The sequence below is a fragment of the Notolepis coatsorum genome, assembly GCF_963971535.1.
Source record: "Notolepis coatsorum genome assembly, chromosome: 2".
NCBI classification, from domain to species: domain Eukaryota; kingdom Metazoa; phylum Chordata; class Actinopteri; order Aulopiformes; family Paralepididae; genus Notolepis; species Notolepis coatsorum.
The window spans coordinates 72663731-72952088 of record NC_140166.1 but is presented as its reverse complement, the minus strand read 5'-3'; the positions used below and the strand labels follow the sequence as shown (position 1 = coordinate 72952088).

At 44.2% G+C, this 288358-nt stretch overlaps 1 protein-coding gene across 1 annotated transcript; it reads right to left on the bottom strand.

Annotated features, from left to right (window-relative positions):
* Nucleotides 1–94207: 94207 nt before the first annotated feature.
* LOC311223265 (semaphorin-4B-like) lies at nucleotides 94208–277965 on the bottom strand. Its single transcript, XM_084308050.1, has 15 exons — nucleotides 277830–277965; nucleotides 227174–227653; nucleotides 182402–182562; nucleotides 181501–181563; nucleotides 164782–164880; nucleotides 158222–158333; nucleotides 156906–157022; nucleotides 154215–154372; nucleotides 141461–141642; nucleotides 118436–118586; nucleotides 117200–117410; nucleotides 108241–108356; nucleotides 102956–103113; nucleotides 102015–102106; nucleotides 94208–100970 (listed from the first exon to the last, which is right to left on the bottom strand). Exons 2-15 carry the CDS (start codon nucleotides 227307–227309, stop codon nucleotides 100153–100155), a joined length of 2574 nt encoding a protein of 857 aa, XP_084164176.1. The 5' UTR covers nucleotides 227310–227653; nucleotides 277830–277965; the 3' UTR covers nucleotides 94208–100152.
* Nucleotides 277966–288358: the final 10393 nt, after the last annotated feature.

Genomic DNA, 288358 nt, shown 5'->3' with positions numbered 1-288358 from the left:
GCCAGTGTTTGTGATGGCATCACAAATTATTGTTAAAAAACAGGCTAGCATTATGTATGATTAGCAACAACACCGATTTTGATGGATTCAGTTTTTTTGTAATGTCAGATTGAAAAAAATACAATCTTTTATTCAACTTCAGCCCTGATCATAACACCACATATTCATTTTATAATTCTAACCCTTTAAATGCCAGTGTGTGTGATTGCATATATTTGCAATATATCAAATGCAAAGTAGATTTTTCTGGGGGGGATTATTACAGGCTAGCATTTGTCAATGATTAGCAACTCCACCAATCACATGCGGCTCCCTTTGCGTGTGTGTGAGAGCAAAGAGAAAGATTTTTATTTTATTTAACCTTTATTTTACCAGGTAGTCACTTGAAATCAAACTTGTGTGAGTTGCAGTGATCTCCTGGTTGTTCCCCACCTAGGTTATCTAACTATTGCGCTGCTGCAACTAGAAACACTGGCCTGGCCTGCTTCTAAGTTCAGTGGCCTGACTGCATACAAAAATTATTATTATTATTTTTTTTTTAATCATCTGGCAACCCCCCCGCGGTGGCTCGCGACCCCCACTTTGGGAACCCCTGGCCTAGACGACTACAGTTCTACCCTCCACCAGCGCTTCACTGTCGCGGCGTCCTCCGTGCGTCGTTCCTGGCTCCACGGTTGTGGCAGGCAGGTGCGTCTGAGCGGTGCCCGGAGGCGAGTGTGCTTCGCCGAGGGGCCGTTGAGCTCCCATCTCCTGTGAGGTGGCAGAGTTCCGGCTCTGGTTCCCCTGCCGGAGGGCAGTCGGCCGATAGGCGGACAGTTCCTCTGGTGGCCGAGGATTTGCGTCGCAGACTCTTCGCCTCGGCTCGTTCTCGTCTTATGACGGCGAACAGCGGGGGTGAACGGCCTAGTGGCAGTGTTGTGCTGCCGAGCGAGAATTCCCCCGCCTCTTCTCCATATCCGATGGAAACGCTCGGTTTGGTGTAGACAGTGGCGCCGCTAGCTCAACGGCTAGTGACGTCGCTGGCGCGCCGGCTGTTGTGGAGGGGGGGGGGGGCAACCGCGGGGGGGCGGGGACGCTCTCTCGTTGTCGGAACACAGTGTGAGAAGAGCATTTATGCAGGTGAACACCAGAAAAGGTGTATAATGGTATAACAGGACGCATACTTAAGTCCTGTGCCAACCAGCTAGCCCCTGTGTTCACCGCCATATTTAATCAATCCCTGGCGGAGTCAGTGGTCCCTGCCTGCTTCAAGATGTCTACCATCATCCCTGTACCAAAGAAACCCTCCCCAGCATGTCTCAATGACTACAGACCGGTGGCACTCACCTCTGTGGCCATGAAATGTTTCGAGAGGCTGGTCAAGGATCACATTTGTGCCTCCCTCCCCAGTGATATGGACCCCATGCAATTTGTATACAGGCCAAACAGGTCCACTGACGATGCGGTCTCCCAAGTACTGCACAGCACCCTCTCTCACCTTGACCGCCAGAAGGGGGGCTATGTGAGACTGTTGTTCATTGACTATAGCTCAGCGTTCAACAAAAGCAATTGCAGTTATACCCATCCCAGTTAGGACAGCCGAATCCCGTCCAATCTTTCGCCGTCGACTAAAGACTCACTTCTTCAACCATTACCATTAGAAATGATTAAAAAAAAAAAATAATAATCTAACCCTGACTAACCTTACTGTCATGCACTTGTCCTAATAAACTAACCTACACTGTAACACGCAACACTTGATGAACATTGTTACTCAGCTGATAGAGTTGTAGCCTTCTTGCTGTCTTGTCGTACAGAACTTGTAAGTCGCTTTAGATAAAAGCGTCAGCTAAATGACTAAATGTAAATGTAACACCATAGTCCCCACCAGACTGGTGGACAAGCTGATCGAGCTGGGTCTGAGCTCCGCTCTGAGCGCCTGGATACTGGACTTTGAGCAAAAGGCCCCAGGCGGTCAGGGTGGGGGATCAGACCTCCAACACCATCACCCTGAGCATCGGGTCCCCCCAGGGCTGTGTTCTGAGCCCCCTGCTGTACTCACTATACACACACGACTGTGTGGCCAAGTTCAGCTCCAACTCCATAGTGAAGTTTGCGGACGACACAGTGGTGGTGGGGCTGATCTCGGACAACGACGAGAAGGCCTACCGGGAGGAGGTTGAGGTACTGGAACGCTGGTGCCAGGACAACAGCCTGCTCCTGAACATTGGTAAAACCAAGGAGCTGATCGTGGATTATAGGAGAGGACAGCAGGAGACACACACACCACTGAGGATAAACGGGGCTACCGTGGACAGGGTGAGCAGCTTTAAGTACCTGGGGGTCCACATCTCAGAGGATCTGACATGGACAACACACATAGACTCAGTCGTAAAAAAGGCAAAGCAGCGCCTCTACCACCTGAGACAGTTAAGGAAGTTCAGAGTATCTGGGAAGATACTCCAGTCCTTCTACTCCGGAGCTGTAGAGAGCATCTTGACTGGAAACATCACTGCCTGGTATGGCAACAGCACGGCACAGGACAAGAAGGCCCTACAGAGAGTGGTGCGCTCAGCCGAGCGTACCACGGGTATTGCACTACCACCCCTGCAGGTTCTATACAACAAGAGGTGCAAATCCAGAGCCTGCAGAATAATGAAAGACCCACACCACCCCAACAACAGCCTGTTCATGCTGCTGAGGTCAGGCAGACGCCTGCGAACCCCAGCTACTAGGACAGAGAGGCTTCGGCTCAGCTTCTTCCCCCAGGCCATCAGAGCCTTGAACACTGAACTCTCCACACACAAGCACACATGAGCACACACACGACACACACACTGTACACGCTCACACACTAGCAGCCACTTTAACATGAGCAAGCACACACTCATGCTGCACATGCCCACACTTATGGCCACTAAGGAAAGGTCACTTTAAAAATAGTATAGTATAACCTGAGATTGTATAAAATAGCAATGTACAGAAAGACCCAGTGCCTCATCCGTAGCTAACAGTGTATGCACTACCACAGGACCTAGCATGTCCTCCATGCTCTGTAAATAACTTATGTACAAATACCGATATGCCCTACTATGTTACTGTTTATTGCACAATGTTGTTTTATTGGATTCTATTATATGTCGTTACTACTGTATTGCACATCGTTGCGGGCAAGACCACCCGCATTTCATTGTATACTTGTATGCCGTGACAAATAAAACTCTTGACTTGACTTGACTTGAACTGAGGATTACATGGAGGAGGCGGGGGCTTTCTTGTTCGAAGGCCCGGCGGAGACAAGACACTCTCCCCCTCGGGGAGTGGCAGAGAGTGCTACGTCTTCCTGGGGACCCTTGTGCTCCGGGACTGAGTTAAAGTCTCCACCCCCGAGACGAGATGCCCTGCTATCTGCCGCAACGGATGCTGGCTCCCGCTTATCGTTTGGAGACAGTGTGTGCAGCCTCCCGAACGCGAGGGACGCGAGTGACGTGGAAGAAGGTATGCAAGGGGAGTTGCTTGCCTTGTTCACCGAGCTCATGGCGGCCGCCGCAGCCGCTAATGGTGTGGCGTTGCCGCAGCCACTGCCGGCACCTGTTCCCGATGACATGATAGGTCATCTCTGGCAACGCCGTCCTGTGAGGGAGGCAGGTGTTGTCTGCCCATTCTTCCCATCAATGGAGGCTTACATGGCGTGGGGACAGGTAATTTCCTGCATCGTCTGCCTTACCCCCGCCTACGTGCCAGTCACGCGGGTGGTGGGTTTGGTCCAGGGGCTAAAGGACGGGGTGCCTCGACTTGATAGCCCGATGGCATCCATCCAGGGGAGATCGGCTAGGCAGTTGGCTATGTGGAGTGACCAGGTGTACATCGGCTCGACACAGAGCCTGGCTGCAACCTCCAACATTGCACAGCTGGCGGGGCTGATGGCGGGCGGGGTGGTACTGGACGACCGTCAGCGGTACCTCCACGCCCAGGCGGCTGGAGCCATCCTGCACCTGACTCAGCTGCACGCGATAGCCGCCTGGAAGGAGCGCGCCCTGGCCAGTGGCCACTCTCATCCAGCGCCACCTTTGGCTGGAGCAGGCGAGGGTACTCACAGCCCCCCTCTCCGATGCTGGATTTTTCGGGTCGGCTATGCAGCAGATGACGGCGGCCTGCAGAGAGCTCGCTCCGTGCTCCAACCACACTTTCCCTGACCCGATGCCACTGCGACTGGAGACGTGAGGCGGAGACAACGCCGTCAGAGGTCTGCGGCCGTCGCCACCGTCACCACCGTCACCACCGCCGCTGCTGGGCCTCCAAGGAAGAAGGCCAGGAGTGGAGGAAGAGCCGCTACCGCTGCAGCCAGTCGTCCTTCGCCCGGGCGGAACGGTAGGGATCGACGTGGCCAGACGGCTCCTCAGCACCGTTCCTCCGGGCCGGCTTCCCGTGGGGGCAAACGGCATCCTGCACGCGGCGGGCGACGCTAGTGACTTTCCCCTGTTTGCCCCTGTCCCCCCCCCCCCCCTCAAATATGATTTTGTTATTAAATAAAAGGTTTACAAAACGTGTGTTGATTCACTGTATATTTGGGGATACGATGCATGCAATTTTAAAACCCACAGCTAATGCTGGGGTTGCGCTCTTGCTTAGAGAGTGGTGGAGTTTTCTCTGAAAATTGCTTTGGTCGCTATTATGTATAAACTTAGCGAGGCCTGTAGCTAGCACTTGGTCGAGGACTTATGTCTTCTCTCTTCCTATAAGACGGACGGTAGTGAGAGTGAACTTATGCCTTTTATTGTGTAAAGAGGGTTGTGTGTGTTCGTGTTTTACGTTTAAGTACACGTAGCATTGAGTCCACAACTGGGTTGGGTGTTAGCCTACAGAAGTTGTGCATATATAGCTATTGAACCGAGGTCCTTTGGTCCCTCTCTTTGGTCTGTTATTTTTTCTTTACTTAAGGGTAAAGATAGAAATCTCGGGTGGCAAGTTTTTCGCACAGCCTGAGCCGTGTATAAAGCCAGTTTTTTGCACATCGTCTGTGGCTGGCGTGCAGAATGTGAAGCTATTACCCTAGCAGGTATATGCGCTTTCATGTAGCGCGCTACAACTGGTGTCACGGCTCTGCTTTGTTATTGCATCGTATCGGGGGTGAGGGGTCATGAGGGGTGGACTGATAACCCCCCCCCCCCCCTTTTCGGATATTGTTGTATCCTTTACGACACTGATTGCCCAGGAGGTTGGTCCTCCTACCTGTCAAGTCTCCCTATCGGGCTGAGAAAGGCAGCACATCACAGGGAGGGGGGGGGGGGGGTCCCTGGGTTCCACTCCATATTAGGATGTGTGGGTCACAGGATTTCCCCGGCCATGGACGACGTCACTAGGTGCGTTTTCCTATTGGCCATGAGACATATCCGTGAGTTTCAGGGTCTGTGCTGCAGACCGCTGTCATTGTCAAAGTTGGATGATGCGATGCATTCGAAGACTGTTTGTCTTCTGCTCTGCTCTCTATTAAAAGTGTGTATTGGGCCGTTGGTCACTTGGTCCAATTATTACATATATATTTTTTTAATTTTTTACTCACGTAGAGGTCTCTCTGGGGGAACCTCTTCTTCCCCTCTTACATAAAGAGCAGAATTGACGGTTGTTTACCCCCAGGCTCGTCATATGAGACCCGTATCTGTGTCTTAGGGCCCTTTCTCACTCACTCATTCTGTCCGTACCGGTCGCGTACCGCCCTCATTCCGGGTCAGAGTGCGAACCCCCCCCTCTCCCCCCTCTAGTTTGTGTACACACTGCAGTCTTGGTTCGCTTCGGGTTCTGTTTACGGTTTGCCTTTTGAGCGTTTACGCTTGCCGTAGGCGATGATGTCACGTTCGAAAATGTAAACAGGAATGTCTTAACACGACTGCGGACTCTGGATGCGGATATAAAATGAACAAATTGCCAATAAATATGAAGTTATATTTGAACCTCTGTTGTCAAGCCTTGTCAATATAACCCACCCCATTTTATCACGAATGGGTGGTGTTGTAGAGTTCGCTTTTGAGCGTTTCCCAGGGCTAATGCTAGTTAGCTTAGCCTAGTCTAGTATAGCCTGTAGCACTTTCTTTTCAGCAAAGAACGTGCAATAAACAAACGGATACATTCACTGTGTTCTGCCTGTCATTTGTTGATGAAACAAAACTAACATCAACACAAGTGACCACCAAGAGCGGATAGTTTAGTCTCAAAAAAGATCGGTGACTTTTGTTAGCTACATTGTTAGCTGCATGCTAACGTGAATGGAAGATGCCATTATAACAGTATAGCATTGTGGCTAGAAGCTAACGTTAGCTCACGCTAGTTAGCCAGCACCAAACTGATGATATCGGGAGCCATCAGTAGCTAGATAACATTAGAGACAACACTGTGTGTATTAAACAACGGTGAATAGATGACTGGGCCATTTGTTTAATGCTTGTTAAGATTGAAATGGATGTAAACTTTATTTAACATATTGCATATGGGTACAATACAATATGGCTCAATACAAACAATTGTTAAGGGAATGCAGACTGTTGTAGCTTGGACTGGGGTCCTTATAACAATAACTTCATGTTTTCATCCACTTGTTTTTGGTTGAGGTCTGAACTGCTGTGTGTGGTGTTATCTGCCCAAAATTCAAGCAAGCATGACAGTAACGACGTTGTGTGTGTCACGGGCGGCGCGATTCCGAGACCACCTTATCCAACTGATCCCGTTCAGCGGGGGGTGAAACGAATCAGTGCCGTTTCGCATCGCAAAAGGGGTGAGTGAGAACACCCCCCCGTTCTCGAGAGCAGTGATTCGATCTCCAAACGTGAGTGAGAAAGGGCCCTTATAGGCCGGCTTCCTGCTGCTCGTCCCAGACAGCATGGAGGAAACGTTGTGTGGTGTTTCTTGTTAGAAATTCACTGTCGCTGTTTTCGGGTTCTCGACGAGCATATACGCTGGTTTATGAAATCAGCGTATGGTCTTTCGAGACCGATTGGCGCTGGCCCTGGGTGCTTTCTATGTTGAAACCACCTTGTAGGCCGGCGCGCCTTGGTTGACCAAACATCATAAAAACTGCGTTTTTTAAGCGGTTGGCTGGGAGGGAGACATGTCTCTACCGAGCGCCAGTGCACTAGGTTAGACTCAACGGCTCACGTACATCTCCAGGGGGAGATGACGGAGTAGATCAAAATGTTGGCGGAGGGGTCTCACGCCCATTAGGTGGGCCACCAGGAGCAGTGCGTTCGCATACTGTCTCGGTGGCGCCCTCTGTGATGTTTTGGATCGACACGTGTACCTACCCCCCTCTTAGGACTGGGGATGGCGCCGTGACTAGGACTGGTTCTGATCGCGCCGGACCAGATCAGTTAACCCGTTGCCCACCGGGGCGCAGATCTGCAGTTCTGGTACCCCGAAGCACTTTGTGCTTTTCCGGGGGGAAAATGCCGGGTCGGGCCGGACGTCGCGGGGATTGATGTCATGAATGTGTGTGTCATATGGATGCTACCACAAGTTGCCCTTAACAGTGACGTGCTTGGTCCTTAGTGTTGTACCTTGCACTATGTTAAGGGGCTCTGTCCTTCTCCATTTGTTTCACCCCTCCCTCCCTGCTAAGCCGGGGATGGGAGGGGGCTGTCGGGGAGGTTGCCTGTCAACTCCTCTATCCATCCCTGTGTAGGTCCCGGTCCGCCAGGCCCAGGTCGGGCCTCGTCCTCGATAACCTGTTGGCCTGGGTTAACCCTTTTGAAACCTGAAACGCTTGAACTGCTTGTATAGCCTGTGTATACGCGCAGTTATGTTTCTGGGGTTTCTTAGTGGGTTAAGGGAGCAACAGCCTCCTGTTAAACTAAACATAGGGGGGTGGTTGGCTCCCCGGTGTGTTGGTAGCAGAGTCGACTCTCGGGTTGAGGCCGGGCCTGACCCCGTCTGCCCGAGAGTATGCCCCCGCATCTTTCATGACATCTGCCCATTGTGTCAGCCTCTTCTCTGAACCTCGACCCGCTGGATTAATAAATTGGTGGGGTCGGGTTTCGTGGAGATTGTGACATGGTGCACAGCATACCGAACACCCCTTCCGCCGGGGTACTGTTTTTACAGTAGACCCTTTAGGCGCCTGTCTAGTCCGCAGTGCTCCGGGCACAGGTCGTGTTCTGCTCTTGGGACCTGTTGCCTGGATTGAGGGATCAACCTCTTTGGAGGGTTGTCTCCCCGGCATGCCGGCTGGCCCCACAGTATTGTGTGGGGGGTGGCCTCTTTGAAAAAGAGCGCTTCAGAGCGGCGTGCCAAGGGGGGAAGGGCCTTCACTTGATTTAGGCCCTATCCGATACGCTGACGATGTGGGGGGTGGTGTCACCAGTGACCGTCTGGTGGGGTCTCGATGCCGCAGCCTCGTTGGCCTCACCAGGCCCCTTTTTCAGGGGGTCCTAGGGCTGGGACCTCCTCCGCGCTCCGCTGCTACGGCCTTGCCACAGGTTTTTTTTGCTTCACGTCCCTGGTGGCATGTGGGATGCACGCTCAAGTGGTCGCGGGCCGTTCTAAACAAAGGTAAGTCCCACGGTCTGCTCACCCTGTGCGTTTGAGGTGCTAAACCCTCTTCGCACAGTCGGGTCCGATATCCCTCCCGTCCCCCGCAAGGGGGGGGGGGGGGGGGGGCGGGGGGCTCGGATCCTCCCCGGTATTCTGATGGTTGTAGGGGGCCTCAGCGGGTACATCTGTCGAGCTTTTCGCTCTGCTCAGCTTCTGTGTTCCAATAGAGCAGAGCATAAAGCTATACGATTTATAACGAAGGTTATTCTATAACCCTAGTTATATGAGTATAGCGAGCGCTCTGCTCTGACTCACTGAGGACCCCACGGTCTTCACTTTTTGGTGGTGAAAGACTTGGGAAGGAGCTGATTGTGTGGCCACGACCCCGCTTATATAGGAGCAGATGTGGGTGTGGCCAGGCAGAGGTGAGTAGGTGTGTACATGTGGAGAACGTTTTTTCATTGATAGAATGATTAAATGGATAGTTCCAATAGAGCAGAGCGCTCGCTATACTCATATAACTAGGGTTATAGAATAACGTTTGTTATGTAAACTATAAAAACAGCTAAACTGTCTCAGCACAGCATCAAATAGTCTATTTTCCATATTAGTGTAGCTACTGTGTGTTCAGCACTTACTGGGATCTATTGGGGTTGTGACTCTACAAGTGCCTTTCATGCACTAATAAGTTACCAGAACTTTAAAAAAAAGTAGGCAATCAATTGCCTAAATCTCTTCAAGTTGATGAACTCAAATGTTTTCAGTGGGCTAAGACTTACAGTTCTCAGTTAAGGCAACTGTCAAATATGTTCTGTTACTGTAATTTACAGTTCTCATTTAAGACAACTGTCAAATATATTCTGTTACTGTAACTTACACTTCTCAGTTAAGGCAACTCAAATATATTCTGTTACTGTGACTTACAGTTCTCAGTTAAGGCAACTCAAATGTGAGACAGGAAGATGTTCCTGTGTGTCTGCAAAACTGCCATGTACAGATCTTTGTCAATGCCAAAACTGCAAATGTTCTTCCTTTTTTTTGCCCTTTTTTGAGGGCACTCCATCCACCCCCCTCTTCGGGGGACAACTTTATTATTTATTGTACATTTTAACTATTTACAGTGCAAAATTAAATAAAAAGTGTAGTAAAATAAGAAAAATAGTGACATTTCATTGCCCTCTCGGAGGGGGGGGAACTCAGACTAGACATTGACAAACAAATTACAACTAAGGACAACAACGAATACACATGACAAGGGAAATGGGGGGGGGGGGGGGGAGGGGCAGAGAGGGGACTAAACGCCATGTCCACACTAAAACGATTTTGGTCTGTTTCGTTTTCATTTTTAAAAAGTTTTACGTAAACACGAAATCGTTTTAAATTTAACTAGTGCGTCCTAATGAGAACTGAAACGCTGCCGCAAAAAAACACCAAAAGCAGAGAAGAAGAATAGAGCATGCGCAGTTTGCACCTACCTGCGCCTACCTACCGCCAATAAAAACAGAAGAAGTGAAGTGAGCTGACCTACTTTTCCAGAGACACGGCGCAACGTACTTCGGGAGTAGAGAGAGAGAGAGAGACCGCGACCGCGGCTCAAACTACCTGTTGGAATAAATAAATTGATTGATGTTTAACTTGTCCCTGTGTGTGTCCAGTCATTTCGACTAGCAAACGTTGTCTGTATTTAGTTGGTTAGCTGTATTTAGCTAATGTGGATAGCATTTTGAATAGCATCAATGCTAGCTGGCTGGCTAGTGGCTACAGCTTTATTTACTAAATTATGGAGGCTTTTTAATTGTCAAGGTAAGAGAGGATTTGTCATGATCAACTGAAGGGGTATGCTATGGAACAGTTTGCCGCAAAGCCCGATCAGGCTCAATAGCTTTGCACCACGAATGCAACTACTCTGTACGACGCCATTGTTGTTGTGATGTTGGCTGAGAGTTTGCGCATACGGGGTAAGGGAGAGGTGGGCCAAAGCGTCATCGGTGCGTGATTACCAAACCAAGCCGCATTTCTCGGAGACGCTCTCTGATTAGCCGACGCCTGTTTCTACACTGGTTAAGCTTAGGCACTCTTCGAAGTTGGTTAAGGTTAGAGTTTGTCTTAGAGCATGGCGATAGAGTGCCAGGTAGTTTGCAGGCTGTTTGGCGTGGAAATGGGCAAAGACACAGCTCGTCACGGATTGGGCAAACGCGTCAGTGGCCAATCAGAGAGCGTCAGTCAGTGCCAATCAGAGAGCGTCTCCGAGAAATGCGGCTTGGTTTGGTATACATGCGTCATCGGTTCAGGAGAATGGCCACTGACGCGTTTGCCCAATCCGTGACAAGCTGTGTCTTTGCCCATTTCCACATCAAACAGCCTGCAAACTACCTGGCATTCTATCGCCATGCTCTAAGACAAACTCTAACCTTAACCAACTTCGAAGAGTGCCTAAGCTTAACCAGTGTAGAAACAGGCGTCGGCCTATCAGAGAGCGTCTCCGAGAAATGTGGCTAGGTTTCGTAATCACGCGCCGCGTATCGCTTGTAAAGATGGTGGCACAATGGGGGGCTGCAGGCGTCTCCAGAATTGCGCACTCTGGAATCTGGTATCAAAAAGTACCGTCTTCAGGCTGCCAGAATGCAGTTCCATGTCGCAGAACGATGCAAACGATCAAATACTTTGCCTAAAAAGACCAAAATCGTTTTTAGTGTGGACATGGCCTAAGTAAAGTAGGGGGTGAGGAGGGAGATTGAGAGAAGGGTGGGTTGTGGAGTGGATGGCTCACAGGTCAATCTCATGTGATTAGGAGCCTAGATTATCCACAAGCAATTCCCAGATGCTATTTAATTGTGAGACTTCGATGTGATCCATGGTTGAGATTGTTTCCTGTGATATGTAATTTGAGAGAAGGCCCAACCATTGCCCAGTATTCACATTTTTTCTTGTCTTCCAGTTTAAGAGGATAGTTTTCTTGGCGACAGCTAGGGAAATGAGCAGGGGTTTGGTGTTCTTGACTATTAATGGATAGCAGTAGTATCCCCGAGTAGGCAGAGGGAGGGGGAGAGAGGAATGCTGCAGCTCATGACCCGGGATAGTGTATTGATGACGGAATTCCAGAAGTCTTGAACAGGTGGGCAGAGCCAGGTGGCATGGAAATAGTTGTCTGGGGTGTTGAGGGTGCAATGGGAATATACATCTGTGCTTGCAAATCCCATTTGAAACATCCTGTGCTGTGTGATATGTACTCTGTGTAACACTTTATATTGGATTAATTGAAGGTTAGTGTTGTTAGTCATTGTGAATGTGTTGGTGCAAATTTGTTCCCAGTGTTAGATTCTGATCAAAATCAGCCAGTATCACGTCTTCATCTGTTTGGCTTGTGTAATCATCTCCCCATCTGCGTTGTGTTTTATCTCTCCGACGTCTCATACACTGGCTGATACAATCCTTATCATCCCCCGTTAGTGCAACCCGCAACCATAATAATCCTCCACCTTCGTAAGAATTCGACACTTTGACACAGCGTAATACCTTACAAGGAGAAGCGTTGTTTATTTGATAAACAGAGACCTCATAATCAGATGGGAACCAATTCGTATTGTCCTTGTAAGATCTATTCTAAAGATCTTTCGGTGCGTTCAGTCTATCGTCCTTCTGCTATTCAGTCGAATCGTAGTCAGGCCTGGTCGTTAGCCAAGACCATCCTTGTGTTAGCCGAAGCTAATGATGATGTGGCATCCTTCCTCCCCCCCCCCCTCTCCGTGATGAGAGGAGAGAGTCTCTTCTCTGTGATCTCAGTCCTAGTCAGATTTTAGTCTGCCCTTAGTCGCTCTTGGTCTGCCCCTACCCGGAACCACTGTCAGCTTTATAGGATCTTCGTCATAGCAACGACGGCCGCCCCTCTTCTGGTTGTCATGCGACGCGCTGTCATGACAACTGCTAATAACCTTTCACACATTTCAAACGCAGTTTCTACTGTCAAACCCTCTCCTTCGCTCTGCCCGCTGCTGTTATCTCTTGTTGATGTGCTGTGGAATTCAAAACATTCTGCTCTGCTAATGCGGCCTGCCTCCTGCCTCTGAAACCGCTGGTTCCACCACCGTCTAACCCAGTGGCGGCCGGTGTGAACTACATTTGGGTGGTCGCGGGCATCTGACCAAGCTGACCAAGCGAATACTGACTCATAACGTTACCAACGTTAAGTCGAGTTAATTGATTCATATTACACTAGTACACGTATGATCATCAATCCAATAATGAACACATATATATAGGCCTATCTTGTCATTTTAAACAAGTTACCATTCATTCATTCATCATGCAATACCCACAGCGAAATTAACACGCTGTGTTGAGAGCGAGAGAGAGAGAGAGAGAGAGCGAGAGAGAGACAGAGAGAGAGAGAGCGAGAGAGAGCGAGAGAGAGACAGAGAGAGAGAGAGCGAGAGAGAGCGAGAGAGAGAGACAGAGAGAGACCACATTTACTCACTGTTTAGTTGAAACGTGGTCCAGCCGGAGGGCTTGATAAAGTGTATAATGTCCACTGTCCCACAGTCCCAGACCATGGGACCATGTCGATGTATATCCACTGTCCAGAGTGACTGCATCACAACACAACAGCATCGAGTAACTAACTAACTAACTTTCCTAACCAGAAACCGACGTCGGCCAATCAGAGAGAGCGTCTCAGAGAAATGCGGCTACGGAAAATACTGGTGTCGGCCAATCAGAGAGCGTCTCCGAGAAATGCGGCTACGGAAAGTATAGACGCTGCTTGCTTAGATGATAATAGATCGCTTGGAAAAGCGCCCGGCTTCCATCATAATACATCATATTTCAACGCACAGCGCGTTACGCACTGATTGGCTGCGACGGATACAGCGATGAAACCAGTGCACGCCCACTGTAAGCGCTATTGCGTCTAGCCCGAGAGAAATGCGGCTACGGAAAGAATAGACGCCTATTGCGTCTAGCCCGAGAGAAATGCGGCTACGGAAAGGAGTCACTTCCTGTTAATGAAAACAATTATTTATATTTGATATATTAACGTTATATTGTGCATTGGAAACACAAACACTTAAAATGAGTAAATATTATTCATTTTAAACATGTTTATTTTATTTATAGGGCCCAAAAAAAAGAAAAAAAAATCTTCTTATTTTAACCAGGGAGGGCGGCGCTCTAGCGCCCCTATCGGCCAGCCGCCACTGGTCTAACCCGTGATGATAATGGTATTACCCTCTTAAAGCTTGTCTCTATATATCAGTTTATAAACCAAATATCCATTGAAAACCACCACCGATTTCCTTCACCAGGATAAAGCATTGGGAGAGAAAGCCAAGTCCTGTTCCCATTTTGTGAAGCGGAGATGGAATGTAGTGTCTGCACTTGCCAGTATTTTGTATATTTTTGAAAATATTTTCTTCTGTGATGTTATTTTATTCAGTGCTAATATAATTGGAGGTGGTTCAAGATCATTTCGTGTAGTGTTAATTTTAGATTTCAAAATGGATTTCAGCTGTAGAAATTGGAAGTGTCCCAATGCCGTATCCTTCAGTAAAATCTTGAGAAGTGATTAGGCTGTTGTCTGTGAAGATGAGTAATGCCTTTTTTGTTTCCAAGCTGGGAAGTATATGGGTGATTTGCTGAGTTGAAAGTAAGGGTTTTGCCAGATTGGGGTGTATTTACAGGGGGTTAGTGCGTTACCAGGGATTTTGTTGGCTTTCCACCAGGCTGTCAGAGTTGTGGAAATGACTGTATTCCTAAAACAACGGTGATGTTTTAATAATAATAATAAATAGAATTTGTATTGCACTTTTTGTTCACTGGGATCCCAAAGTGCTACAGAGTTAAAACAGTTAATTTTTTTTTATAATTATTAGTAAAAAATAAAATACAGAATAAAAATAAGATAAGAATAGACCATAGTTAAAAACATAGTATAAACAGATAATCGTGGTTGGCCCCGAATCTGTTTTTAGCGATTTTAGTATTCGTTTTCGTGCTGTTTTGATTGCGAGTCAGCCATTTTGAAAGATTTACAGATGGGAATTTTTTTGACGCCATTTTGAAGAGTACATCGAGAGCTTTGAATGAGCGTTGGAATTTTTCAGAACGACACTTCCCAAAGGCCTCTATGGGGCTTCAAGCTAATTACTTATGTATGTATTTTTTTTATATCTCTTATTACTCGGGATAATAAACCACAAAACTTAACGTTATTGACATATATTGGAGTGCAGTTAGTTTCTCTTCCCTATTTGTAGCATGTAGCAACACTCAGATTTGAAATTAGTTTCAAAATGGTGACACTCTGGCCACAATAATAAACCTACTGTACATGGAGTAGATTTCATTATCGTTAGGTTATGACTATAACCAAGTTCTGTTAACACTAGTGGACGCTCAGCGTCTCATTGCATATATCTCGCTCCAGCGTATATACACTGAATACATTTCAAAATGTACCTTTAAATGCCAGCATTCATCTGGCCACACCCCCATCCGCTTACCTACATAAGCAGGGGTGGTGCCACACACTCATCTCCTTCCCAACAAATTTCACCACAATGAAAAATCAAGGGCCGCAGCGGCGTCTAGACGCTGAGCGTCCACTAGTGTTAACAGAACTTGGTTATAGTCATAACCTAACGTTCTGTATCACACTAGCTCCCGCTCAGCGTCTCATTGCATAATAGGAGCTGAGCGGGAGCTAGAAGCTCGACAAATGTACCCCGCTGAGGCCCCCCACAACCATCAGATCAGGGAGGACCGAGCCCCCCCGACCCCCCTAATGGAGGGCACCCCCCCTATTGGGGGCTTCACGGGAGGGCGACGGACCCGACCGTGCGAAGAGGCACTCAAGCAACTCAACGCACAGGGTGAGCAGACTGTGGCTTGACCCCACGACTACACACACGCACAACCCACATGCCACCCGGGAACGAACGGAGGGAACAACCTCGTTACTGCCCCCAGAATCACGGGGTCAAGGGCAAACCCAACCCTGTGGCAAGGCCGTAGCAGCGGAGCGCGAAGGAAGACCCAGACCCACCAAAGGGACTGGACCCCCTGGAACGGGGGCCCGGAGAAGTCCATGATGCCAGCATCAAGACCCCACCAGGTGGGCACTTAGTGACCCCGCCCCCCACATCGCCAGCGTATTCGGACAAAGGCCCCTCAGCCGAGCGGGCCCTGTCCCCCCAATAGTACACCGCCTGGCACACTGACCCTGCAGAACAGGCAGTCAGCATGGCCGTAAGCACACAAAAAAGGTTAACCAACGGAAGCAGGCAGCGCACCGGGGAAAAACCAGGCAACAGGCTGTTAACCCTAGCCTGGAGACTGCGGACGAGACAGGCGCCAGAGGGGACAGCTGAACACAGCCGCCCCGGCGGAAGGGGCGTAAGCTGGCGTTGTTGCATGACCAAGCCTCCATTTAAAAAAAACCCACCCAGAGGGGTTGAGGCAGAGAAGGCTGACACGATTGGCAGACGTCATGAACGTGCAGGGGCACCCTCAACCGGTGAACCCGGGAGTTGACACTGCTCCAACACACCAGGGAATCAACCACCTTGGTGTTACCCAATGCGGTGGTTGTTCCTATAACCCCTCAAGGAAAAAACTCCAAAACACACCTGCGGGTATACACCGGCTATACCGCAGTACAAGTGTTTCAGTTTTTCAAAAAAGGGTTAACCCAGGCCTACGGGTCGACGAAACATGACTTCGGACTGGGCCCGGCGATACGGGAAGCACAGGGTCACCAGAGGAGGTCAAAGACCACCCCAACAGGCCCCTCTTCGCCATGCGTGAGAGAGGAGCGAAAAAGAATGGAGAACCAGCCCCAAGCACACCGTACTTGGTATTCCCAGGCGGTCTCCCAACCAAGTACTAACCAGGACCAACCTGTGTAGCGGCCGAGATCCGCCGAGATCGAGCGTGTACAGGTTGGCATGGCCGTAAGCCATTACGACAGTGCTGAGTAAAAAATGTACCCAACCAGGGTCTCCATAGCGCTTAACCCTGTGACACCCGGACCGACCTGGCATTTTTCCCCCTGAAAAAAGCCCAAGTCCCTCAGGGTACCAGAACAGCAGATCTGCATCCCCGGCGGACAATGGGTTCAACTGATCCGGACCAGCGTGACTAGAACCAGTCCCGTGCCCTAACCACGCCGACATGCCTACTCCAGGAGAAGGGGCAGATATGCATGTTGATCTTAACATGAAAAGAAGGCGCCACCCAGACGTTCGGGCGAACCGCGCCCGGTGGCCCACCCCCAGGGCGTGAGACCCCTCTACATATGTTCAGATCCATTCCGTCATCATCCCCCAGATATGAACGAGAATCCGTCGATAACCAAACCAGGTCGTCGGATTTGGTCGTTGGAAGAGATAAAACCTCCATCCCAGTTGCTTTATAAAAACGCCGTTTTAACCTCAAGCAACCAAGGCGTGCCAGTCAGCCTGTTTACAGAACACCCCGAGCTAGCACTATACGTGCGTCGGGACACACCCACATCAATGAACAGGCTATTTAGACCCGTCATTGAATCCCCAAGGCACCCAGGGGAACGACAAGAGGGGTGTGATACTTCCTAACTCCAACTCTTTTTAATAGAAAAGAAGGAAGCACCAACAGTATGTATCCCAGTCTACACAGCCGGGGGTAAATTTTTTTCACATTTTTACATCCCACCACCCTCCCATAGGAAGGAGACGGGAATCCCCAGAGAGACTTCCCACGCGAGCTGTACAGATTGAAAAGAATATATTGCACCTTGAGCCATGTAAAAAATTGGTTTTAGGGCTCTCCGGGGAAGAGGCACTGAACCCATACACACTCAATAATCGAATTGAATCGAATACATACACAATAGAGTAGGACTTCTTCTAGAGGGTCCACTCACCTTGACAATCTGAGGAGGAGGCTCTGTACTCTGAAGGAGGCTCCCTCCTCACGGAAGGAGTCCCAACTCACAGAAGGCCCGAATAGGAGCTTGGTGAGGAGGAGCCCTGACCACCCCCCGAAACAGATCCATCACATGGACCTGAACAGCACACGGAAGTCCTACCAACAGAGACGCGCACGGTGACGTACTCTATGGCGGGGGCATTTCTGCGGTGCACACGCCCAATATTCCAGGCCGTGGGACCAGGAAACTCCCCCCCCCCCCCCCCCCTCATCCTGTAATGTGCCGAACCGCAACGTGACAGGAACCTTGAAGGACAGGGGGTTTACCCCTGACCAACAGAAAAAAGGGGGGAGGAAAGGTTACCAGTTCACCCCTTTACGACCCCACACCCATGATACGATGTAATGACAAGTCAGCTCCATGAAGCGTCTGACAGCTTCACACAGCGCATGAGCTAACCTGCTATCTGATTTTTACTAAGGAAAAAACACAGAATAGAGAGGGCTCTCCAAGAGCCCCGGTACCAAACTTACACATGTGCTTCTGTGGCCAGTCCAACCCAGTTGTAGGTCACATGACACACACAACCCATCACCTACAAAAAAAATGGCAAAAACACTCTACAGAGGAACGCCGTTTTTCATAATGAGAGAATACATAATTCTCGATTAGTATCGGCCACAGGCCTTGCTAAGCACACACGAAAGCGACCAAACAATCTTTTCTTTTAGGAAAATAAAGTTTCTCCAGCTGTTTTAGCACAACCTCAGAAATCAAGCTAAGGGTTACATCGTATCCCTACCACACAGTGACACAATGTAGTGCAACAACATGTCTGATAGGAGGATGAAGAAGTCCCCAGGGAACCGGGGGGAAACACAATCCTCCTACTTTACCCTTAATACGGCCAGTTAAAACAGGAAAACTTGTTAATATGTGAACACACTGTTCATTGTCATTACAGGCTGAGAAAAGAATCATTCTTTACTCATTTGTCACTAAGCATAGCTTTATAGGTTAGTTAACCCCCTTAGTTGTGAGTACACGGTACATATAAACACACACGATGTTTCTCAACACAACAAACCAGATCATTTTCACATCTGTAACAACAACCCGATTTGCGCACGCGACCAGAGGGGAGCTTTGAATCCCCCCCGCCTCTCCCCGTGAGGGAGAGGGGGGTTGGGAACCGCGGCGGCGCGCGAGGGGCCGGAGCCACCCCGTGCTGGGCCTCGGCCGATAGCAGCAAGCTAACGTTTCCTAGCCTAGCCAGGTAGGCCACCTAGTGATCACAGCAGGCTAGCGCCGCAGCTAACAGCTGACTGGCTAAACAGTAGGCCACCACTAGCATGTAAGCTAAGCAGCTATCACCTGAACTTGTACACAATGATATAACACTCACTCAGACAGGCCGCCGTTCTGAAACACTCCTCACTTTTTAAGAGAAAAGAGAAACAAGATGTTAACACAGTTTTACAACGGTGATTTTACCAACACCCGACGGAGCCAGCACAATACCAAACTGGCCTGTAGCTGACTTGAACACAGATCTTCCACTAACGAACATCTATGCCCATATTTCCTCGTGAGGGAATACTCTCATTTGGATATGAAAGATGGGGCCTACACGTCCCGTGACTAAGACGGGGAGGACGTGACCCTCTTTGCGCCGCCCCTGTGCCTCAAATAGATCCGCTATCAACTCTATCTTTAATCTTTCAAAATGTTCAGTTGCTATCGCTATTAGCTCTATCTTTAATCTTTCAAAATGTACAGTTGCTATTGCATGCACTCATCTGTGTTTCACTACACACATGAGTACATGCTTACCAACTGTCCGTCTGCAACACTACTATCACCAACATCTAAGAAGGGAGATCCCCCTTTGAATGGCCCTTCTAAGGTTTCTCTCCTCCACACTGCCTGTGGAGCTTTTTTCCCTATTGTTAGGTTTTAGTGAGTTTTTCCTTACCTTCGCGTGGGGTATGTCTGGGAGTGCTTGCATTCTTTCATTTATTTGCATTCATCTAAAAATGTTTGGACCTTATGGTGTTCTTGTTCTGTTCTTGACTTATTGTTATGTTTTCTTCTTGACTTGTTTAAAGAAGACCTGTACGGCCCATGGGGACATTAACGTGTGTTGTCGGGCCCTATAAATAAATTTGATTTGATTTGATTTACACGGTGACAGAGGAAACATCCACTCGTCCAGAAAACACAGGGATCACCAGTGTTAATGGTCGTGGCCCACTAGTTAAACTATAATGGGCTTCAGATCAAGGTCTTCCGCTGTTGCCTAAGAGGCTGAACAAAATACCTTAATCTGGGGCCGGTGTTCGTAAACATTGTCAGTTAGCCCCCATAGCACTAACAGACAAGTGGAGCCGCAAGCAAACAGTACTCACCAACCTGAAACCCACCGCTTCTCACAACAGCGGCGCGTCCTACAGTTCAGCTGTGTCCTGAAAGGTTTCACCCCAACCAGCACAGCAAGGAACTGCAGTTGAGAGGCATGCAGCGGCGTGCTCCCAATACGAAAACCGGTGGAGGATTTTAGAATGATCACCATCTTCCAGACACTCCAGTGACGAAGACAATATCGCCGTATTTTCTCGAAAATAGTGAGAGAGAAAATAAAGATATGATGTCAACGTATCTCTTGTTCTTCCTTTCCTCGTAAACATTGTCAGCCAATATTTTTCTCCACGTCAAGTGGGCATATGAGCAACACGTTGCTTGTGATGAAATTTGAGAAGGAGATGAGTGTGTGGCACCACCCCTGCTTATGTAGGTAAGCGGATGGGGGTGTGGCCAGATGAATGCTGGCATTTAAAGGTACATTTTGAAATTTATTCAGTGTATATACGCTGGAGCGAGATATATGCAATGAGACGCTGAGCGGGAGCTAGTGTGATACAGAACTGTTCTTATGCACGCCTGGTGATACTAAATTCAAATTGAACTCCGGCATTTGAAAGATAAGCTTTGGCACAATCCATAAATGTGCGAAAAGGTCATTTATAAGCCTGCTATTCTATATTCTATAATAATATTTCAAATTGCATTGGTCCGGATGGGAGAATTCTGTACTGTATCTACAGAACCTTCTGTTTAATCATCTTCCCTTTATTCATTTCCTTAGATCTTTTGTACACATGATCTCAATAAGGTACTGAAGGAGATCAGTGGCAGTTTTTCATGTCTGGTCATTTTTAGCATGGTGTTATTCACTGTCAAAGATGCAAAGAAAAATCTATTCATATTCTCCTTTGTTTCATCACAATTTAAGCAAGCCTAGTAATAGACAATATTTCTGACACTGGGAATACATTCACTGAGGTCCATAGATGTCCCTAGATACCAAGAACATGCAAATGGACATTGTAGAAGTGGAGCAATATTTCATTTACTTATGTATTTTAGGCAGATTTTCAGAAAATAGGGCTCCGGGCTTAAGAGGTTAACCTGTTCCACCCCTTAGGGTCGGTACCGACCCCAAAATGACATTATGGCCATAGATCAATATTTTTCAGTGTTGCATATTTTTTGCGATTTTTTTTATCAAACGTTTTCAAGTATTAACATCACTAACATGTCACAAAAGCATGTAGAATGTATATTATCATCAATACGTTAGTTTAGCAATTGGTTAAAAGTGCCATTAGATAGTTTTAAGTTTTCGATTTTCGATCGTCTATCCAAGCCGGAAACGGAAATGGACATTTTGAACCATGGGAATTGTAGCCTTTTTGGTGCCATTTTGTAGAGGACATGCATAGCTGTCGACCAGCGTTGGAATTTTTTCTAACTACACTTCCTGTCACATACTGTGGGGGTTCAAAGTTCAGCGTTCTGAATGAATCATATCAATAACTGTTATGATTCGCGATAAGCCACAAAAGGTAACGTTTTTGACAAATATTGAAACGCAGTTAGTTTCTCCTCCCTATTGTTAGCATGTAGGAACAATTAGATCTGAAATTAGTTTCAAAACGGTTGCACTGTGGGGAAAATAAAAAAAGTACACTAGATTACAGTAGATATCATTATCTGTTCTTATGCACGCCTGGTGATACTAAATCCAAATTGAACTCGGGCATTTGAAAGATAATATATGTATATATAAATGTTGAGCGATTTGCAGTGTCAAATTTCCCACGGGATAATAAAAGTATTTCTATTCTATTCTATTCTTAAAAAATTTAAATAAACATTTACAGACTCTTTTTAAATGGCTAAACGTGATTTTGTAATTTTGCAACCGTGGGTCTCACATGGTAATTTTCACCCTGTGGCAAAAGATTTTTGTGGTAAAACGGTGCTTTGTAGTGTTTGTATGGGCTTGGCAGTCTGACCCTGGGGGGAAATTACAGATACTGCTCTGTAGGGCTGTACCGAATGCTTCGAAGCTTCGATCATAATGTTGACATTTGAATTTTTTATAAATAAAAATATATATTTTTGTGTCCATTCATTGTTTGAACCAATGAGGTTTTTCTTCACAGTTGCAGATAAATATTAGGCTACACTAATATTATAGTATATGACGTCATACAATTTTTAATCTAATCAAGACATCACCATCACTTTCGTACCAACCGTGCCCATATTGGATTATTTACGTTGACGAAATTGATGTTATATTCATTAAAGAAAGTTGATTTAATAAGAAAAAGACTAATTTAATCAGTTTAATCACTTTATTCAAATTGAGGATTTAGTTTTTTTTTTATCGACTTTTTTCTCCCCTTTCTATTTTTTCTCCCATCCCAATTTCGCTGTGCCAATTCTCCCCTCCCCTGTCTTGAACATTGCTCGCATATGCCCCCCACTGGCCGGTTGTAGGGAGGATAGAAGCCTTGCATCACATGTCCCCTCCGATACATGTGGAAGCAGCCCGTCACATCTTTTCACCTGCCAGCGCGGACTCTCATTGGCGAGGTGTAACGTGTGGGAGGCTCATACTACCCCCGCCATTTCCTGTCTCTGCTGTGCAGGCGTCCCCCAACCGACCTGTAGGAGTCGCTGTCCACAACGTCCAGATTACCACCCATCGACTTCCACCCGCTAACTGCCAATTGAGTTAGTATGAGGCCGGCCCAAGCCGGAGGAAACGCCGACAGCCGAACCCGGTGTCTCTTGCGTTGGTGACGAGCGCAATGTCCGCTGCGCCACCCAGCCGCCAAATTGAGGATTGTTTGATATAATTTTTTTTTAATAAATTCTTTGGATTATGTCATAAAATAGGACGACAGACATTCGAAGCTTCGTTCGAACACTTCAATAGAAGCTTCGAATGTAAACAAATTACATTCGGTATAGCCCTACTGATCTACATTTGGCCAGACTTGTCAATTGAACAAGCCTAAACAAGCCATTTAGAATTATTTCAGTTTGTGATGTCAGAGGGAGTTAATTAATTGGTTTGGGTGTGGAGCCAGGTAGGGAAGGAAATTATAAAAAGTGTTGTGTGCAAAAACTGTCTTCAATACAAGAGATGAAAGAGGTGCTGGAAAATTAGATGCTAGTTTCTTTGTAAAAAATAGTAATACATAACACATTCCACAAATTCATGGAAGTCGACTTTTGAAATGATTAGGCACAACAAAAAGGTAATTCAATCAATAAACCAGGACTACAACACTTCACGTACAAACATCTTTAATTTACAGAAATACAAAATAAAATAAGATAAAATGAGGATGTGATGCAGCCCCAACGTTTTAATAATCAAAAAACCATTTTTATTTAGAATTTCCTCGTTCATAAATAGGAACGCTCTGAGGACCCTAGCTGGAGCCCTCATCCAATGTCACTTTGACTATGCTGGCACTTCATGGTACAGCAACATATCCAAACTAATTAAGACAAAGCTCCAGACCTCCCAAAACAAACTAGTGAGACTCCTGCACAACCTTCACTTTAGGACTCACCTAACGCCAGCCCACTTTAGCAGTCTGGGATGGCTTAGGGTTGAGGAAAGGGTACACCAGCTTAAAATGCTACTGGTTTTTAAAGTACTGAAAGAAACGGTCCCCAAGTACCTAGTAAATAATTTTAATAAAGTAGGAGATGTCGACAAACACGCCACAAGAGGAAGCCCCACGGACCTGGTCCCGCCGAGAGTCAGGACATGCATGGGGAAAGATGCATTTTTTTACTCGGCTACTGTAATGTGGAATGACCTGCCAACATTCATAAAACTCCTGAACTCCCCTCTCGGATTTAAATCCGCGCTAAAAACATGGCTCAGCAGCAACTCAAATTGGTCTTAATATGTTTTGTGTGTCCATTTGTGTTTTTGTGCCTTTTATGTTCCGTGTATGGACCACAATGGAAACAAGCCTTGGCTTTATTGTGTTTTATCCATTTTTGACCAGCATGTTGACACTGTTATTGTTATGTCTTTTAAATGTTTGTCCTACGAAAATAAAGTATTCAATCAATCAAAATAGAAATTCAGGACTTTGAAAAGCAATGTTGAAACTGTCCATCCTGGTCTCATCATTCTAGGTCAGTTGCAACACGTGAACAATGTGAACAACATGTGAACAATGTGAACAACATATGAACAATGTGAACAACATATGAACAATGAACAACATATGAACAATGAACAACATGTAAACAATGTGAACAACATGTGAACATTCCATCCAATGGAGCATCAATCATTTATATCTTGTGAATGTGTACAATTCCCTCTACAAAAGAAACAAACAAAGTGTGTACAAAGCCTGAGTATAAAATAGTATGTCCACCCCGCGCTACATCCAACAGCAGCTGGTGTGGGTTCCCGTCTCCTCGCCTACTGTCCGTGCTAATCGAGTGCTCTTTTTCACCTCTCTGGGAAGACAGAAAGGGCCATGGCTTGAGACAATTCAACAAATCAAAATCCATGCAGTATTAATAGGGGTATACATGTGATAATGTTTAGAATCTGATGATTTAGGCAAGGACGCAAGGCATTATTCAAGGGTACATTTTGACCATTGAAAGATATGGCTGGTTTTTCGTTATGATTACAACAGGATAAGTATGTATGTTGCATTTAAAAAGTGTTTAGTTTAAAGTTAGCTGGGATGAGGCCTGGCTAAGACGTATAAATCGACAAGGTTATAGCTTGCCGGTGACAGTGCTTGGTAGTCAGACAAGTTGGAGGGTTGTCATCTCAGAGAAAGGCTGTCGGTCACTATGGTGACCAGAGATGGGTCACCATCTCACAACTTTTGATAACGTAAGCTTTTATTTGGGGCAAAATGCCACAGGCAAGGACCGAGGGAGACCGACAGAGTTAGATGGCCTCAAGGTCGGATAGTATGCCTGGAAAGATAACCACGAGGCACGTCTCAGACAGAGAGAGGGGCGAGGCTGGACGGAGAGACGGGTAGAAGGCCGCGTCTCAGGGTGGGGGAGAGCAAAATGTTTAAGATAACAAACAGACAGGAAAGCTCTGGGCTTTTCGGTCAAAACCACAGTTGGGTTCTGACAGAGCAACATCGTAGAGAGAGAAAGGCGGCCCTCCTGACAAGAGGGCTGGGAGAGAGGAGAGAGCGAGCAGGACGAGAGAGAATGAGACAAATAGATATTTTCTTAGCTTTTCTTAGTCCTTCAAATACTTTGTTTTTCCTCCATTTTATTGTAAATAAACATCCTTTTTTATTTAAGCAGTCCGACTCAGTGTACGATTGTTTCGAAAATGCACCGGAGGTAGATGGGGGTGTCTCAGCCAGTAAGCCGTGAGGACGTAATTCCACCACGAACAATTGGCTCAATGAAACAAACAATGCAGAGGACAGAGACAACACTGAAACACCGTAATCTTACAGTTGGTGCCGTGACCTTGATTTTGCTAATTGAAATAGGCCGGATGACGACGGTGCTGTAAACAAAGAGACTAGCACAAGCCATGGACGGAGAGAGGAAAATGTGAGTTGAAGTTCGCACAGGCCTGATATTTTCATACGCCAACAAAAAAGAGAATGTATTTTGAGAGCAAGTAAAAGACGACGCACACATAGCCCAGGTTTTTGATCAGGTGATCAAGTGCTGAATGTGCTAGATACGGGTTAAAAAAAACTGGGTTGGGTGGGGTTTGTTTTATAACAAAAGGGAGCGGATAAACGAAACTATAGTTTTCCATGGGAGGATTTGGGAGCCTTAGCAGACTTGGGTCTGAGTGTAGGAGTGCTGGCACGTTGAGAGATACGTGAGACACTATAAAGATAACTAGTACATTTTGAATTAACGGGGCTGATGACGATACAGTGCAGTGCTTGTGGTAAGAGTGTGAGGAATCATACATTCGACGAACTATTGTGAACAGAGATACAATTCTATTTGAAACCCCAAAGTATTAATATTATGGAAGGCTATGAAGTTAAGGCCTATACAGTACCTTGCCAAATGAAGAACCGCTTCAACCACATTTGTACCTTCTTTGGCACTGGTTTCACAGAATAAAGTGTTGTAGACCTGCAGTGAAAGAAGTTTGATGGGGATATATAAATAAATAAAGCCCTTACTGTTTACTGTACCATACAAGAATGCATTCAGTGAGAATACACAAACTAAAATGTACACATTGATCTCTGTTCATAATCCAACAGCAACATCTTTAGCAGAGTTTAGTGTGTTCTGAGAGTATTTTTCCAACATTTCCCAGTACTAAACTTTGTAAAATAATGTAGTCTACTAAGCTAGTATAACTTAAAACACCTGCTGAATAGAGCAGTATGAGCTTTTAGAGGAAAACATGAAGTCATGTTATAGTACCATGGCCAGCTTCTCTCCTTGGGCAGTGCTTACACAGCTTCCATCAGGCAGATCTGATCTCAGGTCAGCCTTGTTACCAATGATGCACATGGGGACTGGACTATCCACAGACTCCTACAATACAGTGAGATAGTGGTTAAACACACAGTGCATATGGATGGTGGTTAAACATACCACAGTGCATATGGATGGTGGTTAAACATTAAACACAACACAGTGCATATGGATGGTGGTTAAACGCACCAGTGCATATAGATGGTGGTTAAACAACAAACAAATTTAATGAGGCCCATTTTGGTTAAACTGAATGATGCACCTCATATTGACAACAAGACGGGAGTGGCAAAATCACTACCTTAATCTGGTCCATCCAGTGTCTGATGTTGAGGAAGGAGCTCTTGCAGGTGATGTCATAAAACAGGAAGATGCCATGGATGTTGTGGAAGTAGGAGCGGGTTAAGCTGCGAAACCTGGCATTATTGACATTATTTTAACAATTCATTATAGGGGAAGTCCAATTTAAGAATTCATGCATGGTGCAAGACAGTCCCAAGAATATCAGCGAACATGAACAACTATACGGGTAACATTTTCTGTTTCAGCACTACTGAGATAAAGCTCATTTGAGTATAAAAACCAAAACAAACATTCAGTGGGTCCACGAAATCCATCTCCCATTCATTGTCTATGGAGCACTAGCAGCTCCAGATTTTATACTTGATGACATCACAAGTTTGATTCTTACTTCTTCCGGTTTCTGGCTTTGGGAGAGAGTAGCTCATGTTCACAAATATTGAGTGGATTTTCTTAAGCCATATAAATAACATAATTGGAATTATTAATTTGGGTGATGTTCCCCTTTAAAACAGTAGTGTGCCAGAGACCGAGCCCTCTGGGAGTCATAATACGATCAGCGTAGTCAGGGGTCAATGGTGTAGTGCTTTATTGATATCCCACGTGTGTAATGCTGGCCAACAGGGACATGTGGACAGTAGTAAGAGTTAAAGGGGAAATGTGCAGATTTTTTACCTGAATCCCATTGTTCCGTTGTGAAGAGGACATGCGATAATCTGACATAAAACATACAAACACTATTGTCAAAACACTATTTTCAACTGTAATAGGCCCAACTCAATTATATGTCACATGTCCTCATAACAGGACGATGGCTGCAATTCGAAACTGGCCACCGTAAATGCCCAAAACCCCCACCACCTCCTAATAGACAGTCTCCTCTACTCCCCACCGCATGTATATATTCCCTCCCCACCGTATGTATATTTCTCTCCCACCCACCCACCCCCTCCTAATGTACAGTCCCCTCCCCATCATATGTATATACTCTGTCAGGATCTAGGGGTAACAGTACTGTATATTTGAATACCGTTTATGTCACAAATGTATCAGTACTAAATACCTATATGTCCCTATGCCATAAATGTCATGTATGTTGTGTATGTCATAAATGTCTATATGAATTGAAAATGGGGGACCCTGATTGAAACAAGACAAACATCTTTCTCAGGTCTGCATCCCCTTAACAATTGTATGTATTGAGCCGTACTGTATTGTACCCATTCTGCAATCTGTTAAATAAAGTTCTCATTCATTCATGGGATTCAGGTAAAAAAAAAAGGGAGTGGGCATCATGCTCAAGTATTAATTTGTGAGTTACAATGAAGAATTGATGGAAGTGGGAAGAAAGGGGGCCTACACGTTAGAGAGATTAGAGTCAGTTGAAATCCTGCAACCAGCTGGGAAAATCTGAATACAATCTAGACAAACTACAACTAAGACACACTTTCCCTACTAAGAACGTATTTTTTTCAGTTGTTTAAACACGTTTCCTAAAACTATAGCTACATTTTTCAAAACACAAATTGCATCATTTAGCACACTATGTTCACCTGAACCTTCACACTGGCCTTCAAACGATGGCAAAATACTTCAATCATGTGTCGGAGCATAAATGAGGCCTCAGGTGATTTTCTTTTTTGACTGTACAGTATGTAGATACGTTTCACCACATTTTATGTTATTATTTTTGTGGGCCTACGAAAAACCTTTGTATTACACAACAAATTTGCATTTGTGCACCGATTTCACCATTACATCCCCTGATGTAAGTCTAAACATTCTCACAGTACTGTAGTGTTTTACATTTTCATTTATCAGTGCAATTACTGCAAGTTTTCTAAAATAGGCAACCTTTGTGTATTCTCAGAACTCATAACAATGCTGCAGTTTTAACAGTATGACACTGGGAAGCTGGGTTGCAAGTTTAGCCCAAATGGAGTTCATTGGATAGACAACCTAAAAAAAATATATAATAATAATAATAATAATAATAATAATAATAAACTAAACTCTACAGTAAAAGTACAATTTATACACAATTGTATACATTTGAATATGTAACATTGCCTCATGAAGTCATTTTGCAAGAGATTTGTAGAGTTGACAAAATTGTTAACGTTTTGCGTTTTGAAAGATTGCGCTTTAGGCTACGTTTAGACGAGCGTTTTGTGAACAGAAACCGCAAAAGTCGTCTTGCGGTTTCACTTTTAATTTTGCGTTTAGACGAGCGTTTTGGGGTGGAATTCTCTGTGCAGACGAGGCTGTAACGACGGAGCACCGCTGTCACACGATTGGCGCATATGTCACATGACGTGCTGTGAAGACCCGCCCTACTCTGCCTCTGATTCGCAGACTGTGGATGGGGAATGTGATTGGACCAAAGCAGAGTCACTCACAGACAGTGGGTCCACTCACGCCGCGGGACAGATTCTTGTGTATTTAACCCTTTCACTGCCACACGACAGCCGGTTGTGTGATAGTAAAGGGTTAACCTTCTGTCGTGTGGCAGTGAAAGGGTTAAAAGTACTGCTATAACGCTACGTTCAGAACACAGAACGGCGCGGGCCAGTCGAGGCACCTGCTGGCCCTGTAATTGGAATGAGTACACTTTAAATCCTTTAACGAGGATCCATTGGAGGGCAAGTCTGGTGCCAGCAGCCGCGGTAATTCCAGCTCCAATAGCGTATCTTAAAACTGGACTGATTCTTGCGTCTTTAAAAAGTACTGCCAATGTAGCCTTCAAGTGATCTCCGTTGATATAGTCAGACATACTTGCTTTGTTTACGTCTCGGCTACTGGCGCTACCTGCTACCTGTGACGTAAGCAGTACGCGCGACCAGAGCCGTGACAACCCTTTCGTCATCGTTTTAACAGATTTATACGGTTTGATAGTTTAGACGAGAGCGCAAAGGTTTTGCGTTTCTAGGAATTCCACCCTGGAAGGTAGTCTCACTTTTTTGCGGTTTCACCCCGTAAAAACGCTGTTTCCGTATAAACGAAAGGCACATCCGTAAAAATATTTTTGCGGATTCACCTGCTAGCGTTTCCGTCTAAACGGGGCCTTAGTTTCAGGAAACACATTTAAACAATTGAGAAAAACTGTAAAATAACTCAAGAGCACCAATTAACAGGCACGTACCTCTCTTGTCCGGCCGTGTCCCAGATATGCAGAGTTGTTGGCTTGCCATCAACTACCATTTTCTTGACTTTGCAGTCGACCACTGTGATTGAGAGTTTTGGAAAAATACAAATGCAACCTTGCAGGAAACCAATGTAACTGAAATAAATGAATACCATGTCAATAATAATACATTACATTTATATAGTGCTTTTCTAGACACTTAAAGTGCTCCCCACAATGTAGGGTGGAAATTGCCTCCTTCACCACCACTGGTAGCACCCAACCTTGGGCAGTGCAGGCTCAATGGCTTCCATACATACACTGGCACCCGGCACACACACTACACAATCACTGAACGGCTCAGGAGACAGGGATCGATATATATTAACACATTGGTTGCCAGCAGGGGGTGCGTGATTTATCGCTTGAGTGCCAGCACTTTAGTCGATGAGGACGAACACATTTGCGAACGCAGAAACTATATCTTAAATTATGGCTATGTGTCTAATACACCCGTCGCTTATCAATGACTTGCTTGCAGTCAACATGTACGAAACGGATTGTTTTTTCATCAGTACATTTCCGTTTTATACCGTTTTGAATAAGAGTATAGTTTAAGATTTCTAGTGATTCCAGAAATCCACGAAAATAGCTCTTTAGTGGAAAACACGTAATTTTTCTGCCTATTTATGAATAGTTTTCAAATAAACGCTAGATTGCGGTATAGGATGTGGTAGACGTGTTTCTCCACGCTGCAACTCCCCAACTTTACAAACCTATGCTAAAAAGCCTCATTGATACTTTATTATTATTTTTTTTTTTACTTTCTTTCTTCGGATATTTTGCTACTAATGAATTTTTGGCTGTGACAGGCATAATGGCATCGAAATGGCCAAAGAACAAGGACACTAGGGACGCGGATCTACCATTCACAAACGACGAGCCGACGGATTTGACGAGCATTGCCATACTAATTCAGAACCTCACGCTCGAATTCAGAGTCTCCGCCGCCTCGGCCGACTCCAAACTAGATAACCTCCAGTTATCCGTGGCTGACCATGCCAAGCGTCTGACATCCTTGGAGGATGGACTTAATACATGGTCCGATAGGATGGTGAGCTTAGAGGCTAGGTGTTTGACTCTGGAGGAGAGCAACGCCAAACTGAAGAACAAGCTTATCGATGTTGAGTCGCGTGGCCGTCGGTCAAACATACGCATAATAGGGCTAGACGAGTCTATCCAAAGCGACCGACCCAATGATTTTTTTTGCCGAGGTGCTGGTGGAAATTCTGGGCAAGGAAGTGCTTGCTACACCACCCGAACTTGATCGCTGCCACAGGGCGCTGACGGCCAGACCAGCCCCTGGCTCCAGGCCCCGGGCGGTGATCGCCTGCCTACACCGCTTCAGAACCAAGGAGATTATTATTCGGGAGGCTCGGAAGAGGAGAGGTTCGCTGACCTACAGGGGGAAACCTGTGCTAATCTTCGAGGACTACTGCCCCGAAGTGTTGGAACAACGCTCCCGCTACCGAGATGTTATGGGATCCCTCTACCAGCAGGGATATAAACCATCCTTATGGTACCCAGCGAGACTCTTCATCAAAGACAAAGAGACGCAAAAAGACATCTTGCTTCACCTAAGGAAGCTACAGACTTTCTGAAGAAACAACACACATCGACTCCAGCAGAGTGAAACTTTGGGTAACACACCGAGCACCACGACTCTATAGTTATATCTCCGTGCTTTCATCCTTAGACGGCTAAAGTTGGGACATATGTCGCCGGGGAGCCTCTTCTCTCATTTAATTTTTTTTTTCTTTTTTGCTCGTTTTGTTTACAACGTTATATGGATAATTGTATCTGCTATTTGCCGTGGTACTAGCGCTATGCTCTCCGTTCCAAGTAAATTGTACATTTGTATTTACTCTGAGCTATGCTTATCGATATTATTTATATTTTGTATTGCTTTTGTGCATGACACGGTTTATCCTACCCATGTCTACTTTGGGTAACACACTAAACATCACGACTGTCTGTCTATCTCCGTGCTTAGATGGGTGATGTTGGGACATTGTGTGTCGCTCGGGAACATCGCCCGTATTATTATTTTTGTTTTGTTTTGTTTATTTATAATAGTTTCCACTGCAAAACGTGCATTTTGTTTACTCTAAGCTATGCTTATCGATATGATTTCTATTTTGTATTGCTCCTGTGCGTGACGCGGATTTATCGTCTTGTTTATCATGGAGGTATATATATATCTATGATATTTATGACCGTCGCCGAGTTGCTCCTGCTTACTTATTTCATGAATGGGGGTCTTGTAATTTCATTGGCCATGCTCTTTCACTATAGTTAAACGTCACGCCCAGCACCTGGCTGCGTCGGTGACCAGACGCGTCACTATCTGCTCATTTACATGTTGAACTCTGAACTCGCTGTGATGGCGGACGAACTCATGCACATCGCCCCCACCCGGTGCGGCAAACTAATTGCACTACCCCCAAACTGCAGGCAAAGGTTTGATTGATTGGTTGGAGGTTTTGCTGGCGGTTTGCAGAGTGGGTACAATGCAGTATGGCCCAATGGTTGTTGATGGGATGCAGAACAGATAAGGACTGGTCTTGTTTACATCAGGGCCCCCCTTTTTCTTTTTCTTTTTCTTTTTCAATCTTAATTCATAATATTTGTTACATGCAGATATATAGTGCTGTGGCAACCATACATTTATGACATACAGGAGAATACATACATTTGAGGGGGAGGAAACTGTACATTGGCAGGTACCCTCTGCTCTGAGTTTTAAGAGCATACTTTAAGAAATAACAGACTAATAGTCAATGTTGCGCCCTCCCCAGTTTGCAGGATGTGCTGCCCATTGGTTATCATTCAGTTGTGGGTGTGTGTGTCGACTTGTTTAAACTTAATTAAACCACTACGGTTTAACAATAATGATAATTATTATTATTGATATTATTATTATTATTATTATTATTATTATTATTATTATTATTATTATTATTATTATTTTTTTCTCCTCTCTACCTTTTAGAGGCATTTAATTATACTTTTTTTTGTTACTGTTGTGGGAGCGTGGCGTGTAGCCACTGAGAAGGAAGTCTGCTTTTTACCTGGCTGTTTGCATTTTAGTTTGCAGACGACCAGGTGGGATGCAGCTTAATCTCCGGATAGGAGAAGTTATAGTAGTGGGGGGGAGGGGGGAGGGAATGGGGGATTGTGTTTTTTGTTTTTCTTTTCAGTCGACTCGCTCCGTTTTATTTTTGTTTTCACGCTCACACTCGGTACTCAATGTAACCTTAACGAGTGAATATGTATCTATTATAGTTTTCTACTCCAAACGAATTACATTCAACCAGACTGCATCCCTTTTAGACTATGGCTAATTTGAATATCCTGATCTGGAATACAGGGGGTCTCAATATACCACATAAACGCACAAGTGTACTAACGTGGCTAAAGAGGAAGCAAGTGGATCTGGCTTTGCTGAGTGAAACTCATCTTTTATTGGCGGATAATGCAAAATTGGCAAATAAATTTTATCATAACATAAGTTCTTCTTCTTTTGGCACCAAGACCCGAGGGGTAGCCATAGTGGCGAAGAAAAATTTGAATATTAAACTGTTAGATGTGTGGTCTGATGCAAATGGTCGAATCACTATTGCTAAAATAGAATGCTCTAACCGGAAAATTGCGCTGATTTCTGCATACGCCCCTAATTTGTATGACGCTAACTTTTATGCTGCACTAACTTCAGCTATGTTGAAACTACCTGATTACTCTTTAATAGTAGGAGCTGATTTTAATGCAGTTTGGGATCCATTGATCGATAGATCCAATCACACGGAAAACTCTGATCAGAAGCAAGCTACCACAGCCCTACAGGCCTGGTCTAAGGACACAGGGGTAATTGATATGTGGCGTTTGCTCAACCCATCTGCGAGGGATTACTCCTTCTTCTCGTCGAGACATAAGACCTCTTCCAGAATTGATTATGTTTTTTCTTCCCCACATCTCTTTGATAGCTTTGATGTTGACTTAGTGCCCATAGCACTCTCAGACCACAAAGGTATCCTCCTCAAAGGTTCACTCAGTAAAATAACATCCCGTGCCCCTAGATGGCGTTTTAACTCAACACTTCTGAAAAACGGAGAGTTTAACTTGCAATTTAAAGAGAAGCTCACTGAATTCCTACAGTTTAATGTTGGCTCTGTACAGGACCCCAGAATCCTATGGAATTCGGTTAAGGGATTTATCAGAAGTAACACTACTCTCTTTGCATCTAATCTCCGCAAGGGACGTCTCTCCAAGCTAGAGGAACTGGAAAAGCTTCAAGCCATGTTGATCTCTTCCTTGCAGCACAACTACTCTAATCGACTGGAGCTTCAAATTAAGGTAGTGAAAAAAGAGATTAACTCTATTTTAAGACAACAATCTGAATTTCAGATGCACAGAACAAGACAGCACTACTACTTTCACGCCTCCAGGCCTAGTCACCTATTAGCTATGAAGATACGTGCCAGTGAGCAATTTGCGGATATCCCTTCCATTAAGAACCAACAGGGGGAGGTAACCACCAACCCAAAAAAGATTAATGATACATTTCGTTGTTTTTATTCCAATCTGTACAAGTCAGAGGTGGTCTTTGATCATACCAAGCTGGAGGATTTTCTTGATCAAATCAATCTACCACAGATCTCAGAAGATAGTGCTAGGTTGTTAGCTGCACCTATCACGCTGGTTGAACTTAGAGAGGCGATTGCGGATATGCAACGGGGCAAGGCTCCCGGATGGGACGGCATTCCACCGGAACTCTATCTTGCATTCTGGGATGTACTCGGCCCCTTATTACTCTCAATGATCTTACACTCAATCAAAGAGGGCAATTTTTCTAGAGATGTCAATATGGCGCTTATATCTGTTTTACTCAAGAAGGATAAGGACCCCACCGAATGTGGCAGCTACAGGCCCCTAAGTCTCCTCGGAGCCGATCTTAAGCTATATGCCAAGGTTCTAGCCACCAGACTTCAAAAGCACATGACATCTCTAGTTCACCCTGATCAGACCGGCTTCATAAGAGGCCGCCTGGTTACTGACAACATCAGACGGTTACTGCACGTGATCAATGCCAGCAAGGATATTGCAGCCCCTACAGCGGTCATATCCTTGGACGCAATGAAGGCATTTGACAGATTGGAGTGGTCTTACTTATGGGCAGTTCTCAGAAGGATGGGGTTGGGTGAGGGTTTCATTCATATGATCAAAGTATTATACACTGAGCCTTCGGCCATGATCTTAACGGGAAAGTTCTGCTCGCCACTCTTCTCTGTCTCGCGTTCTTCTAGACAGGGTTGTCCTCTTAGTCCCGGACTCTTCGCTTTATCCCTCGAACCCCTAGCTCAATACATAAGACAATCCCAAATTATGTCTCCTATTTCAATTCAGGGCACACATCATCATATTAGCTTATACGCAGATGATGTACTCCTGTTTATGCAAAATCCCTCCATCTCTCTACCTCATCTGCTCGGCGTGATAGATGAATTCGGCAGCCTGTCCGGCTTTAAGATCAACTGGCCAAAATCTGCTTTTCTTCCACTTAATGAGCCTGCGAAGGCTACCATCTTACCGGCAAACATGCTTATGGTGGAGCACTTTAAATGTCTCGGGATTGAAATATTCCCCACTATAGGCCAGACGGTAAGGTATAATTACTCCAGCTTGGGTGACAGGATTACGAATGACTTTAACAGATGGTCCAAATTAAAAAATTCATTACAGGCCCGTGCGTCAATAATTAAAATGAATATTTTACCCAGAATTAACTTTATCAGCTCCATGCTCCCGTTACCTCCTCCTGTTGGTTACTGGCAGAAATTGCACTCTGCCTCGTATAAATTCGTTTGGAACAATAAACGCCCGCGCTTGAAGAGATCAACTGCCCAAAGGAGTAAACTCGATGGGGGCTTAGCATTTCCAGACTTTAAATATTATTTTCAGGCTTTCTCTCTGAGACCTTTGATCACTTGGTTTGATGCTCAAGCAGCTGTATCTTGGCGACCATTGGAGGAGAAGTTGGTGTCCCCATATAGACTTCAGGATATTGTGTATACCAACATATCAATTAAACAATGTAAATTAAGATTTGGCCCTTTAATCACACATGTGATCCAAACTTGGCGTGACACTCAGAAAGTGGGTACAAACCGCCATCAATGGCACACGCATTCCCCTCTATTTAATAACAATCTTCTCCTTATTGAACAACAACCTATTAGGTACCCTAGATGGGAAAAGAAAGGTATCCACACATTGGGGGATATCTTTGATAACTCTGGCCTCCGATCTTTCCAGGATATATCCAACGGATATGATCTCCCCGGAACCTCCTTTTTCTTTTATTTACAAATAAGAGCAGCTCTGAAGGCTCATGGCGTGCCATGGGATGCTCCACTAGTGCATCACCGCTTTCACAAGTTCTTTTATGACAAGGAGACATCGAGAGGCTTTGTCTCTGACTTTTATCGCCATTTACTCATGACCTCGTATAAAGAGCTCCCCCTGGATACGATTTGGAGAAAGGATGTTCCGGAGTTGGATGTAGATTTTGATTGGGATGCAGTCTGGGAAAATGTTCGGTTATCCTCACACAACCCAGATCACCAACAGATTCATCTGAATTTTATTCACAGGACTTATTTAACCCCTAGACGATTGAATTCAATGGGTCTCAGACCTGACTCTCTGTGTACCTTGTGTCCAAGTGGCGCCACAGGTACATTTATGCATATGTACTGGGAATGCCCTCCTGTTGTGATTTTTTGGGAAAATGTTACATATCAGCTCAGACATTTTCTCTCTAACCATACCTGTATCTCCTTCTGTACTATTACTGAATGATCTCTCTAAATTACCGACCTCTATACAGGTGAAAAAACTAATTTTGGCCGGCCTCACAGCCGCAAAAAAATTGATTGCCTCACGTTGGTTTCATCCAGATAGACTCTGTCCAAAGGTATGGTTTCTCACCTACCTTGACGTGATCTATTTGGAGATATCCACGGCACGTGTTATAGGGGTTAGGGAATCTGATATCGTAATTTGGTTGGCTACAGTGGCAAAGTTGAGGGAACGCATATAAGTTTGGAAATGTTTGTTTAGATTCTTGTTTTTTTTTTTTTTTTTTTTGCTGGGTGATGTATTGTGATGTATTATGAGTGTGACTCATGTTGAGGTCCTGGGGTGAGCGGGGGGAGGGGGGGGGGGGGAAGAGAACGAGCGAGTGTCCATGTTAGGATGATCACTGTACAGTTGTATCAGTAGTTGTCTTGTCATGTGGTGTTGAGTAAGTCTTTTTATGTATTGTTGTTGTTGTATTGTGATATTTTTTTTTGTTTCATGTTGGAAAAAAAAGAAAATAAAAATATTTGATCAAAAAAAAAATAAACGCTAGATTATCGATAGTATATGTGTACTTATGCACGCTAGAGAAGCGGGCTGAAAAATCGATTATCCATGACCTGGTGCAGCGCTAACGTCATACACGCACACATACGTTGTGAAATCTGTGAAAAAACATCAGATTACCCCAAAACTGGTAAAATAGATTCCTTACCTCAGATCAGATGTTCTGCAAAAAGATTAATCCAATTCCTGATCACCATTCCAAATATCGATCGCGTTTATTGATCCAACGTTATACCTCGAAACACATAATCGACGCTTCTTCCAGTTCCCTCAATGGATGCAATAGTCTCAGGTTACATGGCTCAGAAGTCAAATGTGGAGCCCGCAGTTTTTTTTTCTCATGCATTTTCATTGACTCTATTCCAATGGGTGCACCATCCGGGAGACGATAGGGGGCGGTATTTGCCCTTTTCGAGCTCAGAGCCAGTCCCAATGATAACGTGAGGCTGGATGGATGAAAAATTATGGATATCGCTAATAAAAGAAATACCGATTAAATAACGAGATTTCTCGTCATTGGGACCCAATGTGTTAAGGGGAAGGGATGATTAGGTGGCCTTGATGTCAGAGACCTGATGGGAATTTGGCAGGAAGGCAGGGGATCCCCCTACTCTTTGAGATAGGCGTCCTGGGTTCTTTAACGATCGAGATTCAGTCAGGACCTCGGTTTAGTGTCTCATCCGGATTCCGAAGGAATGATACAATAAATACAATATGAAATTCCCGTCAACAGCGTCTGAATATTCCTTACCCACAGTGGTCCTGGGATCCTTCTTGAAGATGTGTGTGCTCAGACGCAACAGGAAGCTCGTCTTTCCCGACCCGGAATCTCCGGCCAAAATCAGTTTATAGTTTGGATCGTCAATCTCACTGAAGGACGTATCCTCTAGCTGATAACACAAACATAATACCGAAATTGAAGACATTGTAAACCTGAATAGTATTGGTTTGAAAATAAACAATAACTGAAATAGATTTCAAAGTAAAAAAAGCTCCTAATTTATTGTAGTTTGATGGTATTCTTTAAAAAATAAATTGTGAGGGGGCGTGCCATTGCCATTTACTCTGATAATTTGTATTTGTGGTTCTTTACCTTTGATGGAATGGACAGAAGGCGTTTACAGTTGAGTCTCACTCTGGATGACAGCTTGGCCTGAAAAGCACATAGAATATCTCGGTGGAACACATTTCAGTCTGTAAAGCCATAAAATGCTCATTTGGATTAATGAACTTATTATTTTAATAAATCTTTTTAAACATACCTTCTTGTTAAGAATGATTATACATCTGATCCATATGTTATCCAAAACATATTCAGAACATCTCTGTGCACAATTGGAAGTGTGGTATAATACCATTATAGAGATGGGGAGTCGCATGATCATTTTAAGACCCACCTGGTTAGGGAAGAATTTTGCCTATGCTCTGTACCGTCATGATTTTCTCAAAATGCTGAAAATACACACCTTGACTGCCGATTTGACACGTTTTAATTAGTGCCGTCAGGCGATTAAAACAATTAATTACAGGATATGTAATTAATTAATCTAATTAATCACATTTTAATCGCATAACCATTTTATGCCTGATATTCTATAATCATATTTCAAATTGCATGTGTCCGGATGGCAGAATTCAGTACTGCATCTACAAAACCTTCTGTTTAACACTTGGTTGCCAGGCTTATATTCAGAATAAACCATCCCACGCCAGCTCTATTTGTCTATGGAGAAGTTCCCCTTCTTTGCAGGGCTATAACTTTTTAAATTGTATTGCTAAATTGACATTACTATGGCCCATTCAACATCAAGTATCTATTGTTCAGGGTGTAGCAACGTTACTGTTACAAAGGGTCAGATTAAACCGAATATATATATTTATTACTTGAGATATATTGTATAATATTTGTATATCGTCTGATATCCCTTGTATATTCTTTGTACATATACACGGAATATCCCTTTACCTAGGTACAGGCCAGACCATAATATTCGTTCTCCTATTGGACAGCGACCCCCTAGGCGCCAACGGCCATACCCCCAATGTCTAGTTCAAAGCCACCGCTAAGACACGTCTCAACATGCCCAGGTTTGCGCAGTAATACGAGACAGAAATGAGGTTGGCACTAGATTGTTCACCTTACGTATAAATACGGCGCAGGTGGATACAGAAGCACTTAGTAACTAAAGCTGAAGCCTTCACCACGATACAACGTGCTGTGAAGTGGGCCCGTTTTGCCCCTAAATAGAGCCTTGAGACCGCGTGCGAATTGATAGCTAAAGTGTCAGAGTTTAACGCTGTATCGTCGAGTTCGACTTATTCTATTCTAAAGTAATAGTCTATTATGTATAGTGTATCGTGCGGCTACCGTTCTACAGTGACCAGCATTACCACCGGTTCATCGTACCGAGCTAGTGTGCTTATCCAGGCTGGGCGGCCTAACCTTGTGCCGCCATCCGAGGAGTCCTAGACGAGAACCGTGTGGATATGTACACTGGATAACCTACACCGACGAATGCAGAGCCTTTTCCGGCTGGATTATATTGCTTTGGTACTATGGCTGCTGGAGCAGAGAACCGTCTACCCCACTGCTGTGTGGGATCTACCCTGTGAGGAGCACCGTCGAGCCCGCCTCTAGGACCCAGAGGCTGGCTAGCTTTCATCCATGCTGCAATGCATACCGGAGTATAGCTGTTGCTTTGTCTAAGGACCAAGGGATTATTGCACCGTCTCCTGTACCTGGAGTCTCTTTATTCCTCGTTGATCCAGACTTTTGCTCCCGACAATTCCTCTCCCCTGCTGGCTTACAACCGGAGGGAACCCCCTTAGTATCTCCAGCTGACCTACGAGTGTGCCTTATATAATTCTTATGCTACAGGTGGTATTAATTATACCCATCGTAATATGCTCATGGACTTACGCTCTTGACCTATTTAAGTGTTCTTCGCCATATAAGCGTGACTCATAATTCTCAATACTGTAATCTACTATTGCTGCTCTTCTAATAAATATTCTAAACAGGACTTTCTTTGTTAAGCTGTGTTATTGTGTGGGTGTTCATCATATATACCGTGTACTGTATGGCCAGTAATTAAAGTACATAACTAAGTAGTGGTTTAATGATACCATACTCTCAATACAGTCAGGGAATTGTACCCCTCAGTTACAGTTACACTTTTTCATTCACATATTCATACTAAAATACGGTCTACTCTAAAGTATAAGTGTTTTTATCGTTTTCTGCAGCTTTCTCCAGAACGTGATTTATAGCCCTAAATGCATTATATTGATGATTGTATACAGTTTGATAGCAATCGGCGCGAGATAAACAATTTCAAATGGACGTGCTTCTAGAAGTTACTACTTATCATCTGATGTTGACCGGATGGGGGGGGGGGTCGTTTATAATTCCGTGGCCAACGTTAGATGATTCATCTAGTGTGGGTGATATGATCATCAGAGCAGTTTATATCAAACACGTTAAAAAATAACAATGAATCTTACCGTAGCTTCCTCGTAGTGTTGGGCGATGAGCGTGGAGCAGAAATATTCCTATTATGGGATGTAGAAATATGCGATCCATCTCCAGGTTGTATAATAGTATATACGTCCAAATCATGTTGTTTATCGAGTTATTGGTAACTGATTGCTATCCATTGTGTCTAGCTCGAGTCCTGGGACTATTAGCGAGTGATCGGACCGAATTGGAATGAGCACCAGCTTCCGTTTCCCGTTTCCGGTTTGAGCGATCCGCCGATCGGCCACCAGATGGCGCTCTTGAACCGTTGGAGAGTTGAGAGGGGATCAACAGTAGATCTCAAGTCTCCGGGGGAGAAATATGATTGCGATCACAGATTTTTGAAATATTGATATCAAAGACGTGGTACGGCGTCTTTGGCAGAATGAGCATGGCGGGGAATGACGTGGTAAGGCGTTTTTGGCGACCATAGTGTTATCATCTTCCATCTATTAATTTGCTTAGATTTTTCAGGTCTGGTCAATTTTAGCATGGTGTTATTCACAGTCAAAGATAACATTTCTTTGATTGATTTTCTCATCTGGTTCATTACAATTTACTCAAGCCTAGTAACGGACAGTATTTCTGACACTGGGAATACATTCCCTGAGATCCATAGATGTCCCGATACCAAGAACATGCAAATGGACCATGTTAAAAAAAAGTCTGTAAATGTGTATTCTACGTTCTTATGGAATGAATGATAAAAATAAAAATAAGAAATCAATTTTTTGTAATTAATTTTGAGTTAATTTTCATAACGCGATAATTTGCTGTGTAATTAATTAATCTAATTAACGCGATAAACTGACAGCCCTAGTTTTAATTATTAATTCTTTAATTCAGCAACATTAATTCATACAGTCTGTAGACATAGGACGTTGTAGCGTCCTATAAATGAAGTCACCAGCTGTAATCAAGCGAACGTAACTCAAGCTTTAGTCAAGCACGGAGCTCCTCCAATGAATGAACAAACAGCCGGCGCATCAGGCCGTGGTCACCAGCTGTATTCGAGCGCCCCTACTGGTCATCGTTACCGTTAATACGGTGCCCAAACGTCGGTCGACAGACAATTCATGGCTGCATCTGTAGCTGGGTTTGTACCGTTTCACTAATTCAATTGGTGTGAAGATTTATGGGAGCAGAGTACAATACATTTATATTTGCATATGTGCACCTAAATACCATGAAACGCAAAATAACTAATTTCCATCATACATTTCAAGAACAGAGGATAACGTTACCAAACGTCAAGTCAAAGTCAAAATGACTTCTTTAAAACGGGCAGCATTCCCCTCTAATGAGCAGTTTGTAGCTAACTATCTGGAGCTAGAATGAGGAATAGCATGGTTTGTATGGAGTAAGGTCTCTACCAATCAACATCAAATGTCTACAATAGTAGTTTGTTTATGGATATGTTCCAACTATGTTGTACACAAACACGGCTGTTTTATGTATAGTGTCTTGTAAGTGCACGGGGGCTGGACCTTACAAGAGGGCCTCAGAACGATGACGGATTACAAAGGCACCTCCCTCAAGCTGAACAGTGACATCTCCTTGGCAAATGATCTCAATACCTTCAATGCGAGGTTTGTTTGAGGCTGTGAATAACACCAGCCTACAAACCATTGCAATGGAGGGGGGGCCACTGCCGATGGAGACGCAGGGCTAGATCCACAAAGAATGGATTGCACGGAGCAAGTTGCACCCTTACTTACAATTCATTATGAATTGAAAATGGGAGACTGATGTAAACAAGACGAAAGTCTCTCTGGTCTGCATCCCCTTAACAATTGTGTGTATTGAGCCGTACTGTATTGTACCCATTCTGCAATCCGATAATACAATTTTCATTTAATCCATCACTGTGCAGATTGATTGAAAGTTTTATTAACAGATTGCAGAATGGGTACAATACAGTACGGCTCAATACACACAATTGTTAACACTTTCACTGCCACTCACAAGTAATCTCGGAATTATTAATATCTCGTTGAAAGCCATTTTTTTAGCGATCTGAAATCATATTGCATCACGCGAGCCTACCCTAGTATACCCGAGTGCCGCCGGCGATCAGATGTGGAAAAAAGCGCCCCCTATCGTCTCCCAGATGACATAAGGGATTTTGGAATGGACTCAATGAAAATGGATGGGGGAAAAAATCCTGTACTACATTTTCCAGTCCACCCATGCAGCCGGAGTACCAGGGTTCATTCAGGAGACTCTGAGCCCCACGGAATCATGTACTGCACTGTACACACGTTGGATCCATACACTTATCGATTTTTTCGAATGGTGATCAGGAATTGGAATATACCAGTTGGATACCATCTGATGTCAGGTAAGGAATCTATGTCATCAGTGTTAAGATAATCAGACTCATTTTGATGAAGATATAGGCTGTTTTGTGAAATGGGCTCTATCGGTTTTACTGAAAAAATCCATGAGGAATGGGCGTGAGTGTATGTATAATATTGATCATCTAGCGTTTATTTGAAAACGATTCATAAATAGGCCGACAAATATCAATGTTCTGGAATATTCCAGTAAAAGACGATTATCATAGAATGCCCCAGAATGGACTGTTTTTTACCTCAAAACGGGTGCTTTTCAAAATGCTCTCAAACGGAAATGAAGCGATAAAAAACCAATCTGCCTTGACAGCACTGACTGGAAAAGGATTCTTTGATAAGAGACAGGCAGATTAGACACATAGCCATAATTTAAAACATAGATTAGGCGATATTAACGATAACATTAAAGTGGATGGTGGCATTGAAGCGCCAACTCTGGCGCCACCTCGTGGCATAGAAAGTGTTAAGGGGATGCAGACCAGAGAAAGACTTTAGTCAGAGTCCCCCATTTTCAATTCATAATGAATTGTAAGTAAGGGTGCAACTTGCTCCATGCAATCCATTCTTTGTGGATCTAACCCTCAGTGTTCAGGATAACAGAACATGAGGTGAGGAGGACCTTTAAGAAAGTGAATATCAGGAAGTCTGTGCAGACCAATTGGCCCCGGTATCCACAGACATATTTAACCCGTCCTTAGAACAGGCTGTCATCCCCACCCGTCTTAAGAAGTCCACCATTATCCCTGTACCCAAAAAAATCCACGCCCGCTTGACAACGACTACCGCCCTGTAGCTCTCACCTCCATAGCCATGAAGTGCTTTGAGAAGCTTGTGAAGGGCTACATCTGCTCCTCCCTCCCCATCAACCTGGACCCCCTGCAATTTGCACATCGCCCCAACAGGTCCACAGAGGACGCCATAGCCCACGTGCTGCACACAGCAGTATCACACCTGGACAAGAGGCAGGGGAACTATGTGAGAATGCTATTAATAGACTACAGCTCAGCATTCAAAACCATAGTCCCCTCCAAACTCATAGCCAAGCTCAGGGACCTGGGCTTGAACTATGACCTCTGCCAGTGGGTCTTGGGCTTCCTGACGGGTAGACCCCAGGTGGTGAGAGCAGGAAACTGCACCTCCTCATCAATCACCCTCAACATAGGGGCCCCCCAGGGCTGTGTTCCGAGTCCCCTCCTCTACTTGCTGTACACACACGACTGTGTGGCACAGCGGAACAACACAATCATCAAATTTGCTGATGACACAGTAGTGGTGGGCCTGATCTCTGCAAACGATGAGGGCCTACCTGGAAGAGGTAGAGGTTCTGGCGCAGTGGTGTCAGGAGAACTGCCTCTCCCTGAACGTCAGCAAAACAAAAGAGATGATTGTGGACTTTAGGAGGTCGGGGGTCAGGGACTACAGCCCCCTCAGCATTGATGGGGCACCGGTCAAGAGAGTGAACAGTGTTAAGTACCTCGGAGTCCACATATCCGAGGACTTGACATGGACCACACACATCGACAGTGTAGTCAAGAAGGCACAGCAACGCCTCTACTTCCTTAGGCGTCTAAGGAAGTTCAAAGTGAGTCAGAAGATCCTTAATAACTTCTACTCATGTACAATAGAGAGCATCCTGACTGGCAATATCACCTCCTGCTTTGGGAATAGCACCGCACAAGAGCGTAGCAGACTACAGAGAGTGGCCCGTTCAGCCGAACGCATAATCTCCCAGACATTTACAACACGCGTTGCAGGGGTAAGGCTAAGAGAATAATCAAAGACTAGCCACACAAACAACTGCCTCTTTGAACTGCTGCGGTCAGGCAAGCGATACCGGAGTCTCATGGCAAGCACAGAGACTCAGAAGGAGCTTCTATCCCCAGGCCATCAGGATGCTCAACGACAATAACACTCAAATACACTCACAACACACACACTCACTTTAAATAAACAACTCACTGTAGCACCCACTTTAGACACTTTATATTTATTGGTAAAGAGATACTACAACTCATACCTCATTGCACCTTACCCTAAGTTGTACCTCATCCCATTTCTGCATTGTACTGTGTTGTGTATTGACATTCTAAGTTTGCCCCTTATTAGATACCGTCACGCCCCCTGCTCATAAGTACTGCCGTCATTGTAATCACCTGTGTTGAGTTTTCCACTAAAGAGCCGTCAACTGGAATTTACCAGTGTCTCGTGTCTCCTCATTATTATATGTTATACTAAATAACCAGATGAGTATACAACAAAACTGGCGACGAGGATAATACGGATCTCACGTTGTGTTTGTTATTGTCGGCAATGGTCCGCATCTGACGTGTTTGTTTGTTTTCGCGAGTGTGCAGCGCGACGTCGGGGCTGCGGTAACTTGGCAACGGTGCATACTGCTGTGTGGACACTGTTGCGGGTGGAGTATAGTGACGGAGAAAAGGTGAAATCTCCGCGATGGGAAGGAGACTGAGTAAATGAGGAGGGGCGGATGGTGCCGGATCCAAAGACAGTAACTCAAACGAAACAAGGAAAGGACTGATTGCAAGAGGATGGCTGCACTGTTTGGACATATTGGACCATTCGAGGAGACGGAACAATGGAGTTCTTACACCGAAAGGTTTGAGTATTTTGCACTTGCTAATAAGATTGAAGAGGATATCCTAGTACCTACATTCTTAAGTGTTATGGGAGCAAAAACGTATAACCTACTGCGCAGTCTGGTGCAGCCAGAGAAGCCAGGGGACAAGTCCTATGAAGACATAGTGGGAATATTAAAAGATCACTACTCTCCTAAGCCACTGGTCATTGCAGAGCGTTTCAGGTTCCATAAAAGGAATCAAGAAGAGGGTGAATCTGTTTCACAGTTTGTAGCTGTACTTAAACGCCTGTCTGAATATTGTGAATTTGGTATTTCACTCAATGACACCATACGTGACAGACTGGTGTGTGGTCTACGCAGTGAGTCTATTCAGAAACGACTACTAAGTGAAGCTAACCTGAGACTGGAAAAGGCCATAGAGATAAGTACGTCAATGGAAATGGCTGCCCGAGAAGCACAGCAGCTAAGTCTATCAGCCCAAGTGCACAAGTTGTCTTTTGAGGACAAGAAGACAACAGCTGGCAAGCCATGCTACCGCTGTGGGAGAATGGGGCATCAGCCATCAGAGTGTTGGTGTAAAGACGTAGACTGCAGAAACTGTGGTATAAAAGGCCATATCGAACGTGCTTGTGGTAATAGGAAGACCCAGACATACAAACAGCACACTGAGATGAAGAAAGGTGGTTTCTACAGAAACAAGAAGAAACGTGTGAATAAGATGGAGCACGAACAGGACGAGCAGAGTGACTGTGAGTCTGATGATGATGATGATGATGATACTGTACATGTGTTATCTGTGCTGGACAGTGATGATGGATACTGGGTCACACCACTGTTGGACAATAAAGCAGTGCGGATGCAAGTGGACACCGGCACACGTGTGTCCATGGTATCAGAGGCCGTTTTCAGAGAGAAGCTGCAGCACCTGACTCTTCGAGTGAGCAAATTGAAGTTAAGGACCTACACTGGAGAGGCTGTTCCAGTGTTAGGAGTTGTGAATGTGACAGTGGAAGACTCTTCCACTGTACATCATTCGTGGAAACCGTCCAGCTCTGCTAGGACGGCGATGGCTTGAGAAACTCAGACTGAACTGGCAAGAAGTGTTCATGGTTAAGGATGGAGACACAGGCCCCCTACAGGAGATTTTGAAGAAGCACTCCAAAGTTTTTGGTGGAGACCTTGGTAGCATGAAGGACATTACTGTTAAGCTGACAGTCAAACCAGGAAGCACACCGAGGTGTCTAAAGGCTAGACCTGTTCCGTATGCCATCAAACCCAGGGTAGATGCAGAACTAGACAGATTGGTGGAGAGTGGGGTATTGTCGCCAGTGAGCACCAGTGAATGGGCCACGCCGATTGTTCCAGTCATGAAGAAGGATGGGGGTCTAAGACTCTGTGGTGATTTTAAAGTCACTGTGAACCCTGTCTTGATTGCAGAACAGTATCCACTACCCCTCATTGATGAACTCTTTTCTGGTTTAGCTGGGGGACAGAAGTTTAGTAAGATAGACTTGTGTCAGGCATATCTCCAGATGCATGTAGATCCAGAGTCACAGGAACTGTTGACCATAGTGACACACAAGGGGCTATTCAGGTACCAGAGGCTTCCTTTTGGGATTACTTCTGCTCCGGCACTTTCCCTCTCCATGAGCACTTTACCACTTTACCGCTCCATGAGCTGCTACACAAAGCCCAAACATGGAATTGGACAGACAAATGTGAGGCAGCTTTCAAAGGAGCAAAGACAGCCCTCTCAGTCTGAAGCCCTCACCCACTTTGACCCCGCCTTGTCACTTCAGCTGGCGTGTGACGCCTCACCTTATGGTGTGGGTGCAGTAGTATCACACATCATGCCATCAGGGGAAGAGAGACCCATCGCCTTTGCATCACGGACGCTGAGCAAAGCGGAAGGCAATTATGCGCAGATTGAGCGTGAAGCACTGTCTATAGTGTTTGGAATAAAGACATTTCATCAATATCTCTACGGCAGGAAATTCACGCTACTGACAGACCATCGACCTCTCACCTCTATCTTCGGTCCTCATACAGGCATTCCATCGCTTGCGGCCAGTCGTATGCAGCGATGGGCTTTGTTGCTGTCTGCCCACCGGTATGACATTAGGTATAGGAAGTCGGATCAGCACGGGAATGCTGACGGGCTCTCGAGGCTCCCGTTGCCTGTCACACATAATCGGACACCACAAGCGGAGATCTTCTACTTCAAGGAAGTGACCGCTGCTCCAGTGACCTCAACTCATGTGAAGAAACGCACACACGGACCCGGTCATGTCTGAGGTTATGAACATAGTCACTCGTGGACGGGGAGGGGAGATGACACCAAGCTTGAAGCCTTACCTGGTGAGACGAAACGAGTTGTCGGTCCAGTCTGGATGCCTATTGTGGGGCTATCGTGTCATTATTCCCCCACCACTGAGAGGGAAAGTGCTTGACGAGCTCCACTCTGGACACTGTGGGGTCGTGCGTATGAAGGAAATTGCACGCAGCTATTTCTGGTGGCCAGGCCTGGATGCAGCTATAGAGGAGAAAGCAAAGTCATGTTCTGCCTGCCAGAGAGTGAGAAACCTCCCACAGCTGGCTCCATTACATCCGTGGGACTGGCCTGAAGAACCATGGCAAAGAGTCCACATAGACTTTGCTGGACCATTGGAAAACCACATGTTCTTAATCGTAGTCGACGCTCATAGCAAATGGCCTGAGGTTGTCGTCATGACGGGCACCTCCTCTATGAGGACCATCGAAGAGCTAAGGTCTATCTTCAGCCGCTTTGGTCTACAACAGCTGGTTAGTGATAACGGCCCACAACTAGTGTCTGAAGAGTTCAAGACATTCATGGAGGAGAATGGTATTCAGCACATCAAGTCTGCACCCTATCACCCTGCTACCAATGGGCTCGCTGAAAGGTTTGTACAGACCATGAAGCAAGCTCTTAAGTCCTCTCAAGGTACACAGTCCATCAACAGGCGCCTCAGTGCTTTCCTGCTGTCATACCGAAACACACCTCATGCTACGACAAAGGTCTCGCCTGCCTCGGCTATGCTCAAGAGACAACTCCGCACTCGACTTGACCTCCTGAGACCCCAAAAGACGAGGGAGATTGTGCATATGCAACAGAGAGCTCAAGTGGAGAGGCGAGCGAAAGCAAAGTTTCAGAGCTTCACAGCTGGAGACCGGGTTCTCGCCCGGAACTATACCAAAGGGGTCAAATGGATGCCTGCAACAGTTGTTGCAAAAACAGGTCCCGTGTCATATACAGTAGAAACCAGGGATAATCTCATCTGGAGAAGACGCATCGATCAACTGCTCCACACGGCTGGTTTCCATGATGACTCACCTCAGCCGCCATCCTTTGTTCCAGAGCAGGAGACCTACCAGGAGCAGCATTCATCACCAGAAGAGCCCCAGACGCAACCTGCAAGAGTGGCCCCTGTCCCAGGCACACCTAGGCCTATCCCAGCCATCACTTCTCCCAGACCCGGACTCCTACAGTCCTCCCCAAAAGACAATGAAACTGACTTGCCTACAGGTCGTTACCCCAGTAGTCAGACGCCCTCCTGATAGACTAACCCTTACAATTGGGGCAGAATAATCCCCAGGGTTCAGTCTGGGAATTGAGGTAGTCTACCCTCTTTCCCTAGTTCAGGCAAAGGTTACTAGCCAATGAAAGTTTAAGTTTAAATACGATTTGTTAAGTTAATAGAATGAGGGATACCAAACCACAGTGACACTTAGTGTTTTTTGTTAATGTTTAAGTACTTACTTTTTAGGGGAACCTTCAAAGTTAAGGGGGAGGGATATGTTGTGTATTGACATTCTAAGTTTGCCCCTTATTAGATACCGTCACGCCCCCTGCTCATAAGTACTGCCGTCATTGTAATCACCTGTGTTGAGTTTTCCACTAAAGAGCCGTCAACTGGAATTTACCCGTGTCTCATGTCTCCTCATTATTATATGTTATACTAAATAACCAGATGAGTATACAACATACTGTATATTGAACACTTGTTTACGTACTTTTTACTTTCTAGTTTACGTACTTTTGACTTTCTATTTTATACTTATACTATTTTTATCTAGCACACTCCGGGGCAAAACAAAAAGAAGCATTTCATATAAAAGTATTCTGTATTTTTGTATGACAACTAAAAAAGAAACTTTAAACTATTTCACATTATGTCCACGCAAGTACCTCAGGGGGGCTGTGGAGGTCACTGATGGCCTCCACCAAGTCTTCACTGCAATCACTGTTGCTCTCGCTGTACGAGGTCTCTACAGAAGTTAAGTCCTCATCAGCAGGCCTGCAGTAAGTTAGCTCAATCAAGAATCAAGGTTTATTTGTCACATACATACCAGGGCATACAGTGAAATGCGGGTGGTCATGCCCGCATTGATTGTGAAAAATACAATAAAAAAAATAGGCATAGAAAAAATTAAATAGGTAAGACACAAGATATGCATGGTAAAAAAGACATGCTAAGTTCCTGAGAAACTGGTTCCTATATACACTACTATACAATTTACAATTATTAACTCCAAGTGACATTTTGTTTAAAGTGATTGTTTTAGCAGTTGCCGCATGAGTGTTGTGTGTGTGTGCGTGTGTGTGTGTGTCGGTGTGCTCATGTGTACTTGTGAGTGGAGAGTTCAGAGTTCTGATGGCCTGGGGGAAGAAGCTGAGCCGGAGTCTCTGTTCTTGCAGCGTGTGACCGTAGGCGCTTGCCTGACCGCAGCAGCTTGAACAGGCCGTTGTTGGGGTGGTGGGGGTCTTTCATAATTCTGCAGGCTCTGGATTTGCACCTCCTGTTATATAAGTCCTGCAGGGGTGGTAGTGCAATACCCGTAGTACACTGCTGAGCACACTACTCTGGAGTGCCTTCCTGTCCTGTGCCGTGCTGTTTCCAAACCAGGCAGTGATGTTTCCAGTCAGAATGCCCTCTACAGCCCCGGAATAGAAGGAGTGGAGTATCTTCCCCAATACTCTGAACTTCCTTAGCCGTCTCAGGTGATGGAGGCGCTGTCGCCTTTTTCACCACAGAATCTATGTGTGTTGACCATGTCAGGTCCTCTGATGTGGACTCCAAGGTACTTGAAACAGAGAGCCTTTAAATCAGAGAGCCTTTAAATAAGTGAAAGATAGAAGTGAAAGCAGTCTTACCATGTAAACTGCAGCCTTTGAAGAGGGTTGTTCTTGGGTGTAAGCTAGAGACAAATGGGACCACAGTCAACAATTTGAGGTGGTGTAATTTTGCATAACAAGGAGTTCATTTTATGACCACCACCATGATAGATAAGTGTACATCAGCTACAGATATTACCCAAATTAGCATGACTTGAGGGGCAGGGTTGTTATTAACTCATTCAACGCCAGTCACGATGATAGTCGGGTTAACTCACCATCGCTTGAGCGCCAATCACGAGTATAGTCGGGTTTTAATCGTTATTTCTTTTATTAGCGATATCCATTCATTCATCCATCCAGCCTGATGTTATCGTTGGGAATGGGTCTGAGCTCGCAAAAGGGCAAATACCACCGCCTATCGTCTCCCGGATGGTATTGCACATCATTGGATTGGATTGGCTGGGGATGTGCATCCAAAAAGAAAAGTCCGGTCCGGGTTTTGCTTCTCGGGCATGCAGTATCGTTGTACCACGTTGACTGGGGGGACTGGGAGCAGCGTGGATTATGTGTTTTGGACTATAACGTTGGATCAATGGACGTGATCGATATTTGGAATGGCGATCAGGAATTGGATTAATCTTTTTGCAGAACATCTGATGTGAGGTAAGGACTCTATGTTACCAGTCTTGGGTTAATCAGATGTTTTTATCATAGCGATCACAACGTGTGTGTGTGTGCGTGCCGTTGGCGCTGAGCTAGGCACAGATAAACGATTTTTCAGCCCGCTTTTGTATCGTACATAAGGACACATACTATCGATAATCTAGCGTTTATTTGAAAACTATTCATAAATCAGCCGAAAAATTACAACGTGTTGTGTATTCCACTAAGCGGCTATTTATCGCGTATTTATCTGGAATTACTAGCAAAACTACTCTTATTCAAAACGGTATAAAAATGGAAATGTACAGATGAAAAAACAATGCGTTTGGTACATGTTGACTGCAAGCAAGTCATTGATAAGCGACGGGTGTATTAGACCCATAGCCATAATTTAAGATATATTTTAACACTTTGACTGCCATGAAACGTGTTTTGACGTCATTGCTGGCCATGCTCAAGTTGCCGGGGGACGCTGTACAGCGTCCTTATATCAATATTTCAAAAATCTGCGATCGGATTCATATGTCCCCTCCGCTGGCCTGAGATCCACCAGCAGGACCCACTGAGCTCTCTGGTGGTTCAGGAGCGCCATCTGGTGGCCGATCGGCGCAATCGCTTTAACAGGAAGTGGCATAGAGGTTGTGCTACGTCCGTAGTACTTCCGGGTGCTCGCTATAGGTCCCGCGACTCTGGCTCGTCACGCTACACAGTGATCGATTGCCAATAACTCGATAAACAACATGATTTGGATGTATATACCATTATACAAGCTGGAGATGGACCGGGTAAATTTACATCCCATAATGATAAGATTTCAACTCTACGATGATCGCCCAACGGCGCGCGGAGACTGGGGTGAGTTTCAGCGTGTAACGTTACCGTCTTCGATACTAACTGCTATTATCAACATTTGACCCACATTAGATGATTGGTATAACGCTGCCCACGGAATTATAAACGGCCCCTAGCCCATCCGGTCAACATCAGATGACGTGTAGTAACTTCTAGAAGTACGTCTAGTTGTAATTTTTTATATCACGCCGATTGCCATAAAACTGTATTGCATCATCAATATAATGTATTTGGGGCTATAGATCACGTTCTGGAGAAAGCTGCAGAAAGAGATGAAAACATACTTATACATTAGACCATACTTTACTATGAAGTAAGGGGACTTTCTCCATAGACAAATAGCGCTGGCAATCTATGGTATATCATGAATTTAACCTTAGGCAACCAAAGTGTTAAGCACTCGCAAATTTTCCCGTCCTCCCATTGATTAAAGCGCTGGCGTGCTAGCCCTAATTTAGTCATAGGCCCGGCGCAGAATGAGTTAAGCATAAAAAATAGCTACTTTTTTATCCATTTTTTTTCCCTTATTTTTCTCCCATCCCAATTTCGCCTCGCCAATTCTCCCTTCAATTCTCCCCTCCCCTGTCTCGAACGTTGCTAGACCATGCCTCCCACTGGTCAGCTGCAGTGAGGACCAAGCCTTGCATCACGTGTCCCCTCCGGTACACGAGGAGGCAGCTGTCGCATCTTTTCACCTGAACAGCGCAATCTCTCAGTGGCTGCCCCCGTTACTTCCTGATTCTGCTGTACAGGCGCACCAACCGACCTGTAGGAGTCGCTGTCCAATCCCCACCCACCGGCTTTCCCACCCTCTAACACTGCCAATTGTGTTAGTATGACGACTGGCCAAGCCGGTAGCAAAGCCGAGAGCTGGGCTCGATACCAGCATCTCCTGCGTTAGTGAAAAAAATAGCAACTTTAACCCTCCTTGTGCCGTTTAGGGACAGAGAGGATGTTCGGGTCAAATTGACCCGGCTCATGTTCAACCATCCCAAAAATAGTCAAATCAAATCAAATGTATTTGTAAGGCCCAACACACGTTAATGTCCCCATGGGCCGGACACGTCTTCTTTAAACAAGTCAAGAAGAAACATCACAATAAGTCAAGAACAAAACAAGAACACCATAAGGTCCAAACATTTTTAAATAAATGCAAAAAGACTGCAACACTCCCAGACATACCCCACGCGAAGGTAAGGAAAAACTCACTAAAACCCCCAGAATGCCATTAAAGTTTTGCATTTCTAACAATTGGGTGCCAAGGGTCACTGATGAGCCCCCGACTGGCTCTGACCCAAGGGGGCAGAGGGGTATTTATTGTGCTCATGAGCACTGCATAATTTCTGGCCCATTACTCCAATAAGTAGTACAGCTCCCTGGTGTACTTACCACCAAAACACCACTAGAGTGCAGCATAGGTCTGTAATCCACCATTGGTAGAGGCTGGCTTGAAAAATTCAATGTTTACTAGGAAATACCAATATGTCTCACATTTGCCCCGAAAGAAATGGTTGAAATGGAAAGTTTGACCAGACCCCTTTAGCCAAAATATTCAATAGTCGGGTCAAATTGATCCGAACAGCATATGTGTGAGGATCAAATGCAGGGGGGGTGGGGAATACATGAAATGGACAGTTTTCATTTTAAATGTACACTAAATAAGGAATGGCCCCTCACACAAATCCATCAGATTAATTATATTTTGAAACAAAAAGTTAAAACCCATATTACTTTCTTTTGAATATAAATACTGATTTTGAATACGCCACCGATTTTGCCCCATCTGCCGGTTCGCTGTTGCGGATATTATTACCCATCTACTGAATGTTGCATCAAAATTGTTGTCTGTATCAACATTGATTGGTTATGACCAATCCTGAGGTCAAAGTATCAAGTCAGACTTGAGTGTCTGAACTGCATGTTACCATTTTGTTGCTCAGTCTCTTGTTAGTTTGTTTCGTGGGTCCTCTATGGATTAGAAAAGCAATAAAAAAACAAAGTTACAAATAAATATATATACACATAATACAGCAATGCAAATAAATTCATGCGGTTTGATGTACGCCCACTGGTAATCGTTTTGCACTGCCGTGTTACGCACATAGTTATGCAATTACGCATGCAGTAATGTTCTTTTGGGTGATTATTTTTCCAAGTTAAAGCTAGCAAAGCAGATGGTATGTAGAGGCAATTTATTCCTGGATTTGCATAATTCCTCCAATCATCATGGCACATCCCGTTCTAGCCATTTCAATCGCAACAATGACTGTACTTGAGGCTACCTGATCATGCATAGTTGACGCGGAGGGAAAAAAAAGACAATGAGATGTCTGCCTAGCAAGCCAGCATTTTTGTCAAACATACTGTCCGATCATATTCATAGTTTGTTATCCATAGGCCAAGCTATTGACAGAAAGGCTTGCTCGCATACAGTTAGCTTGCTGGGTCATTGTAACTGGCATCAGTCAAGTGACAGGTGGTTGTCAAGCAGTTGCTAAGGTGGTGCAGAGGGACTACAATGAAAATCAGCAGTGAGCAAAGCATAAAAAACATAATTTATATTTTAATGTAGAACATATGAATACACATGTTTTTCTCTCTTTGGCAAGTGGTAAATTCAATTCCAAATACAAGATGGTAAAATCTAGTTTGTCTGGTCTGTTTTGTATATGATAATTGCACATCTGATGTTTCAAAATAATGAACTGCATGAACACAAATTGGTGAAAATATATTTCCATCATATGAGAGCCCACTGCTTTCAAAACACAACATACCTGGAAGTATGGCTGTAGTTTTTATTTTCTCTCAGCTCCATTCTGAAGACACTAGACTCCGACAAAAGTAGAGACATACAAATAATGTATACCAGGGATTTCAAACTTTGATTGTGTGATGATTAATTGAGTTTCAATTAAGACTGAAATCCCTTCCCAAGATCATGAAAACAAGACAATTATTACTGTGCCGCATGCCACGTTGCTCTCATTTTGTCTTGTGCACCCTTACATTTAGTCATTTAGCGGACGTTTTTATCCAAAGCGACAAGTTCTGTACGACAAGTCATCAGCAAGGGCACAACTCTATCAGCTGAGTAACAATGTCCATCAAAGTGTTGAGTGCATGACAGTAAGGTTAGTTAGGGTTAGATTTGAATTAAAAACATTTTATTTTTAATTTTTTTTATTTCAGATAATGGTTGAAGTAGTGAGTCTTTAGTCGACAGCGAAAGATTGGACGGGTTTCAGCTGTCCAAACTGGGGTGGGAAGTTCATTCCACCATTGTGGGGCAAGGACTGAGAATAGGCGACTTCTCTTTGATGACCCTCCCGGAGCTCGGATAGGAGTGGGTCTGAGACGGCCAGAAGAGGCAGAGCGTAGGGGTCTTGAGGGTGTGTAGTTAGAGACCATTGACCGGAGGTAGGCGGGAGCGGCTCCCTTTGCCGCACAGTATGCCAGGTCGAGGGCCTTGAAGCGGATTCGTGCAGCAATGGGGAGCCAGTGCAGGTCCCTAAGAAGTGGGGTGACATGGGCCGACTTCGGTAGGTTTGAGATCAGGCGGGCCGCTGCGTTCTGAATGAGTTGAAGAGGCTTGGTGGCGGTGGCCGGGAGGCCAGCAGGCAGTGCGTTGCAGTAGTCAGACAGAACATCCGCTTTTGGCATTAGTCCCCCAGCTAAAAAAACTCTGATGTTAAAGCTAATGCTAGCTAAATACTGAATTCTACCAAGCATTAGCCCAAAGTGTGCCACTTGTGCATTAAAGGGGAACTCTTATAAATGGCCTTTTGAGTGTTTAGCATTGTTTCCTAGCTATGTGAACTTATATTAATATGATCTATGTCTCTAATTCTCATTGGCGCATTCTTCCAATTCTCCTCACAATATTCACCCTCACTGAACTGAGTCATCTGAAAATGTGCCGATTTGTGATGTCAGAGAGACACAGCTGCATGATAATGTGGCTGTGTGGCATCAGGCTCATGATGAGCTGCACACAGTGGTTGGAGCCCAGGCTCAAAACGGCTTAAGATCTTGAGGTAGAAAAATGCTGTTTTTGAGTACTTTATTAGAAATACAAAACAATGAATACAAAATAAAATTACAGAGGTGTTCCATAGACTCACAGAAATTGTGTAAAAGTGCCCAAATAGTGAAAGAAATAGTAAAATAGTTCCCGTTTAAGCATTAGATCAATTTGTGTGTATGTAAACTACAGCTGGCCTACCTTCGATTACCATTTCCCATTTCATAGGGAAGGTCTTCTAGCTCTGGCTTGTGGTTTGCGTTTGCCATACTGTAAGGCTATGCTAAATTACAGATCATCTCTCAGTGGTGCAGCATGGGCTGAACGATCAACATCCAGCCCTTTGCGCAAATAATATTTTGGGAAGAGGGGGGGGGGGGGGGCTTGGAGTTTTGAATTAAGCGGTCCGTTAGTGGTTAAAGTAACGTTGCATTCGTTTGGTAGGCCACAGAGCGCGTACTGAACCGAAGGGTGAACCGTTACTTACACCCCTAATGCAGCCCCCCCACCCCCAAACAAATGAGACAATTGCTGAAACAATAGGTAGCCTAATTCTCATAACACCACATATCCCATAAACCTCACTTGCTTCCTGTTTTGTCATGTGTTCCTGCCCCCCAGCATGGGATTGGTTTAATGGTGAGAGGGCGAACAGCCTTGTAAACCATGAAGTTATGTAGATAAGGCAAGACTTGTTTGGGAAGGCTTTCTTTGCGCTGTAATGCCTTTAGCAGAGCTCCTGTGTGAATGCAACCTCTTTCATTCTCATCGGCCTCAACATGTTTCTGCAGTAATCCTGTCAAAAGTATGGACATTGCATTTACAATTATATATTCGTCAAAGGTCCTTCTAGTTGTGCCTTTAACCAAATGTGTACCAAATTTCATCTAACTGAAGTAGGCCTCCATCATACCACACGATGACAGGTGATAAGGTGAAAATACTGCATCACAGGTTCTCCTCCTGTAGTTTATTTTTTTTAGGGGTACCAGATCTGGCTAGGACAGCAGCATGTCATGATAGAAAATGTCCAATAACTCCTGTGTGTGCTAAAACTAAAACCCATATGTCTTTTAATTGTTATAACTGTTGACAGAATCTGGCTATGGGGCAACAATAATGTGGTCAAGAGGCATGGTTTCCATCTTTAGCGTTGTTTATTCACATGGTAAGCAGCAGCAGTACTAGAGTTCTCCTCTCTCTGAGAGGCAGGTGGAAGAGAGGTAGAGGGGGAGGAGACATCTCTTTAAATACTCGCCACCTGGTGGTATCATGAGTGGCTCCGCCTAGACCGCCCTCTAGTGGAAACAGTTCTATATGCAGTTAGACAGTTGCTTGCAATACTACATAGAACCTCTAACTTCAACAATAACAATTGAAATGCATGTACGGAGTAACCAAGTCCTCATAAACTCACCTGCCGTCTGAGCCATCACTGCTGCATTCATTCAGATTGCTTCGACCTCTGGAGATGTTCACTTTGTTTAGGGAGTTCTTCAACTGAGCATTTTCCTGAAGAACAAGTATAAAATGCATCATAGCTTGTATTGAAAAGTAAAGCCTTTGTTCATCTTAAAGGCATAGTTCTGATCTGGAACCATGTCAGCCTCGTTTCTGAGGCCTAACAAAAATAATGGGTTGGTTCCGGTTGCCGACCGACCCTGCCGATTTCGGTGCGACCCAATTTATATATATTTATTTTTACAATAAAGTTGCAGAAAAATCTTAGTCAAACCTTTAGTATTATGGATATGCATCCATGTTGTCGTGAACATTTTAATTAAATAAAGAAATTCCCTATCCATAGTCGTGGGAAGAGATAAAATAAAAAGATTAAATAAAATAAATTCCCTACATACTCATGGCCTTAACTGACAACCAACAGGAACCAAAAAATATTTTTTTTATGCCTTACTTTCCAATTAGTATGCATCTGTAAAAGTCAGTAAGAGCACAATCCATGCTATTCCTCATACTAGCTCTGGATAGTTAGCCACAAACGGTCCACGCTGTTCCTCATGTAATGTTTCTGTTCTGGCTGTCACTCTTAAGTGTCTAGCAGAAAACATTTATGTCCACACGATGACAATATAGCTGAAGGTTCTCTTGTTTACTTCCACACTTTGGGTTGCATACATAAAACTGGCGGGCACCAGTATCTGACGTCATTAACATGAGTCTGGGCTAAACCAACATATGGGTGAAACCATTATTCCAGGATACCACACCTCATACTAGCTCCGGATAGTAGTTAGCCACAAACAAGCCACAAACAATCCCATGCTGTTCCTCATACTAGCTGCGGAAGGTTAGCCAATAGCCACAAACAATCCATGCTGTTCCTCATACTATCTGCGGAAGGTTAGCCACAAACAATCCATGCCGTTCCTCATACTAGCTCCGGAAGGTTAGCCACAAACAATCCATGATGTTCCTCATCCTAGCTGCGGAAGGTTAGCCACAAACAATCCATGCTGTTCCTCATACTAGCTCCGGAAGTTTAGCCACAAACAATCCATGCTGTTCCTCATACTCGCAAAGTAAAGGGGTCGGGCTCCCGTCTGTACAAGCTCACTAAAATCTACTTTGTGTGCACTGAAGTAAAGTTCAGATTGGATACCTGCATCTCTGGCTGTTGGCTGCAAAACTACTGTACAAACCCTGAAATAAACACTGAAACCTACTCCACAGAACACTCAAAGTTGGTTTCAGTGATTATTTCAGACCTTGTACAGACATCAACTTTGCAGGCAGCCAAGTATCCGGAGCTGTGGCTCTAGTATGAAGAACTGCATAGATCGTGCTGAGAGAGGACTCTACCAATCAATATCATCATTGAGAAGTAAGAAATAGGCTAGGTTTTTCAAAAGATCAGTCATCTCTTTAAAAAAAAAAAAAGACAACAACCCATACACAAATGTATAAAGTTGAAGTAATAGATTTTAGATGAAAATGTATACTGTAAGGGCAGCTACGTGGTGCAGTGGGCAAGGCGCTCACCACGAATACTGGAGACGCTGGGTTCGCCTGTTCGATCCCAGCGCTCCACATTGCTTTCAGTTTAGCTGGTCGTCCGTACTAATACACATTGGCAGTATTAGGGGGTGGGAAACTGATGGGTGGGGATCGGGCGTTGTGGACAGCGACTCCTACAGGTCGGTTGGTGCGCCTGCGCAGTAGAATCAGGAAGCGATGGGGGCGGCGCCCCTCCAAAGCGCAGACCACTGACGCTGAAAGATCGCGCCGCGCAGGTGAAAAGATGCGACTGCTGTTACCTCGAGTATCGGAGGGGACTCGTGCTATGTATGACTTAATCCACATTGCAGCCGGCTTGTGGGAGGCAAGAACAGCGTTCGAGACAGGGGAGGGGGGAGGGTTGAATTGGATGATACGAAAATTGGGATGGAAGAAAAATAGAATATGGGAGAAAAAGTGGATAAAAAAAGAAAATGTATACTGTACCTTCATGAGCCTGTCCACCACATCCTGGAGCACATTGATCTCACAGTCATGGTTCCTTTGCATTGAAGCAACCACTCCTTTCAGTTGTTGCTGTTCCTATGGATTCCCAAATAGGAGACAGTTTACTTAGCCTCTTAAGCCCTAGCCATAATTTCAGAAAATGTGCCTAAATGTAAATACCCAAGTAAATTAAAGATTGCTCCACTTCTACAAGGTCCATTTGCATGTTATTGGTATCTAGGGACATCTATGAATTCCCAGTGTCTGAAATAGTGTGTCTGTTACTATGCTTGAGTAAATTGTAATGCACCAAAGGAGAATATAATTTCTTTGACGGTGAATAACACCATGCTAACATTGACCAGATGTGAAAAAGTGCCACATTCAGCACATTCTTGAGATCAAGTGTACAAAAGATCCAAGCAAATGAATAAAGGGCAGATTTGCCTATATAGAATATCAGGCCTATAAATGACCTTATTAATATGGCCAAGTGACCAGTCATACATCTATGGATCGGGCCAAATCTCCCTTTTCCAATGGCAGAGTTCAATCTGGATTTAGTAACACCAGGCTCCCCTGACAGGGCAGCAAAGACCGTGAATTAAATCTACTGTAAGTAGTTACTTTTGTATAATGTCTCCGCCATTTTTCATCAGATTGAGACATGTTTTTTTCCTAGACGTTCACAGAAAGTTAAATAAACAAACTATGTTCTATTTGATGGCAATAATGTTCAGGTTTGTTCGACCCATGAGATATAATCACAAAAATAACGTCCGAATTTTTCACAACGAATATTTTCAACAGCTTTGACAGAGGCTGGTGTGAGCTGGGTAGTGTAGGTTTATGAAATTTCTATGTCCATCGAAAGCCCTGGGTCTCTCTCTTAGGACTACAACGGTTTCATGACGCATTATTTTATAGTGCTGAAAATACACACTTGGACTGCTGTTTTGATATAGGTTAGGGTCTTTACTTTTGGCTACATTTGAAAAATAAATGCAACATTAATTAATACGGACTGTATTGAGCCATTTATGATGAAATATTAATTTCGGCCCTGTGGGTTAATCCTGCTGGTTATCAGTCAATGTGGCGTTTGCTTTCTGGATGGTCAGTTACCAATACAAAGTATCTGAAGTAGGGCTGGGAGATATGACGATATTATATAAATATCGGGTACAGTTCATTAACGATACACTTTTTTAACGTATCGTGGATATCGTGATGTTTTGCCCAAGAGGATTGTGTCGCGTCAATCTGGTCCACCCCGTTCAAACAACGCCGCTCCCACACACACACTACTGCATCAAAGTTAGTACTTATGATTAACAAAGGCATTCGTTTTGTGGCATTAACATTATATAGTTACACGTTATATAGTTACACATCAGCGTATTTACCCAAACATAGCAACGTCCGATGACGACATAGATAGCAAGCGTTACTGTTCATATCTCAGTCCGTGCCGAGTTGTGCGTGCCCATTCTGCGGTCTGTTAATAAAGTTTTCAATCAGACAGATGTATGGAAAGGCTTTTATTATATTTGTTGCAGTAAAATCATTATGCCTCGTTGTCATGCTGCGGTGCGCTAGTAATCACTCGTCGGCTGCGGTGAGCTGTTGTCGTTGAGCTGAGCTCTCGTTAAAATCAATGGAGGGCATTCAGGAATGTAAAAAAAGAATAGCGCTTGCCGATTGGTGCTAAGAACAGCAGGGCGGGTACAAGCGGTGTGACGTAATTGGCAGACTGGACTGTCAATCAAAATTATTCTGTTGCCGGCTGAATGATTGAATGAATGAAAACGTTATTAACGATTGCAGAATGGGTACAATACAGTACAGCTCAATACAACAACAGTGGACTGACTGGAGGATGAAGACCAGAAAAAGACTTTCGGCTTTTTTACATAAGGGTCCTCCATTTTCAATTCATCAAAACATTTAGAGACATACAAATATACAGTAGTTTCATAAAAATGCTAAAATCCTATTGATTGATTGATTGATTTAAAACTTTATTAACATATTGCAGAATGGGTACAGTACAGCTCAATACATACAATTGTTAAGGGGATGCAGACCAGAGAAAGACTTTAGTCTTGTTTACATCAGGGTCCCCCATTTTCAATTCATCATATTTCATATCTAAATCATATAATATCTCATTGCTAAATATATGCAATATATAATCTAATAATCCAATAATCTAAATCTAATATATAATATAAAAATGCTAAATGCATGGTTATTTTATTTTGTCTTTAATTGTTAGCTTGCAAACTCAAATACTGTCTTGGTAAGCCTCATAATGAATTGTTTGGGGAAAAAAAGAAAAACATTGTGATGCGTATCGTGTATCGCCGAAAGGTCAGAAAATATCGTGATATCATATTTAGGCCATATCGCCCAGCCCTAATCTGTAGTAACTTTCCCTTGTGCCCATTTATTTTCCTAAAACGTACCCTGCTTAGAGAAGATCTTGGGGAGTCTTTAGTGAATAATCAACTTTAATCCTTTCTCTCAAATCACTTGGAATAAGCCCACATCCATTTGGATTCAGAGCCAACCATAGCACATAATCAGCCATCTCTTTAGTTACTAATGACATAATATCGGCTTTAGACAAGAAACACTGTGCTGCCATCTTTATTGATCTGTCAAAAGCTCTCGACAGTCGATCACCATTTACTCTTAAAAAGATTAGCTACTATTGGTTTGGATAGCAATGCATACGATTGGTTCCAAGTAGGGATGCTCGATATTGCCTTTTTTACCGATACCGATATTGTCCAACTCTTAATTTCCGATACCGATATCAACAGATACCGATATATGCAGGGTTTCCCCCCACCCCAAAAACGGAATAATTTCAGGTAATTAACATTACATATCTCTTGTTGTGGAATTAACACAACATTATGCATACTTTTAATAAATAAAATCAGAATTTGTTCTTACTTGCCTGTGTAAATAAAGGATATAGAAATGTAAAAAAAAAAAAATGTATTAGATTTTTTTTTTAAAACAGATACCGATATTTTAAAGCCGATATCGGCCGTTAATATCGGTAGGCCGATAATATCGGACATCCCTAGTTCCAAGATTAGAAGTCAGTGTGTATAGTCTGGTTATGCCCAAACCAAATTTGTATCAGTAACTAAAGGTGTGCCACAGGGTTCAATTCTAGGTCCTGTCCTCTTCACTAAATATATATTAATGATATTGTGTCTTCGCTGAAAGGTTGTCAAGCCCAACTTCCTTTTATTACCCTAGAGGAAGCTTTTATTAAACTTAAATTGGTTCTTCTTAATGCTACTAAAACTAAATGTATGCCATTTTCTAGAGCCAGAAATATTGAATATGATGGTGTACACATATCTACCCTAAGTGGTTCTAGCATTGAGAGTCACTGATTATAAATATCTTGGCTCGATGAGAAATGTACATTTAAATTCCATGTGGACAACCTCGTCTTCAAGTTGTGATAGAAAATTGGCTTCCTGTAAAGAAACAGAACAAGCTTTCCTTTGATTAGTAGGAAGAGAGTTGTCAAAGCAGTTTTCTTATCAGTCTTGGACTATGGTGATGTAATGTATAGACATGCTGTCCCGAGGTCCCCAGAGTTTCCTCTGAACAGGGTAAATCTGCATTTTGCTATGATTTCCCTAGCTCATGGAATGAACCCTCAACTGTCCTTAAAGCTTGAGATTTCCCCCTATGTTGCAGAGTTTAAAACCTTGATCTCCAACCTTTGTCAACCTTTCTTTTTGCTTATTTCTGCATGTACACTCGATGTGACTAAATGAGGCAAACCTCAGTTGCCTTTGAGTTGCTTCAGGCTGGGTTATTGCCGATTAACCAACACATTATTTGAAAGCTAAAGTGGCAGCCATTTGATGACACCCTACTCTACCTATTATGTGCTTCCAATCTCAGGTTACAAGACCAAACAACCAACGAGCGTCAGTTTCGGACAAGTGACCACGTCTGGTTTCGCCTGACCCTGAACAGACCAGTCACCTCTGACGGCGAAAATGATTGATTGTAGGCAATGAAATTCTGGAGCTAACGGTATCTTACATGAGGGATGATTACTAAGATAAAAGGAGAGAAGGAGAAAGGAGAATTACTCGCTCTCACAAAGTGAGTATTGGACCCGCCAGACATTTTGAATAAGCATACCGAATTATTATAGATGCAAACATGAGAAAAACGTGTAAAACACATTTTCCGTGGGATTGTTATCAGCTTTGGACCTGTACTAGATAGGACTTCAGGCTATGAACCCATTGTGTTTTCCAGCTCATACCTCTCAGCTGGAAGTCTTTTGCAGGCATCAGTTTGCAAACCAATTCAGAAGTAAGTAAAGTAACAACTTTTATTTCAGTGTGTTCAAACCTCTGTAACTCTATTAGATTAGCACTTAAGAGTGATTCTTCCTGTTGTGGAAGAAAATTCAGAATGTTTCCTTTCAAAAGAGACCAGACCCATGCATGTGGTTCAAGAATAAAATCGCTGTAATTACTTTGGGTCTGCAATCGAAAGGAGCTTTATGCAAAACTAGCCTGACGCTTGCCTGATGTATAAGAGGTTAAGATCTCACCTCCTGAGCCCTCTGCTCTCTGTGATCCATTTCCCGTCGCAGCTTTTCCTCCAGGTCTCTCAACAGGCTAGTGGTCTGTTCTTCATCCCTGTGACGGTAGACAGAAATATTCTGCTTATTTTCACCATAGACCCCATTTTTCTATCAGCTGGCATGATGGTGATTAGTGTGCCAACTAAAACCTGGAACAAATGGTTCATTATTGAGCGAGTTGTGTTTTTCTGGGAGCTCCAGTCAGCTGCAGCAATTCAATGCAACATGGGGCGACCGTGCACGAGGAAGGTGACCAGAAACACTAAATATCTTCTTGAAAGGAAAACTCCCAACATTTTGGGAAATTAGCTTATTTGCCATCTACCCTGGAGTTAGACAAGAAGATACATACCTTTTTCTTCTATGTGCATGCATTAGGAGTAGGAAGACGTTGGGAACTAGGCTAATGGAGGAACCTACTTCCAGTGACTGATGCTAAGCTAGGCTAACGGTGCGCGTCTTCCTACTCCTACTGCATGCACAGAGAAGAAAAAGGGTATGTATCGTCTTGTCTAACTCCAGGGTAGATAGATGCCAAATAAGCTAATTTCCCAAAATGTTGGAGTTTTCCTTTAACCCTTTCACTGCCACAAGACAGCCGGTTAACCCTTTCACTAGCTAATGATGCTAATGATGGAGCATCGCCGTCGGTTGTGTGATAGTATAGGGTTAACCTTCTGTCGTGTGGCAGTGAAGAGTATTTCAAAGTAAAATGGCCTATTTCATGGGATATTTTCTGACTGTGTGGTTGCCCTATGGGTAACCTTGAGCGGCCAGAAAAATGCAACTCACTCCGACGTGATTTTAGTCAGGATAGATTCATAGACCTGGGGAGGATTGAGGTTCCACCTGTGATTTCCCCCCCCATTGTAACCACCCATTGAAGATCAAAACTATCTACGTTTTACAGCCATACTGTATTGTGTACTGTAGGTTAATAATCCTTATGCAACAGGTAGGTCCGACCACGCATTGCGATTGGTCGAGAGCGTTCTAAACCGTGAGTATATGTTTACATTTAGCTAAGGCTTTTATCCAAAGCTACTTACAAGTTCTGTACGACAAGTCATCAGGAAGGGCACAACTATATCAACTGCAGTGCACATGGTTGTGACGATCTTGAATTTTGAAAGTCCACAAGTGGTTTGAAGGTCAGAGACCCTCATAGAAAAGAAACAAACATTTCTGATGAACCAATGACTCATGGAAGAGGGTTGAGGGAAGGTGTGTTTTGCAGTTTTAAAGTTTCATAAATTGTTTAATCTATTCAGCTTAGTGCTAATGTTAATTGTTAATAAAGCACTTCAAAACATTAAATATAAATCTGAACACATCTTGTGAATCTGAACCTAGTGTAATGTTCTGGGGTCACTCAGTTAGCTGCGGGTGTGTTCCCCCCCGGGAGATATGAGGGGCACCGGAAGTTAGGTTGTTGTAGGAGCTTGGGAAATTTAGTATGATTTTCACAATGTGTAAAGGAGGACAGCTAGTGGTCAAGACCTATAACACACACACTCCACAAGTAAAGACTATAAACGTTAATTGTATGGAATTACATGCACGTTTCAAAGTTTAGTACTAGTAATAAGTAGGGCTGTCAGTTTATCACATTAATTACACAGAAAATTATCGCGTTGTGAAAATTAACTAAAATTTTAAAAATTAAATAATTTTTTTTATCTCATTCATTCCATAAGAATGTAGAATACAAATTTTTTTTAAATATGGTCCATTTGCATGTTCTTGGTATCTGATTCTAGGGACATCTATGATCTCAGGGAATGTATTCCCAGTGTCAGAAATCATGTGTCCGTTATTAGGCTTGAGTAAATTGTAATGAACCAAATGAGAATATCAATAATTTTTTTTTTATCTTTGACTGAATACCATGCTAAAATTTACCAGACCTGAAAAATCTAAGCAAATTAATAAATGGAAGATGATTAAACAGAAGGTTTTGTAGATACAGTACTGAATTATGCCATCCGGACACATGCCATTTGAAATATGATTATATAATATAGAATATCAGGCATAAAATGGTTATGAGATCAAAATGAGAATTAGATTAATGAATTACAAATCCTTTAATTAATTAGATAAATTTTTTTTAATCACCCGACAGTACTAGTAATAAGTGCTAGTTTCAGGTGACCTGCCATGCAAAATTAAGTGACCAGGTACCTTCAATTAGGGAAACCCATAACAACTCATTTTGCCAGCTATACAAACAGTAAAACACAAAGGTTTGCAAATAAATGTGTCATGGTTTCTCTATTCTCACTTATCTAACGTCTGTGTGGCCTTATTAAAAAAAACATGGATAAATAGTCAGAACAAAATGCTACCAGTACCTACCCTCCGAGGTCAGAAGCATCCATTGTGTTTTTCTGAATGTCACCAACGCGAGGAACTCTTCTTTACTTGCAACACGTGACGCAGAGAAACCGTTGCAATCAACTCGTCCAACTTCACCAGCATCAAACGTACTGAAGGAGACACTGAATGAATGAAAACTTTATTTAACATATTGCAGAATGGGTACAATACGGCTCAATACACACAATTGTTAAGGGGGTGCAGACCAGAGAAAGACTTTCGTCTTGTTTACATCAGGGTCCCCCGATGTAAACGCTCGATGTAAACGCTTAGCTCGTCGAGCTTTAGGCAAACACACGAGGAGTCCTCGTACTCGAATCTACTCGATTGATTTAGTTTAACTTACGTGCAGAGAGTACTTTTCGTAGCGCAGGTACATTGATAATTAGGTGGAAGATGTGTTTCCCCTTGGCTGACGTTTTGAACTGTGGCTGATTCCTTCCTCTGACTGCCACTGCGGAGAAACAGGTGTGACACCAATCAAACATGCAAATGAGGGGGCGTGTGCATCACTGCTCAGGCCTCAGGCCTTCTTGATTCTGATAAACAGATGTGTTTTGATCCGAGTGCTGATCCTCTCTTCAAATATACTTATACGTTCTGAATTTTGGACCCCTCGCCTGATTTCCTAGTTGCCAATGATGTTGATTAATTAATAAAGAGATTTGCACTACATTCATACCTCATTTGCATTGCACCTTGCCTTAAAAAGTGTTTGTACCTCATTGTCTGCATTTTTACTTCATTGTACTTAGATTGTACTTAGCTTGTACCTTAGTTTGTATATAGTGTTATTCCTCTTTTACTTACTTTTTTTTACTGTATGAAGCACATTCTCAGGGGCTCATACAGAACCAAGCATGTCACTGTAATGTACATGTACACTTGACCAAAAAAAGCATTCATTTTAGTTCCCCAGGGAATGTGCTGAAAAAGAACGATAGGCTACAACAACACCACATTGGTAAATAGGAATTAGGGCTAGAGTTTATAACATTGTGGCAACCTCAGTGCTCAACAAGTGACGTGTTTTTCCAAGAATACCAATACTCTTGGCCATTTTAGTAGTTATGGCTGTGATATGAGGTTTGGATTCATCAAGCAGAACACCAAGGAATCGTGTAGAACACGCACCCTAGCTATGGGGATGTCATTGATCACTACTTTAAATACCTATAGTGTTTTCCTTTCTGTCTTTAGCTTTGTATATTTCATTCATTAGATGTGTGCAGTGGTGCGTTATTGAAATCATCTGGGGTTGCACGCACTTAATGGCGCCACGTGCATGCGCGCTCCCGCGAATGCGCATTTAATGTCCCCTCGCTTGAGCACAGACTAAAGACAGTGCCTAATTGCCTCTACGAATGGAATGTAACACATGTTATTCACAACAAGTTAGGTGTGAATGTATCTGAGAACGTATTTAACACACCTGACGACCGGCGCTATTGATATGCAAATAGCGAGTATACTTATCTGGGGTTGCAGCAACCCCGTCCAATGAAGAACGCATGCCTGGATGTGTGATTGCCATATATGTTGAATGTTTCTTTCTGGACCCGTACCGGTGGCGTCTATGCCAAATACAACGCAGTTCGGTTTCCGGGTTCCTCTGATTGGCCACTAAGCCCACGTGACCGCGTGCTAGCACGCCCCCTTATCGCCTTATCGCTGTGAAGCGGAAGAGCCAGCGAGGCAACGCGAGGCGGTGGTTTCAGCAGCAGCGGCCGTCTTCTTCCGAGGCGGCTCGTTCTTATTAATCCCTAATGTCATGTATGTCATAAATGTCGATATGAATTGAAAATGGGGGACCCTGATGTAAACAAGACGAAAGTCTTTCTCTGGTCTGCATCCCCTTAACAATTGCTGCTGAAACCACCGCCTCACGTCGCCTCGCTGGCTCTTCCGCTTCACAGCGCGGCAGCGGGCGATAAGGGGGCCGTGCTAGCGCGCAGTCACGTGGGCTTAGTGGCCAATCAGAGGAACCCGGAAACCGAACTGCGTTGTATTTGGCATTGATCTAGAAGTGTGCGTTCGGCAACGGACCAATCATCACAGAATCCTCACAGTACCTTAAAGGAACGGAGCGTGTGGCGGGGAACGGACCAATCATCACAGTACCTTAAGAAGCCTGTGGTGGGGAAAGAACCAATCCTCACACTTTCCTAACCTGCATACAGGTATGTAGGTATCCTGTGTCGATTAACATCTTCAGAGGACAACTGATAACGGAGATCTCAAAGACTGATTTGAATAGTTGTCCCCCATTGGAAGCGGTAGATCAATTCTTTCTTGCAGAATGGATAGGTTAAAAAAAAAGACAAAAAAAATTATCCACTTTTTCTCCTTCTTTTTCTGTTTTTCTCCCATCCCAATTTAGTATGGATCATCCCCAAAGACCTCTGGACAAAATGCAGGTGGCCTATAGTCTTCTCTGTGTCACAAAGAAGTTATACACCTATAGAGTGCAAATGAAACACACACACATACACACACACAAAGCTGTAAAGGAATGTGAATCACTACCCACTTTCAAAAACACTCTCAAAAAACACCTACGGGAGACTGCAATTCGAAACTGGCCCCTGTAAATGTCCTAACACAACCCCCTCCAATGTACAGTAAATTACCAAGTATGGTCTTGTCAATATTCCAATGTACAGTTTTGTTTGTACAGTTGTACAGTGTACAGTGTCCCCCACCCACCCCTCCTACCCACCCCCCCCCCCCACTCCTACCCAACCCCCCCCCCCCCCCCCCCCACCCAACCATCTCCAATGTACAGTCCCCCCCCCCCCCCCACCTACCCAATCCAATGTACAGTTTCTACGGCAAATGTATATACTTTTTTTTTCTGGGCTCTCTTTGTATCACAAACAGTACTGTATTTACAAATATGGTATGTCATAAATATATAGATGTAGCAGTACTGTCTATCTGTATGTCATGTATGTCATATATGTTACGATGAATTGAAAATGGGGGACCCTGATGTAAACAAGACGAAAGTATTTCTCTGGTCTGCATCCCCTTAACAATTGTATGTATTGAGCTGTACTGTACTGTACCCATTCTGCAATCTGTTAATAAAGTTTTCAATCAATCAATCAACACACACACACACTCTGTTCACACCATTGTTGTGTATTTCCTACCAGTATTGCTCATTGATCAGGAATACTGATCATTTTCGTTTACAAGCTCATGTTGTTTGTCAAACCAGATTCACACACACACACACACACACACACACACACACACACACACACACACACACACACACACACACACACACACACACAGAGTTTGATGTTACACTCTGTAAATGAAAAACATTGGAAGGTTATGTCTTCAGAATGTATAAATCACCTCGTCAGTTGAAATGGGATGTGGTAGCTGTCACAATGTCAGATAAATAGGACGATCCAAAGGGAAACCTAGAAACAACAAGGACACAGTGTCATAGATGTGAAGCATTCATGCATCGTCTTTGCGGACCCCTAGGTTATTGTAGTAGGCTAGGATGTGTACTACCCCAAAATGCCCCGAGTTTGTCGGGTAGTTTATTAACCAGTGTTGTGGCTATGTTTGTAAAGAAAATGTTTAAGTAATTGGCCACCTTCCTGATGACTTGTCGTACAGAACTTGTAAGTCGCTTTGGATAAAAGCGTCAGCTAAATGACTAAATGTAAATGTAAAATGTACTTTACAGACTTTATGTTGCTAGTTTTGCTGCAGTAGCTGGCCCTCTGATAGCTCAAGTCGGATTTCGCGCCACTCAAGAAAGATGCTGCTGATGTAGGAAACTATAGGCCAGCTAGAAGGCCCTAGTCTAGCGTGCTAAAGAATACCCCAACATGTCAAACTCTAAATCTGATTGGTTAAAGCAGTGCTTCTCAAACTTTTTCTGTCAGGCCCCCCCTTTGGCGGACCAAAATATTTTGGGCCCCCCCCCCCCCCTCGCCCCAACAAAATAGCCCTGAAATGTGCCATGTTTAAATTTATTGAAATAACACCAATATCGTGACCTTTCAAATTGGCCCTATATTTTGTTTTCAGAGCTGTCATGGATGAAAAGCCAGCATGTGGTGCTGAATGGTATCAACACCTTAACTGCTGCATCATGAGATACTTGGTGGGCCATGAGATGAGATACTTGGTACTCAGCACCACACTCTGAAACTAGCTCTCTAGGTGGTATCAGATGAGATTTCAAAGAGTTCTTCCAAGAGTTTGGATGGAGATGTGGCAGGAAGCTTTATCTCACTTTAGTGATAATTTTCTGTAATCCAAAAAAAAAAAAAAAAAAAAAAAATTTTGTATCAATCTCAAGGCCCCCGCTGTCATGCCTCTGCGCCCCCCCTGGGGGGCGCGCCCCCCACTTTGAGAAACACTGGGTTAAAGAATGTGACAATCAACAACATCTCCCCAACGACGAAAGGGCCTACCTGGAAGAGGTAGAGAACCTGTCACAGTGGTGTCAGGAGAACTGCCTCTCCCTGAACGTCAGCAAAACAAAAGAGATGATTGTGGACTTCAGGAGGTCGGGGGTCAAGGACTACAGCCCCCTCAGCATCGACGGGGCACCGGTTGAGAGAGTGAACAGTTTCAAGTACCTCGGAGCCCACATATCCGAGGATTTGACATGGACCACACACATTGACAGTGTTGTGAAGAAGGCACGACAACGCCTCTACTTCCTCAGGCGCCTAAGGAAGTTCCAAGTCAGTCAGAAGATCCTTAGGAACTTCTACTCATGTACAATAGAGAGCATCCTGACTGGCAACATCACCTCCTGGTTTGGGAATAGCACTGCACAAGACCGTAGCAGACTACAAAGAGTGACACGTTCAGCCGAACGCACAATTGGAGGGGGGCTTCCCACCCTCCAGAACATTTACAACAAGCGGTGCAAGGGGAAGGCTAAGAGAATTATTAAGGACTCGAGCCACCCGAACAACTGCCTCTTTGAACTGCTGCGGTCAGGCAAGCGATACCGGAGTCTTAAGGCGAGCACAGAAAGACTCAGAAGAAGCTTTTATCCCCAGGCCATCAGGCTGCTAAACAAACAATAAACACTATGCAACAACCATCAAATGCACACAGCACACACACCCACACGCACACACTCACTTAAACAAACAACACACTGCAGCACCCACTCTCCACACTTTAGATCACACAAACACACTTTATATTTATTGATAAAGGATTTGCACTACAACTCGTACACCTACTGTAAATTGTACCTAAATTGCACCTCATCCTATTTCTGCCTTGCACTATATAGTATTGTATATTAGTACACTACACAGTATTGTATATTATATGGTAACTCAGTTACGTCTACTCTGCATCGAACATTGTACATATGTCTATACTGAACACTGTGGCCTCATTTTTTTTACTTCTAATTTACATGCTATACTATGTTATTTTATTTCATACTTATCTTGTCTTGCACAGTCTCTGGAGCGTAACAGTAAGAAGCATTTTGTATAAAAGTATTCTGTACTTCTGTATGACAACTATTAAAGAAACTTGAACTTGAACTTGAAACATCACATCTTACGGGGGATTTGCACAGGTGGAAAATCTCATCGGATAAAAACTCAAATGTATACAGTATGAGCTGCACAGAGGAGGCTCAGCTGGCCCTGACCACCCACCTCTGCATACTTGCCACCAGGTGGCAGCGTACACAAAGATGGAAAAAATGATATTTTCTCTGATGAGTACATACTACTGTATATGCTTAGTAGGTAAAACATAACATGTAGACTGTATGATTGGCTTGTTAAATCATAATTGTTTTGGATTGATGTAGCCTATATTATACAGTACATAAGCCATAATGTATAATCCTTGCTGAGCCAAAGATAAAGATGTATAGCAGGCTAGGGTATTAGCAGGGGTTTGTTATACATCAAAGATGTAGAAAGTGAATCTGTCTTTTTTACATTGCTATCATAAGCACTAAATATTCCATGGACATGGCACAGGCCAAAATATCAACAAAAACTACACTTTGCACTAGAAATGTGCACTTGAAACAACATGCAACTACTAGCAACTAGCATGCAACTGATTACAAAAAACACACACACACACCCAGTCACTCTGTTGAGTATAGTAATACACTGGATTATTATCATTGCATCGCTGCGTCTTGTTTTTTTTACTGGCAACTCCTTAAACACAGTGTAATAAGTTACCATCATTAGGGAACAGCTGTAAACCAACACGCAACACACACCCTTCAACTCACAAAGCTCCATGTTTGCTTTCAATCAAGCCATTTTTCATGAATTATATTTCATGTGGTCCTTAATGAATTCTGATTTCCATTTCATGTGGTCCTTAATTAATTCAGATTTCTATTTCATGTAGTCCTTTAAGGTATGAATTCTGATTTCTAGTAATGTCATTTTCTTTCTTCTTTAAAAAAAAATACATTTCCTACTACTGTACATTGCTTTGACCGAAATAAAATCATTCATTCATTCTGATTTCTATTTCATGTGGTTCTTAAGGTATTCACAAGTTCACAACATTGTTGTGTATTTCCTACCAGTATTGCTCATTGATCAGGAATACTGATCTTTTTCATTTACAAGCTCATGTTGTTTGTCAAACCAGATTCCCATGACATGTAGTGTTGCAGCGCTGCTCAACACTTCAAGAGGAATGGCTTGGAAGATCCCCACAGTATTAATGCAGGATTGATGTGGGTACTTGAACTTGAACATACTACAAATTAATCCAATGAGCCTCAGGGACATTCTCCCTCCTTGCCACCCAGAGGTGGTAGAGACGCAGCCCCTCCTTCTAAGGGGAACGCCCTCTACGCAGCGCCAGCTCCAGCGGCTTCACCCTCCGCCTCTGGTCGGGCAGAGAGCCTGTGTCCTCCCAGCGCTGGGCCCGTGCCAGCCTGCCCAGCATGGCCCACAGATGTTCCTACATGCATGGGGGAAAAAGGTACAGAATGGTGATGGTTGATGCAGGATACCAACAAGCCACATGATCCACCATCTGCTTTGCTCTGATGGAGATCTGAGAACACGGATGGGCGTTATGGTGTTGGAATTGTTGCTGTTTTCTTGGAGGGGGTGGAGTGGGCCAGTGGGGGCAGTGGCGGCTGGTGAAAATTATTCTAGGTGGGGCGGTGCCATATTCAATCAGTTTCAGTAACTACAGAACAGTATATATTGAGGCTGTGAGACTCACTTATTTTGCCGGTAGAACATGTATGAATTGGAAGAGCCGTCGTGTGTCACGCTTAACCCTTCGAGAAGCTTTGTGGTCCGGGCTTGAACTTTCCATAAATATAAATCCATTTAGTTAGATCCAACACTGTCTGAATGTATCTAGTGATTATTATCACTTTCTGACAACGACAACAACTATTAGCGTATGGTATTTTTCCTGGTGAACGTGATTCGGGACATGATGTCACACGAATGCCACGCTCAGCCAATAGTGAATAGACAGGGTCTCGAAAATAAAAAGGTTTTAACCTCAACATACAAACAAAAGGTTTTTTTCTCTTTTTTTGTGAAAGATTTAAATATAATAGAAATCCGACCACGGGAGCCAGTTAATTTCCTGTTGCAGTGTTTGCTGTTCCCTAGTAACACAATTCCACGGAAACAAGTCAAGTAGTCATTTCAAATTTCACCAGAGGGGCGAGAGTACAGGGTTAGTCATTTCCGGAGCCCCTGGAGCAGGGATGGGTTCAGTGTAGGGATGTCCGATATTATCGGCCTACCGATATTGGCATTCAAATGTGATATCGGAAAATATCGGTAGGCTATCGGTTTTCAATTTTTAATTGAATTTTTTTCATTTCTATAACCTTTATTTACCCAGGCAAGCAAGTAAGAACAAATTCTGATTTTATTTATTGTCAAAAGTATGCATAATGTTATGTTAATTCCACAACAAGACATATGTAATGTTAATTACCTGAAATTATTCCGTTTTTGGGGGGGGGGGGGGGGGGGGGGGAACCCTGCATATATTGGTATCGGTTGATATCGGTATCGGAAATTAAGAGTTGGACAATATCGAGCATCCCTAGTTCAGTGCCTTTCTCAAGGATCTTTTGGCAGGGATTGAACATGTGACCACCTTCTGGGTGCATGTCATGTCAGTCTCTCCACTGACCATCATGCACCCTGTCGCCCCAGAGCCAACTTATCTCTCCACTTTAAATACATCCGACACAAACCAAGATAAATTACAAAATTTGTATTCAGAGCTTGAGGTCCTCAGTTGGTGATCTTTGTGTGTGTGTGTGTGTGTGTGTGTGTGTGTGTGTGTGTGTGTGTGTGTGTGTGTGTGTGTGTGCGTGCGTGCGTGAGTGAGTGAGTGAGTGTACGTGCATGCTCATAATGCTTTCTCAAGTGTGTGTGTTTGCACACATGCGTGTTTGTGTGTGCAGCTTGTGTGTGTGTCTGAAGTCAGTACTGTACTGTAGCCAGCTATAGTAGCTACCTGGCCAAATGAAAGATGTCATGTCATCCATCAGGCGGGCTCGACCGGTGGGGCCGAGACCCGGCTGGCTGCCTCGCAGCTGTGGGAAGAGACCGGCCAGCGGGCGCCTGTCATTGGACACCCGGTAGAAACCACTGGGGTTCACGTTGGCTTTGATCCATGCCACCCCCGCCGGCAGGTCTCTGAGTGTGAGACAGAGGGGAGGTGGGGAGGACATGAGAGGAACATAAGATGAAGAAGAAGCAGGGACGCAGAGTATAAAGCATATTGTGGCTGTTGGATGGAAATCTATCTTTGAAAGAAAATCTGATTGGTTATTAAGGAAGACGGGGGCCCTAAGCGCAGCGCCTGATCTAGGATCTGCCTAGTGGGCAGGACGGCCTTGTCTCACAGATGGGTGCTACTACCTGTAAACCTGGCCTCCAGTCATGAATATTTAGGAGGGCTGCCAAAAGTGGGACTCGCCGGCCAAACCTGGCCCTCCATTATTTTCTCCCCGTCCAATGGGTTCCAAATGAGCTATTTTGCTGCATTCAAATTACAGTATTATGTTAGGAGTGCTTTTGAAATAACTTGATTATTACAAGGGAGGAACACGATATACTGTACAACAAATGACATCATGATATTTTCATTATACATAATATAAAATCTGAAAGTAGGGAAATTATCTAAATCATGATAAACACCCTATGCTCATCTGTAAGATTACCATCTGATTTTAGCATTTACATTGTACTGTAATGTCTAAATCAAATCAAATCAAATGTATTTGTAAAGCCCGACAACACACGTTAATGTCCCCATGGGCCGGACACGTCTTCTTTAAACAAGTCAAGAAGAATCATCACAATAAATCAAGAACAAAACAAAAAACACCATGAAATCCAAAAGAAAATGTAAAATAAATAAATGCAACAGTCCCAGATATACCCCACGCAAAGGTAAGGAAAAACTCACTAAGAACCTAGCAATAGGAAAAAAGCACCACAGGCAATGTGGAGGGGAGAAACCTTAGAAGGGCCGTTCAAGGGGGGGATCTCCCTTCTTAGATGTCGGTGATAGTAGTGTTGCTATAAAACAGGTGAAACAGTTGGTAAGTATGTACATAAAACACAAATATGTACATGCAATAGCAACTGGGTTACATAAGAACATTTTGAAAGATTGAAAATAGAATAGAACTGATGACGGATCCATTTCAGGTATACGACGTAGAGAGGATCGCATCCTCTTGGCCATCACCACGGGACGTCCACCACTTTGGTCATCACCACGAGACATCCACTCACAGGGAGACGGGGACAGGCGTTAGACAGTTTGCGTGTTTGTGATGGGCGGACATAGCTATAGATACATGTAGTAAGCATATATGTGAATAGAATAGATACATGTAGTAAGCATATATGTGAATAGAATAGATACATGTAGTAAGCATATATGTGAATAGAATCAGAATAGTCTACAACTATTTGAATGGGAGATGGGCACAGTGACGCAGGACGACATGCTTACTATAACCAGGCAGTTCCCTTCCACTGTCTCTGAACAGCAAATCATTTTTTTCTTTTCAGTTTCCTTCTTCTCAATTTCACCATCAGTGAATCGTGATCGCCGTGAAATATGCGAGTCACAGTGAATGAAATGTGACGCGGCGGTAATTGTTTTAAATCCGAAGCAAACAGAAAATACGTTTTCACGGCACAGTGGTTTGTTAATAATGAATAACCACATTACCTGCGTTGCTCTAATCAAATAGCTGGTGATGGCGGATGAGCGACTGGTGTAGAAAGTAAATGGGATCTGCCACAAGGCGCTAACAATGTCAAACACTGAGAGGAGACATTTAGAATTCAGCAGGCCTCAGAGAGAGAGAGAGAGAGAGAGAGAGAGAGAGAGAGAGAGAGAGAGAGAGAGAGAGAGAGAGAGAGAGAGAGAGAGAGAGAGAGAGAGAGAGAGAGAGAGAGAGAGAGAGAGAGAGAGAGAGAGAGAGAGAGAGAGAGAGAGAGAGAGAGAGAGAGAGAGAGAGTGAGTACAGGCTCCCAAGAGAAAACAGACTGTGTGCACCCACTGCACACAAGACAAGGTGGAAACCGAGCTGCACTTTCTAACAACCTGCCCATTGTACCAAGAGACATACTTCCCACAAATTGAATTGCAAACACCCAAAGAGACTTTGAAAACATGACAAATAATGGACAACTCCCACTCCCATACCTACTGGCTGAAGTACAGCAATGTGCAAACACAGCAGCAAGATTTGTGAGCCGTTGTGACTACTAGGAGGACTATTAGTACCAGTCTGATCCAATGGTTAATGAACAATACAGACTAGGAGGACTATTAGTACCAGTCTGATCCAATGGTTAATGAACAATACAGACTAGGAGGACTATTAGTACCAGTCTGATCCAATGGTTAATGAACAATACAGACTAGCAGGACTATTAGTACCAGTCTGATCCAATGGTTAATGAACAATACAGACTAGGACGACTATTAGTTTGGGGTCACTGGACAAAAATTATTTAGATAAAATAGCCCAGCTTGCATTGTCCTGCTATACCAGTATCGATGTTGGTGCATCCCTATACTTTACAATAGCTCAAGTACAAGTAAGATGCATGCTTTCAAAGGTGCACACAGCAATTTCTTTTTTTTATCCACTTTTTCTCCTTATTTTTCTATTTTTCTCCCATCCCAATTTCGCCTCGCCAATTTCTCCCTTCAATTCTACCCTCCCCTGTCTCGAACGTTGCTAGACCATGCCTCCCACTGGTCGGCTGCAGTGAGGACAGAAGCCTTGCATCACGTGTCCCCTCCGGTACACGAGGAGGCAGCCGTCGCATCTTTTCACCTGTACAGCGCGATCTCTCAGTGGCGAGGAGTAACGCGTGAGAGGCTCACGCTGCCCCCGATACTTCCTGATTCTGCTGTACAGGCGCACCAACCGACCTGTAGGAGTTGCTGTCCACAATGTCCGATCCCCACCCACCGGCTTTCCCACCCCTAACACTGCCAATTGTATTAGTATGAACGACCAGCCAACGCCGAGAGCTGGGCTCGAACCCAGCATCTCCTGCGTTAGTAGCGAGCGCCTTGCCCACTGCGCCACTTAGCCGCCGTCACAGCAAGGTTTTCAATAATTTGGAATGAGGTATTAGTATCAGCCATTACATTATATGCACTCCATGTAATTGTATGAGGTTGAGTCTACATGGTCCTCATTCCAAACGAGCAAACGTTTTATTGAGTGCACCTTTAAAAGTGCTTACAAAAATGTTGTTACTTAAAGCCTCTATGAGTAAGATTCTAAATTGTGTTACTTAAAGCTTCTATGTGTATGATTTTGATAACAATATATCATTGTCAATTCAATGACCATACATAAAAACATGATTGATGAGACTGATGACTGATGAGAATTGATGAGACTGCGGCTGTTGGAAGCCTCTGTTTTCTACTGATATTGTGTGATGGGTCTGCTGGAGCTCTGCTGAACTGCTTTATACTGTAGTACCTTTCAAAACAAAACTTGCTTTACCAACTAAATCAACGTCATGTTCACAATTAGCACAGGCTGCTTACTCTCTCCTTGCCTCTTCAAAGCAAATCCATTCAGGGCGCTGGCATGGGAGAGGGAACAAACAGCAACATCTCTTTTGTAACAGGAAGCAACGTGGTTTATGGGAAATGTGGTCACAGTGTGAGAATTATGCCACCAATTGTCTTGGCAATGGTCTCATTTGTTTAAAGTAGTTCTACCAAGGTATACATAATCTGTCAATGATATATGATGATATATTATTAGGGATGTCCGATATTATCGGCCTACCGATATTATCGGCCGATATCGGCATTAAAATGTGATATCGGAAAATATCGGTATCGGTTTTCAATTTTAATTTTTTTCTTCATTTCTATAGAAATGATGTCCGATATTATCGGCCGATATCGGCATTAAAATGTGATATCGGTTGATATCGGTATCGGAAATTAAGAGTTGGACAATATCGGTATAGGTAAAAAAGCCAATATCGAGCATCCCTATATATTATTGTTGAGAATTCTACATGTAGGGACTTTGAAAAAACAACAACAACAATCTACTCCGTTACAGTAAAGTATTCTTCACTTCCTGTCACAGAAGTCTGTTCCTGTCTGTGTGTTAGGTGAGGGGAGCAGCTTCCTGCAGACCATAATAATGGGCAGCTTCCTGGCAGTCAGCTCATTCCTCTCACCTGCTCAGCAACCACACCTGTCAGCCACATTCTCATCAGCCCTGCAGTACATCTACCCCGGTTCTTCAGTCACTCTTCGTCAGATCGTTAACTCAGCTACTTGGTAGTGACGTTTCAGGCCTCTCTTTAAAAATAGTACACTACTGTGTTTTTGTGCTTCGCTCATTTTTGTGTTTCTTCGGTATCAGGATCACCCCTGCCTGCCTGCCTGCCTGCCTTCTCTGATACAAACTCACCACCTCCAACCTTCCCCCGGTTTAAAAATAAATATATCTTCTATATTACTACTACAGTGTCCGCCTGCATCTTGGGTCCCCAGTCCTGGTCTTGACACTTCCTACCTCTGCACGAGACGATAGAAAAGGTTTTCTTTTGTTTTTTAATTACTCTGTGTCATTCTGAGGTGGGATGGTGAATAATAGATTCTGTTGCAGTCCCCCACATGGACACCATCACCAAGGGATACACCAGCTGAGTTACCCATGTGTCCATCAGGGCTTTCACTCCCATCGTCACACCGCCCCTCTGGGCAGACTGTGAAGGGGAAATAGGCCCATTATTCCTGCTGGCAGCTGAGCTGTGTGTCACTGCAGATGTCTTTAGACACCAACAAGCAAGGGATTTAATCGCTGCACTACTGACATGTTTTATGAGGCTCAAGGCAGTAGATTTACCCCCTCTGGTCTGGTAGCTTGGTTGGAACTTTTCACTGACAAAGAAGAAAAATGAGGGGATCAAATAAAAATTGGAAAAAAAACATAGCGACAATGTGTGTTTAAAAAAAGAAAACGTTATTAATTAATCAAGTTCTGGACTGTGTAGAGAGCAGATTGAGACAGCAGGCATTTCATCACGACACTCACCTTCACTGCTCTAGCCTCAGGCGGTCTGGTGAGACACAATACTAAGCCATGTTAAAGTACCGGTGGTGAAAAGGAAAAATTAAATTAATTTTAAAATGAATTTTTCGCTTTAACATATTATAATTAGTGCTGTCAATAGATTAAATTAGTTTTACTAATTAATCTCACAATTTTCTGTAATTAATCTAGATTAATCTAGATTAAAAAACACATTTTTCTATTTAAGACCGAAGCTTGTAACAGATATTTACTTGAGTAAAATCATGGAATTAATGTAAAATCAACACAAAGAAAGTATATTTAGATTCAAAGACTATTTTAATAGCTTTCTTTGAATACAGTTTCTCTCCTGTGAAATACAAATGTTCAACAAAACCATCAACATTGACTCAGCTAGACCGCTTTCTTATATTATATTGAACATTCTTCACTCCATAGATGAATCTAGATTAATAATAATTATTATTATTTTTAAATTTTATTATCTTTTTCCCCCTTCTTTTTCCGTTTTTCTCCCCTCCCAATGTTAGTCGTTATGCCAATTCCCAATCCCCTTTCCTGGTCGTTGCGCACTCTACCCCCTATCGTCGGTCTGGGAGGGCGGAGACTATCACATGCTTCCTCCGACACATGTGTACCCAGCCCACCACTTCTTTTCACCTGGCAGCGCGGACTCTCACTGAGAGAGTGTAACGTGTGGAAGGTCACACTACCTCTCTTCTCGCTGTGCAGGCGCCCCGACCGAACTGTAGGAGTCGCTGTCCACAACGACCCAAACCCACCCACGGGCTTCCCTCCCGCTGACTCTGCCAATCGAGCCAGTATGACGGCCGGCCAAGCCGGAAGCAACGCTGACAGCTGGATTCGATACCAGTGTCTCTTGCGTTGGTGACGAGCGCCTTGTCCGCTGCGCCACCGAGCCGCCTTTAGATAAAACAAATTTAACGTTTTAAATAATTTAAATTAATCTCCAGAGTTAAAGCTTTCATTTTGACAGCCCTAATTATAATAATGAACTTTTGAACTCCCATGAACTTTTATTATTCAAAAGTAGCTCTGGCAAAGTTAAACAGTTGGAGAGCCTTGTTCTGCAGCTTAGAAGTATGATCATTAAATTTCTAGACACTCAAAGCACTCCCCACAATGTAGGGTGGAAGTTGCCTCCTTCACCACCACTGCTAGCACCCAACCTTGGGCTACGCAGGCTCAATGGCTGCCATACAGTGGCACCAGGCACACATCACACTACACAATGGCTGAAAGGCTCTGGAGACAGGGATTGATATCAGCTAATTAAGGGGAGGGATGATTAGGTGGCCTTGATGTCAGAGACCTGATTGGGAATTTGGTCGGGGAACCCCATACCCTGGGTTCTTTAACTACCGAATTCAGTCAGGACCTCGGTTTAGTGTCTCATCCGAAGGACGGCACCCGCAGCTGTACGGTGTCCCTATCACCGTAACAGGGGCATTGTTACTGACAAGTCCAGAGGACAGAGTGCCCAGCTGCTGGACAACAACACCACTTTCTGATAAGGGCCTTGACCGGGGCTCGAACCAGTGAAGTAACTTCAACAAAGTTTTTAGGGATCCTAGTTGATGATAAACTAAATTGGAAAAAACACATTGATCATGTTTGTAAAAAAGCAATGAAGTCAGTAGGTATAATTAGGAAGGTGTGTTCATTGATAAATAGAAGTTGTTTTTTAATCCTGTATTATAGTCTTATCTTTCCTTACATATCTTATTGTAACATAATTTGGGCTAGCACTCATTCATCTCATCTTCAAAAAATTATTTTACTTCAAAAAAGATTTGTTAGACTGGCAACCCTCTCAGATCGATTTGAACCATCTGCTCCTCTTTTCAAGAAACTAAACATTCTGACTGTGTCTGAGGTTAATTCTTTACAGATATGTATATTTGTGTACAAATGCATTCATGATCACAATCTACCAAATGGTTTTAATCGTTTTTTTTCTTTTAATTCAGATGTCCATTCATATGCTACACGTCAGTCCAGGGACCTGCATATACCTTATTGTGGTACTTCACTTAGGCAGTTCTCAGTGAGGTATAGAGGGTCCAATCTTTGGAATGCAGCTGATCCTATGCTGAGGAAATCTCCATCTCTGCTTATTTTTAAAGCAAACTACAAAGAAATTCTCATCCAAAAGTAGTAGATAGATAACAGGTCATACATGTAGGTATGCATTTGGTTATGTGGGTGGGTAGGTTTATAGGCAGGTGGGTGGGTTGTTATATATTATTATGTACACAGTATATCCATGTATGTACTGTGTGTATGTATGTTTGTATTAACACGAATCTTTTAATGTATTCTGGTATTTTATAATATGCATATTCTTGTATTTTTGTATGTTTGATTTTATAAAACGGGGGACGTTCTTGATAAGCCTCTAGGCTTCTAACTTCTCCTTCACAATCGTTATAACTTATTATGTATTGTTTTTACTTCTGTTTAACTGTGTTAATAAACAAACAAACAAACAAACAAACAAACAATAGCAGTGGGCTTGAAACGTGTGTATGTGTGTGTGTCTGTCTGTGGGCTACTAAGATAAGATAATATTATCCTTTATTGATCCCCTTGGGGAAATTCGGGTGTCAAAGCAGCATGGGGTGCATAGATGATAGATACTCGATTCTGCCTCATTAATGAACACATATTCAAACGATCATGTTTCATATTCCCTCCTATCAGTAACGTCATATCTCCAGTTTGGCTATTTTATCTGTTATCTGTTGTGATTGACAGCTGACAGCTTTGGGTTTTCTGTAGATTGACAACAAACCTTTTTTTCCCTTCTTCTTGTGATTGACAGCTGACAGCTGCTGTCCCTTACTCGTGAAAAACATTTCATGACCACAAGACCGAACCACTCCATTGAAAATGTTATACAAAAATAATAACGGAAGAAATGGGAGGACATTAGTGGTTGAAAGGCATTCATTATTTTCCCCACTTAATTCCTGAACAGATGACATTGGTATAGGGCGCAACTTTAGTTTGAGAAGTGGGGGACACATAATTGTAATGGTCCCCCCGGTTCTGCTCCACAACCCCCATTTGTCCATGGACATTTCCCCCTGGTACTGCGTCACAACCCTCATCTGTCCATGGACATATCCCTTACCTGAACTACGGCTCTCAACCACCAGGTGGCCTAGTTCAGTGTATTCATCTTTGTTATCTTTTATTTATTAATGTCCTGTCTGTCATCACCAATCTGTTGTGTATTCATCTGTTGCCTTTACTGTGCCCCATTGTCTAATTTAGTTTTGTCTCCTGGTGTCTGTATCTATGTGCTGTTTGGTGTTGTCATGTTTCTGTATATTCCCCTGTTATGTTTCCTATTTAGTCATTACCCCAGCTGTGTGTCATTTCACTAATCATCCTCTTGTCTCTAATTAGTCCTGGTATTTAAGTGTTGTCAACCCAGCTGTCCTTTGCTGGGTCATTACTTTTGTTTGCTGTTACCCTTGTTTTGATTCGTGTTTTATGTTTCACCATTTATCCTATGTTGCCACTTCTTGCAAGTAAAGCTTTTTTGTTATCACACCGCCGTTTCCTGCCTGCTCTCTCCAAGTTCTCCGTGAGTTTATATCTGCAATTGGGTTCCACACACCACCATGCCAACCAAACGTTCTGCTCGTAACACATAATTATTATGGGATGGGAAATATGTGCGCGCGTTTTATTTTTTTGTGCATGTGAAGAACGCACGTGCGTGAAGCTCAAATCATACCCACAACAATTTTTTTTGTAAAAAGTGAGAGGGATGAAAACAAGTTTTTGAAAAGTGAGGAAGTCCCTAGTGGAAATTTCGCCACATGGTATAAATATACAAGGCTTCTGCCAGAAGAAAAAACAATGGGCCTCATTCACCAATACTGTCTTATTATTTTTCTTATACTTTTTCTTAACAGTCTGTTAAGTGTGGGGTCGCCAAAAAAAATAAATCCTAAATAAAATGGGGTCATAGTATAAAAAAGTTTGAGAACACCTGCTTTATACACTCGAAAACGTATGAATGGGCTCCTAACCCAAACACAATGTATATTACAGATTTATAACTAGAAAAACATGACACACAGAGCTGCATCTCAATTTAATCTTTAGGTTTCCAGCTTTCACATGATGTATAGTATGTGATATGCATACGTGGCATATACTGTTATCAGCATACCTCATGGTCATTGATTTCCAAACTATGTGTTGGGGCCTGTTTTGGTGGATCATGTAGTATTATTATTATATTATTGGAGTATTATGCAGTTTGAATGAGCCTAGGTCCCAGAATACATTTACTCCATTTGGGTTCTGGACAAAAAGATTTATAAGAATCCCTATTAATAAAATATATGTTGAAATAACAGTGTAACGGAGGTACCGCGAGTATATCCACAGTCACGATGAACTTCAAGTGTTGTGAAGTGACTGTGGACGTTAGCGGTACTGCAAGTTAAACTCACTCCCCCTTAAAAAAGGCATACAGACACGTTACCAAGAAGTGAATTCACCTCCTGGTATAGTGGTCTGCGATGTTGCCCGCGGTGCGGGAGACCGGGGTTTGAGACTCACTCGGGGCAATCCCTTAACAGGGGTCGAACTCTAACACAACGCAGAGATGGCAATACGAGACCGGCTACAATAGGATATAGTGTCCCTGACAAAACACATACAGGTACGTTGAAAACATGACACAACCTGGCTTAAAACCTCTTAGCCTGCGACAGCCCGCCGGTGGGACGTCTTTCGGACTTTTTGCAACCGGCACTTTGGCGACCCCTAGTGGCTCGGTGTGCATATTTTGTAATACAATATATATATCGAATTGAAGGCTTATTTGTTGCCGGTCGATAGCGCTAAAATCCGACAAAATCCGTTCAGCAGTTCTCGAGTTACATGCCGGTATTTGAGGCGTGTGCAAAGTACACGGTATTGCGCAAAATACCACTCCTGACTCAGGCTGCAGTAGTTCCGTCAATCTAGATCCGATCTAAAAAATTATTGTGGATCATTGTAGCCAATGAGTGTGGCTTCCAATGATACCCCATGTGGGGATGTGTGAATCAGGGATCTAGGTGAACAACTAAATTATTTAACAGGAAGCCAAATGAATTGAAGTCTAAGAAAACTGAGTTTTTCTTTGTACACAGTTGACCAAAATCACTCCTAATCACTCATTTCTGAATGGATCTTTATGAAATTTGGATATGTACTACATAAGGCTTCAGGCTATGGCTCCGTCTGGATTTGTAAGCCATACCACCTTCTGGGGAAATACTACCTCTGGACTACTAACTACTACATAAAAACTTGAGTAACAAGTTTTTCTACAACTCAAGTTACTCTATTACGTTAGCACTAAAAGTGATTTTTTTTTCTGGAATCAGAAACTTCAGAATGTCATCTCATGCATGTGCTATAAGTATAAAGTATGTTGTTTTGGTTTGCATAAAAAGTATGCAGTCCTCAAGTTCTAGTTAAAAAATTGCCACTTTCTGCCCGCTTGATAAGCGGTTAACATTGTGTCACTATTAAAACATTTTCAACACACCTGTCTGTATTAAGATAAGATAACATAAGAGATAAGATGATCCTTTATTAATCCCCTTGGGGAAATTCAGGTGTCAAAGCAGCATGGGGGCGGGGGGGTACAGGGCGGGGATACAGAGCTTCACAGTCCTATACAGTCCCGTATCTATATACACTATAGATACAATATAAAATATAAATACAAATACAATATAAAAAGTACAAAATACAAGATAGTCCAGTGAGTGCACATGGATGTGAGTCTCTAGTTCTCCAGTGAGTGTATGTGGATATGAGTCTCTAGTTCTCACGTCCCGAGTTCTGACAATGATAGTTCTGGCAGCAGAGCCGGCCATCCAAGCCATGCACACAGGCATATGCATCATAATTAGACCCACTATGCTTCTTTGACTTGTGCCTTCAATCAACAAATCTCATCTTGCACCATATGTATTTCAAAATGTTGGCCAATATTCAAATCCTGTATTCATCCTCTCAAATCAGGCCCTAATGGTGAACGGTTTGCATTTATGTTGAATGAAGTAAGAATCCACTGCAGTAAAAATATCCTCACCTCGAGTGGTGGTAGTAAGGTTGACTGACATGAGAATGTCCTGCTTCAAATCCTCATTTTCGATATACTGCACATAAACGATGAGCACAGCCTCGCCTGCGACAGTTGTAGTTTCATCAAGTTATATGGCAAATGGACCCTTTCTAAGCTTTTCTGACAGCTGCTGCTCGCAATCACTTGACATCTTATCAATTCAGTCTTTCACTACATTGTTCGAGAGTGGTACTGATTTTATGTTTATCCGCCACCTGTGGGCCGCACAGTTTCTAAACCATTTTGATGCAGGCTGGTTTGATGAGCTGCTCGCCAATATTGTGCAGTTTCTTTGCTTTTGCAATTAAAAGCGAACACTCAAAGGAGGCTTCGGTAGCCTTCTGTAAATCACTGCCACCCCTGCTCCACGCTACTCTAACATCAACGGGCTTGTTCGCCTTGAGAGACTGTTCTTTCCTCCGAAAAAAGTCTGGATCCTTCCCAACGGTTTCTGGGTGCTTAGACGCCTGATGTCTCTTCAGCTTGCTGGGCTTCAGGCTCGAGTTTGCCAACTTTTCTCCACAAATCACACACTCAGGTCGTTTGTCTGGTCCCTCAGTGAAGCCCATGGTGATGTAATTTTCGCGATTGCTGTAGGTCCTAACTTTTTTTGCAGATGAGCTGCCGTCATCTCCTTTTCGTTTGTCACACATTTTCGCCTCTGGCGGCTGACTGCAGACAAGCCGAGAAAGTTAACTAGCGTGCTAGGCTAGCTACGGAAAGTGATACAGTCAACTGATTCGCGTTTTAGCGGCTACCCGGTAGCCTACTGTTAACGTTCAAAAATCATGTCTAGATGTTTATTTATTTATCTTTATTTTTTATTGTAGTGGAGAGACTATTCATGCTTCTGATGATAAAAATATACTAATTAAATATTTCTCTGAAAAAAAAAAAAAATACCTCAAATCATCTGTTGTCTGGCGGACCCCCTGCGCCCCCTAGCGGACCCCCAGGTTGGGAATCACTGCTGTAGAGGGCCTCAGTGTTGTCTGACCAGTCCAGTTTTTTTATCAGGTGAACTCCAAGGAAGTTGTAGGACTCCACTATCTCTACCTCCTCCCCACCGAGGATTATGGGAGAAGGGGGACCCTTCCTGCCTCTCCGGTAGTCCACCACCAGCTCCTTTGTCTTGCTGACGTTGAGTTGGAGGTGGGTACTGTCGGACCACCCTACGAAGCTCTCCACCAGAGCCCTGTACTCAGCCTCATCGTCATCCACGATGTAGCTGACGATGGAGGAGTCATCGGAGAACTTCTGCAGGTGGCACGTTCTTGTGTTGTAGCAGAAGTCGGAGGTAAACAAGAAGGGTGACAGTACGGTACCCTGGGGAGCGCCGGTGTTGCTCACCAGCACCTCTGATTGGCTGCCCTGAAGTCTCACGTACTGTGGTCTGCTGGTGAGGTAGTCGGTGATCCAGGCCACCATTCCCTGATCCAGCTGCATCCCGGTGAGCTTCTCCTCTAGTTGCAGCGGCTGGATGGTGTTAAATGCGCTGGAGAAGTCGAAGAACATGATCCTCACTGAGCTGCGTGGCCTCTCCAGGTGTGTGTAGGCCCTGTGGAGCATGTAGGTGATGGCATCTTCCACACCAATGTTTGCCTGATAGGTATTCTGCAGGGGGTCCAGGGAGTCACTCACCAGGGGCTTGAGGTGCTGCAGGACCAGCCGCTCAAAGGTCTTCATGACGTGTGACGTCAGAGTGACTGGTCTGTAATCATTCAGGGCACTTGGGCGCCGCTTCTTGGGCACCGGGACAATGCAGGAGGTCTTCCAATGCTGGGGCACCCTCTCCAGCTTCAGGGAGAGGTTGAAAAGGTGCTGGAATGGTGCCGCCAGTTGTCCAGCGCACACGCCTTGAGCACCCTGGGTTTGGTGTTGTCTGGTCCTCTGGCTTTGTTCACGCTGATTCTGGAGAACTGCCTTCGGACCTGGTCGTTAGTGATGGACAGTGGGCCGCGCTGTTGGGCTGGGGGCTGAGGTTGGCGGGCAGGGGTGGAGTGGTTGGTGGGGGTGGAGTGGTGGGTCTGTCATTGCTGGTGGGGGTTGGGGGGCAAACTGCTGCTGTCTGTGGTCGGGGGACACTGGTGCTGATGGGGGGGGAGGGGGGGGGGGGCTCGTCTGGTCGAATCTGTTGAAAAACAGGTTCAGTTCATTTGCACGTTCTAGGGGGCCCTCCATGGCCGTGCTTTGTTGTCTGGAGCCTGTTATTTCCCTGACCCCTCCCGACACCTCCCTGGTGTTGTTTGCCTGCAGTTGGCCCTCCAGCTTGTCCTTATAGCTATCCTTGGCTGCTCCGAGTTTTTTTTTTATAGCTCCTTTTGGACAGCCTTGGCCCCCTCGGTGTCCCCTGCCATGAAGGCTCTCTTCTTCCTGTTCAGGAGTTTTTTGATGTCCCTGTTGATCCAGGGGTTGTTGTTGGGAAAGCAGCGTACCTTCTTGGTGGGTACGATGCTCTCCTCACAGAACCTGATATAGTCCATTATGCAGTCGGTGAGTCCATTGATGTCCTCTCCGTGGGTCCTTTCGAACAGGTCCCAGTCCGTGGAGCTGAAGCACTCAGGAGAACAGTGACACTAGCTCATTAAAGGGATAGTTATGATTTTGGAACCCTGGCTCTATTTCCCACTTACTTACAAATGCTGTTGTCGATCCTAGTAGAATCCTTTCTCAGCACAATCGATGCTGTTCCTCATAGGCCTACTAGCTCTGGCTAGTTAGCCACTAACTAATACAATGTCAATAGGGTCAACCTCCTGTCTGTACAAGCCGACTGAAACTTACTCCACAGTGCACACAAAGTATAGATTTCAGTGAGCTTGTACAGACAGGACCTTGATCCCATTGACTTTGCATTGGGGGGGAACAGCATGGATTGTGCTGAGAAAGGACTGGACTGATCAACATCATCATTGGTTAGAGCTAGGGTTCCAAAAATGTGAACTATCCCCTCAAGGTTGTCAAGCAGGTAGTCTATTCATCTCATCTTCCATACACGTTTTCAGAGATATTCACCTCACCTTCACATTTCGGTTTTAAACTATTTTCTCCATTTTCTATTGAAAACAAAGTTATTCTAGTTCTTTCCTGTGCAGTTGATACTCAGGAGAACAGTGACTCATACAAAGCAGCAGTGAGAGTCTCAGTATCATAATCTCTCTGTCCATACAGATAAAAGACTGAGCAGCGGCCATAACTACGCTACTCATCTGTATTTGCTCCAGTGACTGATCAAGTACAAAGAGACTTCCAATGTCGATAACAAATGAAAGACAAACAGTATGCAATGTTTCCCTCCTCCACAATAAAGTACATAAAAGTCACATTACTGTGTTTGCAGACCAGCGTCACACTTCTTAACACTGAAGTTATTATGCAAATATTACATGTGTTATGCAAATTGTGCATTTCCCTCTCTACCTGATCCGCTTGTCTCAGCTGCCATCAGTCCTAGATGGAAAAACACACAGCTGTGTTTGGGCCCTGATGACAATGCTGAGAAGGCCTACATGTAACTGGAGAACCTGTGCTGTGGTGCCGGGGAAAACAACCTCTCCTTGAACCGTACGTCAGCCAGACAAGTTTCAAGTTCAAGTTTCTTTATTAGTTGTCATACAGAAGTACAGAATACTTTTATACAAAATGCTTCCTTCTGTTTCGCTCCAGAGACTGTGCTAGACAAAAATAGATAATAAAATAAGTATAGCAAGTATAAAATAGAAGTCAACTAAGTAGACAAAAATGTTCAGTATATACATATATACAATGCTCTATGTAGAGTAGAAGTAACTGAGTTACCATACAATATACTATACAGTGCAAAGCAGAAGTGGGATGCGGTACAATTTAGGTACAATATAATTTACAGTAAGGTGTAATGAGGTATGGGTTGTAGTGCAAATTCTTTACAGATAAATATAAAGTGTGCTTAGGTGTACTAAAGTGGTTAAAGTGGGTGCTGCAGTGAGTTGTATGTTTAAAGTGAGTGTGTGCGTGTGGATGTGTGTGCTGTGAGTGAATTTGATGGTTGTTACATAGTGTTATTGTTCGTTGAGCATCCTGATGGCCTGGGGATAGAAGCTTCTTCTGAGTCTTTCTGTGCTTGCCATGAGACTCCTGTATCGCTTGCCTGACCGCAGCAGTTCAAAGAGGCAGTTGTTTGGGTGGCTCGAGTCTTTGATAATTCTCTTAGCCTTGCCCATGCACCGCTTGTTGTAAATGCCCTGGAGAGTGGGAAGCCCCCCTCCAATTGTGCGTTCGGCTGAGCGGGCCACTCTCTGTAGTCTGCTACGGTCTTGTGCGGTGCTATTCCCAAACCAGGAGGTGATATTGCCAGTCAGTATGCTCTCTATTGTGCATGAGTAGAAGTTCTTAAGGATCTTCTGACTGACTTGGAACTTCCTTAGGCGTCGATGAAGTAGAGGCGTTGCCGTGCCTATTTCACAACACTGTCAATGTGTGTGGTCCATGTCAAGTCCTCGGATATGTGGACTCCGAGGTACTTAAAACGGTTCACTCTCTCAACCGGTGCCCCGTCGATGCTGAGGGGGCTGTAGTCCCTGACCCCTGACCTCCTAAAGTCCACAATCATCTCCTTTGTTTTGCTGACGTTCAGGGAGAGGCTGTTCTCTTGACACCATCCCGCTAGAACCTTGACCTCCTCCAGGTAGGCCCTCTCGTCGTTTGCAGAGATCAGGCCCACCACTACTGTGTCGTCAGCAAATTTGATGATTGTGTTGTTGTTCCACTGTGCCACACAGTCATGTGTGTACAGGGAGTAGAGGAGGGGACTCAGAACACAGCCCTGGGGGGCCCCTATGTTGAGAGTGATGGATGAGGAGGTGCAGTTGCCTGCTCTCACCACCTGGGGTCTGCCCGTCAGGAAGTCCAAGACCCACTGGCAGAGGTCATAGTTCAAGCCCAGGTCCCTGAGCTTGGCTATGAGTTTGGAGGGGACTATGGTATTGAATGCTGAGCTGTAGTCGATGAACAGCATTCTCACATAGTTCCCCTGCCTCTTGTCCAGGTGTGATGCTGCTGTGTGCAGCACATGGGCTATGCCGTCCTCCGTGGACCTGTTGGGGCGGTATGCAAATTGCAGGGGGTCCAGGTTGATGGGGAGGGAGGAACAGATGTAGCCCTTCACTAGCTTCTCAAAGCACTTCATGGCTATAGAGGTGAGAGCTACAGGGCGGTAGTCGTTGAGGCAAGCAGGCTTGGATTTTTTGGGTACAGGGATACTAGTGGACTTCTTCAGACAGGTGGGGATGACAGACAAAGGAGCTGATTGTGGATAAGGAGCTACAACCCACTCAGGATCAACAGGTCTTGAAACTTCAGGTCCCATTGGTGCACACATCTTAGAGGACCTGACTTGGTGTTCTTCACACATCTTAGAGGACCTGACTTGGTGTTCTTCACACATCTTAGAGGACCTGACTTGGTCTTCACATATCTTAGAGGACCTGACTTGGTGTTCATACATCTTAGAGGACCTGACTTGGTGTTCATACATCTTAGAGGACCTGACTTGGTGTTCATACATCTTAGAGGACCTGACTTGGTCTTCTTCATACATCTTAGAGGACCTGACTTGGTCTTCACACATCTTAGAGGACCTGACTTGGTCTTCATACATCTTAGAGGACCTGACTTGGTGTTCACACATCTTAGAGGACCTGACTTGGTGTTCATACATCTTAGAGGACCTGACTTGGTCTTCTTCATACATCTTAGAGGACCTGACTTGGTCTTCTTCATACATCTTAGAGGACCTGACTTGGTCTTCATACATCTTAGAGGACCTGACTTGGTCTTCACACATCTTAGAGGACCTGACTTGGTCTTCATACATCTTAGAGGACCTGACTTGGTGTTCACACATCTTAGAGGACCTGACTTGGTCTTCATACATCTTAGAGGACCTGACTTGGTCTTCATACATCTTAGAGGACCTGAGTTGGTCTTCATACATCTTAGAGGACCTGACTTGGTCTTCATACATCTTAGAGGACCTGACTTGGTGTTCATACATCTTAGAGGACCTGACTTGGTCTTCTTCACACATCTTAGAGGACCTGACTTGGTCTTCTTCACACATCTTAGAGGACCTGACTTGGTCTTCATACATCTTAGAGGACCTGACTTGGTCTTCTTCACACATCTTAGAGGACCTGACTTGGTCTTCACACATCTTAAGAGGACCTGACTTGGTCTTCACACATCTTAGAGGACCTGACTTGGTCTTATTCACACATCTTAGAGGACCTGACTTGGTCTTCATACATCTTAGAGGACCTGACTTGGTCTTCATACATCTTAGAGGACCTGACTTGGTCTTCATACATATTAGAGGACCTGACTTGGTCTTCTTCACACATCTTAGAGGACCTGACTTGGTCTTCACACATCTTAGAGGACCTGACTTGGTCTTCACACATCTTAGAGGACCTGACTTGGTCTTATTCACACATCTTAGAGGACCTGACTTGGTCTTCATACATCTTAGAGGACCTGACTTGGTCTTCACACATCTTAGAGGACCTGACTTGGTCTTCATACATCTTAGAGGACCTGACTTGGTCTTCACACATCTTAGAGGACCTGACTTGGTCTTCATACATCTTAGAGGACCTGACTTGGTCTTCACACATCTTAGAGGACTTGTAAGGTGCTGTTTCTGGTCAAATGTAATACGACTTGTAAACGTGTTAATTGTTGTTAACTAAGTCCGGCTGTATGTCCTACAATAGGGAGGTTTGGACATTTACTGGCCCCGGTAAATGTCCAACCCCCCCCCCCCTCCAATGTACAGTTTATTCCCCCTCAAATGTATATTCTCTTTTAGAAACTCTGTCTGTAAATAAACAGTACTGTATATTTGTATATCATAAATGTCTGGATGTAACAGTACTGTATATTTGTATGTCGTGTATGTCATAAATGTTATGATGAATTGAAAATGGGGGACCCTGATGTAAACAAGACGAAAGTCTTTTTCTGGTCTGAATCCCCTTAACAATTGTGTGTATTGAGCCGTACTGTATTGTACCCATTCTGAAATATGTTAATAAAGTTTTCAATCAATCAATCAAAACAACAAACATGGCACCACACACAAAGGAATGAGGAGCTAATGCTTGCTAGTTGCTACAACAAGCTATGTTGTATTGAAATGACTTGTGCTACACAGAGGCAGTTTTGTTTATAAAATAAAGTAACCATGTGTAAGTTACATGAATCCCCAACACATGCAAATGGTTGTCATGGTTGTCAAGGTAACAAGTGACATCAAAACAGCTAGTCACTACAACAGCAAGCTGTTGTTTTGAAATGACAGCAGCAGCTTTGTTTATAAAATAAACTGTGTGTGACAGTGTATCTTCTAACTTGAAGTTCAATCTATAGTGTTATTTAACTGATGATCACTGATTTATCTGAGCTATTGTTAATACAAGTCAGATTTGTTTTATGTTATAACTTATAACATGAGCCAGCTCTATTTTGTACTTTATTTTAAATTATAATAAAATCTGGAATCTTTACTATTTTCCTTTATCCTCTAGTTGGTTATAAGATCTCACAAGTTTCAAGTTCTTATATTTGTCATGTATAAAGTGTTGAGCAACAAAATAAGCCCACAGAGCACCTGTCAAAACATGGATTTTTATTAATTTATCTTAAAAAATTAAAATAAAGTGCTTTTATGTACAATATAATAGAAACAACAGTCACAATATCAATGTATGATACAAAAAAATACGATTCACAACATTTTTTTTACACAACAGGCCAAAAAGAAATTCATGCAGGCTTACAAGACGACATTAGTCTAATAGTTCAGTCAACTAAGCTTATGGTGTACAGTATTGTCACAATGCTGACTCAACACTGCTATTCCTGTGTCTCACGGCCTGTATGGGGGGTGGGGTGGAGCTGTGCTTGTGTCCTACCGTAGCAACACATTTGATGCCACATTTTTTCTATTGTGCCTTTTCATTGTATTGCCGACTGTAAAAACCTCGAGTCTAAGAGGATGATGGCATGGATTGCCTAGTTTAAGGGGGACATACAGTATCATGGGAAATGGGCTTTGTCTTGTTTTTGTATGGATTTGTCAGTCTGTGTTAATGTTAGGTGCAGGGGAAAATGACGTATATAGGCCTGCTCCTTGCCCTTTCACCAGATCTCTTCAGATTAGCCTACGTTTTTCACAATTTCTTTCTACCCTAGTGTGATGTCACAAGGCACAAGCAATAAATTATCTTTAATTAATCAATTTGCTGGAGCCAGGAAAACTGCTTACCTCATGTACTGCCCAGTTACTTTCTTACTCTTGTGTAAGGGTGTATGGTAGCCAGGCAGGGAGGTGTGTTGCTACACCCAACAAAACACTGGTTAATACAAGGGAAGAAAGAGGTGCTCAAAATAAATAATTTAAATCCAATTTAGACTTATTTCTTTGCAAAAAAACATTGAGAAAGTGGTATAAAATTGGTGAAAATATACATAATTATATCCCCTTTAACCTTTTGTTTAGGAAAATAGATTGCCGTTATATCCTTGAAGATGTCCTGCAAAATATGTGATAATATATAATAATAATAACAATAATAATATATATTATAATTCACTTGGCTACATTCATGTACAGTATGGTGCGTTTACTGGGGAGCTGCCCAAATGTTACAATCTCATACTGTAAATATACAAATCTTCATAGTATTACTTGCTTTTTAATCACAAGCATGTGTCTTTCATAATAAATATGCATTATAGAACACACAGTTCTTTACCTGTTGGCATTATCAAAACAGGTAATAGGTCCAAATAGTGCCATAGGTTTAGCTTTTCTATACGACATTAGCAACTAAGTTGTACAGCTAGTACAGTATGCCTGTTGGATCTCTGTGAGCACATCTAGTATTACTTTTGACACAAGCAAAATTACATTGAAACAAGAGATTTGAGCAGCTCCCAGTTCTTATTTGTTGCCAGGCGACGGGTAGCGGAGTGGCGGAATGACCTCCTCTCACAGAGGACTCATTCTAGTGTCAACAACCCGTGTTGTGGAGTAGTGGAGTTAAGTATGCCCGCGGAGGGCTACAATCAAGCCTCTTGACCACTAGCACGGTTGGTAGCGAGGTCACTGCTGAACGGTGTACGATGTGGCCCACGGCTAAAAGGCAGGACAGAGTTATATATCTAAAGGCATTTAAAACATGTGTCAAGGCCTTGCATCTACCAAGCATCCCAGAGTAGGCATGTATGTTGATGTGTGGTCCCAGGGTGCATGCTGCCTTATGTTCTGCACTCCACAATGTCAATTGTAAGAATAAACAGTGCAGGACTAAAGGCACTTTCGCAACAATGTTTGTTTGAAATGGTCAGAATCAGAAGTGTTGCAGTTTGTATTTGGTTGGTCATTTGTCATTGGTTTTGGTTGGTCATTTGTCATTGGTTCAGTTTTGTTTAATATTGCTAATAACCATATGAGCATGCAGGTCATGCGTTTATAGGACAACATTTTAAATCCATATACTAACATTATGTGAACAAACAGAATCTTGTCATTTCCACTTTGACTTGCACAAAATACTCTTTAAGCTGTCTAATTCACTGTGATTAATTACACATGCGATTCGGTATTTGTGTAGTATGATGACGTTATTTGACTATTTTTAACACACTAAAAGTTAAAATGACGCACATATGTAGACATATTGAGAGGGTCAACAAAACGGACCTGCTTCATTAAATGCAACATTTTTGGGGGGCTATTTTCCTGTCTTTGGTCTGATTGCATTCTCACTTCAAACAAACTGCTCATGGGTTCACTTTGAAACGGACCTTGGAAGCGGACCAGGTGCTGGTAGTTTGGTGCGTGTCCAAGTTCCACTGGAGTCTTCTCACCTTCCCAAATAAAACTGAACCAAGGAAGGTCCAGTTCAACCGCACTACATGAGGCAGGTGTGAAAGCGCCCTAGGATAACTCAATATTCAACACGGGATTGTTGAGATTTTTAGAAACCTAGTCCTACAGTATTTCTTACTTATTTCTTACAATGTGGAACGCCCTACCCACAGCCGTAAAAAGATGTGAAGTACAGATGTACAGTCTCCTCCCCATCATATGCATATATTTTCTGTTGGGATCTATGGGCAACAGTACTGTATATTTGCATATCGTATATATGTGTCACAAATGTAACAGTACTATATACCTGTATGTCATGTATGTCCCTATGCCATAAATGTCATGATGTCATGTATGTTGTGTATGTCATAAATGTCACTATGAATTGAAAATGGGGGACCCTGATGTAAACAAGACGATGTATTGAGCCGTACTGTATTGTACCCATTCTGCAATCTGTTAAATAACGTATTCATTCATTCATTCATTCATTCATTCATTCATTCATTCAATCAATCATTAATTCACCAATGATGTTGTTGATCGGTAGAGTTCTTTCTCAGTACAATCCATGCTGCTCCTCATACTAGCTCCAGCTGGTTGGCCACAAACCAATGCAAAGTCAATGGGGTCGAGCTTCTGTCTGTACAAGCTGACTGAAGGCAACTGAATCTACTCCACAACCATTGACTTTGCATTGGTTCGGCTAACTATCCGGAGCTAGCATGAGGAACAGCATGGATTGAGCTGAGGAAGGACTCTACCGATCATTGGTAAGTAGGAAAACAGGGGGCAGAACTATCCCTTTTTTAACAGTTAAAACCGACACTAACATTCCTACTTTGAAATGCTTGGTTAAATACCAGCCCAGGCCACATACTGAGAAATGTGCTGTATCTTTGTGCAAGAAGTGAAACATGTAGGCTATGCTGGAGTAGGCAGTAAAGCAGGGGGAATAAAGTCAGCAGTGAGCACTCTACCTTCACTATCTATCTCTACAACACACTGTTGCACAAGGTCCCTTAAAAACACACAATATTAATAGATATATACACACACGTACACACACACACACACAAAGAAAACACTGTTACCACCTTTACGCAGTATGCTTCCTGTTACCTTGTCAAAATCGTGGCAGATGCAGTCTTTTTTTTATCTCGTCATCATCAGTGTGTTCGATATTAGCAACATATTGATTCTGTATGTATGGTATTGGGAATCCATAGGCTAAACCGGATCAATATAATGCATCGGTGATACATTCCACAACATACTACTACGCTGCTGCGTTGTCCCCCTATGGCCCTGGAAATGTCTTCAGAATTACAACTAGCAACACTATTTCTCCCTAAGTCTCAACAAAGTCTGCGCGACGTGGCTGCAATAAGTAGTAAATCGCAATTCACAATGGCTGCAAATGGTCCCCTGTCGTCGTAATAATTGATGTGATAATAACTCGATACTCTCTCTGGTCAGTCTAGCACTGGGCTTCTCAGTAGTCATGTGGCGTTGAATGCTCCCCTGCTACTTCATTCACACACTCTGTTGATTGAAGTGTGCATACTTCATTCACTCACTCTGTTGAAGTGTGCGAACAACTCCAAAAAGTATTCAACGTCCCTAGTCTCTTGTGCTTTTCAAACTCATCGTGGCCTGGGTAATTGTGAGTGAGTGAGTGAGTGAGTGTGGTAGATGTGTATGTATCTAAGAGATGTGTGGGCTGTTGATGGCGCTCAGGTGATACAGAGTTTTAATGCACCTGCCTCTATACATACATGCTAGTATAATAGAAATGCCACCATAACCCTAACCCGTCTGTAGTGTGGTAGTGAAAGGTTAACCTTCTGTAGTGTGCTAGTGAAATGGTTAACGTTTTGGCACGATCAGTGTGGGGCTATGCGGCTGTCATCTCCATTAACACCAACATTCTGGTTAGTGTGGACAATTTTGCCCAAACACACACTGAAAGCTCACAACAAGCCACGGGCTAGCAGGCTGTTGAAATCCCCACCCCTTGCTGAGATCATCGTTTCTAATGGAACAAAGATAATTTTAGTGCAAAGATGATTTTCTTTTTTCTCGATTCTGATCCAAGTGCCATGTGCTTCTCTCTGACCGTGATGGAAGCTAACAGAAGGCATGAGATGGACTGGTGATGATAGAGAATGCCGCTATTGCAGTTTCCATAACAACACAAACACATTTTCTTTTTGGCACAGTGCGCATTATGATTTTGGTGCCGCCTTGCACGTGAGAAAAGAGATGTCTGCGTCTGCTGCTCTTGGCTCGTCTAGTATGCTTTTCTCCGTCCTCTCCAACTGTCAAAGAGAGTCTTAAAAAAAAGTTCTTTTCCAGTCCCTCCCTTGCTTCTCTAAGAGGAAGTCTCTCCGTCCCACTGGATTCATCAACGATGTTATTGCCTCTGTGGTTCGGTACTGAAGAACATGGCGGTTGAAGATGAGGTGGTGTGCTCTGAAGACGAAGAGGCTTTCAATTCCTCACATTGTTCATGCCACAGATATCTTAGGAACCTGAAGAAACATCCGTCTTTGACCAGTGGCGTGCGCCATCTGGAGGTAAAACCCCCGTCTTCAGCCCGTGGCACGTCATCGCTGACCACATTAGCTAAAACAGTGGTGAAAGGTTTTCACATTTCTTTTCCATTCCCACAGGATGACGATGGCTCCATTTAACCACACTGTGGCTTCCTCTCCTCAACCTCCAGACCCTGGTGGTCTATAGTCAACCAGACCCTGGTCTATAGTCAACCAGACCCTGGTCTATAGTCAACCAGACCCTGGTCTATAGTCAACCAGACCCTGGTCTATAGTCAACCAGACCCTGGTCTATAGTCAACCAGACCCTGGACTCTATAGTCAACCAGACCCTGGTCTATAGTCAACCAGACCCTGGTCTATAGTCAACCAGACCCTGGTCTATAGTCAACCAGACCCTGGTGGTCTATAGTCAACCAGACCCTGGTGGTCTATAGTCAACCAGACCCTGGACTCTATAGTCAACCAGACCCTGGACTATAGTCAACCGATTCACACTCGAAAAAGCCACCACTCTCAGCCTCAACCTGGGATACCCATGTGCTTTCTCACTTGCTTCCATCACGTTTGGATGTATGATGGCGGCGTGTTGCATGTCAATACCATGTGCCATGTGCGTATGTTTCTTGATGGCGAAGGTATCTGCTTGGGCATTGAGTAGATGTTGTGACAGGCACGCACGCACATACACACACACACACACACCATTAGTGGCTATGAAGAGGACTTGAACGAAGTAAAACACGTGTTACTGTATAACTATCCTAATAAGCTGCCATAGAGCTCAGTGATCCTGACGGGACGGAGTGCTGCTTCCCCTTTGTGACACAACAGGACTCTCGCTTCCCACGCGAACAGGGCCGGGCGGGGGGGGGGAGGTAGCCAATTTACTCCGGAGTGGAAACGATTAAAAAAAAAAAAGGAAAAGGCCTCCGTATTAATCACAAAACAAAGATGGCACGAAATGAAAAACATATGCGCCGCCGTGATGTGTGTGGGAGGGTTTTTTGGGATCTCCTCTCCTTCGCTTAATAGGTGGCGTTGGCCGGTACCCCCTCCCTCCCCCCAGAGTGAGACATGGCATGGCATGGTATCTTTTTGGGGCGTCCCACAGGCCGCGCCGCGTGCCGCTCCATCATCACACGATGGAGTCTTTGATCTCGGAGCCCAGTCTCACGCGGGGCCGCGGGCAGGTCGGGGAGTACTCCACGTGGCTCTCCTTCAGGTTGAGCGGCCGCCGCTCGGACGACTCCGAGAAGCTCTTGCCGTTGTCCGGCGACGACTCGTGGGTGGGCGTGCTGCAGATGTAGTTGTCGTTCAGGGTCTGGTAGCCCTTGTGGTCGGAGGACGCGGAGACGGGGATGGCGTTGCCGTTGAGCGGCAGGCTCTCGGCGGGCTTCCCCCCCGCCACCCGCGGCTTCTTGGGCGGCATGCTGGCGCCGCACTCGCCCTGCTTCAGCACCGACTTCATGCGGTCGCGGTTGCGGTAGACCACGAAGAGCGAGAAGACCACCAGAGAGAACGCCAGCAGGGCACACACCACGATCAACTCGTTCCAGTACGTCTTGGCGTGCGCCTGCGTGGAGCGCGACTCGCCCGGGAGGACGATGGTCTCCACGTCGTGCTGCTGGACCAGCGGCGGGGGCGGGGGGGTGCGCGAGCGGCCAGTCAGCGTGGTGCTCTCGTGCGGCGGCGGCGGGCGGGGCGGGGGCTCGGCCCTCACGCAGTAGTTGGCCAGCAGCTGTCGGAAGCCCTCCTCCTCGGACCAGCACTCGTAGGTCTCCTGGCGGCCGGCCTGCGCCACCACCACCAGGTTGCCCTCGGGCGTGGCGTAGAGGAAGGGGCTGGCCCCGTCGCTGTAGCGCCAGCGCCTCCGCGCCAGGTTGGAGCGTAGCTTGCAGGGCAGGACTCGGAAGGTGTTGGCGGGCACGGTGAGGAGCTGGCAGTGGGAGCCGCCTGGAAACACGGCACAAAAGGAAAAGCTTTTGTTTTTATATACGTTTAAAAAATATATATGTATAACATTTAAAAATATCTATATTGTTTTTATAAAATATTTTGTGTATGTGTGCATACTGTATATTCATATAGAGAAGAGGGGTTTGACTTGTTGATGCAAAATACACTTCATGGAAATTACAATATAATGAAAAAGTATAATATAAAACAATATTATAATACTTTTTTTTGTGTGCAGATTTTTGACATTTGACTACTGTGGAGATTTTCTTAACCCAACAAAACTCAAAATACAAGTCCGTTTAATAACTCCAATGTTTATAAACATTTACTTTATTTTTAAATTAAATGTAAAAAATGCAGTTCAGGTTCAGATATAGAGCTCAGTCCATCAATTAGAAAATAAAGAAAATCCATATTCAGCGACGGGCCTACTACCCTCTTGTGTTTACAGCACAGAGCCTCTTCGACACAGAACCATCCCACTCTGTGTGCCTATGCTATCTGTGTCTGTTAATAATGTATGCTGCGTTGATTTGGTGCCAGGTGATTGGGCAGCTGTAATTAAAGGGATAGTCAAGTATTTTAGACAAGAGTGGTATGAAATACTTGTGATTAGGGATGCTCGATATTGGCTTTTATACCGATATTATCCAACTCTTAATTTCCGATACCGATATCAACCGATATCAACCGATACCGATATATGCAGGGTTCCCCCCCCCCAAAAAACGTAATAATTTCAGGTAATTAACATTACATATCTCTTGTTGTGAAATTAACACAACATTATGCATACTTTTGACAATACATTAAATCAGAATGTGTTCTTACTTGCTTGCCTGGGTAAATAAATGTTACAGAAATGTAAAAAATTAAAATATATATATATATATATTTTTTTGAAAACAGATACAGATATTTTCTGATATCACATTTTAATGCCAATATCAGCCGATAATATCGATAGGCCGATAATATCGGACATCCTTACTTGTGATGCATAGGCATTATATTAGTCCTATATTAGCGGCCACTCACGGGAGGATGCAGGTCTAGCAGAGCGAGGGCTGGCCGACGTCCTGTTACAGATAGCTGCGGTGTCCGCCTCCTCCACGTCCTGCTGCCAGTGGCTGAAACAAAGGAAATAGAAACAACACTGTGGGTTTTAGCGGCTGGATTGATAGGCACCTTGTATGTACTGTATGACACATTTATTACCCTCTGGAAGCCTTTCATTGTAACACCTATAATAGAGCTGAGCTATGTGAGCATGACTCAGACACCAGACTACTGGATGTACTCAGAACACAAACATATAGTAGTATAGCAGTATAGTTATTATTATCATGTGCTTTTTACTGTAAGTGTGTGTATGTGTGTGTGCAGGGGCGTAGCTGGGGGGGGGGGGGGGGGCTTAGGATGATTCCAAGGGCCCAGCACTGGGGGGCCCCCAAATTTCTTTTTGTCTTTTTTACTAGACATCACTCAGGTGTATTATTGATGCTCTCATTGATACTATGTTTGTTTCTGAAGTGTGTGTGTGTGTGTGTGTGTGTGTGTGTGTGTGTGTGTGTGTGTGTGTGTGTGTGTGTGTGTGTGTGTGTGTGTGTGTGTGAGAGATAGAGAGAGAGAGGGGGGGCTTTGGTAGACTATTGCATTGGTCCATTCATTGAAGATGAACGCAATGCGACATCCTTTACTAGGCTCACCCACCAACAGTGCAGGTGCTGAACTGCTGATCCGAATGTATAGGTAAAAACCATATTATGTGTTTTCATCAATAAATAAATGGCAAAAAAAAAATTTGCTCGCGCGCTAGCATTCAATGGGGGCCTACAAATACATTCTTTCATGGGGCCCAAAATCTACAGCTACGCCCCTGTGTGTGTGTGTGTGTGCATGCTGAGAATAGAGATACAAACTGTTGCTTTGAGGCTGTATGCGTGCATGTTTCGTCTAACAGGTGTTTTGTCCTTCACCTATCGGGCGGGGCCATGCGGACGTCTCGACAGAGCTGACCCGTCCAGGCGCAGTAGGGGTCTCTGGACAGCACACACTCTCCACAACTCAGGTAGTTAGAGCAGTTTGCCACCGGCACCTCCACCAAGCCCGAATTGGACGACACAAACAACAGACCCTACAAAGGAGGAGAAGTAGAAAACTCCTATAAGAAAGCCCCGTTCATCTTGACCCTTTATAAGAAAGCCCTATTCATCTTGACCCTTTATAAGAAAGCCCCGTTCATCTTGACCCTTTATAAGAAAGGCCCCATTTATCCTGACCCTTTGTAAGAAAGGCCTATTTATCTTGACCCTTTATAAGAAAGCCCTATTTATCCTGACCCTTTATAAGAAAGCCATATTCATCTTGACCCTTTATAAGAAAGCCCTATTCATCTTGACCCTTTATAAGAAAGCCCCATTTAACTTGACCCTTTATAAGAAATCCCCATTTATCTTGACCCTTTATAAGAAAGCCCTATTCATCTTGACCCTTTATAAGAAAGCCCTATTTATCCTGACCCTTTATAAGAAAGCCCTATTCATCTTGACCCTTTATAAGAAAGCCCTATTCATCTTGACCCTTTATTTTTTTTATTCTTTTTCCCCCTCCATTTTTCCTCCGATTTTCTCCCAACCCAATGTTAGTCGTTATGCCAATTCCCAATCCCCTTCCTGGTCGCTGCGCACTTACCCCCCACAGTCGGTCTGGGAGAGTGGAGGCTATCACGTGCTTCCTCCGACACACGTCCAGCCAATCAACCGCTTCTTTTCACCTGGCAGCGCTGAATCTCTTTGAGAGGGCGTAGCGTGTGGAAGGATCACACTATCCCACTCAAGTCCTATCCGCGCTTAGCAGGCGCCCCGACCGAACTGTAGGAGTCGCTGTTTACAACGACCCGGACCCACCCCGCCAGCTTCTCCCACCCTCTAATACTGCCAATTGTATTAGTGTGAACGGCCAGCCAAGCTGGTGACAACCCCGGAGCTGTGAGCTGGATTCGAACAGGCGAATCTAGCCGCTCCGGGGTTTGGTGACGAACGCAATCTCCGTTACGCCACCTGACCGCCCCCATCTTGACCCTTTATAAGAAAGCCCTATTTATCCTGACCCTTTATAAGAAAGCCCTATTCATCTTGACCCTTTATACGAAAGCCCTATTCATCTTGACCCTTTATAAGAAAGCCCTATTCATCTTGACCCTTTATAAGAAAGCCCTATTTATCCTGACCCTTTATAAGAAAGCCCTATTCATCTTGACCCTTTATAAGAAAGCCCTATTCATCTTGACCCTTTATAAGAAAGCCCTATTCATCTTGACCCTTTATAAGAAAGCCCTATTTATCCTGACCCTTTATAAGAAAGCCCCATTTATCTTGACCCTTTATAAGAAAGCCCTATTCATCTTGACCCTTTATAAGAAAGCCCCATTTATCTTGACCCTTTATAGGAAAGCCCCATTTATCTTGACCCTTTATAAGAAAGCCCTATTCATCTTGACCCTTTATAAGAAAGCCCTATTCATCTTGACCCTTTATAAGAAAGCCCTATTCATCTTGACCCTTTATAAGAAAGCCCCATTTATCTTGACCCTTTATAAGAAAGCCCTATTCATCTTGACCCTTTATAAGAAAGGCCCCATTTATCTTGACCCGTTATAAGAAAGCCCCATTTATCTTGACTCTTTATAAGAAAGCCCCATTTATCTTGACCCTTTATAAGAAAGCCCCATTTATCTTGACTCTTTATAAGAAAGCCCCATTTATCTTGACTCTTTATAAGAAAGCCCCATTTATCTTGACCCTTTATAAGAAAGCCCCATTTATCTTGACTCTTTATAAGAAAGACCCATTTATCTTGACCCTTTATAAGAAAGCCCTATTCATCTTGACCCTTTATAAGAAAGCCCTATTTATCCTGACCCTTTATAAGAAAGCCATATTCATCTTGACCCTTTATAAGAAAGCCCTATTTATCTTGACCCTTTATAAGAAAGCCCCATTTATCTTGACCCTTTATAAGAAAGCCCCATTTATCTTGACCCTTTATAAGAAAGCCCTATTCATCTTGACCCTTTATAAGAAAGCCCTATTCATCTTGACCCTTTATAAGAAAGCCCTATTCATCTTGACCCTTTATAAGAAAGCCCTATTTATCCTGACCCTTTATAAGAAAGCCCCATTTATCTTGACCCTTTATAAGAAAGCTCTATTCATCTTGACCCTTTATAAGAAAGCCCCATTTATCTTGACCCTTTATAAGAAAGCCCCATTTATCTTGACCCTTTATAAGAAAGCCCTATTCATCTTGACCCTTTATAAGAAAGCCCTATTCATCTTGACCCTTTATAAGAAAGCCCTATTCATCTTGACCCTTTATAAGAAAGCCCCATTTATCTTGACCCTTTATAAGAAAGCCCTATTCATCTTGACCCTTTATAAGAAAGGCCCCATTTATCTTGACCCGTTATAAGAAAGCCCCATTTATCTTGACTCTTTATAAGAAAGCCCCATTTATCTTGACCCTTTATAAGAAAGCCCCATTTATCTTGACTCTTTATAAGAAAGCCCCATTTATCTTGACTCTTTATAAGAAAGCCCCATTTATCTTGACCCTTTATAAGAAAGCCCCATTTATCTTGACTCTTTATAAGAAAGACCCATTTATCTTGACCCTTTATAAGAAAGCCCTATTCATCTTGACCCTTTATAAGAAAGCCCTATTTATCCTGACCCTTTATAAGAAAGCCATATTCATCTTGACCCTTTATAAGAAAGCCCTATTTATCTTGACCCTTTATAAGAAAGCCCCATTTATCTTGACCCTTTATAAGAAAGCCCCATTTATCTTGACCCTTTATAAGAAAGCCCTATTCATCTTGACCCTTTATAAGAAAGCCCCATTCATCTTGACCCTTTATAAGAAAGCCCTATTCATCTTGACCCTTTATAAGAAAGCCCTATTCATCTTGACCCTTTATAAGAAAGCCCCATTCATCTTGACCCTTTATAAGAAAGCCCTATTTATCTTTACCCTTTATAAGAAAGCCCCATTTATCTTGACCCTTTATAAGAAAGCCCCATTTATCTTGACCCTTTATAAGAAAGCCCTATTCATCTTGACCCTTTATAAGAAAGCCCCATTTATCTTGACACTTTATAAGAAAGCCCTATTCATATTGACCCTTTATAAGAAAGCCCTATTCATCTTGACCCTTTATAACAAAGCCCTATTCATCTTGACCCTTTATAAGAAAGCCCTATTCATATTGACCCTTTATAAGAAAGCCATATTCATCTTGACCCTTTATAACAAAGCCCTATTCATCTTGACCCTTTATAAGAAAGCCCTATTCATCTTGACCCTTTCTTCTAAATCACCCCCATGTTTCTTTTGGTGGTGGGGCTGCCTGTTTGTTAACGTCTGGATTACGGACGAGGCCAATGTCAATCATTTTGTTATAGTAAATGGAGCTTGTACTTTATCAGCACAGCTGTCAATCTTCAGTGACTCACATGGCCACAAAAAGTACTCTTTCTCACAAGATAGATACTCCTTAAATACTACAATAATATTACAGTAAGAAAAATGCATATTGAGCCAGAAAACTGTACTGACTGTACGGTATATTATCCATTCATATAACATTTTACTTCATTACCTATTCATTATACACAGATGCCGTTAAGAAAATGGCATATGTCAGTGTTGCGTCATATCTCCGTTGAGACCTGAATATAGTATTATACACAAAGCTTATATTTGAGTTTTTTTTTTTCTACAATTACATAATCTTAGATACGATTGCAGTTTGGACTTTCTTTTGGTCCAGAAGCAGCGTTATGTAACAGGGAGGATTGTGATGGAATCTGGCTCAGAGTCAGGTGCAGACTGTTCTATAACTATTACTGGACTATATCAAAATGATAAGGTATGGTAACTTGTGTAAAATGCTGCCCTTTCAAATTCATGGAAAATCACAAATGATGCACATGCATTTAATATGATGTTATTATATAAGACTTCTCTCTGCACCCCCAACTCTGACTGACTTCTACTGACGTCCCTGTCCTGATAACAAATATGTATTGCTATTGTATCACTTCAGCATGAATACTATCAGTTATAATAAATGCTGAGTATTGAATGAAAGTATTGATGGGTTAAAGTGCCCATGAAGTGAAAACTGAGTTTTTCATATTTCTTCATCATATGCTTGGTTGTACTGCAGATATACACCAATGGATGCCACACAACTGACAGAAATGACACTTTCACATTTTTACATCCACATTCCATTCTTCTCCATTACTGTAAATAAATGTAATAATAATACATACATAAAAACTAAATAATTATCACAGATTGTAACAGTCTCACTTCATGCATCCCATCATACAACGCTTTATTCCTATTGGTCTTCAATGATGACATTACGACTGCCCTCCATTCTGTCATTCTCTTCAGCCGACCAGCCTGTCTCATTTGCCGGAGCAAACCTTCTCTATGTCATTTTGTGGGCACTTTAAACCTTTTGTAGTGTGGTAGTGAAAGCTTTTCACTTTCTGTAGTGTGGTAGTGAAAGGTTAACCTTCTGTAGTATGGTAGTGAAAGGGTTAACCTTCTGTAGTGTGGTAGTGAAAGGGTTAACCTTCTGTAGTGTGGTAGTGAAAGGTTAACCTTCTGTAGTATGGTAGTGAAAGGGTTAACCTTCTGTAGTGTGGTAGTGAAAGGGTTAAAGGGGCACCGGAAAAACAACGCCGATTTATTTTGCACATAATCTCACACATATCCCAAGGCTCTAAACAGTTTTGCACACATTCATTTAGTTGTGACAGTTATGAGTTCATTAGTTTGAATATATCCTCCAGTGATGTCATCAGAGGACACTGAATCCTTGTGTTGTGTGTTACAGTAATTACAGCTCAGTGAAATTATGTCGATGGAAAATAGCAATAAGGATTGCAATGGGGATTGCTATTTTTCATTGAGCTGCAATTGACACAAGGATTCAGTGTCCTCTGATGACATCACCGGAGGACATAATTCAATGTCATGAATTCACAATAACCATGAGACTAAATTAATGTGTGCAAAGTGGTCGAACATTTTGGGATATGTGTGGGATTATGTGCAAAATAAATAAGCATACGTTTTTTTGGTGAAGTGCACCTTTAAGTCACTTGGAATAAAGTTAGAATTAGAGAAAATAAGAGTAACACGATGAAACAACGTGGATGTGAAGCTATACGGAGTGGGTTACCCTCTGAGGATCCAGCTCTATGTGCTGCACGGGCTGCGGCTCAGCGAACAGAACCATCTCCTCTATGATGTGCATCTTGTCGTTGGTGTTGATGGCCTTGTGAAGCTTCCCGTCATCTGCAACACACACACAGGACAACACAGATGGACTAGAGTTAAACACAAATTTTTTTTATTATCTTTTTCCCCCTTCTTTTTCCGTTTTTCTCCCCTCCCAATGTTAGTCGTTATGCCAATTCCCGATCCCCTTCCTGGTCGTTGCGTACTCTACCCCCTACCGTCGGTCTGGGAGGGCAGAGACTATCACATGCTTCCTCCGACACATGTGTACCCACACCACTGCTTCTTTTCACCTGGCAGCGCGGACTCTCACTGGGAGAGTGTAACATGTGGAAGGTCACACTACCTCCCTCAGATCCTTCCCTTGCTGTGCAGGCGCCCCGACCGAACTGTAGGAGTCGCTGTTTACAACGACCAGGACCCACCCTTGCCGGGTTTCCCACCCTCTAACACTGCCAATTGTGTTAGTATGGACGATCGGACAACCCGGAAGCACCACAGCTGGATTCGATCCCACTGTCTCTGTGGTGGTAGACAGACGCTTAGTCCGCTGCACTACCCGGCCGCCCTAAACACCATTTTCTTAATACAAATACATATGATGTGTTCCAGTATTTTCAGTCAGAGGTCACAACGGTTGATTTGCATATAATTTACATATATTTCTCATTAAAATGTTGGCTTTTGGTTGTTTGGGGTTTTTGCTGGTCATATCTTACAAAATGTCTGGGCTTTTGTAATCTGTATGCCTTAGAATGTATAGATATTCAGAACATTAATATAGTTTATTAATTTTAAATGGTTTTATTTCCGGTGTAACCCTTTCACTACCACACTACAGAAGGTTAACCTTTCACTACCACACTACAGACGGTTAACCTTTCACTACCACACTACAGACGGTTAACGCTTTCACTACCACACTACAGACGGTTAACGCTTTCACTACCACACTACAGACGGTTAATGCTTTCACTACCACACTACAGACGGTTAACGCTTTCACTACCACACTACAGACGGTTAACGCTTTCACTACCACACTACAGACGGTTAATGCTTTCACTACCACACTACAGACGGTTAACGCTTTCACTACCACACTACAGAAGGTTAACCTTTCACTACCACACTACAGACGGTTAACACTTTCACTACCACACTACAGAAGGTTAACACTTCCACTACCACACTACAGAAGGTTAACACTTTCACTACCACACTACAGAAGGTTAACACTTTCACTACCACATTACAGAAGGTTAACCCTTTCACTACCACACTACAGAAAGTTAACCTTTCACTACCATACTACATACGGTTAACCCTTTCACTACCACACTACAGCAAGTTAACCTTTCACTACCACACTACAGATGGTTAACCTTTCACTACCACACTACATAAGGTTAACCTTTCACTACCACACTACAGACGGTTAACCCTTTCACTACCACACTACAGCAAGTTAACCTTTCACTATCACACTACAGAAGGTTAACCTTTCACTACCACACTACAGACGGTTAACCTTTCACTACCACACTACAGAAGGTTAACCTTTCACTATCACACTACAGAAGGTTAACCTTTCACTACCACACTACAGACGGTTAACGCTTTCACTACCACACTACAGACGGTTAACCTTTCACTACCACACTACAGAAGGTTAACCTTTCACTATCACACTACAGAAGGTTAACCTTTCACTACCACACTACAGAAGGTTAACCTTTCACTACCACACTACAGACGGTTAACCTTTCACTACCACACTACAGACGGTTAACCCTTTCACTACCACACTACAGCAAGTTCTGTATCGTATCGCTCTCGCTCGGCATCGCTCTCTGCACTATCTCGCATACGTGCACGCGCACTGAATAAAGACCACAATGTACCTTTAATCCCAATATTCGTCTGACCACACCCCTATCAGCTTACCCATATAAGCAGGGGTGGGGCCACCCACTCTCCTCCTTCTCGCTTTCACCACAAGGAAGAAGTGCCTCGGTAGATCCCCACACTTGACACCATGATGGAAGAAAGGTTTAGGAGCAGCTTTGGGAAACAAGGATACGTTGACATCATATCTTTATTTTCTCTCTCACTATTTTCGAGAAAATACGGCGATATTGTCTTCGTACTGGAGTGTCTGGAAGATGATGATCATTCTAAAAACCCTCCACCGGTTTTCGTATTGGGAGCACGCCGCTGCATGCTTCTCAACTGCAGTTCCTTGCTGTGTTTGTTGGGGTGAAACCTGTCAGGCCACAGCTGAACTGTCGGACATGCCGCTGTTGTGAGAAGCGGTGCGTTCCAGGTTGGGTGAGTAGTGTTTGCTGGCAGGCTCCACTTGTCTGTTAGTGCTATGGGGGCTACTTGACAAAGTTTATGGAAACCGGCCCCAGGCTAGGGTCCTTTGTTCAGCCACCTAGGCGACAGAAGGCCTTGGTCTGAAGACCATTATAGTTTTAACTAGTGGGCCGCGACCATTGACACTGGTGATCCCTGTGTGTTCTGGACGAGTGGATTCTCTCTGTCACCGTGTTAAGGCCCCATCTTTCATATCCAAATGAGAGTATTCCTTCACGAGGGGATATGTGCATGTAATGTGCGATAGCGGCAGATTCATGTTCAAAGTCAGCTACACAGGCCAGTTGGTACTGTGCTGATTCCGTCGGATGTGGTAAAGTCACCGTTGTGAAGCGGTGTTGACATCTTGTTTTCTCTTTTCTCTTAAAAAGTGAGGAGAGGTTCAGAACGGCGGCCTGTCTGGGTGAGTGTTATGTCATTGTTTACATGTTCATAGCTTACGGTTAGCCAGTCAGCTGTTAACTGCTGCGTTAGCCTGCTGGATCGCTGCATGGCCTGCTTAGGGCCTACTATTAGCCAGTCAGCTGTTAGCTGCGGGGCTAGCATGTCGTGGTCGCTAGGTAACGTTAGCTTGCTGCTATGGCCATGGCCTGGCGCGGGGTAGCTTAGCTTCTCGCGCGCCGCCGTGAGCTCGCTTCTGATCGCGTGCGTCGTTAGATCGGCGTCTCGCGAGCAGAAGCAGTAGCACCCGAACGGTTGGAGCGGCCGTTAGCTTGATGCTATTCTGTTGAACGTGCTTTGATTTTAACATGTTTTACACTCTTGACCACGACGTCATCCTTGACAGGGGATGTTTTCGTCGACCCTGCCCTGAGCCAGGACGGCAAGGTTGCATCAACAGGGGACTGTAGTGCGGGTTGGGGCGGTGACGCTGCCCAGTTCGGACAACACAGGAGCGGCTGTGTTCCTACGGTGTCTGTGACTGCACTTCGCTGATCTGCGTTCCGGATAGGAACGGGGTTGACCAGACCTCATAACACGTCTTCTGGTTTTACTTTGCTAAATGTATTGTGAATAACGGTGTTTTTCCCAAAACGTGTGTTGCTACAATGCATTTAGGATACGTTGCGGGTTATGTGTGAGCTGTTTTTGTCACTGGCAGTTAGCTTCTCCGTGCAAACGGGATGTAATGATCTGGTTGTTGTGTGAGAAACACGGCCGTGTACTCACAACTAAGGTAACTAACCTATGAAGCTATGCTTGGTGACAAGTGAGTAAAAGAATGTTCTTTCTCAGACTGTAATGACAATGAACAGTGTGTTCACACATTAACAGGTTTTCCTGTTTTAACTGGCCGTATTGAGGGTAAAATAGGAGGATTGTGTTTCCCCCCCGGTTCCCTGGGGACTTTTTCATCCTCCTATCAGACATGTTGTGCATTAATTGTGTCTTTTGTGTGGTAGGGATACGATGTAACTCTTAGCTTGATTGCTGAGGTTGTGCTAAATCTGCTGGAGAAACTTATTTCCTAAAGGGAAATTGGTTTGGTTGCTGTCATGTGTGCTTAGCAAGGCCTGTGGTCGATACTAATCAAGAATGATGTATTCTCTCATTGTGAAAAAAACGGCGTTCCTCTGTTGAGTGTTTTTGCCATTTTTTGTAGGTGATGATGGGTTGTGTGTGTCATGTGACCTACAACTGGGTTGTACTGGCCACGGAAGCACATGTGTATGTTGGACCGGGGTTCTTAGAGCCCTCTCTATTTTGTGTTTTTCCTTAGTAAAAATCAGATAGCAGGTTAGCTCATGCGCTGTGTGGAGCTGTGAAACGCTTCATAGAGCTGACTATGACTGTGTCATATTCTCTTTTTGTCGTTACATCGTATCATGGGTGTGGGGTCGTAAAGGGGTGAACTGGTAACCTTTCCTCTCCCCATTGTTCTGTCGGTCAGGGGTACACCCCCTGTCCTTCAAGGTTCCCGTCACGTGGCGGTTCGGCACGTTACGGGGGGGGGGGGGGGGGGGAGGGAGTTCCTGGTCCCACGGCCTGGTATATTGGGCGTGTGCACCGCAGGAATTCCCCCGCCATAGAGTACGTCACCGTGCGCGTCTCTGTTGGTAGGACTTCCGTGTGCTGTTCAGGTCCATGTGATGGATCTGTTTTCAGGGGGGGTGGTCAGGGCTCCTCCTCACCAAGCGCCTATTCAGGCCTTCTGTGAGTTCGGACTCCTTCTTCCATGTGAGGAAGCCTCCATCAGAGTACAGAGCCTTCCTCCTCAGATTGTCAAAGTGAGTGGACCCTCTAGAAGGGTCCTTTTCTATTGTATGTATATTCGATTCAATTCGTTTATTGAGTGTGTATGGGTTCAGTGCCTCTTCCCCGGAGGCCCTAAAACCAGTTTTTTACATGGCTCAAGGTGCAATATATTCTTTTCAATCTGTACAGCTCGCGTGGGAAGTCTCTCTGGGGATCCCCGTCTCTTTCCTATGGGAGGGTGGTGGGATGTAAAAATGTGAACATTTTTTACCCCGGCTGTGTAGACTGGGATACATACTGTTGATGCTTCCTTCTTTCTATTCCAGAAGTGTTGGAGTTAGGGAGTGTCACACCCCTCTTGTCGTTCCCCTGGGCGCCTTGGGGATTCAATGACAGGTCTAAATAGCCTGTTCATTGATGGGGGTGTGTCCCGACGCACGTATAGTGCTAGCTCGCTGTAAACAGGCGATTGACTGGCACGCCTTGGTTGCTTGTGGTTGAAACAGCGTTTTTATAAAGCAACTGAGATGGGGGTTTTTCCTCTTCCGACGACCACATCCCATGACCTGGGTGGGTTGTCGACGGATTCTCGTTCATGTCTGGGGGATGATGACGGGATGGATCTGAACATATGTGGTGGGGTCTCACGCCCTTGGGGTGGGCCACCAGGCGCGGTTCGTCCGAACGTCTGGGTGGCGCCTTCTTTTCATGTTAAGATCAACACGCATATCTGCCCTTCTCCTGGAGTAGGCATGTCGGCGTGGTTAGGGCACGGGACTGGTTCTGGTCACGCTGGTCCAGATCAGTTGAACCTGTTGTCCGCCGGGGATGCAGATCTGCTGTTCTGGTACCCTGAGGGACTTGGGCTTTTTTCAGGGGGAAAAATGCCAGGTCGGTCTGGGTGTCACAGGGTTAAGCGCTATGGAGACCCTGGTTGGGTATGTTTTTACTCAGCACTGTCGTCATGGCTTACAGCCATGCCATTCTGTACGCGCTCGATCTCGTCGGATCTCGGCCGCTACACAGGTTGGTCCTGGTTAGTACTTGGTTGGGAGACCGCCGGGGAATACCAGGTACGGTGTGCTTAGGGGCTGGTTCTCCATTATTTTTCGCACCTCTCTCACGCATGGCGAAGAGGGGCCTGTGGGGGTGGTTTTTTGACCTCCTCTGGTGACCCTGTGCTTCCCGTACCGCCAGGCCCGGTCCGAAGTGATGTTTGCGACCCGTAGGCCTGGGTTAACCCTTTTTGGAAACTGAAACACTTGTACTGCGGTATAGCCGGTGTATACCCGCAGGTGTGTTTTGGAGTTTTTTCTTGAGGGGTTATAGGAACAACCACCGCATTGGGTAACACCGAGGTGGTTGATTCCCTGGTGTGTTGGAGCAGTGTCAACTCCCGGGTTCACCGTTTGAGGGTGCCCCTGCACGTTCATGACGTCTGCCAATCGTGTCAGCCTTCTCTGCCTCGACCCCTCTGGGTGGGGGTTTTTAAATGGAGGCTTGGTCATGCAACACCGCCAGCTTACGCTCCTTCCGCCGGGGCGGCTGTGTTCAGCTGTCCCCTCTGGCGCCTGTCTCGTCCGCAGTCTCCAGGCTAGGGTTAACAGCCTGTTGCCTGGTTTTTCCCCGGTGCGCTGCCTGCTTCCGTTGGTTAACCTTTTTTGTGTGCTTACGGCCATGCTGACTGCCTGTTCTGCAGGGTCAGTGTGCCAGGCGGTGTACTATTGGGGGGACAGGGCCCGCTCGGCTTACGGCCATACCAACCTGAACACGCCCGATCTCGTCCGATCTCGGAAGCTAAGCAGGTTCTGGCCTGGTTAGTACTTGGATGGGATTCCGCCTGGGAATACCAGGTGCAGTAACTGAGGGGCCTTTGTCCGAATACGCTGGCGATGTGGGGGGCGGGGCACTACGTGCCCACCTGGCTGGGTCTTGATGCTGGCATCATGGACTTCTCCGGGCCCCCATTCTAGGGAGTCCAGTCCTTTTGGTGGGTCTGGGTCTTCCTTCGTGCTCCGCTGCTACGGCCTTGCCACGGGGTTGGGTTTGCCCTTGACCCCGTGATTCTGGGGGCAGTAACGAGGTTGTTCCTCCGTTCGTTCCCGGGTGGCATGCGGGTTGTGCGTGTGTGTAGTCGTGGGGTCAAGCCACGGTCTGCTCACCCTGTGCGTTGAGTTGCTTGAGTGCCTCTTCGCACGGTCGGGTCCGTCGCCCTCCCGTGAAGCCCCTAATAGGGGGGGTGCCCGCCATTAGGGTGGGTCGGGGGGGCTCGGCCCTCCCTGTTCTGATGGTTTGTGGGGGGCTGTCAGCGGGGTGTATTTGTCGGCCGTTGGCTCTCGCTCGGCCTCCCTTGTGCAGAGAGCGATGCCGAGCGAGAGCGATACGATACAGAACGTTAGGTTATGACTATAACCAAGTTCTGTTAGTATAGCGACGCTCGGCATCCGACGCCGCTGCAGCCTTTGACCTCGCCTTGTGGCGAAAGCTTGGGAAGGAGGAGAGTGGGTGGCCCCACCCCTGCTTATATGGGTAAGGTGATAGGGGTGTGGTCAGACGAATATTGGGATTAAAGGTACATTGTGGTCTTTATTCAGTGCGCGTGCACGTATGCGAGATAGTGCAGAGAGCGATGCCGAGCGTCGCTATACTAACAGAACTTGGTTATAGTCATAACCTAACGTTAACCTTTCACTACCACACTACAGATGGTTAACCTTTCACTACCACACTACATAAGGTTAACCTTTCACTACCACACTACAGACGGTTAACCCTTTCACTACCACACTACAGCAAGTTAACCTTTCACTACCACACTACAGACGGTTAACCTTTCACTACCACAATACAGAAGGTCAACCTTTCACTATCACACTACAGAAGGTTAACCTTTCACTAACACACTACAGAAGGTTAACCTTTCACTACCACACTACAGACGGTTAACACATAACTCAAAAGAGCAAATAATTTAAATACCCCCCCCCCCTCCAAATCACACACAAAAGTTAAAAATATATCTGACCACTATTTACTTTTTTTCTTGCATTGACAAAATATATAAAGAAAACCAACACTGGGTGGACGTGCAAAAAGCATCATGACAGTGTGATGTCACGGGTCATTGGTCATCATGACAGTGTGATGTCACGGGTCATTGGTCATCATGACAGTGTGATGTCACGGGTCATTGGTCATCATGACAGTGTGATGTCACGGGTCATTGGTCAGACACCAAGTCAGCTCCTCAGCCCCGTTTCTCAGAATAATATTATTCAGTGATCAGCGATGACATACGCAGTAGCATGTAGCATAAGACATGACTTCCTCCACTGCAGATTCCGATTCTGAGGACTAAAGCATTATCCCATACTAGTGAGTCAAGAAAGTCAGATTTCTCACTAAATTATTTCAGATATTGTGAAAAAAAGGGCTTCCGAATATAATTTCCTATCCCATATTGCAGAGCCGTAAGCATAAGAGCGTATAGCTGACACTGTTACATAGTTACTAGAAAGCAGAGGGAGAAATATAGGGGACCTTGGGTTGATTGACACTTTATACAAATATTCTTCTACGTTATGTCGCAAACTATTTCATTTAAAAGCTTACTACGTCCATTATTAAATTTGCACAACATTTACCCACACATAAATATAGAAAAAAAAAAGTTGTTATGGGACTTCCTCTTATTTTGCGGTGTGTATCCTGTTGCAGGGCATAGTTGTTGCACGAGTGACTGTACAATGCTAGACGTGGGGTGATGTGTATGTAAAGTGTCTATAGTCCAGCCCGTTGGCGTGAAGATTTTCCCTAATGGGGTTGTACTTCCGCGTTCGGTTTGCGCAATCTGATTGGCCACTGACGTTTCTGGTCATGTGACATGTGCGCCAATCGTGTGACGCCTAGTTCTGCGCCTATTTCCGGCTCTAACAGCCTGCAAACTACCTAACGCCTAGTTTATCACTGGTTAAGCTTAGGCGACCCTTTCGAAGTTGGTTAAGGTTAGAGTTTGGAATCAGGGCTGGTGTTCTATCGCCCTGCTCTAAGACAAACTCTAACCTTAACCAACTTCGAAAGAGTCGCCAAGCTTAACCGGTGATAGAACTAGGCGTCACGCGATTGGCGCACATGTCACATGACCAGAAACGTCAGTGGCCAATCAGATCGCGCAAAAACCGAACGCGGAAGTACAACCCCATTAGGGAAAATATTCACGCAGCCCGTTGCCTTGAAGTCATTCAACCTTGTATTACATTCTGAATCTGTGGAAGACCTCGGCGTCAGACTGAAGCCTGAACAGAAAGGCTAGAGACCCACAGTACCGGTTCCGATGAAGAGCACGTCGTAGGCCCGCTCCATGCCCTGGATCTTGTGCACGGCTATCTGCGTGTAGCGCACACTGCGTTTGAGCAGCAGCGGAGGGCTGCGGATCACGCTGTCCATCAGGAAGTGGTCCTTGACGAAGTTGAGCACCTTGTCGGGCATGTGTAAGGACGACTGGATGCCCGCCTGTCTGGCGTGGTTGTTCACACACTGTAGGGGGGAACGGTGAACAACTTTAACATTGTGTTTTAGTTGAAAAAACACCTCGTCACGACTGGTGACACTGTAATGACTTATTCATAATGGTGACCTTTGCTTGATTTATTCATGGTAAAAGCGAAACAATTGTTTACAGGTGAATCCTTGGTGAACGAGGGCAGAGTGGATGAGAGATGACAATAAGCCTTGCTTACAGCCCACAGGGCTTTAGGCCTTGTTTTGTGGGACTTAGATTTTCATTAATAACACTTCTCATACACCCCCCCCCCCCACACACACACACACACAACTGATAACGCAGACTTCTAGCTAAATTTAACACCGTTTTTAGGCTAATACAGTATTTAATTCAGAAACATGACATTGCAGTGAGCTGGGAAACGCCTTGGCAACCTATCAAAGTCAGAAGAATTGGAAACCAATTTCTCCAGAATAATTTAGGTTCTAAATTAGTCCCCCCCCCCCCATCCGGGAGCCAACCCATGAAGTGATTAATTTATTTTTTCTGTTTATATAACCAAGGGATGATAAATAGACAAATGACAAACAAGAAAGGGAGAGCGGCTCTTTGATTGCCCACAGGCCACAACATCTCTTCACGACAGCTCCACGAATGCATACTGTATGAATAGCTGGAGGCTAATTTTTGTTTGTTCCATTGAATGCTGGCTTTTTAACATAAACACATGTTAATTTGTATATGTGCTCATTTAATAAAGAAAATTATTCTCAGGGGGAGAGGGATACAAATTGCATCCTTTGTATGTACAGACAGAAACAGACAAACTGACTGACAGAAAGACTGATGGACATGCAGAGAGACGGATGAAACAGATGGGACAGACAGACACACGGAGATAAACAGACTGACAAACAGGCATTGACTCACTGATTGTTGATAGATTGACTGACTGACTCTACTGTGTGTGTGTGTGTGTGTGTGTGTGTGTGTGTGTGTGTGTGCGTGTGTGCGTGTGTGCGTGTGTGTGTGTGTGTGTGTTCGTAGCAGCGCTCACCGCTCCAGGCCGTGGCTCCGGTACGGGGTGGTTGTAGGTGTACCACTGCTGGGTCTCCCTGTTGACCTCTCGGTAGCGCCCACCAAACGCCCGCTCCACCTGGGCCATGGTGAAGGCGCACACAGCAGAGCTGCCCGATGCCCCCTTGTACCTGAGAAACCACATGCAGTAGGGTTATGGTTAGTACCTGAGAAACCACATACAGTAGGGTTATGGTTAGTGTAACTGAGGGGTACAATTCCCTGACTGTATTACTAGATATGATACTTACTACCACTACCTTTGTACTTAATATTCGGCCACCCAGTACACGGCATAAATATATTATCATAAACACTCTCACGTAGATGAAACGGATCCAACACAAATGTACGAAGTCGAAGTATGCGTTTATTACTACACAGCAATGGTGTGTAGAGCAAGCACTTAATCACTTAATTACATTTATGAATTGAAATAGTATGCACTTTTATGGCAAAGAGTATTCGTCGGTATATCAATAGAGAATGTCCAATCTCTGATGGCGCAGGTGGTAAATATACGACCTGGAATAGTTAAGGAATAACAGCAATGATACTTTAATGATTATATACTAGATACACTAAGGGGGGGTTAATCCGGTCGCTTGTAAGCCGACAGGAGTAGGAGGGGGGGGGGGTAGAATCCGGCTGCCTCGTCCGGCCAAGGGTATCCCAGGTGAACCCACTGTAGTGCCGTTCAATGCGCCGGCGATCCTTGGACCACAGATGAAAGCAGGTGGACTCTTTGTGGGCCGGCTCTCTCCGGTCCACGGGGGAGAGACGTGAAGCGACCTCGTCTTGCAGAGCGTCTCCTCACCTTGCGTCCTCTCCAGGGGGGGGGGTTCCAACACACGGCAGTGTCGGGGGTCTTTATCCATGGAATAATCAAAGTATACAAAGCATAATCCGTGCCTGGGAAGGCGGGCTGTCGTCGGTAGAATAATCCGGTATACAGGTCCACTCGCTCGTCGGCTCTGGGGCTCCTCGGGTGCAGCTTCACATGGGGTCAACCACCCTGGGTAAGCAGCCAGTTCTCTGCCCGAAACGATGGGGTACTGACTACGGTAGTATTCTCACCGCACGAAGCACTATATATTAACAGACTATTATTAGCTTAATAGACTACGTCCAACTCGACGATATAGTGCCAAATATGACTATTCAAATATTAATATACACAATGTCTCAATACCGATGGTAGGCGAACTTGGCCTTACTCCCACACGTGGCGTCGCGGGGAGGCTTTACGTCTGTGACTCTATTGGAGGGTAAGAAACTGGACTGAAAAGGAAGTCCTACTTTAGTAGCGCAGTATATATACGCACTATGAACAAATAGTCCCATTAGTGGTGCGGTAGTCAGATTCCTACGCGGAACTAGGACTTGTTCGTACATGTGGAGCGGTACGTTTGAACTGGGTCTGAGGGGTATGGCAGCCTGGCACCAAGGTCTCGACCAATAGTAGAATGGAGACTATTATGGGATGTTCAGTAGGCTAGAATGGATATTCAATGCATATTGTACAAGGAATATACAAGGGATATCAGGGAATATTAGAGAATATACAAATACAATTAAATATATATATATAAATAAATATATATATTCGGTTTAATCTGGCCCTTCACAACAGCCACCCCCTGAATAGGTCCCAGACCTAATCAGTTAAACAGAGACAGATTAATCGCGTTGTCTATTTACACATAAGGGTTTGCTGTAGGGGTCAGTCAACTTCACAAAGTCATAGGGTTGTAGGGTCATGGTCATCATCGATTGTGTCTGGGAGTCGAGGCAGTTCTATGAGCCTCGCCACGGGACGGGTGTAAGTGCGACCCTGGACGAGCACTTCAGCTGCTCGGACCTTGCCGTCGGCACCGGTGATCACTTTGCTTACGCGGCCGGCCGGCCACATAGCTCTGGGCAGTGATTGATCAATAATCATGACGACTGTTCCTTCTGTCAAATTGTCTCTCTCCTTTACCCACTTCTGGCGGGTCTGTAGAGACGGTAGGTAGTGTTTAATGTCATCCGGTAGATTGGGGGCTCTGCGTAGGCGACCACCCACTCTGATGAGGGTATGAGCGTCGCTCTCGGGGGCCAGATGAATTAATCTGCTGTCGGATGGGACGGGCTTTCCTCCCTGTAGACAGGCCAATTCATCGGGGAACGAGTCTCTCTGGGCTCGCTGCAGTAGAAGCAATTCTGCTTCCTCGTAGTTAGCTGCTGACATATCAGCGGGGGACTTGCACTCCGGGTGGTACCGCAGGAATGTTCTTTGTTGTGCACTCTCTATGGACGTGCAATCGTCTATGTTAGGGTCGGTGGAGGCTACGGTGCTCAATCCACAGAACACAGACTTCTTATTTTCCACCTCCTCTGGACTTGCTTCCCTCGGGATAGGCATGGGCCACTGTCCTTCCGGGAGTCTTAGGAATGCGGGGCCGTCACTGTAGACATTGCGACGGGTGAGGTCATCCAGGGGCATCCCCCGGGTGATGACGTCAGCTGGGTTCTGTTTTGTATCAACGTAGCGCCACTCTGTTTCTCCGGTTAACTCTTCGGTTAAGTCTTGAATCTCGGTGACTCTGACTCCCACGAAGACTTTGTACTTGCATGAGTCCGATTTGATCCAGGCGAGTACCGTCGTGGAATCTGACCACAGGATTGTTCTAGACACCGGTATGGTGAGCTCACGTTGGATGAGCGTGGCTAGGTGCGCTCCGGCTAGGGCTGCGCAGAGCTCTAGACGTGGGATAGATTGTTGCTTGCGTGGGGCTATTCTCGAGCGGGCGAGGACAAATGCTGTGTAGATCTCTCCCCCCTGGTCTTGGGCCCGCAAGTAGGCTACTGATCCGTATGCGACCTCTGAGGCGTCACTGAAGACGTGTAAGTCCATTTTACATGTCTCTGGCCTCACCGTGGGTGGGAAGTAGCTTCGGCGCATATTAACGCCTGGGAGTGAGTGGAGCTCCATCTCCCACTCTCTCCAGGTGGATGCAAGGTGTGCGGGAATGGGGTCGTCCCAGCCCTGGTCCTTGTCCCACAATGCTCGTACAATCATTTTTGCCCTGGTGGTGTACGGTAGAATACATCCTAGCGGGTCATATTGTCGGGCGAGTGTTGTGTACACACTCCGTCTGGTGGTCGGCGCCGCCGCCGGCCTTCCCTGCTCCGTAGTCAGGGGCTTGTGTCTGTAGTGAAGCGAATCTGTTTTGAATCGCCACACCAATCCCAGGGTCATCTCCTGGGCTTCTCCCGGGATTGTAGCCATCCAGGTCTCGCTGCTGGCTGCCTTGTCCTCGGAGGAGAGGCTGCGCAGTACTTGCGGATCGCTGCTGGCCCACTGCCTGAGATCAAAGCCGCCTTTGATCAATGAGGCGCGGAGTTTAATCAGGAGAGCCTCGGCTTCTTCCTGGGTTGAAAGGCTTTGTAGACAGTTGTCTACGTAGAAGCTGTTCTTTACGCTGTGTCGGACCTCTTCGTCCGCTGCTGGGTCCTCTGCTACATGTTTCTGTAGTGCAAATGTAGCACAGCAGGGGCTGCACGTCGTTCCGAAGGGGAGGACTTCCCATTGGTAGATGGCTGGGTGCTCATCTCCTGGCTTCTCTCTCCATAGGAACCGTAACAGGGGCTTGTCCGCCTCTTTAATGTCCATCTTTGTGACGTGTCCCGCTGTGATGAGCTTCTCAATCTCAGCGCGGTATACACTCTCTTGGGCGGGGTTCTTGGCTAAGCGCCGCTCCGTGTTCAGCAGGTACCGTTCTGTGGCGTCTGTCTTGGCGTGGAAAGTAGGCATTCCTTCTCGCCGCAGGAGTGGCGTGGCGTATCTCAACACGCCGTTGACCGGGACTCTCTTGGTCCCTGTCTCGAGGAGGTGAATGGCGTAAATGTCATCTTTAGAGCGAATGTCTTTCTTTCCGTTCTTAAAGGGCATTTGTTCCAAGGTCCATAGCCGCTCTACGTGTTGCAGGAGTGCGGTTTCTCCCTCTGTGACTCGGGAGTGGAGACATCTAGTGGCTGTACTTCGGTTGAGAGATTTGGCGAGCGGGCCTTGGAGAGTCCATCCCAAACGGGTCTCGACTGCTGCAGGACAGCCTCGGGGTCCGGTATGAACCCGGTCTATCGGGACAATGAGGTCTGCATGGTCGGAGCCTATCAACAGGGTCGGCATAGCATTGTCTATGAGCGGGATCGGTAACTTGCGCAGATGTGCATATTTCTCCATCAGCTTGGCGACGGGGTATGTGTACCGCGACAGTCCTATTTCTTGGCTGGTGAAAGCGTCTGTAATCTGGTACCGTCGCTCAGGCTGGCCGCTTGCTGCGATAGAGAATGAGACATTCTCGCCCTTTATCGTCTTCAAATCTCGTCTTATTGTCCGAATTGTCATTTGGGTTTCGCTTCCCCGCAGCCCTAGCTGGGCCGCAGCGGAGGCGAGCAGCAGGGTCTTCTCTGACCCGTCATCGAGGACGGCGTAAGTGTCCAGGACTTTATTCTGGTAGCTTAGTGTCACACGCACTACTTTTAGGAGTACTCGGGCTCCACTGCTGCTGGCGGGATCGATGTACATGACGCTCGCTTTGCGGCTGGATGGTGCGGGTGAAGGGCGCCGTCTGTTACTGTCGTGAAGTATGTCCAGATGGGCTCCATCGCACTTGGTGCACCTTTTCTTTAAGCGGCATTCGGCTGCCATGTGTGAGCGCGCACAGCGAAAACAGCACTTGTTGGACTTTATCCATTGACCTGCTTCCTCCGCGTTCAGCTTGGGGAAGGAGTCACATTGCGCTAGCCAGTGTTCTTTCTCACAGTAGGGGCACACTATCTTCCACTTCTCCGTTCTGGAGGGGGTACTGTGGCTCCTGCTGCTCGGTACTGACTCCGATTGGTGCATCACAGTCACCGATCTTCTTCCATCATTTAGTCGTCTGGTTCCTTCTCTGGAGCCAGGGGTGCTCCGTCCGAATGTATCTAGCCGTAGGCTGCTGACTTCTCTCGCCAGGAAGTCTGCTAGATCGAGGAGGTTCGGTTCGGGGCCATTCGGGTCTCTGTGGTCCCTCTGCCGCCTAAAGCGCTCCTGACGAGCGGGCGGCAGCTTCTCCAGAATCCTTTCCACATTTGAGTTGGCGTAAAGTTCATGCCTCCCCTTCTCTCTTTGCGCTCCCAGCATCCCTACCAGGGACTGCACTCTGATGGACAGGTCGTCCAGTGCTCGATTGTCTATTGCTGGGGGTAAGCGGTCGATGTGTCGGATCTCCTGGATCACTTAATCCCATATGCGCCCATACCTCTGGTCCAGTGCTACCAGCGCTGCTGTGTATGGGGTGGTGGAAGTCGCGTAGGCGAGCGCTATATTATGTGCGCGGGGTACCTTTAAGTGCTTCAGTAGGATGGCGTATTTGTGGCGTTCATCCAATACATCCACCAACATGGTCTCCAGACACATGCGGAGTTCTGTATACTGGGCCCGGTTCTCTTGGGTGAAGTCGGGTACCATAGGCGTGCCAATGTATGACGCTGACTGTGGATACATCGGCGAGCGTTGGGGGAGAGGCCTCCTAGGCGAGTCTCCTCCCGCTCCTTGGTATGGGCTGGTACCGGCAGTGTACCATGGCCCGCTTGTCCAGGTGCTGTTCCTCGGTGCGGGTCGTGCGTCGTGCTCACCCGTGTATAGAGTCGGGGGTCTGTAGCGCAGCTCCGCGGGAGTATAGCCTGGGCTGTACCGGACCTCCTGGTCCGGTAGAGTACTGTGCTGTCTTCGGGCGTGGTTCTCCTCCTCTTCCTCTTCGTCTTCAGTTAGGTCATCCAGTGCTTGTAGTCTCTGGTTTAGCCTCTCCACAGGATATGCTGCTCCTTCCCGGTTGCTAGGTCTCGCTTGGACCGGTGGGGGGAGGTGGTCTGTGGGGGGTATAGACCTCGTCTGTTGGTCAAGTTCAGGGTTGTTTACTCGGCTAGGGGATGCCGCCCTGGAGGTGTGTCTAGACGAGTTCCTGGAGCCTCTGGCGGAGGGAGAGGGTGTTGTCCGTCTGATCAGCTGTTCTATTAGTTGCGACTGCTGTCTGTCGCGCGCTGCGTCCCGTTGAGCACCGGCTCGTTCTCGGGCCACATTCTCTTCCATCTGAATGCGTCTTATTTCTAGACGTATCTGCTCGTGTTCGCTTCGCTGCTGGATCTGCAGTCGGTCGCGTTCAGCAGCGGCGTTCAGGCTGATGAGGAAGGCCTGCTGTAGGGTCCTCTCTGCCTCGCTGGGAGAAGGCGGTTGTATAGGGGAGCCTTCCCTCGGGGTACTCCTTGCGGAGCCTTGGAGCTCTATCTCCACGGTGCTCTCCCCGTCTTCTTCCGTGCCGAGTTCTCTCTCGGTAGCGTTGTATTCCTCCCGGGACTCATCGGGGACTACTTCTTCAGTACTGGCGGGGTGTGAAGTCATGTCTGGTTCCCACTGGTCCCCACCGTGAACTTGGTCAGTTACATTAGAGCCCGTAGGGGCCTCTATGGTCGGGGTAGTCTGGGCGTTGGGGTTAGACATACTTTTACTTTCTAGTTTTACCGCGTTTACTGTTAGTAGAAGACTAGGTTGTTGACTGACAGCGTAAGCCTCTAAGTACTGAGGGAGCCGTCGTTCGCGCTGCGGGCGTTGGTTAGGAGGATCGTTTCGTGGAGTGTTCATCATAGGCCATTTCAATATTAATAACACTATATTAATATTACACTGATTACCCTCCGGCTCGAAGGACCAATTGTAACTGAGGGGTACAATTCCCTGACTGTATTACTAGATATGATACTTACTACCACTACCTTTGTACTTAATATTCGGCCACCCAGTACACGGCATAAATATATTATCATAAACACTCTCACGTAGATGAAACGGATCCAACACAAATGTACGAAGTCGAAGTATGCGTTTATTACTACACAGCAATGGTGTGTAGAGCAAGCACTTAATCACTTAATTACATTTATGAATTGAAATAGTATGCACTTTTATGGCAAAGAGTATTCGTCGGTATATCAATAGAGAATGTCCAATCTCTGATGGCGCAGGTGGTAAATATACGACCTGGAATAGTTAAGGAATAACAGCAATGATACTTTAATGATTATATACTAGATACACTAAGGGGGGGTTAATCCGGTCGCTTGTAAGCCGACAGGAGTAGGAGGGGGGGGGGGGGTAGAATCCGGCTGCCTCGTCCGGCCAAGGGTATCCCAGGTGAACCCACTGTAGTGCCGTTCAATGCGCCGGCGATCCTTGGACCACAGATGAAAGCAGGTGGACTCTTTGTGGGCCGGCTCTCTCCGGTCCACGGGGGAGAGACGTGAAGCGACCTCGTCTTGCAGAGCGTCTCCTCACCTTGCGTCCTCTCCAGGGGGGGGGGGTTCCAACACACGGCAGTGTCGGGGGTCTTTATCCATGGAATAATCAAAGTATACAAAGCATAATCCGTGCCTGGGAAGGCGGGCTGTCGTCGGTAGAATAATCCGGTATACAGGTCCACTCGCTCGTCGGCTCTGGGGCTCCTCGGGTGCAGCTTCACATGGGGTCAACCACCCTGGGTAAGCAGCCAGTTCTCTGCCCGAAACGATGGGGTACTGACTACGGTAGTATTCTCACCGCACGAAGCACTATATATTAACAGACTATTATTAGCTTAATAGACTACGTCCAACTCGACGATATAGTGCCAAATATGACTATTCAAATATTAATATACACGATGTCTCAATACCGATGGTAGGCGAACTTGGCCTTACTCCCACACGTGGCGTCGCGGGGAGGCTTTACGTCTGTGACTCTATTGGAGGGTAAGAAACTGGACTGAAAAGGAAGTCCTACTTTAGTAGCGCAGTATATATACGCACTATGAACAAATAGTCCCATTAGTGGTGCGGTAGTCAGATTCCTACGCGGAACTAGGACTTGTTCGTACATGTGGAGCGGTACGTTTGAACTGGGTCTGAGGGGTATGGCAGCCTGGCACCAAGGTCTCGACCAATAGTAGAATGGAGACTATTATGGGATGTTCAGTAGGCTAGAATGGATATTCAATGCATATTGTACAAGGAATATACAAGGGATATCAGGGAATATTAGTGAATATACAAATACAATTAAATATATATATATAAATAAATATATATATTCGGTTTAATCTGGCCCTTCACAACAGTTAGTACCTGAGAAACCACATACAGTAGGGTTATGGTTAGTACCTGAGAAACCACATACAGTAGGGTTATGGTTAGTACCTGAGAAACCACATACAGTAGGGTTATGGTTAGTACCTGAGAAACCACATACAGTAGGGGTTAGTACCTGAGAAACTACATACAGTAGGGTTATGGTTAGAGGCAGCTCTGTGTAGGAGTGTGTTTCAGGCTGTGTGACGAACAGGTGTAGAGGCAGCTCTGTGTAGAGTGTGTTTCAGGTTGTGTGATGAACAGGTGTAGAGGCAGCTCTGTGTAGGAGTGTGTTTCAGGCTGTGTGACGTACAGGTGTAGAGGCTGCTCTGTGTATAGGAGTGTGTTTCAGGCTGTGTGACGTACAGGTGTAGAGGCAGCTCTGTGTAGGAGTGTGTTTCAGGCTGTGTGGCGAACAGGTGTAGAGGCAGCTCTGCTATATGAGTGTGTTTCAGGCTGTGTGACGAACAGGTGTAGAGGCAGCTCTGCGTAGGAGTGTGTTTCAGGCTGTGTGACGTACAGGTGTAGAGGCAGCTCTGTGTATAGGAGTGTGTTTCAGGCTGTGTGACGTACAGGTGTAGAGGCAGCTCTGTGTATAGGAGTGTGTTTCAGGCTGTGTGACGTACAGGTGTAGAGGCAGCTCTGTGTATAGGAGTGTGTTTCAGGCCGTGTGACGTACAGGTGTAGAGGCAGCTCTGTGTAGAGTGTGTTTCAGGTTGTGTGGCGAACAGGTGTAGAGGCAGCTCTGCTATATGAGTGTGTTTCAGGCTGTGTGACGAACAGGTGTAGAGGCAGCTCTGCGTAGGAGTGTGTTTCAGGCTGTGTGACGTACAGGTGTAGAGGCAGCTCTGTGTATAGGAGTGTGTTTCAGGCTGTGTGACGTACAGGTGTAGAGGCAGCTCTGTGTATAGGAGTGTGTTTCAGGCTGTGTGACGTACAGGTGTAGAGGCAGCTCTGTGTAGAGTGTGTTTCAGGTTGTGTGACGTACAGGTGTAGAGGCAGCTCTGTGTAGGAGTGTGTTTCAGGCTGTGTGACGAACAGGTGTAGAGGCAGCTCTGTGTATAGGAGTGTGTTTCAGGCTGTGTGACGTACAGGTGTAGAGGCAGCTCTGTGTAGGAGTGTGTTTCAGGCTGTGTGACGTACAGGTGTAGAGGCAGCTCTGTGTAGGAGTGTGTTTCAGGCTGTGTGACGTACAGGTGTAGAGGCAGCTCTGTGTAGGAGTGTGTTTCAGGCTGTGTGACGTACAGGTGTAGAGGCTGCTCTGTGTATAGGAGTGTGTTTCAGGCTGTGTGACGTACAGGTGTAGAGGCAGCTCTGTGTATAGGAGTGTGTTTCAGGCTGTGTGACGAACAGGTGTAGAGGCAGCTCTGTGTAAGGGTGTTTACAGGTGAGTGTGCTGATGCACTTGTTGTACAGTAAGTGGCTCTGGATAAGAGCATCTGCTAAATGCCTAAAATGTAAATGTTTATTCATGAACTGTAATCGGTATGGTAGCCGATTAATGTGATTATCCTCAAATTATAATCAGTGGTCTAATTAATGACATGGCTCCCAACATAATAGGTTTAGCGTGATCCTGTTAAACTTAATCCCTCAGCTCCGGAGGATACGCCCCGCTCTGGTTCCAGAATACATGTATCTGTGGCCGTAGCCTTTTCAAGTTGTCCAATGGAGTTTTCTTCTAAACAGCTCACTTTGTTTATATTCACACTCCCACCCAAATACACATTCATTTTAATTCATTGGATACCTTTAACCACTTAAGCCCTAGCCATATTTTCAGAAGATTTGCCTAAAAGTACATACCCAAGTAAATGGAAGATTTCTCCACTTCTACAAGGTCCATTTGCATGTTCTCTAGGGATACCTAAATACCCTCAGGGAATGTATTCCCAGTGTCAGAAAGATTTTGTCTGTTACTATCTTTGAGTAAATTGTAATGAACCAAAGGAGAATATATCGTTTTTTCACCATCTTTGACGGTGAATAACACCGTGCTAACATTGACCAAAAGTGAAGAATTGCCACTGAGCTCATTCAGCACCTTCTTGAGATCAAGTGTACTAAGGATCTAATCAAATGAACAAAGGGCAGATGATTTACAGGGGGTTTTGTAGAGACAGTATAGAATTTTGCCACCCGGACACATGCTATTTGAAATATTAATATAGAATATAGAATATCAGGCCTATAAATTACCTTATTATGGCCAAGCCATTCATCGATGGATCGGCCCAAATCTCTTTCCAATGGCAGAGTTCAATCTGGATTTAGTACCACCAGGTGCCCGTTACAGGGCAGCAAAGACCGTGAAGTCCTTCATTTCGACAGCCATCAGACTTTATAATGCATCCCTGTGCCTCACTGCATCACTGAGCACAGGGTGATAGTACAATCATGTATCTGTAATCTTCCTTAAAATGTTACACTTATTGTACACTTACTGTATATTTTGCCTGTATATTTTAGAATGTATATACATATCAGAATGTATATCCCGAACGGTATTTGATTCTTTATTCTTATTTTTATTCTTATTTGTAAGTTTTGTTTTTGACCTAAATGTTTACGGTTTACTGTGAGCGATCTGTAGTGCTGAATTTCCCTCGGGATAAATAAACTATTTCTATTCTATTCTAATATTTGTAAAGGAAAAATGGTTGGCCTACGTTTGTATGCGGCTGGTGTGAGCTGGGTAGTGTAGTTTTATGAAATATAGATGTCCATCGAAGGTCTCCTCTTTCTTAGGACTACAACGATTTCATGATGGCTTACTGTCCTCGCTTCTAAATTGTCCGTTTTCCAGTGCAATGCACAGATATATTTATAAGCTCATATTTAGCAGATATTTAACACTTAAAATCATTGGTAAACAAATGTAGTGCTGAAAATATACACGTTGACTGCTGTTTTGCTAGGGTTAGGGTCTTTACTCTTGGCTACATTTGAAAAAGAAATGCAACATCACTTAATACGGACTGTATTGATCTATTTGTGACGTGAAATATATATCTCGACCCGGTACCGATCAGGCTTAAGATTCACTACAAACCTTTTACTATGCAACATACACACCCAGTCCTCTGAGATTGTGTAGAAGTTGCATAGATTTCATATTAAGTTAACATAAAGAACACTGACTGCTTTCAACTTTAATTCAACAAGCACAAATTAAATCTATGCAACTGCTTTATGATTTCAGACAAGCAGGGGTTTCTATCTTATATCTATCTATATGAATTACTATTGCCAGTCTTAATATTTGCCAGAGGCTACAGCCATGTCAAATCCTATTCAAGTTGTTCCGTATAGATAATTGTGTTTTGAAGCAGTTAGGAAGCTGTTGCTTACAGGAATGGGGTAGACTCAAAAGTGATTTGTGCTAATAATAACTTCTGCTTGCAGTATCTGATGCAAATGTTTTTTTTGGGATGAATTGAACTGACTCCTAGTTAGTGACACTGTATTTGATGGCATTTCAGGTTCAAAAGTGTTTCCCCCCTAGTTTCTACTACTACTTTTTCTCCCATCCCTGAATAGTTGTTATGCCAATTCCCTTCCTGGTCTTGCGCTGCCCTACTGTCAGTCAAGGGAGGGTGTAGACCACCACATACTGCCCTACTGTCAGTCAGCAGAGGGTGTAGACTACCACATACTGCCCTACTGTCAGGGTGTCTTCTCATTAGGAAAGGGTGCTCCGCTCCGTCCTCGCTCAGTCCTTGAGTGCGAACTCCCCCCCTCCCTCTCCCCCCTCTGGTTTGCGTACACACTGCAGTCTTGGTTCGCTCCCAGCCACGCACAATTGAGGAGAGCACCTTTCTATAGTCTATATATTTCTGAATGAACCAAAACAGTTACACGGGACATTTTTGCTGTACCTCGGGAAGTAATGTACCAGCTAAACCTACACGATGGCGGATACTTTTCCTACACAGAAAACATTATGGTCATGCTGCACGCTAACCACATAGATTACAGACAGATAGACAAAACATATAACGAACAACGTAAAAGATAATATGCATAATATACTTGATCGCTATAGTCCCGCTGAACACAACTAGTCACAACGTCGGGCTCCCTTGCTTTGGATGGGCTAACCGGCCACATTACTGTGGGTAATAAACAGGGCACTGGTTGGTTTTGGCCGATTATGCTGTCCACTGCATCAAACCACGGAGAAGATATTGAAGCCTCATCTTCTTCACTTTTAGCTCGACATTGTTGACTGATCTGTTGTACCCGTGCACGCACATTTTCTAATAACAGCATTATTAGACATGCCAATCCAACGAAAGACGTTCTGGTCGCGCTGGAGAAAAGCCAAATTGGATGTTGCGTCTTTTACTTGTTATTTGTTATTCTAAGATGCTAATTCATCTGTATCTGGATAACCAATGAACGGATTTTGTCGAGGCAGGTAGTGGTATTTCGGGGAAATTGATATCTATAGTCTGGTGTAGTTTTCGTCCACGAAGGATGGAGGCTCTAATTATTATTATTTATAGAGTCTCTATGAATAATAATTAGAGCCTCCATTTTTCGTGGACGAAAACTACACCAGACTATAGATATCAATTTTCCCGAAATAACGCTACCTGCCTCGACAAAATCCGTGCATTGGTTATCCAGATACATGAATTATCATCTCAGAATAAGTGGCTTTGGCGTTTTAGCTTATCTTTTACAGCTTACGTTTTGGGCAATTATTAGAGGCTCCATTTTTCGTGGGAGAAATCAGTCTATATAGAAATAAATGCATTCGAACAAGAAACCAAAACATAGCAATGGCAAAAATTGCCAGGCCTAATGCGAGCCAGGGAAGTCTTGGGCTTGTAACGTGGCTTCATCTCGAAGTTTTCATCCACTGAGCCGAGGCTCAACATGCTTGTTTGGTTGAGGTCTGAACTCGCCAAATTGCCCATAAATATCGTTTTTGTGGGTATTGTCCAGTTGTTGCTGTATGTTTTTATCTGCCCAAAATTCAAGCAAGCATGAAAGCATTATGCTTGCACACCACGCCCCGCTCCGTCGTCGGGGACACTGGCGCGCACTCGAGACCACCTATTCCAGCGGTCCAGGTTTGGAGCGAATCAGCGTCCCCGGTGACGGGGGGAGCGTTCTCATCACACTCTATTTTGGTGCGATCGTGCTCTGATTCGACCCCGAATGGCTAGTGTGAAAGCCCCCTCAGTCAGCAGAGGGTGTAGACTACCACATACTGCCCTACTGTCAGTCAGCAGAGGGTGTAGACTACCACATACTGCCCTACTGTCAGTCTGGGGAGGGTGTAGACTACCACATGCTGCCCTACTGTCAGTCTGGGGAGGGTGTAGACTACCACATGCTGCCCTACTGTCAGTCTGGGGAGGGTGTAGACTACCACATGCTGCCCTACTGTCAGTCTGGGGAGGGTGTAGACTAACACATGCTGCCCTACTGTCAGTCAGGGGAGGGTGTAGACTACCACATGCTGCCCTACTGTCAGTCTGGGGAGGGTGTAGACTACCACATGCTGCCCTACTGTCAGTCTGGGGAGGGTGTAGACTACCACATGCTGCCCTACTGTCAGTCTGGGGAGGGTGTAGACTACCACATGCTGCCCTACTGTCAGTCTGGGGAGGGTGTAGACTACCACATGCTGCCCTACTGTCAGTCTGGGGAGGGTGTAGACTACCATCTATTGGCAGCCGCTTCTTTTCTCCTGACAGCTAGGAGTTTCACTGGGAGAGCGCAACACATGCAGAGGTTTACGCTATCTCCCCCAGATCCCTCCCTGCTGTATAGGCGCCCCCAACTAACCAGTAGGAGTCGTTGTTCATGAGACGTCATTTCCGACTGAGACAACGTTGCACACTCTTGGCTGCCGCTTCTCAGTTTGTTTGTTTTGTTTCGTTAGTTTTTTGGTGTATTCGTATCTAATTTGTGTTTAATAAATGTTACCTCAGAGATCTATCACAGCTGGATTTCCTCCATACCAACACCATCTCTGTCTGGATGAAACTCTGAATGCACTTACTGGATTTATGACAGGATGCTCACGTCTATACAACTGGGTTTCCCTATACCAACACCGACTGCGCCTGGATAAAACTATCACGCACTGGTTTCAAAATGTACATTAATTATTCATGACTACGTCACAGTGAGCAAAACCTGGACATTATTTTTACCTATGAAACTTGGCACAACCTGTAATGAGGCTCTTAGAAAATTGTGTTGTCTATTTTATCTACTTGTTGTATCTATTTTATCTTAACTCTTTCTTTGTGATTTATTGTATTTTTCTTGGGACCATGTTGGAAACAAGTCGACAGACTTTCACATGTTATCCTTGTACCCCTTGTTTTTATACTATTGTATAAATTGTATGTACTAAATAAAAATCAAATCAAATCAACCTATACAGCACTGTTGAACGACGTCACTCGACCCGGTTACGGACGTGGGGGTGGATTAGCAATGTTCTACCGATCCAGCATTACAATTACTCCAATTACGGTTTCCTTTCATCACCTCTTTTGAATGTCTTGCTTTCCAACTCAAAACTCCTGTCAACCCTGTGCTTGTCATTCTTTTGTATAGACCCCCCAAAGCCAATAACACTGTTTTTTCTGAACAAACTATCTGAATTACTGTCTGCCCTGTGCCCCACCTACAAAAGTGTACTGCTCCTGGGTGATTTCAATATACATGTAGACTCTTCACACTGCAACCTGGCAACATCATTTATTTCCCTGCTTGGCTGTTACAATCTGCAACAATGTATACATTTTCCAACTCACAAACAGGGCCACACACTAGATCTAGTCTGCTTATCTGGTTTATCTGTTACTTCTCTCACAAGCTCTGAACTTGGAATCTCTGATCACCTTGCCATTTGTTTTAATCTGTCTATTCCTGTACCACTCACTAACAGTAAACGCATAATCACTTTCCGCAATGTACAAGCTGTTAATCTCCCCATCTGTGCAATCACCTCCTCTGTATATGTGCTTCAATCTCCCAACCATGCTGTTCAACTGTATAACACATCTCTCATCTCCATTCTAGACAAAGCTGCCCCCCTAAAGTCACGTACAGTCTCCTTTTCCCGTTCTGCTCCCTGGTGTACCCCTGAACTGCGTTCCTTAAAAACAACTGGCCGACAGCTTGAGCGCAAATGGTTACACACTGGTTACAATTTCCACCTCCTTGCCCATCAGTCCCATCAACAGTCCTATTGTAAAGCCCTGAAAACTGCGAGATGTCAATACTATTCCACCCAGATTGAAACACGCCGCAACAACCCCAGGTCTCTTTTTTCCACCATCAACACTCTCATTGAACCAGTTAAACCAGCCACACTCCCAGCATCCACTGACCAATGCAACCTCTTCATGAACTTATTGACAACATCCGAAAATATATTTTACCTAACACCGCTCACCCCCCCCCCCAGATCCTATATTCACAGGCACCAAACTCTCACACTTCACTGAGGTTTAATAATAATAATAATAATAATTAATTTAATTTATATAGCGCTTCTCAATAACCCTGAAGTCGCTGACAATAGTCGGGAGCAAAAGTAAAAACAAAGAAACAAAAGCAAAGAAACAAAACAAAGAAACAACAAAGACGGAAACAAAGCAGACGGTGGTATGGCATTTCCAGATTTTTTCCACTATTTTAAGGCGTACACTTTAAGACCACTGACAACATGGTTTGATCCCCAAGCATCAGTATCCTGGAGAAATTTAGAAGAAAATATAGTAGCTCCACATAGACTGAAGGACATAGTATACACCAAATGATCAATTAAGCAATGCGAATGGAGAACAGGTGGGTTTTGAGGCGAGCTTTGAAGGTGGAGAGTGTAGGGGAGTCTCTGATGGACTGGGGGAGGGAGTTCCAGAGTCGGGGTGCAGTACGAGAGAAGGCCCGATCTCCAAAGTTTTTAAGTTTGGATGTCGGGACAGTGAGGGAGGCAGTGGAGGAGGACCGGAGGGAACGGGTGGGGCAGTAGGGAAGAAGGAGATCAGTCAGGTAGGGGGGGGGGGGGCAGGCTGTGGAGGGCTTTGAAGGTGAGGAGTAGTGTTTTAAAGTTTATGCTGTGTTTGATCGGGAGCCAGTGGAGAGAGTGGAGGACAGGAGTGATGTGTTCGCGGAACCGGGTGTTAGTGAGGAGGCGGGCGGCTGAATTTTGGACCATTTGCAGTTTATGGAGGGAGCGGGAGGTGATACCAGTGAGGAGGGAGTTGCAATAGTCCAGGCGGGAGGAGATGAAGGTGTGAATGAGGGATTCAGCAGCAGGGGGGGAGAGGCAGTGACGGATTTTTGTAATGTTGCGGAGGTGAAAGTAGGATATTTTTACGATGGAGCGGACGTGGGGGTCAAATGAGAGGGTGGGGTCAAGGAGGACACCAAGGTTTCGGACTAGGGGGGAGGGGGTGATGGTGGAGTCGTTGATGGTGAGTGTGATAGGTCCGGATCTGGTGAGGGTGGTTTTGGTGCCAATAATGAGAAGTTCCGTCTTGTCACTGTTCAATTTGAGGAAGTTGTGAGTCATCCAAGTTTGGAGTTCGGTAATGCAGGATTCGATGTGACTGAGGGGTGGGCTGTGGGGGGATTGTGTACCGATGTAGATTTGGGTGTCATCAGCGTAGCAGTGGAAGTTGAGGTGGTATTTACGGATGATGTGACCAAGGGGGAGAATGTAGCAGATGAAGAGCAGGGGGCCAAGGACTGAGCCTTGGGGGACCCCCTGTGTGACTGGGGAGGGGGAGGAGGTGTGGCCGGAGAGGGAGATGAATTGGTGTCTGTCTGTGAGGTAGGAGGAGAACCAGCCAAGTGCTGTGCCCTCAACACCCAGTTGGTGCAGCCTTTGGAGGAGGATGGAGTGACCCACTGTGTCAAAGGCTGCACTGAGATCGAGTAGGATCAGGATGTTGAGGGCACCGGAGTCAGCGGAGATGAGGAGGTCGTTGATGACCTTAACCAGTGCAGTTTCGGTGCTGTGAGCGGGACGGAAGCCAGACTGAAGGGGTTCATAGAGGGTGTTGGACTGGAGATGGGAGGCAGCAATGCGTTCCAGTGTTTGAGAAAAAAGGAAGATTGTACTGTCACCAAGACTGTAATGCAATCAAAACCCACCACATGTCTCCATGACCCTATTCCCTCCTCTCTCACCAAATCTTGCATCTCTGCCCTCAGCCCCCCCATCACACACATCATAAACACATCCCTCTCATCTGGTGTTGTCCCCCCACTACTGAAAACAGCAGCTGTAGTGTCACCCCGCTCATCAAGAAACCCAATTTGGATCCCAGCACCCTCAGTAACTACAGGCCAATCTCTAACCTACCATTTATCTCCAAAATACTTGAAACAAATATTACCAACCAGCTTCACACCCACCTTCAGAATAACTACCTTTTTGAACCCTTTCAATCAGACTTCCGAACACACCACAGCACAGAATCTGCTCTTGACACCATTGGTCACAATATCTTACTCTCCTGTTTAGAACACACAGTTGGCATATATTTCACTCCTATCTACCAGACAGACATCAATTTACTACCATGAATGGTCATACCTCAAATTATTTCCCTGTTACATCTGGTGTCCCCCACGGCTCAGTCCTTGGTCCCATATCTATATATCTTTTCTCCCTCTATATGTTCCCCCTCTGCCACATCTTCAGAACACATAGTCTCCAATATCACTGCTACGCCGATGACAGTTATACACCCACTCTCCTCCTGACACCACTGCTGCTACTACTGCCCTCTCCTCCTGCCTCTCTGAAATAAAAATCTGGATGAATCACAACCTTCTCCAACTCAAACAGTACTAAAACTTAAATCCTTTTAATAGGCCCACCTCACCTTCTCCGTAAAAACCCTGATTTGCTCCATATCCATCAACAACCATTCTATCCTCCCCTCCCCCACAGTGAACAACTTGGGTGTTCAAATTGACCCCAAACTATAAGTCGAACCACACATCAATAAAATCACCAAGACATGTTACTTGTAGCTCAGGAACCACTACTGTCCCCCTCCGACACTGAAAAGCTGGTTCATGCCCTCATTTTCTCACGTCTGGATTAATGTAATGCATTGCTCATTGGCTCAATCCATAAACTTCAACTAGTTCAGAACACCTCAGCCCACATCATCACCCACTGCCCCACGTTCACCCACATCCCACCTGTCCTCTCCTCACTTCACTGGCTCCCTGTTAAGTATAGGATTTTACTTTTAGATCCGTCTCCTCACTTACAAAGCCCTCCACTCCCTAGAACCCGCTTACATCTACAACCTCTTTCAACACTACACTCCCTCCCGCTCACTCCACTCATCCAATTTAGCCCTTCTGAGCACACCACACTACAGCCTTAAGTCCACATAAAACAAATCATTCTCCTGGTAAAACTGAGTCCATTCTCTTTGGATCAAATAACAAACTCAGCAAGGCCAACGGCTTCTCAGCTACAGTGGGTGACAATATTGTCACACGGAAAGATGAAATTACATACTTGGGCTCCATCCTAGAGGCAAATCTTTCCTGTGACAAAATGGCATCCAATGTAATAAAAAAAGTCAACAAACGAACAAGATTATTGTACCCGATCTCCTCTCAGTCTCTGGTAAACAAGAATACCCTGAAGACTCTAACAGGAGCACTCATTCAAGGGTACTATGACTATGCTTGCACGGCACCTCATGGTACCAAAGCACCTCAAAGGCACTAAAAACAAGACTACAAACATCACAAAACAGACTACTGCTTGACCTTACTCCTAAAACCCACCTCACCCCTGCCCATTTTTACATCCTAGGATGGCTTAGAGTAGACGACAGAGTACAGCAACTTGCAATGGACCTGGTCTACAAGATACACTACACCACTAAGATCCCATGTACATGTCAAAATACTTCCCAAAGTGAATTCCACGACCACAACACCAGAGGGAGTTCCACAAATCATGTTAAACCCAGATTCGGCTCAAACAAGGGACTAAACATGTTTCACAATTATGCCACAACAATGTGGAACGCCCTACCCACAGCCTTAAAATAATGTGAATCCCTACCCACCTTCAAAACCGCCCTCAAAGAGGACCTACGGGAGGCTGCAATTCGAAACTGGCATCCGGTAAATGTCGAAATCCCCCCCCCCCCCCCCCCATCCAATGTAGAGTTTCTTCCCCCTCGAATGTATATATTTTCCTTTAGGATCTCTGTCTCTTAAACAGTACTGTATATTTGTATATCTATCTTGTATGTCATAAATGTCTGGATGTAACAGTACTGTATATCTGTATGTTGTGTATGTCATAAATGTCATGATATATATCTGTATGTCGTGTATGTCATAAATGTCATGATGAATTGAAAATGGGGGACCCTGATCAGGGCCTGATGTAAACAAGACGAAAGTCTTTCTCTGGTCTGCATCCCCTTAACAATTGTGTGTATTGAGTCGTACTGTACTGTACCCATTCTGCAATCTGTTAATAAAGTTTTCAATCAATCAATCAATAAATCAATCTGCTCCCCGACTCTGGAATCAACTCCCATCACGCATCAAAGAAGCCCCATCCGTAGAAACAAGTCCCACCTCAAACCCCATGACCTTGCATACCTGTCTCCCTTTCTCTGTAGTATCCCCATCATGTTGTCATTGTGAAAGTCCATGTACTGTGTATGTCCATGTACTGTGTTTGTCCATGTACTGTAATGCAATGTCTGTAAAGGGCTTTGAGATACATATGTAAGGGCGCTATATAAAATACATTTATTATTATTATTATTATTATTATTATTATTATTATTGCAATGACCAGGACTCATAACGCACCGACTTCCCACCAGCAAACACTAACAATTGTATTCGTAGGGACGACTGACCAAGCTGACACCAGGATTTGAATCCAGACTCTCTGCGGTGGTAGGCAAGTGCTTAGACCTCTACACTACGCAGCCGCTCCTGAACGACTAGATCTTAACATTTGGACAGCCTGTTAGATGAGAACAACCTGGTCATTTCAAATGGCAGCCTGCTAGATGAGTTCAACCCTGGTCATTTCAAATGGCAGCCTGCTAGATTGGGATTCAAATAGTTTGCATTTCAAGCTAACATCTTTAAAACATCTTTTAAATACATCCATGGCAAAATCCCATTAAACTCAGACTGTTCCTGGGTCCACTTCCTGCTCTCCACCCCCCATGCCTCCACCCTCCCGCTGTAGCTGGTGACATCACTTCCTGCTCTCCACCCCCTGGGCCTCCACCCTCCCCGCTGCTCTCCACCCCCTGGGCCTCCACCCTCCCCGCTGCTCTCCACCCCCCGGGCCTCCACCCTCCCCGCTGCTCTCCACCCCCTGGGCCTCCACCCTCCCCGCTGCTCTCCACCCCCCATGCCTCCACCCTCCCCGCTGTAGCTGGTGACATCACTTCCTGCTCTCCACCCCCCATGCCTCCACCCTCCCAGCTGTAGCTGGTGACATAATTTCCATAGGCAAATTGGAGCAACCACTTGGCTCACGGTTTGACTGCGAACACTTGAGCTATTTTTATAAATAAGCCCTTGTTTTCTTACTACGTACATCAATTGCACAGAACGGACTGCGTGACCCCAGTGTTCAAACTCATTATGACTGATATGACTTCTGACAAGCCCAATAAGGAGGCAGGCAACATGCCAGATCTTTGGGGAGTAGTTGAATATTATGAACATGACATCTATCTGTTGGCTACAGTTATAGTTGGCGTGTGTGTGTGTGTGTGTGTGTGTGTGTGTGTGTGTGTGTGTGTGTGTGTGTGTGTGTGTGTGTGTGTGTGTGTGTGTGTGTGTGTGTGTGTGTGTGTGTGTGTGCGTGCGTGCGTGTGTGTGTGTGTGAGAGACTGCATGCATCCATCTGCATGTGCATGTACAACAGTATGGACATATGTATTGTAGCATGTGCCTGAGCAAGTGTGTTAGTGTAGCAGACCTTGAGATAGTAGTTTGCAAACCATTCTTAGTGTTTATTTAAATGTACTTGGTGTACCGGAGGGATGTGGTTTGCCACATAGGAAGCACAATTGTGCCAGCGAGCTTAGACTATTTAAAAGTCAAGTTAAGTTAGCCCCTTAAGCCTGATCGATTTATTTCACGTCATAAATAGATCAATACAGTCCGTATTAATTAATTAATGTTGCGTTTCCTTTTCAAATGTAGCCAAGAGTAAAGACCCTAACCCTATCAAAACAGAAGTCAAAGTGTATATTTTCAGCACTACGTTTGTTTACCAATGATTTTAAATGTTATTAGAGAAATATGAGTTTATAAAAAAACTCAGCGCATTGCATCGGAAACCGGATGATTTAGACGCGAGGAAATGACGTCGTCATGAAATCTTTGCAGTCCTAAGAAAGAGGAGACCCAGGGCTTTTTCATAAAACTACACTCACCTGACCTGAACGATATTGCCATAAAATACAACGTATATTGTTTCTTTACCTTTCTGTGAACGTCTACAAAAAAACTGCATCTGGTGAAAAATGGCGGAGCTATGGACATTATACAAAAGTAACTGTACTTACAGTAGATTTCATTCACAGTCTTTGCTGCCCTGTAATGGGCGCCTGGTGGTACTAAATCCAGATTTAACTCTGCCATTGGAAAGAGGAGATCCATAGATGTATGACTTGGCCATAATAAGGTCATTTATAGGCCTGATATTCTATATTCATATTTCAAATCGCATGTGTCCGGATTGGCAAGATTCAGTACTGTATCTACAAAACCCCATGTAAATCATCTGCCCTTTATTAATTTGCTTAATTTTTCACATCAGATGGTCAATGTTAGCATGGTGTTATTCACTGTCAAAGATGAAAAGAAAATATTATAATAATCATTCATATTCTCCTTTGGTTCATTACAATTTACTCAAGCATAGTAACAGACACAATATTTCTGACACTGGGAATACATTCCCTGAGGTCCATAAGATGTCCCTAGAACATGCAAATGGACCTTGTAGAAGTGGAGCAATCTTCCATTTACTCGGGTATGTCCTTTTAGACAAATGTTCTGAAAATATGGCTAGGGCTTAAGAGGTTAGTATACGTTTTAGTGGTTGACAACGTACCTGATGTATTAAACCCCACCCGGCCTGGTACCCCATATAGGTTGAAACAAACACTGTATAACAAACACTACAGCATTATTTGCGGTTGTGTGTTCTGTGTGATCTGGGAGTGGTGGAGGATGAATATCATTTTGTTTTTTATTGCCCTTTGTACACCACTTTGAGGAGGGCTTTATTTGAGAAAATTCAAATTGTAAACCCAGATTTGTTTTGGCAGTCTGAGAGTTGTATGTTGAGTTGTTTTTTTGTGGAGGACATCTTCGGTTTTGCAGGATTTTTGGAGAAGGCATGGCACCTGAGACAAAACACACTGTATCCTATATAATTGTATTTGAATTCATCTTGTTTTTCTGTTTATTTACATTGAGTACAGCTTGTGTTATATTACGTTTTATTGTATTTTCTTGTATTTTTTATGGCCATCTTGGTCTATGTCATTTGTTAAGTAATTGGTAAAGTATATTATTATATACTTATTGTTATGTGTCTTGTAAGCCCATATGGGCTGGGCATACATCTGTATGTAAGACACGAAAATAAAAAATATCAAATCAAAAATCAAAATTAGCTAAATAACCCAGATCTGGTGTGTATGTGTATAATGCACGACGTGGCCTATGAATCAGATTCAATGGACTCTTCAAGGACACTAGGTCCTCCTCCTCCCCCTCCCACCTATCCCTCCCACTCCTTTACCATTGGGAGGTGAAGACTCCGTAGAACACAGTGTTCTCCCAGCTGTCTCCGCTGGGCTTCAGCACAAACATGTCCTGGATGATGTTGAAGGGGAAGCCGTCGTCGGGGAGCGAACACAGCAGCTGGGCCTTCAGGAAGGTGGTCCACTTCTTCTGCAGGACCCTCTCGCCGCCCTTATCGCCCTGCAAAGACCGGAGACCAGGGTTAAAGGGAAATTCCGCCACAAAGCAACATTTAAACTTATTTACCAGATTGAGGCATAACTGATTAATTCTCTATAATGTGGCCAGAGCCATCTCTGTTCAGAAACGACAAATTTGGTAGAGCTATAATGACATGTAGGTCTACCGTACCATACCGTACAAATCATGTACAACCCAGATTCGGCTCAAACAAGGGACTAAACACGTTTGGCAAGTATGCCACAACAATGTGGAACGCCCTACCCACAGCCGTAAAATAATGTGAATCCCTACCCTCTTTTAAAACCGCTCTCAAATAGCACCTACGGGTGGCTGCGATTAGAAACTGGCCCCCGGTAAATGTCCAAACCTGGTGGTTGGTGGGATAAGAAGATTAGGGTTCGTTGGTGGAATAGGTGCCTTGCTCAAGGGCACCTCAGCAGTTGTTAACACTTTGCCGCCTGACCACGAGTTAATACAGGTTTCGAATCCATGCGTTGTGGACAGCATCACGTATAAAGCTGTGGCAAGTTGTTATTGCTTTTATATCCTTTTAATAACCGGGTCAAGGTCGCGGAGCGGCACTGCATATATTCCCTAGTCTGTGAATTCGAGGATGTGCAATACCGGCCAGATCCTCGTAGGGGCGCCATCTCTCCACTGCAGTATGCCCTGTGGGCGAATGGATCACTTTTTTTCCCCCTTTCAATGGAGATTTTTAGTACCCGGATTCTGAACCAGCATCATGTACCGTGGATTACGTTTCGAATCGCAGATTTCACCATGCAATAAGGGGATTTATCATCAGCCAATGGACATATCGATCTACCAGATGCCGATCGATAACCGGCTTATGCTAAGATCTTTTTCACATAAATGACAGCCGGATCAGCTTGCTATGATACGCAACCAGCCGAGCAGCGTATGTGGCTAGTTACACGACCACTGTTATTGGTATAATCAATAATAATAAACGACGTCCCCCGCCCCCCCCCCCCCCCCCCTTTCATGCATACATGCTTTGAGACATTCCTGATGATATGCAGTTCGAGTTATTTCTTTAGTATATGTAAAACGGAAATGCTGTTGAATATAACGTTAGCAGCTATTAGCCCTATAACTAGCCTTCCAGAAAATATACGAGACAAAATCCGCTATAATGCTTATATGCACGGCGCTATAAAATGACAACCTATTGATGAATTTTTTTTCCTTTAAGCCATTTTGAAGGGACGGTTTATGAACTCAATTGACAATGAGAATGGACAGATAGCAATACTATAAAGTATAGATTTAGCTCTACAAAAAGACACCGGTCTGTTTACAAAAGCTGGTCCTCAACCACTATATTAGACGGGTCCCAGCGGTCGCCAATGTGTTAAGGGGGAGGGGAGTGACATGGGTTCATCTTCCCGCACAGAATTTACCTGCTGGTTTCCAAAGTGTGGGGTTTGGGTTTGGGGACCCCGCAGTAGCCCAGCATTAAGGGCAACTTTAATTTCACTTACTAGATGTTAGCTTGATGAGACAATGTAAATGACTATTATTATGATCAAAAGCAGTGTGACAAATACACTTTCCCTCTCTCCCCACCTATAGAATAGACAGTTATCCAAATTCACACTAAATCATATCTAACAACTTAAGGGGTCTATAATGGGGGGTGGGGGAGGAGGGGGGGGGGGGTCCATGGCCAAATAATGCATCTCTTTATGTCCTGTCCTTGACAAATAGGAGTCAGTTCCTTCGCTGTCCAACAGAGGGCAGTGTGGAAGTCAAATAAGCAACAGGACCGTGAAATAGCCATGATGATGACAACCAGCTACACATCTCCCAAGAGAGACAAGCAAGCAGACAATCTCATGAACTGTGGAGAGTTCATCTGAAAGAACACGGACATGGACTTCCTCCGGGCCAGTATGCATGTGTGTAGTGTTATTTGTTCTGGAATTTAAGATGCTATTTAGATAGTAAACTGTCAGCCTTGTCACCTTGTGAAATACAGACTATGCAACCTAGAAAACAAGCTCTCCACATAAAACAAGAACACCTTGGAGCGCCTTTGAAGGAGAGGAGCCGGATGAGAGAAGAAATAAAAAAATAAAAAAAACATTTTACGAACAACAATTAGTCGATAATTAAAGCTTTGAACAAAAGAGAAGCGGTTCACTTCAAGGCGGACCGAAGAATCCACTTTTCCCCCATCAAGCTGTCAAGTAATGCGTGCAGTAATAACACACTTATCAGAGGCATTAGCCAAACACAGAAGAGCTCGTAAACACCCTCTCTGAAGGCACTCGGAACATGGAACACACACACACACACACACACACAAAAGAGAACCACCACAGCAGGTCTCTCCTAACCCCTGAGGACAGTTGACCTCGGCCTTGACGTCGACAACACACCTCGGCCCCAAACTATCCTGGCATACAAAACCTAAACACAGAACACCCCCCCCACAGACACACACACAACATTACTGACTCGCTACTTCAAGATTCAAGAGATTTATTTGTCACATACATACACAAGACACGTAGTGAAATGAAGGTGGCCATGCCCCGCCTTGATTGTGCAAGAATACAAATAATAATAGAATAAGATAGAATAAGATAATAAAATAGACATGCTAAAAGATACTAAGATAAAATGCAATACAATGCTTAAGCTTATTAGTTAAAGGTAATGAGTCCTATATACACCACTATACAATATATACAGTTATGCTATATGTAACTATAGTATACTAACTATACTATACAAAAACAGTTATGTTTTTTTAAAGTGACCTTTGCTTTTTTTTTGCTTGTGCAGATGATACAATCTCAAATGTATTCACCCCTCAACTAGACCAAATCTATTGTCCTGCCAGCCCATGAACAGAAACAATCTTTTTTCTTTGTGTTGTTGCAGAGCAATGGTGGCAGAACCCCACGGGACTAACGAGGCATCCTTCCTCGAGAGCCAATTACCAGCGTGCCGCAGCACTAGTAGTAGCCCTGGACACATAATGAGAGACCCGCATTCCTGATCGCTCAGCTGTCCCCTGCCATTGTTGCTGTGCAGCGAGCTAGACTTGTGCATTCATTCAACCCTAGGCACCCCCACCTCAACCCCCCCCCCCCCCCGCCTCCATTATTTACGTCTCATGCCTGAGCAAACGTTTTACATAAACGTTCTTTTACAGAATCTCCTTATTCTTTTTTGTTATGTTCTCCTGTCAAAACCGACACAAAAAAAATTGATGAAAATCCTGGATATTAAAAAAAATAAAAAAGGAGGTGGAGAAAAGTAGCAGCGCCACACATTTATTCCAAAAAACCTCCCTGCCTTTCAGTGGTCCCTCTATGTCATTTACACCTGAATAAACAAGAGAGGGAGAGAGAGGGAGTGGAAGGAGGGAGGAGGGGTGAGGGAAAGAGAGAGAGAGAGAGAAGTAGAAGGAGAAAAACAACTTGGTAGCAGAGGCAAGGAGCAAACCTGGGCTAAACAGTAGCTGAGAATTTGAAGGGGAAAAAAACATGAAAAGTCAAGTTGTTTGATTCATCTCATCGTGTGAAAGTATGTGTGCCTGTTTATTTTGGACACAATTGTCTGGTAGGATCAAAATCAAGTGCTTCTCAAATAGTGCCCCCCCTCCGCACGCACACGCACGCACACACACACACACACACAGTCACACACAGTCACACACACACACACACGCACACGGTTCATAGAACTGTGGTAAAGACACTGAGAGGGGCCCCCTCATACTTCTCCCATGTTACCTAACCCCTGATCCGAGGTCAGCTCTGCGCCTCTGCCTCCCCACCGGGGGAGGATTGGGGCGTGGAGGAGAGAGTCAGCTGCAATACTGTATCTAGACTCTGGCAAACACACTAGCATGTGAGAGATGGGGGTCGGGGCTGCAACTACTCTAGTGTACTGTAGCATCTGGGGGGTGCATCAGCCTGCAAGCAGCACACAGTGTCTCACAGCCAGTTGACTTCCCAATAATAATGTGTGGGTTTGACACTGAAAGCGGTTCATCAGAGAATCAGAAATGACTTCATTCACCAATGAGGGATATACACCAGAATGTGATGTGGAACACGGACAATCCACTGGGTTCTAACAGGACAACAACAACACACTGGGTTCTAACAGGACAACAACACACTGGGTTCTAACAGGACAACAACCCACTGGGTTCTAACAGGACAACAACACACTGGGTTCTAACAGGACAACAACACACTGGGTTCTAACAGGACAACAACAACACACTGGGTTCTAACAGGACAACAACAACACACTGGGTTCTAACAGGACACAACACACTGGGTTCTAACAGGACAACAACACACTGGGTTCTAACAGGACAACAACACACTGGGTTCTAACAGGACAACAACCAACTGGGTTCTAACAGGACAACAACACACTGGGTTCTAACGGGACAACGACACACTGGGTTCTAACGGGACAACAACACACTGGGTTCTAACAGGACAACAACAACACACTGGGTTCTAACAGGACAACAACAACACACTGGGTTCTAACAGGACAACGACACACTGGGTTCTAACAGGACAACAACACACTGGGTTCTAACAGGACGACAACAACACACTGGGTTCTAACAGGACAACAACACACTGGGTTCTAACAGGACAACAACACACTGGGTTCTAACAGGACAACAACCCACTGGGTTCTAACAGGACAACAACACACTGGGTTCTAACAGGACAACGACACACTGGGTTCTAACAGGACAACAACACACTGGGTTCTAACAGGACAACGACACACTGGGTTCTAACAGGACAACAACACACTGGGTTCTAACAGGACAACAACAACACACTGGGTTCTAACAGGACAACGACGCACTGGGTTCTAACAGGACAACAGCACACTGGGTTCTAACAGGACAACAACAACACACAGGGTTCTAACAGGACAACAACAACACACTGGGTTCTAACAGGACAACAACACACTGGGTTCTAACAGGACAACAACAACACACTGGGTTCTAACAGGACAACGACACACTGGGTTCTAACAGGACAACAACAACACACTGGGTTCTAACAGGACAACAACACACTGGGTTCTAACAGGACAACAACACACTGGGTTCTAACAGGACAACGACACACTGGGTTCTAACAGGACAACAACACACGGGGTTCTAACAGGACAACAACACACTGGGTTCTAACAGGACAACAACACACAGGGTTCTAACAGGACAACAACACACTGGGTTCTAACAGGACAACAACACACTGGGTTCTAACAGGACAATGACGCACTGGGTTCTAACAGGACAACAACACACGGGGTTCTAACAGGACAACAACACACTGGGTTCTAACAGGACAACAACACACAGGGTTCTAACAGGACAACAACAACACACTGGGTTCTAACAGGTCAACAACACACTGGGTTCTAACAGGACAACAACACACTGGGTTCTAACAGGACAACAACACACTTTGTTCTAACAGGACAACAACACACTGGGTTCTAACAGGACAACAACACACTGGGTTCTAACAGGACAACAACACACTGGGTTCTAACAAGACAACGACACACTGGGTTCTAACAGGACAACAACACACTGGGTTCTAACAGGACAACAACACACTGGGTTCTAACAGGACAACAACATACTGGGTTCTAACAGGACAACAACACACTGGGTTCTAACAGGACAACAACACACTGGGTTCTAACGGGACAACAACACACTGGGTTCTAACAGGACAACAACACACTGGGTTCTAACAGGACAACAACACACTGGGTTCTAACAGGACAACAACACACTGGGTTCTAACAGGACAACAACACACTGGGTTCTAACAGGACAACAACAACACACTGGGTTCTAACAGGACAACAACAACACACTGGGTTCTAACAGGACAACAACACACTGGGTTCTAACAGGACAACAACAACACACTGGGTTCTAACAGGACAACAACAACACACTGGGTTCTAACAGGACAACAACGACACACTGGCTTCTAACAGGACAACAACACACTGGGTTCTAACAGGACAACAACAACACACTGGGTTCTAACAGGACAACAACACACTGGGTTCTAACAGGACAACAACACACTGGGTTCTAACAGGACAACAACAACACACTGGGTTCTAACAGGACAACAACACACTGGGTTCTAACAGGACAACAACACACTGGGTTCTAACATGACGACAACAACACACTGGGTTCTAACAGGACAACGACACACTGGGTTCTAACAGGACAACAACACACTGGGTTCTAACAGGACAACAACACACTGGGTTCTAACAGGACAACAACACACTGGGTTCTAACAGGACAACACCACACTGGGTTCTAACAGGACAACAACACACAGGGTTCTAACAGGACAACAACACACTGGGTTCTAACAGGACAACAACACACTGGGGGTTCTAACAGGACAACAACACACTGGGTTCTAACAGGACAACAACACACTGGGTTCTAACAGGACAACAACACACTGGGTTCTAACAGGACAACAACACACTGGGTTCTAACAGGACAACAACACACTGGGTTCTAACAGGACAACAACACACAGGGACAGAGGACCACCTCACACAGTGCTGACGCGGACGGCACACAGATGGACGTTAGACTTGGAAACGTGATGTCAGGTGACATCACAATGTCACCATCTGTGCAGGATCACTCCAGGACCGGGGAGCCCTGAGCTATAGAACTAAGGCGGAGGTTATAAAAAAGATAGGTCTATAAGATCATGACTATGTTCAGGATGTCGTCAGACAGATAAAGGAAGAGGCAAAAAAGGTGGGAAAGGAAGGAAAAAAGGAATGGAGGTCAGGATTGTAAGGAGACCGACGTTGCTGGCCGAAAAGCTGAAGGAGATGAGATGGAAGCTATAGGAGGAACAGCAGCAAAGAAGACTGCTAGGATGGAATACAAGGAGAAGCTGAGACCCCACAGAAGAGTCACAGAGGAGGACGAAAGGAGGTGAGGACGAAAGGAGAAGACAACATTATACACAGTGAGACAGAGGCAAGGAAATTACTGAATGAGGCCAGACATTTTTTTCTTATTTTTTTACTTTGAAGGAACAATTACGGATAAATAATCTGCATGGAGGAGAGAGCGGGAAGTAACGCAGACAAGCGTCTTATCGTAAGGGGGCCCCCTGAGGGATGAGGCCGTTGAGGGGTGAGGCCCTCGAGGTGTGAGGCTTTCCCCCCAGAGAGCACCGATACAACACAGGCTCAGAACTGGATGGAGACTGGAGCCACAGGAGGTCCTATTTATATTATTATACTCATTATAGACCAGAGGGCTGATTAAAATATCCCACATTTAAGCTGCCACATATAATGTAAATGGGGTGCTTCATCCAATCAAAAGGAGCAAGATATTAAGTAAATTGAAAAAGGATAAGGTAGTCAGGACGCTTGAAGCCTTTCTCCAACGTGTTCGTGTTTCCGCGTCTCTGATTGGCCAGGTCATGTGACATGTACGCCCAATCGTGGGACTGCAAGTTTTTACACTGGTTATGCTTAGGCGCTCTTTCGAAGTTGGTTAAGGTTAGAGTTTGTCTTAGAGCAGGGCGATAGAACGCCTGCCCTGATTCCAAACTCTAACCTTAACCAACTCTAAAGAGTCGCCTAAGCTTAACCAGTGATAAACTAGGCGTTAGGTAGTTTGCAGGCTGTTCGACCCGGAAATAGGCGCAGAACTTGCCGTCCCACGATTGGCGCACATGTCACATGACCTGGCCAATCAGAGCGCAAAACGGGAACCCGGAAACACGGACGCGTTGGAGAAAAGCTACACACAGTCAGGGCACGACTCCATCTTGCTATTTCCGGCATATCAACAGAGATCACGTGACGCCGTCGTCTCACGTGAGACAAAGAAGTGGACCGACGAATCAGAGGCCACGCTCCAGGACGTGTTTACAGAAACGGATTGGGATATGTTCAAAGGAAGCGCCAGTGACGTCAGCGAGCTCGCAGACACAGTGGTGAGCTACATTACAACAATAGCCGATGGTATTGTCCCCAGAAAAACGGTGCGGATTTTCCCAAACCAGAAACCATGGGTGGATAGCACTATTAGAGCAGCTCTGAACTCTCGTACCACCGCCTACAACCTGGGTAGAGAGTCAGGAAACATGGAGGAGTATAAGGCTTCAGTCTATACTCTACGCAAGGCTGTCAAACTTGCTAAGAGGACATATGCTGATAAACTGGAGACACAAATGGCACAAAACGACACAAGAGGATTATGGCAGGGACTGAAGACAATAACTGACTATAAAGTCAGCGCCCCCTCAATGGGGAGCGACGACGCCTCCCTCGCGGACAAGCTCAACAACTTCTACGCTCGGTTTGGTGTAGACAGTGGCGCTGCTGGCTCTCCGGCTAGTGACGTCACTGGCGCGCCGGCTGTTGTGGAGGGGGGAGGCAACCGCGGGGGGGCGGGGACGCTCTCTCGTTGTCGGAACACAGTGTGAGAAGAGCATTTATGCAGGTGAACACCAGGAAGGCTGCTGGCCCAGATGGCATAACAGGACGCATACTCAAGTCCTGTGCCAACCAGCTGGCCCCTGTGTTCACCGCCATATTTAATCAATCCCTGGCGGAGTCAGTGGTCCCTGCCTGCTTCAAGATGTCTACCATCATCCCTGTACCGAAGAAACCCTCCCCAACATGTCCAAATGACTACAGACCGGTGGCACTCACCTCTGTGGTCATGAAATGTTTCGAGAGGCTGGTCAAGGACCACATTTGTGCCTCCCTCCCCAGTGATATGGACCCTATGCAATTTGCATACAGGACAAACAGGTCCACCGACGACGCGGTCTCCCAGGTACTGCACAGCACCCTCTCGCACCTTGACCGTCAGAAGGGGGGCTATGTGAGACTGTTGTTCATTGACTACAGCTCAGCGTTCAACACCATAGTCCCCACCAGACTGGTGGACAAGCTGATCGAGCTAGGTCTGAGCTCCGCCCTGAGCGCCTGGGTACTGGACTTTCTGAGCGAAAGACCCCAGGCGGTCAGGGTGGGGGGTCAGACCTCCAACACCATCACCCTGAGCATCGGGTCCCCCCAGGGCTGTGTTCTGAGCCCCCTGCTGTACTCACTCTACACACACGACTGTGTGGCCAAGTTCAGCTCTAACTCCATAGTGAAGTTCGCAGACGACACGGTGGTGGTGGGGCTGATCTCGGACAACGACGAGAAGGCCTACCGGGAGGAGGTTGAGGTACTGGAACGCTGGTGCCAGGACAACAGCCTGCTCCTGAACATTGGTAAAACCAAGGAGCTGATCGTGGATTATAGGAGAGGACAGCAGGAGACACACACACCACTGATGATTAACGGGGCTACCGTGGACAGGGTGAGCAGCTTTAAGTACCTGGGGGTCTACATCTCAGAGGACCTGACATGGTCAACACACATAGACACAGTAGTAAAGAAGGCGAAACAGCGCCTCTACCACCTGAGACAGTTAAGGAAGTTCAGAGTATCAGGGAAGATACTCCAGTCCTTCTACTCAGGAGCTGTAGAGAGCATCCTGACCGGAAACATCACTGCCTGGTATGGAAACAGCACGGCACAGGACAAGAAGGCCCTACAGAGAGTGGTGCGCTCAGCCGAGCGTACCACGGGTATTGCACTACCCCCCCTGCAGGTTCTATACAACAAGAGGTGCAAATCCAGAGCCTGCAGGATAATGAAAGACCCTCACCACCCCAATAACAGCCTGTTTCAGCTGCTGAGGTCAGGCAGACGCCTGCGAACCCCAGCTACTAGGACAGAGCGGCTGAGGCTCAGCTTCTTCCCCCAGGCCATCAGAGCCATGAACAATGAACATTGAGTGCTCAGAACATTGAACTATCCACACACAAGCACACATGAACACACACACGACACGCACGCTGTGCACGCTCACACACGAGCAGCCACTTAACACTTTAACATGAGCGGGCACACACTCATGTCGCACACACGCACACTTATGGCCAAAGGAAAGGACACTTTAAATTAGAATAACAGGAACAGTGTATTGCACTACCAAAGCTAACTAGCATGTCCCATATGCTCTGTAAATAACTATGTACAGATACCGAGATGTCACTCCATGTTACCTGTTACCTGTTTACTGCACAATGTTGTTTTTTTAGTTTTTTCATTTTTGATTCTATTATATGTTGTACCACTGTATTGCACATCGTTGCGGGCAAGACCACCCGCATTTCATTGTATACCGGTATGCCGTGACAATTAAAACTCTTGACTTGACTTGACGGCTACAAGACACATCTCACATAATTCGAAAATAGTAAGCTAAAAGAAAGAAAGAAATGGATATACTGTAGACATGTATTTTCCTCAAAAATTAAAAAAAAATAAAAGCCAAAATAAAAGCCATGGAAAATAACGAAACCATCATGGGGGAAACCTCAACACTTATTTTTCTCCATCTCTACCTCCGTTTTTGTACATTTAGCAGTTTTTTTTTTACTCCCTACCCACTTCCCAAGCCCTATACGATGAACGGTAAAGGGAACATATGTATGTTTTCAACAATATTCTATGACTTCCTTGAATCTGTTGACCATGTTTGTTAAGTTTTTTTTTTTATTACTAATTCATTGCCTGTGTTCAATAATTCTGAACAGTTTGTTTAGGCTTGTTAATCTGAAGACTCCAAACAGCAACCTAAATAACATCTCAGACTACATACAAACACTAACATAATATGTCCCCTTTAAAAGTATATAATTAAACATGTGTAATTCACATAAAATTAAGAAAAACAAAAGTATGAAATTAAAATAGTCATGACGACTAGCTGGGATTTGCTCTCTGTGCCTGGCCGTTCGTCCGTGTGGAAGTTTAAAAGACTCCCTTCCCCCATCTCTTTGATGATCTCCCTCTACCCATCTTTCCTTCCTCCCCCCATTCCTTCCTACTCCCCTTCCCACCTTTCCATATGTCCCCAAATAAGTAGTGTATTCCTGTGACCCCCACCCTTTCCAGTTTTGTATGTATAAAGATGTTTCAAGATCCGCTGAGGGGTCTCTCTTCCAGTGGTGTCTCAGCTAAACACCTCATTGAGAGTCATCCGGCCTAACTCTTACTATTGTGTATTGATACTTTGATCGAGTTAATACATCGTATTATTAACCAGGTCTCTTTGGACTCAGTAAGTTATCAGCTTCGGCTATTTTCCACCACATCCGTCAGCATAGTGAATGAGGAATGCACCACCTGCTGTCCTCCAGTACTGTACTCCATAGAGAAGCATCTGAAAAGATTTCCACTGCTGCCTCTCTATGGAGTACAGTACTGCGATCTGAAAAGATTATTTTCCACTGCTTGGGGGGAGTCGTCACTGCTATATTCCAGCTGAATAAAATGTCTAGTATAGAGAAGCAGAACCAATTCTCCTCCTAAACTCTCTACATTCTAGCATGCGGAAAAATGCAACAGGGGCCTGTCATTTTCTGCAGACGGATCCCAAATATAGAACCTGCCCGGAGGAGGCTTGGTCGGCTGAGAGGAGAGGTGTCGCCGGCACCACGCTGAGCGCCAACGCTTTGTGTGTGTGTGTGTGTGTGTGTGTGTAAGGACTGAGAAGTCATTAGGCTGTCGCTTAAGATTACATGCTATCTCCGCGATTACTCACATTATTGCTTCCGTGAACAAGGGGCCCTACCAGTTAATACAGTGGGACACTGAGTCTCGGAGCCGCGCTTTATAGACGCTTTATAGACCCTTTATAAACCCTTTATAGACGCTTAATTGATCCGATGGCAGGTGAAAAGGGGGATAAGACGGTAGCTATTCAGACCGAACTGAAATGTTCACGGCGGAGGAGTCAGTACAGTCCAGCTAGCGAGGGTCCTGCATGACTCGCCCGTCACGAAAAACAGGCCACAGCGTAGGAGAGGAGGGAAAAGCATTTCATATTGCTGAGAAGCACTCTTGAATACTAATAACAGCTGAGAGAGAGGGGGGGGAGCTAGAGAGAGAGAGAGAGAGAGAGAGAGAGAGAGAGAGAGAGAGAGAGGGGCATTGAGAGGGAGATGGAAATGGAAGGAGAGAGAGAGAGGCATTGAGAGGGAGATGGAAATGGAAGGAGAGAGAGAGAGGCATTGAGAGGGAGATGGAAATGGAAGGAGAGAGAGAGGGGCATTGAGAGGGAGATGGAAATAGAAGGAGAGAGAGACATTGCAGAGGAGAGGGAGGTAGGAGGAAGAGGAGGAGGAGGAGGGGGGGGAAGGAGGAATCAAATCTGTTGGGAGAAAATCCTCTTTTGCATCAACTCCCACTTTAGACACAGAGACGGCAGCAGCAGTGAACCAGAAGCGCGGCATCCTCACACCGAGACAGACACGCTGTACAATTACACGTGTGATCAAAACACACCGCTCCCTGTGTTTGAGGGTAATTGTACGTTGCTTACAGTACTGGACGTTTTACGCGCACCACCCCGCCCCCACACCACTCCCAGGCATCCCGGCTTACAGTACCTTACACACGCGGGCGATCCGCGACACAATGGTGTTGTCGAAGAAGTCGAACTCCTTCCCCGCCTCGCTGAAGAAGAAGTAAACCTTGTCGTCGTCACCTACGGGGTTGCCGAGCGGCTGGCTCTCCTCGATGTAAGCCGACCCTACAAAGGCTGGGTCTGTCGAAGGAAGGGGGGGAAAAAAACGAAAAAATACACATTTGAGTACTGAAGAGAAGGAGTGGTTGAGAAGCAAAGAACAGCAACCCCTCTTAGGTTGTCCGTCGTATTTTCTTAAGACTATATATAATGACGATGAGATGTAGCTTCTTCTGCCATTGTTTGTAGAAGACACATGGTCATATGTTGGGAAACTATCATTCACATTTACATTTAGTCATTTAGCTGACTCTTTTATCCAAAGTTCTGTACGACAAGTCATCAATGATTCAAAATATCATGATTCCAACTCCAACTTAGATAGTACTGTATTTTCTCTTTATTGAGATAGTAGGGAGCGTGAGAGAGAGACAGAGTAGGAGAGACACCGGAAAGAAGGTTCTTTATTGAGGCAGTAGGGAGGCTGAGAGGGAAACAAAGTAGGAGATACACAGGAGAGAAGGTTCTTTATTGATACAGTAGGGAGGCTGAGAGGGAGACAAAGTAGGGGAGACACAGGAGAGAAGGTTCTTTATTGAGACAGTAGGGAGACAAAGTAGGGGAGACACAGGAGAGAAGGTTCTTTATTGAGACAGTAGGGAGACAAAGTAGGGGAGACACAGGAGAGAAGGTTCTTTATTGAGACAGTAGGGAGACAAAGTAGGGGAGACACAGGAGAGAAGGTTCTTTATTGAGACAGTAGGGAGGCTGAGAGGGAGACAAAGTAGGGGAGACACAGGAGAGAAGGTTCTTTATTGAGACAGTAGGGAGGCTGAGAGAGAGACAGAGTAGTGGATACACAGGAGAGAAGGTTCTTTATTGAGACAGTAGGGATGCTGAGAAGGAGACAAAGTAGGGGAGACACAGGAGAGAAGGTTCTTCATTGAGACAGTAGGGAGGCTGAGAGGGAGACAAAGTAGGGGAGACACAGGAGAGAAGGTTCTTTATTGAGACAGTAGGGAGGCTGAGAGGGAGACAAAGTAGGGGAGACACAGGAGAGAAGGTTCTTCATTGAGACAGTAGGGAGGCTGAGAGGGAGACAAAGTAGGGGAGACACAGGAGAGAAGGTTCTTTATTGAGACAGTAGGGAGGCTGAGAGAGAGACAGAGTAGGGGAGACACAGGAGAGAAGGTTCTTCATTGAGACAGTAGGGAGGCTGAGAGGGAGACAAAGTAGGGGAGACACAGGAGAGAAGGTTCTTCATTGAGACAGTAGGGAGGCTGAGAAGGAGACAAAGTAGGGGAGACACAGGAGAGAAGGTTCTTCATTGAGACAGTAGGGAGGCTGAGAAGGAGACAAAGTAGGGGAGACACAGGAGAGAAGGTTCTTCATTGAGACAGTAGGGAGGCTGAGAGGGAGACAAAGTAGAGGAGACACAGGAGAGAAGGTTCTTCATTGAGACAGTAGAACGTCTCTGACAGGATCTGATCCCAGGCCAGCAGGCGTACACGTGGTTCCAGAGGCAGGGGTCTTATTACCACTACACCATCTCTGTGGTGCAAAAAAAACAAAACAAAGCTTGGTCCTATACGATCCTAGACGAACAGAGAGAACAGCATCCCCTCTATAATTGTACTCAGATGCTGCCTGAGCGGAGAGCCACTCTGCATGAGTCAGCTGGGGATCAAAAGACGAGAGAGGTCTTAATTGTGGAGCGCAGCACAGCTTTGCTCTGGCGGCACCAGTGCCAAGGAGGCCGGGGTTGTTTTGATGTGCATGTGCTGTGGCTGATAGGACTCCGCTCTCTAGCAATCTACCCAAGCTTGTCTTCTCGCGCTCCGTCATGCGTGCATTAGGTCTCGCTAATGATCTTTTCTTTTTCTTTTTTCCTTTTAATCGTATCTGCTCTGTCGGGTAGAGTGCGCGTGTGCGTGTGTGTGTGTGTGTGTGTGCGTGCGTGTGTGTGTGAGTAGCCCTTTTCACACAGAAATCCTGCAATAATCCCACAACGGAGAACCTCCATTCTACTAGCTTTGGGTTGTTCACACTCAACCAAGCAAAGACGGCACAATGCTGTCATCATGCGTGTGTTCAGACAGGAGGCCATGAAGCAGAGTTCCAGGCGGAGAGTCATAGGCGGATAAAAACCAGTGCATCTCGGTTTGTGGTTCTGAAATAGGTCTCCAAAGGCACGCAATCAAGAATTCTTTCTCTAGGCTTTAGGGGAGACCTTGCTGGTCACGGAGCAGCCGAGATGGGAGACAAAACTCCAAATTGCAAGGCTTTTTTCTACTTCTTTCTTTTATCTTGACAACTTTCCAAAATAATATTTGGGCATCCAAACTAATATACAAGTCATACAAGTAGCTTTTGACGACGATGGTGTGATGTTGTGTCTGTTTCCAAAAAGCTGAATTCTACCCACATTTGGCTTGTGGGGGTGATAATGTCAAGCCGAGCATACCATCATCCACACCGTGCAGACCGCAAGAAGCATAGAACATGATTTAAGCAAGCTTCATCTTAACTTTTTACCTCTCCCCTTAAGCAGAAATTTTTTTTGTATCTAGACCCTGAGTCAATGCCATGCATTGGGTGAAATGGATCAGGGTACCTTGCAGCCAGTTCAAGGAGTTCTCCGTCTTCAAGGAGGTGCCCTGGCCGAGGCTCTTGTAAATGACCGGCTCGTTCCCTTGGAAGTTGCTGACGGTGCCGGCGTACAGCTCACCGTCTGAAGAAAAACAGGAGAACAGGATATAAACAGAGGCCGAGGTCACGAGAGTCAAATCAAATCAAATGTATTTGTAAGGCCCGACAACACACGTTAATGTCCCCATGGGCCGGACACGTCTTCTTTAAACAAGTCAAGAAGAAACATCACAATAGGTCAAGAACAAAACACCATAAAGTCAATTTTTTTTTTTAAATAAATGCAAAATAAATGCAACACTCCCAGACATACCCCACGCGAAGGTAAGGAAAAACTCACTAAAACCTAGCAATAGGAAAAAATGCACCACAGGCAATGTGGAGGAGAGAAACCTTAGAAGGGCCATTCAAGGGGGGATCTCCCTTCTTAGATGTCGGCGATAGTAGGCGAGCAGTTGGTAAAGCATGCACTCACATGTGTGAGTAAGTGCATGCGATAGCAACTGAAGTCAACATGTTCCTGATGAAGAAACTAAATATAGAAAATAAATGAAAGAAAGATGGTTTGGTGCTCTCTTTACACCACCATGAGCTGTTGTGTTTCCAGGAGGAATGTATTGTACTGGGTAGGAATGTGTGTGTACTAAAATTTAAAACAGTAGAAATGTGTTGTACTTGGTAGGAACGTGTGTGTACTAAAATTAAAAAACAGTAGAAATGTGTTGTACTTGGTAGGAACGTGTGTGTACTCAAATTAAAAACAGTAGAAATGTGTTGTACTTGGTAGGAACGTGTGTGTAATATAAAACATGCAGGACATCAAAAGCTCTGTGTGCTGAATGTTGGCCTAACTAAAAGCATGGCATCAAGAATAGATTATTTATGGAGGGTTCTTGAAAGTGCATAAAACACAGTCAGCAGGTTCATGAGTTTGAGGCGAGCGTTGTCCCGTTTAACAGAAAAGCCTTGAAGTAGCCTCGAACTGTGGAAAATATTACAATAACTGGGCATCTTGAACCAATACAATGTAATGGAGGAAAGTATTGCAATAATATACTTATTAGTAGTATCTGCAGTTTCCTTTTGATTCTTTTTATGATGAATTATGATGAATTGAAAATGGGGGACCCTGATGTAAACGAAAGACGAAAGTCTTTCTCTGGTCTGCGTCCCCTTAACAATTGTGTGTATTGAGCCGTACTGTATTGTACCCATTCTGCAATCTGTTAATACAATTTTCAATCAATAAAATCCTCTACCCCATAATGCCACAGTACGTACCAACTATGATAGCAGTGGATTTGTAGTCGGGGTTGAAGGGGCACCGGCTGCGTCCATCCTCCATCACAACCTCGCCCGACTCATCCCTCTCCAGAGTAAACGTTGACGTGTTCTGGAGAGAGAGAGAGAGAGAGAGAGAGAGAGAGAGAGAGAGAGAGAGAGAGACAGAGACAGAGACAGAGACAGAGACAGAGACAGAGACAGAGAGAGAGAGAGAGAGAGAGAGAGAGAGAGAGAGAGAGAGAGAGAGAGAGAGAGAGAGAGAGAGAGAGAGAGAGAGAGAGAGCGAGAAACGCAGACAGAACATTAGCCTCAGACACATACCAATTAACTTCCTCTTACAGTCAAAGTCATCAATGTGAGAGGAAGCTTCAAGCTTGTTCCCTGCCCTTTCTCATTGCTGTAACAAAGCATGACTTGAAGGGTGCTGGCTTCGGGTCCCTCCCCTCTGAGACTCAGAGTGTGGGCTATAGCAAGCGGTTAGTGTTATGTTGTGAATGTTGACTTGTTATAAAGTGTGAAGTAGGGCTGTCAGCTCATTGGTCGTTAGGCACTTAGTTGACTACGATGTGTTAACTCAATGTAGTTGTTGTTAAAGATCCCCTCCACTCAAAAACATGTTTTCGTATGGTTAACTCTTCTTGGAGGCATAACTTTGACTATACATATTGTTATTTGTGACTTTGACTATACATATTGTTATTTGTGACTTTGACTATACAGATAGTTATTTGTGACTTTGACTATACATATTGTTATTTGTGACTTTGACTATACATATTGTTATTTGTGACTTTGACTATACAGATAGTTATTTGTGACTTTGACTATACAGATTGTTATTTATGACTTTGACTATACAGATTGTTATTTATGACTTTGACTATACATATTGGGTCTCATTCACTAACGGACTTGAGACAAGAGTTAAGAGCTAATTTCATCGTATAGTTTCGGGCCGATTTTGGGATTCACGAACGGTCCCTTCTCGGGGATTCGCTCATAGCTAACAGCAGGATTTACAGAAGAGCAGTCGTAAGTCGGACAGAATGGTGTGCGCCGTGTTCTTAAGGGGCTTTATTTGGGAGGAATCATGGTGATTGCGTTCATGTCGATTCTATACAGACATCCTTGGAATTAAATAATTCTAATAATAATAAATATGACAATATTTGTATAATAAAAAATTACGTTTTACATTTACAGTCATGCCTCAACGATGCATCGTGATGTCCGAAAATAAATAAAAATACTACACCAACACTGCAAATGACAGTGGATAAATAAATAAGAACTAAACCCAATCACGTGGATATAGACCACTGCACTTCCGCGTTACATTGAGCTCATGATGGGAGAGAGAGCGGGGGGAGAAAATGAATTCATGTGGATGAGAGCCTTGACATTAAGTGGTTGTAGCCACGGCTGTGGGGGTGCTGGAGACATGATCCAATAGACTTTTATACGCCTGAGTCTCCTGAACACGGAGAGACCAATCCTGAACTAAACTATGGTGGTATAATAGTCAACTAACCATTAGTCAGGGATAGTTATATTTTTCACTTATTGTACATTGACCTGGATAAGAGCAAAACGCCTAAAAGACAATAGCTGTGCAGGAACATTGTGAACTCCAAACAGACTCCGTTCTGGAGTGACTGTCAACATGCTGCTGATTAGTGGGGCGGCCAGACAGCCTCAGGCCGGCTGGGCCCAGAGCCCGTCTGTCTGGAGTCCCAGGTCAAGGCCTACAGTCCTGCCAAGCAGACCTCCTCATTCTGCTGCTCAGGCCCCATATTCCTTCACTGTCTGTGACATCAAAGGAGGGGAGGGAGGGAGTGTGTGTGTGAGAGAGAGAGAGAGAGAGAGAGAGAGAGAGAGAGAGAGAGAGAGAGAGAGAGAGAGAGAGAGAGAGAGAGAGAGAGAGAGAGAGAGAGAGAGGAGACAGAGAGGAGACAGAGAAGAGACAGAGAGGAGACGGAGAGAAAGACAGAGGAGACAGAGAGGATACAGAGAGGAGACAGAGAGAGAGGCAGAGAGGAGACAGAGAGGAGACAGAGAGGGAACAGAGAGAGAGAGAGAGAGAGAGAGAGGAGACAGAGAGGAGACAGAGAGAGAGACAGAGAGGAGACAGAGAGGAGACAGAGAGGAGACAGAGAGGAGACAGAGAGAGACAGAGAGGAGACAGAGAGGAGACAGGGAGGAGAGAGAGAGGAGAGAGAGGAGACAGAGAAGAGACAGGGAGGAGAGAGAGAGAGGAGACAGAGAGGAGACAGCGATGAGACAGAGAGGAGACAGAGAGGAGACAGAGAGAGAGACAGAGAGGAGACAGAGAGGAGACAGAGAGAGAGACAGAGAGGAGACAGAGAGGAGACAGAGAGGAGACAGAGAGGAGACAGAGAGGAGACAGAGAGGGAACAGAGAGGGAACAGAGAGAGAGAGAGGAGACAGAGGAGACAGAGAGAGAGACAGAGAGAGAGGCAGAGAGGAGACAGAGAGGAGACAGAGAGAGAGACAGAGAGAGAGACAGAGAGAGAGGCAGAGAGGAGACAGAGAGGAGACAGAGAGGAGACAGAGAGAGAGAGAGAGAGGAGACAGAGAGAGAGAGAGGAGACAGAGAGAGAGAGAGACAGAGAGGAGACAGAGAGGAGACAGAGAGAGAGACAGAGAGAGAGAGGAGACAGAGGAGACAAAGAGGAGACAGAGAGGAGATAGAGAGGAGACAGAGAGGAGACAGAGAGGAGACAAAGAGGAGACAGAGAGGAGACAGAGAGAGAGGCAGAGAGGAGACAGAGAGGAGACAAAGAGGAGACAAAGAGGAGACAGAGAGAGAGACAGAGAGAGAGAGGTAAAACAAGGGAGACAGGGGAAGGGAAGCCTGGTGGCTTGGAGGTGCATGACACGTTGGTTCCTATCACCCTTCCTATAATTATGCTTTAATTCCCAGAGGCTGGGCTTCCTCCAAGCTGATTGCCCCTCTTGACATGAAACCAATGTCATTTTGTTGAGTTGCTGACCACTCATCACTCCCCTGTCTCTTACCATACAGTATGTTGACCCTCTTTAGACAAACACAAAAATACTCCCCGGATCTTAAAGCATCCCTCCCAGGTTTCTGAGAACCGGGAAGCTCATTTCCAGCCACCCCCACACACAACTTGGCTGACTCTGCTTAAAAGACCAAGTTCCTAGAAATAGGGTTCAAAGTCATCCTTGGCGCATTCCTTTTTTCACAACCTTGTTACTGTTACTGACAAATGTGGTCGTTATTTCCTGCAGACTCACCACTGCCATTGCCTTCCAGTGTATCTAACTAAAATGCCATACTAAGATCTTCTGTGTCATTGAAAGGTTTTGCCCTTGTGATGCGATACTAGCCTCGCAAGCCCGGGGAAATCTTGCATGATTTCACAACGCAAGATTAATCTGGACTCTCATTCATTGGAAGCCATTCCAAAGCTACCATGGAACCAAGCACAACAAAGACTGTTATGTGATGATGGCACTGTACGCCACTTGCAAGCATCTTCCATTGTTACTGTGGAAACTATTCAGAAGCCGAGACCCTGACACTGGTAACGTCGAACCGTCCGACTACATGCCAGCTGGACGAGCTACCCTCCCCACTCCTCCAGACCATAGCACCGGACATCCTCCAATTCCTAACTGCAACCATCAACTCCTCACTCAACTCGGGGGTGGTCCCCACCTCCCTAAAACAAGCCAGAGTCACGCCCCTCATAAAAAAACCAACCCTGAACCCCACCGTCATAGGCAACTATCGTCCAGTCTCTCTTCTCTCCTTCCTTTCTAAAACACTTGAACGTGCTGTATCCAACCAACTTACTGCTTATCTCTTACAGAATGACCTCCTAGACCCTAATCAGTCTGGCTTCCGGACTGGCCACTCCACAGAAACGGCCCTCATTGCGGTCACAGAGGCACTTCACTTAGCAAAAGCGAAAGGCCTCTCCTCTGTCCTGATTCTCCTAGATCTATCTGCAGCCTTCGACACAGTCAACCATCAGATTCTCCTCGCGGCCCTCGCAGGAATGAGAGTGGCTGGATCTGCGCTGACATGGCTGACATCATACCTCAATGACCGCTCCTACCAAGTGTCATGGAGAGGGACCCTGTCGGCCACCCACCCCCTGCGGACGGGTGTCCCCCAGGGCTCGGTCCTAGGACCCCTTCTCTTCTCCCTCTACACTAAATCACTGGGTAATATTATCACGTCTCATGGCTTCTCATATCATTGTTATGCCAATGATACTCAACTCTTCCTCTCCTTCCCTCCCTCAGATATCCACGTCTCTGAGCGGATCTCGGCCTGTCTGTCTGACATCTCCGCCTGGATGACGACCAACCACCTCAAACTTAAGCAAAACAGAATTGCTCAACCTGCCGGCCATATCCTCCCCCCTGACCGACCTTTCCATCACAGTCGAGAATGCAGCTGTGACCGCGTCCCCGACTGCCAAGAACCTTGGTGTTGTCCTCGACGACCAGTTGAACTTCTCTGCTCACATCGCAGCGACAACCAGAACCTGCAGATTCCTCCTGAGCAACGTCAGAAGGATCCGCCCCTTCCTGACAAAAGAAGCCACCCAACTCCTCGTCCAATCAACAGTCATCTCCCGCCTCGACTACTGCAACGCACTGCTCGCTGGCCTCCCGGCCACTGCCACCAAGCCTCTTCAACTCATTCAAAACCCCACTCCACTCCTACCCCACACCGCTCCTACCCCACTCCACTCCTACCCCACTCCACTCCTACCCCACTCCACTCCTACCCCACACCGCTCCTACCCCACTCCACTCCTACCCCACTCCACTCCTACCCCACACCGCTCACATGCTCTGATGTTCGCCTGGCTCCGTGCCTCGCCTACCTTTTGGGAAGCCACATGTGCATTAAAAAGAGGAAGACTTTTTAAAGAAAAGTATCTCCCACCATCCATTTTAAACATTAGACTGCAAATTAATAAGAGCTTTAAACTTATTTAATTGACAGAATCAGAAGCCTAAACGTTTCTGACGTAAGTGTGTGAATAAGGACTAACAAATAATAAAGAACAAATGGGCATAGCTTTAAGGCTTCAAACTATACCTGTTAAACTCAGAATAGACTGAAGACAGAGAGCATGAATGATGAATCTCTTGCACCTCAAAACCTGTATTTTCCCAGTCCATAACGCAAGGACTATTGTGTTGCTTTACGCACTGAGGACAGATAAGATGTGGCTGTGTGTTGATAGCCAAGGCTTTAAGGTTTGTTTTGGTTTATTTTGGTGAAGATATATATGCCAGGTTGATTTATAGATTGTCATATAATGGAACTAAGCAACTATTTTACATCCAAGCTAAGATGCTTGTTCTGTGCAAAAAGAATGTATTATTTTGATGCACTGTTACCTCTAGCAATGGTCGCGTATAGCGACAGTAAACCTGATTCAGCATCCAAACCTGATTTGAGCGGCACATTTTGACCGGACTAAGCCATTGAATAGAGATGGAGGCCATATTTCATGATTTCATGCACGATTTATTCTAACTTGTGAACAGAATAGCCTACAGTATATCTTCATGTTTAGAAACCGTATTAAAACACAACAGAGAAACCTTTCAGGGAAAAACTAAAACTTAGCTCCCCAGATGTTAGTGTGGCATTTTAGTGAGATGTGGTGACTTTCATGGGTTTATGTGGTGTTTAGGACACCTCTTCAGATACAATGGAAGCCAATGGCAGTGGTGAATTGGCAGAAAATAAGAAAAAGTCAGTAATGGTAAAAAAAGAAGGGCACCATGATTTTCTTATCAAGGTAAGAATGACTTGGAACCCACATGTCAAAAAGACTGGTACGGTCGCAGCAGGATTTTGTCACTCGAAATAACGGCAGCGATCAGACTTTACAATGCATCACTGTGCCTCACTGCATCACTGAGCACAGGGTGACAGTGAAATCTTCCTGGACTTTTACTTTTACGTTTAAACCAACATTGTTCAATATTACACTTTACTGTACACTTACTGTATATTTTATATTAGAATTAGGGATGCTCGATATTGGCTTTTTTACCGATACCGATATACCGATATTGTCCAACTCTTAATTTCCGATACCGATATCAACCGATATCACATTTTAATGCCGATAATATCGGACATAATTTCTATAGAAATGTAAAAAAATATATATTTTTTTTAAACCGATACCGATATTTTCCGATATCACATTTTAATGCCGATATCAGCCGATAATATCGGACATCCCTAATCAGAATGTATATACATAACATAGAACATGTATATCCCGGACCGTATTTTATTCTTCGTATTATTTTTATTCGTATTTGTGACTTTGTTTTTGTATACCTAAATGTTTACTGTTTACTGTGAGTGATTTGTAGTGCCAAATTCCCCTCGGGATGAATTAAGTATTTCTATTCTATTCTATACAGACATGGACCATGAAAATGTAACTTTGGAGGAGTGGGAATGCTGCAAACCGAGAGGTTACATTGTGTCTTTCTTTCAAGCCTTGGAAACCATTACTTACTATGTAGGCACAGATGGGACTGAAGGCGTACGTGCCGCACACATAGAGATGCGTGCTGTTCAGTCTCAGCAGAATCTTGATGTAATTGAAGCAATCAGTCTGGATTGGGTGAGAAAAAAGAGAGAGAGAGAGAGAGAGAGAGAGAGAGAGAGAGATCAGGTCGGAGAATGTGTGAAACTTCCTCACAACTGAAAAAAAATAAAGAGGGTGTGATGGGTTCATGACAGATGGTGAACAGAAATTGAATAACTGTTATTGAATAAAAATGTGTTTTAGGGGCTATTGGTAATTTGTAACTTGAATGGCCATCCTCCAAGACATCCTCCAGTCACACCGACGTGAGACATTCCTTTGTCCTCCTTCAATCAATCAATCAATCGATCAGATTTATTAATATAGCACATTTTACATGACACAAGCCAAACAAAGTGCTTTACAAAGGCAGGTAGGGGAACAGACAGGTCATACAACATGGAACAGACAACATAATTGCAGTACAATAGCTCAGGCAAGGTACAGGTCAGGATCAAGGAAATGCTAGGGAATAAAGGTACGTTTTGAGTTGGGATTTAAAGGACTCGATCTAGGGGGCAAGACGGACTGAGGTAGGGACACTGTTCCACAGCCTGGGGGCTGCGACAGAAAAAGCACGGTGGCCCCTGGTCTTGAGATTGGCCCTCTGTTCCTTAAGTCGGCCCTGATTGGCCGATCTAAGGCACAAGAGTAGGGGGTGAGTAGGTCAGAAATGTAGGAAGGGGCTTTGCCATTGAGTGCTTTGTAAATGAAAAGAAGAACCTTGAAATTAATCCTATGCCGCACTGGAAGCCAGTGGAGGGATGCTAGGACAGGGGTGATGCGGTCGCACTGGAAGCCAGCGGAGGGAGGCTAGGACAGGGGTGATGCGGTCACACTGGAAGCCAGTGGAGGGAGGCTAGGACAGGGGTGATGCGGTCGCACTGGAAGCCAGTGGAGGGAGGCGAGGACAGGGGTGATGCGGTCACACTGGAAGCCAGTGGAGGGAGGCTAGGACAGGGGTGATGTGGTCGCACTGGAAGCCAGCGGAGGGAGGCTAGGACAGGGGTGATGCGGTCACACTGGAAGCCAGTGGAGGGAGGCTAGGACAGGGGTGATGCGGTCGCACTGGAAGCCAGTGGAGGGAGGCGAGGACAGGGGTGATGCGGTCGCACTGGAAGCCAGTGGAGGGAGGCTAGGACAGGGGTGATGCGGTCGCACTGGAAGCCATTGGAGGGAGGCTAGGACAGGGGTGATGCGGTCGCACTGGAAGCCAGTGGAGGGAGGCTAGGACAGGGGTGATGCGGTCGCACTGGAAGCCAGTGGAGGGAGGCTAGGACAGGGGTGATGCGGTCGCACTGGAAGCCAGCAGAGGGAGGCTAGGACAGGGGTGATGCGGTCACACTGGAAGCCAGTGGAGGGAGGCTAGGACAGGGGTGATGCGGTCACACTGGAAGCCAGCGGAGGGAGGCTAGGACAGGGGTGATGCGGTCGCACTGGAAGCCAGTGGAGGGAGGCTAGGACAGGGGTGATGCGGTCACACTGGAAGCCAGCGGAGGGAGGCTAGGACAGGGGTGATGTGGTCGCGTTTCTTGAATGGTGGCAGAGCCCACCTCTATTTCAAATTGAACAATGTGAGGCCAGGTATGACCTCTGACCTCACCTGAACCTGAGGTATAACAGCCAGATCACTCCAGAATCCAGTAAAACCTAGGTCTTTATAGTAGAGAGAAAGGGATTCTGGTTAGATTGGGCTAGGTATCGGGTTCGTAGGGGGGCTAGGAGGGGGGGTATCAGGTGAGAGACAAAAGGTGGATGAATGGGGGAGGGTAGACAGATTGGAGAGGTGTGGGGGGAATGGGTGCAGGGTTGGAACATGACTGGGAGATTGTTTGAGGGGGAGGGGATCAGGGGCGGAGCTAGGGGGTGGCTACCTGGGCTCAAGCCCCGGATGTATTCTGAAAAGCCCCGAATCTATTTAGAAAAAAATAAAAAATAAAAATAAAAAAAATGTTTTTTTTTTTTTCAATTCATCATTGTTACATGAAAATATGTTTGCACCAGATTTAGCAGAAGCTAATTTCCATCTGTGGTCTATCCAGCTGCTAACTGTATTTGAGTGAGTTAAGTCTTGGTGTTATGGTAGACTCAGACCTAAGCTTTAAATCACAATCAACAAGTTGACAAAAACTTAATTCTTCCACCTTAGAAACATAGCTAAAGTACGGCCATTTATAAATCAAAAGGACGCTGAAAACCAGATCCATGCCTTTATCTCAAGCCAACTCGACTACTGTAATGCACTCCTTACCGGCCTCCCGAAAAAATACGATGATAACTATTTTATTGCAATGCACTATTGCATTATTTTGTTCTATTTGACTAACTATTTTATTGCACTGCACTATTTTACTTTGTATCAGTGAATCATAGACGCCTGGCCATAAGAGCATTCGGAGCATCTCTGCTCTCCCACTATTGAACTTGGGGGAGCAAAGGTATGATCTTGCTCCACCACTTTTTGATTATATGAAAAATATGATATATCCCCCCCCAATATATAAATCTAACCATAACTACGTTATGGTTAACTGAGTTTTATAGTGAAAAGAGCAGCTTTATTGATCAAGATTGAAGGCTCTATATTGCAGGAAATTGCACGTACAGGTTCATTAAATTCAAAAAAAATCTGTCGTGGAGGGGGTTGTGCCGGACCCCCTCCAAACCACCCCTTGCCTGCCCAAAAAAAAAAAAAAGGGGGGGGCCCATCTGGGCTAAGCCCCGGATCTCCTACAATCCTAAATCCGCCCCTGGAGGGGATCATTATTCCACAGGGACAACCATAGATATATAAACACTAGATGGCTCAAGGTGGAGTCTCCCACGTAGTTCACCGGCGGCCATCTTGCTTGAGTGGACTACTGCTTTAGGTGATGATCTGCACAAACAAAAATACTCTTAACTAGTGATGCACGATATATCGGCCGCCGATATAATATCGGCCGATATGGCCGTTTTTTTACACATCGGTATCGGTCCGATATCAAGATAGGACCGATATTAAAAAAAAAAAAAAAAAAAAAAAAAAAAAATTATATATATATATATATTTTTTCTTCTTTTTACATGTTTTGGCCTTAAATAGTTTCAAAATATCAGTCATTTCTGAAAATAAGTTACAAAAGTAAAAAAAATTATGCGTTTTGGAAAATAGCTCTTTATTTGATTATCATAAAAAAGTGTTTTCTATACAGAGATATCGACATCGGTAAATATCGGTATCGGCCAGAACAGCAATATTAATATCGGTTATTGGTATCGGCCACAATTTTCACATCGGTGCATCACTACTCTTAACTCGCTGAAATCTTGACGGATTTACAAACGGTTTGGTTTATTACAAACAGTATTAACGTGGCTATGATTCTTGCTTGGAAGAAATAATTTTTTAATTTTTTTAGATCTTCATATGAAAGTCCATTATAAATTAAGTATGCAGTTGCAGTATGATAACTACATCTCTGACGTTTTTAACAAACCAAACGGTTGAAAATGTAGCAAGCTATGGTTATTTCAATAGTACATGCACCATAGACATAGACCATAGATATGAGTGGGCATGCTCCACCCACGCAAGATGGCTGCCACGTGGCAACGTCGGTCTCCGTCATCTAGTCATCTAGTGATATAAATCTATGGGGGCAACCCCAGTAACAATTGTCGGAGCCCAACGCAACTACCCCTCATTCGAAACAAGCGGAACCCTTTCCCCCCTGCCTTGTCGGATCTGATCTGAATGAGTGCTTAATCCAGAAAAAAGCGAAGATGGACTAAACACATGGACCTGAGTAAGTATGTATCAGTATCATACATTGCTCATTTTCCACCATTGTTACCTTAACTCTTTCAGTGCCACTCACGAGATTTCTCGGATTTTTTTTTTTTTTTTTTGCGATCTGAAAAATGATTGCATCACCCGAGCCTACCCGAGTATAGCCGAGGGGCGCCGACGATCACTGTGGAAAAAAGCGCCCCCTGTCGTCTCCCAGATGACATAAGTGATTTTGGAATGGACTCAATGAAAATGAATGGGGAAAAAAATCCGGTACTCCACATTTTCCAGTTCACTGATCCAGCCGGGGTTACCACAGTTCATTCTGGAGCCTCAGATCCCCGCGGATCATAGAGATCTACTGTGTCGCGTTGGATCCATACACTTATCGATTTTTTCGAATGGTGATCAGGAATTGGAATATACCAGTTGGATACCATCTGATGTCAGGTAAGGACTCTGTGTTATCAGTGGTAGGATAATCGGAGTAAGTTTGATGAAGTTATAAGCTGTTTTGTGAAATGTCTTCTTTCGGTTTCATTGTAAAAGTCCGAGAGGAAATCAACAGGGCGATTATCAGTGCGCGGCCGTAATGTGCGTGCGTGCACGTATAATATTGATCATCTAGCGTTTATTTGAAAACGATTCATAAAAAGGCCGACGAATATCAACGTTGTGGAATATTCCACTAAAAGACGATTTTCATAGAATGCTCCAGAATGAGCTGTTTTTTATATCAAAACGGGGGCTTTTCTAACTGCTCTGAAACGGAAACGACGCGATAAAAAAAGAATCTGCCTTCACAGCACTGACTGGAAAATAGTATTTGATAATGCGATGGGCAGATTAGACACATAGCCATAATTTAAAACATAGATTAGGCGATATTAACGTTAACATTGGCGCGGATGGTGGCATTCAAGCGGTAAAACGGAAAACCAGGCATGGCATTGAAAGAGTTAACAAGAAATATTCTAAACGAGCATCTGAGTTAACAATGGAACTGAACTGTGTACACATAAACAATGGTTGCTATGTGTTGATGTATGAGAGATATATTATCAAAGGAATGATTCTTTGGTGTCGTATTACTGAATCTTGTAAACAAGCCACCGGAGAATAGTAATATCATGCTTTTCCAGTGTTTTACCAACTCTACCACTGCACGCAAAGTAGACATTTTCTTTTGAAAGTGGTTACCAATGGTTACAGGCAGCCATACTGGAAGAAAAATAACAGAAAAGGTAAAAGTATATAGACACTTGATTCATCTACCTGTCCCTTGTTGAAATGTCTTTGGTGTAATTAGACTGGTGTGGTCCTTTAAGTAATGTTTGGATATCTTATATATTACATTTTTTGCAGTCTTGGCCTCTGGTTATCAACATTGTTAGGCCTTTTATCGCCTACCTCTTCCGAGGAAACTCTCTGGTAGTGGTACATGGTAATGGTAATAGAGGCACAAGGAGTAGGTAAGTGGGTGACGACCGACTGATGACATCTTGTGCGTCGCACTACTCAAATTCAACATCAATATCAGCGCACAGCAGCTGAAGTGAAAAAGAAGTGAGCTGATGTGCAATTTCTTCTCCAGGAAAGAGGTCTATTGTTTCCTTATGGCCCAGTAGCAGATGGTTGGGGACCACTGCTTTAGAGGATCCTGCCAATACTGGAGGAAGGGTGGGTTTAGAGAGACCATCCCCATCCTTACATTCCTGTCCATAGGCGTTTTCGGACCGGAGGAACGTTTTCATAGTTCTAATAACTATTGGGAGGAACTAACCCTTTTTTTGTGTCTGTACTGCAGGAACTGAGGATGATTGTAGTTCTTAGAATGCCGTTTTGAGGGACCTTTTTAGCTCCTACTTCAGGGCAGGTACTCATCCAAGCCCAGGGGAACCATGAGTGACGTAGGTGTATGGTGATAAGTCCAGATGCTCATGGTATCAGACCTAAGTGTCCTCAGCTGTGCTCTGCTGCCTGAGTCCACCTTGTATTGTAGTTGAAATACCTTTGCATTAAAAACCTTCTTTTAGTTACAACAATATTTTACTTCAGAACAGTTTCATGTTTGGAGGTTCATTATTTAAAGTTAGCTATTGACCATTTTAACACTCATCTCGTCATCAACCAGGACATTTAATTTCAAACCTTTATCTAAACTTGAAAGGCAACTGAGGTTTCCCCTCATTTACAGTCACATCGAGTGGACATACAGAAATAAGGTACCTTAACCCTTTCAGTACCACGGACGACATATTGTTTTATTAGCCCCCCCACTGAGTGCCCACGACGACAAATATCGTTTTATTGTTTTATTAGCGATCTGAAATCATATTTCATCAACCGAGTCTCCCGTTGGTACAGCAGCCCCTACAGGAGCTCAGAATGGAAAAAAGCGCCCCCTATCGTCTATCCCTGTGTAACTGCAGGTCAGTCGCTTAGACTGACCTGGGATCTGTAGATATGTAGAGGCGGAGCCAGCTGGCTCCTTGTGCTGACAAGAAGTCTGATCAACAAATGAAGTCATCGCGGGACGAGAATCACCCTGGAATATATATTCACAGCAGCCAATAATCAATCAATAAGCGTGATCGATATTTGGAATGGCGATCAGGAATTGGAATAATCTTTTTGGAGAACATCTGATCTGAGGTAAGGAATCCATTTTACCAGTCTTGGGATAATCAGAGTTGTATTCGCTGAGACCTCAGCGTTTGCCCTATGTGTGATGTGTCTGTGTGTGCGCGATCGCTGATGAGGAAATAAGATAATCGATTTTCAGCTCGTGTCTATAGCGTGCATACGTACACATATACTATCGATAATCTAGCGTTTATTTGAAAACGATTCATAAATAGGCCAAAAAATTACAACGTTTTTGTATATTCTAGAACAGTGTTTCTCAACTGGTGGGTCGCGACCCAAAAGTGGGTCGCAGGGCCATTTTGAGTGGGTCGCGGATGTGTGTGTAAAAAAAAAAAAAAGGAAAAAAAAAAAAAAAAAAAATGTACTACCTATCTTTGTGAAAGTGGCTTCTCAGCTCTGGTCCAGCTGAAGACAAAGCAGAGGAACAGATTGGACATTGAGCATGACCTCAGAGTTGCTTTGTCTACAATCACCCCAGACTTTGAGACTCTTGTCAGGAGCAAACATCATCCCCAGTTATCCCATTAGTCCCCTGCATGTTAAGCTAAGAATTCTGCTAAGAAGGATATATTATTTATTATTATTATTATTTTATTTCATTGTGTTTTTAGCCCTTAGTTGCACTTTTGTTGCAACCCCAGTTATCCCATTAGTTCCCCCAAACGTAGGTATGTTATGTTAAGCTAAGAAATCTGCTAAGAAGCATATTATTTATTATTATTTTATTTCATTGGGTTTTTAGCACTAGTTGCACTTTTATTGCAATCCCAGTTATCCCATTAGTTCCCCCAAACTTAGGTCTGTTATGTTAAGCTAAGAAGTCTGCTAAGAAGCATAATTATTTATTATTATTATTTAATTTCATTGGGTTTTAAGCCCTAGTTGCACTTTTGTTGCAACCCCAGTTATCCCATTAGTTCCCCCAAACTTAGGTTTGTTATGTTAAGCTAAGAAATCTGCTAAGAAGCATATTATTTATTATTATTTTATTTCATTGGGTTTTAGCCCTAGTTGCACTTTTGTTGCAAACTCAGTTATCCCATTAGTTCCCCCAAATTTAGGTCTGTTATGTTAAGCTAAGAAATCTGCTAAGAAGCATATATTATTTATTATTCTTTTATTTCATTGGGTTTTTAGCAATAGTTGCACTTTTGTGTGTTTATTTCATGTTTTGAAAGATTGCGTATTACTGCAAATATATTTTTTTTACATAAATCATAGTGGTTCAAAATTTTGGGTCGCGACTTAATGACTAAGGAAAATGTTGGGTCCCGAGGCTAGACCAGTTGAGAACCACTGTTCTAGAATATTCCAGTAAATGTCTTTTATCATGGAATCTTTATATCTTCCTTGAAAACGAGGGCTTTTCAAAATGCTATAAAACAAAAATGAACCGATAAAAAAACAATCCGCTTCGACAATGTTGACTGCAAACGAGTCATTGATAAAGCGACGGGCAGATTAGACACATAGCCATAATTTAAAACATAGATTAGGCGTTTTTAACGCTAACATTGAAGTGACCAATCTACTGTGATCTATGCATGAAACACAGTGCAACCTCATCTGATGGGACAGAAACTCCTCCGGATGAATGTCAACCCCCACCTCATACTGCTCATTCTCTCCTTCTTCACAAATAGACACCAGACCGTTAGATTCAACGGCAACTACAGCTCCAACAGAACGGTATCCACCGGGGAACCCCAGGGAACTGTCATCTCACCAGTCCTGTTCACTCTGTACACCGACAACTGTAGCAGCTCAGACCCTGAGATGCTCTTCATCAAATACTCTGATGACAAAGTCATCATTGACACCACCAACTCCAATGACCGCATCATTGTAGAAATGAACAGGTTCGCAGAGTGGTGTAAGAACAACTTCCTGGACCTAAACCCCAGCTAAACGAAGGAACTGCTGGTGGACTTCAGGCGTGACCCCACAACTCCCCCGGCTCTGGAGATAAATGGCCAGACAATAGAGCGCGTTGAGGAGTACAAATATCTTGGCACCACCATCGACCATAAGCTCACCTTCAAGACCAACACAGATAACATCCACTCTAAGTGCCAACAGCGACTGTTCGTCCTCAGGAAGATAAGGAAGCTTCAGGTCCGACCATCAATCCTGCAGGCTTTCTACAACTCCTTTGTGGAATCGATAATGTTCTTTAACATTACATCATGGTTTGGAGTGATGCGTGCCATCAACCTGAGGGATTTGGGGTGCTTTTTCAATGTATGTGATGTATAGATTGGGGGAAGATGGTAGCATCTAACGGTGCCAGGTCAGAGAGGGCAGAAATGTGTTTGGCTTAGCAGAGGTTGGTTCAGAGCGAGGGTGCACCACACTGCCAGCGAGAGAATGTTTGTTGACATTCTTTGTAAGAACATCTGAGATAAGAGCAAGTGTCTCCCAGAGCGAGGGAGAGCGGTTTATTTTAATGAAACAGTAGAAACTGCATTTTAATGTGTGAAAGGTTAGCAGTTGTCATGACAACGCGGCACATGACAACCAGAAAGGGGTGGGCTATCATAGTTATGACGAAGATCCTATAAAGCTGACAGTGGTTCCGGGTAGGGCAGACTAAAATCTGGCTGAGACTAAGAGGGAAGAAACCAGGAGAGACTCTCTCTCTCCTCTCATCACAGAGGGGGGGGGGGGGGAATGCCACAATTTGCCACATCATCAGTAGCTTCGGCTACCACGAGGATGGTCTTGGCTAACGAACAGGCCTGACCACTGTTGGACTGAGAGACAGAGGGACAATAGACTGGACCGAAAGATCATTAGAATAGACTCTTCAAGGACGATACAATTTGATAACATCTGATAACATCTGATTATGAGGTTCTGTTTATAGCAATAAAACAACGCTTTTCCTCATAAGGTATCTCACGGTGTCGAAGTGTCGAATTCTTACGGAGGTGGAGAATTAGTATGGTTTATGGATTGCACTAACGGGGGAGATAAGGATCTTATCTACCAGTATCGGAGACGTCAGGATCATTAAAAGTACACAACGCAGAGGAATTGGATGGAGGGCCAAACAGACGAAGACGTGATACTGGCCAGTTTGATCAGGATCTTACAGTTGGTGCCGATGACAGCCGGATTTGCAAGAGATTAAAACAACGGGAGCAGTTGGTTGCCGAGAGATAAGAACAACGGAAAAAGACTTTTTCAATAATGGGATGACAGTGGACAACAGTCATCGTGTGTGGGAGAATCATGATTGAGCAAGGCCGGCCAGCCCTGGGAGAGAGCGGCGAGTCGAGCGGTCAGGAGGCGAACCAGCGCTGTAGGGGAAACAGCGCTCCGATCAAAAATGTGAGTTCACTGTGCACACGGTTGTTTTGATCTTTTAAGCCAAATAAAAACAAACAGATGTGCATCCGTAAACGTAAACATTTCTAGTTCGACACAGAGAGAATGCCAGCTGTAATAATATGAGCAGGGAGCCATGGTGAAAATCGAGGGTGTTATCTACAGAGAATGAAAAGCAAACGAGGCAGGCTGCACAGTTTTGGTTTAAGGAGGGTAAATGCGAGATGAGGAAAGGGGGGGGGGACGCTTGAATCAGATCGAAAAATTGTTAATGGCGGGACTGTTTTCATAACAGAAGGAAAGTCGAAAGGAGATTGTACCAGTGTGTATTATGTCTGATCAGGCAAGAGTATTAGTCTGAGAAAGCGTCCCCTGATAATGGATAGGAATGAGAGGAAAAACAGCTGTGTTTTTAGGCCTTGGAAAGAAGGGCAGCGTTCGTTTGTTGAGAGAGTAGCCATTTGCACCGAGTCAAGATGGCCGCAAAGGAGCCACGAGGAGTTAACAACAGATAAAGAACCAGGAAGTGACACGTCAACTAAACCACCATAGAGGAGGAGTAGGTCGCCACCTAGTGGCGGCGAGGGGGTAGTGCTGGGGAGTTTTCATTACCCATAGGGGAATATTTAGATATAGGCCTGTACTACCATCTAGTGGCGGAGTGGGGGAGTGATTCAATAGTGAATCTAATGAGCACAGAGAGTGGATTATTATTATAATAATAATATTAGATATAGAGTTTAATTATACAATGGATTAAATAAGAATTGCACAGAAAGATGGTGCAGTTATTTGAATGGGTTAATTATGGAATTAAAGAGGGAGTTTGAATTCCAGTGGGGCCTTCTCACACCTAATAGATAGGCAGGGTCTTCAGAAGACACGTCACCAGAAGAACTGGCGCGCGCTGGGGGTCAAACTGGGATGAAGAGTTGCGCGGAGTGGGTATCGGAAACTGCAAGTGTCACGCCGGAAGACAACAAACAGGGAACCGCCCTGTAAGATGGATAATAGGTGTGGAGAAGGTGGTAGACTAATAGCAAAACAAGGGAAGTCGAATGTACAGACGACTGCCGGTGTTGTGTTTCTGCTTTCAAGGGGGGAATGACACCGACAGCGATGGAGATGACCAGGAGACAGACTGGAGGAGGAGGAAGCCGCAGGGGCCAGGCACCGCAGCCTGGTACACAGATCGTCCACGACGAGAGAGGAGACGGCGGCGGTGGAGGAGCAGATGTGGAGAGGACAGCCAGAGACACTGAGCAGTAGCAGACCAGGGGAGACATTTTTGCCTAGGGGACCGCGCCCTGGGAGGGGGACCAGCTCAGGAAAGGAGCCGTCACTGAAAGGGGCCCTTGCCCTAGAAGACGGGACCGGCCCAAGATGGGAGGTGTACTGTAAGAGAGGGAAGGGAGCGCTCTGATTTGGACGTGGGGTACCTAATAGGGGGGCCGAAGGGTTTTAGGTGTGTTGTCTGAAAAGTTGCAATCTGTGTTTTTCTCTGTCTCTCTCTCTCTTTCTCTCCTCCATGACCGTTGTTTATCCTTTCTGGTTTGGGTGTGATGCGGGTAATGGAAAACAAAAGGAAAACAGCAGACGGCGGGGCCCTAATTGTTGAGTTTTTTTTTGGCATAATTAATTAAAAACCCAAATAATGATTTATGATTCTGAAGGTTGATTAAGAATCAAAGGGGGGAATGAGGGATTTGGGGTGCTTTTTCAATGTATGTGATGTATAGATTGGGGGAAGATGGTAGCATCTAACGGTGCCAGGTCAGAGAGGGCAGAAATGTGTTTGGCTTAGCAGAGGTTGGTTCAGAGCGAGGGTGCACCACACTGCCAGCGAGAGAATGTTTGTTGACATTCTTTGTAAGAACATCTGAGATAAGAGCAAGTGTCTCCCAGAGCGAGGGAGAGCGGTTTATTTTAATGAAACAGTAGAAACTGCATTTTAATGTGTGAAAGGTTAGCAGTTGTCATGACAACGCGGCACATGACAACCAGAAAGGGGTGGGCTATCATAGTTATGACGAAGATCCTATAAAGCTGACAGTGGTTCCGGGTAGGGCAGACTCAAATCTGGCTGAGACTAAGAGGGAAGAAACCAGGAGAGACTCTCTCTCTCCTCTCATCACAGAGGGGGGGGGGGGGGGGAGAATGCCACAATTTGCCACATCATCAGTAGCTTCGGCTACCACGAGGATGGTCTTGGCTAACGAACAGGCCTGACCACTGTTGGACTGAGAGACAGAGGGACAATAGACTGGACCGAAAGATCATTAGAATAGACTCTTCAAGGACGATACAATTTGATAACATCTGATAACATCTGATTATGAGGTTCTGTTTATAGCAATAAAACAACGCTTTTCCTCATAAGGTATCTCACAGTGTCGAAGTGTCGAATTCTTACGGAGGTGGAGAATTAGTATGGTTTATGGATTGCACTAACGGGGGAGATAAGGATCTTATCTACCAGTATCGGAGACGTCAGGACCATTAAAAGTACACAACGCAGAGGAATTGGATGGAGGGCCAAACAGACGAAGACGTGATACTGGCCAGTTTGATCAGGATCTTACAAACCGGAAACCTCCCGGTCGTTAAGATCAGCGGCAAGATCATTGGGAAGGACCAGGAGCCACTCAGTAGCATCCACAAGAAATGGACAGTTAAAAAGGCCTCCCAAATAGTTGAGGACAACACACACACCCTTCACACCCATTACAAACTAATGCCCTCAGGCCGCCGATACAGCGCTTCATCATTGAACAAAAGGGGCTTAGGTAGCTTCGTGCCAACTTCCATCAGACTGCTGAACACCTAGGTCTGGTGGAGGACGGACTGCCCCCCCCCCCCCCCCCCCCCCCCCAAGGACTTTGGACTACTTAAAATAGACTCCCCCTTCCACCTGATGGACATATATCACCTGTACTACTATTATTTATATACATATAGAACTGCTCCACATGGATTTTAATATATCATGCTTTTAGTACTGCAGTTTTAATGTAGTTGGTGTTTTTTTATATAGTGGTCTTTTTACTGTAGTTTTAACGAAGCTGGTGTTTTTTTTTATAGTGGTGAGTGTCTATGTATTGTGACTGTATGTTTGTCTTTTAACCACTGGACAAATGAAGTTCCGAAAGGAAAATAAAGTAATTTGAAGTTGAAAGCGATTACTTTCTTCAGTGAATCTCTTAAGTCACAACAAGATTGTATAAGTTAAGCAGTGTTGTTGTGTTTATATAGGTGAAGTAACGTTATTTCCAATGTTTGCCATTTGGCCAAACTGGAATGCAGCCAAGCTCTCTCACTACATGCCCAGCCACTGTCCCTCTCCAGGGAAGGCAGAAGCAGGGTCGGCTTACATCCCGTCAGCGTTCAAAGAGAAACTAAGTCCTGAAAAGGTATGCAGTTCTCGGGAGGAGCTCCCCAGTGGGTAGTTCCTCTCAGGGAGTCCCCAGAACCGTTTGGCCCCAAAGCACCTCACGTGTCCCCAACGGCTGACCCTGCACTCAGGCTGTGTGTTTCCCAGAGGGGTACATGATGAAAATGTACATTGGGCCTCGTTTATCCATTATGTCCCCATGTTTCTTCTAGGGAATGTCTAGTGTTTAAAATGCAGCCATACATCACCCTTGCGGACACCAGGGGACACATTTGTATGTCTGTGGCTTCCTCGGGTGTTCATTCATGCGACGAGGTAATTTGCATTCATTAACATACATTAACATAACAACACACCTACTTTTCTGAATATAGGGAGCGTACAGTGAACGCTTGAAATGACTATGATTGGTGGACAGTTCTGGCTTCTGGAGCCTGCGCCTTGATGTGAAGCGAAGCAATGTGCGGAATAACAGTAAGAGAATAATAAGCTTTCCACAGTGCTGATTACATACAGTACAGGTAGGGCAGGGAGAAATGATAGAAAAATAAATATATAGTGAATGGTTTAATATGAATTTAATTAAATGGCTTCTTAAAATCCCAGGAGAACGTTATTTCTTGTGCGCCTCCCGTCCTGCAGATGTCTCTAGTTTTCCATGGCGCAGAGTTTCTGCTGAACTACGAACTACAACTCAAGTTGACCAAATTACATCTTTTGACAACAATGGCAGGTGTTGAAACCAGCACCTAATTGAATCAAAATCGAATAAAATGTTATTAAATCTAATCAGGACCTTGTGAATGGAAATCTAATCGAGTAGAACTATAGTGCAAGCAGTGTTTCCCACAGGATTTTGTGAGACTGTGGTGGGTGAACCATGGCCCCTCTAGGGGGGTCCGGGGGCATGGTCCCCGAAACCTTTTTTTTGGTGTACATTTTAAAGTTAAATGCATGAATCTGGTGCACTTTGAGAGCAAAATAAAGAGGCTAGATCTATGATGAACCTTGTGCTCAAAACACAAAATCGACTAGACTAGTGCTTCCCAATCCTCTCCTCGAAGCACCCCAGCCATTAAATTCCCCCAACAGCACACCCGATTCAACCCTAGCCCTTTATTAGTTGAATCAGGTGTGCTGGTGGTGGAATTTAACAAATACATGGAACGGCTCGGGTGCCTCGAGGAGAGGTTTGGGAACCACTGGACTAGAGCATACATTTGAGCCATCAAAGAAATGAAGCAAAAGTGGTTACCTGTGTTGAACTGGTTTATTTTTTAGAAAATAAAAAAATATACTGGATTACTATTACGATTACTACCACTGCCAATACTACTGATACATCCCTATTTGCAAACTTTATATTTAAAAAAAAAACATTTTCTTTTATTTTTTACATTTTTTTTTTGGTTCATTACCACAGTCTAGGTAATTAATGTGAAACACTGGTGCAAGCTTCCAAATACATACAGGCCTATAGTGCATTCTTCCCTATACATAGTGCAAGCTTCCAAACAGGGGCGGATTTAGGATTATAGGAGATCCGGGGCTTAGCCCAGATAGGTCCTCCCCTTTTTTTTTTTTTTTTTTTTTTTTAATATTTTCTTTTTTTGCAGGTAAGGGGTGGTTTGGAGGGGGTCAGGCACGACAGTTTTTTTTTAATTTAATTAACCTGTACGTGCAATTTCCTGCAATATAGAGCCTTCAATCTTGACCAATAAAGCTGCTCTTTTCACTATAAAACTCAGTTAACCATAACGTAGTTATGGTTAGATTTATATATTGGGGGGGGATATATCATATTTTTCATATGATCAAAAAGTGGTGGAGCAAGATGCTCATGATCAGAGATGCTCCGAATGCTCTTATGGCCAGGCGTCTATGATTCACTGATACAAAGTAAAATAGTGCAGTGCAATAAAATAGTTAGTAAAATAGAATAAAATAATGCAATAGTGCATTGCAATAAAATAGTTATCATCGTATTTTTTCGGGAGGCCGGTAAGGAGTGCATTACAGTAGTCGAGTTGGCTTGAGATAAAATGCATGGATCTGGTTTTCAGCGTCCTTTTGATTTATAAATGGCCGTACTTTAGCTATGTTTCTAAGGTGGAAGAATTAAGTTTTTGTCAACTTGTTGATTGTGATTTAAAGCTTAGGTCTGAGTCTACCATGACACCAAGACTTAACTCACTCAAATACAGTTAGCAGCTGGATAGACCACAGATGGAAATTAGCTTCTGCTAAATCTGGTGCAAACATATTTTCATGTAACAATGATGAATTGTCCAAAAAAAAAAAAAAAAAAAAAAAATAGATTCGGGGCTTTTCAGAAAACATTCGGGGCTTGAGCCCAAGTAGCCACCCCCTAGCCCAGCCCCTGCTTCCAAATACATACAGGCCTATAGTGTATTCTTCCCTATACATACACGCCAATAGTGCAGGATTCCCTATACATACAGACCTATAGTGCAGGATTCCCTATACATACAGACCTATAGTGCAGGATTCCCTATACATACAGACCTATAGTGCAGGATTCCCTATACATACAGACCTATAGTGCAGGATTCCCTATACATACAGACCTATAGTGCAGGATTCCCTCTACTTATAGGTCTATAGTCCAAGCTTCCCTCTACTTATAGGTCTATAGTCCAAGCTTCCATCTACTTATAGGTCTATAGTCCAAGCTTCCCTATACATAATAGGTATATAGTGCAAGCTTCCCTATACATATTAGGTATATAGTGCAAGCTTCCCTATACATACATACCTCTTTATTATTAGGCTCTGTCTGATACTAGGTCATGTCAGTAACTGATCACATATGATCGAAACCATAATTTAACAGAAAACTGTCATGTTTGAAGCCTATACCCTCACAACAATATGAATGAATGAACAGGTGGGTGGGGGTGTTGTACCACGAAACTCACTAACAACTTGGTATCTCATGCAGGCATCATGGCTGGTTAAGATGGAGCGTGAGGTCCAACGCTGTCAAGGTTAGGGTTAAGGTATAGGCTGGGTCTATACTGGGTCTATACTGTTTATACAGTGTGCCCCCCCCCAACCACCTCCAATGTAGATTACCCAGTATGGTTGTCAATATCCCAGTGTACCCAACCCCCCCCACCCAACCTCCTCCAATGTACAGTTTCTACGTCAAATGTATATACTCCCTTTTCCTGACTCCTTCTGTATCACAAACAGTACTGCATTTGCAAATCTGGTATGTCATAAATGTATAGATGTAGCAGTACTGACTATCTGTATGTCATGTATGTCATATATGTCCTGATGAATTGAAAATGGGGGACCCTGATGTAAACAAGACGAAAGTCTTTCTCTGGTCTGCATCCCCTTAACAATTGTGTGTATTGAGCTGTACTGTATTGTACCCATTCTGCAATCTGTTAATAAAGTTTTCAATCAATCAATCAATCATACATGAGATACCAAGTTTATAGGGAGTCCCAGTGTATCAAGGAAATTCTCCTACCTGTAGGTTCTTCCCCTTGAAGCTGCACTCCTCTCTCTTCCCTGCAGGAGTGCCCCATGCCAGCTGAAGATTAAAAAGAAGAAAACCCAGATAAACACTACTGTATTTTCCACTATGTTTAAAGGTTGCACGAGCAACAAACAGGTACGCAGCAGGAACAACCTGCAGGAACAACACCAACAAGTTGGTGTTCATCATATTGGACTGCATGGTAATAGGAACAGTGTCGAACTGAAACTGTTATTTTCTCAAATTTCTGAAATAATTTTGTGAGAAATCCAAATTACCATTAATTTAGGCGACAGAATTATATCTCATGTAAAAAAAAGAAAATAATAATTAATTAATAATAACACAGATAGACAATATACAAATGTTGATATATCCCTTGTAAAAAGGTATTGTGGTATTTCCAAAAAATGATCATTGTATTTCCAAAAAAAGGTATCATATGGAAATACCATTGGTATTTATAGTTTAAATTGGATTATACCATGCTATTATTTAAGTCAAAATCAGTTATTGATACAATAGCCGGTACCATGGTAAAACTAAAATCACCATCCATCTACCAAGATAGGTACTTTTTTTGTAAGAGATTGTTCGGCCCTATAATTAAAGTGTGGTGTTGACAACAAACTGGCACTGTCCGCTTCCATTCATTGTTAGGCTAACGTGCAGCCAGATAGCTTTCTACTGAACACACACAGAGGAAACTGGTATCCATCTTCTTGTCTCTCTCTGGAGAAGACGGTAAGCTACTTTCCCAAAATGTTGGCGTGTTCCGTTTAACCAATCCCACTCCCTACAAATCAAAATCTATTTACAAACCTCCTTCCAGGCACTGGGATCTAGGATCTAGCATCTACCTTTTTTATGGGTTCTGTTAATACACACTCACGTTCTTCTGTAGTTTGGTGTTGCTGATGTCCGAGAGGCTGAGGGCGAACAGCGCCTCCCTGGCTCCGACATACAGCAGGTCGTCCTCCTGGCTGAGGAGCAGCGATGTGTAATTGAACACGCCGTCCGCAGAGAACCTCTTGGCCGACCTCTCCTTCGCATCTGTTAGGAACAGGAGAAGACCGCGGGGAGGAGGCTTATTATCGTAGAGCGGGGCGATGAAAAGAGCAGTGGGAATGCCAAGAAGCTCATTGCGGCCTGTGATCATGCATGCATGCACACACAAACATATTCAATAAGACCTCACTCACTTGCTCACTCACTCACTCACTCACTCACTCATCCACCCACTCACTCACTTCCCCCTCAACTACTCACAAACACATAGACAGACTGACACACACACGGCACTGCAGAGTCGTCGGGACAGAGGTCTCTCCTCGCTTCAAGGAGTTTTGGATTCACTTGTATACATGCATCCTAGGAAGAACACGGGAGCGAGGGATGATTCGCATATTGCTCACAGCGCTAGCAGCTCAGAACGCATGACAAGGAGTGTTTTTGACTGCTGCGTGGGAGTACCCGGATCTCATCACAGTGGAGAGATTTAACATGATCCTTATTGGGATGAGCAACATCCAACAAGATTGATCACGCCTCTGTGGCCATGTGCATGATCACGCCTCTGTGGCCATGTGCATGAATGTGTGTAAGTGGCCATTGGATCATCAACACACGCACACACACAGACACATTAGGTAAAATGATGTTCAAGTTGTGAAAATGCAGTATAAGCTCCACTGTCATTAATGCCTTGCTGACTCTGTGGTTAGTTCCCTCTTGATGGTTAGTACTCTCAGCCAGTAAAGAGCCACTAGACTCTGTGGTTAGTTCCCTATTGATCATCATCATCATCAAGCCATTAAAGACCCCCTAAAGAGGTCCTGCATTATTATTAGTAACCTTTATTTATTCTCGAGATTACAATTGAGGTCACCCTCATTTTCAATGTCGTCGAGACTTTACAGACATTTCAATGCACACATTTCTACAATATAACAATAAATATTAATAACATAACTATATAGTACTCTTCACACATGGACCGCAGAGTCCAGAGTGCACCACAGCAATTAGTATAAAATTAACATATATGCATAAAATCAGCACATAAATGATGGTTAGCCAGCAAAGAGCCACTAGACTCTGTGGTTAGTTCCCTCTTATGGTTACTACTCTTAGCCAGCAAAGAGCCACTAGACTCTGGTTAGTTCCCTCTTAATAATAATAATACACTTTATTTGTATAGCATTTTTCATACAGAAATTGCAGTTCAAAGTGCTTCACAGCAGTAAAGAATACAGGCATATGAGAGCATAAAAAAGATAAGATAAGAGGTAGCAAGGTAAGGTAAATCACAGTTGTTCACATCTAACATCCCAATAGGCCTCTCTGTTTTTTTGTATTTTATTTTTTTTATAATTTTTTAAACAAACACATAAACAAACATGACAACACACAATAGGATATACAAATACACATATGCTCCAGCTCGTACCCCCCTCTCCTGGACCCCCCATTGGATAATCCAACCATTATAATTTGTTCCTAACCAGACACTACCATTATAATGCTATCTTTTATTCTCTCCACCACTTCTAACCACATTGCCATTTTGGATTCATTGAGACCCAAAATTCTAGCTGTTGATATTTCTTGATAAATCACATCGAGATATGTAAGAATCCAGACCTTCCGGCACATTTTTTCCGGTTGAAACCATCGTGATGCTAAGAATCCAGACCTTCCGGTACATTTTTTCCGGTTGAAACCATCGTGATGCTATCAGCTTTTTAGCCACTGTGATACCGGATAAAACCAATCTCTTTAGCTGTGGAGGTACTGCATGCTCAAAGACATCATTCAGCAGTAATACAGAGGGGTGTACAGGTATATCCAGAGTTAAGAGATTTGACAGTTGCAGGGTCACTTCTTTCCAAAATATCTTAACTGGTGGGCAGTCCCAGTACATGTGCATAAATGTCCCTTCGTCCCCATTTGTACATAAGGAGCATTTGGAGTCTTGTTTAAGACCCATTTTGTTCAGTCTTATAGGAGTTAAGTATGTCCTGTGAATATAGTTAAGATTGATTTGTTGATGGTCCGGGTTCCTTGATGCAAGGCGTACATTTGCCCAGGCTTCTTGCCAGTCAAAGTCTATCTCCAGGTCTGGTATATCCCTCCTCCAGACTGAGTCTAGATGTAGGGTTTCATACGAGGCCGTTCGTAATTGATGATAAAAATCTGAAACAAAACCTCTCGATGTCTCTCTTTCATAGAAGAATTTGTGGTATCTGTGGTGTACAATTGGTATCTTTAATGGAACACCGTGAGCCTTCAAACATGCCAATAACTGTGCGTAAAAATAATATGAGGACTTGGTGAGATTAAATTTTTTGCATATTTCATCAAAACTACAAAAACCCTGTTTGTTGAAAACGTCTCCTAATGTGTGTATGCCTTGCTTTTCCCATCTAGGGAATCTTATAGGTTGTTTTCCAATCAAGAGTGCATTGTTATTGAATAAGGGAGTATGATTATGCCATTTATGTGGGATAGAGTCTTTTTTTTGTGTTTCACGCCATATCCGGATTGCATGAGTGATTATGGGGCCAAATTTCCGTTCGCATTGCTTAATTGATAATTTGGTGTACACTATGTCCTTCAGCCTATGTGGAGCTACTATATTTTCTTCTAAATTTCTCCAGGATACTGATGCTTGGGGATCAAACCATGTTGTCAGTGGTCTTAAAGTGTATGCCTTAAAATAGTGGTGGAAATCTGGAAATGCCATACCACCGTCTGCTTTGTTTCTCTGTGCGGTGGATCTTTTTATACGTGGTGGTTTGTTATTCCAAATAAATTTGTATGTGGAGGAGTGTAATTCTTTCCAGTAACCCTTTGGAGGGGGTAACGGTAGCATTGAGCTGAAGAAGTTGATTCTAGGTAGGACGTCCATCTTAATTATTGATATCCGTGCTTGTACTGAGTTTTTAAGTTTTGACCACCTGACAAGGTCATATTTGATTTTGTTTTGGATTTTTATGTAATTGTGCTTCACCGTTTGGCTTATGGTAGGGAATATTTCAAGTCCCAAACATCTAAAGTGTTTTACCATCGGTATCTCTTCTGGGAGGGTTATATTTCTTTTTGCAGGGGCGTTAAGTGGGAGGAAGGCCGACTTCTGCCAATTTATCCTAAATCCCGATAAATCACCAAAGTCCTCAATCAACTTGAGAAGATGAGGCAATGCGGTGTTGGGGTTTTGCATGAACAGTATTACGTTGTCCGCATATAAACAAATTTTGTGTTGTGTGCCCTTGATTACGATTGGTTCTATGGATTGGGATTGTCTTATATATTGTGCTAAAGGCTCTAATGATAGATCGAATAGTCCGGGACTAAGAGGGCAACCCTGTCTGGAAGACAGTGATACTGGAAAGATTTCGGAGGTGATTGTACCTGTTGTAATCATGGCCGATGGGTCTTTGTATAATACTTTAATCATATCAATGAATCCTTTTCCTAACCCCATCCTTTATAATACTGCCCATAGATACGACCATTCCAACCTGTCAAAAGCTTTCATTGCATCCAGGGACAGCATCGCCTTAGGTGTGTTGTCTTCCTTGTTAGCATCTAGTACGTGTAGTAATCGTCTTATGTTATCAGTGATCAGGCGGCCTCTTATGAAGCCTGTTTGGTCCGGATGAATTAAAGACGTCATATGCTTTTGTAGTCTGATGGCTAATACCTTAGAGTACAGTTTGATATCGGTTCCGAGGAGGCTTAAAGGTCTGTAACTACCGCACTCGGTGGGGTCTTTGTCTTTTTTGAGGAGGACTGTTATGAGTGCAATATTGCCATTCTTATGGAAGTTCCCCTCCTTGACTGAGTATAAAATCATATTTAGTAATAAGGGTCCAATTATGTCCCAACAAGAGAGGTACATTTCTGGTGGGATACCGTCTCTTCCAGGGGCCCTACCACTTTGCATTTCAGATATGGCCTCCCTAAGTTCATCTAGTGTGATCGGTGTTTCTAACTGTTTAGCGTCATCCTCTGAAAGTTTAGGGAGGTTAATTTGATTAAGATATGTGTCCATTTTGTTTTGATCGAAGGTCGTTTCTGATTTGTATAAGTTGGAGTAGAATTCTTTGAATGTCGTGTTTATTTCTTTGGGTTCTGTAACAAGTCCTTGTTGTGCTCTAATGGTAGTTATATCTGCAAATTTTGCGTTGACTCTTAATCGCATAGCTAATAGGTGACTTGGTTTGGAACCTTGGGAGTACTGCTGTTGTCTTGTGCTATGTATTTGCAATTCAGATTGTTGTCTGTATATGGCGTTAATCTCTTTTTTTAGTATATTGACTTGATTTTCCAGTTGAACCGAGTTGTTGTATTGTAAAGAATTAAATAACGTTGAGTAAAGCGTTTCCAGTTCAGCCAGTTTTGAGCATCGATTCTTGCGTATTTGGGAGGAAAAGCTATCAGTGAAATCCTTGATCATTCCCTTTGTCGACATCCATAATATTCTGGGGTCCTGCACCGAATTCGCATTTATCCGTAGGAATACCGTAAGAGCTTCTTTGATTTGTGTAATGAATTCCTTGTTATTAAGCAGCATCGTGTTAAATCGCCATCTTGGGGCTCGGGATGATAGTATACCAAATGTTCCTTTTAAGAGTAAATAACAGTGATCAGACAATGCATTGGGTATCATTTCCACATCGTAGTTATCAAATAGTCTCGGGGTTGTGAAAACGTAATCTATTCTGGATAATGTATTATGTCTCGCAGATCGACAAGAGTACTTCCGGGTCATGGGGTTGAGTGATCGCCATAAGTCATTTACACCTGTAATCTTCGACCAATCCTTTAATGCATTAGATGTATTTTTTTGTTCGTTGGAAAAGGAGGGGTTTGATTTGTCCATCCTTGGATTCCAAATGGCATTAAAATCCGCACCGATTATAAATGAGTATTCGGGAAGGTCTAACATTGCTCTGGTAAGTGTAGTAAGTAAGTAAGTAAGTAAGTATTTATAAAGCACCTTTCATACATGTCATGTAGCTCAAAGTGCTGTACACAATTATAGGCATATATAACGATAAAAGCAATAAAGTCATAGTGATCAGTTAAGATCAATGTTAAAAAAAAATAATAATAATAATAATAATAATAGTAACGTAAAAATGAAAATAACGTAAAAACAGTCATTTGCTTACCAGTTTGGGAGAACAGGTCCGCACAAACATTTCCGCTCAGTGGCAACCGGAAGTGCACTAAACCAATGCACTTGTATGGTAGGTAGCAATGTTTAGGTCTTATAATGCTAGTGTAGTTACGTTTTTATCAGTGGTCATAGTTGGGTCCATAGTGCTTTACCAAGTCCCACGGATCCATCAGTGGCCGTGTATTGTGTGCGTATGTACCCGTTCGCTCATGTGGTCAGTGGCCAGAGTTGGGTCCACAGGACTTATCCAAGTCCCATGGACCCATCAGTGGCCGCGTCTTGCGGTAGAAAGAAAGAAAAAGAAAAACGTATAAAGAAAACAGTCTAAAGTTTGAAAGTTTGGGAGGTCCGCAAAAACACGCCTTCAGCTCAGAAGCTGAGGCGTGTCAAAAACTTTTGAAAAACTGGAGGCGTGTCTCCTATTGTACCCATTCCTTCATCTAAGAAGTTTGAAAGTTTGGGAGGTCCGCAAAAAAAGAAGTGAAGAAACTAACTTCGTATACATTTGGGGCGTATACCGCTACCAACGCTATTTTTCTGTTCTTGTGTAAAATCTTAGCTATAGTTATCCGACCATCTGCATCAGACCATACTCCCTTCAATTCAATATTCAACTTCCGTCTAACGACTATGGCTACTCCCAGAGTTCTCGTTCCAAAGGAAGAGTGACTGATGTTATGATATGTGTTGTCCGCTAACATATCTATGTCTTTCTCTAAAATGTGCGTTTCGCTTAGCAGAGTACAAGTGTACAAGATACACTACACGACCAAGGTACCCATGTACATGGCAAAATACTTCCCAAAGGTCAGTGAATACCACGATCACAACACCAGAGGGAGCTCCACAAATCATGTTAAACCCAGATTCGGCTCAAATAAGGGACTAAACACGTTTCGCAATTATGCCACATCAATGTGGAACGCCCTACCCAAAGCTGTAAAGGAATGTGGATCACTACCCACTTTCAAAACCTCTCTCAAGAGACACCTACGGGAGACTGCAATTCAACACTGGCCCCTGTAAATATCCTAACCCAACCCCCTCCAATGTACAGTCATTTACCTAGTATGGTTGTCAATAGTCCAATGTACAATTTTGTTTGTTTGTACAGAGTCTCCCCCCCCTCAATGTACAGTTTTGCTTGTTTATACAGTGTGCCCCCCCCCCCCCCCCAACCACCTCCAATGTAAATGACCCAGTATGGTTGTCAATATCCCAGTGTACCCAACCCCCCCCACCCAACCTCCTCCAATGTACAGTTTCTACGTCAAATGTATATACTCCCTTTTCTTGACTCCTTCTGTATCACAAACAGTACTGTATTTGCAAATCTGGTATGTCATAAATGTATAGATGTAGCAGTACTGACTATCTGTATGTCATGTATGTCATATATGTCCTGATGAATTGAAAATGGGGGACCCTGGTGTAAACAAGACGAAAGTCTTTCTCTGGTCTGCATCCCCTTAACAATTGTGTGTATTGAGCTGTACTGTATTGTACCCATTCTGCAATCTGTTAATAAAGTTTTCAATCAATCAATCAATCAATCAATCAATCAATCAATCAATCAATTCAAAGAGCTATGTCCACCTGTTCTTTTTTCATCAGTGTGAGCACGCTTTTTCGTTTGTGTTGTTTATTTATTCCACCAGTGTTCCAGATCATTATGTTCAAACTAGCCATAGACATACATGTTGTTGTGTGGTTGTTGGTAATGCAATATTTTTTTGACGCTTCTATTGAAGCTAATGTGGGCAGGTCTCTAAATGGCTGGAATAAGGGGGAGGTGAACGGAGGGGGGAGGGGGTGAAGTACATAAAACAAAATAACCCTAACGTCTTGCACAGACGGGTTACACATAAAACACATATGGCCCATCCCTAATGGATGGGCTAAAATGATTAACAGAACATACGAACAATAACCCAAAGCCACTCCATTCAAACCCATTAGCCCAAGGGTCTGGGTGAGTAGCCCAACGTTAACCGCATTTCCCTAGCCAAAGATGAGGGAAAATATATATATATGAGAGAGAGAGAGAGAAAGAGAGAGAGAGAGAGAGAGAGAGAGAGAGAGAGAGAGAGAGAGAGAGAGAGAGAGAGAGAGAGAGAGAGAGAGAGAGAGAGAGAGAAAGAGAGAAAGAGAGAAAGAGAGAAAGAGAGAGAGAGAGAGAGAGAGAGAGAATCAAACATTGACCTGAAAGAGAGGGTGGAGAGACAAGAAGGAAAAATAAAATAAATGAATTGGAACAAACAAACAAATGGAATGGGTATGAGACTGAGAAGAAAAGCACAAGAGATAAATGAAAAGAAAGGAAGTATGCAAGGTAAGACTTGCATCTGCAGCATTCTGCATGCAGTGTCCTACGTGTATTCAGTCATGGTCCCGGGTAGTCATAGCAACGAGGACGCCTTGGTGATGATGACGTCATCTTCAAGCGTCATTGTTTACAGCAGCTCGGGAAGCACGCTGGATACTTGGAGTCAGTATCTCCTCCTGAGCGTCATGAAAGACGTTTTCGTCGCCTGTACATAGTTCCATCAATATAAAGTTTATCCATGAACATACGGGCATTCCGTTTGTTTTTCCTCGCATCCGCCATGACCGGGTAGAGCAGCCTGCGTCTACTCATGATCTCTGCCGGGAACTGGTCACTGATGGAATATTTGGATCCTTTAAACTCTCTACCGTTGGACATAATAGCAGATTTCATCTTTGAATCGATGACTTTGGCCACGATGGGACGGGGCCTCTGCTGGTCGACTTTGGCTTTCCCCAGGCGATGGACTCTGGAAAAGCAGATAGCTTCGGTTTCAACCGACTTCATTTTCAGGTTATCTGACAGGAATAACCTAAAAAGTTCCTCGGATCTCTGGTGAGTTTCATTTTTAGTTTCAGGAAGACCGTGAATTATTATGTTGTCTCTCATGCTTCTACATTGTAGGTCAAGAATGTTATTAGCCATGTTGAAATTTTCTTTTTGGAGATTACCCGTCAGACGTTGTAGTTTGTTTACGTCTATCCTGAGTGAGGCATTGTCTGCCTTTAGCACCTCGATGAGTGAGTTGTTGTACTCCACAGAAGCTTTTAACTCCTTGACATTGTTTGTCAGCTGTTCGAGTAGATCAAGCTTCTGGAGTTGATGTTGAATAGATGTTAAAGACTCACGGATGTCGCTGGTTGGGTCATCCGCATCACTCGAGCCCAGCTCACTTCGGGTGCGTTTGGTATCGGGTTTGGTGCCCGCCATAGCGTTTTCTTTATAAAACGCGTCAATATAGGCTTCCAGTCCCTCCACCGTCTTGTTAACAGGTGAATCCAGGTTGGAAAAAGTTAAGTTTATCTCTGATCAAAGCATATATAATGGCATTTTAAAGGGAAGTTTGGCACGGAGTGCAGCTCAGCACTTCAATCAGCAGCCATCTTGCTTCTTTGCCATCTTGCTTCTTTCTCTGTTTACGGTTTCATTCAGTAATACAAATAATAAAATAGACAGAGTAAAAAAGTGCGGTTTGATTCCGTTTAAAAATAGGCAATACTAAAAATAATAAAATAGAATAGACAGAGTAAAAAAGTGTAACAAAATAGTTCAATAAAAATATACAATGACATTTACAACAGAGCAGTGCATCGCTTGTAACACTTAATATAACAGCAGAGCAGTGCATTGCTCTTAACACTTTATAGAACAAAAAAAACAGTGCATCTCTCTCAACATAGTTTCTTTACAAAGTTGTTTTACATTACAACAGAGCAGCGCATCGCTCTTAACTAAATTACAGTGCATAAGAGGTAGTGAGATAAAATTAGCATAGAACTGACAATGAATTTGATAGGAAGTGTATAAAAGTAGGCAGAATAAGAATAGTGCAGGTAAAGTACAATTTGTGTCAGGATATCCCTGATGTTTCATGCCTGAGCAAAGAGTCTTTTGAAGATGTCTAGTGAGTTGGCTTCCCTGTTTGTTTTTGGGCCGTTTGTTCCATAGTTTTGGGGTGTAGTTGATAAAGGCTGCATCACCGATCCTCTTTTGGCTGTGTCTGGGAGCCTCTAGTAGTCCAGCAGCTGATGATCGCAGTGTTCTTGCTGGCCTGTAATTTATTAGAGTGTTGGCGATGTAGCTAGGTCCCTGTCCATTTAGAGCTCCATGTAAGGAGAAGGACCTTGAAGTCAATTCTAAATGTTACAGGAAGGCAGTGTAAAGCAGATAAGACTGGACTAATGTGCTCTCTCCTTTTGGTTCTGGTTAGCAGTCGGGCTGCAGAGTTTTGGATTAGCTGAAGCCTCAGGCTGCGGTTACACAAGGGGAAAACAGGAACGTTGTATTTTCGAATGATTTCGCTTGCATGTCCAAGTCAAATGGCAACAGCGTTTTAGTTGGCATTTTCGTTTTCCCAGCAGCAACGCTCAGAACGTGTTTTTGTTGTCAAAAGTCCCTTGGAATGGTGTCATCTAACTTCGTACGAGCCATTGTCGTTGCTGTAGTTGAGTGTGGGCGTCATCGCTGCATCGAACATCGTGGATGAACACAGAACCAGACTTACATCCGAAAAGGCAGAGATGCTCCACTTTATTAAAAATAATCTGCCAACGATGCTTAATAACAAGCCATAGGCATTTAGCCTAAGCGTCTTTACTAGGCCAGGGGTTCCCAAAGTTTTCAGGCTACGACCCCCGAAATAACTGTGTCAGAGAGCCGCGACCCCCACTATTATAGGAGGTAAAAAATGTTGTTTTATTCGTTTTCTTTTTATTATTATTATTATTTTTTTTTTTAGAAATGGAAATGTATGGTTGAAACATGCAATCGTTCAAACGCACACACACTAATAAGCATTGGAGGCTTTTAACCAGGGCCGGACAGGGGAAATCATTCAGGCCAGGAAATATAGTGCGAAATATAGCCTCAGACCCAAATGAAGTCAGGCCACTTTTTAAGCGGGGGGTCTGGGGGTCCCCCACCAGGTAATTTGTTGTTACAAAGACTTCATTTCCTGCATTCTGGTGCAGGAATCTTTTTATTTGTACCCTTTAACACTTTGAATGCCCAAAACGACATAACACGTTATCAGCCCGCCCCCTGAATGCCCACCATGACAATTAGCGCGTTATTTTTTTATTAGCGATCTGAATTCATATTTCATCAACCGAGTCTCTCGTTGGGAAACCAGCCCCATCAGGAGCTCAGATGTGAAAAAAGCGGCCCCTATCGTCTCCCAGATGGTAATGCACCCTTTTGGAATGGACTCAATGAAAATGGATGAGAAAAGAAAAATCCGGAATCCACATTTTACTTCTCACTCATGTAACCCGAGCCGATTGCAGTCATTCTGGTCCCTCAGAACAGCGTGGAATATGTGTTTACAGTATGTAGCGTTGGATCAATAAAATCGATCGATTTTTGGAATGGCGATCAGGAATTGGAATGATCTTTTTGGATAACATCTGATCTCAGGTAAGGAATCTATTTTACCAGTCTTAGGATAATCAGACCGGTTTTCACGGAGATATAAGCTTTTCCCCTATGTGTGTGTATGACTGTGCGAGCGATCAGGAACTACTAAGAGAATCGATTTTCAGCTCGCAGCCCCAGCGTGCATAAGTACACATATACTATCGATAATCTAGCGTTTATTTGAAAACAATTCATAAATAGGCCGAAAAATGACAACGTTCTAGAATATTCCAGTACAGGGCGTTTATCACGGAATCTTTTTATTTTCCTTGAAAACGAGGGCTTTTCAAAATGCTATAAAACGGAAATGAACCAATAAAAAAACAATCCGCTTCGACAATGTTGACTGGAAAATGAGTCATAGATAAGCGACGGGCAGATTAGACACATAGCCATAATTGACTTATCTTGTCTTGCACAGTCTCTGGAGCGCAACAGTAAGAAGCATTTTGTATAAAAGTATTCTGTACTTCTGTATGACAACTATTAAAGAAACTTGAAACTTGAAACTTGAAAACATAGATTAGGCGTTATTATCGCTAACATTGAAGTGGATGCTGGGCATTCAAGCACTAAATCGTGCGCCCCCTGCTGGCACTGAAAGTGTTAAATGCCAGTGTTTGTGATGGCATCACAAATTATTGTTAAAAAACAGGCTAGCATATATGATTAGCAACAACACTGATTTTGATGGATTTTCAGTTTTTTTGTAATGTCAGATTGAAAATAATACAATATTGTATTCAACTTCAGCCCTGATCATAACACCACATATTCATTTTATAATTCTAACCCTTTAAATGCCAGTGCGTGTGATGGCATATATTTGCAATATATCAAATGCAAAAAGAGAGAGAGAGAGAGATAGTTCTCCAACTTGTGTGAGTTGCAGTGATCTCCTGGTTGTTCCCCACCTAGGTTATCTAACTATTGCGCCGCTGCAACTAGAAACACTGGCCTGGCCTGCTTCTAAGTTCAGTGGCCTGACTGCATAAAAAAAGTTAAAAAAAAGATTAGAAGGCCTACTGCGACGCTGAGGGTGCAGTACCGGCCAGATTCTCCCAGGTGGCGGTATCGAGCTGCAGTAAACCCTGTTCCAGACCCTGTGTTACACTGAAAGGTTTCCGGGCACAGATTTTCAGTAGACGGCAAGGCTAGAGGTTTAATCGGTCACATCCAAACGGGACATCCGATGCATATGCTGTGGTTGGTTATGTCGTGGGCCAAATGGAAATCGGATGGAGCAGATATCGATCAAACAATTGGAATATTATTTTTGGAATACTCCCGATAAAAGGTAAGGATCATCTGACGTAAATTCTGGCTTGATTGTGCAAGTTTTTCATACCGATCCAGCTGATCAGCGTTTTAGCGTTCAATACTAATGCCGTTACTGTTAATCAATAATCAGAAACGACCCCCCCTTTCATGCATTCATGATGAAACATAATAGCTAACTACTGTATCGATTTTATTCTGGAATACTAGCGTGTATAGGCAAGAAACGTCAACGCCAGGGGCGGATTTAGGATTATAGGAGATCCGGGGCTTATGGTGCGTTCACGTCAGGTGGGAAGAAGCGGAAGAACCAGCTTCCGACTGGGAAAAGCCATTCACGTCAGCCTCCTAGTGGTAATTCCTACTAGGTCATATGGGAGTTTTTTATATACCCCGATATCTCCCACTTCGCGTCCCGAAATGCGGAAGTATCAACCATCATGGCAGCAAGCTTGACGGCGATGTCGGCAATACAAGTTAAATGATCACTTTGATCACATAATCAGAATAATACAATCATACTGCTGTACTCTTCATATGAAAAACGAGCTATACTTGCTGCTGTTCGTCTACAGTTGATTTTAAAGTAACTTGCTAACGACTTGTAGCAGTAGGCTAACAGTAGGCTAAGATCGCCATCTTGGATGTGGGCGTTTCCTCGAGTTCAACGCGTGAATGCTTCCTAGTTGTAGCAACGAGATGTCATCTGGTTCGTCCACTTCTTCCCACCTGACGTGAACGCACCATTAGCCCAGATAGGTGCCCCCCCCCCCTTTTTTTTATTTTATTTTTTTATTATTTATTTATATATCTCCACGGCAGATTTTTTTTTGAATTTAATTAACCTGTACGTGCAATTTCCTGCAATATAGAGCCTTCAATCTTGACCAATAAAGCTGCTCTTTTCACTATAAAACTCAGTTAGTGATATATAAAACTCAGATTTATATATTGGGGGGGGGATATATCATATTTTTCATATGATCAAAAAGTGGTGGAGCAAGAGCAATACCTTTGCTCCCCCAAGTTCAATAGTGGGAGAGCAGAGATGCTCCGAATGCTCTTATGGCCAGGCGTCTATGATTCACTGATACAAAGTAAAATAGTGCAGTGCAATAAAATAGTTAGTAAAATAGAATAAAATAATGAAATAGTGCATTGCAATAAAATAGTTATCGTATTTTTTCCGGAGGCCGGTAAGGAGTGCATTACAGTAGTCGAGTTGGCTTGAGATAAAATGCATGGATCTGGTTTTCAGCGTCCTTTTGATTTATAAATGGCCGTACTTTAGCTATGTTTCTAAGGTGGAAGAATTAAGTTTTTGTCAACTTGTTGATTGTGATTTAAAGCTTAGGTCTGAGTCTACCATGACACCAAGACTTAACTCACTCAAATACAGTTAGCAGCTGGATAGACCACAGATGGAAATTAGCTTCTGCTAAATCTGGTGCAAACATATTTTCATGTAACAATGATGAATTGTCCAAAAAAAAAAAAAAAAAAAAAAATTTTTTTTAAATAGATTCGGGGCTTTTCAGAAAACATTCTGGGCTTGAGCCCAAGTAGCCACCCCCTAGCCCCGCCCCTGGTCAACGCAAATAGTAGAATTGGCCTATATGGCTATTACGCAGCCTTTCAGGAATTACCCCATACCGCTGTAAAACCATACTTATATTCACCACGGTATAACACGCGAAGGTATGGATGGGAAAATTATCTCTTTTTTGCATCTTGAAGAAGAAGAAACACTGTCAAAATTACTATAATATTGTATCCATGGCTATAATATAGAATATAGATTTAGCTCTACAAACAAGGTCACGCAGTCGTATCTTTTAACGCTTTGCCCAGCTACAGCAAGTCGCGTCTAATGGGTGGCAGTCTGGCACTGATTGAGTTAACCTCCGAGCTTGCACTTTTGTGCACGCGACGAATACCTCCCGCGCATGCTCAGTGTTGAATTCAGTGATGAGATCCATTGCCGCCTGACCACGCCTAGCTTCTGACAACAAAAGAGTTCAGGAGACAACGCGTCGTCTAACCCGACTGTGATAATGCAAAGTTGTGTAAAGTGAAAATACAACGTTCCTGTTTTCCCCTCGTGTAACCGCAGCCTCAGCCAGCAAAGAGCCACTAGAAAAGGAATGGACAGTATGGTCAACTGGAGGCAGAAATTGGGGGAAAACACACAGCAGAGTAGCCTGCTTCTGATGCTTACCGTCAACAGCTCTGCCAATGAACTACTGATTTATTACAACAATCCTACTTTACTAGCTTTCTCCCAGCTTTATAAAACAAACCCAGGACGCTATCCACAGTGGCCGTGATGTGGTGATCTGCAGTCACCACATAATTAAAAATGTTTTATATATATTTTAAACTGGATGCAATTGCAAAAGCAGTAGACATTTAAAAGGAATTGAACCCCTGAGACGAACAACTATTTAAGTCAGTTTTGAAAATGTCTGATGCCCTGTGCGCAGTCCAAATCACTTGGAGTGTGGATGCAACCCACCCAAAAGGACTCTACTGTGTTTAACTACGAATACACAACACTCCCAACTCCCAATAATTTGGTTTGAAAACATCTCCTTAAAATGGATTCATATGGTTCTTCATCTGGATTTATATGGGTCATCGACTCCAGGATTCAACTGATCTCTGCAGCTATTTGTTGTAACAAAAGGCAGAGGAGTCGACTTACTGCATGTAACAACTTTCTCACAAATAAGACCTTGTACTGAAATAACAACAACAGGGAGACGAAGCTATTAGTTCCCAGGATATAATAGGTTGGTTCAGGATCTGCGAGACTCTGGGGCCGCTGTAAAAACAACCAGAGTGTTGGGGCCCATATATATCCCAAATATCCCCCGTCTGAGTAGATGCTATCACTTGGTATCTGTCACCAGGGCTGAGAAGTATCCTCTCACGCCATCTGTCCCAGAGGCCGAGGAGGAGGCTGGATATATGCAACCAAACATTTGTGTATATTGTCCAGAGCTTCCACGCACCATGCCAATCGCATTTTCTTTTTTTGTACGTCTCTGGAAAGGTTTATCTATTGTCTGCGATTCCAAACATATTAAATACCCTCCAATGTCTAAATGGCTTAATAATAATAATAATAATAATAATAATAATAATAATAATAGCTTCATTTTATATAGCGCCTTTCAAAAGACCCAAGGTCGCTTTACATAGGGGGGGGGGGGGGGGAAGAAAGTAACAAACATAGTGGACAGACACAACATATACATATAAAGTGAGAAATTAGGGGTTAAAGGCCAAGTTGAAGAGGTGGGGTTTGAGCAGTTAGGTTGCTGACTCCCATTTGCTTGTCCAAACAAGGTTCCTGGCTTGTACCGGGAAGGTCGTAAACACTAATAATATTTGCAGCAGTAAAACCATTTACAGGCCTTCACCCCCACATACAATTACCCAAATTGTATTCACATTTTGGGGACTTTTGAGGGGGCAAAAATACCCCTGAATAAACTTTATCTGCTACATTCCAGGTGGCGCATTGGCCCCCGTGATGCAAATGGACCCAATAAACTGCAATAAACGTTTACCACCAAGGACTTAAACCCTTCAATATGCTCACAATAAACAAGCGCTTCATCTTAAGACCCAGAGGCACTCCGTCAGAAGATTATCCTCCCCTCTACGAGAGAGAACAACCCCAGCTGCACGAGCCACGTCTCCTCTTGTGCAACATCAGATATTAAGGCCTTCTGAGGTGATCACCCTGCCCCCTCGATCTATCCAAACCATCACAACATCTGGAGGCAATGTGGAGCAGGTCCTGCAGTAACACAACCACAACATGGGGAATAATAGGATGCACATTTTAAAAAGACTCCCTATTACCATTGTAGGGGTTGTCCAAAAGGTAAAAGACAAAATCATATGTTTTCCTGTGTTAACACTTTGAGTGCCAGCGACGTGTATTGTCGTCTTATCATGCCCCCCCCCCCCCGTTGAGTGCCGACGACGCGAATTGTCGTTTTTTTTATTTTTTATAGCGATCTGAATTCATATTTCATCAGCCGAGTCTCCCGTTGGTACAGCAGACCCTCTAGGAGCTCAGATGGTAAAATACCGCCCCCTATCGTCTATCCCTGTGTAACTGCAGGCCATTCGATTATACTGCTGGATCCCTGTGGGGGGGAGCCTACTGGCTCCATTATGCTGGTGAGCCGTCTGATGATGAGGGAAGTGATCGCGAGTTGGAAAGCAGCGTGGAATATATATTTACAGCAGCCAATAATCAATCAATAAACGCAATCGATATTTGGAACGGCGATCAGGAATTGGAATAATCTTTTTGGAGAACATCTGATCTAAGGTAAGGAGTCTATGTTACCAGTTTTAGGATAATCAGAGCTGTATTATTCACCGAGATATATTTCAAGGTAAATCAAGTCTCAAATTCCCTCAAATGCTTAAATGTTAAATGGGAGGGTTCCAGCTCACTTATAAAAAGAGAGCTATAGTGCCAGTGGAACCTGCTGTTGGCAGACAAAAGGCTGCCATCCCTCCTCTCAACAGGGGAGGACATATCATAGCTCCACTGCCACGGACGGCTCCCCTGGGTCTCAGCCATTCATTGGGACTGAAACAGCCGTCCCTCGGCATATTAAAGCTCCCTGACATCAATCACAGTGACATCCCCTTCCACAGACAATGGAATAACGAGTGGAGAGTAAACTCATGAAACTTTCATACTCAAGGAGGCGGAGCCGGCCGGGGGTGCTTTAGCGAGTGGAGAGTGTGTATATGTGTCTGTGTGTGTTGTGCGTGCATGTATATATATATGTATAATGTGAGTGTGTGTGTACTGTATATGCGAGTGTGTGTATATCTATTGTGTGTGTGTGTGTGTGTGTGTGTGTGAGGGGGGGGGGGGTGCTGACCTATCAGGCAGTGACCTACAGTATCAGACCAAACACATGCAGGAAGGGTAAAAGAGGCTGTTTTCAAGCTGCTAGAGAAGAAGCTTGGACCGTGTTAAAGAGCAAGAGACTTCTACTTTGAAGCCACACTGAATGGGGTTTCATATAGTCAGCTATTCACATTTAGAATCTCATCAGCGTGTACATACAGTTTTACATCCAATCAAGAAGATTTGCATCAAGTCATTTTTTTCTTTTTTGTGGTCAATCTTTGCATTTTCCTACATTTGGAGCCCACGTTTTCAGTGTGAAAAGGAGCGTCCACAGGAGCGTCCACTGTACAAACACGACATACTGCCGTCAAGCGAGAGGACAATAAATGACTGTCCCCATTAAAATCATTCAAAGGAGACATAATTATGTGTATTTTCCAGTTGTGCTGGCTCTCCTGTCCTCTCCTCTCCCTCCTGTCCTCTCTTCTCCTCTCCCTCTTACTCTCCTCTCCCTCCTGTCCTCTCTTCTCCTCTTACTCTCCTCTCCTCTCCTTGAATGGAACATAATAGAGACTAGTCTGAATTTAAATGATTTGTTTTCCTCTTCTCTTTCCCTTGTGTTGTGTTGTTTTTGGTGGGTGCAGCACACAACTATTGTGGCTGCCCCACACCAGAGAGTAAAACAGTGTTCCTGGCTGGCTCCCAAAAAGCAAAGCTAATTAATTACTTGTGTTCCCCTTGTGACATCACCAAGGGTGATCATTCTGAACTGTTTAGACTTAATCCCATTTATGTTGTCTCGCTAGCACCCTCCACAAGACATGAAACTTGGAATTCAATCCATCATAACATAATTAGCCTTTTGAATAACAAAACTTTTCCTGCTTTGATTTCGGTTGCAACGGCACTGCTAGCTGAAGACTGCAGTTCAGTGGATAGGACCAAAGCACCAGTTTTCCTCCTCTTCTTCTTCTTTGCGGTTCTTCAGGACACTCCAAACGATCGGGGCCCAGCGGTCCACTTGTGTGCTTTGACGTGCCTTTGGCAGAATGCAGGGGTATCCAACGGGAGCTGTAGCAATTATAGGCCAGCCGGGCCGTTTCAGTCTCACTACAGCCCCATTCATCACTGGCCTGTTTAATCAGTTGCCTGAGCCCCAAGCTGGGGCTCTAAAATCACACCTAGCGTCAACCTGGCTACGAGAGCTCTCACCACACCACTGATGCCAACATTACATTGCACCAAGGGGGCTCTTATAAACTCCTTCAACCCCTGGACACAAAACTGAGGAAATTAAGTGTCAGTGTGGGGACCTGCGTCTCATCATCAAAACATGTTACGGTAGTATTAACATGATAGTGTATTATATTACGAGGCGATGGAGCTCTGTGGTAGTTTTGAAAGGAAAGAGATGGCGGCAACAATGAAAGTACTTGAAAGGAAACAATGATATGTATGACAGACTATTAGAAATGGATGACTCCCTATTCAAAGAGAGAGTGAACAGACTTCAGCGAGACTTCGAGGACAGAGAGACTTCGGCTCAGCTTCTTCCCCCAGGCCATCAGAGCCTTGAACACTGAACTCTCCACACACAAGCACACATGAGCACACACACACAACACACACACTGTACACGCTCACACACTAGCAGCCACTTTAACATGAGCACACACACACTCATGCTGCACACGCTCACACTTATGGTCACTTTACAAAAGGAAAGGTCACTTTTTGAATAGTATAGTATAACTTGAGATTGTATAATATAGCATTGTATAGCAGTGTACATAAAGACCCAGTGCCTCATCCGTAGCTAACAGTGTATTGCACTACCACAGGACCTAGCATGTCCTACCATGCTCTGTAAAAACTCATGTACATATACCGATATGCCCTACTTTGATTACTTGTATTATTGCACAATGTCGTTCTATTGGATTCTTATTATATTTATATTATTATTATTGTATTATGCACAATCGCTGTGGGCAAGACCCCCCGCATTTCATTGTATATTTGTATGCCGTGACAATTAAAAACTCTTGACTCTCTCTTGACTCTTGACTTCTCTTTAGACAGACTTTGGTATGAATTCTCACCACTTGGTGACCCAAAAAGAAACATGGCTGTGACCTGTTTTCAGGGTCTTGAGGCCAGGGTTCCATCCCATACAAATCAAAGATTGTGTATAATGGTCTATCAAAAACACGTATGGGACATATAAGATACGATATTCCTTTATTGATCCCCTTGGGGAAATTCAGGATATATATATATATATATGGGACAACATAATCCACATAAATGTAAATCCACATAAATAAATTCTGAAGGCAGAAACATTTTTCTTTTAATCATTTTCTGTATGGGTTCTAACTTACAAATATACCCACTCAGTGATCAATTTGAGGAAATGAAAACAAAATGTCTTCCAAGGCACTTCATGTTGTTGTTGCCGTAGAATCCGTTCCGACACAATGGGGTGGTTTGAAAAGAGGAGAGAGAGACAACTGGGGAACATTACAAAGAAACTTACAAAGAAAGGGGAAAGGGGAATCAGCTGGGCCCTGTATCAAAGCACTGACTTCCTGAATTAATATTTGTTTAAATAAGTGGGAAAGTCTGTGTTTTGCAGATGCATTGTATCAGACATTTTGCCAATTACTTCTCTCTCTTTCTCTTCAGAGTAACCAACTGTTGATATGTCATCTCCCATGCATCATATAAAATGTTTCCTAACTCTTGGACCAAAGACAAAAGACAGACATGACCTGTAACAGGAAAGGACATAGGTTCAATACCCACAACCTGGGTCCATCCCTGCCAAAGTGACCTTGAGCAAGGCATTGAACCACTGACATGGAAACATGATGAAAGAGTAATTTCCTAAGATGGTTATCTCAATTAAATGTGGGGACAATGGGAAATAAAAACCTCAATTACTGAAAAGGTCAGGCCACAGACAACGTTGTTAAGACACAATTTGTTTGGACGAAGATAAAACAAGCTAAGTTCAGCGCTGTTGGGAAAGCAAAACAGACCTCCAGTGAAATGCCACACAGAGACATCTATTACCCTGCCATGGCACTGACTGAACCCTCTGCCAGGACACTGTGTGTGTGTGTGTGTGTGTGTGTGTGTGTGTGTGTGTGCGTGCGTGCGTGCGTGCGTGCGTGCGTGCGTGCGTGCGTGCGTGCGTGCGTGCGTGCGTGCGTGCGTGCATGCGTGCGTGTGTTTACTCAACAGTGAGGTAACCAAGACATCATTAGAGGGTGCCTATGTTCCCAGACACCATCTCCCAGGCAAATCCAGCACACGGCAGCTCTTTTCTAGGCCTCATATTTCACTGTCTGTCAAGGTTGCAGACATTATACATCTTCTAGTTGAGTTTGAGAGGTAGGCTGTGCCAAAAAAGTGTGTGCGTGTGGTGAGGGGGGTAGATTTTTTTTGTATCCACTTTTTCTCCCATTTTCTATATATTTTCCTCCCATCCCAATTTCGTATCATCCAATTCAACCCTCCCCTGTCACGAATGCTGTTTCTTGCCTCCCACAAGCCGGCTGCAATGTGGACTAAGTCATACATAGCACAAGTCCCCTCCGGTACTTGAGGTAACAGCAGTCGCATCTTTTCACCTGCGCAGCTCGATCTCTCAGTGGCGAGGAGTAACGCGTGGGAGGCTCACGCTGCCCCCGACACTTCCTGATTCTACTGCGTAAGCGCACAAACCGACCTGTAGGAGTCGCTGTCCACAACGCCCGATCCCCACCCATCAGTTTCCCACCCCCTAATACGGCCAATGTGTATTAGTATGAACGACCAGCTAAACTGAAAGCAATGTGGAGCGCTGGGCTCGAACAGGCGAGCCCAGCGTCTCCGCATTCGTGGCGAGCGCCTTGCCCACTACGCCACGTAGCCGCCTATGAGGGGGGTAGATTTTATACACCCGCCTGCCCAGACACTTCTAAAAAGGCCTGGCACTGAGTGAGCATGCCCCAGATTTACTTTAAATGCTAAATGTGACAAGTCTCAAGTCATGAGACCACTCAGGACAAAAGGATGCACTTTCAGCCTGGCTGGGAAGACTAAAGAAAGAGAGAGGGAGATAAGGGGGGGGGGGTAGAGGAACAGAGAGAGAAGAGCAGAGGACAGGACAGGAGGATAGGAGGGAAGAGGGAGAGGAGAGGAGAGGATATAGAGTTGAGGAGAAGGGATGATAGGAAGGAAGAGGGAGAGAAGAGGAGATAGAGGAGAGGAGGAGAGAAGAGAGGACATAGAAGAGAGGAGAGGACGGGAGTTAAGATGGAGAGGAGAGGAGAGGGGAGGAGATAGGAGGGAAGAGGGAGAGAAGAGGAGAGGATATAGAGGAGAAGGGATGATAGGAGGGAAGAGGGATAGAAGATGAGGAGATAGAGAAGAGGAGAATGGATGATAGGAGGGAAGAGGGAGATAATAGGAGATAGAGGAGAGGAGAAGAGAAGAGAGGAGATATGGGAGAGGAGATAGAGGAGAGGACAGGACATGAGAGGGCAGGAGGGAAGAGGGAGAGAAGATAGAGGAGAGGACAGGAGGGGAGAGGAGAGGACAGGAGGTAAGAGGGAGAGGAGAGCAGGTACGAGGGAGAGGAGAGGACAGGAGGTAAGAGGGAGAGGAGAGGACAGGAGGACAGGAGGGAAGAGGGAGAGGAGAGGAGAGGAGAGGAGAGGAGAGGAGAGGAGAGGAGAGGAGAGGAGAGGAGAGGAGAGGAGAGGAGAGGAGAGGAGAGGAGAGGAGAGGAGAGGAGAGGCAGCAGAACTGATATCTGAAGCTGGGCTGTGCTTATCTACAAGGCACACATTCACAGCCTGGCTGGGAAGACTACATAAAGAGTAAATAAAGAGAGGGGGGGTGGAGTAACAGAGAGAGGGGAGGAGAGGAGAGGACGGGAAGGAAGAGGGAGAGAAGAGGAGAGGAGAGGAGAAGAGAGGACAGGAGGTAAGAGGGAGAGGAGATAGGGGAGAGGAGAGGAGAAGAGAGGACAGGAGGGAAGAGGGAGAGAAGAGGATAGGACAGGAGGGATGAGGGACAGAAGAGGAGATAGAGGAGAAGAGAGGAGAGGAGATAGGGGATAGGAGAGGAGATAGGGGAGAGGAGAGGAGACGAGAGGAGAGGAGGGAAAAGGGAGAGAAGAGGAGATAGAGGAGAGGAGAGGAGAAGAGAGGACAGGAGGGAAGAGGGAGAGAAGAGGAGAGGACAGGAGGTACTGTAAGAGGGAGAGGAGAGGAGAGGAGATAAGGGAGAGGAGAGGAACGGAGAGGAGAGCCAGTTCTATACTCAGGGGTGCGTTGCTCATGGGACGGGGTTGCACGCCGTGCATGCGCGTGCACACAGGAACGCGCTGCACTCGACTGATGCGCCAACTCGCTAAGTACCCACCTGGCTACTTTGCATAACAATAGCGCACGTCGTCAGGTGTGTTCAAATAACGTTCTCAGATACATTCACACAAAACTTGTGAATGAAATGTGTCACATTCCATTCGTAGAGGAAATTAGGCATCGTCTTTAGTCTGTGCGTATGCGAGGGAAAATGTATGCGCATGCGCGGGAGCGCGCACAGTGCACGTGGCGTCATTAAAACACAGTGCAACCAGCTTTGAAATCAGCAACGCACCCCTGTCTATACTACATGTATACAGTGTATGTGGCTGACACTGTTACCTGGGAGCTGCTTAGTACAACCAGTCTGACACTGTTGGGCCACTGAGCAGCTCCACTGGAGCAGTTGGGGAGTGAAGCGCCTTGCTCAAGGGCACATCAATGGTAGTTGCTGAGGGATGGGAGCGCTAATAAATCCCTGCCAGTCTGGGGATTCAAACTGGTGACCTCTTGACCTCACAAGCCCGCTTTTCTAACCTTTAGGACACCTGTTGTTGTTGGACGGTTTACTAAAGCTCGACTAAACTGTCAAAGAGGAAAAACTATATTCTAGGCTGAAGTTTTGATTTAATGGGGGGTATTTTGAGTGGCAGCTCCATAGCCTCCCAGCTGTTATCCGACAGAGAGAGAGGGGGAGAGAGAGAGAGAAATATAGATAGAGAGAGGCAGAGAGAGAGAGAGGAGAGAGAGAGAGAGAGAGAGTGAGAGAGAGAGAGAAATATAGAGATAGAGAGAGGCAGAGAGAGAGAGAGAGAGAGAAATATAGAGATAGAGAGAGGCAGAGAGAGAGAGAGAGAAATATAGAGATAGAGAGAGGCAGATAGAGAGGAGAGAAATATAGAGATAGAGAGAGGCAGAGAGAGAGAGAGAGAGAAATATAGAGATAGAGAGAGGCAGAGAGAGAGAGAGAGTGAAAGAGAAATATAGAGATAGAGAGAGGCAGAGAGAGAGAGAAATATAGAGATAGAGAAGCAGAGAGAGAGAGAGAGAGAGAGAGAGAGAGAGAGCGAGAGAGCGAGAGATATGAGATGAACAGAAGGGCTGTTAACACTTTGAGTGCCACTCACGAGATTTCTCTGGTTTTTTTATAGGTGGTTGCATGCCACTCACGAGATTTCTCGGATTTTTTTTTTTTTTTTTGCGATCTGAAAAATTATTGCATCACCCGAGCCTACCCGAGTATAGCCGAGGGGCGCCGGCGATCACTGTGGAAAAAAGCGCCCCCTGTCGTCTCCCAGATGACATAAGTGATTTTGGAATGGACTCAATGAAAATGAATGGGGAAAAAAATCCGGTACTCCACATTTTCCAGTTCACTGATCCAGCCGGGGTTACTAGAGTTCATTCTGGAGCCTCAGATCCCCGCGGATCATGGAGTTCTACTGTATCGCGTTGGATCCATACACGTATCGATTTTTTCGAATGGTGATCAGGAATTGGAATATACCAGTTGGATACCATCTGATGTCAGGTAAGGACTCTATGTTATCAGTGGTAGGATAATCAGAGTAAGTTTGATGAAGTTATAAGCTGTTTTGTGAAATGTCTTCTTTCGGTTTCACTGTAAAAGTCTGTGAGGAAATCAACGGAGCGATTATCAGTGCGCGGCCGTAATGTGCGTGCGTGCACGTATAATATTGATCATCTAGCGTTTATTTGAAAACTATTCATAAAAAGGCCGACGAATATCAACGTTGTGGAATATTCCACTAAAAGACGATTTTCATAGAATGCTCCAGAATGAGCTGTTTTTTATATCAAAACGGGGGCTTTTCTAACTGCTCTGAAACGGCAACGACGCGATAAAAAAACAATCTGCCTTCACAGCACTGACTGGAAAATAGTCTTTGATAATGCGATGGGCAGATTAGACACATAGCCATAATTTAAAACATAGATTAGGCGATATTAACGTTAACATTGGCGCCGATGGTGGCATTCAAGCGGTAAAACGGAAAACCAGGCGTGGCGCTGAAAGTGTTAAAGAATGGAAGACCGCATCCCTTGAGCTGCAGCAAGACAATGGCACCTATCTGTAAGGTCTAGGTCATTATGACACTACCTTAATAGCTTACACACGTGTGCGTCTGCGTGTGTGCATCTGCGTGTGTGTGGGTGTGTGTGTGTGGACGTGTGTGTGTGTGTGGACTCCTCCATGTGTCCACAGTGTGAAAGCTGCACCTCTCAGATAACAACCAGAGATTGACAATCTGTAAATCCAGTGTGAGAGGATTATGCAGCAAATAACAGTTAATGGCGACGTAGTAGTAGCCCAGCTATACACAGACACACCCCAGTGGTGTGGTCAGGATAACAACAACAACAACAACAACAACAACAACAATCTCCATTGGAATGAGATAGCAGTTATCTTGTGGATTCCTCGCTTCAGTACTGGAAAGATTAGGCTACACAATTCCTTAGTTTTCCTTTAGTTTAAAATAGGCTACAAATACCCTGACTCTGGTAAAAGTAAAGGTTTTCCATTTAACTCGTTGGGTGCCATTCACGTAATATTATGCGTTTGCTCGCCAGCGGTTTGGTGCCAGACACGTAATATTACGTTTTTGGTTCGTTTTTATTTGTATTTTATTTTAATATCCTATTCAATGCCAGGGACCTGTATGTTGCCGTTAGAAGGCCTACTGCGACGCCGACGGTGCAGTACCGGCCAGATTCTCCCAGGTGGCGGTATCGAGCTGCAGTAAACCCTGTTCCAGACCCTATGTTACACTGAAAGGTCTCCGGGCGCAGATTTTCAGTAGACGGCAAGGCTAGAGGTTCAATCGGTCGCAAACGTCTACAGGACATCCGATGCATATGCTGTCGTTGGTTATGTCGTGGGTCAAATGGACATCGGATGGAGCAGATATCGATCAAACAATTGGAATATTATTTTTGGAATACTCCCGATCAAAGGTAAGGATCATCTGATGTAAATTCTGGCTTGATTGTGGAAGGTTTTCATACCGATCCAGCTGATCAGCGTTTTTAGCGTTCAATACTAATGCCATTACTGGTAATAATTAATCAGAAACTACCCCCCCCCCCCCACCCCCCTTTCATGCATTCATGATGGGACAGAACATAATACCGATCATATGCATTTGAATTTTTTACTGTAGCGTGTGTAGGGACAAAACGCCAATGGATTTAGCGTTTTTAGCGTTGCAGCTTATAAATAGCCTCACAGGAATTATCCCGGATCATTCCGAAATAACACTCATATTCACCACGGTATAAAACGGGAACGTATGGATGGAAAAAAATATATTTCTTTTTTGCATCTTGAACGGAAGGTTCTTACTGTCAAATGACCATGATATTGGATCCATAGCTATAATATAAAACATAGATTTAGCTCTACAAACAACGTGACGCACAGTGAAAGTGTGTAATGGAAAGCTGGCCTAGCTACAGCGGGGCTACCGTCTAATGGCTGGCACTGAATGAGTTAAAGTTCCATTTATGCCAGGATCAGACATGCTATTTTTGTCTTTTACGATGGTCACCACGTCAGATGAGGTTATCGTAGCATCATATCATCTTGCTGTGTCGTGGCCTGCAGACAGGGGGGCGCACTATGCATTTGTCCCCAACAGATGCCATCTTGGCATGACGTTCACCAGGGACTGGGGATGAGGGGTTTGGTCTGGACTTCTCATTTTAGTCCAAAGTCAAAGAACACGTCACAGGAATTGTCACACTAGAAGAAAACATTTCTAAAATTCATGCTAGACTTTTCGCCGGTGTGTCGTGGGACGTCCCAGATGCCACATTGTAAACAAATGGGTGACCACACCACCAACAGTAAGACATATGATATGAATAACATAAAAAATGGAGATACAGTATGTCTTCATTTTCTAGTTGCGGCTGGGTAGTGTAGAGGTCTAAGCACTGGAGTGGCTGGGTAATGTAGAGGTCTAAGCACTAGAGGCTGGGTAGTGTAGAGGTCTAAGCACTGGAGTGGCTGGGTAGTGTAGAGGTCTAAGCACTGGAGCGGCTGGGTAGTGTAGAGGTCTAAGCACTGGAGTGGCTGGGTAGTGTAGAGGTCTAAGCACTGGAGCGGCTGGGTAGTGTAGAGGTCTAAGCACTGGAGCGGCTGGGTAGTGTAGAGGTCTAAGCACTGGAGCAGCTGGGTAGAGTAAAGGTCTAAGCACTGGATGGCTGGGTAGTGTAGAGGTCTAAGCACTGGAGCGGCTGGGTAGTGTAGAGGTCTAAGCACTGGAGCGGCTGGGTAGTGTAGTGGTCTAAGCACTGGAGTGGCTGGGTAGTGTAGAGGTCTAAGCACTGGAGAGGTTGGGTAGTGTAGAGGTCTAAGCACTGGATTGGATGGGTAGTGTAGAGGTCTAAGCACTGGAGCGGCTGGGTAGTGTAGAGGTCTAAGCACTGGAGTGGCTGGGTAGTGTAGAGGTCTAAGCACTGGAGCGGCTGGGTAGTGTAGAGGTCTAAGCACTAGAGCGGCTGGGTAGTGTAGTGGTCTAAGCACTGGAGTGGCTGGGTAGTGTAGAGGTCTAAGCACTGGAGCGGCTGGGTAGTGTAGAGGTCTAAGCACTAGAGGCTGGGTAGTGTAGAGGTGTAAGCACTGGAGCGGCTGGGTAGTGTAGTGGTCTAAGCACTGGAGTGGCTGGGTAGTGTAGAGGTCTAAGCACTGGAGCGGCTGGGTAGTGTAGAGGTCTAAGCACTAGAGAGGCTGGGTAGTGTAGAGGTCTAAGCACTGGAGCGGCTGGGTAGAGTAAAGGTCTAAGCACTGGAGTGGCTGGGTAGTGTAGAGGTCTAAGCACTGGAGTGGCTGGGTAGTGTAGAGGTCTAAGCACTGGAGCGGCTGGGTAGTGTAGAGGTCTAAGCACTGGATGGCTGGGTAGTGTAGAGGTCTAAGCACTGGAGCGGCTGGGTAGTGTAGAGGTCTAAGCACTGGATGGCTGGGTAGTGTAGAGGTCTAAGCACTGGAGTGGCTGGGTAGTGTGGTATAATATGTCCTCATGTAAATATGTTCCCCTTACCTGTGCCCCCCCCCCTCTCTGTGGAATCACCCCCCTCCCCTGTGTCCCCAAACCTGTACCCCCTCCCCCCCATCTGACCTATCAAATGGGACCACACACCCCCTTTGTTGAACTATAAAGGGCTCCTCCCGACCACAATAGAGGCTTCTTACCTGGGTAATTTCAGCTGATCACCTGGGGCGAGAGCCTCAGCCATTCTCTCTATGTATTCTATCTGTTTGGTTAATAAACCTTGTTATTATCCAAGCCTCGGTTGACTGAGCACATTCTTCATCAGGATATCTACAAATATCCCACAGTAGTGTAGAGGTCTAAGCACTGGAGCGGCTGGGTAGTGTAGAGGTCTAAGCACTGGAGCAGCTGGGTAGAGTAAAGGTCTAAGCACTGGATGGCTGGGTAGTGTAGAGGTCTAAGCACTGGAGCGGCTGGGTAGTGTAGAGGTCTAAGCACTGGAGCGGCTGGGTAGTGTAGCGGTCTAAGCACTGGAGAGGTTGGGTAGTGTAGAGGTCTAAGCACTGGATTGGATGGGTAGTGTAGAGGTCTAAGCACTGGAGCGGCTGGGTAGTGTAGTGGTCTAAGCACTGGAGTGGCTGGGTAGTGTAGAGGTCTAAGCACTGGAGCGGCTGGGTAGTGTAGAGGTCTAAGCACTAGAGAGGCTGGGTAGTGTAGAGGTCTAAACACTGAAGCGGCTGGGTAGTGTAGAGGTCTAAGCACTAGAGTGGCTGGGTAGTGTAGAGGTCTAAGCACTGGAGCGGCTGGGTAGTGTAGAGGTGTAAGCACTAGAGTGGCTGGGTAGTGTAGAGGTCTAAGCACTAGAGTGGCTGGGTAGTGTAGAGGTCTAAGCACTGGAGTGGCTGGGTAGTGTAGAGGTCTAAGCACTGGAGCAGCTGGGTAGTGTAGAGGTCTAAGCACTGGAGCGGCTGGGTAGTGTAGAGGTCTAAGCACTAGAGCAGCTGGGTAGTGTAGAGGTCTAAACACTGAAGCGGCTGGGTAGTGTAGAGGTCTAAGCACTAGAGTGGCTGGGTAGTGTAGAGGTCTAAGCACTAGAGCGGCTGGGTAGTGTAGAGGTCTAAACACTGAAGCGGCTGGGTAGTGTAGAGGTCTAAACACTGGAGCGGCTGGGTAGTGTAGAGGTCTAGAACAGTGACATTAGACTACTGGATGGCGTGTGGAGAATCTGTGCCCAGGAGCTTCTGCTTTCTAATCCAAGTCTGCAGATGACCCCACCAAGAGGTAAGCACTCAAACACTGATTATACACTAAGAGCAGAGAGAATGGGGAGGATGTGGAGATAGAAGATGTGTGTGTGTATGTGTTTGTGTGTATGTATGAGTGTGTGTGTACGTGTGTGTGTACGTGTGTGTGTGTGTGTGTGTGTGTGTGTGTGTGTGTGTGTGTGTGTGTGTGTGTGTGTGTGTGTGTGTGTGTGTGTGTGTGTGTGTGTGTGTGTGTGTGTGTGTGTGTGCGTGTGTGTGGCTCTATAATTATCAGCTCTCAAGTGTCACCCTAATGCAGTCTGGAGCAGTGGAGTGCACTGATTCGTCAGTCTGTCTCTCTGTCTGTCTGTCTGTCTGTCACCGCTGAAAGCTCACCAAGCATTACATTTTGGGTCATTAAGTGAGAGAAAGAGAGAGAGAGAGATAGAGAGAGAGATTTTATATAATTCCCAGGCTTGCCTGCGCCTGTCGTGTATGGGTTACCAAAGCCATCTCAAACTAAACACATACTGCACACACACACACACACATTCCATGGATCACAGGGATCTAATTTCCACACACATTGATCCCCCTCTCTGTCGATTTGATGGCACTCTGGTTCTTCTACTGCCTAGCCAGAGCTTTCCCTCCTATACAACCGCCTTTTTCTTCAAGGTAACTAGTAACTGTTAAGGCCTCTGCATGCTACAGAAACTTCAGAGCAACTGCAACACAACATCGGCGCGATTTCAGCGCGGTTGTTTTAGAGGGTCTTGTAGACTGTGTTGCTTGGACGTTGTGTACATGTCCCTCAAATCTAACCTAAACAACCGTTGCGTTGATATTGCGTAGCAGTGATTGGTTGGTTAGCGAATGGGGGCGGGGCTGTCATAGAATAATATTAGTCCCGCAGAGAATATCATCCTCCATTGTTGTTTCCAGCGTTTTTTTCTGAAAACCCAAGCACATATTGTTCCATAGCATACGCCTTCAGTTGATCATGACAAATCCTCTCTTACCTTGACGATTAAAAAGCCTCCATAATTTAGTAAATAAAGCTGTAGCCAGCCAGCTAGCATTGGGTCTATTCAAAATGCTATCCACATTAGCTACATAGCTAACCAAGTAAATACAATGGTATCCGTCCTGAGGTAACGTTAAATACAACGTTTGCTAGTCGAAATGACTGGACACACACAGGGACAAGTTAAACATCAATCAATTTATTTATTCCAATAGGTAGTTTGAGCTGCATGTGAGCCGAGGTCCTCTCCATTGGAAACTAATGATGTTACGGTAACGTTAGCTCGAAAAGCACAGAAAGTTAAGCTGCTAGCAACAGACACTATAACACTTCCGGTCGGGGGTTTTCAAAATAAAAGAGCGACGTCTAAAATCACCGGAAATACGTTTATTTTGTACATTATCTAACGTTAACACGAACCTAAACTAACTTTAGTTAAACTAACTTTGCGCGTCGATGTTGCAGAAGCATAAAGGCAGAGTGTCTAAAACACCGTTGCTTTGTCGATGTTGTGTTGCAGTTGCTTTGAAGTTTCTGTAGCATGCAGAGGCCTTTAGGCTCAGATACGTGTAGAAACGTAGAATAATTCCTTCTAAATGTAGTGGCGTAGAAAAAAAAATATATATTGTAATGTAGCCTAATAATGTGAGTCTAGCCAAGAAACTGGAATTTCAGCTACTATTTCACCCAGTGTGTATGTACTTAATTCATAAACATTTTAGTGTAAGGATTGATTGGTTTGAGGCTATTTCACTTAAAGTGACAGTGTGTCATTTGTATGAATTGATTACATTCTGGAGTACAGAGCAAATTACCACCACCAGCACTTAAACACACCACTTACTTTCGTTACTCTAACCTCAAATGGTCTGCTGCGACCAGCTTGGTCGTCCTTCTCACCATCCCAGACGTATGTCTATAATGAGCAGAACATGATAGTTCACAGCATACTGACAAAAACACCGGCTGAAAAGGATAAAAAAAAAAAAAGTGTGTGTCCGTTTGTCATAGAAGAGGAAGGTGATAGGAGTGGTCTGGGTTGCACTAGGCGGCACAGTGGTGTAGTGGTTAACACTGTTGCCTCACAGCTAGAAGGTCCAGGGTTCGATTCCCGATTGGGGACCAGGTTTCCATGTTGCCAGGTACCCAGGTGGGGTATCTCCCAGGCCTTTCTGTGTGGAGTTTGCATGTTCTCCCCGTGTGCTCGCAAGGGTTTCCCCTCCCGATAACATAAACCCAATGGGAAAACATGCACAGCAGATCGTCCAACGCTGTTGCGTCCCTGACGAAGACGGACAGTCACAGGAGCACTTGGATTGGTCCCCGGGTGCGGCGCACGCTGTAGCCCTCGTCTGCTCCCGGCTGCCCTTGGGGAGAAGGACGACGGGATGGGAAGTGCAGAGAACATTTCATCAGCGACTCAGTGCATGTGTGTGTGTTCCTGTGGGTCGCCCATCGCATGTGTGTGCATTAAATCTGCATGACAAATAAAGACTTCTTCTTCTCTTCTTCACCATTTCCCTGTTCTCATCTCAGTCACTAAAGGCGACAGACTGGTGAGTTTCTTTGATATAGACCACAGAAGGGGGGTTCCAGTCACCTTTTTTTTTTTATACGTTTTATTTTAATTAATTTCAACCAGTGTCCATTGAATTCAATATTGAGGTGGGGGACAGCAGCACTTGTAGGATTTGCCCACTCTAGTTTTATTAATTTAGTTTTTTTTCAATGGCAGACATTCATAAAGCTTCCGCGACAGCCTTTTGGTTTCTCCAGGAATCCACAATGCAACTTGCACAAAGCACTCTTCTTCTGTGGTCACAGCAGGCAGCCGGCTATAATGCAGATGTAGTCATTACCAAACACCATGCTACTGCCCCAGCGTCTTGCTAACAGTGTAATGGTAACCAACTACGGTTAGCGCAGCTAACATCCCACCGTGGCAGTCGATGTAACATAGCGGTTAATGTAGTTACAAACAGTAGCCTACTTGCATCAGCATTTACTTTAGGGCAGTTCTTCTTCTAGGCCAGGGGTCTCAAACTCGCGGCCCGCGGGCCAATTGCGGCCCGCTGGATGATATTTTGCGGCCCCCTACTTGACATCAAAGTTAAAAAAATCAAAGTAAAAAAATTCAAAAATGTAATTATTATTATTATTTGTTTTATGTTGTGGGACTTGTACATCACTTTGTTCAACTTTGTCAGTGCTGTACAGTTTAAACCTTTTTAAATCTTAGACAAACAAAACACTTTGCTTTCATGAAATATTGTAAGCCGTCATTGAGGTTTTATAAAAGCAGCACAATGAACACAAATCTGTCAGTGCAGAGTCCGACCTCATCTCAAAAAACAAACGGCATTTCTTGTTGTAGTTAACAAAGAGAGGCAGAGTTGATTTTGAAAAAAAAAAATTAAAATCATATATATATAATATTTGATGCGGCCCAGCCTCACCCGGACTCTACCTCCAGCGGCCCCCAGGGTAAATTGAGTTTGAGACCCCTGTTCTAGGCCAAAGACAGAAGGGTAGTGGCTAAAAGGCATCCACATGACAGCAGACTACCTGTGACAACAGAAGACGTTGCATTGTGGACTCCTCTCTAAAACCCTGAATGATGACTCAGCAGTTTTACAAGCGTCCGTCATTAGGATCAACAACAATCACACAAGTTCTTTGTCCCAAACTTTGCTCGGCCAATTACACAGTTGATGTGAAGTGTCTGCAAACCCATCAATCACCAAGTTCCAACTTCCAGCCTGCTAGACTGATGTAGGGCTGGGCAATATAGCCAACGTATCCTATCACTATATAGCTACTGTATATTGTCTACATATATTGCAGTGTGTGTCGCCCCTGTGAACTCAATATTCTGAATGGTATGGATGGTGCCGTTTCTCCTCATTCAAAACCATCTACTCTCTTTGTCTCTGTCACACACCATCACACACACACCACACACACACACACACACACACACACACACACACACACACACACACACACACACACACACACACACACACACACACACACACACACACACACACACACACACACACACACACACACACACACACACACACACACACACACACACACACACACACACACACACACACACACACTATTTTCTCTTTGACATACATCTGTCATCTCCGACACACACACACACGAACATGCACACACACATACACACACATACACACATGAGCATACACACATACACACACTAGCACAAGGGGTAACACGTCTTGTTGAGTTCATTATGAAAGCTGCTGTGCCGGTAGCAGCACACAGTGGAGCTAACAGGACTGAGATGCTGCAGGCTCTACTACCAGCCCCACTGCACTTGTTCTCGTGGTATACTGGCTAGGAGAAAGTAATTTACCAACATGCCAAACCAAACTAGAAAGGTGCGCTCTGTAGACACACAGACAGACAAACACACTCCTGCCTGGTGAACCTCCTACCTGGTGAACCTCCTGCCTGGTGAACCTCCTGACTACCCTGCCTGGTGAACCTCCTGCCTGGTGAACCTCCTGACTACCCTGCCTGGTGAACCTCCTGCCTGGTGAACCTCCTGCTACCCCGTCTGGTGAACCTCCTGCCTGGTGAACCTCCTGCCTGGTGAACCTCCTGACTACCCTGCCTGGTGAACCACTTGCTACCCCACCTGGTGAAACGCCTGCCTGGTGAACCTCCTGACTACCCTGCCTGGTGAACCTCCTGCTACCCCACCTGGTGAAACGCCTGCCTGGTGAACCTCTTGACTACCCCATGAAAGATTACAGTGTTTTCAGCCTTAAATCACCTGGTCACCCGCTGCTCCGTGATTTCCCATCTGCGTTGGGTTTGTGTCATCGATACTCAGTTATCTCACTGGCTGTCACACACTGTATCAACCCCGTTGGTACATCCGTAATCAGAAGAAACGACACTGGCAATGTGATCTCTTTCCTTAGATCATGATGTTTATTTTCATAAACATACTCTGCACAAGATGGAAACACAGTTCCGAAAGGTCCTTGAAGAATATATCGAATTCATTATATCTACCGTCTCTTCTGCTATTAGTCCAATGGTTTTGAGGCCTCATCGTTAGCCAAAACCTTCACCGTTAGCCGGAGCTAGCCTCCTCGAGGCCTAGGAGGGGGGGGGGGGAGGCCCCTCCCACCACCCTCTAGTTCGTGCTCGGTCTGTCCACGGCTACACGGCTCAGCCTCGTGTCCTAATCTAACTTACCCCGGAAGGAACTCACATCTCATAACGTCTTCCCCCTAGCAACGGGGCCCTGCCCCCTTTTCTCGTTACTAAGTGACACGATACCATGGCAACGGCTGGTCTTTGACACACTAAACGATGTGGCCACACCACTATGTGAGAGCCCAGTGCCGCTGCAGACAATGACCTTGGCTCGCTTGAGAGCTCAGCTGATAGCAGGCCCTCGTCTGCAGTCTCACTGGAGACAGACATAGTGACTTATACTGTCCTCTTACAACTAATATCTACGAGTAGATGCCGTCATCCGCAGATATTTACATTATATACACATTGAAAAACAAGAATTATATCACCCACCTGGTGAAACTCCTGACTATCACACCTGGTGAACCTCCTGACTACCCCTTTGTTTATTCCCTGGATTTTTACATTGTTTTGTCCTGTGAGTTTTTGAATAATTTTGTTTCCAGGCAATTGGACTTTAATTTCTTTTGAAACTTTGTTAGATTTAATTTGGACTACGCTCAATAATTTTTTTATAGAATTCCCCTGTTCCATATATTTAGTATAAATAAATGTACCTGCATTTGGGTTTTATCTATTCCTCGACTCTGCTCGTTCTATGTCTGTGTTCTGGCTGGCTGGTAGATGTGTGGCTTCCCTCGTAAGAAGCCAGCTTCAAATTGAGGTGTTCAAAATATATATCAATTAATAAAATAGTACAAAAAAGTTGTGAGTTAAAGATACACTGTGTAATAATAATAATAACCACATTGCCAACACGGTCCTTATTGCTGCAACTGCATAGACTAACTAAATGATGTGCTTATTTCGCATGAGTGTACATGCTTGAGTCTACACAATCCTGGATGGAATGATGGAAACATGGCACACGGTGGCATCTTTAGCGTAGGGTGAGGGAGTATAAGGTGAACCCCAGCCAGGACACCCAGTCAGAGAAAAATTTCTTTGTGGTTTCAGGGGAGTGGGGGTGAAAAAAGGTTGTCGTCTTGTCTATTCAAGGTTACCTTTCTCTTTGACAGGAGCAGGTGAATACATGACATGCGTGACAATGAGCACCTGTTAAAAGAGAGCATAATGAGAAATGATACAATCTATGAGTGTTTATGAGTACAATTTCCCTTTCGAGAGCTGTCGCCAGTGATTTATGGCTTGGTACCTGAAGGTGTTTAAAGATAAATCATGCCCCTCCTCACACCTCCCCCTCCCAAGGCACTCGATATAAAATGCAATGGTCCTTTTTCTTTGCACTATAGAAAATAAACTCTGTCTTGCCACCAAAAAAAATAAAAATAAAATAGTTTTGGGTGTTGAGAGAGAGAGGGGCATTCAAACTGTGTGAGGAGGAGACCATTGACATGTCGTCAAAACAGTCGAGATAACGCCATGTGAATCGGTACCCCTCCACATTCCACCCCTGTCCTTTTTGATTAACGACCACCGCTAAAATGTTTCATTGTTGGTTGAATCAACCATATTGATAAAAATCTCACCCCACCCCACCTCCCTCATACTTTCCCATTACGAGTCCATTATAATGTTGGAAGGAAAAGTACAGTTTTCCGACATTCCGGTGTTTGAAGGGGCTGTAATTACGCTCGCATTGTTCCCGTTGTCGCGGCTGTCTCCACACCGGCACTTGTGAGCGGCAGCTCCACTCGAGGCCGCGGACTCGCTTCTCTTTGGGGATCTGTGGGCGTGTCCTCGCCGGCGGGGTTTTAGGCAGGCATCGGAGCGTGTGTAAAACCTCATGAGTTTGGTCTCTCTCTCTTCTCTCTCTCTCTCTCTCTCTCTCTCTCTCTCTCTCTCTCCTCTCCCTCTCTCCTCTCTCTCCTCTCTCTCTCTCTCTCTCTCTCTCTCTCTCTCTCTCTCTCTCTCTCTCTCCTCTCTCTCTCTCTCTCTCTCTCTCTCTCTCTCTCATCTCTCTCTCTCTCTCTCTCTCTCTCTCTCTCCTCTCTCTCTCTCTCTCTCTCTCTCTCTCTCTCTCTCTCTCTCTCTCTCTCTCTCTCTCTCTCTCTCTCTCTCTCTCTCTCTCTCTCTCTCTCTCTCTCTCTCCTCTCTCTCTCTCTCTCTCTCTCTCTCTCTCTCTCTCTCTGCAATCCACACATTGCCAAGGTCACTGGATTTAGCATGCATGAGAGAAGACACACAATATCTGCTCACCGTGGAAGCATAAATATATATATATATAAAAATTGAAGTGAAGATTGGTTAAAGTTAGGCTTGCACTTCAATCCCAATAGGGAAATTCATCTTGGTTTGATAATTCTTTTGTGTCAAATAAAATAAAGCTTATTTGAATGATTTCCTTGGCGTTTCTAGTTTTTAAGAGAAAATAATCGATTAAGGCCTAAAAAAAATAATGGTTTGTTTCCGGTTGCCGACCGACCCTGCCGATTTAGGTGCGACCCAATATATTTTATGAGTTTAAAAGAAAATTTAAAAAAAGGTTCCTTATTTTTAATAATTTTTTTAATAAAGTTTCATAGAAATCTTAGTCAAACCTTTAGTATTATGGATATTAAACATGCTGGCAGAGTACATGCATCCATTTTAATTAAATAAAGAAATTCCCTATCCATAGTCGCCGTGGGAAAGAATAAAATAAAAAGTAAAATTAAATAAATTCCCTACCTACCCATGGCCTTAACTGACAACCAACAGGAAACAAACAATATTTTTTATTATGCCAAATCGTGAATTGGATGTGGTGTGAAAAAATCTGAGATTACATTTTTAGGCCATATCACCCAGCCCTACTTTATTATTATTGTTATTTTTATACAATACAAATTCTGAGTACTGAGCACTGAAAGTATTGCCTGGATGGAGCGGCAATCCAATCCAACCAATATAGATGTAGGCCATTAGTTTGGCGCCATTGGACAAAAATGATGAGATATATTATCCATTTTCTCCATTAGAAGACATCTAATATTATTTCTACATTGGCTTTTGCTGTGAGTTCTGACATGTTATAAATGGCTCTTGGTGTTGGGTTTTAGTATAGGGGAAATTCTTCTGACACCAAGACGCTAATTTTAGCCTCGTATCGGCTCGATATCTGATACCAACATGGATATGTGTGCATCCATAGAAAACTCTCCTGGGTTATCCCTGTATTGCTGTGGGCTAAGATAATGCACCACATGTCCCAATGTCATGGGTTAGAACATCTTCCATCTACAAGTCCAACTCTTCAAGAACATGGCATCTACCGTGGGGACTAAGTTCTATAAGAACTATAAGTTCCGGGCCCCATTTTACCCCTCAAAAGGCCCTTGCTCTGGGGGTCGGACTTTTCTAAAGTGCTGGGAATTACAATTTGGGAATGATGCTTGCAGCGCTGAACATTCGGAATGGTACAAATCTTTTTGTTAATTGAGCTATGCATTTTTTCTATTTCCCCCCAGCAAATCCTTTAGCTACATCAATATTGTGCTCTCGGAACAGTGCTAAGTATGTAGCTCAAGTATTTAATGAAACATTTAACGTCCATTTCGCCAATGTCATCTGCTTTCAACCTGGAAATGCGAACGTGAAATGCATATTATAAGCTGATCATCTGACATCTAGTAATCTATGCACAAAAATTATTATCATTTCCAGCAAATTACCGCTCTTACCAAAAAGCTTACCAAGATTGTATAAGGTAAGCAGGCGGAATGTTTGCAGGTCAAGTATTTAAAGATTGCTATTGCCTATTATTTCTAGCCAACTCGGGTGCAGAGAAGATCAGCAATCTATTAAGCCCTGTTTGGAAATACAAGTCTTCTGGACTCCTATGCAGGGAACACTGGACTGTTGATGTAACTGTGATCACGAAGATCTGATCAAATACATGTCTGTTCTAGTGAATCACAGGAATGCCTAGAGACGATTTTCGTAGAGGGAAATGCTTCGGCTGAAGTGACAAAAAGGTACAATGAAATGTAGTTCCTGGGACAAAATATTCTGTGTAATTTTGGTTGAAATCTCTGCACGGCTTTTCTCAATTAAGAGTTGAGGATGGCCAAAGCAGTATCCTAAGCATCTAGACTCCAAACAGAGCTTTGTGGAGCTGCCTACAGGTAGTTAGTTGCCCACTGCTTCAGGGCTCTCATGATCCTTTGGGTCCATTTCTCTGCACACACACACACAAGCCATAATGGAAAGCAGACCAGCTTCCCACCATAACAACCACACACACACAAAAAGACTCCACTCACTACGCTTGGGAGATTAGACTTGCTCATTAGAAGTGAGCGAGGGAGGAAATAGAGAGAGAGAGCGAGAGCGAGAGCGAGAGCGAGAGCGAGAGCGAGAGCGAGAGCGAGAGCGAGAGAAAGACAGGATGAGAAATAAAGAGGGAGGCCTTTCCAGGAAAAGAAAAAAGCTATGTTGAAGGGAGGGTCCCATCGTAGAAAACAGCCCCTTTTCATGGGGGTGAATATAAACAAGATGTGGAGGCGTGCAGGGGCGTGGTATTAAACACAGCTGAAGTACCGGGGGGGGGTATTCTTTGCAGGACAGCGGTGCCGTTATCGCTCCCGTGTCTCCGGGACCCACATGTCAAACAGACTGAGCTGGTCCTTTAAGACGAATGTCTTGGAACCCACATGTGAAACAGACTGATCTGGCACATTTTGCATAAAATGCCTGACGATTGCATACCCAAAGTAATTAGCGATTTATTCTTGAACCACTTATAGCACATGCATGAGTCTTGTCTCTTTTGAAAGGAAACATTCTGAACTTTCTTCGACAACAGGAATGTAATATAGTTACAGATGTTTGAACACACTGAAATAAAAGTTTTGTTTACTCATGTCTTTGTTTACTTGCAAACAAATGCCTGCAAAATAATTCCAACTGAAAGCTAAGGGCTGTAACGCCCAAATGTTAACGGGTTAAGAAGAATGACTTGGAACCCACATGTCAAAAAGACTGGTCTGGTCCTTTAACCTCTTAACGTGCACCGGGACGTATACGTCCCGATGTTTCTGTGCGCGGAACGCACAAAAGTCACGGCACTTTGCGAGCGTCTAGCGCATCCATAAAAAAAAAAAAAGTAAATTTATTTTATTTATTATTATAATTTTTTGTATGTCACTCATTCCATAAGGACGTAGAATAAACATTTACAGATTATTTTTTTAAATGGTCCATTTGCATGGTATGTGAATCTAGGGACATCTATGGATCTCAGGGAATGTATTCCCAGTGTCAGAAATAGTGTGTCTGTTACTAGGCTTGAGTAAATTGTAATGAACCAAAAGGAGAATATCAATTCTATTTAAAAAAAAAATATTTGTATCTTTGACATGCTAAAATTGACCAGACCTGAAAAATCGAAGCAAATGAATAAAGGGAAGATGATTAAACAGAAGGTTTTGCCATCTTTTTTATAATGTAAATTTCTCCACCATTTTTCATCATATTGCAACACCGTTTTTTTTGCTAGACGTTCACAGAAAGGTAGAGAAACTATCGCAATAACAGTTTGTGGGAGATAATCGCAAAAAATAAGAGAAATAAAAAAGTAAATCCAGAAGTCAGATGATTGACAGGGGCTGGCGTGAGCTGGGTAGGGTAGCCTGAGTCTCTTCCTTCAAAAGACTACACCCACTTCCTCCTCTCAATATGCGCCGGTTTCCCTGAGATTTCTATAATCTTATATTTCACTAATAACAGTTAAAAATCATTGGTAAACAAACGTAATGCTGAAAATATACACTTTTACTGTATACCTCGGGCTTAAGAGGTTAACCCTGTGAGGCCCAAATTAAAAAGACATTAGCAACTTCAGAGGCCAGAGGGTGGGACATATAAACCCATTTACTATCAAATAGCATTGTGAGGCTGAACAACAGGACCAATTGACTAATACATGTGCTTAACATTTTTTAAATAAACATTTACAGATTTTCTTATTTTTTTATGGCTAAAAGTGATTTTGTAATTTTGCAACCGTGGGTCTCACAGGGTACTTTTAACCCTGTGAAGCCCAAATAAAAAAGACATTAGCAACTTCAGAGGCCAGAGGGTGAGACTTACTGTATAAACACATGAAGGGTGCTGTGACTGAAAAAAAAAGGTTGAGAAACGCTGGTATATGGTGTGGCTCTTTGTGGCACCACAGTAATTTTTGTGGCTCTTAGTCTCTGACTGGTTGGCCACCCCTGGTCTAGCGGCTGAATTTTTTGCCGAACATATAAATTACTGTTCGAAAGATCTATTTGTTGCCGTTCGAACGCCACCTCACTCGACCAAATCCGTGCCTCGGTTCTCGAGTTACATGACGATATGTCAGGTGAGCGTCTTTTTACGCGGCGCACGTCAGAAGACCAGCCCGGACTCCCGACGCTCCAGAACTGCCAATCATCCGCTGATGGCGAATATGATTGGCAATGGTCAGCGTTGTAGCCAATGAGAGTACTTTTCCAATGATACCCCATGTGGCGGGGGGGGGGGTGCGAATAAGGGATCTAGGTGAAATTTTACGAGCAAAAAGCCGAAAACCAGCAGTCAATCACACTTCAGAATGAACGGCCGTGGATGAGGAAATGGATTTTGGAGAGCTTTTTCTTTTGCCGCATGGTTTACCGCATGGAACCTGAATCGATTTTTATAAAAATTGGACCTGTACTGCATAAGACTTCAGGCTATGGATCCGCGGTGTTTTCCAGCTTATACATATTTCTTTATTTCAGATTTTCTTTTTGATATTGCAACCACTACAGAAAAGTTCAAGTTCAAGTTCAAGTTCAACTCAAGTTTAGACCTCTGTTACTCTATTTCATTAGTACTAAAAGACATTTTCCTTTTTTGCATTCATAACTTCAGAATGTTATCTTTCAAAAGAGACCAGGTGCATGCATGTGCTATAAGTATAAAGTATAAAGCTAAGCTTTGCAAAAAGAGTATGCAGTCCTCAAGTAAAAATATTTCTGGGTGCCTTAAGAGGTTAAGAAGAATGACTTGGAACCGACGTGTCAAAAAGACTGGTCTGGTCCTTTAAGAAGAATGACTTGGAACCCACAAGTCAAAAAGACTGGAATGGTCCTTTAAGTCTCTCTCTCGCTCTCTCTCTAGAGCAGCGTGGGTTGCAAAGCGGAGTGGGTGAAGAGAAAAAAAAAAGTGTGGTTTCAAAACATCAATTTACTGGGAACCGGCTTCATCTTTTTTTCTTTTTGTATTCCATCCATTGTAAAAGCAGCATAAAAGGCTCCGAGGCCTTTTGCAAGGATGTCCCGGGGTATGATTAATGTTTGCTGTGAGCTGGAGCAGTGTGTGTGTGTGTGGGGGGGGGGGGGTGTGTGTGTGAATCCCTCTGGCACGCTCAGTCGTGTTGACTGAAAGGTGAGGAAAATAGTCTTTCGCAGACTTCTCTGAGAGAGGGTGGAACTTCAAGTTGGGGCAGGTGTAGCGATGACACCGATGGGGCTTTCACGCCCCGTATACACCACAGCCTTCATCCCTGTACGAGCCCGGCTGGCCACTGCTGCTGGGGTTCATGCTTGTTATGTCTGGACTTGGGACTATAGACGTATTTTTTCCCCCACTTTAGGACACTTTAAAGGAAGGGAAAAAAGGACACTTTAAGAAAATAACTTGTTGTGATTATTCCATAGTATAGGTAGTAACGGCAAGTATAGCATAGGGACATAGAAGTAAAACTGTATATTGTATAGGAGTGTACATAGGACCCAGTCCCTTGAAGTGATTTATTAACATGTCTATTCTACTCATTTTTATTACTATTTACTATTCTTGCACAATCGTAGCAGGCATGGCCAACCGCATTTCACTGTATGCCCTGGTATGTATGTGATAAATAAACTCTTGAATATTAAAGGAACCCAATCCTTATTCCTTACTTACCAATGATGATGTTGATCTGTAGAGTCCTTTCTCAGCACAATCCATGCCATTCCTCATGCTAGCTCCGGATAGTTATCCACAAACCAATGCAAAGTCAATGGGGTCTAGCTCCCGTCTGTACAAGCTGAATTAAATTGAATCCACAGTGCAAACAAAGAAGATTTCCGTGAGCCTCAATCAACTTGTACAGACAGCTTGACCCGACCCATTGAATTTGTATTGGTTTGTGGCTAACTATCCAGAGATAGCATGAGGAACAGCATGGATTGTGCTGAGAAAGGACTCTACTGATCAACACCGTCATTGGTAAGTATAAAAAAAAAAAAAAAAAAAAAAAAATCTGAACTACCATCAGATGTTTTTATTTTTTCTCATATTTCCCTCTGAGACATACATACATGGAGGCATTTCACCGGAGGGGTCAGAGTGCAGGGCTAGCTGTTTGTGGTGCCCCTGGAGCAGATAGAGGGGTTCAGTGTCTTACTCAAGGATACTCTGACAGAGGTCATAGGTCATGGGTATTGAACCTGTGACTTTCCGACTACGGGACGATCTCTCTAACCACCCCACCGCCTCTGTATGAACACGTTTACATAAAGGTGGTTGTACGGGTTATGAACGCCACCAGCTAATTGTGCACGACTATCCAATTTGCTCAATCAGAGCACGGCGCGTAAAGACTGAATAAATACATAAATCAGGTTTCTGCTGATGCTGCCGAGGAGAGCAGGCGAACATTACATTTCCCTGTTTCCTCATTTGTCAAAACTCCCATAATGCATCAATCAATTAACGAAACGCTGCTCGCCCGTCCACATCAAAAAGCACGTCCACTTTTCAAATGACCAAATCCAAGGTTATCATCATAATGAGAAAAGCAGTGGTGTGTGTGTATGTATGCGTGTGTGTGCGTGTGGAATAATTAGATGTGATGAAGTCGGGTCTGTCTAAGCTCGACCTGCCGGTTTGCTCGCCAACAAAGACATTAGTCTATTTGACTGAAATTGGTCCTGCGCTCAGCTAAGCATTATGAGAGCGGGTCCATTACCGGTATATAAAACACAGACCGGTCACATGTGAAACCAGTTGGCCTGGATCGACCACATTCACCATGGAACCGTTGGTTACAGAGTTTTCACCTACCTTGAGTAACATCCAAATATAGTGAGCATGTTCCCCCATGCCAAATATCATCCCCTGTTCCCTTCCCAAACATGCTCAGGCTGGTGGTATGAACATACACCATTTTTTTTAATGTTTTATTGTCCATTATATTATGAGCTGCGTAAAAAGAATTTTGACAAGGTGTAAAAATCTTGAGTTAATATGGTTGAGTGACAACCATAACACTCAAATGGATTTTTGATCACAGGGTATTTGCACTTGCAGAATATTTAGAGAAAGCTTGGGATGAATGTATGAAAAGAACATAATATGTCATGTATTTATTTTGGCCTCTGATGGTGTGCGTGGTGTACCTTACAAACCTTGGGAAGTGAATGTTATATTAAATTATTGTAAAGTATTGGTGTCTATAATCCCGTAAGGGATGGGTCGTCGGACATGACACGAAAATAAAATGGCATTCATTCATTTATTCATACAGGCTGTGAGTTGTGAACAAGACAGCGTTTCTTAAAAATTCCAATGTTATTTCCATGGTCTAGGAAAGTTCAATCAATATTCTGTTCTCAGTTCTGAAACAGAAAATGTACCTGTATACTCATTCACCTGTGTGTTCTCAGTGTCATCTTTACCATCATTATACTCTGAACATTCCCCTGGGTGTTCTCAGTGTCATCTTTACCATCATTATACTCAGAACATTCCCCTGGGTGTTCTCAGTGTCATCTTTACCACCATTATACTCAGAACATTCCCCTGAGTGTAGTCAGTGTCATCTTTACCACCATTATACTCAGAACATTCCCCTGGGTGTTGTCAGTGTCATCTTTACCACCATTATACTCAGAACATTCCCCTGAGTGTCCTCAGTGTCATCTTTACCACCATTATACTCAGAACATTCCCCTGAGTGTAGTCAGTGTCATCTTTACCACCATTATACTCAGAACATTCCCCTGGGTGTTGTCAGTGTCATCTTTACCACCATTATACTCAGAACATTCCCCTGAGTGTCCTCAGTGTCATCTTTACCACCATTATACTCAGAACATTCCCCTGGGTGTTCTCAGTGTCATCTTTACCACACACACACACACACACACGCGCACAAAAGGCCCCACCATCTTTTCTGTTGTGGGCCTCTAATCAATATCCCTCTCTGCATCTTATCCAAATAGGCATTTTATTATAAAACTTGCAGAGGATATTGATCCAAATATGAGGGCAACCCCTAAATGTATGTATTATATCTCCCCCTCCCCCTCTCTGTGTGTGTGAGTGAGTTTTTATAGTTTAAACATATACGCTCAGTCTAGTGTTTTTTATTTAACGTTGCGCTGTAATCACCTTTTTCCTCTAACAGAATAATTACCTCTTTGTTGTTTTTACAGTGTTAAATTTGCCTCCGTTCCTCTCCTTCCTTTAATGGAAACCCTGTGTGGGGATTTAACTCAAACTGTAGAGACTGTAAACTGTCTCTCACATTATCACATCATAATAACAAAGCCACATTTCTGATCTCCTGCAGCTCGCCTGGAGAAGGTGTTAGGTGGGGGAGGTAGTGATGCACGATATATCGGCCGCAGATATAATATCGGCCGATATGGCCGTTTTTTTACACATCGGTATCGGTCCGATATCAAGATAGGGCCGATATGGGCAGATAAAAAAAAAATTAATCTTTTTATTTTTTTACATGTTTTGGCCTTAGATCGTTTAAAAATATCTGTCATTTCTGAAAATAAGTTACAAAAGTATAAAAAAAAAAAAAAAAAAAAAGTTTTGGAAAATAGCTCTTTATTTGATTATCATAAAAAAGTGTTTTCTATACAGAGATATCGACATCGGTAAATATCGGTATCAGCCAGAACAGCAATATTAATATCGGTTATCGGTATCGGCCACAATTTTCACATCGGTGCATCGATCGGGACGGATGACGAATGGAAGAGAATCTTTTCTTACTGTAAGGGAACGTGATGCGCGGCGTGACGTCATCCTCGCTCGCCGTCACCGATCGCAGGCAGGCCAGTAGCAGCGCGGTGGCCAGTAGCAGTGTGGCGGCCAGCGGACGGTGGACAGCCGTAGCTAACGTCCACATGGCCCCCCTTCGATTCTGCCGGCCAGTGAACAAGTGCACAAAAACTCAAACCCCCACACAAACGCACTGTTTGTGCCTCAGGATTCCATGGAATGCATTAATATCCTCTTCGCTCTTCCTCCTGTGCTCGTTCTTCTCGCCCTCGTCTTCCTGCGGACGGACGGGCGGGGAGTCAAAAGTGTCCTCGACCGATTCTCGTATTCCTGGCTTTTTAATGTACAGTTTTAGTAGACTCTCCGGTCAGGGTGTAGACGGATCAAATGATGTTTTCAGCCACTCAAGAGACTAGTAGATGGCTACTCACTGAGCCCCAGACAGTAGCCATTTGGATGCCCTTCCGAGATCTGCGGAGAGAGGAGAAAAAAAGTATTGTCATAAGTAATGATCCATGAACATTTCTTAAAGGAGATAACTATTGAGACAGTAGTGCTGAGAGGGGGAGACAGAGTAGGGAAGGTCCTTTATTGAGACATTAGTGCTGAGAGGGAGACAGAGGGCTAGATCCACAAAGAATGGATTGCACGGTGCTAGTTGCACCCTACTTACAATTCATTATAAATTGAAAATGGGGGACCCTGGTGTAAACAAGACGAAAGTCTTTCTCTGGTCTGCATCCCCTTAACAATTGTGTGTATTGAGCCGTACTGTATTCTACCCATTCTACAATCTGTTAATAAAAGTTTCAATCAATCAAATTTGATTGATTAAAAATCGTATTAACAGATTGCAGAATGGGTACAATACAGTACGGCTCAATACAGGGACTTTCGTCTTGTTTACACCAGGGTCCCCCATTTTCAATTTATAATGAATTGTAAGTAGGGTGCAACTAGCACCGTGCAATCCATTCTTTGTGGATCTAGCCCAGAGTAGGGAAGGTTTTTTACTGAGACAGTAGGACGGCTCATAATGAGGGGGGGGGAAACTAACAAATAATTGTGTTTCCTTGGTTCACTCTATCATTAAACCACCAAAGAGAAACCCACTATGACCATCAAGGCATCAACTGGTTGACATACTGTACAGTAAACACACACACACACACACACACACACACACACACACACACACACACACACACACACACACACACACACACACACACACACACACACACACACACACACACACACACACACACACACACACACACACACACACACACACACACACACACACACACACACACACACACACACACACACACACACACACGAGTTAGCATGACAAAGGTTTTGAGTCTAGTCCAAGTGTACTCTATATCCATCCAATCCACTCAAAGTCCCTGAAAAGCAATTTTGTTATCGTATCCCTTCCATTTCATTAGTCTGTCATAGACTCTCTGTCAAGAGATCACTGAAAAGATGACATGAAAGTTTGCCTCTCATTTTGTGGCGAAGCAGGGGTTAGTAAATGAAAGAGACGATCAACTTCCCAGACACAACTCTGTAATTTATCTCCAAAGACACACACACCGAACACAGCTGTTGGTTTTATTGGATTGAGTTTGCAAAAGAAAACCTCTTAATAACCCTAAAGCTGGCTGTGTAGATATGCTGAGTTCAACAAACCTTTCTAGAAACGCAAAAAAATAAAGATAAATACAGCTGGCAGCACCATTTCAGCACCTCTTCAACCTCTCCCTGAGGCTGGAGAGGGTGCCCCGGTTCTGGAAGACCTCCTGCATTGTCCCGGTGCCAAAAAAGGGACGACCTAGCACCCTCAACGACTATAGGCCAGTCGCTCTGATGTCACACGTCATGAAGACCTCCGAGTGGCTGGTCCTGCAACACCTCAAGGCCTTGGTGTGTGACTCCCTGGGCCGCCTGCAGTTTGCATACCAGGCAGGCAAACATCGGGGTGGAGGACGCCATCATCTACATGCTCCACAGAGCCTACACACACCTGGAGAGGCCATCACCTACATGCTCCATGGAGCCTACACACACCTGGAGAGACCATCACCTACATGCTCCACAGAGCCTACACACACCTGGAGAGACCATCACCTACATGCTCCACAGAGCCTACACACACCTGGAGAGGCCATCATCTACATGCTCCACAGAGCCTACACACACCTGGAGAGACCATCACCTACATGCTCCATGGAGCCTGCACGCACCTGGAGAAGCCACGCAGCTCAGTGAGAATCATGTTCTTTGACTTTTCCAGCGCCTAGGGGTGTAACGATGCATCGATTAATCGAAATGCATCGATTCTAATGTGACGATTCAACTGCATCGATTTGAAAATGTTAGAATTGATTATAATTTAAATGAATCCAAAAAAATTATATATATACTTTTATTATTATTTTTTTGTTTTTTTTGTGTATTCTTTTTTGGGGGAATTAACGGATAGAAAATTAATCGGAAATTAATCGAATCGTATCGAATCGTGGTCAAATGAAGAGATTTCATGATGCATTGAATCATTGCCTGAATAATCGTAATCGAAATTCATCGTTGTGAGGTCGCATCGTTACACCCCTGCCTTCAACACTATCCAGCCTTTGCGTCCAGCAAAGTGGTGCCTGGATCACATCACGGACTACCTCACCAACAGACCACAGTACGTCAGCCTGCAAGGCAGTCAGTCATCTATGTGCTGGTGAGCAACACCGGCGCCCCCCAAGGAACTGGGCTGTCACCCTTCCTGTTCACCCTCTACACACCTCTGCCATAACTCGAGCATGCAACACCTACAGAAGTTCTCAGATGACTCCTCCATTGTAAGTTACATCACAGACAACAACGAGGATGAGTATAATAGCCCTGGTGGAGAGCTTTGTAGGGTGGAGCGACAGCAACCACCTCCAACTCAACATCAGCTGGTGGTGGACTACCGGAGGCAAGAAGAGAGTACCTTGTGTATAATGTTTACCTTTACTCTTACTCATAATAGTATACATTCAGATTCAAATTCTTTATTGCCTATATTTATTGTAATGTATAATATAAGTCATTCAACCCCCCTCCCATTCCACCTTTTGTCTCTACCACCCCCCCCTTTTCAACACTCTCCAGTTCAGCCTCCCCAACCCATTTTCCCCAAGGGGATCAATAAAGGATATGGGATGGGCATTTCTAAGAAGAATCCAGTTAGATTGATCGCATGCTATACTCGAGTGATCGTGTATTACTCGTAAAGGGGAAAAAAAACTCAAAAGAGAAAAGAAAATATATATATTTTTAACTTAATTTAGTTCATTCACGTATATGTTTAAGGAAACCAACAAACAGTTATAATCTTACACATACATGTGAAACAAATAAGTAAAAAAAATTATTAAGATCGATTTTTCTCATAGCTACGAGTAATCGATTACTCAGGCCCATCCCTAAAAGGAATATATTATCTTATCGTATCCCCTTCCCATCTACATTTACATCTGTTCTTTAAAACTCTCTTTGCCAGGTGAATCCAATTAGCTGAATAGTCTCCTAACATCAAAACCTATTCAGAGTGGTCTGAGTGGGTAATCTGGGTAGAACAGCCTCTCAGCTACATCAAAGAGAAGATAAAACAGTGATGATACAGTATACCTTGAAGATGATTAAAGGTGAGACTGCAGTGCTGACAAGGGCTTTTTCGACCCCTGGACGACAGGAATTGTGAAACCCCCAAGTAACAGTGTTGTTCTCCTCACTCGTATTCAAAATACAGAAACCTCTAAAGTTCAGCGAAGAAAATGTAAATATAAAATAAATATAAAGCCAGTTCCTGAGGCTGTAAACATTCCGACGCCTGGCTAAGCTGCACTGGATATGGTCCCTGTGTGCTCCCACATAAGTAATGACGTTAGGTAAGTAAACAGAGAAAAGCACATGGTGTATCTGGAGCAAGAGCTTGCGTCACCGCAGGCAGCCTCCCACAAGTACCTCAGCTCAAATGTTTATAGTGGGCTAATAAAACTAACAACGGCCCAAGACAAACCAGGAGGTCAAATGTCCCCTGGCTCTCTTGTGAGATGAGTGGTGGGAGCTGGTGAGTGGCTTTTTAAACATGTAAACAACCTGGCAAGGCTACAGAAGTTGAACTGAAACTCCCTACACAATCATACCCTTACTTTGTCCACAGTCTAGTTTCACCACCAGCAGTACTGGATAGGCCGGCCGGCTGGCTGACTGGATACCTTGGGTGGCTGGTGGAATGAGTGGCTGGCAGTCTTCCAGGCAGACAGACAGATTGATCGATTGACTGGTTGCAGCTCGGAACTAGGCAAAATCTGCATATGGCTCGCCGACAACAAACTATCATTACACATGGGCAAAACAGAGTCCATTCTCTTCGGTTCAAATAACAAACTCAGCAAAACCGACAGCTTCTCAGTTACAGTGGGTGACAATATTGTCACAAGGAAAGATGAAATTACCTACCTGGGTTCCATCCTAGAGGCTAATCTTTCCTGTGACAAAATGGCATCCAATGTAATAAAAAAAGTCAATCAACGAACTCGATTCTTGTACCGGATCTCCTCCCTGGTAAACAAGAATACCCTGAAGACTCTGGCAGGAGCACTCATTCAAGGGTACTACGACTATGCTTGCACCTCATGGTACCAAAGCACCTCAAAGGCACTAAAAACCAAATTACAAACATCTCAAAACAAACTAGTCAGACTACTGCTTGACCTGACTCCTAGAACCCACCTCACCCCTGCACACTTTGCCAACCTAGGATGGCTTAGAGTAGACGACAGAGTACAGCAACTTGCAATGGGCCTGGTCTACAAGATACACTACACGACCAAGGTACCCATGTACATGTCAAAATACTTCCCAAAGGTCAGTGAATACCACGATCACAACACCAGAGGGAGTTCCACAAATCATGTAAAACCCAGATTCGGCTCAAACAAGGGACTAAACACGTTTCGCAATTATGCCACAACAATGTGGAACGCCCTACCCAAAGCTGTAAAGGAATGTGAATCACTACCCACCTTCAAAAACACTCTCAAAGAACACCTACGGGAGACTGCAATTCAAAACTGGCCCCTACAAATGTCCTAACCCAGTTGTACAATAAAGACCAAGCATGGCTTTGTCAGTATTCCAATGTACAGCCCCACCCAACCCCACCCCACCTACCCAACCTCCTCAGTTTCTATGTCAAATGTATGTCAGTATTCCAATGTACAGTGTCCCCCCCCCCTACCCAACCCCCCCCCCCCCCCCCCCCCACCACCAATGTACAGCCCCACCCCACCTACCCAACCTCCCCAATGCACAGTTTCTATGTCAAATGTATATACACTCTTTTTCTGGATTTTTTTAGTATCACAAACAGTACTGTATTTGAAAATCTGGTATGTCATAAATGTATAGATGTAGCAGTACTGTCTATCTGTATGTCGTGTGTGTCATATGATGAATTGAAAATGGGGGACCCTGATTGAAACAAGACGAAAGTCTTTCTCAGGTCTGCATCCTCTTAACAATTGTATGTATTGAGCTGTACTGTACCCATTCTGCAATCTGTTAATAAACTTTTCAATCAATCAATCAATCAATCAATCAAAGCTTGACTGGGTGACTGGTACACTACTTAGCTGGCTGACGGGCAAGCTCACTGAATGTCTGACTGCCTGCTTGATTGACTGGCAGTCTCACTAGGTCCCAATGGCCTGAGAGACAGACAGCAACTGAGAAACAGACTGAGGTAGAGCCATATGAAATCCACGTTCACGGAATCGCGGACGGAATCGCGGAATTGACCAATAAAAATGGAATCAACTGCAAAACGTGGAATATTGCAGAATTTGGCCTAATCTGGACTGAAATTCCGTTTTTGGGTGGAACGCTTGGTGCACACGCGACCGGGGAGGCGGACGCTAGAGCGGGTTACACACAACACAGGCAGTCTCCCAAGCGTCTCGCTGCTTCGGTGTTAACATCGTCAAGAAGCTAATAAATTCCCCAATAAGCCCTCAATTCAGAGCAGAGCAGTATCCTAATGACTTTTATGCCTCCGGCGATAAGGTGTTTTGCTAATTCTGTCAACGTTCCGTGGACTGGAGCCACAAAAACACTTGCGACACTATTGTGATTAAATAGCTATAACGTTAGGACATGATCGCTTCTTGCTAAATCTAGTGCACCCATCCATTTGTTTAATGCAAACGAGTCATTATACACTGCCCTTTATAATCGAAATAAACTTAAATAGCTATGAAACGTTTTACAGTACATAGGACTATAGATGGAAATGATAGCTTCTTGCTAAATCTGGTGCAATCCATTTGTTTAATGCAAACGATTGTCATTATACACTGTCCTTTATAAACGAAATAAACTAAACTAAAGGTGCCTAAATTATGCATTACTATATTTCATCACAATAAAATAGATATAGCTAGGCTACTGACATTGTGATAATGTCAGTAGTAGCTAGCTGTATCTATTGTTTACACTTGAAATGTGTATTTTTATTTTGTCACAATATTATTTGAAAAGTATTGTGTAAAATGTAACTGTATTTCTGAGTTGCAGCACTTAAAAACATTAAATGGACTGTTATGTCATATTCAATTGTAGACATTTATTCATTCCCACTTATTAGACACTATTTCTGATGGTAAAATGAGCATAAAAAGCAAAATACAGAATTCTGAAATATTAAAACGGAAAAAACGGAATTTGGGAAAAAATAAAATGGAATTTGGAAAATAATAAAACGGATTTCATATGGCTCTAACTGAGGCCATGGTTACACTGGTGAATACAGCAAAGATTTTGTTGCTGAATGATTACGTTTGCTGTCCAAGTTAAAAAGAAACGCCATTTTGGCAGGATAACGCGTTGTCCTACTGGCAACGCTCAAATTGTGTTTCCGTTTTGGATACTCGCCAAAACTCGCAGACAATGGTGCCATGTAATCTGCGCGAGCCGGATACGGAGCCGTTGTTGCTCAACGCCCATGCGCAGTAGAGACTCGCACGGTTATTTCCAGTGTTTACAGCAGAGCTGTCCCAAGGAGCTGCGGCTACCATGTGTTGTCAAGTTATTGTTATAAGGAGCCCAGTCCAAGCTACAACAGTCTGCATTCCCTTAACAATTGTTTGTATTGAGCCGTATTGTATTGTACCCATTCTGCAATCTGTTAAATAAAGTTTACATCCATTCATTCTGCTAGCATTAACGTTACCAAGCTGCTAGCCACAATGCTATACTGTTATACTGGCATATCCCAATCACGTTAGCACGTAAGCTAACAAACTTCGCTGCTAGCCACAATGCTATACTGTTATACTGGCATATTCCAATCACGTTAGCACGTAAGCTAACAAAATCGGCGACAATCTTTTTGTGAGACTAAACTCCGCTCTTGGTGGTCAAGTGAATGTATCCGTTTTGTTTATTGCACTTTTATTGCACTTTCTTTGCTGAAAAATAAATGCTACGTTGGCTAAATGGCTCACGCGAGGCATTTAAAGATGGTAGATTGTTGATTTTGTATTGGCACATTCAACTTTTCTGATTGGTTGAAAATTGCCTTCATGTTTGAACTACATCGCCACCTACTGCCACCTACTGCTTTGGCATTGTACTACATGTATATACATCACTGTGCTCAGGAGGCAAAAACAATGTCTAACTTGACTGCCATTACGTTGCGTTCTGAAAAGCTAAACTGACCCCGACAACAAAACGAAAACTGGCCATTAGTGTAACGGGGTCACCTCAGTTCACAGTCAGACCGTAACACCCAGGCACCATCACTTAGCTGTTCTCATTGGCAACAAGGATGTCTTTCCAAGTAGGCAGAATTAAAGCTTCCCCAGCAAGTTCATCAACCTCTTTTCATTATCTTCAACTGTTAATACTTCTTTGTGTCTATGTGAGGTGGATTTGCAAGTAATCTGAGAATTGTAGAAAGAAAAAAAAAGAAAAAAAAAGAAAAGAAATTTATTAAAAAAGAGTGAGAATAATTTTTAATTAAAGGGGCTATGTACTGCTATTCCTAGCACTATTTGGGCAACTTTACACAATTCCTGTTAGTCTATTGAAGACATTTTATTTTTTATTTTTTTATTGGTCTTTTTCCCCCTCCATTTTCCGCCGATTTTCTCCCATCCCAATGTTAGTCGTATGCCAATTCCCAGTCCCTTCCTGGTCGCTGCGCACTTATCCCCCACAGTCAGATCATCTGGGAGAGTGGAGGCTACCACGTGCTTCCTCCGACACACGTCCAGCCAATCACCGCTTCTTTTCACCTGGCAGCGCGGATTCTCATTGAGAGGGCGTAGCGTGTGGGAGGACCACACTATCCCCCTCACGTCCAATCCGCGCTTAGCAGGCGCCCCGACCGAACTGTAGGAGTCGCTGTTTACAACGACCCGGACCCACCCCGCCAGCTTCTCCCACCCTCTGATACAGCCAATTGTATCAGTGCAGACGGCCAGCCAAGCTGGTGACAACCCCGGAGCTGTGAGCTGGATTCGAACAGGCAAATCCAGCTCAGCTCCGGGGCTGGTGACGAACGCAATCTCCGCTCGGCCACCTAACCGCCTTATTGAAGACATTTGTAAGGTTTTTTTCAAAAAAATGCATTGTTTTATATTTCTAATCAAGTACTCAAAACCATAATTTTTCAGCCTCAAGATTTCAGGCTGTTATGGCCTGGCTCCGCCCATAAGCACTTTGAGTGACAGTCAGTCCACACAGTCTGCACTGGTAGACAGAGAGAGAGAGAGAGAGAGAGAGAGAGAGAGAGAGAGAGAGAGAGAGAGAGAGAGAGAGAGAGAGAGAGAGAGAGAGAGAGAGAGAGAGAGAGAGAGAGAGAGAGAGAGAGAGAGAGAGAGAGAGAGAGAGAGAGAGAGGGAGGTGGGAGAGAGAGCGAGAGAGAGAGGGAGGGGGTGGGAGAGAGAGAGAAAAAAGACAGGCCCTTATTGACAAGGCCCCCTCTCTCCCTCCCTCCCTCTCGCTTCCTTTCTCTCCCTCTCGGTGATGAGTCCGCGCGGCAGCTTGTGGTTTTTTTTTTTCTTTCTTTCAATCTCCCGTTTGCGGGTATGGCGCGCGTTGTAGAGCATGAATCACCGGACATGTGCAAAAACCTACGATGTAGAAGTTATGGCTTACCATAGAATTTGATTATAGTGCCAACATCTGGCCGATATGTGTGAAATTTGTTGTTAGGCCCACCAATATGTATCATTGTGACAAATGTCATTTTGCACAGCTCTTGTGTGTTCACAAGTCATTCCAAAATTAAATTGAGTGTGGCGGTCATATGGTGTGGTCTACAAATGTGATAGATTTTTAAATCCCTATAGATACCACACCGTGAGTTTCATGAGAATGTGTCAAACTGCCTAGGGTAAATTCAATATGGCACACAGAGTGGTCCTCAAGGTAGTGTTGTAGACCCAGACAGCTGCTTCTGTTTACAAAGTCTCAAATCAATAGGAATTATGGTGTACAAATTATGTTTTTTCAAAGTTTAATATTTTGGCCTTTCATTATAGCACCACCATCTGGTTGATATAGGTGTGATGCACTGGCATCGTGGAAAATGTTGTGTCTTCTTTAAAAAAATAATTAGACAGACGGACAAACAGACAGACTTATGGTATACTTGCCGATGGTTGCAGCTAAAAATGTTAAACCTATGCAAGAGAGACGGATCATAATTTCATACACAAAGAACATCTTGGTAACAAACAGAAGCACAGAGATGATGGTGTTGATTTTCATCTTTATCCAGTTGAAGGGAGCTTGCTGGGCAGGGACGATCTTGGGTGTAATAGAAGAGGTTCAGTCAAAAAGGAGAGGTCATGCTAGTATGAAAAGAAAGAATTACTACCAGATGTGAGGCAAATTTGAGCTCAGTTTCATAGAATGTCCCTGGAAAGTACAATCCCCATGTACCACAAAACAAGCTGCAGAGGCTGTTTTGAGTCCCTCTCTGCAATGTGGTGGACGGACAGGCCCCGCAGGAGACGGGAAATGCATTCGCCGAGATGCTGAGAATGATGAGATGCCCATTAACTGCAGCAAGTGTCAGATTATTCACCATGATTTCCATCTTAAAGTGTGATGTGTCCGCTTTAGAATCAGACAGGCGCTGCAGCCAGAACAGCTTGTTGAAATATATAATCTATGCTTATATGATTCATTGTAAGGCAATCTAATGCATTTGCATAGTACAAATTATAATATGGAATAGTGGTATCATATTACACACTTTAACACTACATTATATGTATCTATTATTAAAGAGATTTGCACTACATTCATACCTCATTTGCAATTGCACCTTACCTCAAAGTTTTGTACCTCATTTTCTGCATTGTACCTCACTGTTTACTCATTTTACTCACTGTACTTAGACTGTACCTAGGTTGTACTTTAGATTGTATATTGTACTGTATATTGTATATATGTATATTCCTCTTTACTTAATTTTTTACTTACTTTCTTACATTTGTTACTGTATGAACTGAAGCACTCTCAGGGGCTCATACAGAACCAAGCATTTCACCATAAAGTGTGTATTTGATTGTGATAATTAATAAACAAAGTGGAACTTGAACTTAAACTAGACAACCCAAGGTATACTAGACTGTAAGTTAAGTTATGTAGACTGTTCTGTTTTGTGTTTTTATGTTTACGTGTGATGTATTGTGTATTGTGTACATGCACTTTTATTATGTTCTTGTGTGATGTACCGCACATTTTATTGCTGTCTGATGTTTGCGGGTGTTATTGCTGTCATCTTGGCCAGGTCTCCCTTGCAAAAGAGATCTTGTATCTCAATGGGACTTCCTGGTTAAATAAAGGTTAATAAAAATACTATCCAGAGGTATCAATGTCATGCTAACTTGCTAGCTATAAGCTAGGCTACATTTTGGAGGGGGAAACTGCCATGGTCATTATCAAAGGGTCCCTTGACCTCCCGCCTCAAGATATCTGACAGACGCATCGTATCATTTACTTATGTGCCGTCTTTGCCGTGGCAGATGTTCAAATTCATAACATGCTCAACATGTCATCTAACTAGTGCCAATGAATGAATGAATCACGTTCGAAATATTAATAACTTCTCTTAAACCACTGTTCGTGATTCTGCCTAAAGCCAGGACTCGACAGTGCGCATTTCAATCGCATTTGATAACTTTCGTCTCTCTCTACACCAGTGGTGCCCAACCAGTCGATCGCGATCGACAGGTAGATCGCGGGCTGATTTCAAGTAGATCTCGATTAATAAAATTTGATTACATTTTTCTTTTTTTGCAAAATCAACTCTGCCTCTCCTTGTTAACTACAACAAGCAATGCTGTTTGTTATTTAAGATGAGGTCGGACTCGGCACTGACAGATTTGTGTTCATTATGCTGCTTTTATAAAGCCTCAAATGACGGCTTACAATATACAATTTTGGCTGGTAGCTCTCGGCTAGGTGGTCAATTAAAAAGTAGATCTTGGTTCAAAAAAGGTTAGGCACCCCTGCTCTACACCAATACAAATTTCACTTTTTCTCCCATTTTCTATATTTTCTCCCATCCCAATTTCGTATCATCCAATTCAACCCTCCCCTGTCACGAACGCTGTTTCTTGCCTCCCACAAGCCGGCTGCAATGTGGACTAAGTCATACATAGCACAAGTCCCCTCCGGTACTTGAGGTAACAGCAGTCGCATCTTTTCACCTGCGCAGCTCGATCTCTCATTGGCGAGGAGTAACGCGTGGGAGGCTCACGCTGCCCCCGACACTTCCTGATTCTACTGCGCAGGCGCACCAACCGACCTGTAGGAGTCGCTGTCCACAACGCCCGATCCCCACCCTTCAGTTTCCCTCCCCGTAATACGGCCAATGTGTATTACTGCGGACGACCAGCTAAACTGAAAACAATGTGGAGAGCTGGATTCGAACACGCGAACCCAGCGTCTCCACATTGGTGGCGAGTGCCTTGCCCACTACACCACCTAGCCGCCCCTACACCAATACACATTTATTGATTAAGGCCTTGTCCAGACGAAGACGGATCCGATCTTTTTAATTTATTTCAAAAAAGTTTTCCATAAAAACGAAATAGTCTCAAGAAATAAGTGTGTGCCACAAATGTACAAAATAAAAGTATTTCCTGTTTTAGACGTCGCTCTTTTATTTTGAAACCCCCCCGACCGGAAGTGTTATCGTTGTTTTCATTAGCGGAACAACTTGTGTCGTCCGGTTCTGTGCTTTTGAGCTAACGCTAGTTTCCCAAAGGAGAGGAGAGAGATACCACGGCTCACATGCGCAAGATGCAGCTACAAGCAATCGATGAGGAGGAAGAGCTGCTGATTTTAATCGGCAGGAGAGAGAGAGCGTGTCAAAGCCGTATATAATATGGTGCGGTCGTAGGCACGAACTCCCTGTTAATTAATTGATGTTTAACTTGTCCCTGTGTCCAGTCCTTTTCAACTAGCCCCACCCGTTCATTGTAAACAATGATGCATGTAATTGTATTAACGTTACTGTGTGTTGTAGCTATGTTAATCAATTCTGAAGGGCATTAACGTTAACGTTAGTTGGGTATGTTAGCTAGTATGATAGTCCAGACAAACAATTAATTGAGGGGCGGATTTGCGGATTTGGGGTGATATAATTTGTTTTTATTTTTAGGTTCTGTATTTATTATTTTTGTGATTCTACTGTCATGTCTATTATTATTATTATTATTATTATTATAGTATTGTGTGGTGTATTGTGTTGTTTTATATTTCATGTAAAAGAAAAAGGAAAAACAAAAAGATTTGATCATAAAAAAAAGAGAACCACTGTCATAAGGGGTCGTTTCTGAGTCATTTCCAGAACAGAAGTACTCGCCATCCAATCGCAGAACATTTTTATTCTTACAGAAATCTCAAAATATCAAAGGTTTTTTATATTTCTTCTATAATGTTCTATAGTGCTCCTCTGGGTCTTGGTGTCTTAATGTGGTATTTCGGAGGGACTTTTTGGCATTTACAATTGAGCTCAGTCACCATGGCTAACGTTAGCACAAGTTGTTTATGTGTCATGAAATGGCATAATGCACTTTCCGTGTATACTCGTACAAGGCCCAATCAGACAATGACAAACATGGTTACTCCACTCAACATAGGACATATTTAATCATTCTCTTACCATTCTTTGTCTGCGTTTATGATATCAGCCAGCTTCTACTTACTGCTTCAGTCTCTTTCTCCTTTCAGCTCTCCGCTAAAGTATTACACAAAATACTATAAATAAATACTAATAATAAATTCACAAAAGAGGGAAAAATAGCCTCTTCCATGTTTGCTTACTTCATCGTACATGCCAAATGCCATAGGCGGCGTAACTGTCTTTATGTCAACACTTCCACTAACCTTAGCGGTTCTTGAATTACAGTGGAAAAAGAAACAATAACCCATACCCGGGTCTGAAAGGTTCCTTTATAGAAAGTTCCTCAAGTTCCTATGTGGAAAGGTGATGACAGTACAACACATGGCAGTACCCATGGTGATTTTACTGGGATATGGGTACATTCTCTGATAAAGCTGTAAGCCATATTAAATAAAACTCATTTGGATGTGATAGGATAACAGAAAAATGTATGAACCAACAAAGTCGGGCACTAATTAATTGTGAATGGACCGACTGAAAAAGGTGTCACTTGATGTGAAAGTCTTGATTCAACTGATTTACTTAACTGTCCAACATCATTGGAATAGTACAATGTGAATTAAGTTTTAGGGTGTATTTTCACTTTAACTTTTAGTTACCCTTAACAAAGGCAAAATTCCCAGGTCTCACTTCTTTTCCCACAACCTCTCTCTCCATCTCTCTCGCTCTCCCTGCCTCTGTGGTACAGCGTTAGGCTTTGAAGCCAAAGGAAGTCAGGCTGTTTAATAATGAATGAGGCCCCTGAAGTGTGTTGGGAAACACTCAGCTCTCTAGACGGAAGGAATCTGAAAACCTACAGGATGACTCAGCAATGACGTCCGACCATGTTTACATTTCAGAGAGGGAGGTACTAGAGACCTCGTCACTCACAGCCGCCAGGGTGGGGGGGGGGGGGGGATGAGCAGGGGTGCACTGAATAGGCTACATGATGCACTGAAGATGGGATAATGAAAATGTGTCTATAAACATTTAGTCAAACATGAAAACTCCATTGGCTCCCCGTCCCGTCTCCATATTGATTTTAAATGACTGCCGACTGTTTTTAAAGCTCTGAATGGGCTGGCTCCATTGTACCTGGCTGAGCTCCTGCGCCACCACACCCCATCCAGAGCCCTAAGGTCTGCTGACCAGCTGCTGCTGGAGGTGCCCAGGACCAGGCTCAAAACCAGAGGGGACAGAGCCTTCGCTGCTGAAGTCCCTTGGCTCTGGAACAGCCCCCCCCCCCCAGATTAGATCTGCCCAGAGCCTAGAGGCCTTTAAACCGCTGCTTAAAATGCACCTTTTCTCCCTGGCCTTTGATCAGAGTTAGTTTAGTTTGATTGATTGATTGAAAATTGTATTAACAGATTGGAGAATGGGACATTTACCGGGGCCAGTTTAGAATTGCGGCCTCCCGTAGGTGCTTTTTTTAGAGCGGTTTTGAAGGTGGGTAGGGAATGATTCACATTATTTTACGGCTGTGGGTAGGGCGTTCCACATTGTTGTGGTATAATAACTAACTATAACTATACATAACTATATAACTATATAACTATAACTAACGTGGCTAATCGTTCCGGGAGCTAACGTCGGTACCTGGCTGGTTGCTGGCTAACTAACGTGGCTAATTGTTCTGAGAGCTAACGTCGGTACCTGGCTGGTTGCTGGCTAACTAACGTGGCTAATCGTTCTGAGAGCTAACATCTCTGCCTGGCTGGTTGCTGGCTAACTAACGTGGCTAATCGTTCTGAGAGCTAACATCTCTGCCTGGCTGGTTGCTGGCTAACTAACGTGGCTAATCGTTCTGAGAGCTAACGTCGGTACCTGGCTGGTTGCTGGCTAACTAACTGGCTAATCGTTCTGAGAGCTAACGTCGGTACCTGGCTGGTTGCTGGCTAACTAACTGGCTAATCGTTCTGAGAGCTAACGTCGGTACCTGGCTGGCTAACTGGCTATCGTTCTGTGATTTGTTTACTTGGTAACACGGGTTGCTAAGGAATTTAGGTTTGAGGTTGAAGAAAGTGCACTTTTAGGTTGAAAGAACGGCCCTAATGTCAACGTGTTTCAATATAAGCGTTATGTATGGTGATAACGAGTATATTGTTAGCTCCGCCCGCCTACAGTGGTGTAGTGTATCTTGTAGACAAGGCCCATCAAAATGGACAGGGGTGAGGTGGGTTTTAGGAGTAAAGTCGTCAAGCAGTTTGTTTTGATGACCTTTGAGGTGCTTTGGTACCATGGCATGAGGTGCAAGCATAGTCGTAGTACCCTTGAATGAGTGCTCCTGTTAGAGTCTTCGGGGTATTCTTGTTTACCAGAGAGGAGATCCGGTACAAGAATCTTGTTCGTTGGTTGAGTTTTTTTTATTACATTGGTTGTCATTTTTAGACTATTTGACAGTTATTGAGAGTAAATTAGTTTGAATATGGCCCCCAGTGATGGAATAGGGGACTGATTGAATCCTTGTGTCGTGTTAATTACAGCTCAATTAAATGATAACATAGCAGTCCCTATAAGACAAGGTATTGCTATTCCTTCATCTGCGTCATTTAATTGGGCTGTAATTAACACAACACAAGGATTCAATGTCCCAGATGACATCACTGGCAGCCATATTCAAACTCATTTACTCTCAATAACTCTCAAATGATATTAATGTGTGCAAAACTGTTTATAGTTTTTGGATGTGTGTGAGATTATGTGCAAACGAGATTTTTTTGGTGAAGTGCGCCTTTAATGAATAGGCAAACCTGACTACCAAGGCAAGATAAGAAAAGCAAAAAAAGCATCATATTCATCCCAGTTATTTGTCCCTGCTTACTACATCGTCCCAGACACCAAACTCCCTGAGGTCTATATTCACCTAAAACCCTCATGGTACAGCCCACCCCCGGTGCCCCTGACACCCATCTGCTCTGCTACATGGAAGGAGTCTGGTGGGTCTTGCATGTACGGAGGGTGGATTTGATGACATATTGCTTGAGGGTACAGCTTCATTAACCCTTAGACCCCGTAACCCCCCCCCCATCCCACTGTGAGGTTTCCTATTAACACCTGCATCTGTTAAGACACACAAGGGGGAAGGCAGACACACATTAGGCTACACTTAGGATGGGCCACGGCAAGTTCACCACTAGACAGTGAGCAGTCTGAATGCTAACCAGTTAAGATTCCACATAGAATGGGGCTTTGTGTTTTGGCAGCTTACAATATTTACTATGGATGCACTGATAACGGACGACAAAACACTATTGGTCAATTTGGGATTTATTAAAGCACAATTTTTACTGTGGCTTTTTTTGACTGTGTTGCTTAATATGTTCTAATGTATACAAGGACCACCAGACTCCCGCAAAGAACAACAGAATAAATAAAATAGGACCTCTGTTTAGAGAAGACATACACTTGAGTAAACCTTGTTAGTTGTTATACATTTGTGACATTATTATAGCCCCAAATTATATTCCTCTAGCGCCACCATCAGGCAAATGTTACCTTGAAAATTAAACTAAATTATCTTACACTGTTCATCACGAGTCCCTAGTCCGAGTCAAGTCTGAAGTCGCTTGGATACGAGTCTCGAGTCAAGTCCCAAGTCAATTTGAATACGACTTAAGTGCGACTCGAGATCCTAAAGTAGCCGCACATTGGAGGGCATGGTTCGATTGTTGTATTGGACATTTCTTCTCTGTTCATCCTCAAGTATAGAGTGATGGAACTCGTGGATTAGGTACTACTTTCCAGGAAGAGAAAACAATGGAATTCTTCGAATGAAAATAAAAAGGAAATAATTTTTGTGAAGATTTTGGCACATAGTTATAAATAGATGAGAACTAAGTGCAGACAAAAGGGGTAAAATTGGGGCAAAAACCTTTGAATTATAGCCTATATTAAAGATTGGTGCATCCCTAACACACACACACACACGTCACACACACGCACACACGCACACGCACACACACAACTCATCGTTGAGTGACAAGGCTATAGTTTAGTCTTTGGCTTGGATTTAGCCACTTACAGAGATAATTGACTGCAGGGCAGGACTGCTATCAGAGAGATGGACATACAACTGATTCATCTGTGATCCAATCCATTAGCCTGACCATGGCTCCATTAACGTTCAAAGATAGCTCATAAAAGCTTTTCTGGCTAAAGTGGAGGCAATCAGAATAAGCACAACTATTATAACCCCCCCCTCCCCCCCCTTAGAACTGAGGTTGTTAACGCAATATCATCTTCAAACACAATTGCACGTTTTTATCAATACAAATGCTGCCCCCAGCTGCTAAAAGCACTCTGGTGCGTACATCAGGATATGGATCCATTACCGACTCCCACAAACAGACAAACAAGAAAAAAGATAAAGGGAGAGGTCCAATTGTTTTACTGGGTAAAATAACATGTCTATGTAATAATAAACTTTATTTATATAGGACCTTTCATACAAAGATTGCAGCTCAAAGTGCTTCACAACAGAGAAAGAGGATCACAGTTTATCACATTAGGATCTAACATCCCAATAGGCCACCTTGTTTATGGTTTGATTCAGTTTAAAAAATAGACAATAATAAAAAGAGTAAGATAGAATAGAAAGAGAAAAATAGTGCAATAGTGCAGTGCAATAAAATAGTAGAATAGAATAGACATAGAATGAGCACATAAAGTGCAGACATGTTTATACAGTTTTTTACAGTGCAATACAATTGTTCTGGATTACTGTTTAACAGTTTAAAGTTGTCTTTACCTTCTCTGTTTGGTATCCACAGTTTAAAACCTGACAGTCTTCCCTCCTGTTTGATACCCACTTTGACCCTTCGAACCTCCCACTCAGGGAAAACCTCCCTCTCAGGGCACAGTTCTAGGTATGGGTCCCCTACACCGTGGCAGTCTTTCTTCTTGCTTGATATACCAATACAGTTTAATACCTGACAGTTTAGAACCTGTAATAAAAAGTTAGAATAGAATGGATAAAATGATGCAATAGTGCAGTGCAATAAGGTAGTTCTGAATGACTGTTTAATAGTTTAAAACCGTCTTTACCTTCCCTGTTTGATATCCACAGTTTAGAACCCTGTAGGCATAGTTTGGTGTGGTAGTTTATCTTTTCTGCACGTGACGTGACAGCCTAAAAACAACTGATCGATATCACTCTCTCCAACAAAAGCCATGGAGCTGTTGGGTTGGGCAGACAAGACCTCAGTAGGCTATAGGCAGGGGGGCTCCTTGCTGCCATTCCTTCAAGAAGAGAGCACCCAGTCATAGTTTCCCAAGTGACTGGAAGGTCGCTGGTTTGACCCCCCAGACCGGCAGGTAAAATCTCTGCACTTTCCTGCCCCTCAATACCAGCTGCTGATACCGAGACGGTGGTTGTACTGGGCAGCTAGCTCCCAGGAGTGAATGTATGGAATCGTTTGAGTGTGAAGCAGGTCGTTGCTGGAAAAAGAGCATCCATGCTCAGCGTACCTACTACCTACCCTGGATAAATAATAGGGATGCACCGAAATTTCGGCCACCGAAAGTTTTCGGCCAAGAATGGCCTTTCGGCTTTTGGCCGAAAGAGTTTTTTCACCGAAAATATATCACCGAAACAGAAACAACCTGTAACCTAACGCGTGTTGTTGTGATGATGTCATCAAAACGCGGCTTCAGTCATTACATGCCCAACGTGAGCTCTTCAGTCCTGCGTTCTGCAGCCTGTGATAACTCCTCTTGGGACGCGTTGTTTCTATGTAAACTCTGCGCGCAACGCGTCCAATAAATGCGTCTTTAACATGCTTTATATCCTTATTTACTATATAATATGCCCGTCGCGGTTAATCACTGAGTGATCTAATATGCATATTCTTCAGAGCGAGAGGGGGAAGGATTGTGATTCTCAATCTCACATTGACGCTGTCTGTCGTTGATAGGAGGGGTTGGGGGGGGGGAAACACTGTACAACTGTACAAGCAAAGCTGTACATTGGAATATTGACAACCATACTAGGTAATTTACTGTACATTGGAGGGGGTACTTTTATATAAAATGCTTACTGTAGCCACTACAGTAACATCATTAAGTCTGCTATAAGCTATTCTCCCTCTCATGTGTGCAGATCTTTATGCAGTTTTAAAGCACATTGGCTTTGTTCTGAATGCACTTTGTAGTTATCCTACAGAGAAAAGAAAATGCACTTGACTTGGAATTAATGTACTGTATGCATTCAGAAGTGCTGAATAAATGTTTTATGGACCCATAATAGTGATTATTTATTATTTAAGTTAAGTTTTGCCATAATCATATATTTTTCCATAATCAGGTAGCTGAACAACATTGGTAAAAGATTTTCGGCCTTTCGGCATTCGGTTTTCGGCCAACTGTTTCCTATTTTCGGTATCGGTTTCGGCCAAGAATTTCCCATTCGGTGCATACCTAGTAAATAAAGGTTGACTTTTTATTTTTAATTTGATTATTAATAAAGTCCCAAGTTACAGATCAATTCAAGTCACAAATCAGACACTTTGGGGCCCTAAACAAGTCTATGTGTTGTTCTTTCTCAAATGTACTGTGCCATTTAAAAAAAAAAGAAAAAAAATCATCAAATATGCATTATATATTCAAAATACACTTTAAAATTGGGGTAGCCAACATTTTGGGAAATTAGCTTACCGTCTTCTCCAGAGAGAGACTAGAAGATAGATACCAGTTTCCTCTCTGTGCGTTCAGTAGAAAGCTATCTGGCTGCACGCCTACAGTAACTTAGCCTAGCTTAGCACAATGAATGGAAACGGACATGGCCGGTTAGCCTCCGGGAGAGGTGTTAGTTGGACAATGCCTAGGCTAACCGGCACTGTCCGCTTCCATTCACTGTGCTAAGCTAGGCTAACGTGCAGCCAGATAGCTTTCTACTGAACGCACAGAGAGGAAACTGGTATCTATCTTCTTGTCTCTCTCTGGAGAAGACGGTAAGCTAATTTCCCCAAATGTTGGCGTGTTCCTTTAACTGCACATTAATCGGAGGGGCAAATGTTCAGATTATTCAGCACACTAGTTTACCCTCCCAGCCCCCCTAGTCCTAAATCTGCGTAATGACCAGCTGAGCCCATTATGAGAATACAAGCAGATCATTGTTGGCAGGATCCACACAGCGAGCGAGTGGGCGTGTTGATTAACATAGACGTTCTGTACATGACAATGTTGCATACAGTTGGCCGCTGATAGTTATATGGGAATTAGGGGTGTGTCCCGAGACGACAGAGAGACACGGAGACGATTATCTGTATCTGTTCAGCCAACAAAATTATCTGTATTCGGGTAGAAGACTGGAAGTGGGCGTGGTTTGAAATTATGATATTCCATACACATGCGGAGGAGGTACTTTTCCCTTTCTGCATCATGCCCTCGCTCTACCTAGGTGCCATCCCCAATTACCTAAGGAATGGGAAATGGGTGTAATATCTTAAAATTTCACTGAGGGGGGAAGTTTCCCTCTAAAATCTAAGCAAGGGATGCACTGATAAGTGATAACCAGATATAGTATCAGATATGGGGTCAATACCAGGCAACAAACAGACTGACTATGGGGTCAATAGTAATACCAGGCAACAAACAGACTGACTATGGGGTCAATACCAGGCAACAAACAGACTGACTATGGGATCAATACCAGGCAACAAACAGACTGACTATGGGGTCAATACCAAGCAACAAACAGACTGACTATGGGGTCACTACCAGGCAACAAACAGACTGACTATGGGGTCACTACCAGGCAACAAACAGACTGACTATGGGGTCACTACCAGGCAACAAACAGACTGACTATGGGGTCAATACCAGGCAACAAACAGACTGACTATGGGGTCAATACCAGGCAACAAACAGACTGACTATGGGGTCAATACCAAGCAACAAACAGACTGACTATGGGGTCAATACCAGGCAACAAATAGACTTGAAAAAAAAAAAGAAAAAAAAATCCGATACCAAGAACCATGTGAGAAATCAAAACAAAAATATAAAATGTTTGTATATATTTGGAGAAGAATCCTACATAGTAAAAATCCCTTTCTCCTCATTTGCCCCCAGTGTGGGGTGGGGTGGGGGGTTTGGAGACAGTGAAGAAAGGGTCAGACTTCTGAATCATTGAAGGCTGGGTTAAAAATAGCCTGTGACCCCCCCCCCCCCCCTTCCTCCTCAGCAGTAGGAGCATGTGTTTTCTAAAGCTACCGGAGCAGCTCATAGTAAATTCATCACAGTGTCTTGGAGAGATCATCGCACAGATGATGCACACCACACCATCAAAGCATGATTCAGCAAACAGAAAAGAGAAAGGGGGGGGGGGGGGGACTATAGCAGCTGAGAATAGTAAACAAAGATAGATGAAAAGAATGGATACTTAAATTTTGAGGTAGACCAACAATATTATTTTGCCTTATAAGGCTGCCCTTCCATTTGCAATAGGTTAGAGCTATCAAGTCGTTAGGGTCTTAAGTAAACTAGACGTCTTAAGTAAATTAGTAGTTTGCCATAAATACACACACAAAATGATTCACAGATATATTATTGGTCTTTGATTAACACCAGACACAAAGAGGTAATTTTGCAAGATGACAACATGGGAAAAGCTATTTTACAGATATGTAAATAAAGTAGACAAATTGATTAGTTAAAGCTCCCAACTTCCTTTAGTTGGAATTCCAGAACCAGATAACTGGGACAAGGGAGCAAACGACTTATTGGAACGTTGGCACAGGAAGTCTAAGCTGTCAAGATATGAAAGGAGAGCACATTTACAGAGGTGCTTGAGTGGGTCAGTGCTTTCCTGGAATGTACAGTAGCCAATGTCTGGGTAATAATAGGTATATTGGCAAACAATCAGCAGGATATCCTCTCATTGCCCTTCCAGCGTTTTCTACGGTGTAGACCACGTCGTAATTCATAACAATCTGAATGCAATGTACGCCCTTGGAATAAAGTATTTTCATTTCAATATAATTTCTTTGCAAAACCAGATGAAATGGTATAGTTAGTTATTACTTAGTATAGTTATTGGGACATTTATGAAATACTAAAAGTGGATTGGGCCATGTGTAACATGTAAAAAATTAAAGCTAACGGAGAACAACTACATGTCTAAAAGCTTTCCTAGCGGCTGTGCTTCTCATTACACCCAAGCTGTACTGCTTGATGCAGTATATTAGAGGTTAAATATACATGAACATAATGGGTTAATTTACAGCCACTCCAGAGAACACCAAACTGGACTATTCGTAAATTCAGATTCAGATTACATTCATCTGTCATTGCACAAGTCAAGTACAAGTACAGACTACAGAGTACAACGAAATGAAGTTAGCATCTAAACCGGAGTACAGAGGAGCAGTAAAGGTACTAATCTGGCCCAGGGAAAAGGCTAAGATGATGTGGCTACTGTTGTAGCAAGCTACTTAGCAAGGCAGCCACTCAACAATGGTGAAATGTTAGCTGGTTTCAATGAGCAAGAAGAATAACTGAAATGTGGATTTATTTCAACTGCCAAGGATTGGACGGATTAGTTAGAGGCTGGCTCAGGGAGATGGGTAATGTGACTATACAGGGCTGGGTTTTGGTCGTATTTATGTGGCTATTATCTTCTTTACTATTGAAATTGAGGTAACTAAATACCAGACCTTCCCTTTATCGCAATACTATCGTATCGTGACTCAAGTATCGTGATAGTATCGTATCGTGAGGCCTCTGGTGATTCCCACCCCTAGGGTGGTAGGCCCCCCAAAACTACTAGTGTTGTTGCGGGGTGCGCGTGTCACGGATACGTGGTGTCAACAGTGTCGTCATAGACGTGCGCAGTAAAGTTTAAATATCAACATTATCTGGCCATCCTCAGTAAATATTAAACTTTCCAAAGACCAGAGTTGGGACGGGCACGCGCACACACACACACACACAGAAAGGGAGAATGGCTTGTATGAACTATCCAGTTCATATATCAACTTATACTATCCAGTTCGTTTTTATATGATTTAGCTAGCTCGCCAACGTTACTGTGATTAAAGTCAACTTTAAAAAAAATACTCACATTTCTTTTTTTTTATTATAATCTTTTCAGGGGGGGGGGGGGGGGGCGGGGGGTCCCGTTGGCGGGGCGGGCTGCCCCGCCAAGGCAATGGTAGGAGAAACACTGCAGGTTGAAGGTGTTGTGAACATTTTGACACAACATCTGTTTTCTGTCATGTAGATCCAGCGAAAAACAGGTCTGTGAGAGACTTGTCCAGAAATCTCACAGTGTTAACGATAGTGCCAGTGTAAAGGTCCCACTCACTTCGTTTTTTTTACCCAAAATGGTGCTGTTTAAAAGTGTTTAAATCTTTCAATCTTTTACTGAGTGATTGCCGTCCTTAGAGCCCCTTGCAACCTTGCAGTGATAGTAAAGGATTGGATAGATATTTGGTATTAAGTTGACAGACTAAGACCGACTCAGAATCTGTAACTGCAGTGAAAAAGTATGCATCCGTGCTAGGGTCTCTCTACTATTAAGGGTACCGACCGAATTACATCGGTACTACAGAGTACAAATTCATGCTAGATCAATTGGTACCAAATTCCGGTACCTTTACATGTTTAGTATAGTACAAGTACAAGAGTGTAATATACTAAACACAAGAGGGAGCCTTTTCCACAAATATATATTACTATCCCATGTCTTGGGTCTTTAGAAAGACCAGACAAGGTCAGGGGAATTTGATCATATTTACTGAGGATGGCCAGATAATGTTGATATTCAAACATTTAAAAAAAATAATACATGATCATGCGATTTATTTTGTGTGGTGTGTTACAACAATACATAAATAAATGTTCTAAATAATAACAATGTTGAAATTGAAAAGTTTGGACTCATCTTTTACAACTGAAATAAAAAAAGTGTTATTACAGAATGAATGAATTTAACAGATTGCAGAATGGGTACAATACAGTATGGCTCAATACACACAATTGTTAAGGGGATGCATACCAGAGAAAGACGTTTGTCTTGTCTTGTTTATATCAGGGTCCCCCCCCCCCCCCCCCCCTGGTACTGGTACCAGTATCGGTTCAAATGTGAACGGTACCCAACACAAAAGACCAGGGCCCTCATGCATCAACGTGTTCTACGCACAGATCTGTGCGTAACCCGTGCGTACGATCATTTCTAAGCAAAGAGTGGGATTCATCAATTTGAACTTGAACTTGACTTCGTGCGTACATCTACGCACAGGTCAGACCTGGCGTACCTAGCTCCCAGTGGTAGAATATATTATTACAACAAGGAAATGAGCTTCTGTGCATAATAACACTGGATGTTCTGTATGAACCGTAGTTCATTATAGTTCATTGTAAGATAGCAACAGTAGTGTAATTATGGTCAAAACCATATAAATAGCATTTGGAATAATAGATCTTTCTCTCAGAATGAATGCAGCATGGTTTATATAGCGTTATCGGAATATACAGGGTGTAGGCTACTGACTGACTGCGCTCCGCGTAGCTTGATTGATTGATTGATTGAAAAGTTTATTAACAGATTGCAGAATGGGTACAGTACAGTACAGCTCAGTACATACAATTGTTAATTGGGGATGCAGACCAACTTTCGTCCTGTTTACATCAGGGTCCCCCATTTTCAATTCATCATAAATCATAAAGCTCAACTCGTTATTATTTTGCGCACAGACCGCCGAAACACGGGAACGTTTTGATTATATTTAAAAGGCTTTACGTTAAACGAAACAAGTGGAATTTCGAAGCTGTAAGCAGAATAAGTCATATGAATATAGTGTTCTTCCCCCTTTTTACTGTACAAGAAAGAATAGAAAACGCATTGCAATGACACCATGCAGATAGTGGACAGACTATATGATGGGATTCAAGTTCGCGTTTTTGTTGCTCATAGGCATGCTGTCAGAGTATGATATACTTGAACATAAATGGCGTTCGACCAAACTCGAAGTATTCCGCCTCGCCTGGAATGATAGTTTACGTAACTACAAAAAGGCACTCTCACTTGCCAAAACCTCTTATTTTTCCAGGCTCATAAATGAAAACAAAAACAATTCAAAGTTTCTGTTTGACACAGTTGCAAAACTTACGCAGAAACAACCAAGTGCCCTAAACCATGCGTTCTCGGCTAATGAATTCATGACATTTTTTACCAAGAAAATTGACCTCATTAGAGATGAAATTGTTGCTTTACTCAACAATCTGAGTCCCTCCCAACCCTTGACGGGCATTCCCCCTGACTTTGATTCCAGTCATACGCTATGCTGCCTTGAAAACGTCTCACTTAGTGCCCTCTCTAAACTGGTTGGCGCGGCTAAACCTTCAACCTGTCTGTTTGACCCTCTCCCAGCAACTCTCATCAAAAAACTCTTCCCAACTCTAGGCCCTGCCCTACTCAATATCTTCAACACCTCTTTGTCTACTGGCGTGGTGCCCCTGGCCTTTAAATCAGCCGTCATTAAACCATTACTTAAAAAACCGAACCTCGACCCTCTAATCTTGAAAAATTACAGACCTATCTCCAATCTCCCATTCCTATCCAAAGTGTTAGAACGGATCGTCGCAACGCAACTTACTGACCATTTATCAAACAATAATCTTAATGAATCATTTCAATCTGGCTTTAGAGCCTTACACTCCACCGAAACGGCGGTTACCAAAGTCACAAATGACTTACTGCTCTCTCTTGACTCAAACCTCACCTCTGTGCTCTTATTGCTTGATCTCAGTGCAGCCTTTGACACTATCGATCACTCGATTCTTCTAGGTCGGCTTGAGAACCATGTTGGCATTCGGGGTCTCGCACTAGCTTGGTTTAAATCCTATTTAACTGATAGAACACACTGCGTGGTCTATAATGATTTAACATCTGAGACCCTCCCAGTGCAATGTGGTGTCCCACAAGGCTCTGTCCTGGGCCCTTTGCTATTTTCGATTTACATGCTACCCCTCGGCGATATCATACGCAAATTTGGCATAAACTTTCATTTTTACGCTGATGACACCCAATTATATATACCTATTAAGCCAAATGATTCCTCCCAACTACAAAACCTTGAGGCCTGCTTGCTTGCCGTCAAAAAATGGATGTCGCAAAACTTTCTACTCCTTAATGCAGATAAAACTGAGATGTTAATTGTTGGCCCCCCAAACCACAGAGGCCTGTTTCAGGACATCTCCCTCAACTTTGATACCTGTCATGTATCCCAGAGCTCCACCATAAAAAACCTCGGAGTCATTTTTGATTCCTCCCTCTCATTTAATGCACATATAAAAAATGTCACCAAAATTGCATTCTTCCATCTTCGTAATATCGCAAAAATACGCCCCATTTTAACTCTGGCTGATGCTGAAACCCTGATTCATGCTTTTGTCTCATCACGTCTGGACTACTGTAATGCACTTTTTTCAGGCTTACCTAATTCAAGCATCAAAAATCTTCAACTCGTGCAAAATGCGGCTGCACGGATACTAACTAGAACTAGAAAATTTGATCACATCACACCAGTTTTGTCCGCCCTACATTGGCTTCCTATCCAAGCCCGCTCTGACTTTAAAGTGCTACTCCTCACCTACAAAATTTTAAATGGGCTTGCACCGCTCTATCTATCTGATCTCATCTCCCGATACTCACCCGCTCGTGCTCTGCGCTCACAAAATGCGGGGCTTCTATCGACCCCTAGGGTTAAAAAGAAATCCGCCGGCCACAGAGCCTTTGTCTACCGCGCTCCCTACCTGTGGAACAAATTACCTGCCGTCATCAGGGGCGCCTGCTCTGTCGAAGCTTTTAAATCCCTGCTTAAGACTCATCTTTTCTCTCTCTCCTTCAACCTACCTTGATCTCACCTGGTCGGGGACTGACCTTTAGATTAATCTGTGTAGTTTAGTTATGGTACAGGGTACTACATGGTACCACTGGGTAGTTTACTATAGGGTAGTTTAGTTAGGGTACAGGGTACTACATGGTACCACAGAGTACTACTTGGTACTGCATGGCATTACAGGGTACTACATGGCTTACATAGCTCTACATGGCACCACAGGGTACTACATGGCACTACAGGGTACTACAGGATACTACGGGGTACTACATGGCACTATGGGGTACTATAGGGTACTACATGGCACTTCGGGGTACTACATGGCACTACAGGGTACTACATGTCTGCTCCTTTGCAGCACCACAAACATGGGAACTCTCTAACTCTTCCCCCCCCCCCTCTCCCCCCCCCCCCCCCCCCTCCCTCCCTCTTCTCTCTGAGTACCCGTCTCCTGGCGCTGACCAAGGTGATGGATGCCTCGGGGTCTTGGCCAAGCTTGTAGTGACTGCTCTACATGCACCTCCGAGGCATTGGATCAGTTATTCACCGCCGTCTGTCCGTGGTCCTGTCAACTGATTAACAGACTGTTAACAGATTAACAGTCAACGCGGTTTCATTGCTGGGTTAAGTACTTCTATTCTATTCACATAATACGCTTACTTCATATATCTACTCCATTCACATATATGACTACCACTTGTATCTATTGCTATGTCCGCCTACTACAATCTCATGAGCTGTCTAACGCCTGTCCCGTCTCCCTGTCTTCCTATGACTTGCTGTCCTGGAGTGTTGACCGGAGTGTTGGACGTCCCGTGACGAAGGCCGGGAGATTGCGACCCCCTCTGCGTGCCCCCCTGTCTTCGGAGGTCTCGTAGTGGTGACCGGAGTGCCGGATGTCCCGCGATGATGTCGGGGAGTTCGCGACCCTCTCTGCGCCACCCCCCTTCCCCCTGTCTCCGGCTGTCCCTGAGCAACGACCGGAGTGTTGAATGTCCCGTGACTAAGACGGGGAGGACGTGACCCTCTTGCGCCGCCCCTGTGCCTCAAATAGATCCGCTATTAGCTCTATCTTTAATTTTTCAAAATGTACAGTTGCTATTGCATGCACTCATCTGTGTTTCACCACACACATGAGTGCATGCTTACCAACTGTCCGTCTGCAACACTACTATCACCGACATCTAAGAAGGGAGATCCCCCCTTGAACGGCCCTTCTAAGGTTTCTCTCCTCCACATTGCCTGTGGAGCTTTTTTTTCCCTATTGTTAGGTTTTAGTGAGTTTTTCCTTACCTTCGCGTGGGGTATGTCTGGGAGTGCTTGCATTCTTTCATTTATTTGCATTCATCTAGTGTTCTTGTTCTGTTCTTGACTTATTGTTATGTTGTCTTCTTGACTTGTTTAAAGAAGACCTGTACGGCCCATGGGGACATTAACGTGTGTTGTCGGGCCCTATAAATAAATTTGATTTGATTTGATTTGATATCTTAATCAAACATTCTAGAACATTTGTCGTCACAGATCATGTCCTAATGGAACATAGGCTATGGCATGGATCGTGATATTGTGTGGACTGTTATTATTACTGTACGGCGGTACCACCCATTGTGACAGCAGCCTTGAGTCCCGCACACAAACATGATGGAATTCAAGTTCATGTATTGAAAGGCAGGATACATCATACATGCAGTGAGATTCATTGTTCTTGTATATGCTCTCGTATTATATTGTTTATATAGGCTACCCAATACTGACATCAAAATAGATTGTAGTATGCCTCTAGAAATCATATGCAGCAGGTAGAAAATTGACGGGAGATCCATCGCGATTTGGAATAGAATTGAGGAGAACTTTAATCCGTGGGTATTAATCAAACAACACGGGAAAAGGCAGTCATATTCCAGCGCGGTCTTTATTAGCCGACAACAAAATAGATGCCTCTAAAAATCATATAGCCAATCGAACACAACTAATAAAGGCATTCATATTACAGCACGGTTATAATGACACACAACCAACGCCAAACAGTGGTCAACGAACGGTCTTTATTAGTATTTTGAGCTGTCCAGGCAGAATTGCAGCAATGGTCTTAGGGAGCCGTTGATATCTGACATCACCGTTTACAAGTCCGCCTTTTATTTATCCCATAAATCATAATACGCGATAGTGTCTTCTTGGTTCGACAGCAGTGAATTCTCCGTGGAGTTTCTCGGAGTCCCGCTCGGGTCGGTCCATTATTTCACATCCCATGGGGGGTGTTTCCTCATTTTCATGACCATATATGGATAATCATGCACGAGCATTGACGGTAGAACAAAGTGGTATTCATCAACACGGCAGGGCATAGAGCCTGCGTACGCACGTGTGATGAATGCCGACTTCCCTGTGCGTACGCTAGTTCTACATTCCGTGCTTACGTGTGGAAGTAGGTCAAGTTCTACGTCCACGTTGATGCACCCTCATGCATCAACGTGTTCTACGCACAGATCTGTGCTTACCCTGTGCGTACGATCATTTCTAAGCAAAGAGTGGGATTCATCAATTTGAACTTGAACTTGACTTCGTGCTTACATCTACGCACAGTTCAGACCTGGCGTACCTAGCGCCCAGTGGTAGAATATATTATTACAACAAGGAAATGAGCTTCTGTGCATAATAACACTGGCAAGTTCTGTACGAACCGTAGTTCATTAGTTCATTGTAAAATAGCAACAGTAGTGTAATTATGGTCAAAACCCTATAAATAGCATTTGGAATAATAGGTCTTTCTCTCAGAATGAATGCAGCATGGTTTATATAGCGTTATCGGAATATACGGGGTGTAGGCTACTGACTGACTGCGCTCCGCGTAGCTTGATTGATTGATTGATTGAAAAGTTTATTAACAGATTGCAGAATGGGTACAGTACAGCTCAGTACATACAATTGTTGATTGGGGATGCAGACCAACTTTCGTCTTGTTTACATCAGGGTCCCCATTTTCAATTCATCATAAATCATAAAGCTCAACTCGTTATTATTCTGCGCAGACCGCAGAATGAATGAATGAATGAATGAATGAATGAATGAATGAATGAATGAAAACTTTATTTAACAGATTGCAGAATGGGTACAATACAGTACGGCTCAATACATACAATTGTTAAGGGGATGCAGACCTGAGAAAGACGTTTGTCTTGTTTCCATCAGGGTCCCCCATTTTCAATTCATATAGATGACAGAAACACGGGAACGTTTTGATTATATTTAAAAGGCTTTACGTTAAACGAAACAAGTGGAACTTCGAAGCTGTAAGCAGAATACAAGTCATATGAATATAGTGTTCTTCCCCCTTTTTACTGTATAAGAAAGAATAGAAAACGCATTGCAATGACACTATAGTGGACAGACTATGTATATGATGGGATTCAAGTTCGCGTTTTTGTTGCTCATGCTGTCAGAGTATGATATCTTAATCAAACATTCTAGAATATTTGTCGTCACAGATCATGTCCTAATAGAACATAGGCTATGGCATGGATCGTGATATTGTGTGGACTGTTATTATTACTGTACACCGGTACCACCCATTGTGACTACAGCCTTGTGAGTCCCGCACACAAACATGATGGAATTCAAGTTCATGTATTGAAAGGCAGGCTATCATACATGCAGTGAGATTCATTGTTCTTGTATATGCTCTCGTATTATATTGTTTATATAGGCTACCCAATACTGACATCAAAATAGATTGTAGTATGCCTCTAGAAATCATATGCAGCAGGTAGAAAATTGACGGGAGATCCATCGCGATTTGGAATAAAATTGAGGAGAACTTTAATCCCTGGGGTATTAATCAAACAACACGGGAAAAGGCAGTCATATTCCAGCGCGGTCTTTATTAGCCGACAACAAAATAGATGCATCTAAAAATCATATAGCCAATCGAACACAACTAATAAAGGCATTCATATTACAGCACGGTTATAATGACACACAACCAACGCCAAACAGTGGTCAACGAACGGTCTTTATTAGTATTTTGAGCTGTCCAGGCAGAATTGCAGCAATGGTCTTAGGGAGCCGTTGATATCTGACATCACCGTTTACGAGTCCGCCTTTTATTAATCCCACAATACGCGATAGTGTCTTCTTGGTTCGACAGCAGTGAACAATCTTCGTGGAGTTTCTCAGGGTTCCGCTCGGGTCGGTCCATTATTTCACATCCCATGGGGGGTGTTTCCTCATTTTCATGACCATATATGGATAATCATGCACAAGCATTGACGGTAGAACAAAGTGGTATTCATCAACACGGAGGACCATAGAGCCTGCGTACGCACGTGTGATGAATGCCGACTTCCCTGTGCGTACGCTAGTTCTACATTCCGTGCTTACGTGTGGAAGTAGGTCAAGTTCTACGTCCACGTTGATGCATGAGGGCCCAGGTTTTAACTCAAAATGTATATCCACACTCCAAAAGAAACGTGCTTTTCTAGTACAGGCCAGCTGGCTGATACAGGGGTTTGGGGATTCTAAAAGGGGAGTACGGCTCTGAAAAAGCACTAGTTTGCAGTCCTGTCACGATGAAAACCAGGGTCTGGAATGCTAAACCAGTGACCAATGATTTAATGGATCCATCTACGCTTCCCCTCCATGCAAACACAGTCTCTCCTTTGATGTCGGTAGGTGGGCCGACATATCCAGCGCTGTTATGGAACGCGAACACTGATCAAAAGCCACATGCTGGAATCAATTTGCCACCTCTCGCAGTGAGATTATCAAGGATGGGATCGGGGGCAACAAACTCGAGAGAGGAAATAGTCAGGAGAAGAGGATGAGATGAATGGGAGCATTGTGTACAAAAGCATGAAATCCTGGAAGACTATTTAACTGAAAAATCTAGAAATGTACTGCACTTATGTCTGAGGTTGGAAATAAGAAGTGAAAAGTGAATAATAACTGTTAATAATAATAACTTACTGTAATTATACCTTTTACTTAAGTTTCAAGTTTCTTTAATAGTTGTCATACAGAAGTACAGAATACTTTTGTACAAAATGCTTCTTACTGTTGCGCTCCAGAGACTGTGCATGACAAGATAAGTATGAAATAAAAACATAGTAAAAATTAGAAGTAAAAAAAGAGGTCACAGTGTTCAGTTTTGACATATGTACAATGTTCGTAGACGTAGTTACCATACAATATACAATACTGTGCAGTGTACTAATATACAATACAATATAGTGCAAGGCATAAATGGACGAGGTGCAGTTTAGGTACAATTCACAGAGAGAGCATGAGAAAATGGGTAATCTTTCACATTTAATTTTATGTGTGGAACTCTTTGACTTGAGTCATTTTCTCAATTTCACTCTAACGTGAGTACAAGTTTACTGTAACAGCAACGGTACAATAAACAGTCCAATACCCCATTTTATTAGTACCGGTACTTTAGGAATGACAGCGTTTTAATAAGAGCCGTATTTGGTTGCGCAGCAGTGTGTGTTCAGCCCTCTGCTTCCACTCAGGCATAGTGACCGATATAACATCTATTTGAAATGCTCAGGCCAAATGGAGAAGCATCAGTAATACAATACAGCTGCCGCTACTGCAATTGTCAGTAGTTTCCACAAACTCACAGTGCAGACCTATCATCCAAATCTACAGTTACCTCCACTGAGTCTTCCCATGTACACTAGTTAAAGCGCAGGCAGACCCCAAGTATTTTCCAAACAGTGCCTCTCAAATCTGTTGAAAGGTAGCAGCAGTTAACATGTTGCTAACAACACAACTAATGTTGTAGCCAACAGAGAGGCTAAACGGGAAGTGACAGAGATAGTACTGTGAGAGTTGTGAGTGAACGAGAGAGCCAGAGGATAGGGATGCGCTCAAGCACAGCAGAGTTTTTTTTTTTAATTATATATATAAATTTGTTTTCACACATTTAACAGGTGTTTTATCAAAATAGTTTAACTGAACATTGTCTTCGGTGTAAATTTTTTGTTGCAGAATAGTTTAAACATGTAGTTGTAGTTGTTTAATCACGCACATCCTTAGCCTGTGCAGTTTAAAAATAGTTCATCCCAAAACAAATCTCAGATCCCAGTCAAGTTCATTTCTACAATAATAATATGAATATATTGTACAATTAATAAAAACAGCTCAAACTGAGTATACATACACCTATCCTCTATTGTCCATTTTTAAATCAATCTCAGGACTGTCATCTAATATTATTGTTTAATTACACTTCCTGATGTATTAGGTAGGTATTGTTTCAGTATCGGTATCAAGATATCTTAGGTAGCTATCGCATTTAAGTCATAATGTTGGTATCGTGACAACACTATTCCACAAAATCTTTCATCCAAAAAAAATGAAGTACTTACTCACATTGCTTAGTGTGTTGCCCCTATACAGTTATCCAAAGTGTGTTTTGTTGTAGCCTACAATTGATACTAAGCAGATTCTGAGAATATGTTCTTTATTGCATTATTGATTCACAGGTGTGATTTCCCAGAGTGACTATATAGGTGTTTAGGTCATCTTTGAGTCAACAGCAACAGCCTTCCACAACACAAACTAACTATTGAAGAACAGTCATATTTTCAGTACTAATTTCCCACAGGAAAACAATTAAATTCTATTTATATAGCTGATCGCAAAGTTTCAGGGGTAGAAAGTACTGCTTAAGTACAGATTGTACAGGTTTGAGGTACTTGTGTGGAGTAGTTTTCACCAGTACATTTCCAAATGAAATACCCTACTATTTTACTGCGCTGTGCCTTTGACTCCAATTAATGGGGGACTGATTTTGTGGACCCACAGAATGTTTGTTTGAGTTTTTATACTCAAATGAGCTTTATTCTATGATAGTGTTTTCACTTCTGAAACAGCTAAATGTATTATAGTAGAACATCCCCCTGTGTGTTGTGTTCTCAAGGTCTACCTTTACCATCTCCCAATTCATTGTCTATGTAGCAGCTCCTGACTTCATACGTTTGAGTTTTAGCACTGCATCTTTTGGATTAGGGAGGTCATTATTTTCACAAATATTTTGGGACTGTCTTATACAATAACATGTATGAATTATTTATTACATTTGGAATAGTTCCCCTTTAACCAAAAATGACAAGCATGTTCCCTGCCATTGCCCTTGACCAAGGTACTAGCATTACAATTGGAGTTGGTCCCTGGGCCCACAATCAAACATAGCACTCATTAGTCGGGTCACAACAACCCAGTCTCATCTTGCCATGATACTGTACCAAAAAAAATCAGCCACCTTTTCATCATATCAGAATTAATCATTTTGCAGTACACAGTATTTCAACTTGAAAACTATAACAAATGTCACATTCTCCAAACTGACAATAGCTGTCATTTCTAAAGACCTTAGAAGGCTTAGAGCATGGATGTTACATTACCCAGGGGGCACCCCCCCCCCCCTTTCTGGAAATCAGACATGAAATGTTGTAAAAGGTTGTGCACCACAAAATATATCTAAAACCTTCTAGGATCACAACTTGGGAGGACAACCTGCAACAACCTGTACTATATGGTTTGGTAACATTACAGACCAGGAGAAGAAATCTCCAAACAGAATTGTGCGTCTCGCACGCAAGACAATCGGGGTTAGCCTGCCAGCTCTAGAAGAGATCCATGGTGCCAGGCTGCTTTCCCGTGCCTCTGGCATTATCAATGACCCCTCTGGTCACCCAGCCGCAGGCCTCTTTGTCCCCTTCCCCTCGGGCAGACGCTACCGCTCTATCTAGAGTTTCTTCCCCAGTGCTGTGCGCAGCCTGAATGACTCCAAAGGCTAGTTTTTGTATATTATCCTATTTTGTTTTGGTGTGTTATTAGTCAGGTTGTGGAAGTGCTGTTTTTGTGTGTCTGTGCATCATGCACTTTGATTATATGCACTTTTACTGTAAATTGTGCCTCTATGCATTATGCACTCTACTATGATATGCACTTTACGGGATGTTGATATCAACTTTAGCATTTGCCCTTTTATACTGTCTGTGTTTTTACTTTTTTTTTTTCTGTACTGTTTCTACTCTGCTCCTGTATTGGATTAGTTGTAGACACACAGTGTTTGCTCTGTACATGTATTCCAATGTGGATCCGTCCATACATGGCAAATAAATAAATAAACTGTACAACTGTACATTGGAATATTGACAGAACCATAGTTGGTAATTTACTGTACATTGGAGGGGGTTGGGTTAGGACATTTACAGGGGCCAGTTTCGAATTGCAGTCTCCCGTAGGTGTTCTTTGAGAGTGGTTTTGAAAGTGGGTAGTGATTCACATTCCTTTACAGCTTTGGGTAGGGCGTTCCACATTGATGTGGCATAATTGCGAAACGGCGCTGAATGAGTTAATAATAGATACAGCTTGTGTTGCATATCTATTATAAATAATATATAAAGCTGCATTAGAAACAACAAGCATTCAAAACTTAAAAGGTGCTGCAAGTAAAATGTTTTGTTTGTTAAAATAAGTGGTCTTAAAATAATAGCTCTACACTCTGACAGACATCACTGATAGGGTGTTTGGTCAGTAACACGGGTCTCCCAGTCCCTTCAGTCTGTGGAGTTCTCTCTCATGATTGGATAAAGTGGGAAGGGATACATGACTATTTATTTTGTGTTTACTGCAATTAACTTTTAATTATTAAGAATATTCAACATTTTGAGTAGCATATTAACTAAATTAAATTTAAATATTTTGTGTTGCATATTAACTTGCTGTTGCACTTCACTGTTACATCTGCCAAACTTATTTTCGTTGTACTGCACTTGTGCTGTATAATGACAATAAATAAACTCAGCTATCAATGATTTATCCATCACTGACCAGTGATGTATATGAGATTGTCTTCCGTCTGTGTCCTCAGGTCTCTCTTCTTTATCCATTAGAACTTTTCAAATTAGAACCCAACGTAATAATCGTGCCTTTGGAATGGTCAGTTTCAAAAGTGTTGAATGGCTGCATCTCTTTGGCTCAAAGGCATCGTTAATAGCCATCTGTCGTGAAGAGGGCCCCTCTCCATCTACAACTGCAGATGCTGTTCCCAGCTGAGAAACCTGAATGGGATGTTATGTTTTAGTCAATGTTTTTTATGTTTTTAGGTTATGTTTAAGGTGACATACCGGCTTGTTCACATTAATGGGTTCTCCTCTCATTCGGCTTAAAATGTTCCCCCACCGGAGCTGTGGAATGCAGCTTTGAAACCATTTATTCTTCCAAACTTGTTGGAATTGTGCAGTGACGTTATCTCTACACTTCACCTGGCTGGTTCATTGTTGCATGCTGGCCAGTGTGTGTGTGTGCGTGTGCGACACGTGCATGTGTGTGTGCGTGTGTGTGTGTGTGTGTGTGCGTGACGCGTGCATGTGTGTGTGTGTGTGCCTCCCACAGAGAGCAGACTGAGACGAGAGGGACAGAAGCAGCACGACTGGCTAAAATGTTGGTGACATTCTTATGTAAACAAACACGCATGTAAGCGGCAATATCGAGGTCAGAAAAATGATTGAGTTCATGTCCATATATTGTACAAGTCAATATAGTAATTATCGCAACAGGCCAAGACAAGAACTTTTTAAGATGATAGAAAAACAAAACAAAACAATAGTAAGTAGCAACAATAGCTGTTCACTAGCAGCAATGCACCAAGCATTTCACAGAAACCCTGTAGGAAGGTACAATGATGACTTAAAAATAAAACCCAATTTGTTTCCGAGACATTTGGTCCAGACCGGGTCTGAGGACTCACTGGGTGTTTTGTCGGAATCTTTTTCATATGCTAATGAGGACCTGGCCCGGGGCGTAGGAGGTACCCTGATTGGCATGACCACTAAGCTACTGGAAAGACGCCGGATAATTGCTCAATTACATGCATGATTTCAGTGGTCAACTGCATCAGCACTGCAGAGCAAGGAATTCATTATAAAACATAACGATGAAACACTGTGATATCATACACCACACACACTCTCTTTAGGTTATAGTGTCAGATCTTGCCTTTCCGTCACAATACCGACAATGCCGTGGTATGTGCGCAATCTTGAGGCAAAAGTAAAGAATATTATTTCAAAGAGACTTTTTAAGCAACCGCCCCCTGTATTCTAATGTGGAGATAGGCTGCGTCAGGAATATTTCAGATCCCTTTCACATTAGCGTACAGTACACACAGTCGAGCTTCGCCGTGCAGGCGGGAGTAATTATCATTTCAAATGAGTGAGTGAAGAAGGACTGGCAGAGGAGATAAGTGCTTTAAAAAGGATAGCTGGGGTCATCTCACTCCCTCTGATATCTGGTCGCCCTCGCCTGAAATTATTCAAGCCTGACAGAGAACAGTGGGAGATCATCATTCCTCCAAAAAAAAAATTAAACTTGCAAGGCGTCAATATTGACCCATGCATGTCACTCAGAACACAGCGTGAGCCAGAGCCCCTCTTAGCCGCGGTGGCCACTAGGGCTGTCCCCGACTAAGGATTTGGATGGTCGACTAGGATTGGACAAAATTTGCCGTTAGTCGACTATTGGTCGACTTAAAAAAATTAAAATAAAAATAAAATAAAAAAGTATAATATTTTTAATATTATTATTATTATTTTTTGTATCATTCCATTTGGGCTGTGGGGGGTGCTTAATGTCTGAAGGAGTCGACTGAAGGCTTCTTGTCCTCTGCAAAAGCATGCAATTGGTCCACTGATGGATACATCTTGATATTTGTCTAGTCTAGTGTGTTCATTAGATGGGTGAAATCCTCTTTCAGTGCCTCTGTGCCTGTTTTCTTAGGCAGTTAGCCTCTGGTATGCGTGCCATTAGCGTTAGCCACGCTTCTAGGCCTCTTTTCTTTTGGAAAGAATGATACAAAAATAATAATAATAATAATAATAATAATAATAATAATAATAATAATAATAATAATAATAATAATAATAATAAATATTTCTTTAAATATTTTTTTAAATTATATTCGACTAAGAGGTTGGCCAGTCGACTACGGCTCCTTTTGACCGATTAGTCGACTAATCGATTAATAGGGGTCAGCCCTAGTGGCCACTGGCCATGCAGAAACCGTGAGCACCACGAGGTAGGCCTCTGGTGACACGTAGCCTACGAGACTCTTCACAACAACGGAGGGGGGAAATGCTTTATTGTACTTGAAAATGTTTGATACAACACTATCAATTCACTGGAATATAGATTACACTAAGTAATCACTCACTCCTATTAAGCGATTTCGAACCGGAGGAACCTTTTCACAGTTCTAATGTGAAGTGTTGGATCAAGTACCCCCTTTTTTGTATGGATCCGCACTGCAGGAACTGAGAATGATAATAGTTCTTAGAACAGCGTTTTTGAGGGACTTTTGTGTCGGATGTGCACGCGCGTGCGTGCACACAAGAATACGCTGCACTCGACTGATGCGCCAACTCGCCAAGTACCCGCCTGGCTTCTTTACTTTGCATACCAATAATAGCTCAGGTCGTCGGGTGTGAAAATATACATCCTCAGATACATTCACACAAAACGTGTGAATGAAATGTGTTACATCTATTCCTAGAGGCAATTAGGCATTGTCTTTATTCTGGGCACACGCAAGGGAACATTTATGCGTAGGCGCAATAGTGTGTGCACGCGCCCAGGAGCGCGCGTGGCGTGCACGTGGCGTCATTAAAACACAGTGCAACCAGGTATGAAATCACCAACACACCACTGGGTAGGTAGTCTAGGTAGGTACTGTACTCTCCCAGCACAAGAGGAACCTGAGTGGTGGTGATTGGTTCAGAGGGTGTGTTCAAATACATCCTCGGATACATTCACACAAAACGTGTTACAAAGTTTACAAAGTTACATCTATTCCTAGAGGCAATTAGGCATTGTCTTTATTCTGTGCTCGATTCATAGACCTATGCAATCTCATTTCTAAGTTATGACGATTTTTTTAAATAATAAAAAAAATAAGATTTTTATTTTATTTATTTTTTTACTTTTTTGTATTTTATTTTTTTATTCTTTTTTTAAACAAACATATAAACAAACATGACAACACACGATAAGATATACAAGCATTAATTAACCGTGCACATCCAATGAAATCACCAATTAGTTAAATGTCTTATACAGGATATACCCCTAATACCTGCTATCTAATACCACACACATATGCTCTAGCTCGTACCCCCCCCCCCTCCCGGACCCCTCTTTGGATAATCCATCCATTATCCCTCGCTCCTAACCAGACACTACCATTATATGCTAGCTTTTATTCTCTCCACCACTTCTAACCACATTCATTGAGACCCAAAATTCTTGCTGTAGATATTTCTTGATAAATCACATCGAGATATGTAATAATTATTTTTTTACTTTACTTTTTAAATGATTTTATTGAAAAAATAAGAATCGTGAGAGAATCGTGATCTCAATTCTTAGAGAGAAAAATCGTGATTCACATTTTAGCAAGAATCGCCCAGCCCTAGTATGAAATCACCAACACACCACTGGGTAGGTAGTCTAGGTAGGTACTGTACTCTCCCAGCACAAGAGGAACCCGAGTGGTGGTGATTGGTTCAGACGGCATCCCATGTTCATGGTATCAGCTCTGTGTCAACAGATTTTTTTTGCGAATCTCAAGATTGTATGAATTAAGCAGTGTTGTTGTGTTTATAAGTGAAGTAATGTTATTATTTCCCGTGTTTGGCCAAGCAAGACAAGGCTGAAAAAATGCAGCTGTCTCACTACAAGCCCAGCCACTGTCCATCTCTGGGGGAAGGCAGAAACACAGCCCAGCGGGTAGTAGTTCCTTTCAGGGAGTCAACCAGTACAGTTTGGTCCGAAAGCACCTATATTGTTTAATATGGGGCGGGTGGACCCTTAAGACTTTTAACTAGGGATGCTCGATATTGACTTTTTTACCGATACCGATATACCTATATTGTCCAACTCTTAATTTCCGATACCGATATCAACCGATACCGATATATGCAGGGTCCCCCCCCCCCCAAAAACTGAATAATTTCAGGTAATTAACATTAGTTATTTAACATTAGTTATTTATTTATTGTCAAAAGTATGCATAATGTTATGTCTTGTTGTGGAATTAACACAACTTATTACATGGCGTTTTCACATTCGCCGAAATGCTTGCTTGTGATTGGTCAATAGCCCCCCGATTATTGAAAAATAATGACCGCAGATTTTTCAATAATGACCGCAGAGCGCAGCTGTTCGCAATCAAGCCCACTGACACACTGTTTCAGTGCAATTAGACACTGCCGTGCCGGCGATGACAGGGGGCGGAGCGACGCCAGAACACAGCGGAGCCAGAACACAGAGGCTGCCCGTGATAATAATAATCACTTTATTTGGGCTGACAGAGCCACAGAACAACTGCGATTTGTCAAATGAATTAGGTATATTGTTAGTAAGTTAGCCATGTAATAAGCGGGATAATGTATAGCGCTGCACTGACAGCGGAGCCAGAGGCTGCCCGCGATAATAATAATCACTTTATTTGGGCTGACAGAGCCACAGAACAACTGCGATTTGTCAAATGAATTAGGTATATTGTTAGTAAGTTAGCCATGTAATAAGCGGGATAATGTATAGCCTACTCGGTCATTGTCGCAAAATAATTGACCTTCACTACGTTTAAAACACCTCGGCGCGGCGCCTCTGTATTTTAAACTCCGTGTCGGTCAATTATTTTGCGACAATGACCTCGTAGCCATACATTATCCCTTACATTATGCATACTTTTGACAATAAATAAAATCTGAATTTGTTCTTACTTGCTTGCCTGGGTAAATAAAGGTTATAGAAATGTAAAAAAAAATTATAATAATTTCAACCGATACCGATATTTTCCGATATCACATTTTAATGCTAATATCGGCTGATAATATCGGTAGGCCGATAATATCGGACATCCCTACTTTTAACCCGATGACCTGTGTCTGTGTGGTGTAATGATGTGCATTTATCACTACAGGAAAATAAATCCTCATCCTAAGAGCCAAACACTGCTTCAGATGAGGGTAGATTTTCATTTGGTTAGGCGCTCTACGGCTCAACAGCAAATGCAATTTGTTGCTTGTCCAAAGAAATCAGCAGATTGGGGAGAATGTGAATCCAGTTAAATCCCCCCCAGGGATTTTTAACCTAAATGAATGGCTGCCACTGCCACGACTTTGTGGTTAATAATGATGATGTCACTTGTCCGTGAGTAAACAACACGGTGGCGTGTCAAACGAACAGCTGAGATTCAAGGCCATGTCGTTGCACAATGGCGTCCTTTGTGAGGTCCGAGTGTTAGCATCACGGTTCATCTGCTAATTACACCAATAACACAGAGTGCGCAGACTTGGCCACAGTAGCCTATTCTTCCTCATGAATTAAACATTAGTTGGGAGGAGGAACAATTAATCCCTATGGCTCAAGCGTTTTTGAGGACCCATTTCTTTACATGACCAGACAGGCAGCACAAGAGGATTTACTGTGGATGGAGGAGGTTGGGTGGGCCGGGGGCTCTGTGCGTCAGAGGATCTAGTGTGGATGGAGGAGGTTGGGTGGGGGCTCTGTGCACAAGAGGATTTACTGTGGATGGAGGAGGTTGGGTGGGGGCTCTGTGCACAAGAGGATTTACTGTGGATGGAGGAGGTTGGGTGGGGGCTCTGTGCACAAGAGGATTTACTGTGGATGGAGGAGGTTGGGTGTAGGGATGGGCATTTTACAAAGAAAAATCCAGATCGATTGTTCGCATGATGTACTCGAGTAGTGATCGATTACTCGTGGAGGAAAACAATGTACAAAATAAACGTCTTTTCCGGTGTTTTAGACTTTGCTCTTTTATTTTGAAACCCCCTGACCGGAAGCATGGTTGCTATCGCTAGCGGAACCTATCTATGAGCGGACAACTTGTGTCGTCCGGTTCTGTGTTTTTGAGCTAACGCTAAAACAAATGTTGAGATTGTTGGTGAACAACTAACTTTAGGTTAGTTTTAACGTTAGCTAACGTTAGATGCAGCTAAAGGCAATCGACGATGAGGAGGAAGAGCTGCTGATTTTAATCGGCAGCGCGTCAAAGACGTATATAATAGAATAGCCCTGTGGTGCGTAGGCACGACAGCGCAGCTCGAAACTACCTGTTGTATTAAATTAATTGATGTTTAACTTGTCCGTGTCCAGTCCTTTCGACTAGCCCCACCTGTTCATTGTAAACAATGATGCATGTAATTGTATTAACGTTATTGTGTGTTGTAGCTATGTTATACATTCTGAATGGCATTAACGTTAGTTGGGTACTGTCATTGTATTTCGTTGGTTAGCTATTTAGCTAATGTTGATAGCATTGAATAGCATCAACGCTAGCTGGCTACAACGAATTCTCACAAGCTGGCATCGTAAAAAAGTGTTTTCTCATAGCCGTGAGTAATCGATCAATCGATTACTCACGCCCATCCCCTCAGAAGATTTACTGTGGATGGAGGAGGTTGGGTGGGGGCTGTATGCACAAGAGGATTTACTGTGGATGGAGGAGGTTGGGTGGGGGCTGTGTGCACAAGAGGATTTACTGTGGATGGAGGAGGTTGGGTGGGGGCTCTGTGACCAAGAGGATTTACTGTGGATGGAGGAGGTTGGGGGGGGGCTCTGTGACCAAGAGGATTTACTGTGGATGGAGGAGGTTGGGGGGGGGGGGCTCTGTGCCTCAGAGGATTTACTGTGGATGGAGGAGGTTGGGGGGGGGCTCTGTGACCAAGAGGATTTACTGTGGATGGAGGAAGTTGGGTGGGGGCTGTGTGCACAAGAGGATTTACTGTGGATGGAGGAGGTTGGGTGGGGGCTCTGTGACCAAGAGGATTTACTGTGGATGGAGGCGGTTGGGTGGGGGCTCTGTGCATCACCTCAGACCCTCTTCACCACAATTACTTCAACATGTTCAGGAACACTGCTGCTTGTGACCACGTGCCTCGACCGCAAGAACCTCTTCACGTGACTCACTCTGAGCAAAAAAAAAACACGACACAGTGACAGTTGGGTGTTTACACTCTGCAAACACGCCCCTACTTCAAAGAGGAACAGCTGAAGCCTGTCTACTTTGTTTACTGTCAGGTAAAGGGGCTCAGTCGGTGTTGGCCGTCGCTCTAGTCTAGTGGCCCTAGCTAATAAAAAGGACGTCGTAAGTCAACAGTGTGGTAACCCTTCTGGCAGAGGGTCTGCTGGTTGATGTTGATACAGTAGAAGGGACAGGCGGGGAATGTCATCATTAGGATTTGTAGTCCTTTCTCCAAACAGGGTTGTAAATGGAATGATGCAGAAGATATGAAGTTATGGTGGAAAAATGGGAAACGGGCGTTTTCATTAGAAACTTGTTTTTTTGTTTCATTTTTATCACATCCCTGCTAAAAGGTGCTATAGATCAAATGTTTATGTATTTTCATATTCGTATTATCACATACAGAGCTTTTAGAAAGGTATATATTTAAAATATTGTATGATTTTTTAAGTATGATTGATTTATGGGTTTACCATTTTTTATGTTGTTAAAATTAATGTTGTTATTTCCATGTTGCATGTATCCCCTCCCTACTTCCCATTTCCCCCACGTGGAATGCACCAGATTGGATAAACATGCTGCTAGTTGAGACATGCTGACATGCTGGTGCTCCAGTGAGACATCTAGTGGCTCAATGTTATATATAGCACCTTTAATGTTAACATCTAGTGGCTCTGTTATCTATAGCACTTTTAATAATACCATCTAGTGGCTCAATGTTATCTATAGCACTTTTAATATTACATTGGTGGCGACACGGTGGTGTAGTGGTTAACACTGTCGCCTCACAGCTAGAAGCTCCAGGGTTCGATTCCTGCAGGTTTCTGCGTTGCCAGGTACCCAGGTGGGGTATCTGCCTGGCCTTTCTGTGTGGAGTTTGCATGTTCTCCCCGTGCTCGCAAGGGTTTCCCCTCCCGATAAGATAAACCCAATGGAAAAACATGCACAACAGATCGCTAACGCTGTCGCGTTCCCTGACGAAGACGGACAGGAGCACTTGGATTGGTCCCCGGGGCGCTGCCCCACGCCGCAGCCCCTATCTGCTCCCGGCTGCCCTTGGGGGGGAAGGATGACGGGATGGGTCAATCGCAGAGACTCAATTTTATCGGCGACCGAAAATATTGCATGTGTGTGTTCCTGTGTGTGCCACCAATCGCATGTGTGTGTCACTGCATGATGAATAAAGACTAAATAATAAAGAAAAAGTCCAGCTTATTATTATTATTATTATTATTATTATTATATTAACATCTAGTGGCTCAATGTTATCTATAGTACTTTTAATATTAACATTTAGTGGCTCAATGTTATCTATAGCACTTTTAATATTAACATCTAGTGGCTCAATGTTATCTATAGCACCTTTAATATTAACATCTAGTGGCTCAATGTTATCTATAGCACTTTTAATGACTCAAACTGACGATGGTAACATTACCAGATTGTATTCTACAATATAGTTTTACATTAGTTAAGCTCTTTAAATGAATATTCCTGTGATCTATGCTTTGAACACAATCAGGGCAGCCAGCCAGCATTATTTTGTTTCTTCTTCTCGGGAACATGACATTCAATGGTTACAGATCCCCAGATCAATTTGGGTATTGCTGTTATGCACCATTTTCTGCACTCGCCATTTTCAACATTCAGTATTGTTTTTTTTATATCCAACCCAGACAGTGACAGAATGGATTATACCATCACCAATCAGCAACATTCTGTTGTGACTTACTGGTGTGTCAGAAGACGACGGCTTTTTCAATAAGAATAAGATAACTTTTTCATTTCCTTCAAGAACAAGCTTCTTATACTTTTCATGAAACAACACAATAATTGCTTTAAGTGCAGGCCTGCAATCTTTCTTTTGATCAACTTTTTTTTTTATTTATTTATTTTCTATTTTTCTCCCTTCCCCAATTGTGTATTGTCCAATTCTACCCTCCCCTGTCTCGAACGCTGTTGGCCATGCCTCCCACAAGCCGGCTGCAATGTGGACGAAGCCTTGCATCACGTGTCCCCTCCGGTACTCGAGGAAGCAGCCGTCGCATCTTTTCACCTGCACAGCGCGATCTCTCAGCGGCGAGGGTCTGCGTGGGAGGGACATGCCACCCTTGTTGCTTCCTGATTCTACTGCGCAGGCGCACCAACAGACCTGTAGGAGTCGCCGTCCACAGCGTCCGATCCCCACCCGCCAGCTTCCCACCCCCTAATACCGCCAATTGTATTAGTATGAACGACCAGCCAAGCTGATAGCAACGCCGAGAGCTGGGCTCGAACCCAGCGTCTCCTGCGTTGGTGGCGAGCGCCTTGCCCACACTGCGCCACCTAGCCGCCCAGGCCTGCAATCTTTCAACCTAGCTCATCCTTCTTCCAAACTGAGTTGTACATCCCGAGTAGGCTACGATATGTTTTCCCTTCATAGCCATGAGAATATGGATCTATTGTGTTATATTCCTTTTTGAAGACTGAACGCCAAGACAAGGCGCCCAAACCATCGGTGGAAGCAGCTGTGACGGAGAGAGAAAAGGTCTGTTTAGAAGCGAGTGAATGTCAGACTCATCACCGTAGCCCCGCAGAAACATGGACCTGTATTCAAAGCCCCCCTGGCTGTGGCCGCTGAGCCTCAGCAGGCTGTGGCCACGCTCTTTCGCACAAACCGGTGACTTCCGCTGTCTGTGAATGAATGGTCTCCAACCTGGCCCAGTCTACCGTATACACAAAGCCCCTCAGTAAATTTGTCAGAGGCAGCGGACAGCAATATAGCAGTACGGAAAAACTGAGATGTAAAAGAGGGTAAACCCACCTCAACTCAGTTGAGTTTACGCACGTTCTTAACCTCTTAAACATCGGACGGGCCGACGACGTGCGCACTTTGCCCTCGTCTGCTGGCTCCGGGCTGCGTTTTGCCAATCAGCCAATACATTGTTGGAAAGTTGAATTTTCCTCCTTTCGATCTTCACCCTACTCGACCTATTGCGTGCTTCCAGTCTCGAGTTACAAGACGAAACATTTGACGAGGTCACTTGATAAGCCATTCGGACCAGTCACCACGAATATTATTGTTGACCTTTGTGGCCAATGAGATTCTGGAGCCAGGGCTGTCCCACGCGAGGGCTGATTGCAACGAGAAAGACAAAGAAGAAACTGAGGATGTTCTTTGTTTTGACTAGTGCCTCGGAATCAATGGCAGCGAACGGCCATTTTTGATAATCATGCCGAATTAACGCCGGGACACACACGTTACAAAAACCTTTGTAAAACACTCATTTTCCGTGGGATTGTTATCAACTTTGGACCTGTACTAGATAAGACTTCAGGCTAGGGCTGCAACTAATGACTATTTTGGTAGTCGACTAATCTGTCGATTATTTTTTAATTATTATTAAAAAAAATGTTATACTACCTATCTTTGTGAAAGTGGCTTCTCAGCTCTGGTCCAGCTGAATACAGAGCTGAGGAACAGATTGGACATTGAGCATGACCTCAGAGTTGCTTTGAGACTCTTGTCAGGACAAAACAACATCCCCAGTTATCCCATTAGTTCCCCCAAACTTACTGTCGGCCTGTTATGTTAAGCTAAGAAGTCTTCAGCTGGCTGGACCAGAGCTGAGAAGCCACTTTCACAAAGATAGGTAGTGCAAAAAAAAGAAAAAAATATATAATAATTTTTTTAATGAACTGAAACTCAAAAACAGGCATGTGGCAACAAGTAAACAGAAATGCGAGTAAGCTCAACTTTTACTTCAGTGTGTTCAAACCTCTGTATCTCTATTTCATTCAGAGTGGTTCGTCTTTGTTGTGGAAGAAAGTTCAGATTGTTTCCTTTCAAAAGCGACTCATGCATGTGCTATAAGGATAAGGTATAATACGAGTTACACTTGTTTCTGTGTGCAGTGAAAACTTTGTTTGTGTGTGAGCCAGTGCTACTCCCACCAACAGCCACACAAGCAACGGGTCCAATGTGTCTAACATGCTTTGCATCCTCACCATCCCTGTATGCCCAAGTGACAGACAGTACTACAAACCTAAACTGACGTTAGTTTAGCTGCTAATGTTAACTAAGCTGGTCCCAGAACAGGAGCAGCTCATAGCAGAGCAGTCCTCTAGGCAAGTTCACTTTAGTTTTTGCAGAGATAGAATTTTTATGAAGTGAACATATCTTGTATTTGGTACAATACGTCTATATTGAGTAGAATTATCTTGAATTATCTTATCCCACTGGCAGATAATTTAGATGTTTTTTTCTGATTTGTCAATTTAATCTTTAATTAATCTAAAACAAGATTAACATTTTCTTAAAACAAGATAAAATTGACCAAAATCAAGAAAAAAAATAAGCAAAATTATCTGTGGAATAAGATAATTCTACTCAATATTGGACTTATTGTACCAAATACAAGATATTTTCACTTGATAAGATTTCTTTTTTTGCAGTGTACAAATATGCAGCTACCTGGCCCTCCAGAGCACGTCTAGTGTCAGCGGACACACCAAAAACATCCTAGCAAATTCACACGCACATGACTCCATGAACATGAACAACCTCGATCTCGAACAATTCTAAGGTCGTTTTAAGTTATTTCTCCGAGCAGCGTGCGCTAATATGGATTCCGGCGCCACGTGCGCACGCACAAATATGGATTCCGGCAGAGTGCGCGCAGCACAGCACCGCTGTTGAATATTTTTTCAGGGGAAACACCGAATCCTGATTCCTCCTGAGCCTGTTTTATTCAAAACCACCAACCATGTATAAGACCATGTAGAACAACAACATGTTTCTCCAGGTTAGGATGGATGAACAACAGACTGTCAGCTAACATTCTTGGGCTATATAGCCAAATCTCAAGGCTGGGGCGCTGCTGCTGCATGAGAACACTTCAGAGAAAAACTTTGACGTTGCATAATCTCACCCTCAGTCTTCCTAAATGTTTGTGGGGAAGACTTAATTAGGGCCAAATCTTTAAATCCTGTCGAGCCTTTCCACCCTGTTTTCCCACAAGACTGTTACATTTTGAAATCGTCTAAAAGCAAAAGCACAACAACTTCAGTAGAAGGACCTGGGGTGCCTGCTCCGTTCATCCCACGCTCTGTCCTGAGGTCACCCGAGAGATGAGATGAGAGGTTTGGAGCCGAGTTGAGATAAGATGGGAGATGAGATGAGAGGTGCGGACACGAGAGACGTCATGAGATGATGAGATCATCCCGGGTTGTTGTTGGCAAACATCACAAGCACTCACACCAACGACATAATACTATGCATAGAAATATTAGAGGAACAATCGAGAAGCCTAAAGAAGCAATATGTTTTGTTTTACTAAGAACAACAACCCAAAAAGAAAACTATCGCTATTGTAGGCCGGTCCTCCGGGTCATTTTAAACTACGGGTCTCGGTCCAGAGCATGACTGTTCTTCTTCCCACATCTTGGCACAGAAACTGGCCTCTGAATCTCACAGGAGAACCAGAGTTCACCAAGTTCCCATCAGTTCGCACTGAGTCGAGCCAATGAGCTTTACATAAGACAAGCCCACTGACTCCCTCCTGTGTGAGTTAACCTTCTGGGGTTGCGGCGGTGAGCGTGTCTCCCCCACTCCCCCTGCTCGTTGCTCCTCTCATCACAACCATCGCCACATGTTGACCAGCCCTCTGAAGTTGTTAGTAGTGGCGGTGCTAGTGGGTTGGGTGTGGGTTGGGTTTGGGTGGAGTCTCATGTGAGTTTGTTTTGAATGTGTGTGAGAGAGATAGAGCGCCTGAGAGAGAAAAGGAGAGCTAGAGTAAAAAAAATTAAAAATTGAGTGAGAGAGAGAATCCGTGTTGTTATTACATTGCCTTCCTTGTCATACTGGTGCCACTTCACAGCACAGCAGAGCCGAGCTGTGTGTGTGATGCTGTTGTAATGCAGGCGAGTGGGGGACCCTGATGTAAACAAGACGAAAGTCTTTCTCTGGTCTGCATCCCCTTAACAATTGTGTGTATTGAGCCGTACTGTACTGTACGGTACCCATTCTGCAATCTGTTAATAAAATGTTCAATCAATTATGCATAATTATAACAAGTATAATTCATCCAGGTTTTATCGTGTAACAATGATGGGAGGTAACTAAGGCTATTTCAACATATTCTGCTATAAACCAGCAGAGATCAGAGGAGCCAGTAATTTGGACTAACTCAGTTTGTGTGTCATAATGAAACCCAAAAGTTGGGCAATAATATGGATACAGTTATTGCACCACACATTAAAATATGGTCCACATGAAATAATGAAATGCAGATAGCAGAGTCTGTAAATATTAGGCAGAGGTGAAGGGAAACGACATTTGTTGACAATGTTGCTTTAGGACTTGATTGATTGATTGATTGATTGATTGATTGAAAATTGTATTAACAGATTGCAGAATGGGCACAATACAGCTCAATACACACAATACAAACTTTCGTCTTGTTTACATCAGGGTCCCCCATTTTCAATTCATCATAACATATATGACATACATGACATACAGATACAGTACTGCTGCTACATCTATACATTTATGACATAACAGATTTACAAATGCAGTACAGTTTGTGATACAAAAATAGTTAAAAAAATTTAATTAAAATAAAAAACGACTGAAAGCAAAGCCAGCCAAATCAACCAAACGGACACCCATTGAATTGCTCCTCTGCACTAGATGCAAATAGCAGCTGTTTTTTTTAAGTCCACCAAGCTCTCCCTGCAGACAAACTGTTTTAACCACACTGTCACCAGAGAGATCATGCAAACACCCAGACAACCAACAAACAGCAGTCAGACATCAAACGATTTAAACTCTCATTTACAAAGCCAGATGTTTCTGACGGCAACACGGTTGTTGTAATAAGTATTAATCATCGGCTACATCATCCACACAAAATAAAGCCCTGATATGCCAGATGTGTGCACGATATGATGAATTGAAAACGGGGGGACCCAAGACGAAAGTCTTTCTCTGGTCTGACTGCATCCCCGGCCCTTAACAATTGACCGTACTGTATTGTACCCATTCTGCAATATGTTAATAAAATGTTCAATCAATCAATCAAGCCTCTTGTCAAGTCAACAGTCCGGTGAAGGCTGGCAGCCTGCCAGGTAGATGATAGACATTATTTTCCACACATAGCGTTTAGGAGATGAGCCACTGATTGATTGATTGATTGATTGATTGAAAGAAAACTTTATTAACAGATTGCAGAATGGGTACAGTGTACAGTACAGTACGGCTCAATACATACAATTGTTAAGGGGATGCAGACCAGAGAAAGACTTTCGTCTTGTTTACACCAGGGTCCCCCATTTTCAATGATTCATATAATCATCATCACGGCCGCACAGCAGCAGTGCAGTGCCGAGAACCGTGCAAACGACGCTATTATATTAATAAACGGCCAGTCCACCCCATCCCAGTACAACAGGTATGTAACTAGTTAAAACCCGACACCGAAACCACACAAAACATATTAAGTTTAACTGCAAAGCAGGGTATCTTACCATCAACGGGCTGGAAAAACCAAAGTTCGTTCCCGACTTTTAAAATTGCAGGGGGGAATGTAGATCATGTAGATTTGATATTCCGAAACCGACGTGGAATGAAGATTACAACAAAACTATTAGCGCAGGAGGTCCATATAATAAAGCATAAACTCAACTGTTGTCCACTATATTCGTGTGTTCGCTCCTCGGTCGGGTGGGCTTCACTGGGAACGTTAGCCCCGCCTCCTCCCACACGCTCCTTCGTTAGCCCCGCCTCCCACACGCTCCTTCTCTGATGGCTGCAGAAACTCTACTCCTCTCCTCAGCAGGACTTCTAAACATTGGATTTGTTTCAGCACAACCTGGACATAATCATCATTTATCTCTAGTGAGACACAGATACACTACAAAAAAAAACAAGTAGATAAGACAATACAAAGACACAGCAATACAGAAAGATAAAAATAAATGGAAATAAAAAATTAAATAGATAAATATATTAAATGGTAAATGGCTGCTTTTTTATATAGCGCTTTTATCCAAAGTGCTTTAGAATTTGTTACTCACATTTTACCCATTCACGGCGGAGGAAACCATGCAAGGTGCCAACCTGCTCATCGGGAGCAATTAGGGGTTAAGTGTCTTGCTCAAGGACACATCGACACGCTGCCCGGGAGAGGGAATCGAACCGGGAACCTCTGGATTGCCAGACGACTGCTCCACCTCCTGAGCCACTGTCGCCCCAATATTAATTAATTAATCACAGTATATACATTTATATATGAGTTTGCACTATAATCATATTGATATTTGATTAGAGGTAGACCTCTATCTGTCAGCTGGCATCTGACCATGCTGGTCCTCCACCAGCTAAACCAGCATCACACCAGCAGCACTAACCATGATGAAATGATGTTGGTATAAGCTTGTTTTTTCTAGCAGGGTTAGTCAGAGCGATACCTGGCACTTTGAAACAATCCTCATTGCCTGATATCTATGCCCACATGGCCGATCAACAGATATGTTAGTGTACACAACAACAGTGTCAATCCCACAGGCACAGACTGAAAAACATCTAAAATAGTATGCTTCCTAAAGTTCCATTCAGTTGACACCTGCCTGTGGGACCAACCCAAGAGTAGCCACAGCATGAGACACAAACATGGTTTCTTTTTCTATACACTCCACCCACACATGTATGTAGGAAATTTCACCTGAAGCATCTCTCTCTCTCTCTCTCTCTCTCTCTCTCTCTCCATCTCTCTCCATCTCTCTCTCTCCATCTCTCTCTCTCTCTCTCTCTCTCTCTCTCTCTCTCTCTCTCTCTCTCTCTCTCTCTCTCTCTCTCTCTCTCTCTCTCTCTCTCTCTCTCTCTCGCTGTGTGTGTGTGAGGGTGCATCCACATTACACACTCACAGGGTGAGAAATAGGAGAAATAATTGAGAACATTTACCATTAGATTCTGGCCATGATCGATGTGTTTTTATTGTCTGCTGAGGAGTGAGGGGAGCTTCAGCGTTTGTCTATTCACAGGGATCAGCTATCAGAGAAGGGGGTGGGGGGGGGTTCTACTGCCCGGCTGCCCCCCAAATATGATCCATCATAATAATGCAAACAATGGATAAGTGTGACAACCACAAAGAGAATGACTATAGGGATTCATGAACAAAGGCTAAGACTCAAATACAGCCAGACTCAGCCATTCGTGTCATCTCCTAAAGGGAATGGATGGAGCAGTTTGGCCATCTAGATTTTAAGCATTCCCACTACATTCCAATGACCCCAGGGCAGTGAGTCAGTTTGTGAACGCTCCACCAGAAATCCCAAAAGATGTCTAGTATTAGAAGTCTTTATTTGTCATCAGATTAACACACACACACATGCGATGGGCGACCCACAGGAACACACACACACGTGCACTGACGAAATGTTCTCTGCACGTGACTTCTATTTTTTACTTCTATTTCTACATGCTATACTATTTTATTTCATACTTATCTTGTCTAGCACAGTCTCTGGAGCATAACTTTTTGTATAAAAGTATTCTGTACTTCTGTATGACAACTATTAAAGAAACTTGAAACTTGAAACCTCCCATCCCGTCGTCCTTCCCCCCAAGGGCAGCCGGGAGCAGTCAAGGGCTGCAGCGTGCGCCGCGCCCAGGTATCAATCCAAGTGATCCTGTCTGTCTTCGTCAGGGACACGACGACAGCGTTAGCGATCTGTTGTGCATGTTTTTCCATTGGGGTTGCCTCACACTGGTGCCTCACATCTTATCGCGAGAGGAAACCCTTTGCGAGCACGGGGGAGAACATGCAAGCTCTACATAGAAAGGCCTGGGAGATACCCCACCTGGGTAACTGGCAACACGGCAACCTGGTCCCCAAGCAGGAATCAAACCCAGGACCTTCTAGCTGTGAGGCGACAGTGTTAACCACTACTGTTGTGAAGGGCCAGATTAAACTGAATATATATATGTATCGTTTGATATACTTTGTATATTATTTATATATATACACGGAATATCCCTTTACCTGCGTACAGACCAGAGTAATATTCGCTCTCCTATTGGACAGCGGCCCCAGGCGCCAACGACCAAGCCCCCAACGGCAAGTTCAAAGGCAACTCCGGGCATGTCAGAACATGCCCAGAGTCTGCGTAGTAATACGAGACAAGGACTGAGGTTGGGACTAGATATTCACTTAAGTATAAATACGGCGCAGGTGTAAACAGCAGTAATTCGTTCATTCAGTACCTTACCACCTTCACCACGAGTCAACGTGCAAGTGAAGTGAGCAACCTTGCGTCTAAATAGAGCATTTAGAACATGTGCGAATAGAATAGTAAAAGTGTCAGAGTTTAGTGAAGTAACGTCAAGTTCGACCTAGTTTAATGTGAAGTATAGTGCACAGGAGAATCGGCGCCGGCGATTGCAGAACCATTCCTGGTTGGATTATATTGCTTTGGGACCGTGACTACCGGAGAAGAGCACCGTTGATTTCCACTATCATTTGGGATTTAACCTCGTGAGGATTACCACTCGGGCCTGCCTCGTGGAAGGGGCTGGCTAGCTGTCGTCAATGCTGTCGAGCATCTTGGATTACAACTATTGCTTTTGTCTGCTGATCAAGGGAGTACAAGCACCGACTCCTGTACCTGGAGCCTCTTTATTCCTCGTTGACTCAGACGGAGTACCCGAACATTCCTCTACCCATTGTCTCCAGTTGGTACCGGTGTTGCCCTATATAATTGCTACTATACAACAGGTGGCGTCAGCTTAGACCCATCATAGTATTCCTGCTATTCTTAGTGACTTATGCTCTTGACTGACTTTACGTATATTCTTCGCCATACAAGCGCGACCCTAATTCTCAATCTGTAACCTAACGTTGCCTAATAATAATAAATAACCCTCCAATAGAATTTCTGTGTCAATGCCGTGTTCTTGTGAGTGTTCACCATCAATATTTGATGTACTGTTTGGCCAGTAATTAAAGTACATAACTAGCAGTGGTTTAATATATCACAATCTTTAATACAGTCAGGGTTTTGTAACCCCTCAGTTACAACTACACTACACCACTGTGCCGCCCCATGGGCACAGGTATTACACCAATGCTAAGGGTTCTGATGCCAAATCTAAAGCTGTGTGTAAGAGCTTACCCAACAGTTTATGGCTCCACACAGGCAGTAGCGCTCCCTTCAACATGATACTGAAAGACATGCCCAGAACGCTTGAGGCTGTTTTGATAGTTGTGGTGAATAGACAGAATCCTTTGTTTTTCTCTGGAAAGGTTGTCAGTCTGACTGGCTCTGTGTGACTGTTGTCTCAAAAGAAGAAGAAGAAACAGCCAATACAGACACTTCTGCCCTCTCCAGAGTAATCTGTGACAGGTAGGGGGCGACAGTGGGTCAGGAGGTAGAGCAGTCGTCTGGTAATCCGGAGGTTCCCGGTTTGATTCCCGCTCCTCCCAGGCAGCGTGTCGAAGTGTCCTTGAGCAAGACACTAAACCCCTAATTGCTCCTGATGTGCAGGTTGGCATCTTGCATGGTTTGCCTCTGCCCTCGGTGTGTGAATGTGTCAGGGTCCGGGAATGGGTAAAATGTGAGGAACAAATTGTAAAGCGCTATATAAATGCAGCCATTTACCATTTAGAGGGTTAAACTGATGAAGAGTGTCCCTCTTTCTCTCTCATATTCTCTCTCCGCTCACACATGTCTCTCGCCCTACTGTAAGTGTGTCCTCTAGGGGAAGTTTTCTCCCCTTGTATCCACTGAGCTCTCATTAAATCCCTCAACTCGAATCATCAATTACTTCTTGGGAAAATTATAATCTCACCAATTTCTGTGGAAAAATAACAGGGGATGGATGAGCTACTCAAGCAAAATTAAAGCCACATATCTGTTTTGGGATAAAACGTTGTTGCATCATGTTCAGTGTTCAATGTTATACCAAGGTGCAGATTACTCCATCCTCTGAAATGTTACTACTTCATACGTAAATGTCTTAAAATAGCCAGGGAGCAACGATGGCTTGAACGTTAAAGGCGTGGGTTTGTGACTATAAGGTTGCATGTTCATGATCTCCAGGGCATGTAATGCTCTCCTCTACCTCAATAACTACTGCTGAAGTGCCCCTGAGCAAGGCAACCTTCCTGCGGCCTCAGCGGAGCTGCACAGTCAGTGGCCAACAGCAGTGGATGTTGTACTGGGCAGCTCCCAGGTGTTAATGAGTGGGGTTGGGCACGAGAACCGGTTGCATTTCGATTCTTAATTTCGATTCTTAAAAAAAAGAAAACATTTACTTTGTTAATTAATACCCTAGTTACAGTACAGCAACCAAATTAAACTGTATCAAGTCAACTGACAATGTGAATAGTATGAAAAAAAAGTAAGATTTTTCAAAAAAGAATTATTATCTCCTGCGAAATAAGCTGTGACCTGTTTTTACCTGCACCTCAAAGAATCGGAATCGAGAATCGTTTAGAACAGGAATCGAAATGGAGAATCGGAATCGGAACCGGAATCGTTCAAATCCAAACGATGCCCAACCCTATTAATGAGTGGAACTACACAGTAGTAGTAGTAGTAGTAGTAGTAGTAGTAGTAGTAGTAGTAGTAGTAGTAGTAGTAGTAGTAGTAGTAGTAGTAGTAGTAGTAGTAGTAGTAGTAGTAGTAGTAGTAGTAGTAGTAGTAGTAGTAGTAGTAGTAGTAGTAGTAGTAGTAGTAGTAGTAGTAGTAGTAGTAGTAGTAGTAGTAGTAGTAGTAGTAGTAGTGTGTATAGCAGGAGGTTTCATGCTCTGCAAATCTTCCCTTGATAAACACATATTTTGTCCCCCATCATTGCGGTTCAGTCCCTTAACAAATAGGCTGTCTTCTAGATTCACAAAATGTTCTCTGTGCAAATGAGCCATTACCCAAATGTTGAAAAAAGAAGGCAAAATCAAAGTGGCAGACGGTCCCAGGGTGCCGTTGATGCTCACAAATTGAGGATGCACTAAACAACAAGATGCAGAGAGGAGGAGGCAATAGCGCTTCTGGGAGTGGGGGGGGGGCACTTTGATAAGAATTAAGTGGTCTCTAGTGGAAACGGGTAGGTATAGGCTACGCTAGGGCTTGTTTACAGCTTTTTATTATCAATAATGAAGAAATTATCTCTGATTAAGAGATGCAACAACAACGGCAGAAAATAAAATTCAAATTCCTGCAATAAACAACATGATTCCAAATGAAGGGCCCTACATCCCTTATGAAGGCTACACTTTAATACAAGCAAGGCTTGATTTGTTGTTGACCAAATCACACTTGATCTGCTGCTCTGCTCTATAATGTTCTCTAAAACACGCCAAGCACACCAGGGAGCACCAAGCTATTCATATCCAGGCCCCCTGGTGCTTATATTGAGGTTAAGTATATGACAAACTTCCTTAATACACAGCATTGGATTAAAGGACGCCAAAAGTCTGCCTTTTATTTTGATGCAGCTGCTTCCTGGAATGATCTTCACCTCACACTAAAATCAAAATTGACAAAATAAATCAACAGCCTCATAAATCATACATTTAAAAAAAACATGATCACAAACCTCCCCTACCTCAGTATGTAACTGTTTTTAATTTAAAACATGATACCAAACCTCCCTACCTCAGTATATAACTGTTTTTTATTTAAAACATGATACCAAACCTCCCTACCTCAGTATATAACTGTTTTTTATTTAAAACATGATACCAAACAGGCGGCTGAGTGGCGCAGTGGGCAAGGCGCTCGCCACTAACGCAGGAGATGCTGGTATCGAGCCCAGCTCTCGCCGTTGCTACCGGCTTGGCCGGCCGTCATACTAACACAATTGGCAGTGTTAGAGGGTGGGAAAGCCGGTGGGTGGGGATTGGACGTTGTGGACAGCGACTCCTACGGGTCGGTTTGGTGACGCCGGTGCGGCGGAAACAGGAAGTATCGGGGACAGCGTAAGCCTCCCACGTGTTACTCCTCGCCACTGAGAGTTTGAGCTGCTGCGGTGAAAAGATGCGACAGGCTGCCTCCTCGTGTACCGGAGGGGACACGTGATGCAAGGCTTCTATCCTCACTACAGCCGACCAGTGTGAGGCATAGTCTAGCAACGTTCAAGACAGGGGAGGGAAGAATTGGAAATACGAAATTGGGATGGGAGAAAATGGGGAGAAAAAGTGGATAAAAATAAATAAAAAACATGATACCAAACCTCCCTACCTCAGTATGTAACTGTTTTAAATTTAATTTGATCTATCTTATTTATTTATTTTTGCCAGCTGTATTTTTGTCCTATTTATGCAAATAAAATGTCCCTTCTATTATATACTTGATCTGACACTATAACCCTGATGGCCAATCAACAATCAGTAGGAACATGCACAAAAGAGAACCATGTGGTGATTTAAATCATATGTACAGTGGCAATGTGGCCCTATCCATAGATGTATGATGTGGCCATAATATGGTTTATAGGCCTGATATTCTATATTCAAATTGCATTATAATTCAAATAGCATGTGTCCGGATGGCAAAATTCAGTACTGTATCACTATCTACAAAAAAACACTGTAAATCATCTCCAGTTTATTCATTTGCTTAGATGTTTTGTACACTTGATCTCAAGAAGGTGCTGAATGAGCTCAGTGAGCGAAAGTCCTCCGAACTCAATGTTAGCATGGTGTTATTCACCGTCAAAGATGCAAAGACAAATTTGTACTGTATTTCTCATTTATCTGTATACAGCGAAGATTGACAGGAAGATTGACATGAGACAAAATTCATCATGCACCAGATTTGAACCTGTTACAATTTAACGAAGGTCACTTTTACGAAAATCTCCAAAAGAAAGTATCATGGTGATTCCATAATTTCTTGGACACTACAATGATGGTAGTGACCAGAAATTATGGAAATACCATGATATGAGCAGTATCATGGTTTAAATTATATTATACCATGGTATTTATGTACAAAAGTGACTTTATATAATTTGTGTACATGTTATCTTGCTGAGCTATCAGGCCACTCTGCTATTTGTAGTTATGAGGAAGGTAGAAGAGCCTCACTGTGTACTAGCCTGTCAGGACCCAAAAGACATCCTCACATCTCTCTCAGGAGACGACGGGAGACCTTGCGCTTGAGTGCAATTTTGATGATTCATCATGACTATTCAAACGAAAATCTGCAACCTTGTCTAAAAGTATCCAATTTGCTTTTTTGTCTAAACAAAATAGAGATCATGAGAGTTGGTCATTCTGACAAGCTAATCCTAGATCACACAGACAGAGATCAACACATGTAGGAAGGACTAACAGAGCCTGAAATGGTACTGCATTCTATATTTCACTGGTTGAAATGTGAAATGTTTGTAAAACAGACTTAACCAGAAGGCATATATTGCATGTAGTATATAAACAAGTCAAACTCTTAAACCAGTATGGTGATAATCCAATCAATGTCAAATGGATGTCCTGGCCGTGCTAACAAATTGGTCACAGATTGTCAAAGAAATCGATCCATGCATTGGACCAGACAGGTACTATGGAAAGTGATGAGTTCATGTACGTAAACAAAGAAATACACACGCAGAGAGAGACATATTTTGAGGAGCGACCAATTTGTTAGCACGACCAGGAGATCATTTTTGGTAGGTTTCTTTTATATAATTATCTGGTGTATCACCATAAAGTTAGCATTAAAAAATATATATATATATTATTTTAGGGTAAACCTTTTCGGAAAATGGCCAGGGGTAATGTAGAATAATGTGTAAACTAGTATGGTCCTTTAAAACAAACTACTAGCACTATTATCTATATTTCACAAAGCCGCTGAGTGGCATCTGGGTACCAACATCTATAACCTGTTCTATTTCATTCTGGCCTCCGCTCAGCGTCAGTCTGCACTGACTTCACTTCGTGCACGTGCACTGAATAAAAAATTCCACAATGTACCTTTACATACCAACAGTCGTCTGGCCACACCCCTATCCGCTTACCTTCATAAGCAGGTGTGTGGTCACCTACTCGCCTCCTTCTTCACTTTCACCACAAGGAAGTGCCTTCGGTAGATACCCACACTTGACGAGGTTGTTTAGTTGAAGAAAGATGATACGTGTTTACATTTTTTCTTGCTTTTTTCTTCTCTGATATATTTCAAAAAGAAAAAAGCGAAGTCATAATGTTTACCTCGGAGGGCCGCGCTCGCAACGCCACCCTTCACCAGCGGTTCTCCATTTACGCCTCCATCGTACGTCTTGGAGCAGGGTTGAGGCCTCTCTCGTGGTCGGCGGCCACGCCCGGTAGGCGTCCGATGGGTAGTTTGCTTCTCCAAGGAGCTGGTGCACCAGCGCCGTCTCCTGTGGGATGGCCTGGTTCTGGCTCTGGTTCCTCTGCTTCCGGGGAGTCGTCCGCTGTTGGGCGGCCGACACCTTTGGTTGCGGGGGATTTGAGACGCAAACTTTTTGCGTCAGCTCGCTCCCGTCGCAAGATGGTGGCTTGCAGACGCGAACGGCCTGGTTTTGGTGAGTTGCTGGAGTCGGATGAGGATGCGTCTGACTCTACATGGCCGATGGAAACAGAGGACTACATGATAGAGGCGGACGGGTTCTTGTTCGAAGGCCCGGTGGAGACATGTCTCCCGCCTGTCCAGGTAACACTGGAGGGGGGTGAGATGTCTCCTTGGGGAACCTCCGACTCGGCGGCGGGATGCCCTGCTATCAGCCACATCAGAATGTGGCTCCTTAACCAGTGGTCTGCTGCATGTGAGGGACGCGGGCTCGGAGGGGGAAAGTATGCAGGGGGAACTGCATGCTTTGTTCCCCCGAGCTCATGGCGGCGGCGGCAGTCGCAAACGGCGTGCCGCTGCCGCAGCCACTGCCTGTTCCTATCCCTGACGATCTCATAGGTCATCTATGGCAACGTCGCCCGGTGAGAGGGGTGGACGTTGTCTGCCCATTTTTCCCTTCAATGGAGGCCTACGTCCATCAGGGACAGGTGGTCTCCCACATCATGGGCCTTACTCCCGCCTACGTGCAAGTCACGCGAGTGGTGGGTTTGGTAGACGGCATGAAGGAGGGCGTGCCACGGCTTGATAGGCCGATGGCGGCGTTCCTTTGTCCTGAGGTGGTGTGGGAGCCGTTACGGAAGCCAGTTCCCCAAGGGAAATCGGCGAGGCGGTTGGCGTTTTGGAGTGACCAGTCATTTATCTCCGGGACACAATCTCTAGCTGCCACTTCCAACATCGCGCAGCTGGCGAGATTCATGTCCGGGATACTGACGGGCGGCACGGAGCTGACTGATTTACAACATGATCAGCTCGCCCAGTCGGCAGGAGCCATCCTGCATCTGATTCAGCCGCAGGCTATAGCCGCTGGGAAAGTGCGAGCCCTGGCCACTCTAATCCAGCGCCACCTTTGGCTAGAGCAGTCGCGTGTGCCGGAGAAGAAGAGGACTCCACTTCTGACGGCACCCCTCTCCGATGCTGGATTATTCGGGCACTGCAGCCTGCAGGGAGATGCAGGAGGAGCGCTCCGTGCTCCAGCCTCATTTCCCCCCGCCCGATGTTGCCGGTGGAGTCAGACGGCCGCCGCGTCGTCGAGGTTCCTCCGCCGCGGCCGCCGCTGAAACCACCGCCACTGCTGGACCTTCGGCGAAGCAGGCCAGGAGGAGAGAGGGCGCCTCCGCCACTGCAGCCGGCCCATCTACGCCCGGAGGTGACGGTAGGGATCGTCGTGACCAGCCGCCGATCGTTTACCGTCCCTCCGGGGCTCCCCGGGGTGGCAAATCCCGAGCGGCTCGTGGCAGGCGTCGCTAAGATAATGACTTTTTCCCTCTGTGGTCCCGCCCTGTTCCCTTCCCGGCCCTACTATGATTTTGTTGAAAAATAAAGAGTCCCTCCTAAGGAGGGACTGTATTTTTTGTTAACAAACTGTGTGTTTATTCACCAAACATATGATGGGGATGCAACGTGTGAATCTTTCGCTAGTATGGGTTTGATAGGAGGGCTAGACGTTACATTCATGTTAGAGCTTAAGC

Bases quoted from the DNA above. Each gene is read 5' to 3' on its own strand.
- LOC311223265 (XM_084308050.1), bottom strand. From the start codon at position 227,309: ATGTGGACGTTAGCTACGGCTGTCCACCGTCCGCTGGCCGCCACACTG. The intron at 182,563-227,173 runs GTAAGAAAAGAT...TGTTCCTAACAG, and splicing joins GCGCATCACGTTCCCTTACA to ATGCGAAGGAGAGGTCGGCC. The intron at 117,411-118,435 runs GTGAGCGCTGCT...TCCCCCCTACAG, and splicing joins CGGAGCCACGGCCTGGAGCG to TGTGTGAACAACCACGCCAG.